This window comes from Schistocerca nitens, chromosome 4 (genome assembly GCF_023898315.1).
Source record: "Schistocerca nitens isolate TAMUIC-IGC-003100 chromosome 4, iqSchNite1.1, whole genome shotgun sequence".
In the NCBI taxonomy this organism is placed as follows: Eukaryota; Metazoa; Arthropoda; class Insecta; order Orthoptera; family Acrididae; genus Schistocerca; species Schistocerca nitens.
The window spans coordinates 429,014,199-429,302,556 of NC_064617.1; the positions used below are offsets into that span (position 1 = coordinate 429,014,199).

At 41.6% G+C, this 288,358-nt stretch overlaps 1 protein-coding gene across 1 annotated transcript; it reads right to left on the minus strand.

Moving 5' to 3' along the window:
• Window positions 1–39,405: 39,405 nt before the first annotated feature.
• On the minus strand, window positions 39,406–140,940 carry LOC126252416 (alanine--glyoxylate aminotransferase-like). Its single transcript, XM_049953306.1, has 7 exons — window positions 140,728–140,940; window positions 117,547–117,739; window positions 89,675–89,840; window positions 81,266–81,421; window positions 78,765–78,866; window positions 63,925–64,173; window positions 39,406–39,990 (listed from the first exon to the last, which is right to left on the minus strand). The coding sequence occupies exons 1-7, from the start codon at window positions 140,881–140,883 to the stop codon at window positions 39,840–39,842; spliced, it is 1,173 nt and encodes a 390-aa protein (XP_049809263.1). The 5' UTR covers window positions 140,884–140,940; the 3' UTR covers window positions 39,406–39,839.
• Window positions 140,941–288,358: the final 147,418 nt, after the last annotated feature.

Sequence of the window (288,358 nt, forward strand, 5' to 3'; positions counted from 1 at the left end):
CAACCAGAATACTAACATGCAAAACAAAAACGCAACGGACTTATGCACCAACCTAATAGTTACCTCAGACGTAGTGTTCACATATACGAATCTCACAAATTAAGTAGCAAGAAACGTTATTGAGTTTTGTGGAACCGACGAATCGCTTTCGCCAATGTTTAGTTTGGCATTGCTGCATCTAATCAATAGAATTGCTTTCAATCGCTCATCACTCACTCTTGTTCGATTAGCTGACTTAACGTACTGCATTTTTGAAAATGTTTGCTCACAGACATCAGTTGTGATGCTATACCAGCGGCAAGATTCCTCAGTTTCAGGAACTCAACATCAGCTAAACAGCAGTAAAATTTGAGGATTTTTTCTTTTCTGTGCGTCTCTTTCAACAAGTAATTTGCTTACAAGTCAGTGAAGTCCAACCGTTCACAGTTCAATTGGCACACGAAGAAGGTTACAGTCAGGTCCTGGAGCAGTAGAATGTCGCTCTCATTCAGTCAAGATCTGAAAGTTTCTCCAAAAAGTGCTTCTTCACGTTACAAGCATTTTTTTCGGAAAATCAAGGTTAGCACCTTCGGGAATTGTTGCATAAAAATTCGTTGAAACAGCGAAACTAAAAACATTTTCTCTTTCCAGTTGTGTTACAAACAATGACAAGTTTCTCCGAAATCTTTTGATGATTCTGTAGGGATCACAAACGACTTTATCCTTTTCCTGAAGTTTCAAGTTCAGTTCATTTGTGTGGTTTGTGGTGTCGACCAAAAATGGCGATCCTGACAACCTAGAAGGATCTGACAGATATGGATCAGCGCTATGTTTTTCAGCGCGAAAAACGTCGATTTCGTTTTGGAGCGTGCAAAAAGTAAACAAAACGTTCCACAGCTGAACCGCCTCAGTACTGTGTGATGAGGCAAGTCACAGACGTTAGAATCAATTTCTTCGAGAAAAGTGTGGAACTGACGGTGATTGAGTGCATGTAACCGAATGAAAGTTCATAGCAGAAAAGGCCGATTTCAGTAAACAAGAAATATCTAAGTCTTTCCCACTGAGAGCTTGGTGCAATGTATGAACAGGCCATCCGGAATTTGCAAATCTTTCGAGTAGGATCACTGAACATAGTAAATTTAAGGCACACAACAGCCAGGAGGTCTCCGCATAAGCGTTAACATGTCCTAGTATTCTAAACATTATGTTTAAATTTAAATGGAATCATAACATTTCAATTGTGATTTCTCATTCCTAGCCAAAAGTCGCAGTTGGCGACACCTACCTTTCGCTTTCGACCACTGTTCTATCATGGTATCTTTTGAAACGAGATTGCACTAGCAAAGTAATGCAGTAGACTTTTTTTTTTACTTTACCGCCAAACTCTGTAAAACAAAATAATTTTATTTTTATGTTCTCTTCACAGTACAGAAGAAACAACTACATGATATTACAATCCTGCAGATCGCAGATATAATACTTAAATTATGAACTCTTTGTCCCTCTCTGCAGAATAGAAAATAAGGAATCAAGACCGTTCTCAAGTTATCCAGTATAACACTGTAGCCTTGTACTATAATTAAACCTAAAATTTTATTCTAATAGGGAATAGTTAGTATACATTTTCACTTTTCCAAGCACTCAGTAAGTACAGTAGTAAAATGCTACATTGCCTGTTGTAATGTGTAATTCATTTTGTATCCAGTACTTTTAAAAAATGGTAAAAAGTGGTACAAAGTTACCCCGATTGCCTGTATTTAAAATTTTGTAAAATATAAATTGAACTAAAAGACATGTTTTAATAATCTATAGTTCTGTTGAAGGTATAATAATGAGGTCACAAACTGCCATTAGAAAGGTAAAATAGGAAGGAAACGTATTTCGCCTGAAGAGGGAAAGCGCACGGTTGACAGCGTGAAGGAGAAGTAGACACTCAGAGCGTAGCGCTCGTTTTGATTGGTAATTTTCGTTTTATAATTTTATGTTGGCAACACTCATGCCAACTATTTCGGAATTTTTAGCCTCTTTGTGTGTGTTTCATAAATATGAGGTTATTATTGAACTGCAGGCTAAAAATATACAGGCGTTACATGATATGTGTTTCGTTATTCATTGGTGATACTGCATCAAAATAATCTCATACATCAAAAGAAGCTGTCGACTTGCAACGTTGGGCAAAACAATCAAGTTGAAAAGATGAATACAATCACCGTATTTTTTGATTTAAGAATCTACAAATGTACATTCATGATTTCTCTTTTACTTTAAATATATCTCAACAGTCGCTAAGGAGCAACAAAATTTACACATCCATTATTTCCTTGCAGATTTAGAGGGTCTTCAGAAACAGTCTGAAGAGCTTGTAAGGTTGTCGCAGGGTCGGTTGTGCTGTGAAATAAATATTAAGAACAAATTCGGTACGTTGCGCCGTTTCCGAGTTAATTAACATTGAAATAAGTTAATCAGGACGTTGCACGCGCTGATGTAAGCGGCCTGCCAGATACAATTGGTGTCAGTTGTTCTCATAGCGTAAATGATAGCGCACTGTACGGCCTTTGGCTTGGCTTCGATCCTTAGAACCGTCCCATGTCCAATTTTTGTACCAGTCTCTCGTTCGGTTTTAGGAAACAAAAAGAATAACTTGTTTCGGCGACACCGTCTCTGGCGGGCCGCTTGAATTTGCGAATGCAAAAAATGGTTCAAATGGCTCTGAGCACTATGCGACTTAACTTCTGAGGTCATCAGTCGCCTAGAACTTAGAATTGATTAAACCTAACTAACCTAAGGATATCACACACATCCATGCCCGAGGCAGGATTCGAACCTGCGACCGTAGCGGCCGCTCGGGTCCAGACTGTAGCAGCCGGCCTAGTGGCCATGCGGTTCTAGGCGCTACAGTCTGGAGCTGCGTGACCGCTACGGTCGTAGGTTCGAATCCTGCCTCGGGCATGGATGTGTGTGATGTCCTTAGGTTAGTTAGGTTGAAGTAGTTCTAAGTTCTAGGGGACTGATGACCACAGCAGTTAAGTCCCATAGTGCTCAGAGCCATTTATTTGAACCAGACTGTAGCGCCTAGAACCGCACGGCCACTCTGGCCGGCTTGCGAATGCAACGGCCTGATTGACTAACTTCAGTGCTAAGTCGGAAACGGCGCAAATTATTTCTAAGCAGAACAGACAATACCCTTACTAGGTTTTCATAAATTACATTTAATGTGAACTGACCAGAGCTTCGTTTCAGTAGTAGAAGTAAAATCGCTACCCAGGCTCATTTAGGAGGTATAGTCTTGTCTACTGCAGGCAAACTACAGGACGCGATCTCAAGAGACAATCATTTGTAGGATGATACTATAGCGTATAATGAATTTTCTTTGGAGATAATAGTAAGACGACATCTCATTAGTTATGCCCGTGGAGATATGGGGCGATTCAAATTGTGACTTCCGTTGCGAGTGGATTGGAAGTGGCAAAGAGTGAAATCTCACAACTGAAGCATCATCAGCTGTTTGTGGGTGCGTCATCAAATTTTTGGAGTTCGGAACATGGCCCAGCTACCAAAGACAGTCCGGTCTACACAAGATGCTTGAGACATCGCTTCTGTTCATTCCTCTTAAATCATTTCACGGTGAATGAACAACGTTGGATTGTTATTACGGACACCATAGGTAATTCTCTCGGCAGTTATGTCGAAGAGAAGTCGCCACCATCTCCAGGGCTTCAATTCACTGGGGGAGGGAATGGTTTTACAGTGTTGACTTTCACGATCGGTTGCCTTAGTTGGTGATGGATTTTCTGAGTAGTATGGTCGTGGCCCACGAAACTTTTGACATGAAAATGACTATTCACTCGTCGCTCGAACTTTCTTGTGTGACAAAATGCCTCAGATTCGAATCGCTAGTAACAACGAGACAACTAAAGTCAGTTGGGGTAACTTTGTACCACTTTTTGCCATTATTTGAAAATACTGGAAACAGAATAAATTACATATCGCAACAGACATTGTAACATTTTACATCTATAGTTATTGAGTGCTTGGAAAAGTAAAAATTTATACCAACTACACCCTATGAGAGTAAAATTTCAATTTTCAATACGGTAACAAAGTTACACAGTGAATCAACTTTAGGGCAGCCTTAAAAAAAATTCAGAGGTCTAATGCTCTGGATAAATTGAGATGGTGCCAGCATGGAATCAGGTGTTAATAAGAATTAAAAACAATCCGTGTTAACTCAGCACTGCAGGTTTACTTTGAAATATCGAGATATTTGTATCGACCTGGCATTGTTCAACTAAAATCACTGCCCCCAGAAGCTCTCTTCACAGCCAATGAAATTAAAGGATAATCACAAGCCTAAGAGCTTGTAGGAAGTTGGTAAGACAACTGAAATACTAACTAGACATCACAGAGGTAATAAAAGTCTTACTTTTAGTACAAAATAATGCAAATAGGTGGAGAAGCGGCCATTTGAAACAAAAATGGGAAGTGGTACAAAGATAAACCCACTGGTAAAAAATTATCCAGATTGACTGATTGCGTAAACAATGGTTGAGTTCATAATGAATAGATCATGTCTGTACGTGTTTTGTCTGGGCCGTCATCGAAACAGTGTAGGCGCATGCGCATGGTTGGCACGAATTAGCTTTGTGTAAAGTTATTAACATTCGTATAGCGTGGAAACCGCATTTAACTACGACATTGATTCGGGTGTCGTTGTGAAGAGCTTGCGGAGCACTACTAGGACCCAGAGTGAGACAGTAAAAACATTTGCCGAATATATCGTAAGTGAAAATCGGTATTAAAATTACAAAATAATGAAAGATGTCGTCTTATATATCGTATTTTACAGACTATAAGATGCACTTTTTTTCTCTGAAAAATTGTCTCCAAAATTCAGGTACGTCTTATACTTGCAATGTGAAAATGGAGGACTGAATGCAAAATGAACAAAACTAGAAGATGACATATTGAAATGGATTCAAGGAGACCATCAAAATGGCACTGGAATAACTTCACAACTGCAACCTCTTGATATCTCGATAAATAAACCATTTAAAGTGTATATGAGAGAGAAATGGGACTATTGGATGATGGATGAAACCTAGTACGAATTCACGCCGAAGGGAGCTGCAGTCAAAGTCCGTCACTCGATAGAACAGTTGTGATCTAGTGGGAGAAGACATTATTGTTATATCTTCCAAGAAGTGCAGCATAAGTAACACTCTAGATGACAGTTGTACTGTTTCTCCTGGGTGGACTTCGGTTAAAAAAAAAAAAAATGTAAACTGAATATTATGATAAATTTTATAAATAATCGACAAGTACGCCAAAGAAGAAGAGATAGAACTACAATGGACATGTTATTCCATGGACTCTTGCGCTTCCATGCATGAGCTATCTTTCCTTCGACATTCGCTTATCTTATCCGCTTGGATTCGGACCTAAGAGGACGTTCTTGTGTGAAGCTCATCTTGCTGTACCAGCTGATAATGTAAGTTGTACTTAAAACCCGAAAAATATAATGGTTATTTTGTCAAAAGAATTTGTGTATGTGGTCAATCTACTTTTATTGTCTTAAGTAGATATGGGCCTTAACAAAGAATTTTCATTGTTAGGCGCCATCTTAGAAAATCTTTAACATTTTTCTTTTAGCTCATCTACGAGACGTGCCGTCGGTTAGGACAATTAACTTTATTTCAGATCCCACGAGACCGGAGGCAGCTACTAATAATTTAACAATTTTACTTACAGATTTTCTTTATATAACGAGATAACATCCAAGGCAGAAAATGTCTGGTCACAGGATTCCAGTTCCATTATAGGATTTCATTTGTAGATGCTACTCTTGTTATCTTATAGCGGGGATCGACGATTACGTAACTACCCTGAGAATTGAGCTAGTTTACTGAGTGCTTATACACGTCGGGCTAAATCAAACAACATATTACTCTGTTAATAATATTCTTACATTAGTTATTTCTCTTTTATGTTGAGCCATTGCATTAATGTGTGTTTCTTTTTTGTTTAAGTCACGGCTCATATTTTATTTTATTACATTACACTTGGCGCCCAACGTGGGGCCGAGAACGAAACTGGAATCCTACGACCTATCTCCACTGTTGTAATTGATGACCTGTATGTATACCAGAAATAGTGAATTGTAATTAATGCATAAAACGTTTCCGTTTCATGTACCATACGCATGGGAACTACGGCAAGCTGATAGAAAACTGAATGAGTGATCGCAGACCAGCGCTGTTCCTTACATCTGACATATACCGTAAGGTAAGGAACCGAATGCACGGGACCAGGTTTTTAATTAAAACTAGTCAGTAGCAGCTGGGCGCATGCAATTAGAACAGTCTGTACACATAGCTTTCTTCTAGTTTTTCAGTTGTCACTATTAGTGTAGGCAGTGTTGAGTAGTTATAGTCTGAATTTTGTGTGTGAACTGATTAGTATCAGCTAGCAACATGGTTGGGCCAAATACTAGACGTAACCGTGTAGAGGTTGAGAATTATGAAAGTGATGACCAATTAGAGAATATTCCTGGATCATTGGCAGGAGGGTAGGGAGCTAATGAAAATGAACAAGCTACGATCCCACATGATAGTGTAGTATCGCAGATTGACATTTCTCGACCGAGTATACAATCGCTGGGCGGACTAGACAATGTCGAGACTGCGAGAGAAATCAACTGAGAGAAAGCAGACGAAAGTGTTCGCGCGCAGGTCGACTTCGCAAATCCAAGCGATATGCTTGCACTGCTATTCCGGAAATTAGAATTAATGGAACAGCAGAGGAAAAGAGAGCGCGAGGAGGATATCCAACGCCGGAATGAGTTTTTCGAAAAAGTTGAGACTAGCCTAATCGCCACAGTGGACGTGCGGTTAGTCAAACGCGAACAAGCGTTGATACAAAAACTGAATCGTGCTCTTGGCGATAGGGATCAACGCATATTAGAACATGTTAACAGCGAAATAGAAAAGGTTGAACCTGAGGTATCGGAAGTGAAGAAAAATTTACAGGAATTACCCGATAAAGTAAATACACTCCTGGAAATGGAAAAAAGAACACATTGACACCGGTGTGTCAGACCCACCATACTTGCTCCGGACACTGCGAGAGGGCTGTACAAGCAATGATCACACGCACGGCACAGCGGACACACCAGGAACCGCGGTGTTGGCCGTCGAATGGCGCTAGCTGCGCAGCATTTGTGCACCGCCGCCGTCAGTGTCAGCCAGTTTGCCGTGGCATACGGAGCTCCATCGCAGTCTTTAACACTGGTAGCATGCCGCGACAGCGTGGACGTGAACCGTATGTGCAGTTGACGGACTTTGAGCGAGGGCGTATAGTGGGCATACGGGAGGCCGGGTGACCGTACCGCCGAATTGCTCAACACGTGGGGCGTGAGGACACCACAGTACATCGATGTTGTCGCCAGTGGTCGGCGGAAGGTGCACGTGCCCGTCGACCTGGGACCGGACCGCAGCGACGCACGGATGCACGCCAAGACCGTAGGATCCTACGCAGTGCCGTAGGGGACCGCACCGCCACTTCCCAGCAAATTAGGGACACTGTTACTCCTGGGGTATCGGCGAGGACCATTCGCAACCGTCTCCATGAAGTTGGGCTACGGTCCCGCACACCGTTAGGCCGTCTTCCGCTCACGCCCCAACATCGTGCAGCCCGCCTCCAGTGGTGTCGCGACAGGCGTGAATGGAGGGACGAATGGAGACGTGTCGTCTTGAGCGACGAGAGTCGCTTCTGCCTTGGTGCCAATGATGGTCGTATGCGTGTTTGGCGCCGTGCAGGTGAGCGCCACAATCAGGACTGCATACGACCGAGGCACACAGGGCCAACACCCGGAATCATGGTGTGGGGAGCGATCTCCTACACTGGCCGTACACCACTGGTGATCGTCGAGGGGACACTGAATAGTGCACGGTACATCCAAACCGTCATCGAACCCATCGTTCTACCATTCCTAGACCGGCAAGGGAACTTGCTGTTCCAACAGGACAACGCACGTCCGCATGTATCCCGTGCCACCCAACGTGCTCTAGAAGGTGTAAGTCAACTATCCTGGCCAGCAAGATCTCCGGATCTGTCACCCATTGAGCATGTTTGGGACTGGATGAAGCGTCGTCTCACGCGGTCTGCACGTCCAGCACGAACGCTGGTCCAACTGAGGCGCCAGGTGGAAATGGCATGGCAAGCCGTTCCACAGGACTACATCCAGCATCTCTACGATCGTCTCCATGGGAGAATAGCAGCCTGCATTGCTGCGAAAGGTGGATACACACTGTACTAGTGCCGACATTGTGCATGCTCTGTTGCCTGTGTCTATGTGCCTGTGGTTCTGTCAGTGTGATCATGTGATGTATCTGACCCCAGGAATGTGTCAATAAAGTTTCCCCTTCCTGGGACAATGAATTCACGGTGTTCTTATTTCAATTTCCAGGAGTGTACTTTGGCTGGAGAGGTATCAGAGGTCAAAGATGCGCAGGAATCCATCGATGCCAAAGTTAAGCAATTAACCAAGGGCATCGAGGAAATCTCTTTAACTGTTGAGCGAAAGCTAGAAGCTGAAGTGAAGCTTATAGGCCTAATGCTAGACCATGTTGAACACAAATGAGTCAGCAAGGTACCTCCATGATCCACAAACTCGTAAGACCCGAGTTTACAGAAAAGCCAATGAACGACTATGATAATAGAGCCATGAACTGTGCCGCACCTAGTCCCTGTTGCAGTCGTTCATGTAATGCACAGCAAGGCGAAAATTATGCTTCAAATCGAGGCGCGTGCGGAAACCCAATAGCAAACAGTGTAACTGTCGGTCCATATGCAGCGAATACAGGTAAAAATAATCCGATAATTGTTCGTAAAGAAGTACACACTCTGACCACACTGAAACAGGAAGAGTCATTACTGAAACATAGACAATTTCAGTTATTTTCCGAAGAGAAAAAAATCCTGTCATCCAGTAATATTTATAAAAAGTTTTAAGAATGTTTTACCTGCATCGTGGCAGGGGAGGCAAAAGATACAGTTTGTTATCTCATATATTACCTGAGATGCCGCATTATCGGCATCTGAAATTGCAGAGAACTGTCAATATTTTTGTGAGTTCGAGCAACAATTTTGGGCCAAATTTTGGTCGGCTAGTATACAAGAGAGATTGGGGAAACAGGTATACAATCCAGAGATGTACAATTTCAAGCAAGGAACGCCTAGAAAATACTTTGAAAAGTATATTAACAAAACAAGGTTCTCGTCCGAGCCGATCGCTACACGCGACGTGCTTAGGATATTGAAATCTAAGTTGCCGATTTCAATAAGGAGAGAATTGGTACACGTACCTGATAACGATTTAGAGACATTCCTGTCGGTAGTGGATTCTTTAGATTTGATACAAGAGGATGCACGACAACAAAACAATAACGGTGAGGGGATAAATAATAACCATAAACCTATAAATAACGGTTATGGAAATCAATACCGAAATAATAATTGGGGACATGAATGTGGCGGCAATAGTTATGAGAGAGCGAACGGGCAAAAAGGAGGTAATGGGAATAGAGGAAGTGGTATGTCGAGCGGTAACTGCTCGCCCATGAAGGATAGAAATGATACGATGAATCGAAAAAGGAGAAACGATGAGGTTTACGGAAGTAATTTTCATATGAAACAAGGTGGCCAGTGGCGTCAGAATGTGACTGCTAACTGGTCGGCGCAGTCAAATAGACCGGAGCAGGGGGTCCCGATTAATAGTGTCGAGGCTATTCCCATGCAGGGGAATACTGCGACTCCAACATTAGTTAATAAACCAAGTGCCTCACAAAATAGTGCGAACAGACAGCACAGTGTGCAAATAGTAGAAGTTACCGAGGAGAACCAGCCAACAAACTACAGGGGGTCGATGTAAGCCTTCGGCACTCGACCACCAGGAATAGAAGCGAAGGCAGACTCGAAAATGACAATAATCGGATTGCTATGCTGCGCTATAATGACGGCCAGGATTTGCGGGAGGAATTAATCACCGAACCGCGTAAATGTTCTGACCAGCAAACAGAGACTGTTTTTTCGTATATTTCAATAATTGTTTCATTGTACGACACACAATCAAGAAAACGGTTCAAATGGCTCTAAGCACTAGGGGACTTAACATCTGTGGTCATCAGCCCCTAGACGTAGAACTAATTAAACCTAACTAACCTAAGGCAACACACATATCCATGCCCGAGGCAGGATTCGAACCTGCGACCGTAGCAGCAGCGTGGTTCCGGACTGAGGCGCCTAAGCCCGCATCTCGTGGTCGTGCGGTAGCGTTCTCGCTTCCCACGCCCGGGTTCCCGGGTTCGATTCCCGGCGGGGTCAGGGATTTTCTCTGCCTCGTGATGGCTGGGTGTTGTGTGCTGTCCATAGGTTAGTTAGGTTTAAGTAGTTCTAAGTTCTAGGGGACTTATGACCACAGCAGTTGAGTCCCATAGTGCTCAGAGCCATTTGAACCATTTTTTTGAGGCGCCTAAAACCGCTCGGCCACAATCCAGGAGATATGACGGCATATACATTTAGATCCATGAGAGATTAAAAAAAAAAAGAGATTAAAATCGCTCGCAGTATCTACACTGTGAAACACAATTAAAGAATCACTTTTTCGAAACCCGTAATAGTCTCTCATTGCAACACATGTTTGAAGTTTGGCTCAGAAGTTCCCACAAGCTTCCTCTATAATGGCACAAAAGTGTGACGCCCTGAGACGCCACCCTCCTGCCAGGCGAAGCTTCAAGCAGTAAGGTGTCGACACAAGCGAAAAATAAGGCCAGAGCTCAGAAGTTGATGTGAGGTGTAATACGGGTTAATGGTGTCACATTGGCAACAAATTTCATCACAATTCTGCTCAGCATCAACCTGGACGTGCCACGAGATAGAAAGGTCGTCACAGCTCACACTCCTCCTTACCCACATTTCACACTTTCTTTTGAACGCTCAGCGATGGAGATCAGAACCGCGACGCCCAGCGTTCAGACCACGCCGTTTTCTTCTTTCGACGTCCCGCCGCTCAGAATTGACACGAAAAGGTTGAAACGCCACAGGTTTGCGCTTCATTTAACTAACTGATTAATTTCTACATGTTTAATATTTCATTTTACGCCGAGAGCGTCCTTTCAATGTTTCGTCTAGCTAATTAACCTCTGGATTCAAGAACGCTTCCGCGTATATTTTTTCTTCTGTTGGTGTCACACCTCCTCTCTCATCCTTTGATCCCGTGATGTATGTGGATGGATAAACGTAATTATGCATGGAATATATAATAATCTGGATTAGTCAAAGATGGTAGCAGTAGGGTAGTTTAGCACCAACATAACAACGTGAGCAGATTCGGCAGAGAGTTCGTGATTCCAAAGATAGTGGGGATGAGCAGGGCAGAGTTTGTGAGGTTGGTTCTCACTGAGGTCCTACCCCCACCACCAGTTTTTTTGAACTGTTGGCGGTTGGTCCTGGAACGCGCCATGTTAGGACACTCTGGGGCCGCCGATTGAACGAGACGAACGCAGGGGTGCGGCGCTCGTCATGGATGGTGAGAAAAGTTATTCATAATGTAGGTTTTTTGGGGTAACATTGATTATGAAACATATTCGGGTGTGAATTAATACCTGGAAACGTTCAGCGATATTTTATTTGTAGAAATTTTTCAGATTAATGTGTTTCAACTAGCGGATTTGACCCCGAGGTGATTGAGGGCATGAACCAACGGTTCTTGTTCTTAGGTCAATAGCGGATAGGTTCATTAATGTTTCATTTGTTGTATAGTTTAGTTCTGGATACAAGCTATATAACTTTTTCATGATTCAACGGTTTATTTTACTCGTTTCTTTGTTGTCGAACTTGGCCACGTGTCGCTGCAGTCTGGAACCGCAAGACCGCTACGGTCGCAGGTTCGAATCCTGCCTCGGGCATGGATGTTTGTGATGTCCTTAGGTTAGTTAGGTTTAACTAGTTCTAAGTTCTAGGGGACTAATGACCTCAGCAGTTGAGTCCCATAGTGCTCAGAGCCATTTATTTTGGCCACGTGTTGCCAGCATTCACAACGGTAGTCACTGGATTTGCCTTTCGTTAATCATAGCATGAATAATGTGGAGTCATGATGCCTGCGCTGGTTTGCTCATGTTGTATTGCGGTTGCATAATACGCGGTTTCAACATGACATGCGCATGGTACTGCATGTGTAGTAACCCAAGGAATGTTTGAGAGAGTGAAAGGTAATATCCTTCCCTACCCCGCGCGTTAAATAGGTGTGACAATAACTAAATTGTGTTAAGAGGCCACCATTCAGTAACATTCATTTTTACCCATTTTAATCATTAGTAGATGTAACTGGCGACGAAGTGTTGTCTATGTTTCTGGTATGACGAGATGCAAGAGATAGTGCGTGCTTCATGAAGGTTTTGTCACTGAGAGTGGTCGTTTTCGTAAATATAATAGATTCCATGTATGTTTTGTCACAGAAGGTGATAGTTTTCTTAAATATTATCGAAGTAAATCAGAATGATAATTGAAATTCTCTCTTAGCGTTATTCAGTATCCTTCATCCATGCCACTGAGATAATGACTATATTCTATGAATTTTCAATCCAGGCATATCCATTGTATGCATTATGCACTTTATGCGACTAACTGAATTCACAGTATCAAAGAAAGAAAGTCTTACAGTCCCTGATGTGCACGTATTGTTCCATGGCCATTCACCGATGTTGCGTTATCCGTTGCTTCATTTTTAAATTAGAATACTATCTTTTCTAGCGGGTTTGATTACCCATATCTCAATTTATCGGGCCTAATTGAAAGAATTAGACACATAGCGGTAGAAATGGGAACCATGGAGCACTGCGTCCGCTTATATTAAGGGGAAATACTTCTTACATGAAAAATAATCAGCATAACAAACAAGGGGTAGACTTTCAAGGTATCAAGAGTTAGCTTAAAAGGCCTCAATGAAACTACCGATAACCTTGGGGCGTTGATTCCCACACATTTCGCAGCTAGAAACAAACGTTCGCAGCGTTATGAGCAACAGGACGACGTTCTTGACAACGTTCGACACTGATGACACACCTCGGACGATTCAACCCTTCTCTAACGACATTGTAGAGCTGCAGCCCCATTGAACATGATATGACTCCTTTGGACTCTTGCCGATTGCAATTTTTGCTCCGGTGTACGGGGTGGAATCACTAGGGACAGATCAAAACCATTCACGAAATTCGGACCTAAATCGAATTAGCAAAGTGTGTGTGTGCTTTTTCAGCCTTCCCGTGTCGTGATCGCGAGGGTGGGAGAGGGGAGGGGGGAGGGCTGTAACATTGACAAGTGCGTGAATAAAATGGCAAAGGGTCCTTCTAAAATACCCGAATCCAACAACAAACTTGTTAGACTCAAGCCTCTTTGTTGACCACATTAAAAATGTACCTGTACAGAGACTTCGACAACCATTCCCTAAAAGACACCCGCTGCTGCCGCTCTAGCGCCTGACGGCAAGCAGCTCTTTCGAAACGCCTCACTGAAACACATGGATTAGCCAATGTTCGGTTATCAACTTTAGCTTGGCCCATGCCTCTGATGGTTGCTTGATTCAGTGCATGTTCTAAAACACGCGTTTAGAATATTCATTAAATTTTAATAACAAATAAATGGCAAAGAGCACATAGACCTTCAATCATGAGAGAGAATATTCGGGCAGACACTGAGTGCATTTAACCTGAAAGTATTTAAGGTTAACAGATTAAAAATTTACATAACAAAATAAATTACAACACGCACATAGGTCTTCTAATCCTGATTGAGGAACCCAAAGCAAATAACTGAGTCTATTTGACCCTCAAGTCTTAAAATTAACTGATAATGAAAAATGTTAAAGATATCTAAACCCGGAAAGTACAAACAACATTAGTGCAGATAAAAGCTAATATTCTAGTTCAGGTACTCACAAAACAGAACTAGGTACAACTGAGTCGCTGTTTAATTCTGGCATCTTCTATTTACCAAGATGCTGATCCACTTTAAGAGCATTGGTCCACCTTACAGTAATGATGTCGAAAGAAACTCAGTAGCACAAGCACAGGGCCATTCACGAACTGTGACAGTCTCTTTACCGCACACGGTGCTTAAATTCCTGTGTTGTGCCTGGGAGAATTAAGTATGGTGTAAGTGACTACGTCCATCAACCACGGCAGCAAGAAACAGGTTTAGTCTCACTCCAAAGCAGCATCCAGTACCGCCAAAGCACAGGGAACCGGCGACTATCCAGTAGTCACAGTCACGCTCCCCAAAAGTAAACATCAGCCATCCAAATGCAGCGAACGGACTTGCACGGCTAGCAAGATCAGACCACAATCCAGACAGACTCCTTCATTAACAGTCAACCCCCAGCAGACCGCAAGTATGAGCTGTGCATGTGCTTAAATCCACGTGAGGTGCTGCAAGGCTATCGCCTACTGAGAAACCAGAGAGGCCACAGCTGGTTAACAGAACCCAAAGAAATTCTGCGAACAATAGAACCAATATGAGTGCACATGCATGGCTCAGTTCTCTCCCCCCCCCCCCCCCCCTTAAAGGAAGTCGGGGGGGGGGAGGGGAGGGGGGAGGCATCATTGGTGACAGGATCACAAAATTTAAGGGACAAGCTGTGTGCGGCATCTCGATTACCAGGGTGAACTTCAAGCTGACTGAAATGTGCCCTGAGCTGTCTCTTAGTGGCTCTGTATTGAACAAAGAAGCTAACTGGGGAGATCACTTAGTTTACGTTGAGTGGCCCGACAAAGCGAAGAAGCATCTTACGAGTAAACTTCTGGTCTGCCTTACTCTGAGCGCAGAAATTCCTTATGAATATAGCATCACCAACCTTTAGCGAGCGAGGGTGCCTGCCCCTGTTGTACTGGGTGCGAGAGGAATGTTATTCCTAGTAGCTGATTTTACCTGATGACCTCCTGATTAATATCCACAGGAAAGACGTCATTTATTGACTAAATGTTTGACATAGGCATGTTAACCAGAATCTAAATCATCAGTTTGGTAGGTGCAGTTTTGTGGTTTTCGTGCACAGCTTTATTAAATGTGAACTTAAGCTAGTTGATGGAAAGGTTCCATTTTGCATGAGACTGGGCTGATATCAAGTTACTATTGACTCATTCCAGAAATGACGGCTGCAAGTAATATGAGGTGGTCATGATGTGAGAAATTTCACTATTAAAACCAAACCTACTGAATTCCTAGGACAAACAGGTTGGCGCAGTGTCGTTCACTAACAGCTTGGGTGACCCAAACACCAACAATATTTTGGTCAGGTTCTGAATGGTAACTCCAGTTGTTGATTTACTCAGAAGCAATCAAACAAAACGAGTTAATGTGTCAGCCACCATAAATATGTATCAGGTGCCACTTTTATTGTGGGGGAGAGGCCTCAGATAGTCGCTAAACAACTTATCCTTAGGGTTCTCTACGCAGTTGGAATTCAAACTGCCCTGCAGGAGTACTAGAATTAGGTTTAGCCATTCTGCATTCCTGGCATTGGCTGACTAACGTCCTTATGTTGGCATTCAAATCGGCCCTGTTAAACGCTGGAACCAATTCCTTCGCAAGACAAATCTTTATCTTCCCACAGTTACACAAGAGACCTTTATTGATGGAATATCCTAGCACCTGTTGACCGTCCTGAATCTATTGCTTCACGGAACTTAGCTGAGCATCTTCACCTTGTTTCTCTTTGAAGCCCCCAAACAACGACCAGCCGCTGTAGTCGATCGGTTCTAGGCGCTTCAGTCCGGAACCGCGCGGCTGCTACGGTCGCAGGTTCGAATCCTGCCCCGGGTATGGATGTGTGTGATGTCCTGAGGTTAGTTAGGTTTAAGTAGTTCTAAGTCTAGGGGACTGATGACCTTAGGTGTTAAGTCCCATAGTGCTTAGAGCCTTTTGAGCCATTTGAACCAAACAAAGCAGGTATCTCTCTCAGGACTGGAGAAACACATGCGGATTCCTGGCTAATTTGCAAGATCTCAGCAACTTCTGAGTCACATTGGAATATACGACCGAGATCATCAGCTACTTGATTGTCTTCACCTGATATTAAATGGCTCTGAGCACTATGGGACTTAACATCTGTGGTCATCAGTCCCCTAGAACTTTGAACTACTTAAACCTAACTAACCTAAGGACATCACACACATCCATGCCCGAGGCAGGATTCGAACCTGCGACCGTAGCAGTCGCGCGGTTCCAGACTGAGCGCCTAGAACCGCGAGACCACCGCGTCACCTGATATCCTTCACTTTTAAACGCAAGGTGGAAGTTCTAACCACCCAGTTTTATTTTTATTTACACGTCTAGTTTCGTAGGACCAAATTGAGGAGCAAAACTCCAAGGTCATGCAACGTGTCAGTACATGAAATTACAACATAAAAGTAATAATAGATAAAATCAAATCTTCATGAACCCAAAAAAAGTCAGGCCATAAGTTTAAGTAAACGTAATCAACAATATAACACAGGAATCAGCTTAATTTTTGAAGGAACTCCTCGAGAGAATAGAGGAGTGGCCCATGAGGAAACTTTTCAGTTTCGATTTGAAAGCGCATGGATTACTGGTAAGATTTTTGAATTCTTGTGGTAGCTTATTGAAAATGGATGAAGTAGTATACTGCAAACCTTTCTGCACGAGTATTAAGGAAGTGCGATCCAAATGCAGATTGGATTTCTGCCTAGTATTAACTGAGTGAAAGCTGCTAATTCTTGGGAATAAGGTGATACTGTTAACAAGAAACGACAGTAAAGAATAGGGTACATATTGAGAGGCCAATATCAGAATACCCAGACTAGTGAACAGGGGTCGGCAATAGGTTCGCGAACTTATACCAGTTCCCGCCCGAACTGCCCGTTTCTGAGCCAAAAATATCATTTGAGAATGGGAACAGCTACCCCAAAATATAATACCACATGACATAAGCAAATGAAAATAAGCAAAGCAGACTAATTTTCGTGTCGAACGATCACTTACTTCAGATACCGTTCGAATAGTAAAAATGGCAGCATTAAGTCTTTGAACAAGATCCGGAACGTGGGCTTTCCATGAAAGTTTACTATCTACCTGAACACCTAGAAATTCGAACTGTTCAGCTGTTCAGTTCCACTAATCATAGGCCCATTCTGTGAAACAAAAACGTCGGGTTTTGTTGAATTGTGTGTTAGAAACTGTAAAAACTGCGTCTTACTGGGATTTAGCGTTAGTTTGTTTTCTACAAGCAATGAACTGCACTATTTGAAACCGAGCCAGTGTTGCACACAACATCCTTTACTACCCAGATAGTGTCGTCAGCAAACAGAAATATTTTAGAATTACCTGTAATACTAGAGGGCATATCATTTACACAAGTAAGGAACAGGAATGGCCCCAACACTGATCCCTGGGGCAACTGCCATTTGACTGTGTCCAACTCAGATGCCACATCACAGCCACTCTGAACACTGTGAATAATTACCTTTTACTGTCTGTTGTTGAAGTAAGAGGTGAACCAATTGTGAGCTACTCCATGTATTCAGTAATGGTCCAATTTATACAGCAATTTTTGTGATCAGCACAATTAAATGCCTTAGTTAAACCAAAAAAATATGCCTAGCGATCGAAACCTTTTGTTCAAACCATCCAGAATCTCACAGAGAAAAGAGAATATAGCATTTTCAGTTGTTAAACCACTTCCAAAGCCGAACAGTACATATGTCAGTATCACAGAGGAGTATTTCAGACATCAATCCCTGTAGAAACTAAGTTTTTATTTAATTCACCAGAAATGCTCAGAAAATGATTGTTAACTATTGAACATATACCTGAATTATCCAGTAACAGAAATATTTTTACTATGAACTGATTTTATATCGTCGACCTTGTGCTGCTGACCAGACCCTTTCTTCACAACTGAGCAGATGGTTTTAATTTTATCCTGTGAATTAGCTATTCTGTTTGCATACCACATACGTTTTGCCTTCCTAACAACATTTTTAAGCACCTTTCAATACTGTTTATAATGGACTACTGTAGCTTGATTGTGATTACTTCTAATATTTTGATATAATTCCCACTTTGTTTTACATTATATCCTTATCCCACTAGTCAGCCACCCAGGCTGCATTTTACTGCTAATACCCTGTTTAGAGCGTTCTAATTGAAATCAGCTCTCAAAGAGCTTGAAAAATATGTTATGGAAAGCATTATATTTGTCATCTATGGTATCGGCACTATAAACATCCCGCTACTCTTGTTGGTTAACGAGGTTTAAAAAAACTCTCTATTGCCGTTGGACTAGCTTTACTACATAATTTATAATTATATATAACAACTGAGTGCAAAAGCCTTTTAGCGTCAAAGTTTGTACATTTGGTTTGAAAGGCCTTTCACCCTTTTACTAACATGATGCCCGTCTAGTAATGAAGAATGAATAAAAATATTGTCTATGGCTACGCTACTGTTCCCCTGCACCCTGGTTGGAAAAAACGGTCTGCATCAGATGATATGAGTTTAGGAGCTCTATCAACATCTTTTTTCTTGCACAATAATATGCAAATTAATACTGAAATCATCACATACAACTAATTTTTTGTACCTCCTGTAAAGTGAACCAAGAACCCTCTCTAACTTTAGCAGAAATGCTCTAAAGTCAGAATTAGGAAACCTATAAACAACAATAATTAGAAGTTTAGTTTCACTAAGTTCAACTGCCCCTGCACAACATTAAAATACCTGTTCGGTGCAGTACCATGATACGTCTACGGACTCAAATGGAATACTGTTTTTTTACGTACATGGCCACTTCACCCCCTCTCGCAAAGAACTCCTTGAAAAACGAACCTGTGTCCTGGTAAAGGAAGCCTCTGATTTGTCAATTTATTTCATCAGACAGTTGTATCTGTTTTGAGAAGCCTGGCCAATATCCACGTTAAAGCCTGGTTGTCTGTTTCCAGTCAGAATAGTTTGTGCTCAAGATAGAACTTAAATTTCACGAGTCCAAACAAGAGAGCCAAGACCTCCAGCTCATATACACAGTAATTAATTTCAGCAGGCGATAAGAATCTGGAAGCAGTAACACAACCGCTATCCTTGAATTAGAGGCATCAGTTTGCAAGATGAACTAGCAGCAGAAATCAAGAATAGCTAATCCAGGAGTGCTGAGCAAGACCATTTTCTAGCCATGGAATGTGGATTGCTGGGTTTCATTCCACTGAAAATTTTTGCCTTTTGAGCAGCCAATTGGGCAAAATCAGCTACGTATAAACCTCTGGAAAAAAAAAATCATCGTTCCTATAAACCTAGTCATACCCTTCTTGTCTTTAGATGGAGGGAACTTATAAGATAGCCTTAATGCGATCCTGATCGATCCCGATTCAATCAGCCAACGTGATATATCCCAAAATGGAAATCTCCATTTGGGACAAATTTACCTTGGAAGGTGTCAAAGTCAGTCCAGCTTCGCGTAAATGGCGCATGACCTGGCGTAAATGATCAATATGTTCAACAAAATTCTTACTGAATATTACAACATCATCTAAACAGAATTAAATTTGAACCCGCCAGACAATGAGTCCAAAAAATGTGACAACACGGCCAGCCCGAAAAGGACACAATCATATTCAAACAGACCTCAGTTGATTCTTTGACGATAGATTGAGAATGGTAAAATACCGAGCTCCTGAAAACCACGTAAAACAGTTATGAAGGTTGGGTTATGGTGCCAGTTCTAATACCACCTTTTCATTATGGGAGCTGTAATCAACCATTAGTTGATAACCATTTCCGCCGAACTTACGAACAAGAAAAACAGGCGAGGCATATGGCGACACTGATAGCCTAATAACACCATCCGTCAAAAGCTGACTGACAATCTTATACAGCTCCTCATTTTAGGAGGAGACAATCAGTAGAGGACTGGTGGACAGGAATTTGATTGGAGAGATGAGTTTTGTACTCAGTTTTATCCGTGTCGCAGAAGAAATTAGTTAGACTGATAAGGTAATGAATGAGGAGGTTCTTCGCAGAATCGGCGAGGGAAGGAATATATGGAAAACACTGACAAGAAGAAGAGACAGAATGGTAGGACATCTGTTAAGACATCACTGAATAACTTTCATTGTACTAGAATGAGCTGTGGAGGGTAAAACCTGTAGAGGAATACAGAGTTTGGAATACATGTAGCAGATAACTGAGGACGTAGGTTGCAAGTGCTACGCTGAGATGAAGAGGTTACACAGGAGGGGAATTCGTGGCGGGCCGTATCTAACCAGTCAGAAGACTGATCCGCCCCCCCCCCCCCCTTCCCCCCGAAAAAAAAGGCTGGGGGTGTGTTCTTGTCCGCAAAGGTTTCCAAGCTACATCCGCGAATGTCACGCATTTCATCGAAAAACCAGATGTTTTTTATACTCGACGCTGCCTTATCTAACTCGGCAAAGGTATCCAGTTTATGAGTTACATGAACACGCGACTGCTCGTCTGGACTCACACCTAGAAAATTATTTACTGCGGTAACCATAAGGCAAAGAGCTGACATCCTCCATGCATCGGATAAGTGGCTTGCTATGGTTTTGAACACAACATAAATGTTAATTGGCCAGCCCTTATTGTACTCCACTTGACAAATTTTCCTACAGCAATTTTTTACAGAATCCGTCCAACGATTCACCCTTACTGAAGTAAATTTTTAGCAACGCAAACGTTTGAACTTGATAAACGTTAGAAACTTGACCCCCAGATGCACTTAATGGATTTCACAGTTATTTTGGCTATCTGAAAATCAATATTACAATAATCACAATATGAATAACACTTTAAACACTTAAAAATTTTGCAAGATAGTAAATATGTTACTTCTGCATTGACTTTAAAATAAAAAAACGAGCATTGGTATATCAACAAGCCTAAACAGTCAAACAGAGGAGCAAACAAAGAGAAACTCCAAGTAAATAAAGGGCGTGAAACACACAGATTAGCCCACGCACAATAACCGGCTTGAAATCTACCCGCGACCCAAATGTTGCTTGACTCAGCATACATGCTAAAACCCACACCCAGAACATACATTAAAGTTACTTAACAAATATATGTCAAATAGCACCCTGGCCTCTAACCACGACAGAGGAAATCTGGGTAGACAATTGAGCCCGTTTGACCTGCAAAATAAATTCCAACATGCACATACGACTTTTGACCCTAACTGAGGAATCCAAAGAAAATAACTAAACTAATTTGACCTTCAATTACTTAAAGTTAACAGACAGTGAAAAATATTAAAGATACCTAATCTTAAAAAATACAAGTACATGCACCAATAGCGCAGATAAAAGCAAATCTTTCTAGAACAGATACTCGCAACACAAAAATAGGTAAAATGTAAGCCCTTTTACAATTGAATCACTGTTTAATTTGGGCACGATTTTATTATCAGGATGCTGATCCACGTGTAGGGCATTGGCTACATTAAGGGCCAGAAGTATAAGCCAGACACCTAACGCTGACAACACGAAAGTCAATACAAAAGCACAGGGGTTTTCAGGAACCATGACAGACACTTTGCTGCACAAAAGACATGTTTTACATTTATTTCTGTGTGGGACCTGGGAGAATCAAGGGCGGTACATGTACCCATGTCCAGCAACCAAGGCAGCAAGAAACATGCTTAGTCGAACTCCAAAGCGCGACCCAGTACCGCAAAGGCAGAGGGAAGCATCGACTCTCCAGTAGGCATGGACACCCTCCCCAAAGAAACATATGCCATCCATGTGCTTAAATCCTGTCTGAAGCTGCCACCTACCGAGGCGCCAGTGAACCCCTAGCTAGATAATGAAACCCAAAGAAGTTTCGTGAGTGAAAGAATCTATATATGTTCGTGCACATGGCTCAAAAATTTTGCGGCTGCGCTTGATTTATTCAAGTTACTGAACTAATACTAACATATTCGAGACAACTAAAGTACTCTTGACTCTGGTAATGAACGTATCCACACAAAAAGACTTGACTGCGAAATTTAAAGTGAATGTGTATGATGTCAGGGTACGAGATTTCCCAGATGTTTTGTAGCCAAAGTCTGGAAATAAATAATTTCCTTCAGTGAAAGTGAAATCTCGTACTAATTTTGAGTATAAATGAACAAGCTTTATTAGTAGAATTATGTGCATTTTGGCTGCCCAGGATACTCGTTCAGAATAAAATTTTTTAATTATTATATAAGAATATTTATTAGGGGACAAGTTCAGTTTTGTGTACTTTAATATTTGCGCGAGATAACCCGCCTCGGCTCCGTGCCGTTCCAAGGCATTTGAAGACGAACTTGGAGCCTTGACGGGCAAAGTAGTCACGGGCTGCAAAGAGTCTTCTGCTCGGGCCACGCTGTCAAGCAATACCAGTCACCAGAAGTTTACATCAATAATGTATGTATGTATGTATTGAAAAAACGCTTATTATTCGTTACTCAGAAGGTCTCCAGTAACAACTTACCATCTAACACGTCCTTCAATTATAGGCAAAATAAATACCTTAAAAGATCGGAGCTACCAAGTCCTGGTTTTTAGTAAAAATTGATTTATTCTACAGATAAAAAGAATATTCAACAAGTCAGGGAGTTCACAGACTACTCTGAGTTGAAGATCAAAACAAGGTAATTTAAAATATAAACGAATCCCAGCTATGACTTCAAACTTCTTTCTTTCTTTCTTTCACTGGTGTGATGTCCCGCGCTGACCCAGGGTCCGCATTGTTAGGAACGGATTTGGCAAGGTTAGTGGAAAGGGGTGGCCGGATGCCCTTCCTGCCACCACCCTGTACCCCCCGGGACGGAATTAGTGTACCCCTGCTGTCTGCATCTAGTGTAAGTCATGGAAAAGTGCGAATGTGTTCAGATGTCTGCTAGTCATATAACTGAGGCGAAACGAGGGAACCAGTCCGGTATTCACCTAGCAGGATGTGGAAAACCGCCTAAAAACCACATCCAGACTGGCCCGCACACCGGCCCTCGGCCCTCGTCGTTAATCCGCCGGGCGGAGTCAATCCGGGGCTGGCGCGCCTACCCAGGTCCAGGAAGCACCGCGTTAGTGCGCTCGGCTACACTGGCGGGTTGGCTATGTCTTCGAACTTCAAGGAACAATTATTGGTGTTTACAAAATAAATTCAAAATGATAGTGCAGCTTGACTCTGGAATTATTCTAATTTCTAATATTTCTCTCGCTAATGGTACACTGTTCTAGTGACAATTTTACCTTGTTGGGGTACAAGGTCGTTGCTGGAAGAAATACGTCTTATGGTAGTATGTGTATGAGGATTCGACGTTACATTCCGGTAGGATAAAAGTGAAGAAGCGGCAAAAATAAGTAAAATGTTCTTTTGAAATTGGGAGCACAACAATTAAATTACAATGAAAGTTGGGAGGTTCCTCCTGTTTTGGAAAGAATTTTACTGTCTAAATTTAAACTTTTACTTCAACTCGGCAGATATCCGAAGTAATTCGCCGCCTCAAGCAGTGCTGCAGAGCACAATGGCAGCGAGTAGGAAGTTGCTTCCCACGAAGGTAGTGGTGACAAGAGCACTCCATATAGCGCGGTAGTGAATCGTGGTAGCGAGGAGAAGTACGCGAGCCTTGAAAGCGAATCTTTTCGGCAGTCAATACCCAGAGCAACCACAAGTACTCTGGCACGAAACTCAGATTTTTCTTGATTAAATACTACATAGTGTCCACTGCTTTGCTAGTGTCGCCTGCATGGCTTGCAGAGATTTTTTTGTTTTTATTTAATCGGATTTTTATGTTGTTCTCAAACGGCAACACCTTCTAAGCTTTTCACGCTAATTAAGGCCACAGAAACATGGTCTTTCCCGAATGTACTTCTGACCAAAAAGCGATTTTGTTAGCTTGAGTCCAAATTTTTTAACTAAAAGTGTCATTTGCGTTCTTGTGGAGATATTCCCATGGTAACTTTCATCCCTTAACCCTTTCGGGACGGAGCGCGTTTCCGCAAAGCGCATCAATTCGGCGTCGCTGTGCAGGTTCTGTATCCCTTAGTTTCTTTCATGAAGCTTAAAACAAGCTCTTTACTGGCATACTATTTTCATTATTCCATGTTGCGAACTTTTTGACTTGGCGGTAGTATTAAAATAGAAGAAAATGAAAAATTTGATTTTTTGTTACTTTTTTTTAATTGAGAGGTGAGGCATTGAATTAGACATTAAAATTAGTTGTTTTAGCTTTAAAACGACATATAAAATACAATTTTATCTCTTATCGGACGTCCGTGGGAATTTATTTTAATAAACTACAAAATTTCATAAAATATGCTTAAAACAAACTTTATAACATTGGCATATCGATTTTTCGATAGGCAACCATATTTTACAAGTCATCTCGGTACTTTGCTACTTTGTGATACCTGTTGATGCACTCAGGCACATGAAGAGAAGGGTTGGACGGACAAGTTTCGCAAAAAGGGGGAAACCGTTTCCGCCCTCCTGGCTAGGGGTGATCACTGCAAACGACACAGTCACCCTGTTTGCCGGTGTCTATTCTTGTGATAGCATGGTACAGGCCGTCCATCCCGTGTAGGTCACCATGCTCAGAGCATGGCTCCTTCCTCGATGGGTTGGTTGAGCCCTGACGTCGCCCACAAGCTCCTTGACGAGACTCTTCTGAAACTGCAAATGACTCTTTCGTGTCTCTCCTCTTTTCTTTGCTATGATGACATATAGCAAGAAAGCTTTGATGATCCCCACCTGAAATTGCCAGAATAATTACCCTTTTGTCAGGATGCACCCCGTCCCGTGTCGATACTCCAAGCCAGTCCCTAGATACAGCGCTGGGTGTGTGATGCGACACTCGGGCCACGTATATGAGCCTCGCGTCCCATATAGACTGCCGCGTCGGTCCACGTATATGGGCCTCGCGTCCCAAAACGGTTAACAAATATTTCTTTATATCTAGCCGAGAAGTAAAATACCAATTTTTATAAATTTTACTTTAAAATTTCTGTAATGTTACGAAATATTTTCTTAAAAAATGTTATCCCCTATTGGACTTCCTTAGGGGTCGAATTCCCAGAAACGCTGAACACCTACTTTTTATTTATAACGGAGAGGTCAAACACCAATTGTCATAGATGTAGCTCTTAAAATCCTTTAGTAGCTCCTGAGTAACAATTTACTTTCAAAAAGAACTTTCAGCCACTATTTTACCCCCTTAGTGGTTGAATTCCAAAAATGCTGAAACGCCTTTTTTTATTTACTGACTTAGAAACCAATATTAGTTTTCATAGTTCTAGCTTCATAATTCGCTTACTAGCGACATTCATCCAAAAACCCTTTCATCCCCTATTTCACCTTCTTAGGAATGGAATTTCGGACAATCCCTTCTTAAATGTTGCCTACAGTATAAGATCCACACCCTTTCCAAATTCAAGTTTCTGTCCTTAGCGGTTTGGGCTGGGCCATGGCCAGTCAGTGAATCAGTCTTTCCCTATTTCAGCACTTAGGGGTTGAATTTCTAAAAACAGTGAAACATGTATTTCGTCATCTCTAACTGAGAAGCCAAATACCAATTTTCAGAGATTTAGCTTTAAAAATTCTTTCAAAATGAAATATTTTCATAAATCATTTCACTCCGTGTTTCACCCCCTTAGGAGCTGAATTTCCAAAAACAGTGACATTTGTACGTTTCATTTCTAATAGAAAAGCCAAATGCAAATTTTCATGCATTTAGCTTCAAAACTGCTTGCACAATGAAATATTTCCATAAATACTTTCGTTCCCTATTTCACTCCCCTTGGTGTTGAATTTCCAAAAACAGTGAAATATGTATTTTTTTATTTCTAACTGAAAAGCCAGATTTAAATGTTCATAGATTTAGCTTAAAAAACCTTTGATAATAAAATATTTAATAAAAACCTCATCCATTATTTCACTCCCTAAGGGGTTAATTTCCAAAAACATTGAAACATGTATTTTTTTTTATTTGTCAAATACCATGTAAGAGGTACGCGCTGCCTGTGATATGCAAGGTATAAGAGAATCGCTGACCAGAGAGCAGTGTTGACTGAGTAGGAACTGTGTAGCTGTAGCAGTAAGTTGTTGCTAGTCGCTAGTCTGAGGTAGTCTGCGCTTGTCTGCAGTCTGCTCTGGTCGGGAATCTGGAGGCGGAGTATTATTGTAGAAGGTAAAGAAGCAATGTCGCGCATATCTAGTAATGTATGTGAATTCCCATGTAAATCTGTTAAAAAAAATGCCCTAATAATATTCTTTGTGATATAAAGAATTAAAAAAAAATTACTTTATATTACAAAAATTATTATTAGGGCATTTTTAAAACATTTGGATGACAGTTCACATACATTACTAGATATGCGCGACGCTGCTTCTTTACCTTCTACAATAATACTCTGCCTCCAGATTCCCGACCAGAGCAGACTGCAGACAAGCGCAGACTACCTCAGACTAGCGACTAGCAACAACTTACTGCTACAGCTACACAGTTCCTACTCAGTCAACACTGCTCTCTGGTCAGCGATTCTCGTATACCTTGCATATCGCAGGCAGCGCATACCTCTTACAACCACTGTTTATAGATGTAGCTTTAAAGATACAGTATCAGTCCTTTAATAATAATATAATTTAAAAAAAAAAGTCTTTCACCCACTACTTCACCCCCACAGCGTTAAATTTCCAAACATGTTTAAACCTATATTTCTTTATTTCTGACTGAGAAAAAAATAGAAATTTTCGTAAGTCTACCTTCAAAACTGCCTTAATGGAAACATTTTTCAAAAAAACCCTTCATCTCCTATTTCACCCCCTTATGGTTGGAATTTCAAAAAATCCCTACTTAAACGACGCCCGCAATTCAAAATCCACATCTTCTCCAAATTTCAGGTTTCTGTCCTTAGCGGGTTGGGCTGAGCGATGATGAGTGAGTGAGTCAGTCAGGACATTGCCTTTTATGTATAGGGATTATTATTTAATATTTTTGACATAGCAAATACTAGGAAGTCTAAATGATTAATGGAAAATCTCATATAAAGATGTGAAACAAATACTAACAAAGAGATAGAGGGGCTGGCCAGTACTTACCTCAGCTCAGTACAGCCGATAGATACACATAAAACAGAACTGAAATTTTAAGTTCCTAGCTTTCGGAACAAATGTTCCTTCATCGGGGAGGAGAGAGGGGAAAGAAAGGGAAGAAGGGAAAGGAGATTCAGTTACTCACAACCCAGGTTATGAAGCAACAGGGAAAGGAAAATAGGGAGGGTAGCAAGGATGGAGGCATGGTTGTCAGAGGGAAGCCAAAGATATTCTACTGTAAGTACTGTGCCAGCTTCAAACCAAAGAGGATGCATACAGAAGTAAAGAGATATATAGTATAAAGATAAACACAACTATGTAGGATGAAAAGATGCGTGAATAGCTAAAGAGGAAAGGGAAAGAGGAGAAGACTGAAGAGTGAATGGGAGTGAGATTGTTTAACGTAGGTTCAGTCCAGGGGGATGGCGGGATGAAAGGATGTGTTGGAGTTTTCAGTTCTGTTCTGTTCTGTTTTATGTGTATCTATCGGCTGAGCTGAGGTAAGTACTGGCCAGCCCCTCTATCTCTTTGTTAGTATTTGTTTCACATCTTTATATGAGATTTTCCATTAATCATTTAGATCACCTACATGGTCCACATCCTTCATTGTTTTGTCCCTTTGTTAGCTATCACTTACGTCTGTCATCTTAACACTTTCTCTTCTTCAGTGTTTTATATATACATAAATAAATATTTTCGTCACTAACTGTGCTAGTTTCATCTTCCTCCTATTATCTTGTTCCGTTTATAGTCCTCTTCTCTTTTTTATTTATTGATTTATTTATTTATTCAATATTCCATAGTTTTAACGTTCGTTATTCGCTGTTTCCCAGCCAACAATCACTGTCAACAATCTCTTCCACACCTACCAGTATCATCCATTTCCGTCGATTTCTTGTTGCTGGCGATATTTTTGTGCCATTGGCTATCTTTCTCTGCCACAAGAAAATTTTTTTGGGACATTTCTGCGCCACCCGCGATCTTTTTTGCGGCACGCGCGATCTTTTTTGCGGCACCCGCGATCGCTTTTGCGGCACGCGCGATCTTTTTTCGCCATTCGTTATCTCTGTTTTTGATCAATGTGTTTTCTTTTCCCCTGATCTGGACATACTTGCTTGGTCTGGTCAACTTTTTCCGTATTTTTCTTATTTAGTGGTCTTCCTTTGGTATTGAACATTACCAACACAATTTCTTTCCTTCTCGTCCTTCCCTCCGTGTTTTATTCCTTCTTATGAATACTATTTCAACTTTAGTTATTTAATTTCCCTACCCACTATGTACCCTAATCCTACCACATTATTTACATTCATTCCGGAAACATGCGTTCACCGTAGCCAAACTGCAAGCCCACATACTTTTCCTCCGGTCCTGCTTAACCTTTGGAATTACCCCTAAAGGGCTTACCTTAAAAGTTCCCATCTCCGGGTGCAATTCCTCCTTCCACCAGTCTCTCCTGGACTTCCAGAACCTTCAATCCTTAGCCCTTACCCAACTTGTCCTGAATCTCTACACTACTTCATGTAACCACCACACCCAACAGCTCCTATCTCTCTTCAAAGTCCTCCACCTCTCAAACCCTTGCTTGGAGAACACACTCAGGAACATCATCCTAGAAGCCAGCTGCAAACTTGAGTTCCATGCCACACACCACCTGAAAAAACTATCCACAGTGCTAGTGCAACACCTAAGAAGTGGGGTCCCTCTCCCTATCCCTCACAAACACCAACCACAACAGAACCTTCAACAAACCCCCCTCATAGCCAACAAACCTAGCCTAGCCACCCTACTCAATCTCCCCATCCCAGCACATACCCCACACAGACCAAATCTCAACTATAACCACAGTCAAATACCACATATCACCAGTCCCAATTCAGTCCTAAACCTCTCATCCAGATCCCTCTCTCCTCCAGAGACATCTGTTCTATCAAAAGGCTTAACCTTTAGCCCCACACCTAAATTCAACCACACTGCCCTGGTTAAAGATCTCCTCTCATTCACCCGGAACCTCAACTGGAAATATCACTTCACTACCCAAACACAGCCCCCAAATACTAGACCCAGTGTTGAACCCAGTCTAGAACAGTTCCGACTGCCTTCTCAAAGGGATCCTCCTCCCCTCCCCCAAAACCATCGCTTGCAGACATTTCAGGAATTCCTCACATCCAGTGTTGCCTCCCAGTCCTTCTTGAAGAACATACCGACAACCCCCAACATCACCCCAGCTGAATCCCGTGCCATTAAGGAGCTGAAAATAGACCGCTCTATTGTCATCCTCCCGGCGGATAAAGGCTCCACAACTGTCGTACTACTTGACCGTGTGGAGTATGTGGCAGAAGGACTGCGTCAACTCTCTGACACCTCAACCTACAAAGCTGTTACCCAGGATCCCATTCCCTCCGTCCAGACTGAGCTGCAAAAAATCCTAAAAATCCAAGGTCCCTCACAAGGCCTCACAACGGCTTCCATAGACTTACTCACTCCACCTGAGCCACGTACTCCTACCTTCTACCTATTACCCAAAATCCACAAAGAGAACCCTCCTGGCCGTCCCATTGTAGCAGGCTTCAAAGCCCCAACCGAACGTATCTCAGCTCTGGTAGACCAGCACCTACAACCTATCACCCGCAGACTCCCATCCTACATCAAAGACACAAACCACTTCCTAGAACGCCTCAAATCCATTCCCACTCCTCTCCCACCTGAAACCTTTCTTGTCACCATAGATGCTACATCCCTTTACACAAACATCCCACATACCCATGGTCCCTCTGCCCTTGAGCACTACCTCTCCCAACGCCCACCCAAAGATCTTCCAAAAACATCGTTCCTTATCACACTTACCAACTTCAACCTCACCCATAATTACTTCACTTTTGAGGGCCGGACCTACAAACAAATCAGGGGAACGGCCATGGGAACCAGGATGGCTCCGTCCTATGCCAACCTCTTCATGGGCCGCATGGAGGAGGCTTTCCTGAAGACCCAACAGCTGCTTCCCCTGGCCTGGTATAGGTTTATAGATGACATCTTTGTGGTCTGGACTCATGGTGAAGAAACACTCCTTAATTTCCTCCATAACCTCAACTCCTTTTCGAATCTGAATTTCACCTGGTCCTTCTCCAAAACCCAAGCCACCTTCCTGGATGTTGACCTTCATCTTGTTGAAGCTCACATCCACACCTCTGTCCATATCAAACCCACAAACAAACAACAGTACCTTCACTTTGATAGCTGCCATCCTTTCCACATCAAACGCTCCCTTCCCTACAGCCTAGGTATTCGTGGCAAACGTATCTGCTCCAGTGACGAATCCCTCAACAATTACACCAATAACCTGACCAGTGCTTTCCTCTCCCGCAACTATCCTGCAGACCTTGTCCACAAACAGATTTCCCGAGCAATACATTCCTCCCCGTCCAACAACAACGTTCCTACCCCCAGACCACACAGAAGCATCCCCCTTGTCACCCAATATTATCCTGGCCTCGAAAACATCAACAAATTACTCCGCCAGGGATATGACTTTCTCAAGTCAACCCCTGAAATGAGATCATCCCTTGACAAAATTCTCCCCACACCACCCAGAGTTGCCTTTCGTCGCCCCCCTAACCTCCGTAACATCCTTGTTAAACCCTACAATATTCCCAGACTACCTTCTCTACCCAGCGGTTCCTACCCATGTAACCGACCCCGCTGCAAAACCTGCCCCATGCATCCCCCCACAAACACCTACTCCAGCCCCGCTACTGGCAAAACATACACAATTCAACGCAGGGCTACGTGTGAAACTACACATGTCATTTATCAACTGACATGCCTGCACTGCACAGCCTTTTACATCGGCATGACAACAACTAAACTGGCTGAGCGCATGAACGGACACAGACGAACTGTCCGCCTAGGAGATGCCCAATACCCAGTAGCGGAGCATGCCCTCCAGCATAATTCTAGGGACCTAGGAACCTGCTACACCGTATGTGCCATTTGGCTTCTCCCACCCAACACCAGTCCCTCTGAACTGCGGAGATGGGAACTTGCACTCCAACACATCCTTTCATCCCGCCATCCCCCTGGACTGAACCTACGTTAAACAATCTCACTCCCATTCACTCTTCAGTCTTCTCCTCTTTCCCTTTCCTCTTTAGCTATTCACGCATCTTTTCATCCTACATAGTTGTGTTTATCTTTATACTATATATCCCTTTACTTCTGTATGCATCCTCTTTGGTTTGAAGCTGGCACAGTACTTACAGTAGAATATCTTTGGCTTCCCTCTGACAACCATGCCTCCATCCTTGCTACCCTCCCTATTTTCCTTTCCCTGTTGCTTCATAACCTGGGTTGTGAGTAACTGAATCTCCTTTCCCTTCTTCCCTTTCTTTCCCCTCTCTCCTCCCCGATGAAGGAACATTTGTTCCGAAAGCTAGGAACTTAAAATTTCAGTTCTGTTTTATGTGTATCTATCGGCTGTACTGAGCTGAGGTAAGTACTGGCCAGCCCCTCTATCTCTTTGTTAGTATTTGTTTCAAATACTAGGAAGAGCGTATAGGTCATCAGGGCTTTAATGCCATAACGTCAGTATGCAGTTACCAGTTGATTCAGTAGACAAGTGAATTGTTAACTTAACGAAGATGTACAAAGAGCTATGAAGTGTTACCATGTAAGCAAGAAACTTCAGCTGCACACCAATCTCGCCAGTCGGCGATAGGGTGTACTCAGAGCCTGTTCTTGTGTGATAGTCGGTCACACCGTCCTCTTGAATTTTACGAGTATTAATTTTTTGAGAGGACTCGCTTGAAAATATTAAATTGTTACTTTTTGGTGATATTTGTTAATACAACTACCGTAATGGCATCCAGGACTTATTTCAAGTATATTATCTATCTGCTCGTCCACTTATAATCACAGGCAGCCTGCTTGCGTCTTCTGAAGAATCCAGCACCTTACAAGAGCTACTTCGAGGCCCTACATCTAAGAGAGGTTAACAGAAAACGACTTGGAGAAAATCCTATGCACTGATCCATTAAGATAATGCATGAAAGGATTAGCGAAATTAGCGTAGTCTCGGTTGGGAAGGCATTTCCAATTATACTGTACGTGACCTGTACGCTTTCTATGGAATTGCGACTAAACTGAGAAACTTCTATATCGGTTTAGTATAGTGAGGAAGTTTTGGAAGCTCACATGCTTATGTGGCAATTTAGAATATTAAAAACACAGATATTGTGCATATTCCTCATTGATCACTTAAATAGTGTTCGTACATTTCTTCATAAAGTTTTCAGCTTGTCCTGTAAAAACTTAGTGTCTCAGGTGAAGTTCATTCAGCAACATGTACAAGTAGTTTTTTACATGTACGATTTTTTCTTCCATGTAATATGGGAAGATAATGTCTTATAATATTTTATTTTCCTGATTTAAGCAAATTTATATATATATTTTAAATGTTTCCTGACTACCAAATGAACGTCATACCAGTCATTAAAACTACCCGTCACAGTTGCTCTTCTAGACTCCTTTGACATAGCAAGGATAAACACTTACTTGGCCCAGATCAACGAAGATAAGCGCTGTCGGGCTGGGCTAGCACTTGGATGGGTGACCATCTGGTCTGCCGAGCGCTGTTGGCCAGCGGGGTGCACTCAGCTCTTGTGAGGCAAACCGAGGACCCACTTCATTGAGAAGTAGCGGCTCCAGTGCTGTAAACTGAATACGGCAGGGAGAGCGGTGTGCTGACCACATGACTCTCCATGTCCGCATCAAGTGACGCCGTACCATTGGACCTTCCAAGACCTGTTCGAACGGAGTATGGTTTTTAGTTTTTGGCCTAATAAATTGATGACATCTCTAACTTAGTGATCCCTCGCAATAAGAAAATTGTTAACCTCAAAAAATTCCTATGCTGCAACGTGTCAAAATCCAGACTATGGAAGCGAATATTGTCTCTATTCGAACCAGGTCATTCCAAGTTGTTTCTATTAGTCATATGGTTCAAATGGCTCTGTGCACTATGGGTCTTAACATCTGAGATCATCAGTCCTTAGAACTTAGAACTACTTAAACCTAACTAACCTAAGGACATCACACACATCCATGCCCGAGGCAGGATTCGAACCTGCGACCATAGCGGTCGCGCGGTTCCAGACTGAAGCGCCTAGAACCGCTCGTCCACACGGCCGGCTCTGTTAATCAGCATCACTGTGTCAATGTGATATTCAGGAGGTTACCCATACTTTTCTAGCCACTGGTTGGCTGAATAAGCGTTTCCACCTCAGTTACAATTTACAGGAATAGCAAGAATACGAAAATCACGTCAACATTAAGAACACACACATCTCAAGTACAGTTAGTGTTGAGGCTCAGTGGACAAAGTTCAGAACCATCGTACAATAAGCGTTAGATGAGTATGTGCCAAGCAAGATCGTAAGAGATGGAAAAGAGCCACTGTGGTACAGCAACCGAGTTAGAAAACTGCTGCGGAAGCAAAGGGAACTTCACAGCAAACATAAACATAGCCAAAGCCTTGCAGACAAAAAAAAAAATTACGCGAAACGAAATGTAGTGTGAGGAGGGCTATGCGAGAGGCGTTCAATAAATTCGAAAGTAAAGTTCTATGTACTGACTTGGCAGAAAATCCTAAGAAATTTTGGTCTTATGTCAAAGTGGTAGGTGGATCAAAATAAAATGTCCAGACACTCTGTGACCAAAATGGTACTGAAACAGAGGATGACAGACTAAAGGCCGAAATACTAAATGTCTTTTTCCAAACCTGTTTCACAGAGGAAGACTGCACTGTAGTTCCTTCTCTAGATTGTTGCACAGATGACAAAATGGTAGATATCGAAATAGATGACAGAGGGGTAGAGAAACAATTAAAATCGCTCAAAAGAGGAAAGGCTGCTGGACCTGATGGGATACCAGTTCGATTTTACACAGAGTACGCGAAGGAACTTGCCCCCCTTCTTGCAGCAGTGTACCGTAGGTCTCTAGAAGAGCGTAGCGTTCCAAAGAATTGGAAAAGGGCACAGGTCATCCCCGTTTTCAAGAAGGGACATCGAACAGATGTGCAGAACTATAGACCTATATCTCTAACGTCGATCAGTTGTAGAATTTTGGAACACGTATTATGTTCGAGTAGGCCTATAATGACTTTTCTGGAGACCAGAAATCTACTCTGTAGGAATCAGCATGGATTTCGAAAAAGACGATCGTTTGAAACCCAGCTCGCGCTATTCGTCCACGAGACTCAGAGGGCCATAGACACGGGTTCCCACATAGATACCGTGTTTTCTTGACTTACGCAAGGCATTTGAAACAGTTCCCCACAGTCGTTTAATGAACAAAGTAAGAGCATATGGACTATCAGACCAATTGTGTGATTGTATTGAAGAGTTCCTAGATAACAGAACGCAGCATGTCATTCTCAATGGAGAGAAGTCTTCCGAAGTAAGAGTGATTTCAGGTGTGCGGCAGGGGAGTGTTGTAGGACCGTTGCTTTCACAGTATACATAAATGACCTTGTGGATGACATTGGAAGTTCACTGAGGCTTTTTGCGAATGATGCTGTGGTATATCGAGAAGTTGTAACAATGGAAAATTGTACTGAAATGCAGGAGGATCTGCAGCGAATTGACGCATGGTGCAGGGAATGGCAATTGAATCTCAATGTAGACAAGTGTAATGTGCTGCGAATACATAGAAAGAAAGATCCCTTATCATTTAGCTACAATATAGCAGGTCAGCAACTGGAAGCAGTCAATTCCATAAATTATCTGGGAGTACACATTAGGAGTGATTTAAAATGGAATGATCATATAAAGTTGATCATCGGTAAAGCAGATGCCAGACTGAGATTCATTGGAAGAATCCTAAGGAAATGCAATCCGAAAACAAAGGAAGTAGGTTACAGTACGCTTGTTCGCCCACTGCTTGAATACTGCTCACCAGTGTGGGATCCGTACCAGAGTTGATCAAAGAGATAGAGAAGATCCAACGGAGAGCAGCACGCTTCGTTACAGGATCATTTAATAATCGCGAAAGCGTTATGGAGATGATAGATAAACTCCAGTGGAAGACTCTGCAGGAGAGACGCTCAGTAGCTCGGTACGGGCTTTTGTTGAAGTTTCGAGAACATACCTTCACTGAGGAGTCAAGCAGTATATTGCTCCCTCCTACGTATATCTCGCGAAGAGACCACAAGGATAAAATCAGAGAGATTAGAGCCCACACAGATTCATATCGACAATCCTTCTTTCCATGAACAATACGAGACTGGAATAGAAGGGAGAACCGATAGAGGTACTCAAGGTACCCTCTGCCACACACCGTCAGGTGGCTTGCGGAGTATGGATGTAGATGTAGATGTACCTGTCGACTTAGTTCAACCGCCCCCCCCCCTCCCCTCTTCCTGTCACTGACTACACAAACCCTTTCCTGAAACTAACATTTTCCTGTCCCACGAATCCCCTGACATGCTGTAATAGTAGGCAGGATCCAGGGAGTATGTCCCAGGCTTGCGCTCCTGAATTTCTCAAAAATGGTGTCTGCGAGAAGGTGCACATCAGTCTTCCTGCATAACCTTAACATATTCTCCTAAATCACAGATATTGAACTCCTGCCAGACATTCGCCGTGTTCTCATACTCAGCTTGCATTATGCCAGTGCGTGTCAGTTTACTGGAGAATGTGGTTATGTCAGGCAATGTGATTTTATGGGGTCTCCCCATCAAACCCGGGTATTCATGTGGAAAGAGCCTCTTCTTCATCCTGAGCTGAAACTCAAGGTATGCGGCTCTGGTGACACACATGTCCTCCTGATGCATTCCCTCAGCAAGCTTCTGAAGAGATGTGTGCATGAAACATAGTGAAGCCAGGAAGCGGAACAGTATTTTTAGTGTGATTCGCTAGGAAAAAGAAATGTGCTTTTCAGTGGTATCAGGAATGACACTGACCTTATCATATTTCAAGCCAAAATCACCCACATTCTTGAAAGGAAAGTAGGCACAATACCCTTTCAAATCGTCAAAGAAGGCATGTGCCCCCTGTGGCTGTTGGTACTTCAAGCAGCAAGCGTTGTGAGCTGCGCCACACAACTTCCCCATCAGATGAAAATAGTCTTTATGTGGGGTTCCCGCTTTTCTATCGAACAGGAGGCCACAGATTTGATCAAAATGCACCATTCTCTTCCCGGATGGTCATGGGGGTGTTGTTGTGACAAATCCGATCAACTTCCCAAATATGTTTTTCGAGCTCAGAGAGCGACCATCTCGTAGGGTTATACCAAACATATGATTCGAATTTGTGGCGACTGGAGTCACATGGGCGTAGAAGTTGATGCGCTGCCACATAAAGTGCATGTTGTCTATGAAAGGGAGGCATTGGGGGTAGTCTCCACAACGCGTCACAGGAGCTAGGAGGTACTCGAAGTTGGCATATACAAGGAAGGGATATCGCTCCTGGTGGTGGGAATTCTTAAACTTAAATAACTTTTTTTGCTTGGGTGGAAAATAGGTGGGACATTCTTTTGATCCACAAGTAATTTTGCTTCTCAACCTTGGAGGATAGCAAACAGATCTACCTGTTTTGGGTGGTGACTCGCTAATTTTGAAAAGCGGAGATGTCCATCTACTTTATGCATAACTTCTTTGATCCGCACAATGTGCTCAAGGTTATCTTCTTCTGGTTTGCTAAAATCATCATCCAGTGTGTATACAGGAACTAAATAATCAGGGTTCTGCCTCTCGAATTTTGGTAGGTCTTAGAGTTTTATGGGGAACAAGAAGCTTTGGAAATTGTAATGCCCATGGACATCAGATGTTTCGTATTTACTTGTACACTGGCCATGTTTTGGGTAATTCTATCCCTAGCCAGAAGTGGTGATGCAGTGGAATATAAATCCTTCTCATAGAGATTCCAGACATTAGTACGTGACTGTCTAGCGGCAATATCTTTTGGCAGAGAGATGAAACTGGACACTCATTAAGTGGATCATAGACATGTGAGTACACATCAAGATGGAATAAAAGGCTGAGGGCCTTAACCAACCCACTTTCCTGCATGTCGGAAAATGGCCGAATATGACACTTTTGACAGAAGTTCCATACCACTCCATGATTGAATCGCCCTGCGATGTCACATCAGGTGTCCCTCAACTTTTGACAATGCTCTCCTCCTTGCCAGGGTCACTGCCTTATTTTGGGGGGTGGGGGTGGGGAAGGGGGACGTGAGATCACAATATAAATCCTTGTGCTACCCTTAATACTGCGAGTTGGTGACGATTCTGGGGAGCACCCTCCCCAAAACTCCATGATGTATCGAGGAAAGTGACAGGATCTTGGCAGCTCACATTCATGGTGTCAGTAAGGGCTGGTGAAATCCTGTCTCCAAAAGTATCAGCAACCACAGTAACAGCAGACAGGGGTATTGCTGCTGTTAGGCCCAGAGTGATGTTGAAGCGATGGCATATGGCGACAATTGTGAGGCAATCCAGTGTGCAGCTGCGTCAGTAAACGAGATGGTGTCGTCAGCCCATACCACAGAAATGACGACAGACCAGACTGTGATGATGTTTGCAGGTGCAGGAAATACATCGTTGATGAACGGGTGACGAACGTATCATAATCTTGTCAGATTGCAGAGTGGTTGTTGCAGGCATAGCTCTGAGCCTGCATACGTCCACCACATCCACAACAGAAGAAGAATAAGAGTTAATAAATTATGGATAAGATGAAAGCTACGACGAGTAGACAAAATCATGGGAAAAAAATCAACCTAAATACATACCTAGAAGATCACTGGAATCAAATCGGAGCTGGCCGCTGTGGCCGAGTGGTTCTAGGCACTTCACTCCGGAACAGAACTGTTGCTACAATCGCAGGTTTGAATCCTGCCTCAGACATGGATGTGTATGATGACCTTAGGTTAGTTAGGTTTAAGTAGTTCTAAGTCTAGGGGACTGATGACCTCAGATGTTAAGTCCCGTAGTGCTTAGAGCCATTTGAACCATTTTTGAAACAATTCGGAGTCACTTATTAGCCCCCCCCCCCCCCCAATCTCCCATGAACAGAACAATCATTTCCATTATAGCATTTCATCTCAGCTGTTTCAATCGGCGCTGTTGAAGTTGCTGCCAGCAAGTTTTAAAATCATTCGAATAAAGTCTACTCACAGTAGCGTAGAAACACCATGATCATGCATTGTTAGCTGGAGACTGTTTTAACCTACACTGTATAGATTGAGACATTCGTGGTTTTGAAATACCCAGTGTCTCCACCAATGTCATATGTAAATCACAATCAAGTCCAAATCTGAAGGCAGGGTCATCAGTGAAGTTCAGCACTTAATACTGAAAGCATGTTTGTTACTGACACCATTGTAGAGCCAGAACATGACTGACCTCCTGGGTAGAGAATACAGCTACTTATACAATCTCTGAATATTCAAGAATGTCATTATTTACGCAGACATTGAATGTTCCAGAATATACTAACTTTAGGAGCAAAGGATGTGTTAAGAACATTCTAGAAATCATAAATTGTAACTAACAAATAATTTCTGTTTGCTGGATATGATACAGTGATCCACAGCACAACAACCAGTCATGTTGACCACTATGCTAAGCAGCTAGCACCACAGGTTATGGTAATATTATTTAGTTATCAGACAAAATCCTTCATCAGAAATACAGAGAACAAAACTCACACACAATCACACAAGCACAGGCATCTTCCTCACATTGTTGTTTTGCTTATCTGCCATTCAACCTTCCTCTATGTGGGGATTAGCAATCTATCCTCTCATACTGTTGTCATGAATTGTGCTTCTGTGAGTGTGTGTCAGTTTTGTTTTATAACATCTAGTAGTCTTTTTCAGTGCGCCTGTCTGTGACTCAAAACCTACACTAAGAGATGAGTTGCAACATATCCTCTTCATATCCTTGTTATTTCATCCTGGAGTTTCCATTTTTTAACAGGTAACTAACTCAGTATCTTCCAGTCCAGATATGAATACAACTATAATGTTTACAACATGGCAACAGTAAATACTTTTTGAAACAGGTGGCATGATCTAGCTTGCACAAGTTCTCTAGTCCAGCTGTCATGCTAGTAACATAAATAGTTTCATTCAGTGTCCATTACAATTAATATGTTCATTTTTTTAAGTTAGATCATTTCACTGATCCAACTCTGCAATTATGTCATGGTAGGGGCAGTATGAGTTTTTTGTATTTCAAAGAGATGAATATTTTTTGTAAAATTATTTATTTGATTTTTTTTATTTTGAACTACAGCATTCTATTTTAACATCATGCCAAAATAAATGAGGAATAATCTCGAAGATTGAAAATTGCTCCACAACATTATGATGGGAATCAAATAATTTTAGTGTTCTGGTTAAGTCTTTCCTTTGATAGCACACAGCTTTTTTACACATTCCTTGATGTAAATAGCCAAGGAAAAGTTAAGCAAATGCTTTTCAAAATAATTTACTTGAATTATTCTATTTTCAATCATTTTTGCATGTAAACATTAAATGTGCTAGACAGACCTCTCTTCGATTTTGGGGCTCATCAATTGCTGCTTGGAACTGTGGGTTTGTATTTGCGTTATTTTACTGTCAGGAAGATGGATGCAAAGTATGGGCAAAAAGGCATGCTGTTGCACTGATATCATTTGAAACTGGCATGTGAAAAGGCTCTTGCCTCCAAGAAGGCTTTTATTGCTGAAATCATTCATTTATTTTGCAATGTTCTATTGCATCCTTCAGGACTTCCAGAGTGAAATCAGCAGTGTATGAGTTTGCATTGCTTCCCATATGACCAATTCTGTGTAGCTGCCTTGCAGTTTTGCCAGCTCCTCCAGGAAGATCCATTTTATAACTGTAACATAACAAAAAATGATGTAAGACTTTTATATACCTATAAATATGGATGACTGTTACTACTAAGGGAACAAAAAGAAAGGTGTACACTCACACGTGCACACACACACACACACACACACACACACACACACACACACACACCAAAGAAATGGGTACACCTGCCTAATATCGTGTAGGGACCCCCAGAGCATGCAGAAGTGCCACAACATGACATGGCATAGATTCAACTAATGTCTGAAGTAGTGCTGTAGGGAACTGACACCATGAATCCTGCAGAGCTGTCCATAAATCTGTAAGAGTATGAGAGGGTGGGAATCTCTTCTGAACAGCATGTTGCAAGGCATCCCAAATATGCTCAATAATGTGCATGTCTGGGGAGTTTGGTGGGCAGCGGAAGTGTTTAAACTCAGAAGAGTGTTCCTGGAGCCACTCTGTAGCAATTCTGGACTTGTGGGGTGTTGCATTGCCCTACTGGAATTGCCCAAGTCCTTTGGAATGCACAATGAACATGAATGGATGCAGGTGATCAGACAGGGTGCTAAAGTACAAGTCACCTGTCAGAGTCATTTCTAGACATATCAGGGGTCCTATATCACTACAACTGCACAAGTCTCTCACCATTACAGAGCCTCCACCAGCCTCAACAGTCCCCTGCTGGCATGCGGGATCCATAGATTTATGAGGTTGTCTCCATACCCGTATGCGCCCATCAGTTTGACGTAATTTGAATCGAGATTTGTCCAAACAGGCAACGTGTTTCCAGTCATCAATAGGCCAATGTTGGTGTTGACGGGCCCAGGCAAGGCATAAAGCTTTGTGTCATCAATGGCACATGAGTAGACCTTCGGCTCAGGAAGCCCTTATCGATGATTTTCCATTGAATGGTTCACATGCTGGCACTTGTTGATGGCCCATCATTGAAATCTGCAGCAATTTGCTGAAGGGTTGCACTCCTACCATTTTGAATGATTATCTTCAGTTGTCATTGGTCCTGTTCTTGCAGGATCTTTCTCCACCAGCAGCGATTTCAGAGATTTTATGTTTTATTGGATTCCTAATATTCACGGTATGCTCATGAAACGGTCACATGGGAAAATCCCAACTTCATCACTACCTCAGAGATGCTGTGTCCCATAGCCTGGGTACTGACTAAAGCATCACATTCTAACTCACTTAAATCTTGATGACCTAGCAGTAACCGATCTAACAACTGCGCCAGACACTTGTTGTCTTATATAGGTGTTGCCAACCACAGTGCCATATTCTGCCTGTTTACGTCTCTCTGTAGTTGAATATGCATGCTTACACCAGTTTCTTTTCAACTTCAGTGTGTGTCTATATAATGAAAATCCTTTAATGTGAGATAGCAGAAGAGTGTGAATACTAGGTTGATTAAGACCAAGGATCGTTCCTAAGACAGTGTTTCTTGTCCTTGTTTCAGTATTATAACAAAATTTTCTTTCATATTTGATTTAAAATGTTGAGTTATGCAGAGAACATTCCAGTCTGGAGTTGATCCTTCAAAACTGTCTGAACCCTTGATATATGATAGAGCATGTGGCTCATCTCTTCCTAGTACAGAAGGTACAACCCATTGCCAATGACTGCGGTAGTGTAAATGAGAAATTCATTGAAACAGTAATAAAGGTAAAATCTGTGGCAAAAGCCCATGACTGGACTGTTGTCCTGACTATTCACTGTAGCACTAGGAGAAGATAGGTGATGAATCCTTCAGCACAGCAGCCTATTAGCCCCAGAAATGATATTTGGTATGCAATTTTGTCATTTGATGAAATGGTTGGAGACTGTGGCTGTTATTTGAAGACAAATGTTGATGGTGTTGATGATATTCGGTCGTCATATGAACAGCAGGCTGAGTGAACCTGAGACTATTGTGTAGGGATTGGAATGAGGAGAAATGCCCACATTTACCCTGTATTCCCAGGACCTCCAGAGTCATGGTCCAGTGCACTACCAACTAGATCACGACAGCCACCATGAAAAAAAAAAAAAGGATAAATAATTTTCCACAATTTGCATTATACTAAGTTGCACTTCTTTTTCCCATCTATCACTTAGTTCACTTCCTGGCAAGGCTAGGATCTTATCCAAACTAGCTCTTAAAAAAGAAGGATGAAACAGTTATATTTATAAACATAGATAGCTGCAACAATGCAAATCAAAACTCGGTCCAAACAATAAGTTCCCCTGTATCCTAGAGCCAACAATGAAAAACAATACTTCACAACATCAAGAAGCCTTCTGGTTGTCAAGCTGCAACAAAGGTGGAATAGCTTACTCCATTGGGGCATGGCAGTATTAAGTTACCAGTAAGCTATGCAGTATTAGCCACAATATTTAAAAGTGCCTTTGTATATTATATTAACTCTGTTTAAGTTGTAGTTATGAGGAGTGTGTGCTGTAGTAAACTGCAAAATATTCTTGCTGCCTTTATCAGTAACAACAGCAACGTAGCAAATTTCAGGTATGTTGGACAAGAAACCACTTTAAATTATACCAATATAATGCAAAATGATCAAGAATATGCTATCCATGTTAAGCATGAAATGTCAATGGTACAACTACTTCTTTACTATGGAACCACACAGTTAAGAGATAACAACAAATACCAAATTGCATTAGACTAAGTTCCAAACACTACTATTGCAATCAGATATGTGACAAGATTATGATGAAGACAGTTACTAATTTCCCATCTAAAAAACTAACTGTTACATCTTTCTAATGAAAGTTAATAATTTCATGCATTTTTCTGAAAGTTATCATATAGCTGCAAATGTTTGCATCATTGGATAAACAAAAGGTATATGTGTAAATGTATTATATGTCATATGACATTGTAGCCTGGGATATCACACGAGGTGTGTTCAGCCTACTGTCAGAAAGAGTTTTCTTCCCCTGTGCACATTGGCCCCTTTCCTTGTGGATATGTGAGAGCTGCATTGTGTACATAACCATAGAGTGTATGTGAATTTAATGGATGTGTGATAGTGCAGTATTATGTTTGTGTTGTATGATGGAGATGAGAGAGGGGAGAGAGTGAAACCTGGTGCCAGCACGTAGCCTACACCTCTCGAATAGCACCAACAGGGCTGCCAAACTTAACAACCTCGTCATATCAACAGATCACATCAGACTGTCTGCCAGGCACTTGATTGTGAATTTCAGAGTAGTCAAGTGGTTGTGGACATGTTCTCACTTCATGAGACACTGCAGAGAAGTTTGGAATTTAATCCAGGATATTGGTGAAAAGATTGGTGATCAGGAACTTCATGTCACCACCTCTCCCCCTCCGACAGCAAAATACTGGCAGTGAAAACTTCATCTACCACCAGGATTCAAACGAGTTTATTTCTGAGCTGAGCACTGCAACACAGGCATTTGTTGGTGACCTATGCTGCAGAGTCTAATGAGACACCCTCCTCTAGCATTACTTTTCCTCAACAGTAATTGTCAATGCCAGTATTATTTTTAGAATTTTGGACAGGTCAATATTATCTCAGCTGCTTTTCGAAAAATTTCATATAATTTTTTTACACAACATGTTATGTTTCAAGCTAAAATTTATGAAAAAAAATTAATTTATTTTTGATGTTACAATCGATAACTGAATGTACTGTTAATTTTTTTTTTAGAAACATTTGAAACTACAAATTATTTAGCATGCTTAAAATTTCTATTATTAATTACACAATCTAGTTTTTGGTTAAAGGGATCCTACAGAAAATTTTGTAGCAGCCAAGCTTTGAATGCTTCATGCCTGTGTGAACTTTTGTAGAAGAATACTGTTTGGGATTGGAATCAGCAAAGGCAGGATGCTCTTGATGAGATCAAAGGACAGTTATGTCAAAGTCAGACAGTAGTGATGTTGGTTTGGCTACTCATTATTTCAGAAGGTTGAAGTTGAAGGTGTTTTTGAGCATAGATCTCTTGCATTGGCTAGTTGAGTTTTGCAGAAACATGAAAAGACATACACTGTAACTGTGAAAGAACTTTTGGCTGTACACTGTGTGTTCAAGTTTCAGAATTATTTACTAGGTCACAAAGTCTTCATCTGTACTGATCACAAAGCATTATGTTATCTCCAGGTGTGTAAGCTGTACCATAATAGAATTACTTGCTGGGCATTGTTTTTACAGCAGTTAAATTATGAAATCAGATACACTAAGGGCACAATGCAGTTTCTGATGCTTTGTCTAGGCTACCTTTAGGGAGTGAATCATCAAACAACTTTGGAGAAGGAGAGAAATAGTTTAAAATTATGTAATTGAGAGGAGTAAAAGTGGAAAAAGAGAACTTGAAAATTTGTGAAGGCATGCACAAGTATCAAAATCATGATCAAAACCGGCCATTGGTTAAGACCTGTTGGTTACGAAAGGAGGAGAAAAGCCACAACAATTTGTAAGATTCACACAGGTATTTTATTCAGGAGCACAAGACTGACTCAGATGACTGGAAACTATGTTGGTCGGAACAATGTATTGATACTTTAATTACTTATACACATGAGAGTTTTGGCATTGAGGATCAACTAGCTGTACACAAAAGATTCAGAAAACACATCTATTTTTATAATACAGGAAGAAGAGTCAAGAAGAAGAATGCCAGCTGTGACAAATGTCAAAGAGTGAAGGTAAGTAATCAAACAAGTAGAGGTTAAATGCAAAACATACTGCCTAATAGTAACATAGATTTTGTGTCTGTGGACATTTATGGACCTTTGCCTAAGTTTAACAATGGATTTTGTTATATTTTTGTGGTCACTGATATATTTTTTAAGTTCATAAGGCTGTTTCCTCTTAAGAAATCTACCAGTAAGAAAATCATTTCTAAGTTTGAGAACACATATTTTAATCAGGTGGTATTCGTAAAACTGTTTTATCTGACAATGGTTCTCAGTTTACATCAGAAGCTTGGAAAGATTTAGTTGATCATGCAAAAATAAGGTATGTTCTAATCTCTGTGTGCCATCCATTGAGTAATCCTGCAGCAAGATATATGAGAGAAATTGGAAGACTGTTTAGACATATTTTAGTAAGAATCATACCAGTTGCATAGATTATGTCAGTGATTTTGAGGATATTATGAACAGCTTACAACATTCTTCAACAGGTTTTTCACCATTTGAAATCACGACCAGCTAACTTTATTTCTGAGAATGTTGAGTTTCCACCATGTAAAATTCTATCACCGCAAGAGAGAGAAGAGTGTGTCAGGGAGATGACGAACAAGCAGGGGGTTAGGGGAAAGCAGAGACATGATGGTAAAGGCAGATCTTGCAATGGTGAACACCAAAGAAAAATCTAAAGTGTAGATATCTGAGATAAATAAATTTTTCAATATTTATAAAGGAGTAGTTGAAATTCTTGAATCTCTGCATCCTAATGCATACAGATTTGTGTATTCTAAATTTAAGAAGTTGGCTGGATTACACAATATCACTGAATTGAATGCTTATAGACATGATTCATAATTTTTTTTCTTTCTCTCTTGTCAGGATTGTAGTATGTAAGGTGGTGTGATTTCTTAATTTCTGTCTTATCTACAGGCTGAGTTTAAATCTATGCCACACTACATTTGCAAGTTCATGCAACTATGTAATTCTGTTTTATAATAGAGTTGTGCTTTATAATTTTATACATATATACCTTGTGACTAAATGGGTAGATCCATTCACAGTTTTGAAATATGAAAATGCCATTAAATACCTAGTAATAAATTTCTTATTTTAGAATGCTGTTAGTGTTAAATACTATTGTTATTCCTGTGTACTCTGCAGAAAATTATTAAATTTAATTGTCATGAACTCTTTTGGGTAAAGTCATGTGTGTTGTGATAAAGCGAGTGAAGAAGACTCATTTTATTCATGTGTATTGTAAATATTAGGAATAGTATCTTAAAGTTTCATATGTGCAAACCAAACACATATGTATGTCAAACACAGAATTCTTACGTCAGTACATTATGGACTATGGTCCATGCCTCATTTTGTAGGCATTTGTCGGACACTGCATCAGTACAGTACAACTTCTCTTGCTTGTGTACATAATTTTTTCTAATGTGCTAATTGCTAAGTAAATGTTACTTTGAGACATTTTTAGTATATCTGTGTATATTACCTGACTAGTTCATTTTTTCATTGTATTTAGTTCTGTTTATTAATGTACCTATGGGAACAAGATGCATGTAGAGGTATACTGAACAAACTGTCCCACAAATATCTGCACATAAATATGTATTTCCACAGTAGGCATACACATGTACACAGCAAGAGACATCAATGCATACTCTTAGAAAACACATGGTGGCTCGAATGTCCGATCTCAGTCAAAGATTATATTGTTCATGGTCAATATGACCTATTGACGACATACAGCCCCCCCCCCCCCCCCCCGTATTATGGAGTACCAAAGGTGAGTCTTGTCTGGAGACAGCGTGGGCATTGATGCTGTTGGTGGAAGTACGAGATGGTAGACACATGACCAGGATCTCCACCTCAACCGAGTTAGGGCTGCGGAGGCGGAGCAACGGAAGGCAGGTCCACCTCGAAGTCATTGAGCCAGCAAGGGTGGACGATGTGGCGGCTGGTCCATGAGCAGACGGGCAGAACAGCGGATGGTGGAGTGTAGATGTGGCAAGCCATCCAGTGAGATGAATGTGTAGATTGTCATCGCATCGCACTCACAAGGGAGGGTGATGCAATGCACAACACTGAAGTTTAGCTGGTCGTTGGGTGGCAAGGTCACAGTGTCTGTGAGTAGAATGAGAACTTGGTCGTCGAGAGTTATGATTGAAATGTCGTCCATGCAGTGTGGGGGTACGTTGCAGAGAAGGGTGACTATGGGAGAGGGTGTCTCTGTAGCAGGTGAGGTAGCACCAAAACCCACACATGGGGTGGAGGTTGAAGTATCCGAGAAACCTGCAAATGGTGACGGGGAGGCATCAGGTGAAAAAATCAGCGTGGTGGCCCAAGGAGAAACATTGTGGGACTCCACAGTGGGAGAGAGACTGGCAGGAGAGTCATTAGAAGAATCTGAATGAGCCAGCAGGGGGACGTTGGGGTCCATGAATGCTGGTTTGAGTCAGTGTAATGAAACAGTTTGGGGAGAATCTTTGATGATGGTGTCGAAAGTTGTATCGCAGTGCCGGAGGACTTTAAAGTGGCCAAGGTAAGATGGTTGCAGAGGTTGTCAGACTGAATCGTCTCTCAGCATCACATGGAAGCAAGTGTTGAGAGCGGTTGGAATGTAAGTGTCCAGCGGGGAGTGGCTGATAGGTGGGTATAGGTACGCATGTTTGAAGTGAGTGTGCATGCGACTTACAAAATCTGGGTGGGGGAGGAAATCTTCAGGTACCTGAGGCTGAATGAGTTTCCCTGGTAGGACAGGGTTCTCCCCAAAAGTGAATTCTGATGTAGTTCACTGTAAGTCAGGCTTGAAAATTGAGCAGAGGCCGAGGAGCACCCATGGAAGGGCTTCGGACCAGAGGCAGTCGTGGCACCAGAGGGTCGTTTTCAGAGTGCAGTTCCATTATTCTACCAGCCCATTGCTTTGTGGGTGGTAGGCTGTGGTATGAATTTTCTTCATGCCACAGATGTCATGTAAAATGCTGAACAGGGAAGACTCAAACTACCGACCCTGGTCAGACCCTGGTCAGTGGTGATGGTGGTCGGACATATGAACCTAGCAATCCATGAGTAGATGAAACCCTTGGTCACAGTCTCGGCCGTGATGTTAGGTAAAGGAACTGCCTCTACCCAGCAGGACATGTGGTCAATTGTGGATAGAATGTATCTGTGGCCCTCCGACGGTAGAAAAGGACTGATAAGATCGATATGTACATGGCGAAATTGTTCTGGGGGAATGTCGAAGCTGCCCAGTGGCAGGGTGGTGTGTTGTCCAATATTGTTGCACTGACAGGGGATTCAGCTGTGTGCCCAGGTGTGACAGTCCCGTTTTATATTTTTCCAAACGAAATGCTTGGTGATGAGCTGTGTACTGGTGTGGACACCAGGGTGAGCGAGGTTATGCAACATGTCGAAGGCCTACTGGTGCAGGGGGGGGGGGGGGGGGGTTAGGAGCAACGGGCATAGGGTACTGGTAGAAGAGTCGCACCACACCTCATCCACAATGCTGGGGAATTTAGCTTTGGTAAACACAAGGGATGTTTGTGGGTCCGTGAGGAAAGCTTGAGATTCTTCGTCGGAGGCTTGTAGGGTGGCCAGGTTGGATAGGTCTCTGATGCACAAGATAGTATTGATCCACGAGAAAAAATCTGTGGCAATGTTATCCATGCCTTTGATGTAGCAAACATCTGTTGTGAATTGGGAGACTAGATCAAAGTGGTGGAAACAGAAAGTGTCTGTGAGTGGAGTATTTCTTCTGAGCTGTTGATAGTTTTTTTAGAGAAGAAATGCAGAAAGGAAACCATGTCTGCCTTGTGTTGCTGTAGTGTCACTCCCACTGCAATGTCACTGGCATCTGCAGTGATGAACAACTCGGCCGAGGGGTCGGGGCAGGTGAGCACACGGCATGAGCTAAAAAAGTCTTTAGTGCACTGAAGGCCTCCAGCATAGGTGCAGTCCAGTGAATGGGTTTGAGTCCTGAAGTCTCTTTACCAGACAGTGAATCTTTCAGTGTGGCCTGCACAGCGGTGGAAGAGGGCAGGTGTTGGCGGTAGTAATTTATTGTGCCCAGGAAATGTCAGAGTTCTTTGTAAGTAGAAGGGGGCGGCATTGATGTGATGGGCTGCACACAAGATTTGGGGGGCTTTATTCTGTCAGTGGAGATGGTGTAACCCAGGAAAGTGACGGAAGGCTGGTGCAATTGGAATTTGTCTTTGTTGACCTCGACACCATTGGAGTTCAAGGTCTGGAGGACCAGGGATAAATGATTTTTATGTTCTTCAGCTGACTTGCTGAAAATGAGTGTGTTATCCAGATATGCAAAGCAAATCTTGAACTGTTGTAAGATGGAGTCAATGAACCACTGCCATGTTTGTGCCACATTTTTCAGGCCGAATGGCATGAAGTTGTATTCGAACAAACCAAGCAGTGTGATAACAGCTGTTTTAGGGATGTCTTCCGGTGCTACGGGAATGTCATGGTAGGCACTTTTACAGTCAATAACACTGAAGATTGTAGAGCCTGATAACATATGAGTGAAATCATGTATGTTAGGCACGGGGTAATTGTCCATGAGGATACGAGCATTTAGACGTCTGTAATCACAGCACATGTGGAAAGAACCATCGTGTTTGAGGGCAAGGTGAATCGGTGAAGACCAGTTGCTGTCTGATGGTTGCAGGATACCTGCCTCCAAAAGTTCATTAATTTGCTGCCGGGCCACTGGCAACTTAATATGGTTGAGGCATCTAACCTTGTGCCTAATAGGAGAGCTGGCAGTGGTAACTATCTTGTGCATCATTCTGTCAGTGACAGAAGAAACTGAGAACTGCACATGAGACTTATCATTGTCCTGACGCGAAGTTTTTGGACGAGTAGGGCACTACGAGGCGCAGCCATTACCGCGAGTGGGAAACGGCAGCCCGAAAGTCACATGCCTAGTACGTGAGGGCACTGTGTGCATGTGTGGAGAGGGCACCTGTGTGCACCACACAGAGTGTGTCAGAAAGAGCAGTGAGTGTCTACTGTCAACCTTGCACTTGATAATCGGCACAGACGAGAGCGGCATTGGCATCGCGCGTGGAACAGCGATGGTCTCTGAGTCACATGGCTGGCACACGAGAGAGGGGGAATGTTTATCAACACGCAGGGCGGTTGCTTGCACAGTGTGCGTGGTCGCGTCGTGCATGTGACTGTCATTAGAAGCACTGTTTGAAACACAAGGCACTGAAAATAGTGAGCACGTCAGGGGTGCGGAGTCTACCGGACGCGAATCGTCACACATCATTATTGTGTTTGGACTAACCTGATGCGTGCCGTGGCTGGTGTCAGCCGGAGAGGCTCGATTAGGTGGCAGAACTGTGGACTGCAGTTTTAGCAGTGAGTTACGAGCTGTGACGAGCTCGTTGTAGGTGTGAATTGAGCCAGAATTGTGATGGTGTTCGGTTCCCCATATTCTTCGCGAACTCATATTTTGGTGGAGGCAGTGGCGAGAGGAGTAGATTGCAAGTTAAGTCTGAAAGATCAAAGAGGTGCATGACAAGACACAGGAATTTAGAGTTGTCATCGGGTATGTGATGCAACTCGAAAAGATGCTCAACAAGCACAAACCATGACACCAGGTTGTACTCGTATAAGGGCGCCAGCTTTGACAGACGACTTGGAGGTAGGATGAAGGTGGCTTTGGTGTCTCTTGGAAAACTGTCTGGTCTGTGACAGGAGAGGCTATACAGCAGGCCGGCATGGTAGGCACGGGTGTGTTTCTGGCAAAGATGTCCGTACCAGCCGCGGGCTGCATTGTCCTTGATGTGTCGCGAAAACACCACACTGCTGACACGATCGGTACTGTGGGAACGGGCGGTGTCCAGTAGGTGTTGGGATCCCGTAAACTGGGCCGTAGGCTACATGCACTGATTTGAATTGACCCACCTCGAAAATAACGCGGGAGGCCAGCACAGCAGACACAGGCGGTGCTGTGGGACTGTTGAGCAGCTGAGTGGCCGGACCCGGGGCCCCTTGCGAGTGCTGGGGGAAGAGGGGGGCGGGGGGGGGGGGGGGCAGGAGGGTGTGCATTGGTATCTCGTATGGCAAAAGTTTGAGTTCTCCATGCATGTTGAAGATACACCCCGTGAGGTCAGACTGTAAATGACTGGTGGAACTTGCGGAAAGTCACTTCAGTGTGGTACAACGCCATTGGAAGGCGAAACACCAAATGATGCACTCGACCCAATGTGGTCGAAAACTTGAGCGACCAGTCTGGGGGGTGAGTATGGAGAGTTCTGTGCACTAAAATGTCCTTGATTAGTTTGCAAATGAGGCAATACTGGACCAGGTCATGGTTGATAGTGGCCGGGTGCATTTTGCGGTAATGGCGGTGCTGCACAATTCACCACAGTATCTGTCGTTGCAGCCTGTTGAGAGTCAAAGTACATGTGCAGGTGCAGATCACTTTGAGCATTATACAATCGATCAGTACATACATAGTTCTGAATATTGTTCACTTCAAACTTGACATGTTGGTGAGCACAGTCTGGTGACACGAAACCTGAGTGCATTGTTTGTGTTAGTGGTGGAGCACCTGACCATTGTAAAGCGACAAAGTTTGAGGTTAACATGGCTGGAGATCACAAATTGCTGTGAATTAATGTAGAAATGGTCATTGGTGAAGGAATGAAGAGGTTCAGCGATCATTGTTGAGCTTCCAAATCTTGAAACAAAGCATTTGGTGCATGGTGGCTTGCACATCACCTGTTGATGCTACAACACCTGGCACAGTAGTCGCAGAAGACGTGCAAACTTCGGGGACACGAGTATGGGAATAAGGTGCATGTAGAGGTATACTGAACAAACTGTCCCACAAATATCTGCACATAAATATACATTTCCACAGTAGTCGTACACAGTACACAGCAAGAGACATAAATGCAGACTCTTAGAAAATACATGGTGGCTCGAATGTCCAATCTCATGTTTTTCATGGTCGATATGAACTATCAAGGCCACATACCATATATGTGAACACTTTTTAAGCCATTCTGGCGTGAACCCTGTGTACTTATTTTGCAATATAGGTAGACAAAACAAATGCCATGTGATGTGAGGGAGGTGTTGAACAGCATACTTAGTACACAAAACAATGTTTCAGTATTCAATGTGAAAGCGAGGGAGAAAGTTACCTTTTTGTTGGAGCATGTGATGAGAAATCTAGGGAGGAAACTGAAAGATGTGGGTGAATCCACTTCCACATTCCTGTATGGCTGCACCCTTGTTCGTCCAGTCGACTTACAAGAGATCATAGGTGCTGGGTAATTTACTCAAACATCTGTCAACTACATCACACTGAAATTTGTAAATTGTTAGCCCGAGAATTACATTATAAGAAAAATCCATGGAACTATTTGTTTAGAAAAGTAGTCACTACTCTGGACAGTCTTATTCAACATAAATGTATGTTTTTTCAAGTAGGGGGATTAACTTCCCAATACATCATGTAACTTTAAATAATGCCATAGAAGGTTGATAAGTGAAAACTTAAAAAATTCAAGAGTACATTCTATGAACCATGTTGTAAATAATTATCAAAATCTGATAAAATTAGGCTCTGTTAGGTTGGTAGTCGTACATTTCAAAGAATTTTCGTATCTCAACACTCAGTATGTATTTTTTTTTTTTTATCAATTGTAAATGAATCTTCTAGGGTTTTATGTAGTTAGTGTGTACAATTAGCAAATAGTGTGGAAGACACTTATGACTGTGATTTTAAATCATGTATAGACTGTATAACACCATGTATATATTTGTGACTTCACACACTGATTTTGGTCCTAAAGCTAATCGATTATATCATCATTCAAAGCTATTTATGGCTCTGATTACCTGTATTTATCCTGAGTACTGCATTATTGTATCTCATTGAAAATTGAATTGTGTGCAAACTCTTACTTAAATCTGCTTTGGGTACTCCTGGTCATCGTGACTGTGTGTGTGTGTGTGTGTGTGTGTGTGTGTGTGTGTGTGTGTACTCAAGGAGAGTGTGCAATTACTGATTGAGGCTAGATGGTTCATCTAATTATTCTTTACATATGATTGAACTTACTTATAAATGATTATGAACTTTATTCATTTTCTTGTGTTGGAACATTTCTATTGGTGTGTACCCAGTGTGTTTGGACTCATGGGATGGTCCCCACATCATAAGCATAAGCCCTAATATTTTTTCATTCTTTTCTCCTTTCATGAGTCAGCATATCCTTACATACTCTGATTAATGTGGCTGATTGACTTTGTGCTATACTCCTACTTGTGATTGAGTATATTCTTCTGGTCAGTACCCGTCATTGTGAGTTTCTCGAGTCTTTTCACTCATCATTTTACACTTAGGCTCTGAATATTTTTCCTTCTCTTTTAATGATTTTGAAGGTGTGACTTTATAGATGTAAACAGGCAATTTGTAATTCTAGTAATTTACATTGCTTCTTCGCTTATCTCTATAGTTTAGTGTTGTAATATTGTAGTTTTGACTTTGTATCACTTCTCTTGAGACAGAATGTTACACATATCTGAAAATCTGAATGCCATGTCCTCATATATGTATAGATTATGACTTGAATCATCCCCCATGAACCATGGACCTTGCCGTTGGTGGGGAGGCTTACGTGCCTCAGCGATATGGGTAGCCGTACCGTAGGTGCAACCACAATGGAGGGGTATTTGTTGAGAGGCCAGACAAACTTGTGGCTCCTGAAGAGGGGCACCAGCCTTTTCAGTAGCTGCAGCGGCAACAGTCTTGATGATTGACTGATCTGGCCTTGTAACACTAACCAAAACGGCTTTCCTGTGCTGATACTGCGAAAGGCTGAAAGCAGTGGCGTCCTCTTGGGTAAAATATTCTGGAGGTAAATTAGTCCCCCATTAAGGTCCCCTGGCAGGGACTACTCAGGAGGATGTTGTAATCAGGAGAAAGAAAACTGGCATCCTACGGGTCAGAGCGGTTCCTGAATAGAGGCACCAGCCTTTTCAGTAGTTGCTGCGGCAACAGTCTGGATGATTGACTGATCTGGCCTTGTAACACTAACCAAAACAGCCTTCCTGTGCTGGTACTGCGATAGGCTGAAAACAAGAGGAAACTACAGCCATAATTTTTCCCAAGAGCATGCAGCTTTACTGTATGGTTAAATGATGATGGTGTCCTCTTGGGTAAAATATTCTGGAGGTAAAATAGTCCCCCATTTGGATCTCTGGGTGGGGACCACTCAGGGGGACGTTTTATCAGGAGAAAGAAAACTGGCATTCAATGGGTCAGGGTGTGGAATATCAGTTCCCTTAATCGGGCAGGTAGGTTAGAAAATTTAAAAAGGGAAATGGATAGGTTAAAGTTAGATGTAGTGGGAATTAGTGAAGTTTGGTGGCAGGAGGAACAAGACTTCTCAGGTGAATACAGGGTTATAAATACAAAATCAAATAGGGGTAATGCAGAAGTAGGTTCAATAATGAATAAAAAAAAATAGGAATGCGGGTAAGCTACTACAAACAGCTTAGTGAACACATTATTGTAGCCAAGATAGATACAAAGCCCACACCCATCACAGTAGTACAAGTTTATATGCCAACTAGCTCCACAGATGATGAAGAGATTGGTGAAATGTATGATGAGATAAAAGAAATTATTCAGATAATGAAGGGAGATGAAAATTTAATAGTCATGGGAGACTGGAATTCGATAGTAGGAAAAGGAAGAGAAGGAAATGTAGTAAGTGAATATGAAAAGTGGGTAAGGAATGAAAGAGGAAGCTGCCTGGTAGAATTTTGCAAAGAGCATAACTTAATCATAGCTAATTCTTGGTTCAAAAATCATGAAAGAAGGGTGTATACATGTAAGAAGCCTGGAGATACTGGAAGGTTTCAGATAGATTATATAATGGTAAGACAGAGATTTAGGAACCAGGTTTTAAATTGTAAGACATTTCCAGGGGCAGATGTGGACTCTGACCACAATCTGTTGGTTATGAACTGTAGATTAAAACTGAAGAAACTGCAAAAATGTGGAAATTTAAGGAGATGGGACTTGGATAAACTAACAGAACCAGAGGTTGTGGAGAGTTTCAGGGAGAGCATTAGGGAACTATCGATAAGAATGGGGGAAACAAATACAGTAGAAGAAGAATGGGTAGCTCTGAGAAATGAAATAGTGAAGGCAGCAGAGGATCAAGTAGGTAAAAAGACAAGGGCTAATAGAAATCCTTGGGTAATAGAAGAGATATAAAATTTAATTGATGAAAGGAGAGAATACAAAAATGCAGTAAATGAAGCAGGCGAAAAAGAATACAAACATCTCAAAAATGAGATCGACAGGAAGTGCAAAATGGCTAAGCAGGGATGGCTAGAGGACAAATGTAAGGATGTAGATGCATATATCACTAGCGGTAAGATAGATACTACCTACAGGAAAATTAAAGTGACCTTTGGAGAAAAGAGAACCACTTGCATGAATATCAAGAGCTCAGATGGAAACCCAGTTCAAGCAAAGAAGGGAAAGCAGAAAGGTGGAAGGAGCATATACAGGGTCTATACAAGGGCGATATTTCTTGAGGACAATATTATGGAAATGGAAGAGGATGTAGATGAAGATGAAATGGGGGATATGATACTGTGTGAAGAGTTTGACAGAGCACTGAAAGACCTAAGTCGAAACAAGGCCCCCGGAATAGACAACATTCAATTAGAACTACTGATAGCCTTGGGAGAGCCAGTCCTGACAAAACTACCATCTGGTGAGCAAGATGTATGAGACAGACGAAATATCCTCAGACTTCAAGAAGATTGTAATAATTCCAGCCCCATAGAAATCAGGTGTTGACAGATGCGAAAATTACTGAACTATCAGTTTAATAAGCCATGGCTGCAAAATACTATGACGAATTCTTTATAGACAAGTGGAAAAACTGGTAGAAGCTGACCTTGGAGAAGGTCAGTTTGGATTCCATAGAAATGTTGGAACATGTGCGGCAATACTGACCCTATGACTTATCTTAGAAAATAGATTAAAGAAAGGCCAACCTACGTTTCTAGCATTTGGAGACTTAGGGAAAGCTTTTGACAATGTTGACTGGAATACTCTCGTTCAAATTCTGAAGGTGGCAGGGGTAAAATACAGGGAGCGAAAGGCTATTTACAATTTGTACAGAAACCAGATGGCAGTATAATAGTCAAGAGGCATGGAAGGGAAGCAGTGGTTGGGAAGGCAGTAAGACAGGGCTGTAGCCTATCCCTGATGTTATTAAATCTGTATATTGAGCAAGCAGTAAAGGAAACAAAAGAAAAATTTGGAGTAGGAATTAAAATCCATGGACAAGAAATAAAAACTTTGAGGTTTGCCGGTGACATTGTAATTCTGTCAGAGGAGGCAAAGGAGCTGGAAGAGCAGTTGAACGGAATGGACAGTGTCTTGAAAGGAGGATATAAGATGAACATCAACAAAAGCAAAACGAGGATAATGGAATGTAGTCGATTTAGTTGGGTGATGCTGAGGAAATTAGATTAGGAAATGAGACACTTAAAGTAATAAAGGAGTTTTGCTATTTGGAGAGCAAACTAACTGATGATGGTGGAAGTAGAGAGGATATAAAATGCAGACTGACAATGGCAAGGAATGTGTTTCTGAAGAAGAGAAATTTGTTAACATCAAGTATAGATTTAAGTGTCAGGAAGTTGTTTCTGAAAGTATTTGTATGGAGTGTAGCCATGTATGGAAGTGAAACATGGACGATAAATAGTTTAGACAAGAAGAGAATAGAAGCTTTTGAAATGTGGTACTACAGAATAATGCTGAAGATTAGATGTGTAGATTGCATAAATAATGAGGAGGTATTGAATAGATTTGGGGAGAAGAGATATTTGTGGCACAACTTGAGAAGGGATCACATTGTAGGATGTATTCTGAGGCATAAAGGGATCGCCAATATTTAGTATTGGAGGGCAGCGTGGAGGGTAAAAATCGCAGAGGGAGACACTAAACAGATTCAGAAGGATGTAGGTTGCAGTAGGTACTGGGGGATGAAGAAGATTGCACAGGATAGAATAGCTTGGAGAGCTGCATCAAACCAGTCTCTGGACTGAAGACCACAACAACAGCATGACTTGAATAGTAGAAATTTTTCTTGTGTTTTCTGTAATATATTATGTATGAAATACTTCTATACATCTGTATTGTATCTTTTGACATAATTTTGTATGCCATTTGCCAAACCTTATAATAGGTCACAAAATATTGTAAACATATTGTTTCCAAGTTATATGAGGGGATATTGTAACGAGACATCCTCTTCTAGCATTACTTTTCCTCAACAGTAGTTGTTGATACCAGAACTATTTTTCGAATTTTGAACAGGTCAGTATTTTCTCAGCAGCTTTTCAGAAAAAAATTATATAATTTTGTCCACAATATGTTGTATTTCAGCTAAAATTTATGAAAAGGAATCACTTTATTTTTTGAGTTGCACTGGATAAGAACTAGCTCTGAATGTACAGTTAAAATTATTGGTTTTAGAAACATTTGAAATTACGAATTATTTGACACAGTGAAAATTTCTGTTATTTATTATGGAATCTAGTACTATTTATTATGTTTATTTTGGGACTCATTTATGAAATAGTAATTGAACTTAGGAGAAATTCATTTGTCAAGAAAAATTGTAAACCTCTGGAATATTGTTATTACCACAGAGTGAAGGAGTAGTAAGCGTGCCTCTGATGTGATCAGACGTATTTTTGTATTTTGAGTGAATAATGTAATTTCGGCTTTGTTAATGTGAAAATTCAAAAGACTGTATGATATAATAAAATATGACACAATATACTAACATAAAAACAAAAATTCTACAACAACAATCTTCAAAATTATTTAGATCATTTCAACCATGAGCTAAAATGTGAGAATTTCAGCTTCAAGAATCAGACCCCTAGACAAGAAGAATGGGAACCAACTCTACATGAAAAGATAAGTAAACTAAAAAGTTTATTGTAATCTTACTCTTCTCAAATCTTCAGAAAAAACTTTGCTTATTGTGGACAATAGTTGGAAATAGGATGGAGGGGGATACATTACAAGATGCAAGTAGGGCTTTGCTGTTGGGTAATTGACAACCTTATACATTTTTACTTTCTTGGGCCCTATGTTCACCGTGCTGCCTGTTTTGCAGGAATTTATGCAGTTTTCTATTATTATTACGGGTGAAGGAGAGATGAACATGGTTATCGTATGTTGCATTTGTTGAATGGAAAGCATAATTGGCACACCCTTTTTCAAAGGGTCTACTGAAAAGTAACCTGCTTGTGTAAAACTACTATTTTCATGGATTCAAAGTCATGATACAGATTGCTTCAGGCATGCTTAGCTGCTTGATTGTGTTGGCTTCCACAAGCTACGATCCTAAGAAGGTGCATGGACTGACACCTGTTGGGTTACCGCGTATTAAATTTTGGTCTACAATGGAGGCAAAGTTATTCATATAACAGTTGAACTAGTGTACATTGCTTTGAGTTTGTCATGCTCGATTTCAAATCAGTAATATCACCAGAAAGAATGGGTAGATGTTATTTGAGACAGACATATGTAATTAAATCTGAAATATATTTTCATTTAAGTAGTAATACTAATAAACATGTAAATGTATGTACACTGAAGTGCATAAAATAATTCTTAGGCTGTTGTAGCTATGCATCATTAAATAGAAAGCAGTTTATTACTTACTGATATTTATCACATTATTATACAGAAGACATGGAGAAATCTGATTTTATACACCATTTTATGTCATATTATTAATAATATACACATTAACTGGTTCTGCTAAGAAATTTGTCAATGGAATAGGCATTGGTCACTAATAAATCCTGTATTTTCCTCTTAAACAGATCTTTTTTAGAAGCTAAACTTTTTGCGACTACTGAGAAGTTAATGAAAATTTGTTTCTGAGTTAATGAACATACTTCTGGACCAGTGAAAGTGGCTTCAGATCTCCAAATAGTCTGTTCTTATTCCTAGTATCAATGCTCAGCTATCTGTCTGAAAAAGAGATATAGTATTTATTTCATTAAGGAATAAATGTATTGGGAAGCAGTAGTTAGTATCCTCATTTTCTTGATCAGGCCTATGCAGTCTGTTCTTGAGTTTATGTTACATATATTTCATATACTTATTTTTGGGCTCAGAAAACTTTGCCTTGTTTTGTGAGAACTGAAATCTGAGGTTCCTTTATTTTCCCAGGTCCATAAAACTATAATATTACACCTGAGTCATTTTGGGGCAAGAATTTGGATATAGTTTTAGGAAAGACACCATAGGTTATCTGAAATTGAGTAGACCACATCTATATCTACATCTATACTCTGCAAGCCATCATATGGTGAGTAATAAGAGTACATTGTGTACCACTGCCATTTCCCACTTTTCCTGTTCCAGTTATGAGTAGTCAGGAGGAAGATCAATTGTTGGTAAGCCTCCACGTGTGCTCAAATGTCCCAAATTTTACCTTCATGTTCTTTTCAGGAGATTTACATAGAGGAAAGCGATATGTTGATGGAAACTTCCCGGTAGATTAAAATTGTGTGCAAGACCAATGCACAAAACTGGGATCCTTGCCTTTGTAGTCAAGTACTCTACTAATTGAGCTACCCAAGCATGACTCACAACTCATTCTTACAGTTTTACTTCTGCTAGTACTCATCTCCCCAGCAGTGAAGGCAGGTAGTGAGCCACACTTAGGTAGATTCGAGTCCTGGTTCGACATGCAGTTTTAGTCTACTAGGAAATTCCATATCTGCACACACTCTGCTGCAATGTGGAAAATTCATTCTGAAATATACTGGTTGATTCTGCTAGGAATGTATGCTCTCAGAATTTTAACACTAAACTACACCATGATGTATAATGCCTCTGTCATGACACCCACTACATGAGTTGGCTGAGCATGTCAGTGACACTTCAATGTGTGTTAAATGAACCTGTGACAAAATGTGCTGCTCTTCTACAGATACTCTCTACTTCCTGCATCTGGTATTGATCTCAGACAGATGAGCAATCCTACCTCTTGTATCTGCTTTATCCCTATGTAGCCCAGTTGTGTTACATCTCACTTAAAGAAACTTATTCATGTGAGTACATTTCTTATACTAAAAGCATTTCTTCACTCTGATTTCCAGTACTTATTTTAGTAGAGATGGAAGTAAACAAGATTGAAAATAATTCAAGTGATATATATCTGGTAACCAAACAATGTCAACAACAGGTAGGAATATCAACAATATAAGAAAAGACAGATTGCTTCTTACCATAAAGAAGACACATCAGGCTGCAGACAGATGAAATTAAAAGACACTTACATAAAGCTTTCTGCCACAGCCTCCATCAGTAAAAGAGAGACATACACCATTCATACACACAAGCAAGCACACCTCATGCACACGCAACTGCCAACTCTAGCGTCTCCAGCTGCAATGCAACTATCACATGGGATGCAAGCAATCTGGAGGAGGTGGGGAAAGGAAAGGGATAGTAGTGTGCAGATGGGAAGAGAGATGAACGCTGTCTGGTGGAGTGTGCAGGGACTAGACCAGGGGCGGGCAAACGTTGCACGCGGCTCATGAGCACACAGCGCTGCACGTGTGCTGCTCGCATGCAATCGTCGAGCGGAGCAGTGGTGACAGCCGGCAGGTTGCCGCAGTGTAGTTCCAGACTAAGCTGCGGACGTTGAAGTGAAGCGACCACTACGTAGTGAATTTCAATAACCGGAAAATGCAGAGTGAATCAAGGAAACGGAGAATTGGAGATTTGCTATCTTTTAAAAAGGAATGGGAGAATCATTTTTCCTCTGTGCAAAAACGTGAAAATTGGAAATGTATAATATGTGACAGTATTCTCGCTGGTCAGCAGAAGTTTAATATTGAACGCCATTATAATAAATTTCAGTATGTTGCCGTTCTTAGTGCAATAAAAGAGGAATTTCTCAAGCGATTTTGGGATATATCTTACTTATCCCAAGGTTTTGAATAGTTCTTGAGACAATCTGCTGTTTCTGTAGATGATATTCATCCCAGTTTGCAAATGGAATTAATAGGTGTACAGCGTAATTCTTGTCTGAGAGACAGGTTCCTTTTGGCAAGATGTGTGATAGATTTTTATCACGACTTTCCACAGCAAGTTTCCTCGTCTCCATCATGAAGCTGCGAAGATAATGTCAATGTTTGGCTCGACATACGTTTGTGAGAGATTTTTCTCTGTTATGAAAATTAATGTCTCGGTTAAGAGCAAACATCAGTAATGAAAATTTGCGTAACTGTTTGCGTTTGTCTGTATATAGAAATTTTGTTCCAGACATTAAACGTATTGTAAACTCCACCTGTGATAATTAAATAAAACGTACCATAGGTAATACGTACTCTTTCAAATGATGATTACTTTCAAGCACTCCTACTAACCTTATTCCTTCATTCAATAAAGCAGGCCAGGAAACAAAACGCATTACAGAGGAAGAAGGGGAGAGACGGTATGGTGGGGAGGGGAGAGAAGCGGGTGGCCAGCTTGCCCCTGTGTGCACGCAGAACACCTGTTAACTGCACACGTGCATGTGCACCGCACACGTGCAGAATTCCTGCCCGCCCCTGGACTAGACTGTCAACAGGAGCAGTGTCAGGGGCAGGGAGGTTAGCAGAAAAGGAGAGGAACAGGAGAAGACAGGTGGATGTGTTGGCAGAAGGCTGCAAAAAGACAGGTTGGGAGTTGAGAATAGTGAGGAGACGATAGGACAGAGTGGGTGGAAACTGTTGGGTGGAGAGTGTGGGGGCAGTATATTACCATAGGTTCAGACCAGGATAACTATGTGAGCAGAGAATGTATTGTAAGGATAACTCACACCTGTGCAGTTCAGGAAAGCTGGTGGTGGAAGGAAGGATCAACATGGCTCAGGTAGTGAAGCAGCCATTGAAATAAAGTGTGTTATGTTCAGCTTAATGTTGTGCCACAAGATGGTCTACTTTGTTCTGGGTCACAGTTTGGTGGCATTTATCCTGGTGGACAGCTGGTTGTCAGTCGTACTAATATAAAAAGCTGTGCAATGATTGCAGCAGAGTTAGTAAATGACATGATTGTTTTCACAGGTGGCCCGTCCCCTGATGGGGTAGGATAAACCTGTGACAAGACTGGAATAGGAAGTGCTGGGTGGGTGGATTGAGCAAGTTTTGCACCTGGGTCTTCCACAGGGATATGACCCTTGTGGCAAGGGGCTGGGATTGAGAGTGACATAGTGATGGACTTGGATGTTGTGGAGGTTGGGTGGGCAATGGTATACCATTTTGGGAGGGGTGGGAAGTATCTTTGGTAGGATGTCCCTGATTTCAGGGCACCATGATAGGTAATCAAAGCCTGGCAAAGGATGTGGTTCAGATGTTCCAGTCCAGAGTGCTATTGGGTGATGAAGGGGACACTCCTTTGTGGCTGGTTCTTCAGGGTGGTGGGAAGATTGGGGATGTGAGTGGAAATCGCATGGAAGATCTGTTGTGGACTATGTCTGGAGGGTTGTGCCTGTCTTTGAAGGCCTTCGTGAGATCCTCAGCATACTGTGTAAGGGAGTTTTTGTCACTGCTATGCTGCCCCGAGGTGGCCGGGCAGTATGGCAGGGATTCTTTGGTGTGAAAGGGACGACAGCTGTCAAAATGCAGCTTTTCTGAACTGCACAGATGGAAATCGTCCTTTAAACACATTCTGCACTGCCATAATTATCCTGGTCTAAACCTACAGTAACATAGTGTCCCCACAGCTCTCACTCACCTTTCCCAGCTCGTCTCCTTTTTTGCTTCTTTTTCCTCACCTCCCTTTCCCATAACCTCCTAACATTATGCCTGTTGTCTGTCTAGTACCTGTACACTACAACAGAAAGCATTGGCCTCTATTCCCACTCATACTCTACTATCCCTTCCCTTTTCTGCCCCCTCCAGATTGATGCTTGCATACGACGTGATATTTGCATTCTGGCCCGAGATGCTGGAGTTGGAGCTGGAGTTGGCAGTCATGTGTGCATGAGGTGCTTGTGTGTGTGAATGGTGTATGTCTTTCTTTTACTGATGGCAGCTGTGGTCAAGAGCTTTATGTAAGTGTCTTTTTAATTGTGCCTATCTGCAGCTTGACATGTCTTCTTTATGGTAAGTATCAGTCTGTCTTTTCGTACACTGTTGATATCTAGTAACTTTTTTTCATGAAAATTAGTTGTTGACATTATGTAGACTTTTAGAGCAGGACATCTATATATAATCCACAAGCCACTGTACAATGCATGGTGGTGGGTATTTCAGACCAAAATTATCAATTTTATTTCGCATCCTCTTTAGATATTTGGGGGGGGGGGGATAATGTTCATCTATAAACATCTACATGTGCCTTAATTTCTTCTATTTTATACTTATGACCCTGTACTGTATATTCATTGGTGGCAGCATAATGATAGCATAGTCTTCTTCAAATACAGACTCTCTAAATTTACCCAACAGAGTTTTGTGAGAGCTACATTGTCTTTCTTGTAAGGCTTTCCATTTAAGTTCTCCAGTTATTATTATTACATTTACATACCTAGAAAAAATTAATCTAATAGCAGTTTCAGGAACTTCTGAAGATAATTTGCACTTGGTGATGTGAATATTTGTAAAATAAAACAAGTGGCAAGTTTGTAAGATGAAAACCAAATGACAGTTTAAAGAAGTTAAGTTTTAACATCTTGTCAGTAATGATAATGCTAGAGTCAATCAACCATGTAATGAGTATTGTGGGCTATAGAAATGTAAATAACATGTGGGTGGCTAATACAGTCATGCCATCAGGATGAAAGAAGAGGATCATAAATTCCACTGGTGTCAAGTTCACTCTTGGCAATGCTCATAAGTATGCATCACGTCTCAGTTTCACATAATACAAGAAATCCTTCCAGCTATGAATCACTTAGTAAGTCTGAGGAAAGGAGAAAATTATCTTCACTTGCTTCATTTTCAATAAAGCTAGTTTTCCTTCAATTAAGCCTAAGCTTGAGGATTGTTCTCAAATATATATTAATTAATGAAATTTAAATGGAGACTTATTAGTTGTCAGTATTAGACTGGAACCCTGTAATGATCTAATATTTCAATACGTGTAATCAGGAGTGTGGGTACAGGGAAACATTTTACATGTCATCTTTAATGGTAATAATCACAGTTCCTCTTCCCTTTCTGATAATAATGCTAGAAAAGAAAATGAATACTCACACATCCATTGCGTAGTGTCTTACTTTCCTCCAGTCAATTCCTGGCTTTGCACGGACTGTTGTCACACAGTCTAGGAGCATTTCTCCCTCACAAGGAAAAAATTCAAGACCAAGCTTACGAACACCAGCACGGACTCTCTCAGCATTTTCGTGATGCCTCTTCCATCTGTTTTCTAACCCTTCCTCTACAATTTCAGCTAGAGCTTCACGTAATCCAAAAAGAAGATTCATAGCCAAAGTATAGTGATACCTGAAAAAAAACAAGATTGATTATTTACCAAATATGCGCAGCAAAAGACTGGACCAAATGAAATTTCAGAATGAAATACACAAAATGTCAGGTTCACATCAACTTGATCTGTCAGAGATCAAATATCTTATTTTAGTGCTACTGATGAAAGTTCCATATCACCCATACAGCTACAGCTTTCATATCTTTAGCCAAAAATTGCTACAGATCCAGAGGGTCTAACTCCCACCTTCCCCTGTACCTCATACCTTCTGAAACACAACATCAAATTATAAACATATATACAAAGAAAAACAGTTCCCATATTCCACTTCTTTATATTGTGATATTAAAAGCAAGTATTCAAATATAAAATGCTGTACCTTTCTGCATGTTGCAGCAAAATGTGTTAGTATCCTATTTATTAACTGATTTAATAAATCAAGTATGTTGTTTTTGTTGTTGTGGTCTTCAGTTCTGAGGCTGGTTTGATGCAGCTCTCCATGTTACCCTATCCTGTGCAAGTTTCTTCATCTCCCAGTACTTACTGCAACCTACATCCTTCTGTTTCTGCTTAGTGTATTCATCTCTTGGTCTCCCTCTACGATTTTTACCCTCCACGCTGCCCTCCAATGCTAAATTTGTCATCCCTTGATGCCTCAGAAATGTGTCCTAGCAACTGGTCCCTTTTCATCAAGTTGTGCCACAAACTCCTCTTCTCCCCAGTTCTATTCAATACCTCCTCATTAGTTATGTGATCTACCCATCTAATCTTCAGCATTCTTCTGTAGTACCACATTTGAAAAGCTTCTGTTCTCTTCCTGTCCAAACTATTTATCATCCATGTTTCAATTCCATACATGGCTACATTCCATACAAATACTTTCAGAAACGACTTCCTGATACTTAAATCTATACTCGGTGTTAACAAATTTCTCTTCTTCAGAAACACTTTCCTTGCCATTGCCAGTTTACATTTTATATCTTCTCTACTTCAAACATCATCAGTTATTTTGCTCCCCAAACAGCAAAACTCATTTACTAGTTTAAGTGTCTCATTTCCTAATCTAATTCCCTCAGCTCACCTGACTTAATTCGACTACATTCCATTATCCTCATTTTGTTTTTGTTGATGTACTACGAGGGCAGTTCAATAAGTAATGCAACACATTTTTTTTCTGAAACAGGGGTTGTTTTATTCAGCATTGAAATAAACCAGGTTATTCCCCAATCTTTTAGCTACACAACACTATTTTTCAACGTAATCTCGATTCAATGCTACGGCCTTACGCCACCTTGAAATGAGGGCCTCTATGCCTGCACGGTACCATTCCACTGGTCGATGTCGGAGCCAACGCCGTACTGCATCAATAACTTCTTCATCATCCGCGTAGTGCGTCCCACGGATTGCGTCCTTCATTGGGCCAAACATATGGAAATCCGACGGTGCGAGATCGGGGCTGTAGGGTGCATGAGGAAGAACAGTCCACTGAAGTTTTGTGAGCTCCTCTCGGGTGCGAAGACTTGTGTGAGGTCTTGCGTTGTCATGAAGAAGGAGAAGTTCGTTCTGATTTTTGTGGCTACGAACACGCTGAAGTCGTTTCTTCAATTTCTGAAGAGTAGCACAATACACTTCAGAGTTGATCGTTTGACCATGGGGAAGGACATCGAACAGAATAACCCCTTCAGCGTCCCAGAAGACTGTAACCATGACTTTACCGGCTGAGGGTATGGCTTTAAACTTTTTCTTGGTTGGTGAGTGGGTGTGGCGCCACTCCATTGATTGCCATTTTGTTTCAGGTTCGAAGTGATGAACCCATGTTTCATCGCCTGTAACAATCTTTGACAAGAAATTGTCACCCTCAGCCACATGACGAGCAAGCAATTCCGCACAGATGGTTCTCCTTTGCTCTTTATGGTGTTCGGTTAGACAACGAGGGACCCAGCGGGAACAAACCTTTGAATATCCCAACTGGTTAACAATTGTGACAGCACTACCAACAGAGATGTCAAGTTGAGCACTGAGTTGTTTGATGGTGATCCGTCGATCATCTCGAACGAGTGTGTTCGCACGCTCCGCCATTGCAGGAGTCACAGCTGTGCACGGCCGGCCCACACGCGGGAGATCAGACAGTCTTGCTTGACCTTGCGGCAATGATGACACACGCTTTGCCCAATGACTCACCATGCTTTTGTCCACTGCCAGATCACCGTAGACATTCTGCAAGCACCTATGAATATCTGAGATGCCCTGGTTTTCCGCCAAAAGAAACTCGATCACTGCCCGTTGTTTGCAATGCACATCCGTTACAGACGCCATTTTAACAGCTCCGTACAGCGCTGCCACCTGTCGGAAGTCAATGAAACTATATGAGACGAAGCGGGAATGTTTGAAAATATTCCACAAGAAATTTCCGGTTTTTTCAACCAAAATTGGCCGAGAAAAAAAATGTGTTGCATTACTTATTGAACTGCCCACGTACTTATATCCTCCTTTCAAGACACTGTCCATTCCGTTCAACTGCTCTTCCAAGTCCTTTGCTGTCTCTGACAGAATTACAGTGCCATCGGTGAACCTCAAAGTTTTTATTTCTTCTCCATGGATTTTAATACCTACTCCGAATTTTTCTTTTGTTTCCTTTACTGCTTGCTCAATATACAGATTGAATAACATTGGGGAGAGGCTACAACCCTGTCTCACTCCCTTCCCAACCACTGCTTCCCTTGCATGCCCCTCGACTCTTATAACTGCCATCTGGTTTCTGTACAAATTGTAAATAGCCTTTCGCTCCCTGTATTTTACCCCTGCCACCTTTAGAATTTGAATGAGAGTATTCCAGTCAACATTGTCAAAAGCTTTCTCTAAGTCTACAAGTGCTAGAAATGTAGGTTTGCCTTTCCTTAATCTTTCTTCTAACTTAAGTCATAGGGTCAGTATTGTCTCACATGTTCCAACATTTCTACGGAATCCAAACTGATCTTCCCCAAGGTCAGCTTCTACCAGTTTTTCCATTCGTCTGTAAAGAATTCGTGTTAGTATTTTGCCACTGTGACTTATTAAACTGATAGTTCGGTGATTTTCACATATGTCAAAACCTGCTTTCTTTGGGATTGGAATTATTATATTCTTCTTGAAGTCTGAGGGTATTTCGCCTGTCTCATACATCTTGCTCACCAGATGGTAGAGTTTTGTCAGGACTGGCTCTCCCAAGACTGACAGTAGTTCTAATTGAATGTTGTCTACTCCCGGGGCCTTGTTTCGACACAGGTCTTTCAGTGCTCTGTCAAACTCTTCACACAGTATCATATCCCCCATTTCATCTTCATCTACATCTACATCTACATTCATACTCCGCAAGCCACCCAACGGTGTGTGGCGGAGGGCACTTTACGTGCCACTGTCATTACCTCCCTTTCCTGTTCCAGTCGCGTATGGTTCGCGGGAAGAACGACTGTCTGAAAGCCTCCGTGCGTGCTCTAATCTCTCTCATTTTACATTTGTGATCTCCTCGGGAGGTATAAGTAGGGGGAAGCAATATACTCGATACCTCATCCAGAAACGCACCCTCTCGAAACCTGGTGAGCAAGCTACACCGCGATGCAGAGCGCCTCTCTTGCAGAGTCTGCCACTTGAGTTTATTAAACATCTCCGTAATGCTATCACGGTTACCAAATAACCCTGTGACGAAATGCGCCGCTCTTCTTTGGATCTTCTCTATCTCCTCCGTCAACCCGATCTGGTACGGATCCCACACTGATGAGCAATACTCAAGTATAGGTCGAACGAGTGTTTTGTAAGCCACCTCCTTTGTTGCTGGACTACATTTTCTAAGCACTCTCCCAATGAATCTCAACCTGGTACCCGCCTTACCAACAATTAATTTTATATGATCATTCCACTTCAAATCGTTCTGCATGCATACTCCCAGATATTTTACAGAAGTAACTGCTACCAGTGTTTGTTCCGCTATCATATAATCATACAATAAAGGATCCTTCTTTCTATGTATTCGCAATACATTACATTTGTCTATGTTAAGGGACAGTTGCCACTCCCTGCACCAAGTGCCTATCCGCTGCAGATCTTCCTGCATTTCGCTACAATTTTCTAATGCTGCAACTTCTCTGTATACTACAGCATCATCCGCGAAAAGCCGCATAGAACTTCTGACACTATCTACTAGGTCATTTATATATATTTTGAAAAGCAATGGTCCCATAACACTCCCCTGTGGCACGCCAGAGGTTACCTTAACGTCTGTAGACGTCTCTCCATTGATAACAACATGCTGTGTTCTGTTTGCTAAAAAATCTTCAATCCAGCCACACAGCTGGTCTGATATTCCGTAGGCTCTTACTTTGTTTATCAGGTGACAGTGCGGAACTGTATCGAACGCCTTCCGGAAGTCAAGAAAAATAGCATCTACCTGGGAGCCTGTATCTAATATTTTCTGGGTCTCATGAACAAATAACGCGAGTTGGGTCTCACACGATCGCTGTTTCCGGAATCCATGTTGATTCCTACATAGTAGATTCTGGGTTTCCAAAAACAACATGATACTCGAGCAAAAAACATGTTCTAAAATTCTACAACAGATCGACGTCAGAGATATAGGTCTATAGTTTTGCGCATCTGCTCGACGACCCTTCTTGAAGACTGGGACTACCTGTGCTCTTTTCCAATCATTTGGAACCCTCCGTTCCTCTAGAGACTTGCGGTACACGGCTGTTAGAAGGGGGGCAAGTTCTTTCGCGTACTCTCTGCAGAATCGAATTGGTATCCCGTCAGGTCCAGTGGACTTTCCTCTGTTGAGTGATTCCAGTTGCTTTTCTATTCCTTGGACACTTATTTCGATGTTAGCCATTTTTTCGTTTGTGCGAGGATTTAGAGAAGGAACTGCAGTGCGGTCTTCCTCTGTGAAACAGCTTTGGAAAAAGGTGTTTAGTATTTCAGCTTTACGCGTGTCATCCTCTGTTTCAATGCCATCATCATCCCGGAGTGTCTGGATATGCTGTTTCGAGCCACTTACTGATTTAACGTAAGACCAGAACTTCCTAGGATTTTCTGTCAAGTCTGTACATAGAATTTTACTTTCGAATTCACTGAACGCTTCTCGCATAGCCCTCCTTACGCTAACTTTGATATCGCTTAGCTTCTGTTTGTCTGAGAGGTTTTGGCTGCGTTTAAACTTGGAGTGAAGCTCTCTTTGCTTTCGCAGTAGTTTCCTAACTTTGTTGTTGTACCACGGTGGGTTTTTCCCGTCCCTCACAGTTTTACTCGGCACGTACCTGTCTAAAACGCATTTTACGATTGCCTTGAACTTTTTCCATAAACACTCAACATTGTCAGTGTCGGAACAGAAATTTTCGTTTTGATCTGTTAGGTGGTCTGAAATCTGCCTTCTATTACTCTTGCTAAACAGATAAACCTTCCTCCCTTTTTTTATATTCCTATTAACTTCCATATTCAGGGATGCTACAACGGCCTTATGATCACTGATTCCCTGTTCTGCACTTACAGAGTCGAAAAGTTCGGGTCTGTTTGTTATCAGTAGGTCCAAGATGTTATCTCCACGAGTCGGTTCTCTGTTTAATTGCTCGAGGTAATTTTCGGATAGTGCACTCAGTGTAATGTCACTCGATGCTCTGTCCCTACCACCCGTCCTAAACATCTGAGTGTCCCAGTCTATATCTGGTAAATTGAAATCTCCACCTAAGACTATAACATGCTGAGGAAATTTATGCGAAATGTATTCCAAATTTTCTGTCAGTTGTTCTGCCACTAACGCTGCTGAGTCGGGAGGTCGGTAAAAGGAGCCAATTATTAACCCAGCTCGGTTGTTGAGTGTAACCTCCACCCATAATAATTCACAGGAACTATCCACATCTACTTCACTACAGGATAAACTACTACTAACAGCGACAAACACTCCACCACCGGTTGCATGCAATCTATCCTTCCTAAACACCGTCTGTACCTCTGTAAAAATTTCGGCAGAATTTATCTCTGGCTTAAGCCAGCTCTCTGTACCTGTAACGATTTCAGCTTCGGTGCTTTCTATCAGCGCTTGAAGTTCCGGTACTTTACCAACGCAGCTTCGACAGTTTACAATTACAATACCGATTGCTGCTTGGTCCCCGCATGTCCTGACTTTGCTCCGCACCCTTTGAGGCTGTTCCCCTTTCTGTACTTGCCTGAGGCCATCTAACCTAAAAAATCGCCCAGTCCACGCCACACAACCCCTGCTACCCGTGTAGCCGCTTGCTGCGTGTAGTGGACTCCTGACCTATCCAGCGGAACCCGAAACCCCACCACCCTATGGCGCAAGTCGAGGAATCTGCAGCCCACATGGTCGCAGAACCGTCTCAGCCTCTGATTCAGACCCTCCACTCGGCTCTGTACCAAAGGTCCGCAGTCAGTCCTGTCGACGATGCTGCAGATGGTGAGCTCTGCTTTCATCCCGCTAGCGAGACTGGCAGTCTTCACCAAATCAGATAGCCGTCGGAAGCCAGAGAGGATTTCCTCCGATCCATAGCGACACACATCATTGGTGCCGACATGAGCGACCACCTGCAGATGGGTGCACCCTGTACCCTTCATGGCCTCCGGAAGGACGCTTTCCACATCTGGAATGACTCCCCCCGGTATGCACACGGAGTGCACATTGGTTTTCTTCCCCTATCTTGCTGCCATTTCTCTAAGAGGCCACATTACGCGCCTGACGTTGGAGCTCCCAACTACCAGTAAGCCCACCCTCTGCGACCGCCCGGATCTTGCAGACTGAGGGGCAACCTCTGGAACAGGACAAGCAGCCATGTCAGGCCGAAGATCAGTATCAGCCTGAGACAGAACCTGAAACCGGTTCTTCAGACAAACTGGAGAGGCCTTCCGTTCAGCCCTCCGGAATGTCTTTCGCCCCCTGCCACACCTTGAGACTACCTCCCACTCTACCACAGGTGAGGGATCAGCCTCAATGCGGGCAGTATCCCGGGCAACCACAGTCTTAGTCCGATCGGGGGATGCGTGGGACGAGCTGGCCGTCCCCGACAAACCCCCATCCGGACCCCCACAGTGATGCCCATTGGCAACAGCCTCAAGCTGTGTGACGGAAGCCAACACTGCCTGAAGCTGGGAGCGAAGGGATGCCAACTCAGCCTGCATCCGAACACAGCAGTCCATTTCTATAATATTGTCCTCAAGTACATCACCCTTGTATAGACCCTCTATATACTCCTTCGACCTTTCTGCTTTCCCTTCTTTGCTTAGAACTGGGTTTCCATCTGAGCTCTTGATATTCATACAAGTGATTCTCTTTTCTCCAAAGGCCTCTTTAATTTTCCTGTAGGCAGTATCTATCTTACCCCTAGTGAGATAAGCCTCTACATCCTTACATTTGTCCTCTAGCCATCCCTGCTTAGCCATTTTGCACTTCCTGTCGATCTCATTTTTGAGATGTTTGTATTCCTTTTTGCCTGCTTCATTTACTGCATTTTTATATTTTCTCGCTTCATCAATTAAATTCAATATTTTTTCTGTTACCCAAGGATTTCTACTAGCCCTCATCTTTTTACCCACTTCATCCTATTCTGCCTTCACTACTTCATCCCTCAGAGCTACCCATTCTTCTTCTACTGTACTTCTTTCCCCCATTGCTGTCAATTGTTCCCTTATGCTCTCCCTGAAACTCTGTACAACCTCTGGTTTAGTCAGTTTATCCAGGTCCCATCTCCTTAAATTCCCACCTTTTTGCAGTTTCTTCAATTTTAATCTGCAGTTCATAACCAATAGATTGTGGTCAGAGTCCACATCTGCCCCTGGAAATGTCTTACAATTTAAAACCTGGTTCCTAAATCTCTGTCTTACCATTATATAATCTATCTGATACCTTATAGTATCTCTGGGATTCTTCCATGTATACAACCTTCTTTTATGATTCTTGAACCAAGTGTTAGCTATGATTAAGTTATGCTCTTTGCAAAATTCTACCAGACGGCTTTCTCTTTCATTTCTTAACCCCAATCCATATTCACCTACTATGGTTCCTTCACTCCCTTTTCCTACTCTCGAATTCCAGTTGCCCATGACTATTAAATTTTCGTCCCCCTTCACTACCTGAATAATTTCTTTTACCTCATCATACTTTTCGTCAATTTCTTCATCATCTGCAGAGCTTGTTGGCATATAAACTTGTACTACTGTCGTAGGTGTGGGTTTCATGTCTATCTTGGCCACAATAATGTGTTCACTATGCTGTTTGTAGTAGCTTAGCCGTACTCCTATTTTTTATTCATTATTAAACCTACTCCTGCGTTATCCCTATTTGATTTTGTATTTATAACACAGTATTCACGTGACCAAAAGTCTTGTTCCTCCTGCCACCAAACTTCACTAATTCCCACTATATCTAACTTTAACCTATCCATTTCCCTTTTTAAATTTTCTAACCTACCTGCCCGATTAAGGGATCTGACATTCCACGCTCCGATCCGTAGGATGCCAGTTTTCTTTCTCCTGTTAACAATGTCCTCTTGAGTATTCCCCACCTGGAGATCCAAATGGGGGACTATTTTACCTCCGGAATATTTTACCCAAGAGGATGCCATCATCATTTAACCATACAGTAAAGCTGCATGCCCTCAGGAAAAATTATGGCTGTAGTTTCCCCTTGCTTTCAGCCGTTCGCAGTACCAGCACGGCAAGGCTGTTTTGGTTATTGTTACAAGGTCAGATCAGTCAATCATCCAGACTGTTGTCTCTGAAACTACTGAAAAGGCTGCTGTCCCTCTTCAGGAACCACATGTTTGTCTGGCCTCTCAACAGATACCGGTACCCCTCCGTTGTGGTTGCACCTACGGTACGGCCATTTGTATCGCTGAGGCACGCAAGCCTCCCCACCAATGGCAAGGACCGTGGTTCATGGGAGGGGTGGGGGTGGGGGGGAATCAAGTAAGTCTTACAAAAATAATAACTCAAATTAGTACTCACTGTGTGTAGAATGTGTTCAAAAGTGAGTAAAATAAGACATGGAAACACAATTTCATACAAACTATGTTTTAAAGTGCAAAACTGATGTATTAGCATTGTGAGTTTTCTATTGATGCTGTCAAGTCTCTGTGATGCACGATCACATGAAAATATATAACATAATCTGAAACAACAAAAGTCACAATGTTTCCCAAAGCTCACCCCCCCCCCCCCCCCCAGGAGTGTGCAGCAATGGGGAGAGGAAAGGTGCATTGTTGAATACAGGTGTAATGTAGGCTGCTCAATGGGTGCCAGTTGATCAAGCCATGGCTGGTCCAAATGGAAGGCATGGGAGGACCATTTCTCACAGAGTCAGGGAGATTCATGCAGGGTTGGCTAGAGAAGATATAGTCCACCATCCAGTAAGGAGGATGGACGGGTCAACCTACATGTGTGAACAGGACCAGCACAGAAGGTGGCAATGTTGGGGGAATGGCGGAAGAGGGGGACATGCATCTTGAGCATACTGTTGATGCCGAGTGTCACTGTTATTCCAGCTGCATCCATCTCATCTCGAATGGGTACTGTGCCCAGGATGGTTACATGTGAAGTGGATGTGGCCTTGTGCAGAGCCTTCCTCGCATGAAGGACAAAGAGTGAAGGAAAGCTCATTGCAAGGATGCCCAGAAGTGTTGATAGAAAAGCTGAGCTCATCAGTAGTAGTAATAACTGGCATTGTAGGAGATGGGGGGAGGGGGATATTGTAGTTTAGGAGAAACACAAGTACACACTGGGGGAACAGCAGGTAACAGAACTTGCAATGCTGTAATGTCACAAGCAATGTGTGGCTGAACCTGAGGCAGGAGATCATCACACACAGATCCTGAGTGAGACAAGGGAGGGGGGTCATCACACACAACCAATTAGTGACTGATAGACATATGCTCAAAACACACAAGATCTGGTTGGTGCACAGGCGGAGATGTGGTATGTGTAGGTCCAGAGTCATCCCATGATGGTGGAGAACTCAACTCGAGAGGTTGTGGGATGTGTTCTTTGATCATTCTCTGGTTTAATGCCCTGAAGTGAAACTGTCTGATGCTGACAATTGACACCGCCAAAGGAGGTTATCAAGGCTGTTTCTGGCATGTAACTCTGTTCCATACATATTTGTAAACATGCCTTATGGTAGTCCTAAGCATTAAAAATTCATGCTCCACTTAGTAGTTGGCTTTTTTAAATCCCATCCCCAGCTCTTTTCTTTGAACAGTGATTACCCTGACTATGAATTCTTCACTGACATTATGCTGACTGGTCAACTTCCATTGGAGTTTAAAAAGGCAAAGATAATATCTGCTCTGAAAGCTGGCAAACCCAGCAACATGGTAGAAATCTATCGCCCCATTGCCCTACTTAGCTGCTGCTACAAGCTGTTTGAAAGGCTAGTATATAACAGAATAAGTAGTGCTATCCTAGAGAATGTTCCAGTTGATCAAGCAGGCTTTGGACCAGAGTGTAACTGCTGCAACCAAGTATTGTCTCTCACATCCTTCATAGAGTCAGGATACCAAATGAAGCAGAAAACATCTGTGGCGCCTTCGACACTGTGTGGAGGGAAGGCCTTATCTACAAATTTCTCTGCATCATACGCTGCAGAACAATGGCTGGGCTGATTAACAGCATGCTAAGCAATCGGAAGTTCCAGGTAATCACTGGAAGCAACATAAGTAAGGAGAGGAAGCTAAACAATAGATTGCAACAAGGGTCAGTACTCTCACCATTACTGTTCAATCTATATCTGTCTGATCTACCTGACACTTCATCCAGGAAATTCTGCTATACCGATGACCTGGCTCTAGCTCTACAACACCAAGAAATGAAGACAACAGAAGAGATTCTAACCAATGACCTGTCTGTATTAGATAATTACTTCAAAATCTGTAGACTCCAACCCAGTTTGAGTAAAACAGAAGTGCATTGCTTCCATTTAAATAATTGGTTGGTGAATGTAAAACTGGAAGTAAGTTTCAGAGGCAGAATTCTTCATCATAATTGGAACACAAATTATCTTGGTGTCATCCTGGACCATACACTATGCTTCAAATAACACCTTCTTAACTTGGTTCAAAAATTGAGGACTTGAAACAACATCCCCCATAAGCTATGCAGAACTACCTGCCGATCTTCAGCAACCACCCTACGATCTTCAGCTCTGGGCTTCGTGTACTCAAGTGCTGAGTACTGTGCACCTGTTTGGATGAACAGTCATCACAAAAAGCTTGCTGACACCCAGATGAATACGACAATGTGCATAATATCTGGCGCAATCAGATCTACTCCAGTTTATTGGCTTCCACTGTTAACCGGTATAATGCCTCTTGATCTATGCAGATGCACTGCCCTTATGAAGGAATTCCGCAAGATCTTCAGGAATTCTAATTTACCTGTGCATAGCAACCTGCCACTTTTAAATCTTAGGAGACTGAAATCATGCCATCCAACTCTGTGCGATGCTGCTGACATGGTTGCATAGCATTTCAAACCCCTTGAAGGTTGGTGGGAAGCAGTGACAGATGTGAGCCTGCATAACATCTTCTCAGGTGCTAAACTTCCAAGTGGATTCGACCTACCACGCAAGACCTGGACTACTCTCAACAGAATCTGTACTGGACGTGGCCAATGCAGGGATACTCTCTCTAAGTGGAAGGAGCTGCCTATTCCAGCCTGTGACTGCAGAGCCCCATGCCAGACTGTTCACCACATTGTCAGTGAATGCAGGATTCAATCCTATCAAGGTGCTGAAGAGGACTTCCTGCTAGCAATTCCAGATGCAGTGCACTGGATTGAAGGACTGGGTATTCAGTTGTAAAGTCAAACTTAAGTTTCTTTTGTGTAAATATGTACATGTAATTTAATTTTATGATATGTCTGTATTACCCATACACTAAATAAATAAACCATGACTATGAAACTAGACACAGAACTGACTTCCATAGAGAAGTACATATGAAAGCCTTGTATCAAAAAAGTGTAATATATCATCCCAAAAATTTTTAGTGTCCTTTTCTTAAGAGTTAAAAAGATACCAGAGCTGCACATATTTAAACATGAGCTTAAGAAAATATTTATAAATGAAAGCTTTTACAGTGTTGATGAGTACATAAATTTTATGAATTTGAGGACATTCATAAATTAAGTTACACATAGCCATGTGTCACCAGATAAAATGTAAACTTAGAATTTGTTTGGTTTATGCATTGTGTTATCTGTATGATTTTATATGTATCTGTATGATTTGCTTTTGTTTATGTACTTATGAGGGGCATTTGAAAAATCTGTGCAAAAATAAAAACTATGTACGTGTTTGGGGTAAACCTTTTTTGTTTTTCAACATAGTCTCCTTTTAGACTTATACACTTCATCCAAAGCTGTTCTAATTTGTTGATCCCTTCCGAATAATAGGAATTGTCCAAGTCTGCAAAATAGCTATTAGTTGCTGCAATCACATCCTCTTTTGAATAAAATCTTTGTCCTGCCAGCCATTTCTTCAAATTGGGGAACAAATAGTAGTACGAGGGAGCCAAGTCTGGAGAATAGGGAATCCTATTTCCATTAATTTTGCGACCACAACTACTGAGTTGTGTGCTGGTGCATTGCTGGTGCATTATGTAAGGACTTTTTTGGGGTCCAATCACTGGTAGTTTTCTTGCAGCTCAGTTTTCAAATGGTCCAATAACAATTAATAATATGCACCTGTAATAGTTTTACCCTTTTCCAGATAGTCGATGAGGACTATCCCTTGAGAATCCCAAAAGACAGTCACCATAACCTTTCCTGACGAAGGAATGGTCTTCTCCTTTTCTGGTGCAAATGGTGATGCTTCAAGTCCTGTGGATTCTTCCTGAACAGCTGCAAACCATCCTTGCAACACTTCACAAGATTCCGTTTTTGGTCAAGCATGAGCAATTGCAGAACCCATCTTGTGGATAGCTTTCTCATGTCAAAATGTTTATGCAAAATATTATGTACCTATTCATTTGAGATGCCCACAGCACTAGCAATCTCATGCACCTTAACTCTTCTGTCATCCATCATCAATGATTTCTGGAGTTGTAATCTCCACAGGGCATCTAGAACATTCAGCATCACTTGTGCCCATATGGACACTCCGAAAATTTTGAAATCAAGGGTGGAGTCACTGTAATGTTTATCAAACTTCTCTTTAGTCTCCTGAGGTGTTTTGCTTTTCGTAAAGTAATGTTTAATCACTACACGAAATTCTTTTTCGTCCATTTTTTGACAGTCATTCAACTTCCTTGATTCACATAAATGCAAACACAAAGAAATAGACCAATATTGCTGAAATTTTTGGTGTGCATTCTTTCCAAAGAGGCTACCAACATGACCTTGATACGCACCAGTGGTGCCGTCTCTCGAACTTTGAACAGACTTCTCAAACACCCCTCATAATTACCTGCTTGAGTTGTAAACAGACACTATTATTAAATTTTTTTGTGTTAACATATGACAAGTCCTATATCACTGTGCATGATAAAATGGATGATCAATAAATGATCAATAAATAAATAAACTCATTAAGAATGTCACCTCCACACAACACCATGAATGTCATGGTGATCTATATGTGTACCTCACACACAAATATATCATTTGTTGCCATCAATGTTCCTTTCAGTTCTGACTTATTAATGAATCATTACATATCTGCTGTCACTTTTCAAGCTAAGCTATGACTTCTCCATTGATCTACAGCACAGTGTACACGTTTTCACTGCAAATGTTGAGTAAACATATGGGTGGTTACCTTAAATATTCACCACTTTCATGAAGCTTTCTGTACACTCAACTTGTTAATACCCACCTTTTTGTGACTGCAGAAAGGACAGACTATAAGTGGGAAATGGGTGTGTTTGTACTCATTTAATTATAGCATCTTAGCCATATATTCACCATAAAATTTCTGTTGTATTTCAGTTGACATGGATGCTGTCATAGGCACAAGTTTTGAACATAAACTGCAAGTAATATCAAGCAGACCTCACTGTATAGTATATACTTTTGAGGAACTGAACTTTTAGGCAGTCAGCAGTTCGTTCTTTAACAAGGGGATTTTTTTTTTTTTTTTTAATACTTAGTGGCGTTCTTTAAATCTGATATCTGTAAGTTCATGGGCTGTAGCTCTTACGAGTAAGTAACTCTCTCAAATCACAACATTAAAAACTTTGGAAAGTGTTTTCATGTTGCGGAAGGAGGTACCATACTCAGTAATTGTAAGAGAGAGATGAGGCTGGGGGGAGGGGGAGGGTGGGGGTTGAGGGAGATGGAAGGAGGAGGAAAAATTGTCATTTCTGCTGAGAACTCTGTGTCAAAAATGGTGCTTTCATTGAATTTACTAATCATTTGTGTAGAAATATATTATATTGAAATGTCATTCTGAGACACTTGTCAACAATGAATATGTGTCAGAAAGTAGCGAAAAAAGGGTACTTTTTAAGCTGAATGAACATAATTTATGTCTGTGACACAATCATGAAGTAATTGCATTTCATTGTTCAAAACATTCTTGAGTAAAACCTTGACAAGTTGGAATAAAATAAAAGTAAAATATTTCAAATTAAGTATATACCCCCTGGGAACATCAGGCCCCAAGCTCTTCCAGTTCCTAGCATACTCCAAAGCATCCATATAGAAGCACTGGACTTTGGTCTTACGATTCATCATCTTCTTTCTGAAAAAGAAACATATAGTTTTTTAGCACTTTTCATAGGGTATGCACCCACAGTTGGGTGTGTTTGAATTATTGTCAAATTACACATTTATGTTGTTCATGTCTCACAAGAAATGTATTAGTAGAATGCTGGAACTTTACACATTAAACTGTTTTGGAGTTTTTGCTCTAATTAATGTAAACTGCAAAGACAACTTTCTTTTAAAAGTGGAAAAAAGTTTCATTTTCTGTACAGACAAACACTCTTTTCATTTTTACTCATGTTATTGACTCAGAGGTACACTGATTAATCATGTATCATAAAGTTACAATGATGACATGTGACAAATAATGTACTCTGAAATACTTGTGAGTTCTCAGTATTGTAATGCACAGGGTTGCCCCATAGATACCAGCCTATTTTCTTTTTTTCAAGGGTTCAAACAACCAATTTTTACAGTTCTGAATGTGGTATAGACATCCACTCCTCAATTGATTTCAGCTCATATTTATAATGAAAACATACAACTTTATAATATGGAAAGTCACAGCCATTGAAATTCATGGTAAACTGAACTTGAATAAATTGCAAATAGCTGTTAAGTGATGGTTTGTTAATGACTGCTTTCACTGCGTTAAAGCAGCATCTTCAGATGGTTAGTAGTGTCACATGAAGATGCCCCCAGTGTCTGTAGTCACAGAATCAATCCCCATGAAGAGGGGAAGTCATCAACAAATAATAACCATCAGAGCATTGGGGCAAAATAGTGCTGGGGATGAGGTAGCTGTAGTTGACCATCACAAGGGTAAAACACTGGAAACATCAGCTGTATAATGGAAACATGCAGACTGTAGGTTGGGGGCACTGATAGAATGGTGGTACCAATGACAAAGGTAACTATCATTGATGAATTACTGATATAGATTATTTGCGTAGGTTTGAGAGGCTGACCCCAAGGCAATCATAGCTGATGCAACCCTATTCAGGATCCATTGTTATGTGTACATTCAGAATTTGCATAGTAGTTCTTTGTTTCCATTATTTAGATGGAAGACCAAAGAGACAAAGGGCACTGCAGGTCTTTAATACCTTAGATGAAGAAGCTACCCGAAATGAACAAACAGATTATGCCACTATCCATGTACATTTAACAAACACTGCAGAGTCCATAAGGGGAACATAAAATTGAAGAAAGAGGATGTAATTTCGGAATAAATAGAATGAACTGTAGAAATTGAGGTTTTCCTCTGTTTAAATATATCATTTTCTCTGTCTTTTGAAAATTGGATTTAGACTTTGAGTTTAATGTTCATGATTAAACAATGTCTACAACCAAAAAGTTCATAGTTCAGTTGCTGAATGGACTCCAAGAACACCTCTTAAGAATACTGAAATTGCTCTCGCCATTACTCCACCTCCAAAGCTTAGTGGTCATCATGTCTGGCTGCCATGTGGGGGACTTACGTTCAGTTACGGTACTGCATGAGATGTTTTCTTAGTGACCAGAGTGAAATTATGTGTACTCAACCTCATGAGACTATGTAAGGTGCTACATGAATGAAAATTAGTGACTCCAAGATCTGAAACACTGACAATAACTGAAAGAGTGGTATACTGATCGCTGGCCTCTCCCTGCAACATCAAAACACCACCATAAGGCAGAGGATGGTGTGGCTGCAGGTCAGCATCATGTGGGCATTTGGGCCTGATCAAGGAGTAATTTTTTCCTTTGCTTTCATCACCAAAGCCATTTGTATCAATGCACTTTACATTGGCAGTGGAGGATCTTGTATCTGCTTTGGAGGACATCTCACCATCAACAGAGAATACTTCACCACTTGTGGGGGCTCAGTTCGCTGGCAGTGAGGGACTCTTCACCGACAGCTGATGACCTTGCATTGGAAGTCAAAGATCAGTCACCAGCAGTAGTAGGAGACCCTTTGCTGGCAGCTGGTGATCCAGCCTCACCAATAGCTGCTGTGTAGAGCACTACAACACAGCCAAAAGGAAGACCTGCAAGTTGCAGAAGACCCATGGTGCTCAAGGATTTTTGGTATGTTGCCCCTAAACAGCAGCAGATATTACATAACAAAGTGTGAGTATAACTCATTTCTAGTGACTTTCACATTTTAAGCTATAAGTACAAGATACCAGAGGTGCCACATCTTTAAATGTAGGTGCCCCCTCCCCCCATTGCAGTTGCCCTCCATGTTATGAGGCTGGGTGTGGCCAACACAACTTTTAGCTGTTTCCTGACAACAGCCAGTTTCCCTTGCATTCCCATACAAGAAGAACAGTTTATGTCCATCTCCAACAATGTTGATTTTAAGCTTCCAGATGAGGTTTTCTGCATTCATTGAACATGTCTACTGAAATAAAAAGGAAAATGAAATACAAAGAAAATACAGTAATCACTTACACTGCACGAGGACCAAACGTAATTGGTGCAGTACCAGTTGGTGCTCCAAGTGCTTTCTGTGACCCAGCAAAAGCAACATCAATGTCCCATTTGTCAACAAATATTGGAACTCCACCTAATCCTACTACTGCATCCACAATCAGAAGGCAGTTGTATCTGAAAATTAGATCAATGTGTAATGTGCATTGCTTCATAAACACAGTGAAGAATGGAATCTGAGAAAGTAGTTGACAAGTAATTATGTGGATAACAGATTGCAGAAACATATATATTAGTTGGACAAAGAAGTAGGAGACGAGGTACTGTCAGATGTAAAGGTGTGTGGATGGGGCGTGAGTCGTGTTTGGGTAGCTCAGTTGGTAGAGCACTTGCCCACAAAAGGCAAAGGTCCTGAGTTCGAGTCTCAGTCCAGCACACAGTTTTAATCTGCCAGGAAGTTTAAAGTTCCATATACCTATAATTTATTGTTAATGGTCATATGAAATGCCAACTGAAAACCAAGAAATTACAGTGAAATCAACTGAAACATTGTAACCTAAAAAGTGAAGAAACTAAAAACTCAGACTGCCTTGAAAGAGTATATGACAAAAAATATTGTTACTTAATATAGCCACTTGTATGGAAAAGCAAAGACTTTAAAAGAGATGTAGTACAGACAGCAGAAAAATAATAGGACTGAAAGTAGCAGAAAAGTGACAGGCATGGATAATAGATGATACACTGAAATCATAAAGCAACATCAAACACGTAAAACTGTTGAAAGTGAATAGCAGAAATAAGGCTCATTCACATGAAATTTAATTAGTCATCTTGAGCAGCCTCTGGCTGAAATTGAGACCTGGGTGAGAAATAATGGCCTGAAATTAAATCTAAGAAAGACACAAATCATTCACTTTGATCCCCAAAAAATTATACCATGATTGTCCTCACATGGTATTTCTAATATATCCTGTACAGCTTGATTTGTGCTAGAGAAAACAAATTTACAGAGAGTCTTTAGGCTACAGAAAAAAAAAATCATTAGAGCCATGGCAGGTGCAGAAAAAAGACAATCGTGCAGACCTCTGTTCAAGACCCTTGATCTTATTATTGTTCCTGACCTCTATAGCTATGAGACAATTAAGTTTTATGAACAAAACACAACTTTTTGAGGATAACCTGTTTAAGCATGATTATGAAACAAGAAACAAATATCAGTATAAGTTACCAACTCATATGCTAAAATTGCTAAAACATATCGTATGGGTATGAGACTGGGAATTAAAGTCTATGAAAAATTTAAAAATTATGAACCAGAAGAATTTGGCATCATTTAAAAAATACCTAGCAAGTAAATATTATTACAGTGTAGAAGAAGTTATGACTGACTGTCACAAGTAACTGTACCTGATGTTACATTTTATTCTGCCATGCTAAAAAAGTACTTTAAGTAAATACTCATTCTTAATTTTACTTTATTTTCAACATGATTATTTTAAATCATTTTGTGGTACTTAAAATTACAAAATACCTGTAATTATTCTGTATACTTACAATTAGAAATAGCTTTAAACTGACAAGTCACCAATGTCCCAATCATCTGTTTGTATATGACATGTTATGTGACAATAAAGTTTCTATTTATTATTCTATGTAAAAGTAACCAAGAATGTAGGATATTTAGAGAAGAATTGACACAAAACTATACACAGTAATTTAAATCCTGCACACAGGGTAACAAAAAATAACTTTGGAAGTACTGGACAAGGGGCTCAGTGATAAGAGATGAAGGAGGTGACTGGGCAGCATAAATAAGAAGCAGATGGGAACAATACTTGGAGAACCTCTATAGAAATGAGGTAGTTGAAAATAAGGCACAATAACTCTAAAGCCATCAGATCAAAGAGTGAAAAAAAGAAACTAGGAAAGTTTCATGAAATTTTGAAAAGAAAGTAGCTTTTATACTTTCAAGGCAAGCAAGGATTAATGCATGAGTGTTATAACGTCAAGTTTAACACATATATTTCAGAACAACACAACACATACAAGTCACAGAGTAAGATGACAAGCAAGACATGTGTACACGTTAGCATTCGAATGAGCACTGAGTCCCAGTCTAGCGGCCGCTGCTCGGCTAGCTGCTTAGGTGGCGCAGCTGCTGCATGGCTGGCAGACAGCGCCGCACGTAGAGGACACGCATAATTGGGCGGCGGCACTTTGAATGATCGGCGAGTCACAACATTTTCCCCCCCTTTGAAATTGTTGCACTGGTCTTGATGGAGGTGTCCTGGAGATGGCTAGCATCCATAGGCATTGTTTGACTCACCGCAAAGTCTCGAGGAGGAAGTTTTCCGTACGGACGGAAGTGTCCCCGATGATAACGGGTTGAGATGACAGGAGACGTAGGGGTCGAATCTGCTGGGGCCCCATGCACCAATCTGCCTGTTGCGGCAAGTCCAGTTGATATGACGGGAGACATGGGCGATGTCGGCGTCCATTGGAGGAGGAGGCGAGTAGATTTGCTCTGACAGAGGATGGTCATCCGGTTCCTGCATGGACACATCTCCTGGTGGCGTCCGTTCTTGTGCTGGCATCGCGATGACGGTGAGAGGGCTGCGTTGTGAGTATTGAGAGATGCCAAGATCCCGAGCGTCAGGTAGAGCCGAAGGTGGTGTAGCGGCATTCGGAACAGGTATTGCCGGCACACGAGGCCGAAGCTGGTCCGAATGACGCACTGCAACACCCATGTCAGTCTGGATTTTATACAGGCGTCTGCCACGGTGTTGTACGATGTGGCCCGGGCTCCATTTTGGCCGCCTGCCATATCCCCGTACCCAGACGAGGTCGTCGGCAGTGAATCGGCCAAGTGAAGGCACCCGCGGCCATGAGGTGGAAGGTCACAGATGATCAAGTAGCGTGCGGGGCTGTCAGCCATGTAAGAGCTCAGCCGGGCTGTGGTTGCCCATGGGGGTGAAACGGTAAGACGCCAGAAACTGGAGAAGCGCATCATCAGTAGCAGAAGAAGTCAGAAGTATCCGCATCTGAGCCTTAAATGTGCGGACCAGTCGTTCAGCCTCACCGTTGGATTGTGGATGGAACGGCGGGGGCGTGACATGCATAACACCGTGACGAGCACAAAAATCCGCAAATTCGGAAAAGGCAAATTGTGAACCATTATCAGTAACAAGAGTAGAGGGGAGGCCTTCCAAAGAAAAAATGCAGACGAGAGCACTGGTGGTTGCCGCAGTGGTAGGCGACGTGCAACGGACAATGAAAGGAAAGTTAGAGTAGGCGTCAATTACGAGGAGCCAATAAGTACCTAAAAAGGGTCCCGCAAAGTCAGCATGAATGCGCTCCCAGGGCTTCTCAGGCGAAGGCCACGGTGACAAAGATGACTTCGGGGTCGCGGCCTGTGACACACAAGGGCCGCAGGCAGCGACCATGTGTGCTATTTCCGAGTTGATGCCAGGCCAGTACACATGACGGCGCGCCAGAGATTTTGTGCGAGACACACCCCAGTGCCCTTGGTGAAGGAGGCACAAGACCGAAGCACGCAAAGACGCAGGTACCACAACACATGGCGAAGCATTGTCAGTGGAAAGGAGGATAACACCATCCCTAGCCGTGAGGCGGTAGCGCAAAGCGTAGTAGTTCCACAACGGATCAGAAGTCTTAGCGGATGGGCGATCTGGCCAACCCTTCTGAATACAGCGTAAAACCCGGGAGAGGGTAGGGTTAGAACCCGTAGCAGCCGCCAGCCTGTCCCCAGTGATGGGGAACCCGTCCACAACCCGCTGCTTGGCAATATCCAGGTGGAAATACAAAAGTTCGTCCCTATCGAATGCCTGATCAGGACCTATGGGAAGGCAAGACAGAGCATCAGCATTTGCATGTTGAGCCGTTGGCTGGAAATGAATCTCATAATTGAAAAGAGACAAGTAAAGAGCCCAACGCTGAAGGCGGTGTGCAGCCTTGTCGGGAAGTGACGTTGATGGATGAAACAAGGAAACAAGTGGTTTGTGATCCATAACAAGATGAAATTTTGAGCCATAGAGAAAAACACCAAACTTATGAAGAGCATAAATAATGGCCAAAGCTTTTTTCTCAATTTGAGTATACTTTTGTTGGGCATCTGTGAGCGTTTTGGAGGCACAAGCAATGGGTTGTTCCGAACCGTCAGAAAACAGTGTGCAAGGACTGCACCGACCCCGTATTGAGAGGCGTCTGTGGCAAGAACAAGATGTTGGCCAGGTTGATAAGTAGCCAGGCACGGGGCCTGTTTCAGCATAGTCTTCAATTTCTGGAAAGCCGCATCGCATGACGCAGACCAGTGAAAAGGCACGTTTTTATGCAACAGGCAATGCAACGGCTGAGCCACCAAAGCCGCAGACGGTAAAAACTTGTGATAGTATGCTATTTTCCCCAAGAAGGCCTGCAGTTCCTTAACAGATGTAGGGTGAGGAAGGGCATCGATCGCAACGACAGTTTGCTGAAGCGGACGAATACCATCCCGAGAGAGTTGAAACCCCAAGTACATGATAGATGCCTGAAAAAATTGTGATTTCTTAAGATCACACTCAAGGCCGGCAGTCTGTAAGACATGAAAAAGTGTGCAGAGATTTTGAAGATGTTCTTCAGTGGTGGAGCCAGTGACAACAATGTCGTCCATGTAATTGATACACCCAGGGACAGGGAGCAATAATTGTTCCAAGAATCGCTGAAAGAGAGCAGGGGCGCTAGCAACCCCGAATGGCAAGCATTGGTATTGATAGAGGCCGAAAGGTGTGTTAAGGACCAGAAACTGCCGGGAAGCAGCGTCGAGAGGAAGTTGATGATAAGCTTCTGACAGGTCAATTTTAGAAAAATACTGGCCTCCAGAAATTTTAGTGAACAGTTCTTCAGGACGGGGCATAGGGTAAGTGTCAATGAGGCATTGAGCATTTACAGTAGCTTTGAAATCGCCACAGAGATGAATATCACCATTTGGCTTAGCAATGACAACAACAGGAGAGGACCACTCACTGGAAGTGACAGGAAGCAAGACCTTTCTTTTTGCAATTGTGACATACAACCCAACGTTGGGGACAATCCTCGCGTGAATGTTTCATAAAACACCGCGGACATGAAGGAAGTTGCCGGGGGTTTTGCTGCAGTTTCTTAGCGGGTTGTTTACGGTTAGGCCGAGGCTGCGCGTGGGGGCACTGTGGCCACATCGGCCGGCGGGGACACGCCGCACGCGTCGTCAACAACGCACAGAGGGTGTATTTCCCCGACATCACCCCACGCCTCTATTTGCGCCCCAGCGGTGCGAGAAATTTCTAAAGACTGCGCAATGGAGAGAACTTCATCTAGAGTCAGATTTGCCAACTGAAGGGCCCATTGCCGAACTTCTTTGTCGGGCACTGACCGGATAATAGCATCCCGTACCATGGAATTGGCATAGGATTCTTTGTGAACGTCAGTAACAAATTGACACTTTTGACTGAGGCCGTGAAGTTCAGCAGCCCAAGCGCGATAGGATTGATGTGGCTGTTTTTGACAACAATAAAAGGCAACACGAGAGGCCACCACATGCGTTTGCTTTTGAAAATAGACAGACAGAAGTGAGCACATTTCAGCAAAGGACAAAGATGCAGGACCCTTCAAAGGAGCCAATTGCGACAACAGCCGATACATTTGAGGTGAAATCCAGGAAAGGAACAGAGACTTACATGGTTGTTCGTCCGTGACATGAGATGCCAAGAAGTGCTGTCGAAGATGTTTTTCATAATCAGACCAGTCTTCCATCGTCTCGTCGTAAGGAGGAAAGGGAGGTATAGCCAACGACGAGAAATGCCCCGCATTTGACGCCGCGACAAAATCGTGAATCGCCGCTGTTAGAAGTGTTTGCTGTTCAAGGAGATTTTGCAATAGTTGCTTGACAGTAGCCATGGAAACCTGTGGGTCAACGGTGAAAAGGAAAAATCCACTACCTCGTCGCCAAATGTTATAACGTCAAGTTTAACACATATATTTCAGAACGACACAACACATACAAGTTGGTTGGTTGGTTTGTGGGATTAAAGGGACCAGACTGCTACGGTCATCGGTCCCCAACACATACAAGTCACAGAGTAAGTTGACAAGCAAGACATGTGTGCACATTAGCATTCGAATGAGCACTGAGTCCCAGTCTAGCGGCCGCTGCTCGGCTAGCTGCTTAGGTGGTGCAGCTGCTGCATGGCTGGCAGACAGCGCCGCACGCAGAGGACGCGCGTAATTGCGCGGCGGTGCTTTGAATGATCGGCGAGTCACAACAATGAGAAAATTAATGCACTCTCAGTCTACTATTATGTGTCTTCAAAAATAACCATACAACTAATTTATTGAAGAACAATAGGGAGAATTGTAAATACAATAGGAGAGGATCATTTTTGTTTCAGCAACGATGGGAGACCGATGGGAGAAATTTACCTTTGTGGCTGAAAACAGAAGGAAAAATGTATATTAAAAAAAAAAGGAAGGATAGGGCGTACAATGCATTCGTGGATTTTGAGAAGGTTTTTGTTAATGTGAATGGAATCTGTTTCATCCACATTAACAAATGCCTTCTCAAAATGTTTTCCATTGTTTGTAAATGAGGAATCAACTACAAGGATAGAATAGTAATATATTTTCTTTAAGCATAGGAAACTGGAGTAGTCAGCACTGACAGAATGGCAAATGATGTCAAAACCAGGAAAGTTGTGGGATATGTTTTCCCAGTGTCACCATTAGTATTTGATTGGCATTTGAAGAGCCTGTGAGGGATGTAAAGGATTATCTCATAGCAGGAGCTGTTTGTCACAGACAGGAAATCAGCATGATATGGTCTGCTGATAATACAGTAGCAGTTGCTAATGGACAGGAACTGAGTGAATTATTTTATGAAATGAAATATGTGCTACCTTATGGGTGTAATATGTGTATAAATTTAAAACAAATTAAGGTAACAGAGTGTGCTGCAGATGGGTGTGGTGGATGGCCAAATATTGAACTTAGGTTAGAGGCTGTAAAAGAGGAGTTTAAATAGTGTTGTCTTGGAAATTGAATAGATAAAGAAATAAGATGCAAGAAAATTGTAGCAGCACAGAGGCATAAGAATAAAGGCTTTCTGTAAAATGAAACATAATCCAAGAGATCAGGAAAAGATCAATGAAAAGCTGTTTTTGTAGCATGATTGTGTGTGCATAAAGTGGACAGAAATGATACATTTAGTACCTTCAAAATGTGGTTTTACCAGAGACCCTTGATGGTCAGGTGGGTTGAGTGTGTAAGAAATGAATACGTTCCGCAACAGGTCAACAAAAAACAGTGCCTAATAAAGAACATTACGTATCAAAGAGAAAGAAGGATAGGACATATATAATATCACAAGTGCTTGCTGAAAACTGTAGCAATATTTAAAGGTATGATGGAAGAAAAGAGCAGACATTAGAGATCAGAAATGGAGCAAGTGTGAGACATGTCTGAGGTTTGCATACATTTGAAATCAAGGAGCCACTTTTATGCCAGTGCTATACTGGCCTCCTCCTTAACCATTACAATTACACAAGTGTGATGAGGCTGAGAATGGTGGCACTGTTGTTACATCCTCCTTGTCAACCCATTCCATTTTAGTGAGGAGTGCAGGATTGTTAGCAAAGTCATGACTTAGTACAGAACTGAGGACACAATCTTGCTGATGTAAAGTAGCTCTGAGAGGGTGTAAATGAGTGACTCCCAAAATCAGATGCCCTCTAATGAAGCTTTTTTTGTGAGATTGTGCAGGATGCAAGATGAGAATTAAGTGATGCGGTGTATAAACTGAAAATGTATGCAATGTCAGAAAAAACATTGAAATTGTAGTCTACACCCCAGAAGACCAGAAAACATACAATGTTTGCCAAATTCAAACAAAATGGTTGTATCCTTGTTTTTCCATATGTGCTCCACCAAATGAAAACAGGGCACAGAGCAATGTCACTGTTATGTCCCTATGATGAAACATATTATTTGTGGCATCTTGAAGTTATAGGATAATATCAAGTTGTGTACCTTATCATACATTTCTGTAATGTTTTCGAAGACTGCTGTAAATTTATTTTAATTATTAACTACCATTTAGAGAATACACTCCATCCTTCTGTCCTGTTTTCCTGTACTGTTACCACAGACCAAGTAATGTGTCAAAAGTGTGTATGACGACATGATTGTTACACATTCTCTGAATAGCAACTGCATATTAAAATAAATTAACAGCAGTCTTCAAAACATATATGCCGCAGTTATCAATGGAAATGATACAACTGCAGTGGAACAGTAACAATGACAGGAGTAATAAATACTTATTGTAGTATTCACCATTACTCTTGTTTTTAGCTTCTTGTGTAATTCATATAACTAAAAGAAATGGATGTATCAGGCACATACTTATGACACAGTGGTCCAATATGCTGCACATCCTGAAGAACTCCAATTGAGCTCTCTGCCTGTACTATGAAAAATATCTGTGGTTTATACTTTTGTAATGCTTCCTCAATCTCATTCAAAGTGAATGTCTTCCCATGAGTTGTTTCTATTATATGTACAGTTGCCCCTGCAAAATATAGCCAGTAACAATTCTTTTTAAAATGGAAAAACAGTTAAAATTATATTTAAAAACACTGAAAATTCTAAATGAATTTGAAACTTTAACTCTATGAACTATGTTGAATCAGATGTGAGTAACCTTGCTGAAACTACAGTCATGTTCACTCATTCATAAATGATGAATCATGACTGTGACCAACAGAAACATTTTACAGGAAACCAAGAAAGTTTTTAAGATACTGAATACAAATTAAAACTTGCCAGGCAATGTAAAGTGGGCCAATCAGAGTAATAATACAGCCACTATGTGCTAGCAGTAATTAATTAATTCATTTTAATAATTTACACATTGTGTTCTGTAAATCTCACCATAAAGAAGAGCCTTAAAGGATGAGGAATGAATCAAGCTCCTGACATGCACCTACTTCCCCTTTGAAAGAAAGGTATATAAACAACTTGGACACCCACATGCTAGCCTTTTTATGGGCCAGTAGGAAAACCTTCTTAATCTCTCAAAATCTCAAATCTTTGTCTGGTTCAGGCTCAATGATGGTATCTTCACAATGCAGACCCAAGGCCCAGACGCCCTATCCTCATTCTGCCACAAGCTCGTCATCTATTCCCCCACCTGCTTTACCTGGCCCTCCTCAACCAAATGTGCCATCTTCTCGAATTTTGACTTACACCTCTTTAACCACTAACCACCAACAGTACCTGCATTTCAAAAGCCGTCATTCCTTCCACACCAAAAAAGTAGCTCCCATACAGCCTGACCATCCATGATCAGTTTATCTGCAGTGACAAGAACTTCATGGCCCAGAATGCTGAAGGTCTCGTAAAGGCCTTCATAGACAAACCTAGGCCACAAACAGATTTTCTGTGCCATATCCTCACAAACTTAATCCTCCCATTACCTACAAGAATCAGTTACAAAGGTGTGCTGCCTTATCATCCGATGTCACACTGGACTGGAAAAGTGAACCATACCCTTCACCAGGGCTTTGATTATCTATTATCATGCTCAGAAATGAGGGACACTCTACCTAAAATCCTTCCCACCCAATCTAAAGTTGTATTCTATTGTCCGCCTGCTGTAAATCTTGGTCCAGTCCCATGCCACTCCATCTCCCAATCCCTTGTCACAGGGATCATATCCCTGTGGAAGACCTACATGGAAGACCTGCCCAGTTCATCCACCCAGTACTTCCTAGTCCTTTCCTGTCATAAGGTTTATCCTACACCATCAGAAGCAGGGCACTGTGAAAACAGTCATGTCATAAACCAACTCTGCTGCAGTCACTGCTCAGCTATTTATGTCAGTATGACAAATAATCAGCTTTCTAGCAGAATGAATGACCACCACCAAACAGTGGCCAACAACAGAGTTGACCAACCTGCGGCACAACATCCTCAATTTCAATGGTTGCTTCACAACCCAGGCCATCTGTATTCTTCCCTCCAAGCAACTTTTCTCACTAAACAAACAGGGGTTATCCTTGCAATACATCCTTGATTCCTGTAACCATTCTGGCTTCAGTCTCCATTAACTCACTCACCCTACATTTTGCACACAACAGGTTCTCCTTCCTCTGCCCTGCCAGTTCCTCTCAGTCCACGTCTCCATCTCACTCTCATAGTGTACCACACCCCACTGGCTTTGGGACCCATGCATCACATGCCAGCCTGTGCACCTACGATCCCCCTGTCCTTCATTCCTACTCAGCAAACCTGCTCCCTCCTCTGAGCTGATAGCTACCCACTCCCAACCCCTTTTCCTGCCTTCTGCCTCTCTCTTCCTCTGCTTAACGCACCCCACACATCTGCCAAAATGTAGTTCCAGCATGGTGTATTGAGAATATGACAACATAGGGCACAGGTGTATGAGTGAGTGAGTGTGTGTGTGTGTGTGTGTGTGTGTGTGTGTGTGTGTGTGTTTGTATTCTAACTTGACAAAGGATCTTCTGAAAGCTAGCAAATATTCTTTGGCCTTTTTGGGTGCTTGTCGATGACTCAATACTTTTGCTACTTGGTGAGTCTTCTCCTTTACTCTTCTTAAAGTATCCACATTGTACATCAGCACATGGAAGCAGCCAGAGGAGATTACTTCTTACTAACAAAGGGTTATGATTAGTGCTAATCAAGTTGATAATTATAGGGATTACTTGTAGACTGATGTGTATATGTGCAATAGAAGAAAATCACATATTTTCAAGTAAGTTGCTGCTTCTCCTGTTACAACATGCTGCTGCTGTTTTTATAAACTACTCCTTATTAAGCATTTTTGTAAATTAAATTATTTCAGAAACCATTAGCATTTGTCTACATCCAGGAAAAGTTAAACACCAGTTTAATGAACATTAATGTTAAGCACAATTCACAACACTGTGTCCCAAAATTGCAATAAATTATAGATCAAGTACAGCGGTTCAGGTATGCAATATTATTGCTTTCACATGTAGCTCTTTTTGATGGGCTGGAATAGGATGAGCTAGTGGATGCATGGGACAGGTATTGCATCTGAGCTTCCACGGGTGTATGGCACACATTGTTGGGGATTGAGAGAATGGGGGAGTTGGGTGTACAGACGGACATGGGAATTTTGTACATTGGGTCAGCAGTGACATGCCACTTTGTGAAAGGAAGGATTCTCATTTCCAGATCTGATGTAACTTTTGAACAACCTTTTCTGTGGGCATGATCACCAACAAATTGTCTGCCCTAGTGAATGGCCAATGTCAGAGTGTTGCTATAAGCAGATTTGTCCACCCATCAGTGGAACACAATACTGAGCACAACATGCTCAACTTCAGTGGCTGCTTCACAACCTATGCCATCTGGATCCTCCCCCTTCCACAGTGACAGTGTCTGAATTAAACAGGCAAAAATTGTCATTGCAACATACCTCTCCCTCCTGAAAGCCTCTCAGCCTCAGTCTCCACTGTCCCACACCCACCTCCACTTCTATACTGGTGCCACCACTTCACTCATTCTACTCTTATACTCTGTTCTCCAAAATCATCCTCCTACTCTGTTCTATTGCCCCCACCCTGCTCAATCCCTCTCTATCTCATTCACTTGGTGCCTCTCCTTTCCCAGGCAACAGCCACCTTTTGTAAAGGTATTGCCGTAATGGCTATTTCGCAGAGCAGTGACTTTCCTATTTCAAAAGTTGTGTTATCATTTTAATACTTGTATTTTGTATGCAATAAGCTAATAAATATGTTTGTTCAAATGATTCAATATCCTACAGAAAATATCTGCAATTATTACATTAAGTAAATTGTTTGCAATGAGATCTTGTGAACAGAGTTGTGAGCGAGATTTTCCAAGCAGATCATCTCAGCGTAGCACTTGCAACCTACTTCCTCAGTTATTTGCTGGATGTAACCCAGTCTCTATCTTCCTCTACAGTTTTTACTCTATACAGCTCCCTCTAGTACCATGGAAGTTATTCCCCGATGTCTTAAAAGATGTCATATCATTCTGTCCCTTCTTCTTGTCAGCATTTCCCACATATTCCTTTCCTCTCTGATTCTGCACAGAACCTCCTCATTCCTTGCCGTATCAGTCCACCTAATTTTCAACATTCACCTGTAGCACCACATCTCAAATGCTTCAATTCTCTTCTGTTCCAGTTTTCCTACAGTCTATTGTTCACTATCATATAATGCTGTGCAACAAATGCACATTTTCAGAAATTTCTTCCTCAAATTAATGCCTATGTTTGATACTAACAAATTTATCTCAGCCAGCAACGCCCCTTCTGCCAGTGCTAGTCTGATTTTTATGTCCTCCTTGCTCCATCTGTCATTGGTTATTTTGCTGCATAGGTTGTAGAATTCCTAACTTCATCTACTTTGTGACTATCAATCCTGATGTTAAGTTTCTTGCTTTTCTCATTTCTGTTACTTCTCATTACTTTCATCTTTCTTCAATTTACTCCCAATCCATATTGTGTGCTCATTAGATTCTTCATTCCATTCAGCAGGTCATGTAATTCTTCTTCCCTTTTACTCAAGATAGCAATGTTATCAGCGAATCATATCATTGATATCATTTCACCTCAAATTTTAATTCCACTCCTCAACCTTCATTTATTTCCATCATTGCTTCTTCAGTGTATAGATTGGAGGGTAGGGGCTAAAGACTACATCCCTGTTTTACACACATTTTAATCTGAACACTTCATTCTTGGTCTTCTACTCTTATTATTCCTCTTGGGTCTTGTACATGTATATCAGCCATCTTTCCCTATAGCTTAACCCTACTTTCTTCAGAATTTCGAACATCATGCATCATTTGACATTGTCAAATGTTTTTCCAGGTCAGCAAAACCTAAGAACAATCTTGATTTTTCTTTAGTCTTGCTTCCACTATCAACCACAATGTCAGAATTGTCTCTCTGGTCCCTTCACCTTTCCTAAAGCCAAATTGATTGTCATCTAACACATCAATCAGTGAGGGTTACTTAATGAGACACATACACATGGGACTGTGTACAGTGCAATGATTCAAACAGTTTTCTTTGTAATGTTCAATGACATGGAGCTCGTGATCATCACATATATTTACTTCTGGGCACTGGTGGTGTAACACAATATATGCTGCAAGAAGAGAGGATTCATGTGCTAATTTTTCTAAAGCAGTCAGGTAGGCTTGGTGTACTGCCTTGGAAACCCAGTGACCATAATGTAATTTTTTTATTATATATTAAAAAACTTATAAATATTCAGCATGTAGCCATAACTACAAATTAATTTGTTGTTGGAATGCAATATGACTCATTCCATATCATTACAATGTTTCGTGCAAATGACCCATGGACCATGAAACTAATTAACTAATAAAGTCAGCTCATACAAAGGGTGTTATAGTGGGCTGCAACATATTACCAGTTCATCATCAGATCCTATGCTTACAAAGAAGAGAAAAGGAAGACAGTAAAACATCAGAAACTGAAATCATAAATAAAATTAACATGTATATACAACTACATGTACTTGAATATATTACAAAGTAATTCTTTGAACAGTCCCGGAGAGATGCTTATAATATAAACATAATTGTGCTGTGATTGTTGGATCTGAAGACTACAGTAAACTATCTAGCAGCATAAAATTGGCAACACTTAAATTGCAAATGTAAGATTAGAAATATTCACAGTATAAAATTTATCACAAGACAAAGCAGTCTGCAGACCTAATCAAATAAAAAGTACTTAACCATCAGTATTGATAAGGTAAATATGCACTAGATATGGGACAGATGACAGATGTGATCCACAGGTAGCAAGTGGTTGAAAATGTACAAGAAGAAGATCAAAACCACTGTTCTATCAGACTACTATTAGACAAGCTGGCAGAAGAAGTTACCTCAGTGTACAAAAAAGTGAAAAAACATGATGAAGAGGCTTCTTAACGGACCAGAAAAGTCTTTGAAAAGGGCTTTCTTAGGAAACACTTTGTTCATTTAACAACTATTTGAAGTATTTTTTAACGTAATAAAAATTTAAATCCCTTAGCATATACAAATACCATCCTTTAGGAAAATAATGACACTTATGAGAATGTTGATCTCTTTTTGAGATTAAACTTTAAACCACTTTCTTTAAATGTCTTAGATTACAATATTTTTAAACCTGTTGTGTATCATCTGAGATGTATCTAGTAAGGTTGAGTTTGGATCATTGATTATTGGGTTGTGTCTCCATCAAACATGACAGTTTTTGAACCACCCTTTAAAATCATTGGTAAATCATTTATTTAGGTTAAGAACAAGAGCAGGCTCTGTACTGGTCCCTTGTTGGATTTACATTTTGTCAATGTGACTCTCTACTTACTGTTGCTTACAACTAGAATTTTGTGACCCACCTAGTCAAAGGCTTTTGCAAGGTACAAAATACACCATAATGCTAACTTATTTTATTTAGTTATAGTAAGATTTCAGTTCTGAGGTTCTGTATTGCTTTCTCTGTGGAGAATCCTTCAAAAAAACTAAACTGAAACCAGTTAAGAAACTCTGCCAGATGAATGAGGCTTTCTCTGTGGAGAATCCTTCAAAAAAACTAAACTGAAACCAGTTAAGAAACTCTGCCAGATGAATGAGTCTGTGTTCTATAGTAGATTACTACCTCAAAACTTTTGAAAAATTATGGAAGGAGTCAAGTGGGCCTGAAGTTAGAGGCAGTTTAATTATCTGCAATTTTGTCATCTTTAAATCTGTCAGGAAATATACCCCGAATCATTGACTGATTACAATGGTAGCTTAAGAGTTGTGGCAGCTGAGCCACAAAAATGTATGAATGGGCCAGAGCCATTCATGGACAGCCTAAGTTAGCTGTGTCAGATATCCATTGACATGTAAACCTATTAATAACCAAAATTCTGGTAGTGTTTGGCTTGCATGGATGCAGGTCAGCAAAAAAAGCAATGGCAGTGCAAAATGAACCACCATTCAGTACAGACACATTTTTCGAGAGTCTGTAACTTCAATCCATGGACTACATGAGTTGAGCTTAATGCAAGCTCCCCACAAACGCATACAGAAGTTTGTTTGATACTATCCATCCGTTTCCGCCTTCGCTTCATTGCATCTTCGAAATACACGCCACCCCGAGAAAGATGTTCAAATCATTCTGGACATGCATCCACCTGTTCTCCTGCGGTCACATGATTGGATGATGAGCTCATCACTGAGGAGTGTATGCCCTCTGGGATCAATATTGAAGTGGAATTGTTATAAAAACACAATTATTGCAATTGCCAGTTAGTGGACATTGTGATCTGATTTCATTTTTTATCACTTGTTAATTTACTCATCTGGCAGAATAAATACATTTTTGGCAAGTGTACTGATCAGTTCCCATTACCACACCATCACCATAGCCTACATCCTGAACAAAGTGCCTGGGTACAAAAGTAAAGTTAGCTCACTGCACAACTTTCATGTAACCAGTGATACCCACACATTTCTACTTCACTGCTGACCTCAACATGATCACTATGCAAAATATGTGGTGACAAACATTCATTTACGTGAATGACACAGAACATGGACTGATCTATCACTTATGTCCTCATGTACAAAGAGTGAGTATGTGAAAAAACTGTCATGTACTAGGAGCTGAAGCAAAATGACAACTTTGGAAGAACTGCAAAAGACAGTAGACAGTAAACCAAACACAGTAGACAGTTAGATCAAGACTATGCAGCTGAAGTGTGGGACATCATCACCATCCCATCAATGCAGTCTTTTTGTAAGTGACTTAAAGAAAAGTTAATCTGATGAATTTCATCATCACAGGAACAACAGGTACATCAGTTGCCGTGCCAAGAGGACTGCAGTGACAAGAGGCCATCTCAGTTCCTGCGCCATTTGTGGAGCCTTGCACAGTTTGACATGTTCCTGGACTCGCTGCTGCTTGCCATCTGGATGTGTAGTCTTCCAGCACAAGTGCAAGCGGTCATTGCCACACAAACAGAAAAGCAGCTGTATGCAGTCAAGGACTTGCTGATAGGGTGCAAGATGTGCTGGCAGTGGAGCCCAATACTCCTGCTGCAGCAGCTTACAATGTTGTGACCATGTCAACAAACTTGACCTCACAGCAACATGCATCTCTGGCAGCCACCAGCATGGACTCCTACCTGCCCCACCTAGTTCAGGACTGGTGGCCGCACAGGTGGCAGCACTCAGCATGCAGGTCAACCAGTTGGCGCACTCATGGGGAGAGGGCAGCAGGTGCCATTGAGGCAGCGGATCCTGATACTACCAATCCAGCTCACACAACCCAACACCATTGTACCAGATGTTCTGGCAGTAGGCTTACAGTTTTAGAGCAGCAGTCAAACAGGTTTTGTTGGTATCATTCCCACTTCGGCAATGTAGCAACAAAGTGTCAGCCTTCCTGACCACACCCAAATGCAACCAGGTCTTGGTGCACCCAGCTGCAGAGCAATATCCAGGCGTCTCTTCATAACAGAACAGGCTGGCTGTGTGCAGCACCTTGTTGGCATGGGTTTCGATCTGTCTATTTCTTCCCAATCCATGCTTGGTGATCGCTGGAAGGCTGAGGCACTCTTATAGTGGCAAACAATCCAACAATAAAAATGTACAGCACTCATCACATAAATTTGGACCTTGGACTGTGCCACACATTCATGTGGACATTTACTGTGGCTGATGTCAATGAACCAATCCTGGGTGTGGATATCCTCAGACACTGCAACTTATTAGCTGACATCATGAATGCCCTGCTGATCTGTTCAACAGCAAATCTGAAAATAGTGGGACAGTGTCAGCCGGCTGCCTTCTTCAGTGTTGAACCAGTGAAGTCACCTAGACTGCACGCAGACATATTGGACAAATTTCCCAAGCTCACTTGCCCATCTGGTGCACCAAATGTAGCAAAGGCTGAGTTCAAGGCCATGTTGCATCATGGTTTTCTTTGACTATCATGCAGCCCATGGTCCTCTGCCTTGCACTTAGTGGCAAAGGAAGATGATTCGTGGCACTCATGCAGAGACTATCATGCTTTAAATACACAAATGCTGCTGGACTGATACCACACATGCAAGATTCTGGCAACACATTGATGGGCTCAGTTACGTTTAGCAAAATTGAATGTGTGAAGGCGTTCATGCAGATCCCTGTGACACCTGAAGACATTCAGAAAACAGCAATTACAAAGTCGTATGGGCATTTCAAAAGCTTATAAATGGCATTTGGCCTTTGGAATGCTGCTCAGATCTGGCAGCATTTCTCAGATGGTATCCTATGTCCTATGAGGCTTACCATGGTGGTCCATATACCTAGATGACATCCTCATCTATTCAGAGTCACCCGAATAATACCGCCAGCATCTAACGATCATGTGAAACCAGTCATGTGATTCACAAGCTAAGCTGCAACCACCGTGCTGCATTCTATGTAGGCATGACAACCAATAAGCTGTCTGTCTGCATGAATGGCCAATGACAAACTGTGGGCAAAAAACAGGTGGACCACCCTGTTGCTGAACACGCTGCCAAACATGATACCCCTCATCTCAATGACTGCTTCACAGCCTGCACCATATGGATCCTTCCCACCAACACCAGCTTTTCTGAATTGCACAGGTGGTAAATTTCCCTGCAATACATCCTACATTCCCATAACCCTCCTAGCCTCAACCTTCGTTAGTCACTGTCCTTACCCATCCAGCCCCCTCCCTGTTCCCATTCCAGCACTACACTGATACGTAACAAATAAGGCAGTAGAACAAGTTATGTGCCAAACGCAAACACTAGAACAAAGCAGACCAAAGAAGCAAAAGCCACAAAGATAGGGCGCTCTGTGCCAGAATGCAACAGAGCCCCCACCCGGTAGTGTGGAGCACAGCGGAGGGAAGCTTCATTACATGAATTCGTAATCTTGGTGCCAGCGCAGTGGCTTTGGCGGTGGCTGGGGTGGAAAGTGGGGGCATCAGTGTCAGCGGTGCAGGAGTCCCTTGGTTCCAGTGGCTGCACGGGCAGAGAAACGTCAACTGAAGACAGGTTGGCAGCATTGGGGGGCAGATTGGTGAGTGACCATGCCGGTTTCAATCATTTAACAGACACTGCCTGCAGCCATCCATGTAGGTGGTTGATGACCGTGTTCATACCGCAACATTGCATGCAGTGAGGTCCTGAATAAGGTGGCTGTAGGGCTGCGCACACAGTGTCGTCCCACAGCATCACAAAGTCACACGAAGCAAGGTCCTTGTGGACGAACACAGGTGGGATGGTGTGGGGGCAGGGAAGGCGGGTGCAGAGGTGTGTGATGTGGGTACAAACCTGCTCGCCCAGGGTGGGAAGATCCTCGGTTGCAGCTGACGGTGAATCCTCAAGGAACTCAGCAGGAAGAAGGAGGGGCTCGCCATGTTGAATCACAGTGAGGGAGCATTCAAATCTTCTTTATGGGCTGAGTGAATACCCAGCAGAATCCACAGGAGGGCCTCTGACCATAGGCCACCTTGGCACATTAGTACAGCCTTGAGTGTGCAGTGCCACTGCTTATCCAAGCGATTTGCCTTCGGGTGGTAAGCCATCTACATGTACATCTACATCCATACTCCACAATCCACCTGATGGTGTGTGGCAGAGGGTACCTTGAGTACCTCTATCAGTTCTCCCTTCTATTCCAGTCTCGTATTGTTCATGGAAAGGATTGTCGGTATGCTTCTGTGTGGGCTCTAGTCTCTCTGATTTTATCCTCATGGTCTCTTTGCAAGATATACGTAGGAGGGAGCAATATACTGCTTGACCCTTCTGTGAAGGTATGTTCTCGAAACTTTAACAAAAGCCCGTGCCAAGCTACTGAGTGTCTCTCCGGCAGAGTCTTCCACTGGAGGCCATGGTGTGCAACTTGACTACGCCACTGAGTTTGCAGAGTCATGCAAAGAGGGTGGACTCAAAATGGCATCCCTGGTCGGTTATGAGAGACAAAGGACAGCCAAAGTGAGCAACCCACACCGAGGCATAAGAATGGGCAACAGTCTCGGTAGTGATGTCAATCTACATCTACATCTACACCTACATTTATACTCCGCAAGCCACCCAATGGTGTGTGGCTGAGGGCACTTTACATGCCACTGTCATTACCTCCCTTTCCTGTTCCAGTCGCGTATGGTTCGCGGGAAGAACGACTGTCTGAAAGCCTCCGTGCGCACTCTAATCTCTCTAATTTTACATTTGTGATCTCCTCGGGAGGTATAAGTAGGGGGAAGCAATATATTCGATACCTCATCCAGAAACGCACCCTCTCGAAACTTGGCGAGCAAGCTACACCGCGATGCAGAGCGCCTCTCTTGCAGAGTCTGCCACTTGAGTTTATTAAACATCTCCGTAAAGCTATCACGCTTACCAAATAACCCTGTGACGAAATGCGCCGCTCTTCTTTGGATCTTCTCTAGATCCTCCGTCAACCCGATCTGGTACGGATCCCACACTGATGAGCAATACTCAAGTATAGGTCGAACGAGTGTTTTGTAAGCCACCTCCTTTGTTGATGGACTACATTTTCTAAGCACTCTCCCAATGAATCTCAACCTAGTACCCGCCTTACCAACAATTAATTTTATATGATCATTCCACTTCAAATCGTTCCGCATGCATACTCCCAGATATTTTACAGAAGTAACTGCTACCAGTGTTTGTTCCGCTATCATATAATCATACAATAAAGGATCCTTCTTTCTATGTATTCGCAATACATTACATTTGTCTATGTTAAGGATCAGTTGCCACTCCCTGCACCAAGTGCCTATCCGCTGCAGATCTTCCTGCATTTCGCTACAATTTTCTAGTGCTGCAACTTCTCTGTATACTACAGCATCATCTGCGAAAAGCCGCATGGAACTTCTGACACTATCTACTAGGTCATTTATATATATTGTGAAAAGCAATGGTCCCATAACACTCTCCTGTGGCACGCCAGAGGTTACTTTAACGTCTGTAGACGTCTCTCCATTGATAACAACATGCTGTGTTCTTTTTGCTAAAAACTCTTCAATCCAGCCACACAGCTGGTCTGATATTCCGTAGGCTCTTACTTTGTTTATCAGGTGACAGTGCGGAACTGTATCGAACGCCTTCCGGAAGTCAAGAAAAATAGCATCTACCTGGGAGCCTGTATCTAATATTTTCTGGATCTCATGAACAAATAAAGCGAGTTGAGTCTCACACGATCGCTGTTTCCGGAATCCATGTTGATTCCTACAGAGTAGATTCTGGGTTTCCAAAAACGACATGATACTCGAGCAAAAAACATGTTCTAAAATTCTACAACAGATTGACGTCAGAGATATAGGTCTATAGTTTTGCGCATCTGCTGGACGACCCTTCTTGAAGACTGGGACTACCTGTGCTCTTTTCCAATCATTTGGAACCTTCCGTTCCTCTAGAGACTTGCGGTACATGGCTGTTAGAAGGGGGGCAAATTCTTTCACGTACTCTGTGTAGAATTGAATTGGTATCCCGTCAGGTCCAGTGGACTTTCCTCTGTTGAGTGATTCCAGTTGCTATTCTATTCCTTGGACACTTATTTCGATGTTAGCCATTTTTTCGTTTGTGCGAGGATTTAGAGAAGGAACTGCAGTGCGGTCTTCCTCTGTGAAACAGCTTTGGAAAAAGGTGTTTAGTATTTCAGCTTTACGCGTGTCATCCTCTGTTTCAATGCCATCATCATCCTGGAGTGTCTGGATATGCTGTTTCGAGCCACTTACTGATTTAACGTAAGACCAGAACTTCCTAGGATTTTCTGTCAAGTCTGTACATAGAATTTTACTTTCAAATTCACTGAACGCTTCATGCATAGCCCTCCTTATGCTAACTTTGACATCGTTTAGCTTCTGTTTGTCTGAGAGGTTTTGGCTGCGTTTTAACTTGGAGTGAAGCTCTCTTTGCTTTTGCAGTAGTTTCCTAACTTTGTTATTGTACCACGGTGGGTTTTTCCCGTCCCTCACAGTTTTACTCGGCACGTACCTGCCTAAAACGCATTTTACGATTGCCTTGAACTTTTTCCATAAACACTCAACATTGTCAGTTTCATTTTGATCTGTTAGGTAGTCTGAAATCTGCCTTCTATTACTCTTGCTAAACAGATAAACCTTCCTCCCTTTTTTTATATTCCTATTAACTTCCATATTCAGGGATGCTGCAACGGCCTTATGATCACTGATTCCCTGTTCTGCACATAAAGAGTCGAAAAGTTCGGGTGTGTTTGTTATCAGTAGGTCCAAGATGTTATCTCCACGAGTCGGTTCTCTGTTTAATTGCTCGAGGTAATTTTTGGATAGTGCGCTCAGTATAATGTCACTCGATGCTCTGTCCCTACCACCCGTCCTAAACATCTGAGTGTCCCAGTCTATATCTGGTAAATTGAAATCTCCACCTAAGACTATAACATGCTGAGAAAATTTATGTGAAATGTATTCTAAATTTTCTCTCAGTTGTTCTGCCACTAAAGCTGCTGAGTCGGGAGGTCGGTAAAAGGAGCCAATTATTAACCTAGCTCGGTTGTTGAGTGTAACCTCCACCCATAATAATTCACAGGAACTATCTACTTCTACTTCACTACAGGATAAACTACTACTAACAGCGACGAACACTCCACCACCGGTTGCGTGCAATCTATCCATTCTAAACACCGTCTGTATCTTTGCAAAAATTTCGGCAGAATTTATCTCTGGCTTCAGCCAGCTTTCTGTACCTATAACGATTTCAGCTTTGGTGCTTTCTATCAGCGCTTGAAGTTCCGGTACTTTACCAATGCAGCTTCGACAGTTGACAATTACAATACCGATTGCTGCTTGGTACCCGCATGTCCTGACTTTGCCCCGCACCCGTTGAGGCTGTTGCCCTTTCTGTACTTGCCCAAGGCCATCTAACATAAAAAACCACCCAGCCCACGCCACACAACCCCTGCTACCCGTGTAGCCGCTTGTTGCGTGTAGTGGACTCCTGACCTATCCAGCGGAACCCAAAACCCCACCACCCTATGGCGCATGTCGAGGAATCTGCAGCCCACACGGTCGCAGAACCGTCTCAGCCTCTGATTCAGACCTTACTCTCGGCTCTGTACCAAAGGTCCGCAGTCAGTCCTGTCGACAATGCTGCAGATGGTGAGCTCTGCTTTCATCCCGCTAACAAGACTGGCAGTCTTCACCAAATCAGATAGCCGTCGAAAGCCAGAGAGGATTTCCTCCGATCCATAGCGACACACATCATTGGTGCCAAAATGAGCGACCACCTGCAGATGGGTGCACCCTGTACCCTTCATGGCATCCGGAAGGACCCTTTCCACATCTGGAATGACTCCCCCCGGTATGCACACGGAGTGCACATTGGTTTTCTTCCCCTCTCTTGCTGCCATTTCCCTAAGGGGCCCCATTACGCGCCTGACGTTGGAGCTCCCAACTACCAGTAAGCCCACCCTCTGCGACCGCCCGGATCTTGCAGACTGAGGGGCAACCTCTGGAACAGGACAAGCAGCCATGTCAGGCCGAAGATCAGTATCAGCCTGAAAACGGTTCGTCAGACAAACTGGAGAGGCCTTCCGTTCAGCCCTCTGGAATGTCTTTCGCCCCCTGCCACACCTTGAGACGACCTCCCACTCTACCACAGGTGAGCGATCAGCCTCAATGCGGGCAGTATCCCGGACAACCACAGTCGTAGTCCAGTCGGGGGATGTGTGGGACGAGCTGGCCGTCCCCGACAAACCCCCATCCGGACCCCCACAGTGATGCCCACTGGCAACAGCCTCAAGCTGTGTGACCGAAGCCAACACTGCCTGAAGCTGGGAGCGAAGGGGGACTACCTCGACCCATCAGATCACATGGTCAATGATCGATAAGATGTATCTGTAACCTTTGGAAGGGGGGAGGGGACCAACGACGCCAATATGGACATACCAAAAATTCCCCTTTGGATTGTCAAACTTGCCCAATGGAGATTGAGTGTGCCTGCCAACCTTGCTGCGCTGGCTCAGAATGATGCCTGGCTCCAAGTGTAACAGTCATGCTTCACACCGGCCTGACAAAGTGCTCTGTAACCAGCCACATCATGACTCGCGTTCCAGGGTGGGCTAAACCATATAAGGCTGTAAAGATCCTATGATGAAGGGTGGTAGGGACAAGGTGGTGGAGTCTGCCCATAGAGATGTCACAAAGGACAGGGATTGTCGACCCAGGTAGCATATGGGGCTGGATAGAGAGCGATGATTCATTGTCTGATATTATTCGCTGTATGTCATCATTGTTGGCTTGTAGTCGGGCGAGCTCCTCCAGATTCAGCAATGCAGTTAGCATGCAGATGCAGAAAAGGTAGGCTGCCAGAATGTTCTCCATGCCGCGGATATAGCACACATCGGAAGAGTGCTGATAGATGTAGTCCGTATGATGGAAATCTCTCAGTGGAAGGTCCGTAGCCAGATTATGAATAGCATCCACAAGTGGCTTGTGATCTGTATAGATTCTGATAGGTCACCCCTTGAAGCCACTACAGAAGTGTTTAATCACCTTGCACACAGCGAGGAGCTCATGGTCAAAAGCTGACCACTTGCACTGGCTCTTAGTCAGATTCTGGGAAAAGAAGTGGAGGGGTGGGTGGAGTCAGCAGAGTGCTATTGCAAAACAGCACCCACAGTTTAGTCACTGGCATCAGCTGTGATCGAGACATGGGCCTCAGGGTCAGGGTGGGCAAGTGTGATGGCTTTGGTGAGGGTAGTTTTAAGGTTACCAAAAGCAAAGCAGGGGTTTGGTCCACTCCACATTTCGTTTCCCAGTGGTGTTTTTGTCGGAGAGAGCATCAGTGAAGGCCGTTTGGACAGAAGCAGCTTGAGGAATATGGCGGTGGCAAAAGTTTGCCATACCCAGAAAATGATGCAGCTGAGCATAATCCTCAGGGAGAGGAAGATCAAGTATGGCTTTGACATGAGAACTCATCAGTCGGAGGCCTTTGGAAGAGACAGTATGGCCTAGGAAGGTAACTGATGTGGAACACAGTTGAGATTTATCATGGTTGATCACCATGCCATTGTCAGTGAGGGCCAAATGGAATGCATCAAGGTGTACTTGATGCTCCTCAGCAGAGGAGGAAAAGATCAGTACATGCACCAAGTAAACATAAGCAAATGGCAGAGGGAGAAAAATGGAATCAATGAACCGGCACCATGTCTGTGCAGCATTTTTCAATCCATAAGGCATGTAACAGTATCCAAATAGGCCAAAGGGTGTGATGATACCATCTTTGGAATATCCGGTGGATGCTTAGGGATCTGATGATATGCCTTGGAACAATCTAAAATGAATAAAAAGTTAGAACCATGGAGTAATTGCATGAAATCCTGGCTTTGTGGGATGGGGTATTTATTGATAATGGTGAGAGCACTAAGAGACCTGTAGTCCCCACACATGCATATGGTGTCATCCATTTTGGGAACAATATGAATAGGTGAAGACCAGTTGCTATCAGAGGAGCAGAGGATGTCCGAAGCCAACAGATCCTGAACGATCTCTTTGGCACGCAGGAGTTTGGAAGCGTTGAGGCGCCTGACCTTATAACGAACAGGTGGGCCATCAGTGGTGCAAATCCTATGACAAGTGGCATTACTGATGGCTAATACTGACCTGGGTGAACTGGGGTGGCGTAGGCTGAAGTCGGCAATGGAAAACATGATGCAGGAGCAGAGCATGCAGATTCATCTTGTAGATTCATCTATGGAAATGAAAAAACAACAGCAGGTGGTGGAATGCTCAACACAGGAGCAGATCTGTGAGAAAACACGTAGAGGTGTGTGATGGACCACCTTGTTGTGGGTCTGCAGATAGGCGATGTATGGTACGCCATATCTTTGGCCATTCAGCAATGTAGAGGTGAAACAGTTGAATAAGGCATTGTTCTGGGTGTGGAGTTCATCGATTTGTGAGTGCATGTCTGAAAGGTCAGAGAGTCATGTACTAATGCGCTCAACAAGGGACGCACATGTGGAGAGCATAGCTAAGTTGGCAGTGGAAGTTCGTAATGGTATAGAAAATCTAACCCGGTCATAAGTTCATCCACATCGGCAACGTGGAAAGTCCAAGGTAAGTATGAACCAGTGATAGGTGAAGCGACATCTTGATGGAGCCATGGACCACAATAAGAGAACAATTGGCGGCAATCAAGGTGAGGGTAGAAGATGATAGTGCATCGGCAATGTGCTTGGCCAGGATTACATTAACATCGGTGCCAGTGTTGATGAGAAAGCAGATGCCCTTTGACATGTCTGTGGCATAGAGGTGTCGCATTGCTGAAGCAAGTGGTGCAGCATCAGACGATAGATGCCATGAAGGAAAGTGGCGGGACGTGGCGCCTGAAAGTACTCAGTGCAAGGCGTGTGGCAGTTGCCGGCAGCATCCCCATAAGTAGCGTGGAACCAGTACAGTGGGAGGCTGGTAGCTGATCAGGTTGCTGCTCGGGCAAGGTCAGTGGCTGTTGGGAGCCCACAGACAGTACCTCCTGTAGACCACTAGGTGGCAGCTCCTGACTGGCAGCTGAGATGCCGAGGTGAGCACGCTGACCTCTGCCAGCAGGGCATGTATCCGGAAGTGCAGGAGTGACAACTTTGGGTGATGGAGATGTCGCTCATGACAAGTAGTGTCGGTGACAAATGATAGCATAAGCCTGATCTGCCATGTATAAATGAACCTCTAGTGGTTCAGCGACATGAGACAGTAGATGAAGTTGCAGATACAAAGGCATCTTGACTATCCACAATGTCCAAAGTGCAGTGTCAGGTAATCCTTGATCATCAGTTAATGCATGTAGGTGCTGCCAAAGCTGCAAAGCGATGTGGTCATTGTGGTGCTCTTCATGAATAATGTAGTGGATAGCCTCTGCTGCAGAGCAAGAAAGGCACTTGATAAGCAGTGCTTTTGCCATCGAGTATTTGTGTGAGGAAAGTGGTGAGAGAAGCAAGTTGCTGATAAGGTCTGTACGAGCATGGAGGTGGCTCACCAGGCAGACAAAATGGGCATTGTCCTCCAAAATGCCGTGGACATCCAGTAGGTGATCCACTAAGGCGAACCAAGTCTTTGGGTTATCTTTTTACTAAGCAGGTAGCTTAGGAAACTTGCCAGGTAGCACACGTTGAGGAAGCACCGGCAGATGGAGATCGGTGTGAGCAGATCAGGAAGCCTCCAACACTGGAAGTGCAGTAGTGGTGAATGGTGCGTTACCCGAGGTTTGCTTGGGGCCGGGGCAGTGGCTGCATGCAGCACATGGTGCGGAGGGAGCAGGTGTATAAGTCAGCACAGTGTGTCCAATCTGCAGGCCTGGCGAAGAACACGGTGCGGGTGTAATGGCAGCTGCCATTGCAAAAGTGGGCAGGAGGCAGTCGTGGTGAAGCCACGGTGGGGCTGACCGTGTAACCAAAATGGGTGGAATGGCCGGCGCCATTACAAAAGTGAGTGGAAGGCAGTCATGGTGCTACCACAGTGCTACAGTCATTAGGCAGTGTGCACAGTCCATGATGTTGCTGTTGTTGTGCTGCCACACTAGGCGGTGGCATGTTGTGCCAGGTGAGGTTAGGTGGCTGCCAGCGAGGCCAGGCATAAATTATTGATCACTTTTAACCAAATTCGAAGTAGGTACACTTGTTCACCCATGGTCACAAGCATAGTTAATGGGGTCCGCTACACTTGCACCAAAATACACTGTTAGATCCATTGTGGTGGAAACAATGCGGGCTGGCACACGAAGTTTGTAAATGATGAAAACAAGCACAAAATAACTTGGCCTGAGACAATGACCATGTTGGGGTCACCACTGTGATTATCACATAGGATTGGTTGGAGGTAACACACACGAAGTATCGAACATGCATTTATTAATCACTGATACAAAACAAACCCACGTCTAATACAATAGTACAAGTTTATATGCCAAAGAGCTCTGCAGATGATGAAGAAATTGAAGAAATGTATGATGAAATAAAAGAAATTATCCAGAAAGTGAAGGGAGACAAAAATTTAACAGTCGTGGGTGACTGGAATTTGATAGTAGGAAAAGGGAGAGAAGGAGACATAGTAGATGAATACGGATTGGGGGTAAGAAATAAAAGAGGAAGCCGCCTGGTAGAATTTTGCACAGAGCACAACTTAATCGTAGCTAACACTTGGGTCAAGAAGCATAAAAGAAAGTTGTATACATGGAAGAAGCCTGGAGATACTAACAGGTTTCAGATAGATTATACCTGTATAATGGTAAGACAGAGATTTAGGAACAACCAGGATTTAAATTGTAAGACTTTTCCAGGGGAAGATGTGGACTCTGGCCACAATCTATTGGTTATGAACTGTAGATTAAAACGAAGAAACTGCAGAAAGGTGGGAATTTAAAGAGATGGGACCTGGATGAACTGAAAGAACCAGAGGTTGTAGAGAGCTTCAGGGAGAGCATTAGGGAACAATTGACAGGAATGGGGGAAAGAAATACAGCAGAAGAAGAATGGGTAGCTTTGAGGGATGAAGTAGTGAAGGCAGCAGAGAATCAAGCAGGTAAAAAGACAAGAGCCAGTAGAAATCCTTGGGTAACAGAAGAAATACTGAATTTAACTGATGAAATGAGAAAATATAAAAATGCAGTAATTGAAGCAGGCAAAAAGGAATACAAACGTCTCAAAAATGAGATCAACAGGAAGTACAAAATGGCTAAGCAGGGATGACTACAGGATAAATGTAAGGATGTAGAGGTTTATCTCACTAGGGGTAAGATAGATACTGCCTACAGGAAAATTAAAGAGACTTTTGGAGAAAAGAGAACCACTTGTATGAATATCAAGAGCTCAGATGGAAACCCAGTTCTAAGCAAAGAAGGGAAAGCAGAAAGGTGGAAAGAGTATATAGAGGGTCTATATAAGGGCAATGCGCTTGAGGACAATATTATGGAAATGGAAGAGGATGTAGATGAAGATGAAACTGGAGATATGATACTGCGTGAAGAGTTTGACAGACCACTGAAAGACCTGAGTCGAAACAAGGCCCCGGGAGTAAACAACATTCCATAAGAACTACTGACAGCCTAGGGAGAGCCAGTCCTGACAAAACTCTACCATCTGGTGAGCAAGATGTATGAGACAGGCGAAATACCCTCAGACTTCAAGAAGAATATAATAATTCCAATCCCAAAGAAAGCAGGTGCAGACAGATGTGAAAATTACCGAACTATCAGTTTAATAAGTCACGACTGCAAAATACTAACGCTAATTCTTTACAGACAAATGTGAAAACTATTAGAAGCCACCTCAGGGAAGATCAGCTTGGATTCCGTAGAAATATTGGAACACGTGAGGCAATACTGACCCTACGACTTATTTTAGTAGCTAGATTAAGGAAAGGCAAACCTACATTTCTAGCATTTGTAGACTTAGAGAAAGCTTTTGATAATGTTGACTGGAATACTCTCTTTCAAATTCTGAACATGGCAGGGGTAACATACAGGGAGCAAAAGGCTATTTACAATTTGTACAGAAACCAGATGGCAGTTAAAAGAGTTGAGGGGCATGAAAGGGAAGCAGTGGTTGGGAAGGGAGTGAGACAGAGTTGTAGCCTCTCCCCAATGTTATTCAATCTGTATATTGAGAAAGCAGTAAAGGAAACAAAAGAAAAATTCGGACTAGGAATTAAAATCCATGGAGAAGAAATAAAAACTTAGAGGTTTGCCGGTGACATTGTAATTCTGTCAGAGACAGCAAAGGACTTGGAAGAGCAGTTGAACGGAATGGATAGTGTCTTGAAAGGAGGATATAAGATGACCGTCAACAAAAGCAAAACGAGGATAATGGAATGTAGTCGAATTAGGTCTGGTGATGCTGAGGGAATTAGATTAGGAAATGAGACACTTAAAGTAGTAAAGGAGTTTTGCTATTTGGGGAGCAAAATAACTGATGATGGTCGAAGTAGAGAAGATATAAAATATAGACATGCAATGGCAAGGAAAGTGTTTCTGAAGAAGAGAAATTTGTTAACATCAAGTATAGATTTAAGTGTCAGGAAGTTGTTTCTGAAAGTATTTGTATGGAGCGTAGCCATGTATGGAAGTGAAACATGGACGATAAATAGTTTGGAAAAAAAGATAATAGAAGCTTTTGACATGTTGTGCTACAGAAGAATGCTGAAGATTAGATGAGTAGATCACATAACTAATGAGGAGGTATTGAATAGGATTGGGGAGAAGAGAGAAGAGAAGTTTGTGGCACAACTTGACTAGAAGAAGGGATCGGTTGGTAGGATATGTTCTGAGGCATCAAGGGATCACCAATTTAGTAAATTTAGTATTGGAGGGCAGCATGGAGGGTAAAAATTGTGGAGGGAGACCAAGAGATGAATACACTAAGCAGATACAGAAGGATGTAGGTTGCAGTAGGTACTGGGCGATGAAGAAGCTTGCACAAGATAGAGTAGCATGGAGGGCTGAATCAAACCAGTCTCAGGACTGAAGACCACCACCACAACAACAACAACAACAACAAAACAAACATGGCAGTAGAAAAAGTTATGTGCCAAAAGTTAACACTAGAACAAAGCAGTCCAAAGAAGCAAAAGCCACAAAAATAGGGCACTCAGCACCAGAGATGCCACAAGTGAAATAAGTGGTACACCAATAGGCCATGTGTTAAAGCAACGACAGTGTCTTTTCGATTTATTTGAAAGACTGTGAACTGTGTGCTTAGGCTTTTACTGCTAGTTAACTATTGTAGCAATATGTGGATGTTTATCTGCCAACTATTAATGAGAATTATTGAAAATTTAAACAGTAGTGTACTGGCCATATATTGAATGTGTATATGAGGAGTTGTGAAAGTAAACTGCTGTGAATTGCAACTGTGCCTCTGTCGGCTACATCATTTACAGTAGACAGTAGTTGCACTTACACCCCTAATTTTTCAACCATTACGTCGACACCAAGGAGAACAAATGAAGGAAAAAAGTAGGCAAAATGCTATAAGCCCCAGTCTGGCACAAATTTTCATTTGTTCTGAAATATTCTACAGCTGATGTGGAAACATAATCACAATTTGCAAGTTGATTCTTAATTGAATGTGACTGTTGATCAACAACGCAGTGTCCCAGACACTGCACTGCAGTTATCTTCTGGAAACTCAATTTCATACACATTATTATTTATGTTTGTATCTTATTTAGTAATGTTCCACATTGTTTTTGTTTTATTTCTGGAGTTGTTTATGTTTTGAGCTTTCTGTGTACATTTCAGTTTTTTAATAACAAAAAGATTTTACAATAGAGATTGTAATAGATTTCATATCTGTCCAATGACCTTTCTTGTAAAGAAACAAAAGATTAAAAAATAATGCCACAGCAAATGAAAGAGGAAAGGGAAAATATAAGAATAATAAAGGTAGGCAGAGGGACAGGATAAGAATAATGAAGGTAACTGGGGCACATATCAAACTGTAATGGAAATAATTATTGACTATAATGGAATTAATTATATGGGCACCTCATTGTATATAATAAATTATGATGCTGTACAGGCTTTTTTTCTTGTCCTTTTTTTCTGCCACTTGTGTGATGGACTGAAGCCTTATACACATTAGGAACTCTCTGATACTGATCGGCATCAAGAAGTCATTAAGAGAAAAACATTATCATACAGTGAAACATTCAATAACTAGGCAACAAAAGCTAGAAGTACATGTGCTCCTGAATGAACACAACCAGATGTATTATGCATGGGCTAAATGAAGCATAACTTTGCAGTCTGATAGTAAGAGACTCTGATCTGGTTAATTATTTCTGCAGATCAAAATGTAAAGGTACGGGTGCTGTTATATACAAAAAGAAAATTGGTAGTCTGTAAGATAGATGACTGAGTACTGCAAATATCTACCTAAACTTGCTAATAAACATAGAAAAAGGCTTTGAAATGTCTGGCATAATGAATGAAGAACTAAGAATTTTCTGCATTTACAGGTATTCAAGTGGTAGTAGTACAACCCATTTACATCTATGAAAGTATATGCTTTTTGAAGTGTCACCCCCAGTTTTCTTCTTTAAACAGTGAGTTCCATGACGATACAACAAGACAGAGTAATGACTTTCACCGAGAAATACATAAGAAAGCCCCGTACAACAAGAGTGCAATATACCACCCGAAAATTCTCTATAGTGCTCTTCCCTTAAAAATTAAAAAGATTCAGAAGCTGAGCAGTTTTAAAAGTGAACTCAAAAGAATGTTAATTAGTAATAGCTTTTACAGTGTTAGTGAATACATGAATTCTTCAGAAAGATAGCATGCCTTCACCTATCTTATAAGTCACTCATATACAAACTTGTGTCGTGGGGTAGACTCTTTTATGTACACACAAAAGTTAATTAATTTGTCAATATAGAGTGTTATAATCATTGTTTCTTGTTGCTGTCCATTATACACAGAATATATGTAACTTATTTGTGTCCTATATTGTTACAAATTTATATCATGTAAGCTATAATTGTTTTGCCCAAATATTTAATTCAGATTGTTCACTGATACTTTTTTACATAATATGTTGTTATTCATATTTTTTATGTATGTAACATTTGACAAATCCCATATCACTGTACATGATAAAACGAGTGCTCAATAAATCAAATCAAATCACATCAAAAAGCTAACAAAATTATTACTAAAGTTTGGATTGGAAGTAGTAAATGCGGGCATAGAATCAAAATAGAAAGAACAATTTAAAGATGGATTATGCATTGCAAGACAAAAATAATAATAAATATAACCATGAGATTGACTGGTAAAAGCTGGACAATCATTGATGCCATTGTCACCAACACTGATAACAGAGGTGGTGGAGCTAAAATTTTGAAAACAGCAAGCTCTGATTAATCATGGGTTAATACATTACATCTACAAAAATAGAAGCTCTAAAATGAGAATAATGTAAGAAAAGAAAGCAGTTAGGATTATCAATCAATAAAACATGAATATTTTGAAAATTACATCAAGGAAGGAATTTTGGAGTAAAACTGTGCAAGACAAGTAACAAATGAAAAAAATGCATTTCTTAATACATAAATGCACCATTTTCATGTAATCTCCCCCAAAATGACCTGTTGGAAAAAGAAAGGTCATGACAGGAAATAGGTTACCAAATGAATAATGAAATGCTGGACTGGACTATGGGATCTCATACAAACAGAAAATTTGGGGACATATAAACAGTACCTGAAGGAATACAAGAAATTTATAAGAGATGCAAAGGCCAGATAAATAAATGGAGTCATAAGAAATTCAAAATATAAATGTGAAACAGCACTGAAAGATATAGCAAAAAGAGTGCAAATATCAGAAACATTACTAAGTCAATGAAAACAGAGAACACCATACTCACACACAGACTTAAGACTGCTAATGTACTCAACAACAGTTTCATAAATACTGTAGATTAATTCACTCAAAATTGAATACATTGAAAGAAATAATCAGGGGCCTAAGCGTCCTAGAACACATGGACAATAATCCCACTTAATGTTCCTCGAACTAGGGACACAAAAAGAAGCTCATAACAATCATTTAAAGTAAAAAATCCAAGATATCTTCAGGGTATGATGTAATATAAAATCAACTAATAAAGCATGTGATTTAGGATATTACTGAACCACTGTTGGATATAGGAAATACCTCATTTAGAGGAGAAGTATTTCCAGAAAATTAAAAATAAAGAAAGTAATGCACATGTGCAAGAAAAGTACAAATGTCATGCAAATAATTCAAAAGTAGTATCTGCTGTATCAAAAATATTACAGATGCTAATTCACAACAGACTGATTTAAACAGCAGAGAACTGCAGTATTTTGAGTATGCTTCTATCTCTAATCCAACAGAATCTGTTATAGATGCATTAGGCAAAAGAAATTTGGCATCACTATGTTTCTGGATCTGTTTAAAGCTTCTGACACAATCACCTATGCAGCTCTAATGGAAAAAAACTTTAAAGGAGTGGCCTAAGTAGACATGCTGTGGAATGGATAAAATCATATGGTACGTTGGCAACAAAAGGCAATATGTGACTACAGTAACTGGAGGCAGATCTGAAATTAAAATCATTAAATGTGGTGTATCTCAGGGATATGTATTTATTCAACTTCTTTATAAATAATATCAAAGTCGATGAGAAGGAGCAAAAAATGCTCTATGCTGATAATGGGACATTATTAAATATAGAAAAAAAGTCTGGAAACTCTTAAAAGAAGTGAAATTATTTCAACAAATAACAGTATGCAGTGCTTCATGCAAAGGAACTTAATTATAAGTCAAAAATGACGATCATCATGGTGATCACTAACAAAGAAAAGAAAGAACACATAGGTATATTTAAAAAAGAAAAAAAGACTGGAAGGAGTTGAATCAGTAAATTTTTTGGGAATTGTGTTTGAAAATAGGCTGCAAAGGAGACAACATATAGACAATGTTAAACACTGTGTTATTTATCATGAAACAGTTTGTACATTATGCCAACAAACATATTAAGTGTCTAGTGTGCTGGGTGCTTGAATCATACTGGCAGTATGAAACTACAGATTAAGGAAACACCAACAGCAACAATAGAAAAATAATTTGTGAATCACTGGAAGGACTTTATAATCATTATGAATAAAAAACAGATTGATTCATGCAGTGCTCTCTTCCTAAACCCAAAAGGAATGATATTTCCATCTATGCTGACATACAGAACAATAGCTTCATTAGTAAAAGATAGGACATTACTAGTAAAAATTTTAATGTCTTTTAATGTCCATAAACAAGATATAAGAAGTAAAAATCAGTTGCAACCACACAGATAGGTGTTGAAGAAGGTCCTCAGTGATATAAGAAGTAAAAATCAGTTGCAACCACACAGATAGGTGTTGAAGAAGGTCCTCAGTACTCAGGTGTACAGTTACTGAAGTGGCTGCCAAAGAGCCTGTGAGGCAGTGTGAGAGAGGAGACAATCCAAAAAGTCCTTACAGATTATTTAGTGTGAAAATAATTTTACAATATTCCCAATTTTTGGCTTGAAATTGTCACATATAGACTAAATATTAAGCTGTTAGATTCAGTTGACTTGTTGTATAGTACAAACATACATTGCACATACTGTAGTCAAATAGGACAAAACAGACATCAGTTTATTACATTATTGCTCCAGCAGCTTATGATAAACTGTTGCTGGAAGTGAAACACGTTCTTAAACATAATCTATATACCACATTCACATGCCTCATCATGTGCAATTACATTTCCTGTATTGAGTGAATTTAGTTAATCTTCTGTTCCACAATCATTTATCTCAATATCTATCTATTTAAAATTCATGCATTGATTGTAAGGAGGATCTATGTTATGATCTATGGTGAAAATATTTTGAAAAATGTAATTCAATATTTCAGCCTTCTGTCTATCATTCATTTCATTGTCATCTAAATCATTGTGTGACTGTTGTAATGGAACTGATAAATAGACGTCATTTTATTTTATTATACACTAAAGTCGTGTTAAAAAAGCTTTTGCTTAAGATAATACTAAGTTAGGTGTTGCGATCAATAATCGATATTGAAATTGTATGTTCTTTGTAACTTATGACCGTGATCTTTGGTCTACAACGGGTCTTCGGCCACTTGTGTGTTGGCCGCGGTTGAGTGTAGTTGTGCATATAGTTCTTGCAATAAATGTGTTTGATACAAAGGAACCGTGGAATACTGCGTCATTTTTCGATAGTCCAGTAATAATTAAAAAACCCGCACCTTTTCTTGGACCCAAAGCAGCCAAGGAATCATCGTCTAGACAACAAGAAGCCACATGGACAACGCAGACACAGCAGCATCAACAAAGGAGACATCATGGCCAGCTCTACTAAATTACTTTACAGCCATTAGCCACACCGTAACGGTGTCCTTATGGGGTTAACTTTTCCTGAGGAGTAGAGCGGGTTCGTGACACTGTGTAGGTGGTTCTGATCTGTTGTTGTGTGCTTATGTAAAACCAAAATAATTAGGATTCTTTATTAGGTTTGTAGGATAAATTTTTTTATGGAATTTATTGAACTGCTTTTTGCATTGCCCTTATTATGTTCATTTTGCTCTCAACCAGTTTTTGTTTGTCAATAAGGTCTTTGCTTTATTTAAATCTGTGAAGAATCCCTTTTTGTTTTTGTAGCATGGTGGAGCTTTCCAGTGACACACCACATTGCTCAGCATGATACATGTCTGTGGGATCAACAACATTGCTGATCAGCTGGAGTGACTGTGCAGACTCTGACTGTTCAGTGCTTGTTGTGCCTTTGTCATGTCCAGATGATTTGTACAATTTTTTTGTCAATAAAATTTTTATTAATCTACATATGGTTTGTCTATTGTGTATCCTACACCCATCCTTATCTGAGTTCCTTTATGTCTAAGGTGTACTGCACAATCGTCCTGAAGTGTGTCCATTGATACTATATATCTTCATCCCTGGAGATGAATGTTAAATGTTTACTGCTCAGGTAATCTACAATCTGTTTCCTATCACATTTCTTAAGGAGGATATTTGCCTATCTTCCTTGACATTCCAGTTGTGGCTTGAGATTATTGATTTTATAACAGCATTATGACTACAGATTCCCTTTGGGTCTGTTAATCACCAGAATACGGTAAGACTTTACTCTCATGAGTTGGTTCCCTTGATAATTGCTCAAGGCCATTTTCAGAAAAATCTATTTAGAACACTCTCACATGAATGACTATTCTTGGAATCTGTTTTAATAATGTAAGGCTTCCTCTCTATAGCTAGCAAGCTGAAATCCCCCCACTTACCATAGCATAACCAGGTAATTTTATGTGCATGTAATATTTAAGCTTTCGAGACTAGAGTTAAAAATGTTAGTTACTAACATTAAAACCTGTAGAAAGGGGTTATTATGACTACAAGTGCATGTCAGCACTCATTTTATCAAGAAATTAATGAGGATATGGTAGAGAATACTGAATGGGGTTTTTAATTTCCAAATCTTTCAGTAACTTCTCAAAAAATTACTGCTGTAATAAACTGGACTTTTCTGTTTCTACTAAAGGGGAAATCGGAGTCATTTAGTTCAGCAAAAATGGTTTACCATTGGGAAAGCAATGAGCAGATTGAAGGAATATTTTGAGAAGTATTTTATAAGCTAGGAATAATTATTATTCTTACCATGTCTTTCAGAAGCTTGTGCTGCCCTTTCACTCCATATACCATTACAGGCAACAAGAACTGTATCTCCTGGTTCATACAAATTTAATAAAGCTGCCTCCATTCCCAGAGTACCTGACCCACACATTGCAAAAGTCATCTCATTTTTTGTCTGGAAGACATACTGCAAACCAGCCTTTACATCATCCAGCACCTAAATCAGAACATCAACAAATCTATTAAATTATATGCCATGCTCAGAAATGTACGTACTTCTATACTAAAAAAAATCTGCTCTTTGAGATGACGAAAAATTATTGTAGTATTGTGGGTACTGTTCATACTAAAATGACGATAAATTACAGTAAATATACAGTCTGCATTTTTGTTAAAATGCCTGTAAAGAAATGACCACCATAATAAAATAAAGTCATTGAGGGTAGAATCACATGCAAAAGTTGACAGAACCATTAACTTCAGAACAAGTTTTCATATACCAGACAAAAGAGAGAAAGTATCTGAAATAAATAAGTCTGTTCAGAAAATAAGTAGGATAGTCATGCAGGATAATATGGCAGGGAAGATACAACAGATCATAATAGAGCAGAGTCAACATTGAAAAGAGTGAAAAAGCACAATTTGAAGAGAAGAGAAACAAGAAATGAAGTAGAGCTTAGTCAACAAGTCAGGCATAAATTAGACCATATGAGAAATAGATGCAAAAATGATGGAAAACGAGCAGTATCAGAGAAAAATGAAAGAATAAGATACTGGTGAATATGCTTCCAAGGTAAGAAAAGGTAAAAGAGAGCACCAAATAAACAAATGAACAGTAGAAAGTAAAATTATGTGAGAAATGAAAGGAAGGGAAGAGAGTGAAAAGAATTTAGTTAGCAACAGTGGTGATAAATATAAGTTAAGACCATATTAGTGGTGGCAAAAAGTGCAAATGGCCCACCTATGAGGATCTGTCCATATACCAGTGCACTGAAGCAGACACCAAGATCATTTCTGTTATGGTGTAGAGCATGCCGAGCAAGGAGATATTGTATTTACTCATTAGTGACACTAAGCTCTGTGAAATGGCTATGCCATAGCTTCATATGGTCTTATAACTACTTACAGTCTCCCCTAGGGGGTTTTCACTCTTTAATGGCCATGAAAATTACATGTTAAATAAAGAAATAGTATTTTGCCAGTGTGCTGCTGTAGCACAAATGCTCCTCCAAAGTCATATTCACAGGAGAATTCTCCAAACCTTTTGAGATAAAAACTAGTGTATATGAAGGCAATGGATTCTCTCCACTGATATTTAACTGTGACCTAGAAAAAGATGAAGATCTGTTGTGGAATCTGGTTGAGACCAAAAGACAAAGGCCTCAAAGCCAATTGTCTAGGCTTTGCAGATGATATGGTCCTTGTGACAACACAAGTATACATCACACAGTATAGGAATTGTTCTATTTCATTTCACAGAAGTTACTTCATTACTCTCTCTCATAATTTAAACAATATGATCAGTAGCAGGGTAGCTATAAAGAACCTGTATGAAGCAAGCAGTGAGATGATAGAACACTGAGGGCACATATGCCATCTAACAACAACAGGGTAAAGTAAGACAGCCTGCAACTGTAAGGTGCTGCCATCATGCTGTGAAGTATGCAACCAATAATCTGTAACTGTATTTTAAATGTATAGCTGTAAATAATGTTTTTTGTATTAATCTATATATATATTGCTAAGCAGGTCTTAGTTTTAAAATTATTATGAACCTTTATAATTAAAGCTTGTAAGGAGTCATGGCTTTAGGCTTAAGTTAAAATGTAAAGGGTCTTCCCTGTGGGGGACGGGTGGGGGGGTGGGGGGTGGGGGGATGGGGGGGGGGGTAAGGTGGAAGAAACATTGCAACAGGAAGTTCCAGAACAGTTCTCTTTGTGAGTCAGAAGGGTGGTGAAGTAGTGTGTGGTGCGATGCCCACATACCGTATTGTGTGGTGATTATAATGAGCATGATCATTGTTAAATAGCCTCATAAGGATGGGATATTATTGCTACACATAATTCTACAGTATTATGCAGCTATTTGTCAACAAAGCAAGATACAGAATTGGGAATGTTATTACAAGGGCTGGAGGGAAGTAATTGCTTGCTGGGAAGGAGGCAGACATTATGTTGCAGCATTACCCACTGCACTGGCCAAATATTATGATGGGAATTACAACTTCGAAGCCACTTTGTAAAAGGTGCTAAACCATCCATCAGTAGCAAAATCTCACAAGAGGCCTCAGTATGCTGCTCAACACCACAAAAGGACTGAAGTATTTATTTCCATGGTGAAGTTCAGTATATTCTATTTCTCACACTGTGAGAGTCATGACTCATTGTCCTCATTGTCTTCTTGTACCAGTTATGTGTTTAAAAGCAACAAGCGTTATCACACTGTTGTTATTTCAGTACATACTTAGTGTGTCCTTTTCACATACTGTGATATTTAATCAGCAACATTTTCAGATCATAAGCTGGTTATATGTAGGCCTATATATAAACTGCTTAAAATTATTATTGCCATATCAGGCAAAGCATCAGATTGTGTACAAAGTACCAGCTCTTTTATTACATTGACAAGCGTAATGAAAGCAGTTGCAGAAAAAGACAACAAAGGGTACTGAGCACATTTTCAGTACTACAAAAAAGATTATTACTGTGGTGTTCAGGGCATATGACTTTACTGATTCAAGGCATGTGACAAACTAAATTATGTATCAACAAAAGTGCAGGAAAGTGTTTTTGTTATGTTGCATTGAGGTACTATCAGTTCAAAAATTCTTCACATTGAAAATTATCAGGAAACATCAGTGTAAAAACTCATTTTCAGTCAGTGGTTAATTCTGTGTAAAGAAAATGTTAAAGAAAGATGTTTACTAGTTACAAAAATTACAAATAATAACACCACAGTAGCTATGCATCTTCAAAGCTTAGCAGGATCTTTTCACTCAACATTTCAGTGTTATTTTACATGAAAGTGTATCAAGTTTAAAATAGATTTATTCTGTTCTGATGAAAGTGTCTTTTGGTGTGGTAAAGAAAGTAATACACGTGTAGGATCCATACTGTACATATCCAGGATATGTCGCTATTTTAAAGTGATTATGACTTATATTGTGTGCTCTCCTCCCCCTTGTTTCCTCATTAAGTTATTATATCAGTTCCAATTATTCAAAATTAGAGATTGTGGTAAGGATTTAACTCTGCAGTGCTTAGAGCGATTAGTGAACACTGAGGTCCTATTGCATGCAAGTGTCTGGTCATTATAATTACAAGTCCGATCGCCAACCACAGTGATTTATAAGCAAAAACTGATCCATGTAAGGGTAGAGCTGGTGGGGCATTGCACCCTTCTAGCCAAGACCTGAGAAGAAGCCAAAGAACAGATACTCAAACTTCGAAAACAAGCTGTAACAATAGGTCTCAAAATCTCATATCAAAAGACCAAGATAATGACAAACATAAAAAACACCAAAACATTGTAAAGTGGGAGAACAAACAACAGACATTGTCAAAGAATTCAAATATCTTGGAGAATGGATCGGCTGGAATGCCCCTAAGAAAAAGCAATGAAATCTAGAAAAAGTAAAAGTGAACTGGCCTTCCAAGTTGCCAAATATGAAGCCATTACCACATGACCAATAAACTCTCAGATGCATTGAGGAAAAGAAGAACTGATTTTTATGGATACATCCTTGGTATGAACCCAGATAGATCAGTAAATAATTTTGACTACTTCCACTTAGGAAAAAAAAACCAAATCAGGTTAAGGCAATGGAGAAGGACTTAAGAGAGCCCCAAGTCACAGAAAATATGCTCATAGATAAAACTGAAAAAAAAAAAGCTGAAGACAAGAAAGAGAGGTTCAAATTCAAAATGAAAACCAAACAAACAATCTAAACCTCAGAAGAGGAAAGGAAAGCAAGATCAGAAAGAATGACACAATAATGCATTAATAGAAAAGTACAGAACATCAAAAATTGATTGATTCATTGTACCCAAAAGTAGGGTGAAACAAACAGAGAAAATAATTGATTAAATGTTGTATCCTTTCAGATAACTGACAGTAGACAACACCAAAGAATTCAGATTTAACTAACAGATGATATATTCATTAGTTAAAATGCATAAACAATTTAAATGGTGGTCCTGCAAATATGTGTGCGACCATGAAACAAAATAACAATAATAAATAGTAATAGAAAAGATTGGATACATGCATATCCAGAAGTTAATGAAACATCTGTGGTCCTCAAATACTGAGTCCCATTTCACTAAACAGTTTACGAGCCAGAAATAATTAGATTTCAATATAGCAACTAACATATCTAAATGCATGTAATCATACATATATTCTAATAGTCTAACCAGTAACGATACTAAAATGCAACCAAAAAGAAAAAAAACTCGCTGTCCAAAGCTGCATGTCACCAGAAACTTTTGAAATGTTAAAGCCCCAAAAAGCTCACAGATTATAAGTTCAACTTAGCTTGCTTTTCTCCCAAGTTTGAACAAAAGTTAAAGTATTTGCATGGTCACTTGCTACCTAGAACCTATCACTTTACAAGTTCCAAGTCCTTCTCCAACATTCAAATTTCCCCAATGACTGCCTGGAATAGAATGACAGCCTGGAGCAGAATTATCAGGAGCTGCCATTTGCACACCCTTGTATGCCACCACATTTTTAGAAAGATCACAAAATATAGAAAATGGACCACCATTAAAAATATATACAGTTCACAAATACAACATATGTTTTCTCACTCTATCTGTGCTTTCAGACCATTCATTTCCACTTGCCTCTCACCAGCAACTGCAGCTTGGACAGCCCTTGAAAAGTTTCCAGCATAGCCTGCCTCATCTCAACCCCAGCCATGGTGACACTTGTATTTCAGTAATTCTGCTTCAGCTGACAACTCACCAGCATCCACATTATCTTATAAACTACACAAATGATTATCAAATGTATTGCAAATTCTCCAAAAGACAGTGATACTTTCTAATTCTAGAAATATATTGGCCAGCATCCACATTATCTTACAAACTACAAAAATGATTTACCAAATGTATTGAAGAATTCTCTAAAAGACAGTGATAGTTTCTAATTCTAGAAATATATTGGTAAAGGACCAAAATGAATTCACACCACACTGTTTAGAGACAGACTTAAATAGGTTCACACCAAAACAGCTTAACTCTTATTCTTCTTACAACGATTCGTTGTATGCAATTCCAAACAAACAAAAATAACTTATAGGTATCACAAGCAGTCAATGAGCAAATATTTTATGAGATTTCACATGTGAAGTTTCTAGTCATTTACATGGATAGTTAACATACTGAGGGGCAGAGAAGGTAGATAAGTTAACTGAACAGCTCAGTTCTGCCTGCTTTGCACTAGTTAGCAATCTAAATGTTAACTTACAGGCAGAATTGTTGGCGTAATTTGCATTTTTTTCACTCAGTACAGTGTTATGGCATAATCTTCTGACACAATGCAGGTCATAGTAGTGTTTATTCTACAAAAGTGCAAGGCAGGAACATCTTACAGAAGCCTTTTATAGGAACTTTTGAATCTTATGCTAATATATCAATAATTTACTCCCTAATGGTATCAGTAGTTAACATTAAGGGTGAATTTAGGATGAACTGCCGTATTCAACAGCACACAATATTAGAAATAAAAATAATTTCCATATGAACTATGCATTCTTCTCTAGGATCCAGAAGGAAATTCTATATTCTGGCACAAAAGTCATTAAGAAGCTGCTACATGAAATCAAACAGGAAGTGGGAAATCACCAGACATTTAAAACTAAAGTAAAAGAGTATCTTTATATCATTCCTTTTGTAATGTATCAGAATATTTGGACTCAGGGATGTAAATTCTGATTAAAAGTAATGTTAGTGTTTAAAAGTGATCATGTTTTATGTAAAATTACATGAATGCTTAGTTTGAAGTAATTCGTATGTTAATAAAGTAATCTGCAAGAAAGACATATAATTATCAGAGTGAGTAGATTAGCACTATTTGTGATTGGTTGTTAACATACTTTAAAGTATACACATAAATCTAGGTATAGAAAGCTGACTGAAAACTGAAATTGATACAAGTGACATTTTGGGGAAAATTTAAGTGTATATCAAAAGGACAGGCAAATGGGTGCATTTGTCACAGTAGACAAGAAACTCAGATCCACCAAGATATAGATTGAAGCTGCATATGAGATTGTTTTGGTAAAACTCAGTATCAGAGATGGGCATAAAATGATAATTTGATCTTTCTATCGCCCACCAGACTCATCTCCTGATGTAACCAAAAACTTTAGAGAAAACCTCAGTTCACTTGTATGAAAGTTTCCCAATCATACTGTAATCATTGGTAGAGACTTTAACCATCCAACAGTTAATTGGGGAAATCAGTTTTGTTAGTGGCAGGCGTGATAAGACATCATGTGAAACTTTACTAAATACCTTCTCTGAAAACTACCTAGAACAGTTATGAACCCCACCCATGATGGAAATACATTAGATCTAATGGCAACAGAAAGATTTGATCTGTTTAAGGACATCCACAATGAAAATGGTATCAGTGACTATGATGTGGTTCTGGCAGCAGAGTTTACCAGTGTACAAAGGACTAGATTAAATTAAATTAGATTTACTTTCATTCCAATTGATACATCGTGAGGAGGTCCTGCTGGATGTAGAATGTGTACCAGTATACAAAGGTCTAGATTAGATTAGTTTAGATTTACTTTCATTCCAATTAATCCGTAGTGAGGAGGTCCTCCATGATGTAGAAGATGCAGAAAAATAATAATACATGACAAATACTTACAACTGAAACAAATAAGCTAATTTACCTTCCACAGGTCCCAAGTGGAATGATACAGATAACAGTACCGTAGGTGCAACTACAATTGAAGGGTATCTGTTGAAACACCAGACAAACATGTGGTTCCTGAAGAGGGACAGCAGCCTTTTCAGCAGTTGCAGGGGCAATAGTCTGGATGGTTGACTGATCTGGCCTTGTAACATTAACCAAAACAGTTTTGCTATGCTGATATTGCAAACAGCTAAAAGCAAGGGAAACTACAGCCATAATTTTTCCCAAGGGCATGCAGCTTTACTGTATGTTAAATGATGATGGCATCTTCTCGAGTAAAATATTCCAGAGGTAAAATAGTCCCTCATTCAGACCTCTGGGTGGGGATTACTCAGGAGGACATAATTATCAGGGGAAACAAAACTGGCATTCTTCAGATTGGAATGTGAATGTCAGATCACTTAATCGGGCAGGTAAAGAAGGGAAATGGACAGGTTAAAGTTAGATATAGTGGGAATTAGTGAAGTTTTGTGGCAGGAGGAACAAGACCTCTGGTCAGGGGAATACAGGATTACAAATACAAAATCCAATATGGGTAATGCAGGAGTAGAAAAAAAATGGTTCAAATGGCTCTGAGCACTATGGGACTTAACATCTGTGGTCATCAGTCCCCTAGAACTGAGAACTACTTAAACCTAACTAACCTAAGGACATCACACGCATCCATGCCCGAGGCAGGATTCGAACCTGCGACCGTAGCGGTCACGCGGTTCCAGACTGAAGCGCCTAGAATCGCACGGCCACACCGGCCGGCCACAGGAGTAGATTTAATAATGAATAAACAAATAGGAGTGTGGATAAGCTACTATGAACAGCATAGTGAATGCATTATTGCAGCCAAGATAGACATGAAGCCCACACCTACCACAGCAGTACAAGTTTATATGCCAACTAGCTCTGCAGATGATGAAGAGATTGAAGAAATGTATGATGTAATAAAAAAATAATTCAGATAGTTAATAGTAATGAGGGACTGGAATTTGATAGTAGGAAAAGGAAGAGAAGGAAAAGTAGTAGGTGAATGTGGGCTGGGGGCTAAGGAATGAAAGAGGAAACTGCCTGGGAGAATTTTGTGCATAGCTAACATTTGGTTCAAGAACCATAAAAGGAGATTGTATACATGGAAGAAGGCTGGAGATACTGACAGGTTTCAGATAGATTATATAATGGTAAGACAGAGATTTAGGAACAAGGTGTGGACTCAACCACAATCTATTGGTTATAAACTGTAGATTAAAACAGAAGAAACTACAAAAATTTAGGAATTTAAGTAGATGGGACCTGGATAAACTGAAAGAACCAGAGGTTGTAGAAAGTTTCAGAGAGAGCATAAGTGAATGATTGACAAATACAGGGGAAAGAAATACAGTAGAAGAAGAATGGATAGCTTTGAGAGATGCAATAGCGAAGGCAGCAGAGGATCAAGTAGGTAAAGAGAAGAGGGATAGTAGAAATCCTTGGGTCAGAAGAGATATTGAATTTAATTGATGAAAGGAGAAAATATAAATGCAGTAAATGAAGCAGGCGAAAAGACAAAGTCTCAAAAATGAGATCGACAGGATGTGCAAAGTAACTAGGCAAGGATGGCTCGAGGACAAATGCAAAGATGTAGAGGCATATATCATTAGGGGTAAGATAGATACTGCCTACAGGAAAATTATAGAGACCTTTGGAGAAAAGAGAACAACCTTTATGAATATCAAGAGCTCAGATGGAAAACCAGTCCTGAGCAAAGAAGGGAAAGCAGAAAGGTGGAAGGAGTATATAGAGATTCTATACAAGGGTGATGTACTTGAGGGCAATATTATGGAAGAGGACGTAGATGAAGATAAAATGGGAGATATGATACAACGTGAAGAGTTTGACAGAGCACTGAAAGACCTAAGTCAAACAAGGCCCGGGGAGTAGACAACATCTCGTTAGAACAACTGATAGCCTTGATAAAGCCTGCCACAACACAACTCTACCATCTGATGAGCAAGATGTATGAGGCAGGCAAAATACCTTCAGACTTGAAGAATATAATAATTCCAATCCTCAAGAACACAGGTGTCAACAGGTATGAACATCACTGAACTATAAGCTTAATAAGTCATGGCTGCAAGATACTAACACAAATTCTTTACAGGTGAATGGAAAAACTGGTAGAAGCTGACCTCATGGAAGATCAGTTTGGATTCTGTAGAAATTTTGGTACACATGAGGCAATAATGACCCTACAACATATCTTAGAAAATAGATTAAGGAAAGGCAAACCCATATTTCTCACATTTGTAGACTTAGAGATAGCTTTGGACAATGTCAACTGGAATACTCTCTTTCAAATTTTGAAGGTAGCATGGGTAAAATACAGGGAGTAAAAGGCTACTTACAATTTGTACAGAAACAAGATGGCAGTTATAAGAGTCAAGGGGCACGAAAGGGAAGTACTGATTAAGAAGGGAGTGAGACAGGCTTGTAGCCTATCCCTAATGGTATTCAGTTTGTATATTGAGCAAGCAGTAAAGGACACAAACAAAAAATTTGGAGTAGGAATTAAAACCCACGGGGAAGAAATAAAAACTTTGAGGTTTGCCAATGACATATTAATTCTGTCAGAGACAGCAAAGGACCTGGAAGAGCAGCTAAGTGGAATGGACAGTGTCTTAGAAGGAGGATATAAGATGAACATCAACCAATGAAAAATGAGGATAGTGGAATGTAGTCAAATTAAATAAGATGATGCTTAGGGAATTAGATTAGGAAATGAGACACTGAAAGTAGGAGTTTGAGTTTTGCTATTTGGAGAGCAAAATAACTGATGATGTTCAAAATAGAGAGGATATAAAATGTAGACTGGCAATGGCAAGGAAAGTGTTTCTGAAGTCAAGAAATTTGTTAACACCAAGTATAGATTTAAGTGGCAGGAAGTCTTTTCTGAAAGTATTTGTATGGAGTGTAGCCATGTATGGGATTGAAACTTCACAATAAACAGTTTAGACAAGAAGAGAATAGAAGCTTTTGAAACATGGTGCTACAGAAGAATGCTGAAGAATAGATGGGTAGATCACATAAATAATGATGAGGTACTGGATAGAATTGGGGAGAAGAGGAATTTGTGGCTTAAGCTGACTAAAAGAAGGGATTGATTGGTAGGACACATTCTGAGGCATCAAGGGATCACCAAATTAGTATTGGAGGGAAGCATGGAGGGTAAAAATCATAGAGATGAATACACTAAGTAGATTCAAAAGGATGTAGGTTGCAGTAGTTATTTGGAGATGAAGACTCTTCCAGAGTATAGAGTAGCATGGAGAGCTGCATCAAACCAATCTCTGGACTGAAGACCTCAACACAGATAGTTGATAGTGTCCTATATACAGCTACATTAATATTTTGTTTGAATTATTAGATAAAAACTGAAGCTGAGTGTTAAAGGAAGAGGAACAGTGTCTTTTTCTTCTTCACAGTATCTGTTTTCCACATATTATACATAAACATATGTAAAGCAATTCCCATAATTATCAGTGAGTAGATTAGCACTACTCTGAATCTGTTTCTTGTATTCTTTACAGAAGTAGCCTGCAGTGACTGTTTCTGTCTGTTAATGTATGACATCATTCTTTTCACCTCCTAGGGGTTCTAGAGAGCACTATATGTGAAAGAATGAATGCATAGAACTATTTAGCAAGGTATGTAGGGAAGAAATGAATGATTCAACATCACAGTATGTGATCTACATTTCCTAAACAATAAGTAAATGAAGAAAAAAAAACAAGTAGCTCATTTAACAAACAGTTCAATTGCCCAGAGAACTTTCCTTGACCTCTTAAAAATCATTAATATGTGACCAGTGAATAAAGGGAGAGAAACTACAAACACAAAGAATTGGAGACCAATTTAACTAAAGTCAATATTTGGCAGGTTACTTGAAAGCGAAATTCTTGAGCAAATTGAACCTATATTCTGTAAATGTTGCATAGTAAACAACTTGTATCATGGTGTCCGAAAACAGTGATCTACAGAAACAGCAGTGGCAACTTTTTACTTGAAGTGTTGACAGATCATGTATGGTAAACAAAGTTATTGGCACTTTTTTAGATCTGTCTAAAATCTTTGATTCTATGAATCGTTCAGTACTCTTGTGCAATGAAGAAACTCATGGTATCAGAGAAATAGCACTAGGTTTCTTATATTCTTTCCTTAGTGATAGATGACAGTAATACTACCCAGGTAGCTCATTTTGCATAAGGTGTACGCAAGGGCTTTTTAAAATAGGTGACTATCCTTCCAGTCCAGATAATAATATCAGCAGAGGACCAGGATGTATAAGTACAAAGTGCAAAGAACAGTCCCCTACAGGGCAGAGCATTAAATTCTACTGATTAACTGCCTAAGCATTTGCAAAAGTATCAGAATTTGAAGTGCCCTGAAAAACTATGAAGCTCACATTATACTAACTACAAAAAGATATTTGGAATCCAAAATTGAAAGCAGTGAGAGTTTTTTGGGAATATTTAAGTGTATATTGAAATGACAGGCTAATGGTAAATGGAGGTGGTATTTTTGTTGCAGTAAATGAGAAACTCAAATCTACCAAAACTGAAATTGAAATGGCATGCACACTTAGCATCAAGAGTGGTCATAAACGTATAGTCAAAACTTCTTATTGACCAGCAGACTCATTTCCAGATGTAACCAAAAACTTTAGAGGGAAACTAGGTTCACTAGTAAGTAAGTTCCCCAATCATACTGTCATCATGAGAGGAAACTTTAATCATCAAACAATTAACTGAAAAAATTACAATTTTGTAAGTAGTGGGAATGGCAAGATGTCATGTAAACCATTATTGAATGATTTCTCTGAGAGCTACCTAGAACAGATTGTTTAACACTTTCACACCTGAGCCCAATGCTGATCCGTGTGCCCAGCAAGCTGAGCATTTTTCATTATTTTTAGAATCCAATAATTTTTTAAGCTGTAATTCTAGAGGTAAAAACTTTTAATCTTTTTGCAGACTAATGTGTCACCTTTTTGAAGAAATAGGTTGTGGCTGGCAAAAGAAAGAAACAAATTTTTGATACCAAAAAATATTACTATATATTTTCAGATTTTGAAAAATGTCAAACATTGAATGTAAGACACATAATTTGTTTTTGTGTGGTATTCCCTGAAACATTCTGGTATACATCTGGTATACCCGCTTGACACCACCAACATTTCTCTTTCCTTTCTCACTTGCCAGTCTGTGCTTTGATCCCTTCTGAACAAATTTTACAAACCTGTGCAGGGTTTGCTTTCTTCTCCATCACTGGGATCTTCTATACAAAATGCCTTCCCTACAGTCTGTTATTGATTGGACTATTTATAGGCTTAGTTTCCTTGTGTGATTTTTTTCATAAGAGACTCGACAACCTGTAGAAGAAATATCTTCAGACTACATTTTTTTCCTGTCTTCAACATTTCTTGTCTGCTTCTACAGTACATATGCATTTGTGAGACACATCACAAACATGTGAAAAAACAACTTTTTCCACCATTTGAACTGCTTCCTGCCAAATGGACAGTAAGCAACCATCAGATCAGAATGATCCACTTCTGTTTTATAAGTATTGTAGTCCAACACTACATCTGGTTTCATTTTGTTGATGCAGCCCTGTTTAGTATGCACTGACACTTCTGACATCGTGGCCTTGTGACAAGTTGAAAGCATCAACACATCCCTTGTATCTTTCCACTTCAAGCAAAGTTAAGTGTTCTTGCCTCATAAAAATCATTTCCCCTCTCTTTATCTTCTTTTTCACAATGGTATCTTTGGGAATGTCTGTCCTGTTAGGCATCTATGTCCCCACTCCAGTGATAGTCTTTTTCCACAGGTGGTCAAATACTGCAGGAGAGTAATATCTGTCCTTGAAGATAGTATGGGCTTTACTGAAATATTTTGAAAGTAGTCTGTCTAAGAGTGGTATAACACCACTCTCTTTGGATCCTTTTCCCATGTACAATTATAAGTTCAAGCAATAGCCAGTCTTTGCATCACATACCATAAATAATTTCACACCATATTTATCAGGTTTATTTCTCATATAAACTCTGAAATGAATTCTTCCTCTGAACCCACACATGCCTTAATCAATAGTCAATTGTTGGGAGGGAGCATATGATAACTGACATGCTCGAACCATACTGTCATAAAACATTCTAATTTTGAATAGTGGGTCATAATTCTGTTGCCCTTTAGGTTTGTAATTTTCATTATGGTTCAAGTGCAAGTTTGACAGAATTGCTTTGAATCTGTCCATGCTCATTATGCTAGGAGCAAAGGATGAAGAAAGCATGTAATTTGTCGACCAATAATCATGCAATGATGACTTTTTCACAAGAAACATGTGTAAAATAATAGCAAGAAAAGAATAAATGTCATTCAGCTTCACAGGCTGCCACTTAGCAAATAAACTGTTTGTATTTAAAGAGTTATTCCTTCTCATTTTATTGAAGATACTTGCTGCATATATATTAGTTTCAGTTTTGATTGTTTTCTTCTTCTTCTTCTTCACGAATGGATCACTTAGGACCACGCGTAATCAACATTTGTTGGCCTTCCTTTTCACCCAGCATTCCTTCATAAGCAACGAATGGGCCAGCTTTCATTGTGTACACAACGTATGTCGGTTAGTTTTTCTCTCTCTTCTTCCTCAAAACCCAGTATGTTTGTGATTTTTCTGATTTTATTTCTGTCATGTAGATTTGGAGACCCTAATTCTCTCAGGTCTTTTTCCATGTATTTGTACCAGTTCGGTCTTGTAGTTTTGTTCTTTAAAAATGTATGGATTTTGTGTGTTAACTTGTTTCAGTGCATTCTTTCTAAATGCCCCATGAATTGGATTCTTCTCATGCACATTGTGTCTGTTATTTTGGAGATATTTTTATATACTTCTGCATTGGTTTTTGGATAATGCACACCATCTTTAGTTCTTGGTCTTAGGATTTTCCTCATTATTTCACTTCTAATTCCCCTTTTAGTGTTCTGTGTTGAAGGTTTAGTGTCTCAGATGCGTAGAGAGCTTCGGGTTCAATTACTGTTGTGTAGTATTGTATTTTGCAGTTTCATGAGAGACTCTTTTGTTGTAAATGTTTTTTGGTAACTGAAATGCCGTCTCCATTTTCTGGACTCTTGATCTGACAGATTTCTTTTCATTACAATTTTCTGCAATCCATTCACCTAAATATTTAAATTCTTTTATTCTAGAGATGTAGTTATTACCAATTTTGAGATCATAAGGTGCATCTTTGATGTCAGTCATAAATTTTGTTTTTTCAAATGAAATTTGTAATCCTATTTTTGCTGGCTGCTCTTCTAATAATTCTAGCTGTTTCTGTGCATCGGTTATGTCTTGGGTGATCAGTGCCATTTCGTCAGCAAATGCTAAACAGTCTAATTCTATGATTATATACTTGATTGTTTTCATAATTTCATCTATCATAAAAACACTGAAATTATCGTAAGCGCTTGAGTTTCCATTTATTTGTGCAGTAACTCCACTATGTTCCCCAAAAACAGGAACATCCAGCAAAACATTGTCTCCTGTCCACACTGTATCTTCGTCTTCATTTCGAGAGCGCTGTAACTTTTTGGGTGTCAGAGGAGTTTCAAATTCAGTGGCAATTTTAAGGCAATACTCTTGTTCACTTATTTCATCAGCATTGCTATTCTCTGTGTATTACAATATATTTATCTTAGCAGTGTTAACTGTTGTATACACACAAAGAGAAAACCAAATAAAACCTCAGTAAACACATATTTTTAACTTCAACAACTTACCAACAGTAAATGTTTCATTATTATCTGAAATATTTTCCTGTTCTTCAATATCTCCTTCAGAACAGAATCATCTACAACTTCTGCTTCTAGAAGAGCTAAAATACCTTCATCCTTCAGTCTTTCACACATGATATAGCTAATTCGCTTAGAAAACAATCATGCACACTTGCTGTCACTAGATTATTAAAACAGAAACTAACTGTGATGATAAAATATACCAGACATCAATTCCACCTGATATTCTAAATGTTCGTTTTGTCAGTCCTCAATCAGGTGACAGCATAATGGAGAATGTGAGTAAGGTAGAGGCACTGCTGCCAGAAATGAACAGAAAGCAGACAGACAGCTTTCACTGGACTTGTGTAACTGAGAAGATGGTCAATGAATCAATAGCTAAGCTCAGTAATTCTATAGCAGAGGATTACTATTGTCTCTCAAATTACAGAAATCAAATTGTAACACCACTGACTAAAATAATCAACAAAATTTTAAATGAAGGTAATTATCGAGAATGTTTAAAAATATCTGTAGTTAAACCAGTACATAAAAATGGAGATATAGCATCACCAGATAACTATTGATCAATATCACTTACACCCATGACATAAAAAATAATAGAATATTGCATGCATAAACAGATGAGTCAATACTTTGAACATAATGATATACTCACCTCCTCACAGTATGGTTTCAGATACAGCATTTCTACAGTCAAAGCAGTTGAGATAATGGCAGCAAAAATATACAATTGTTTTGAAAATAAAGATATTATCTGTGCAACACTGTTGAACCTCAGGAAAATGGTCTCTCACAATATTCTCATAGAAAAACTCTACCACTACAGAGTGAGAGAGAATGCTCTATGCCTAATGCTGTCATACTTGGACAACAGAAAACAGTTAGTTAAGGTAAATAATCAAATGTAAGAATGTCTCCCAGTTGTAAAGGGCATAACTCAAGGATCAGTTCTTGGACCTTTCCTTTTCATTATTTATATAAATGATTTACCTGCAGTTGTACCATGTGATGCAGTGCTATATGCTGATGACACAACACTCATCACATGTGATACAAATCTTGAAAATGTGCAACACAGCATGGCAGTGGCAATGGTGAGGTGCACTACTTGGTTTGAGGCAAATGTACTGCAGAAGAATGATAGTAAAACTGAAACTATTGTATTCAATCTGAATGCTCCCAGTCATGATAACAAAACAGTAAAATTATTAGGTTTTCATATAGATCAAAAGCACAGCTGGGATACCCACACAGGGAAGATACGTGGCAAATTGGCACATGCCATGTATATTCTGTACAAGCTGAGGAGCAGTGTCAGTAAAGAACTTCTGTTGTAGTACATGCATATTTTGCATTTTTCCATTCGTATACTATTATGGGGCAATTCCATAGGCTAAAAATTAGTGTTTAAATGGCAAAAGAAAGCCATAAGATGCATAGCAGAACTTAGCCCATATGAATCACGTCGAGATTATTTTAAGAAACTAAATATAATGACAGTGCCTAGCCGGCATATTTACAACTGCCTTGTCTTCATTAAAGAGAATCTGAGTAAATTTGACTTAAGCAGAACAGTTCATGACCGTAAGAAGCGGACATACAATTAATATGCCATATGCTAGGCTTGCAAAGACACGTAACAGTTACAAATATCTTCGTCCTGTGTACTTCAAAAAATTACCTGAAAATGCCTACACAGTGCCAGTAAATAAATTTAAAAGTAGTTTTATGAGGTGGATCAAAAGTAAAGTAATTTACTCTGCTCAAGAGTTCCTTGAGTATGTGACAAATGACCCACTTTCCTTATGAGAATGAACTATAAATTAACTGCAAACTATACATATGCCACACTGTGCAACTATTTTATTACTGTTTCATGTACTTATTATTAATTATCTGTTTGATTATTTATTTGTCATTCACTGAACTCTGTAGTTCATTTATCTTGTAATTGATCTAGTAGGAAACTTCTTGTTGTTATTGACATTAGCACAAATATGTATTGCATCCAGCTTGGATTATTATATTGCAGTTAATAACATTTGTCATGTCAAAGTTTATATTATTATTATTGTTATTATAATTATGTTAGTACTGAAGATACTAATTGCATGTAAATATGCTCAACGGTGGAATAAAACATTTGCATTTATTTGTAGATACAAATGCGAAAAACGCAGGAATTTTTGAAGTCAAAATTCACGCTACATGATGCAAAAAGTTTAAGAAACACTCAACAGATGACAGCACATGATGCAGGAAGCTCAACAGACACAATAACATGTGATGGAAACTCTACCAAATTAGAAGGCAGTGAAAATTCTGCAGCTGACTGCCATCCGAGTCGCACTTGGGCTCTGGACAGTCAGCAATACCAATAAGCCCAAGTCACACTCGGGTTCCATCTAGAAAGTCTTAAAAGCCCACTCTTGATGGAAATACAAGGTGTGGCAATTAAATAACAAAATTGCCCACTTCCAATAATGTAACCACCTGGGAGTAGGTTGGTATTGGATTGCAGTTGACCTTGAACCTTCAAGATCAATCACCATCTGTTTCATCTTTATATTTGATTTAGTTTGCTTTTGAGCCTTGTTAGTATAGGATGTTGTTCTGTAGTAGTCCATGAGAATGGTGAACTTAAAAACTGAACACTGCATTAACTTCAAATTCCTGATGAAATTATAAGTCACCAGCAGTATGTTTTCTATTTTAAAGGAGGTGTTTGGTAATAATCCTTGGGTTTTTGAATTGCACAAATGATTTTCAGAAGGTTGCAGAGGGGTTGAAAGATGATAAACATTCCATTCAGTCTGAGAGCTCAAGAACTGAAGGAAATGTTCATAAAACTAATGAAATTGTGTGGAATGACTGATATCTGAGCATTCAGATGATTGTGGACCTGCTGAACAAAATCAAAGAGACAGCAAGACCAATTTCGTATGATGAATTACACATGACAAAAGTTTGCACAAAATTGGTTCTGAAAAACCTCTCTCAGGAACAAAAAGACTACTATTAGAAGAATATTTGCTCTGGTGTCACAGAATAGTTCAATGGAGAAGTAGACATGCTCACACGTGTCATGATATGTAATGAAACATGGATCTTTCAGTATGTCTCAGAAACAAAGTATCAATCAATGCATTGGAAGACTCCCACATTGCCAAGAATGAAAAAAGTACAGATGAGCAACTTGAAACTAAGGCAATGCTGGTAGTTTTTTCTTATATCAGGAAATTTATCATGATTGAATGGGTGCCTGAGGTCAAACCATTAATCAGAAATACTACTAGGATGTCCTAAAACAGAGACAAGGGCATTGTCAGGAGTGTCCCAGGGAACTGTGATAGGACTGCTGTTGTCTCTGTATACATAAATGATTTGGCAGATAGGGTGGGCAGCAATCTGTGATTGTTTGATGATGATGCCATGGTGTACAATAAGGTGTTGAAGCTGAGTGACTGCAGGAAGGTACAAGATAACTTAGACCAAATTTCCAGTTGGTGTGATGAATGGCAGTGAGCCCTAAATGTGGAAAAATGTAAGTTAATGTGGATGAGTAGGAAGATCAAACATATAATGTTTGGATACAGTATCACTAGTGACGTGCTTGACACAGTCAAGTCATTCAAATATCTGTGCATAACACTGCAAAGTGATATGAGATGAAACGAGCATGTGAGAACTATGGTAGGTGAAGGTGAATGCTCAACTTTGGTTTATTGGGAGAATTTTAGGAAAGAGTAGTTCACCTGTAAAGGAGACCACATATGGAACACTGGTGCAACCTATTCTTGAATATTGCTTGAGTGTTTGGGACTCATACCAGGTCTGATTGAAGGAAGATATCGAAACAGTCCAGAAGTGCGCAGCTAGATTTGTTACCAGCAGGTTTGAACAACGTGTAAGTGTTATAGAGATGCTTTAGGAACTCAAATGGGAATCCCTGGAGGGAAGGTAAACAACGTTTTGAGAAACATTATTGAGAAAATTTAGAGACCTGTCATCTGAAGCTGATTGCCAAACGATTTTATGCTGCCAACATACATTGTGGGTAAGGACCATGAAGATAAGATTGAGAAATTAGGGCTCATATGGAGGCATACAGACAGTCATTTTTCCCTCGCTCTATTCACAAGGGAAACAGGAAAGGAAATGAAAAGTAGGGGTACAGGATACGCTTTGCTACACACTGTACCGTGGCTTGCAGAGTATCTATGTAGATGTAGATGTAGAAGTAGAAAGTCCAGATTTGGGGAAGAATAAGGCTTGGATTCTGAATCAGGACCACACACCAGCCCACAGTGCCATATCTTTGAAACAGTTTTTAGCAGACAAGTGTATTCCTGCGCTCAGACATCCTCTGTATCCACCAGATACACCTGTGACTTTTATCTGTTCCGAAAAATGAAAAGTGCATGGAAGAGAATGAATTTTCAGTTTGTTGAATAGACGAAAACAAAAATAGTAGAGTTGTCAAATGGAGTGAGAATGGATGACCTACAGCATTGCTTTGAACAATGGAAGAGATGTATGCAGCAGTTTATAGATAGCACAATGGTGTATGTCGAAGAAGATAAAAGCTAATTGTAAATCTGTTTGCAATATGTCACATTCCTGACATCAGTCTCATTATTTAATTGCCACAGTTCATTTATTTTATCTCCTGACATCAGTCTCATTATTTAATTGCCACAGTTCATGTACTTTATCTAATAGCAACACATAGACCTGACCTCTTTGTGGATTTCCACGTGTATCTGGCATCAGTGAGCATGATGCAGTTGTAGCAGTAATGATTAGAAAGGTATGAAGAGCAGCTAAAACAAATAGAAGGATTCATATTTTCAACAAACTAGATGTGGGAGGAGTACCAGTTTATCTGCCAGCAAAAAAATCACAACACTTATCATGTAGTAGAACCATGGATCAGATTTAGAAAAGTAGTTGAACATGCACTTGACTGATATGTACCTAACAGAATAGTTCATGATGTACACTGCAAAGAAAATTCTAAAGAAGGAGAGGCTACTACAGAATATATGTAAATCATGACATACGGAGATGCTGAATGAAATACATTTGGCTGCCATGAAAGCAAAGCATGAAGCCTTCAATGACTACCATAGCGGAATATTATTGAAGGATCTCTCTCACAAAACCCAAAAAAATTGTGGTTGTTTGTAAAAGCTATTCATAGTGGCAGATTTGATGTCCAGACACATCACGGGCAAGAGAGCGACTGAAACTGAAGGTAGAAAATAAAAAGCAGAAATGCCTAACTCTATTTTCAAGTGTTTCTTTACAAATGAAAATCCAAGGATATTGCGCCAGTTTAATTCACACATCTCTGAAAAGGTGAATGACATAGATATTAGTGTCAATGGTGTTGAGAAACAGTAGAATCCATTAAAACTAAACAAATATCCGTGATCTGACTGGCTCACTATCAGATTTGAAGCTGAGTTATCTCTCCTTTTAACCATAATCCTCTGTAGATCCCTCAAACAAAAACCTGTGCCTAGTAGTGGGAAGAAAGCACAAGTCACTCCAATCTACAAAAAGGGTAGTAGAAGTGATTCACAAAACTACTGTACATTGTCCTTGACATCCATTTGTTGTAGAATCTTAGAACAAATTCTGAGGTCAAATGTCATGAGAAGTCTTGAACAAAATGATCTCCTTCATACCTGCCAGCATAGATTACAAAAACAGAGATCTTGTGACACACAACTCATATTTTTCTCATTACAACCTGAATACCATGGACCAAGACAATCAAGTAGATGGAATATTTCTCAGTTTCCAAACAGCATTTGACACAATACCCCCATCTACACTTGTTATTGAAAGTATGGTCATATGAGGTAGCAAGCAAAATTGGTGACTGGATTTTTTGTCAGGGGCGATGCAGCATGTTATCTTGGATGGGAAATCATCAATGGATGGAGAATTAACTTCCAGTGTGGCCCAGGGAAGTGTGCTGGGATCCTTGCTGTTCATATTGTATATCAGTGATTTTGTGGACAACATTAATTGTAACATACAGGAGTTTTCTGTAATGAAGTAGCCTATTATCTAAGAAAAGCTACATACTTATTCATTGATATCTTCATAAGATTTCAAAGTGGTACAAGGATTGGCAACTTACTTTAAATTTTCACAAACATAAAAATGTGTAATTTGGTATCAACAACTCAAAGCTGTTATCAGCCAACTCATAAAAACACCTGGGTGTAACACTTCATAGGGATATGAAATGGAGCAATCACATAGGCTGTCACAGAACAGCAGGTGGCAGACTTCAGTTTATTGGTGGGATACTATGGAAATGCAATCATTCTACAAAGGAGAGTGCCTAAAAACCACTCATGCAACCCAACCTGTGATATTATAAGTGTTCGGGACATGTGTCAAATAGTACTAACAAGGAGTATTGATAAAATACAGACAAGGGCAGCACAAATATACACAGATTTGTTTGACACATAGGAGAATTTCACAGAGATGCTGAAGAAACTGAACCAGCAGACTCTTGAAGATGACTGTAATATCAATGAGTCACTGTTGGAATCGGCCAACTCATACAGATGCATGAGTGTAACAGTTTGTAGGGATATGAAGTGGACTGATCACATAGGCTAAGTCATGGATAAGGCAGGTGGCAGACTTTGGTTTATTGGTAGAATACTGGGGAAGTGCAAATGAGTCCACAAAGTAGATTGGTTAGAAATCATTCATGTGACTGGTTCTAGAATATTGCCCAAGTGTGTGGAACAGAATTGGAAGACTCTTGAAGATAGGACATAAAGTATCACAAAAAAGTCTGTTAATTAAGTTTCAAGAACTGGCTTTAAATGATGAGTCTAGGAATATACTATAATCCCCTAATTGCTCACAAAGGGATCATGAGAATAAGATTAGATTAATTGCTGCACACACAGACATTCAAAAAATCATTCCTCCTGCACTCTGTATGTGAATGGAAGTGAATGGAATAAGGAGGAACCCTAATAACTCATACAATGGGATGCAACCTCTACCTCTAGCTTGAAAAAGGATTCATCTGAAAGCTAGTGAAGTTTTCATTCTTTTTTGTGTGCATTTCTGCTATTTGGTGAGTGGTCATATTTACTGCTAATTTATTTAGATTCTGCCCAGTGATTCCTATGTGATATTTATAAAACTTAAAAGTATAACTGAACAGTGAAATCAATGTTCAGTTTTTCATTTATACAGTCCCATATGAGAGCATTCTTGAGCCATTGCCATTTCTTGTTTGTATTAGTGATGTGACAAAGCCACAAAACTCAAAATTAATGAACTATGCTGATAATATCTTCTTTCTTACTTAGAACTGTACTGAACAATTAGCAATTCAAAACAGTAAAGAAACCTTTGGTCCAATCACAGTATATTTTATCATGAATAAATTCACATTGAATAAGGATACAACAGCTGTGATGAAATGAATTTTACATTATAATCCCTCCCAAGTGTGTGTAAATATCATATCATCCTCTTCAAAAAAATTATTGACATACATTTTTAGGCATTGCAATGATTGACATCATACAGTAAATGAACAGAGCACCTGTAAAAATATTAGCTGCAATATTTACTTATTAAAATGTCTGACAACCATAATAATTCTTCCTGTCCAAAAACAAATCTACTGCCAAAGAACACACTTACATTTGCAATTTGAGACTAAGAGTCAAGGTAGGGCACTGGCAGTCTACTGTCTCAAGCCCCAAAAGATGGTTGTTAGAATTGCTAAGAACTATTCGATTAAGTGTAATTTACAAACTGTGTACTATTTGTATGTTTTTAGGATAAATATGTTTGTAAAAGAGAATGTATCACATAAAAAAATGAATAGTAACATTAATTATCACAATACATGAACAAGATATGATTATCATAATATATCTGAGTTATGAAAAAGCTAGAAATCTCAGCCCATTAGTTTCTGCAAGACATTTCTTTAACAGGTGGCCTAATGATACAAAGCAACACCAGAGAAGTATTTAAGGCCAAATTGAAATAGTTATTAATTAATATATTTTTAAAATTGCTCCAAGATTTCTAAACTTCATTTCTAAAGTACTATTTTTGCATTTTATTCAGTTACAGTACATTAGTGGTAGTAAATATTTATTTAATGGTATGTAATGTGGTTTTTTTACATTTAACTAACATAAATATACAAAAAAGATGATAAAGTGAAGATTGTACATATTATTACGGGAAAATGAAGATTATTATCATCATTTTAAAAATGAGTCAAACATATGGAAAAAGACATACTGAGCAAAAGTGATGCAGATTTAAATTGCTTATCAGTTACATATTTCAAAAAGCTACAATATACCATTTGCATGAACTCTACTCTACAATAAGCAATTCTATTGCTTAATTTTACTGTCTTGTACATTACACTTACCTCATATGCTTCCTTATGAAGAGGACCAATTGTAGCCTGAGAGAGAGCATGAAGAACACGTGGAGTGCAGTTTGCAGGGCCAGCACTCATCATATACTTGTATGGGATAATCAGTGGTTTTCGGAGCCTGTCTGGGGGTGGTATTGTGCACTCCATGGTGGGAAGGAGTGGATCGCTGTGTGCTGGCAACAGAACTGACTGCTCTACACAACAGCTGAGCAGCTACTGCCCAGTTGCAGAAATAGTGCCTGCTGATAGGACAAGAGCAGATTTGTCCTTCAGATAAGACCCATTCTTTTCTGCCTTGCATCCAAGAAGATTAAGATAAGGAAAATGTGAAATTTAATGCTGACAAATGGTTGATGAGCTCTACGTTATCATAAGTACATGCACACTTTGTAATCAGTGTTTGTTAAGTACCATCTAAAAACAAAAACAGATTGTATTTAAAGATCATACTCTCATGAACTAACTTCAATTTTCAGTATCTTCAATTCATTTTCAGCAACAATTTGTGACACTGGTAGAAATTTACCTCCAGTATAACTGAAAAACAAGTGTACATAAAAGTAAAATGAAAACAACATAGGAAGAAAACAAATTAATTCGCATGACTACTGTAAAATCTGCACAAGGAAAGCATGGCTATCAACCTACATTTGTACTCACATTAGCAGCACTGTAACATAATAGGTTTTCCTTAGAAAATGATGGAAGGCTCCCTAAAAATAGCCATATTTTATATTTAATCAATAAATTTCAACTGTTTTCTGCATTTTCCCAAAGTAAAATAATATTATAGAGTTAAGAATACTTGGACTTCCGTGACATTTCAGTTACACACAGCTGATTTTTAGAAGATAAGATCTAGACCATATCTTGCAAATTATATTTCTAGAAACCTGCAAAAAATTGTTTTCAGTAGGAACAACTTCCAATGGAAACACTACAAATACAGAACTGCTCCAAATGTCAGAACAGTATTTTCTTTCTTCAGAGAGGTAAAAGGTATTGTTTGGTTGAGGTTGCAATGGGATGAGAGCTCATGTGATTCAGAGGAGGTTATGTGGAGGCAGAGAGGTAAGAATGAATGAAAAAGTATCAGTAAGAGTACCGAGATAAAAGCACTGTGTCAGCTTCAGTTTGCAAGTGATAGAACAGGCAGAGTTAGAAGTAAAGCAGTGTTCAAGAGGAAGGGCAAATAAAACGTGGAAATAAATAATGTAATTAAGGAATAGAAAGAGAAGTGGAAGAGAAACAAGTAAAAGGTAGAAAGAAAGGTATATAAACAAGTAATTGTTATCATTTCAACAGGCGCCATATATAAAAGTTAGGTTGGATAAATGCTAACAGAAACTGGGAAAGGAGGAGGGACAGTGCAGAATGAGAGGATATGTTGGAGGAAAAGTCCACATCTCAGTGGTTTGGGGACACTAGTGCTTCAAATATAAAGGGAGATAAAAGTCTAATAATTGTGAGGGATTGCATCATTGTAGTAGAGGAACAAACAGAAAGCAGAGTTATAGAAGAACATTGGCTCAGTGACTGCAATGACAGAGGAATAAGATCCCTTGAGTTCTGTAATAAATTTCAGTTACAATATAAAATATTGCGTTCAAAATTTATGAGAGGAAGCAGTGTAATTGAAAAAGGCCAAGTGACACTGCAAGAAACCAGCTGGCTTACTCCGTGGTAAGGCAGAGATCAAAAAACCAGATACTCAGTTGTTAGGCTTATCAAGGGCATGTAACAATTTAGTAATGATGAAGAGTAGGGCGAAGTTTAAGAGAATCATCTGAATAATCAATATATGATGAAGTGGGATATTGCCATACTTACATGTTTGTGGCTAGAACCTCCCATTGGGTAGATCAGTCTCTTGATGCAAGTGCTTTTAGTTTATGCCACTTTGGCAGCTTGTGTGTTGAACTAAAGTACTGAGTAATGATGTGTGCATAAAGTTCTGTGAGGCTGTGCTTATCAGAATGCTGAATATCACACTAAGTAGTTGAGCTTAGGAGAAATACTTCAACTGATCAGAAAAAGGAGGAATTACAAAAATACTCAGGAAAAGAAACTAATACAGCAATATACATCACTTAGGAAGAAAAAGCAATTGGAAGAGTGAGGCTGTCAAAGCAAAATGAGTGCTAAAAACATGTCAAATTGACAAGGAAATGGTTGTCAGAAGAACAAATCCTGGACATAGAAAAGCCAAATTAACTTCTGGAGATTCCTGAGGGTATTTTTGTTCCATCATTACAACTACAGCTTTTGGAGAGTATAAAGGCAAATGTGCCAACAATGAGAGTGCAAAAGTGATTTCCATCTTAAACAAAAAGGAGTTTGAAGATAAGTGGAAAGAGTACCTACAATGAGAAGGAGACATAATCTAATGGCACAGTAGAAGATGAAATTAGAGTCAATTTGGAGTATGTACAGGAGTAGAGTCAGAGAAGAAAAGAGCCTGGAAGACTTACAGTCAAATAATACAGGATACGTAAATAGCATACTTTCAGAATTTCAGCAATCATTGTGGAAAGTGGCAGCCAAATGTTTAAATTTAATATGTAGGATCTATAGGTCTGGAGATGTGCCATATGACTTAATAGAAAATCCAAAGATAACAAGAGCAGAGAAATTTGAGAATTATCATAAACACATCTTGACAGCTCATGCTTTCAAATTGCAGACAAAAATACTATACTGAAGAATGGAAAATAAAATTAGGAGAATTAAATTAGCTTTGGGAAATGTAAGGGCATCAGAGAGACAGTTCTCATGTTATACTTGATAATGGGAGCAAGATTTGAGAAAAGTAAAGACACTTTCGTAGAATATATTGTCCTAGACAAAGCTTATGACAATATCAAATGGTGAAAGTTGTTTGAAATAACCAGAAAATACATAGGGGCACACACTACAGAAAAGGGCATGTAATATGCAATGTATATCAGAGCCAAGAAGGAATAATGAATATGGAAATATGTGCTTGCATTACAAAGGGCATAAGGCAGAGCATGATGATCCTGGGCCACTATGATAAATGACAAAGCTGCTCCTCCACCATAAAATGACCATTTTGCAATTATTTGTTAGCAGATATAGCAAATATTATAATTTTATAATTAAGTTAAAGAGAAATGAAGTGTTATTAAAAAATAATACGTAAAGAAACAATGTTGATGTAAAGTATTGCACACATCATATTAAACATAGCATTGTATTAAATAAATTACAAACTGGCCAAACTTCCTAAAGAAAGTGAAATTAAAACAAAATTTATATCTTGTTATTTAAGGCAACTATTGTATAAATGAGATACAAAAAATAACAGATTATAATGCACTCCTCATAAATTATTAATACTGCAAAAATTATTAATTAGGAATAAAACTGCTATAACTATGAGGAAAAGAGTTAACAAGGCCTTGGCACAGAAATAAACAAACATACAAGGAAGCAGATTGTATAACAAACTACCGGTAAAGATAAAAGAAATAAAAAAATTGTCTTCATTTAAAGAAGCAGTATTCAAATTTTTAATGACCAACTGCTATTATAGTGTAAAAGAATACCTGGAATAGCTTCATACTAAACAATTATATTTATGTACTCTGTGCCAACAGTAATTTTTATCTGACTGTTGCTATGATCTAAATAAATAATATGTACAAAAGTGCTAGAATTGTATGTGTTATATCTAAATATCAACTGTGTATTCCATGTAAAAAGTATTTCTCATACATCAATGTAAATAATCAAAGTTGTACATGCTATTTCAATGTGGTCTGATGTTATGTAGTCTACTATGCACATCTGTATTTTGTATAGTATTGTTCACCCTATATGTGTGTATATATATACTATGTATTTTTTGACGAAATCCATGCAATGTAAATTGTCTCTGGATGAATAAACTACTACTACTACTGCTACTACTATTACAATTTTGCTTGGGTTCCCTTGTTTTGAGTGAATCAAACTCACTGATTATGTCACTGAAGTCCAAAATCAAGCTTAACAGCTTGAGAAATGCAGCCGATGACCACTGACAGTCCATAGATTTACATAAGGATTCAACATAGATGAACAGAGCAGAGCTGTCTAGAGGCACAATAAGTATCAACTCCTGTAATATTATTAATCGGGCATTCAAAGCTTATTCTTAAACTATTTTTAATTTACAAGGCAGATCATATCAGTCAAAAGTATTGATTGGAGGGGCAAGCAAACCACGTATCCCACTCAAACTTTTTGTTTGCTCCCTCCACCATCATGTCTTCTTCCAGTTCTTAGTCAACAAAAAATCAGATGCATTTAGAGAAATAGAATATTTGCCTCAGCACCCAGTCATATACTTTTGAGATACTACAATACAGTAGCACAGTAGTAGGAAGAACACTCTTGCTGAAAATAAGCAAGCTCTGTAGTTCTCAGCTGTGTGAACAAAGCACAGTGTTGTGACACAAACTATGTTAGTGATAGGAATCTATTTGGTAGCAATCATTTCTAGATGATAATACTACAGTGTGACAACATCATGTGTTTTCAAACATGGACCAAGATGAAAATACAAACACTTAGGGTAGGAGAACTCACAAATATGTCGTGGTTAATTCTTAAACAATCTTTCTTTCCTGTTTTCTTCTGGAATGAAAAGAAAATTTCAGAAGTGGGATTAAAATTCAGGGTGAAAGAACATCAATGACAAGAGCCACTGATGACATTCCTGGCCTCTATTAAAATGAGGAAGAAACACAGGTCCCACAAAATCGGATGGACAGTCAGTTGAGATTAGAGTGTGGAATGAGAGTCAACAAAAGAAAGGTCAAAGTATTAAGAAGTATCAAAAATGAATGAGTGATAAATGTGAAATTGTGGGACACATAGTAGATCAAGTAAAGGAATTGTGTTACCTTGGATGCATAATGATACATGACAGAAGAAGCAAGGAGAATGTAAGAAGCACATTAGCATGTATGTTTGGAAGTGAATTGTGGACTGTGGCAAAAATGGAAGAAAGGAATCACATCATTGAGATGTAGTGTTACAGAAGAACTCTGAAAATTAAGTGGGCAGGTAAATTAAGAAGTGAGGAGGTTGGCTGGAGGATTGGCAAGGAAAGGAATGTATTGAAAATACAAATTAGAAGAAGGGATAGGAAGGTAGGGCATGTTTTGAAACATCAAACTTCCTTGATACTAGAGGGTGTTGTAGATGGCAAAATTCTAATGTGGTGTTACTCTGAGATCAAACCAGTTGATATACTGATGCAATATACAAGTAATATATGGCAGACAATTTAAATGGGCTCTGTGGTATAGCAGACACTGAGATCACCTCAGCCATGCTGTAGAGCATGCTTAGCGGCAGTATACTGCACATCAACCAATCAATCAATCTCTTTATTCATCCGTTAACAATATACATTGTATGGATGTAGTCAATTACAATATAGTTTCTTATATTTAATTTGTTTCAAAAACTTGGATAATAAATACAAATATGTTATATTAATATATATAAATAATATTACTTTTTCATATTCAGATATTCTTCAATGTTATAAAAACTGTGTTAGTAAAAATTGTTTAAGATCTACCTCAAATTTATGAAATTCTTTAATTTTCTTTATTGTAGAAGGCAATGCACTAAAAAGTATTTTGGGCTGGTAGTTTACACTTTTTTGCCAGAGTGTTCCTTTGTGGGTGTCTCTGTGAAAATCATCCCTGTTCCTTGTTTCATGGTTATGAACCTGATTATTTAATGTTGAAAATTCCTAGTGAGTTTTCAGAAAGCATACACATTCATAGATGTATAAGCTAGGAAGAGTCATTATTTTAAATTCTTTAAATATTTCCCCACATGACACTATGCAGGGAACCCCTTTCATTATTCTAATAGCCCTTTTTTGAAGATTGAAAGCTTGTTTTGCCATACCTGTATTTCGCCAGAAGATCATACCACATCTAAGCAAACTGTTCATGTAAGCATAATAGGCACACAGCAATGATTCAATGTTGCAACATTCCTGAAGCATTCTTAGCACATAGCAGCATTTACTTAATTTTTTACTCAAAACTTCAAGTGCGCATCCACCCATATACAGAGGAATTTTGTGTATGGAGCTTGTGCAATGACATAGTTCCCTAACTCAGCTTTTACTCTTCTTCTAGCTTTACTTTTAATATTACTGAAATTCATCAATAACGTTTTATCCTTATTTATGATCAAAGGATTATCACTAAACCATTTTACTGTCTAATTTATTGTCCTAGAGACACTCTGCTGTAGATTATCAAAAATATGGCTCTGAGCACTATGGGACTTAACATCTGTGGTCATTAGTCCCCTAGACTTAGAACTACTTAAACCTAAGGACATCACACACATCCATGCCCGAGGCAGGATTAGAACCTGCGACCGTAGTGGTCGCGCGGTTACGGACTGACGCGCCTAGAACCACTCGACCACCGTGGCCGGCGCTGTAGATTATCCTCAGTGTATCCTTTTATAAAAATGCTAGTGTCATCAGCAAACTGTCAGAATGGTTGGCAAATTGTTTATGTACACTAAGAACAGCAGAGGGCCTAACACAGAACCCTGGAGCACTCCATAGCTATTTTTTTTTTTTAATCTGAAAGATATGCTTTGCCTTCATGACATATTTGTACTTTCTGTTGTCTGTCAGAGAGATAAGACTTGAACTATTTGACCCCAATGTGGTCAGTTCTTCAGTGGCTGAGGGTCGAGTAGTTAGTATACAGAGAAACTACATCAAGAGTGACAAGTAAGGTTTCAGTTTGAAGAGGGGTGAGATGGGCTTGAGACACACAAGCAAGTGCATGGTATGTTTTAGCTAAGATGAGAGTCTGTCTACCAGAGCTGAGCTATGTTTGATTGGAACTCTGATTCAGTGAAATAGTCAGGATGTGTATTTTGGGTAGTATTGTAGAGACACAAGCTGATCTGGGCTTTATGTCATAAAGCGGACCACTTTCAGTAGTGCACTGACCCAGACAATGACCAAAACCAGGAGGCTTTTAAGGTACATGACTTCAGCAGCCAAAACACAACAGACCAAGTCGGGCATGTACGAGGTGTGGCTAGAAAAAAACCGGACTAGTACTGGTGAAACAATAAAACGAATGCAATAAGGCTGAAAGTCGCGTGGCCTGTCACGTGACTCTCGCTCCGCCTACTGCTCGAGTTTCATCTGCCTCCTGCACTCAGTCTGCCCGTGGCGTCTGTTTTAAGTAGTTGACGTTTTGTCTGTGAGTCGGAAAATGTTGAGTGTACAGAAAGAACAGCGTGTTAACATCAAATTTTGTTTCAAACTAGGAAAATCTGCAAGCGAAACGTTTGTAATGTTACAACAAGTGTACGGCGATGATTGTTTATCGCGAACACAAGTGTTTGAGTGGTTTAAACGATTTAAAGATGGCCGCGAAGACACCAGTGATGACACTCGCACTGGCAGACCATTGTCAGCAAAAACTGATGCAAACATTGAAAAAATCGGTAAACTTGTTCGACAAGATCGCCGTTTAACAATCAGAGCAGTGTCTGAGTTAACAGGAGTTGACAAGGAAAGTGTTAGGCAGTTTCTTCATGAAAGTTTCAACATGAACAAAGTGTGTTCAAAAATGGTTCCAAAGTGTCTCACAATTGAACAGAAGGAACGCCGAAGAATGATTTGTTCTGACATCCTGGAAAACATTGAAAGTGATCCCACCTTCTTACAAAATGTTATTACTTGCGATGAATCGTGGTTTTTTACTTACGATCCCGAAACTAAACGCCAATCGATGCATTGGAAAACTCCTGGTTCTCCACGACAAAAAAAAAAGCACGAATGTCAAAATCGAAATTCAAGGCAATGATGATTGTTTTTTTGACATCAAAGGGATTGTGCACATTGATTGGGTACCAGAGGGACAAACAGTGAATCAGCATTACTACATTAGCGTCCTGGCTACCCTACGTGAGTGAGTACGGAGAAAACGGAATGATTTGTGGAGAAAAAAGTCATGGATCCTTCACCAAGACAATGCCCCAGCTCACAGTGCGTTGTCAGTGAAGACATTTTTGGCAAAACACAACATTCCCATCTTAGATCATCCACCCTACTCACCTGATTTGCCCCCCTGTGACTTTTTTCTTTTCCCTAAAGTCAAGTCAGCTTTGAAAGGAACTAGATTTGAGACTGTTGAAGCAGTAAAAGAAAAAGCGACGGAAGTAATGTATGGACTTACCGAAAATGATCTGCAGCATTGCTATGAACAGTGGAAAATTCGTATGGAGCGGTGTAGAGACCGAGGAGGAGAGTACATTGAAGGAGATAACATGAAATTGTAAATAAATGTTTTTTCCAGCATCAGTCCGGTTTTTTCTAGCCGCACATCGTATAAATACTGGCTGTCTGGCCAAACTGGTCATTAATTAAATCAGTAGTCTTCATTTGCCAGCCACCATAATGATGGCTTCCACTGTGAGAGCACTGCTCCTCTGTCATCACCTGACAGGACAGCCTACTAAGTGTTCCTGCTGCCACCTGATGGGCCAAGGATCGAACTAAGGCTTTCCAGCCACCAGTCCATTGAGGTATCCACCATCACAGCTGCCGCCAGCCAGATGCAAGTCTAGGTTTTGTGTTCAGTCAGCTGACCATCAGCAAGCCTCACTCACAGCGAAATTCAGTCAGCCAATGCCAACCCACAGGTGCGCCAGCGTCGCTGCACTGGTTGTCTTGCAAACAGCATAATGATACGAGTCACCTGCAGCAGCCTGTGATGCAGCAGAGCACCACAGGGAATGCTTAGCACACAACAATGCTCCACACACAGACCACCCTAACTATAGCAGCTACTGAGAACACTCATTGCTGAGGACCCCACGATCAACAACTGGCCATGCCATGGAACACAGACCCTGTGGATTGACACCAGGATGAGTGCACATCCCTGTAGTTGCACTAAGATTTTTGAAAGAATAAAGAGTTTAGATCCACACTATCTGTCTTGCTGTTGCCACCTCACATATCCGACAGTTCAAATGGTTCAAATGGCTCTGAGCACTATGGGACTTAACTTTTAAGGTGATCAGTTCCCTAGAACTTAGAACTACTTAAACCTAACCAACCTAAGGACATCACACACATCCATGCCCGAAGGAGGATTCGAACCTGCGACCGTAGCGGTCGTGTGGTTCCAGACTGTAGCGCCTAGAACCGCTAGGCTACCCCAGCCAGCACACATCTGACAGTCTTTGGTAGCTGTCACCAACCCGTCAAACCCAGATATTAGTTCTGCATGGTATTCTGATACCACAAAGAAGGCTCTCCCACTCCCCTCTCCATCCCCCCCCCCCCTGCCCCCCTCCCATCCCATAGCCATCACTTCTCACCAACCTAATATATTTTGGTATCAGAAGATGGATTGGCAAAGGTATTACAGTTTTGGCAATGCAAATAAGTAGCAGCATGAGTATTTTATAGCCACTGATGGCTGTTCCTTGCATTTGTCCTCTTACTACCGTCCTGTTCATCATTATGTCAGATATAGACTCGGTTATGTTACCTGGGAAGTACCCAAGAGATCAACCAATAGCATCATTTGTGAATACACAATGTAACCTACCAGGCCTTGTGGCCCCATGCACAGAATCGCACAATGTGGTACGCTAGATATGCTGGAATAAATGGCATTACACCATACAGAGTGGGAAGAGAGCTTGCTTGAGACAAAGAAAGCCTTGCGTACCAGGAAAGTTAGGCCAATGCAGATAGCAGGTGGTTGTAAGCGTAGTACTTTTCTAAATAGTGTTGATATGTGCATTATGAATTTAATGGTTCTCCAGCGATCTACGCTAGTAGATATGTGGTTTAACGTCCATATAGTGCCTGAGTCGCTTGTGAAGCTTGTTTCATACTTCCGATTTCTGTGCCGCACCCCTTCCTCTTGCCTTCACTTTCCAGTGACATACTTATAAATTGTGGTTCAATTCTCACAAAGTAAAACATCGATCAGTTTCGCAGACAAGATCTTGTGGCTTAGTAAATACGTCAGTGGTATTGCAGAGCTTATGAAGCTACTCTGGATGGCTCTCTCGGAGATGAGAGGAAAAGTTTGGGCATCAGTGATAGTTTTTCGATCGTTACAACCATAAACGTGGCTGTAGTGACTTTCTCACGGATTTATTTTTGTAAATAGTTCATGAGCTGTTCTTTCTGAGCTCGGTTTCTTATTTCTACGACCTAGTGATAAGGCAGTGATGAGGCATAATAGGTCGTTAAGGTAGCGTGTTATGTGAAGATGAGGTAATTGGAACGTAGAAGACGAGTGAAATTTTTTAATGTTAAGCTTAGAATCAAAGAGGAAAAATGTGGCTGAGAAGGATTTAATGTTAGTGGAAGTACTATCGTAGGATGCCTCCTGGATACTCACACTTCTGTTCCTGTTAGACGTTATGATGCAACTGCCAACACAGACTGAAAGGGAATTGTGGTTCAAAAAATGGTTCAAATGTCTCTGAGCACTATGGGACTTAACATCTATGGTCATCAGTCCCCTAGAACTTAGGACTACTTAAACCTAACTAACCTAAGGACATCACACAACACCCAGCCATCACGAGGCAGAGAAAATCCCTGACCCCGCCGGGAATCGAACCCGGGAACCCGGGCGTGGGAAGCGAGAACGCTACCGCACGATCACGAGATGCGGGCGGGAATTGTGGACTCCTCAGTGATGCAGAGAGTGGTGAATCAAGCAGCGAGTGAACCACGTAAGAAATCTTAAACATTGGTAGTGCAAGCTTGTTAACACATCCCTGCTATTTGTTCACATAACTAGTGCTTGTGACCGAAACTACACAGACCAGCCACATTAATGTGACTTCTTGTCAAAAGCCTGAATAACCATATTTTGCATTAAGGATGTGCAGGAAGAGAGTCGATAAGGTACTGAAAGGTATAGGCGGGGAGCCATGCCGGCTCCAGTTCTGTGGCCAGTTGCGCTAAATTTCTTGATTGAGGATGCATGGCGTGAACAGCCAGATCGAGGTGGTCTTCCAGATTCTCGATTGGGCTTAAATCCGGAGAGTCTGACGGCCGTGTGGTACGGATAACTCATCCTGGTGTCTTCAGACAACGAATGTACGTTGTGAGCTGTGTAACATGTATTGTTCTGCTGGTAGATGTCTTCATGCGAGGATAAAACAGACTGCATGTAGGGGTGGATATAGTCTGCAAGGGTAGATCTACAGTTGTGTTGATGCACTGTGCCTTCCAGAATGACAACTCCACCCAGGGAATGCCATGAAAACATTCCCCAGTCCATAACACTCCCTCCTCCATCCTGGATCCTTACAATAATTGTTGCAGGGCTGTACATGCCAAATGTCCATCAGTCTGATGGAGCATAAAACGAGAATCACTTGAAGAGGCCACCTGTCGCCATTGGCAAGTAAATTCTAGTCTTCGTCCTTGATGAACAGAATCAGCATGGCTGCATGAAACAGGCACTTGCATATGCAGCAACTTTTGCTGAGCTATTGAAGAGACGCTGCTGCTAGCCCTTCATTCATCTGGATGGCAGTTGCTCAAAAGCTGCACGTCTGTCTTTCCCAAACACATTTCCACAGCCATCATTCACCCCTGTTGCCTAAGGCCCGTGGTGCACCACAGTGCGTTGGCACTGGTTTTAGATAATGTCATTTTGCCACATATAGTATACTTAAACCATTGTGGAACATGAACAGTTTACAAACTTAGCCTTTCAGAAATGTTTCCACCCTTGGCCCAAAAGCCAATGATCGTGCTCTTTTGGACATCAGGTAAATTGCTCCATTTCTGCATTTGACAGTGACTGCGCTGTTTTCCATGTTTCCCCAACATACCCCTCACCGCTAGTGTTGCCACCTGCCATCTATGAGAGGTTATTGGACGTTGACATCGAACCATATACATGAGCTGTGGAAAGATTTGAAATATGTCTTGGTTTAGCTGTTAAAATGTTACAGAAGGACTCTTATAGATGTTGTGAGCCAAAGATTAACCAGACATACCCACAATGCACTGTAGAGAATTAACTAGTTCCACATTCAGTAATGGTCACAATTTGGTGGGCCAAATTCTTCAAAGAGGGGAAGAGTGTGGAGATACAAACATATGTAGATGGGCTCAATGCCATGAATCAGGAGACTTTGTGCCAACAAGTTGACCCATGCTCCAAAACATTCAGCTGATGCCTGCCCAGATGAAAACCAAAACCAAGAGGCACTTTGTGATGTGGTGTACGTGACTTTAGCAGCCACAACACCACAACAGACCCACTCTGGCAAGTATAAGTTGAGTTGTGAAGTCATAATGATGGCCTCCACCACAAGATTGCTGTTGCTCTACTTTCATCCTATAGGGCCTTAGGACCTCCTACCAATGGAGTCCAGCTGCCATTTGATGGTCTGGATGCCCTTGTTACCTCACATCCGGTCGAATGCCAACAAGTAAGTCTCTCTTGCGCTTGAGCCAGTTCATGCCGCTCTGTCCCATAATTGAGCCAGCATCACTGGTCATCTTGTTAGCAGCAGAACAACACCATTCACCTGCAGCTGCCGCTGACACAGTACAGCACCACCAGGTGCATCTTAGCACACAAGCTCACTCTGCATTCAGGCTGCACTGAGCATAGTAGCTACCGACAACATTCATTTCCGAAGGCAGAGAAATGATACCTGGCCACATCACAGAACATAGATACTGTGGACGGATGCCAAGCTGTGCCAGCAGATGAGGGCATCTACCTTTAGTTGCACTAAGCTTGTTGAACCAATACAGGATTTAGATGTGTACCATTTGTCTTGCTGCAGTCACATCAATCCTCTGATGGTCTCCTTCAGCCAACCCATCAAAGCCACAGCACTCAGGTGGGAGAGCTGCACGCCATCCTGATAATCTGAAGAGTAGGGTTGTTTCACCAACCCCCCTCTCTCCCTCCATCATGGTCACTGTTCACCACAGTATGTAGAGGGTGCACAGATCATAAGTGGCAAGGAGTTCCATGAACACAGATTTGTGACCTTGTGAGTAGCGTGGTCTGATTGAAAGGCAGCTGGTGAAGAGAAGAGTTTCGTGTGCTTTCTGAGAAGCAGAAAAGCCCCTCTGATACAAACTCCCTTAGGTCAAGTACAGTAGTAGTGCAGCCTTTGTCCCCATGTAAAATAAAGATAGGGCAATAAGCCACAGCACTCAGGTGGGAGAGCTGCACGCCATCCTGATAATCTGAAGAGTAGGGTTGTTCCACCAACCCCCCTCTCTCCCTCCATCATGGTCACTGTTCACCACAGTATGTAGAGGGTACACAGATCATGAGTGGCAAGGAGTTCCACGAACACAGATTTGTGACCTTGTGAGTAGTGTGGTCTGATTGAAAGGCAGCTGGTGAAGAGAAGAGTTTCGTGTGCTTTCTGAGAAGCAGAAAAGCCCCTCTGATACAAACTCCCTTAGGTCAAGTACAGCAGTAGTGCAGCCTTTGTCCCCATGTAAAATAAAGATAGGGCAATATGCCTTCAGCCAGATATTGCTTGGGACTCAGTTGTTGCAGGTTTCTGAGATATATTTTAGAAAGATTTGGGAAAAACTGGTGGAATTGAGGAATTCCTGAAAAGACTGGAGATGAATTGTTTGGGAAAGAAAAGGCAGATGTCTTTCGTATTTGGATCAGAACTGTTCCAGTCACTCTAATGAAGTGAAATTTCTAGCTACAGTTACAGGTGAATGAGAAGAAATCATACTTATGTCCCCATGACTAAATGGAAAGTGTTGAATTCCTGAATGCCTGGAGGAGAAGTGTTTGAGGAAGAGGAGGAGGATCCCTTCCACATTTGGGTCAGAACTGTTCCAATCCCTCTGTTGAAGTGGAATTCATTTGGGACTACAGGCGACGAGAAGATGTCGTACTTAGGACAATGTGATGAAGTTTTAGTGAGAGACTGAAGGTTAGGGCTATACAATAAGGCAATGCCTTTGTAGGAGATAGATCAGGTGAGGGGTTTAGGACTAAATGTACATAATTATAGCTTGTGTCAAAGTGGGAGGTGGGCTGAGGCTTTGATGGCAGGCAATAGGCCTACTGTTGCTGCCTGGACAATAAAACCATTACTCACAACATCTGTTTTGTAAGTACCTGTCTCATTCTATCCAAGCTTCATACAGAAGCTTGCCTGATACTGCGATAATTCCGGGAGTTGATTAGAAAAAAATCGCTAACAATATTCTATGTTTACATAGTGTTTACAAAATGTGACAGTTTATATGTGATGTATTACGACAGAGAAATGACCCTGCGACCATCGGAAACAGTGCCACAGGTTTCTCCAAGTCGTAACACAACACACACGTCATATTAACACATATAAATATAACTGATGTTGATGCGGACGGTGGAGGTTTACTAAGAGAGATTAATAAAGCTGTGTATGAACTTATTTTATGAATGAAAATAACTGGCTTCCTTTACAATGGCTCTTTTCACATGCAACAAAAACTACAAAGCATACTACTACACTGCTGGCCACCGTAAATGCAACACCCTGAAGGAAGCATCCGAATCAAGTGAAATTTACACCATGGATTTGCAGCGATGAGATATGCAACTGATCAGAATTTCAGCGCAGACGCACATCACGCGCGCCTGTGGCGCCACCTCATAGCGCCATTTAAGGCTTGGCGATTTCGACGAGTGTACGTTCGGCACGTGTGTTTACCTTGTGGTTGTTTCCCAAGACGATCAGTTATGCCTCGTAGACAACAGCGAACATCGTTTGATCAAGTATCCGAGTTCGACAGAGGAAGGATAGTGGCTTACCGAGATTGTTGATTATCATACAGAGAAATCGCTAGTCGTGTTGGACGAAACCAAACAACTGTAATGCGGATATGTGACCGTTGGATGCAGGAGGGTACGACGGACCGACGTGGTCGATCGCATTCACCTCGGTGCACCACTGCACGTGCTGATAGGCAAATTGTGCGCATGGCAGTGACGGATCGCTCAGTGACATCCCGAACCATAGCACAGCACATTGCGTCTGTAACGCATCATCCAGTGTCTGCGCGTACCATTCGACGCCGTTTACAGCAGAGTGGTCTGTCCGCAAGACGTCCATTGCTTCGTCTACCATTGACGCAGAACCACAGACGTCTCCGTCGCCAATGATGTGATGACAGACGGATGTGGACGGCAGAATGGAATGACGTTGTCTTTACTGACGAGGCACGCTTCTGTCTGCAGCACCACGATGGTCGGATTCGAGGGTGGAGACACCGTGGAGAGAGGATGCTGGACAGCTGCATTATGCACCGCCACACTGGTCTTGCACCGGGTATTATGGTATGGGGCGGTATTGGATATTACTCTCGCACGCCTCTAGTACGCATTGCCGGTACTTTAAATAGCCGGCGCTACATATCCGAGGTGCTGGAGCCAGTTGTCCTTCCTTACCTTCAGGGCTCGGCCACAACCATATTTCAACAGGATAATGCGCGACCACACGTGGCACGCATTGTCCAAACGTTCTTCGTCAATAACCAGATTGAAGTGCTTCCGTGGCCGGCTCGCTCTCCGGATCTTTCGCCGATAGAAAACATGTGGTCCATGGTTGCTCAACGAGTGACCCAGATTACATCCCCAGCTGCCACACCAGATGATCTTTGGCAACGTGTGGAAGCTGCTTGGGCTGCTGTACCCCAGGAACACATCCAACGTCTCTTTGACTCAATGCCGAGACGTGTGGCAGCGGTGATCTCCAACAATGGCGGCTACTCTGGCTACTGATTCTGGCAGGAACCACATGTCACAGACGTCTGTAAACGTAATCATTTGATACTTGGTCAACATGTTATCTACAAAATAAATTTTGTTGTGCTACCTCTTGTCTTTCTTGGTGTTGCATTTACGGTGGCCAGCAGTGTACAAAGAGGACAAAGATAAATAGTTGCGCTCACATAAATTAACTCTGTGCGCTAGTGCTCAGAATGTGAGCATAAACAAGAACTGAGAACACACAGAAATGCAATTGTGCAAAATCTTTCCAAGACTCCCATTGTTTAATGATTGTATTTACCAATTAACAACATTGAGCTCTGAGCGCAAATATACAAATTTTTCTTTGGTTAATGCTTTTGTCAAGAATTCAACAAGTTGTTGTTTGATACACACATAAACAAGTTCTATCCCTTTACACTGCACTTTTTCACGTAAGAAATGATAGCGTACTTCTATATGTTTGGTGCTTTTGTGATATTCATGATTTTTTGACAACTTGATTGCACTCTGGTTGTCGATTTGTAGTGTAGTTGGTTCTGGACACAAATTACTTACAAAAGAATGGAGAAATTGGTACAAACTGATCTCAAGGAAATGCAGGAACATGTGAGACAATACTGACCCTACAACCTACGTTAAATGATAGACTGAAAAAAGGTAAACGACGTTTATAGCTTCTGTAGATTTAAGGAACGTTTTTGACAATGTTAACTGCAATACACTCATTGAAATTGTGAAGGCAGCAGAGGTAAAGTACATGGAGCGAAAAGTTACGTATAGTTTATACAGAAAGTTGATCAGTTATAAAAGTTGCTGGGCATGGAAGTGAAGCAGTATAGTAATTGAGAAGTGAGTGAGACATGGCTGTGGCCTCTGCCCCATGTTATTCAGTCTGTACATTTGGCAAGCAGCATAGGAAACCAAGGAATAATTTGGAAAGGGAATTAAAGTTCGGAAGAAGAATTGAAAACCTTGAGGTTTTAAGATGAGATTGTAGGGTAATTGTCAGAAACGGCAAAGGACTTGGACGAGCAGCTGAACAGAGTGGGTGATGTCGAAAATAGGTTATAAGATGAATATCAAAAAAAGTAGAACGAGCGTAATGGAATGCAGTCGAATTAAGTCAAGTGATAGTACTAGAACTAGGCTGGCAAATGAGCCACTCAAAGTACGTAATCGATACTGTTTGAGAAAAAACTAGACGGTGGCCGACGTAAAGGATATAAAATGCAGACTAGCTATAGCAAGAAAAATTTAATTCTATACTAATCCAAGTCTTTTGATAAATTTACCTGCGTACTTGGTTATTATTCCTTATTGATTTACCTCCTTATTAACCTCCCCATTCCTACCAGTTTCGATGCGGGAAAAAGTGAAAAAAACTGCAGGACGCAACTGGGAATCGAACACAGATTCCTTGTTCACTACGCCAGTTGCGCTTCCGTCTATCAGCGCGTACACAAAGTGGCGCTCGAAGGAGTTTCTTTTCTCGATTTCTAGGAAAATACGCCTTTGTGCAGCTCATGTACTGAAAGTCATGCGCAACCCATTGTTAAAATTCAAATTCCAGCAACGTAACAAAAGCGACTGCAGTAGGCTATCGTAACCTACAGACTTAATGTCACATGTTGCCATATTAATTCTATACTAATCCAAGTCTTTTGATAAATTTACCTGCCTACTTGGTTATTATTCCTTATTGATTTACCTCCTTATTAATCTCCCCATTCCTACCAGTTTCGATGCGGGAAAAAGTGAAAAAAAACTGCAGGACGCAAGGAAGTCATAGGAAGTTCATAGGAAGTAGTTCCAAAACGGCTGACACCAATGTTTCGTTTTGGCCGGCCTCTGTGCGCGCGTGGTTCTAGGCGCTTCAGTCCGGAACCGCGCTGCTGCTAAGGTCGCAGGTTCGAATACCGCCTCGTGCATGGATGTGTGTGATGTACTTAGGTTAGTTAGGTTTAAGTAGTTCTAAGTCTAGGGGACTGATAACCTCAGATGTTAAGTCCCATAGTGCTTAGAGCCATTTGAACCATTTTGAACCTTTGTTTCGTTTCGACAACGTGCTATCATTGAATTTATCGTTAGAGAGGAAAACTCTGATGGTTAAATTCACCTCGTACTTCAACGTACCTATGCAGATATCTAAGCAGATATCAGCAGTGTAAGGAGATTGGTGTAGCATTTCAATGACGGGAAAACGAGTGTCCAAGATGAGTTTGGTAGCAATCGCCCGCTAACTGTCTCCACTGAACGCAACAAGGAAAGAGTTGGTGAGCTCATTAGAGAAGACAGGGGGTCACAGTGGATGAAATAACTGCTAAGCCTGCAGCAGGACACAGCACAGCGCAAAAATTGATTCAAAACTTAGGTGATCGAAATGTTTGTGCCAGTTGGGTCCGACGTTTATTGACCGATGACCACAAACTTCAGAGAAGAACCATCAGCCAAAATCTTCTTCAGAGACTTCGGAATGAAAGTGACGATATTTTGACGAATGTTGTGATAGGCAATGAAAGCTGTAAATGAACAGATGCGAGGATAACATTACAAGATTGTGGAGAAAATTCCGAGAGCAGTGCGACGGTGTCTTCAAGCAGCTGATACGGAGTTCTGTCATCAGACTTTCAGAACGATGGAAAAAAAGTGTGCAAAGAAAATGTGACTATGTTGAAAAGTGAGAGACAATTGTATACATGATGATGATGTACTCGGTTTCTCTAAAAAGTAAATACTAATAGATTTAAAAATTGTGGCTCACTACTTTCAGTGTGACCCTGTTGACGGAAAAAAGTCTTTCATTTTACGTTGTGCACAAGTGACTTTCCAAACATGAGCTGAATAGGTTGGCCCTGTCTGAGACCTTCCCCTTGTAAGAAAAATAACTGACATAAACGTTAACCTCCTGTGCGTAGGCAGGAACTACTGAAAGAAACAACATTCCCCTCATTTACAGGCTAGTAAAGGCTTAGTTTACAAAACGGTGCTCACAATCGTAGTGCGTGATGACATATTGATGATTGCTAGTGCACACCTAGATTTTATATTGTGTAAATTATGGCGTAATCAAAGTTATGAGAGTTCGCTACCACTGTAATTCTTAAGTTAATTGTACGACATAAGTTCTTTTCATTTTTTTTTAATTGGACGTTAGGTAGTTTGGATTACGATATTTTTTGCTTAATTCGACTTGTCTACAGATATGAACCTCTCTGCCTTCTTCTCAGGATCTGCACAGAGCGCTTCGACAGTCAAGCTTTACTACAACGACATAGGTTCTCATTCTTCTCAGGCATTACGCCAAATACTACAATAGTAAAGAGGTACAACACGAGGTCCTGGGACACCGCTTTGCTTCATATTCAGTGCTGTTTCTTACACTGCGGCAACCATGTGTTGTATTTATACGGTTTTTGTGACTCTGCCGTGAAAATAGTGATTTGGATGCGACAATAAAAGTTTGATTTGCAGTTGATTCTTCAGTTATAAAACTTGTATTACGATTGAAAAGAATGAAGTAGTTAGTTATAGAACGGCTCGGTGGGGCAAGGTTTGCAGTGATTGTGCTTACTACATGTAGCGATGAAATGTGTTGAGCAGCACCTGGTGGGATTAGTTTGTTGGGGAGATTGTAAGGACACCAAGAAAACCGCTGTGGGTTGACGAGGAAGAATGGTGGGTATGGTGAGCCTCATTCCGGAGCTCGACCTGTGCTTCTACCTAAAATTATGCTACCTCTTCTCTCTCACAAAAGGGGACCGTACGAACGTCCCCTCACCGATCTGATTCATATTGACAGGGTTGTTGTTGTTGTGGTCTTCAGTCCTGAGACTGGTTTGATGCAGTTCTCCATGCTACTCTATTCTGTACAAGCCTCTTAATCTCCCAGTACCTACCGCAACCTACATCCTTCTGAATCTGCTTAGTGTATTCATCTCTTGGTCTCCCTCTACGATTTTTACCCTCCACGCTCCCCTCCAATGCTAAATTGGTGATCCCTTGATGCCTCAGAACATGTCCTACCAACCGATCCCTTCTTCTAGTCAAGTTGTGCCACAAACTTCTCTTCTCCCCAATCCTATTCAATACTTCCTCATTAGTTATGTGATCTACCCATCTAATCTTCAGCATTCTTCTTTAGCACAACATTTCAAAAGCTTCTATTCTCTTCTTGTCCAAACTATTTATCGCCCATGTTTCACTTCCATACACTCCATACAAATACTTTCAGAAATGACTTCCTGACACTTAAATCTATACTCGATGTTAACAAATTTCTCTTCTTCAGAAACGCTTTCCTTGCCATTGCACGTCTACATTTTATATCCTCTCTACTTCGACCATCATCAGTTATTTTGCTCCCCAAATAGCAAAACTCCTTTACTACTTTAAGTGTCTCATTTCCTAATCTAATTCCCTCAGCATCACCCGACTTAATTCGACTACATTCCATTATCCTCGTTTTGCTTTTGTTGATGTTCATCTTATATCCTCCTTTCAAGACATTATTCATTCCGTTCAACTGCTCTTCCAAGTCCTTTGCTGTCTCTGACAGAATTACAATGTCATCGGCGAACTTCAAAGGTTTTATTTCTTCTCCATGGATTTTAATACCAACTACGAATTTTTCTTTTGTTTCCTTTACTGCTTGCTCAATATACAGATTGAATAACTTTGGGGATAGGCTACAACCCTGTCTTACTCCCTTCCCAACCACTGCTTCCCTTTCATGTCCCTCGACTCTTATAACTGCCATCTGGTTTCTGTACAAATTGTAAATAGCCTTTCGCTCCCTGTATTTTACCCCTGCCACCTTCAGAATTTGAAAGAGAGTATTCCAGTCAACATTGTCTAAAGCTTTCTCTAAGTCTACATATGATAGAAACGTAGGTTTACCCTTCCTTAATCTAGCTTTTAAGATGAGTCATAGGCTCAGTATTGCCTCACATATTCCAACATTTCTACGGAATCCAAACTGACCTTTCCCGAGGTAGGCTTCTACTAGTTTTTCCATTCTTCTGTAAAGAATTCGCGTTAGTATTTTGCAGCTGTGACTTATTAAACTGATAGTTCGGTAATTTTCACATCTGTCAACACCTGCTTTCTTTGGGATTGGAATTATTATATTCTTCTTAAAGTCTGAGGGTATTTCGCCTGTTTCATACATCTTGCTCACCAGATGGTAGAGTTTTGTTAGGACTGGCTCTCCCAAGGCTGTCAGTAGTTCTAATGGAATGTTATCTACTCCTGGGGCCTTGTTTCGACTCAGGTCTTTCAGTGCTCTGTCAAACTCTTCACGCAGTATCGTATCTCCCATTTCATCTTCATCTACTTCCTCTTCCATTTCCATAATATTGTCCTCAAATACATCGCCCTTTGCTTAGAACTGGGTTTCCATCTGAGCTCTTGATATTCATACAAGTGGTTCTCTTTTCTCCAAAGGTCTCTTTAATTTTCCTGTAGGCAGTATCTAACTTACCCCTAGTGAGATAAGCCTCTACATCCTTACATTTGTCCTTTAGCCATCCCTGCTTAGCCATTTTGCACTCCCTGTCAATCTCATTTTTGAGACGTTTGTATTCCTTTTTGCCTGCTTCATTTACCGCATTTTTATATTTTCTTCTTTGATCAATTAAATTCAATATTTCTTCTGTTACCCAAGGATTTCTACTAGCCCTCGTCTTTTTACCTACTTGGTCCTCTGCTGCCTTCACTACTTCATCCCTCAAAGCTACCCATTCTTCTTCTACTGTATTTCTATCCCCCATTCCTGTCAATTGTTGCCTTATGCCCTCCCTGAAGCTCTGTACAACCTCTGGTTTAGCCAGTTTATCCAGGTCCCATCTCCTTAAATTCCCACCTTTTTGCAGTTTCTTCAGTTTTAATCTACAGGTCATAACCAATAGATCGTGGTCAGAGTCCACATCTGCCCCTGGAAATGTCTTACAATTTAAAACCTGGTTCCTAAATCTCTGTCTTACCGTTAGATAATCTATCTGAAACCTGTCAGTATCTCCAGGCTTCTTCCATGTATACAGCCTTCTTTTATGATTCTTGAACCAAGTGTTAGCTACGATTAAGTTGTGCTCTGTGCAAAATTCTATCAGACGGCTTTCTCTTTCATTTCTTAGCCTGAATCCATATTCACCTACTACGTTTCCTTCTCTCTCTTTTCCTACATCGAATTCCAGTCACCCATGACTATTGAATTTTCGTCACCCTTCAGTATCTGAGTAATTTCTTTTATTTCATCATACATTTCCTCTCTTTCTTCGTCATCTGCAGAGCTAGTTGGCATATAAACTTGTACTACTGTAGTAGGCGTGGGCTTCGTATCTATCTTGGCCACAATAATGCGTTCACTATGCTGTTTGTAGTAGCTGACCAGCATTCCTATTTTCCTATTCATTATTAAACCTACTCCTGCATTACCCCTATTTGATTTTGTGTGCCGGCCGCGATGGTTTAGCGGTTCTAGGCGCTCAGTCCGGAACCGCGGGACTGCTACGGTCGCAGGTTCGAATCCTGCCTCGGGCATGGATGTGTGTGATGTCCTTAGGTTAGTTAGGTTTAAGTAGTTCTAAGTTCTAGGGGACTGATGACCACAGATGTTAAGTCCCATAGTGCTCAGAGCCATTTGAACCATTTGATTTTGTGTTTATAACCCTGTAGTCACCTGACCAGAAGTCTTGTTCCTCCTGCCACCGAACTTCACTAATTCCCACTATATCTAACTTTAACCTATCCATTTCCCTTTTTAAATTTTCTAACCTACCTGCCCGATTAAGGGATCTGACATTCCACGCTCCGATCCGTAGAACGCGTTTTCTTTCTCCTGATAATGACATCCTCTTGAGTAGTCCCCGCCCGGACAGGGCGTGTAGGGTGTGTAGGGCATAATTAGGACTTCAACGTATGTAAACAGGAAGACGCAACTCCCAACCGTTTCCGAGAAAATCTAGTTTGAAAATTGTTGGCATGATTGTATGCTTTGTATGGTCACTAGTGTTCAAGAAGTCCACTGCCGAGCGAGTAACTGTATAGTTTCATAAGTGCGAGGTCTCTGGCTCGAATATCGCTGCTGCTACTTTCTTTTTTCACGTAAATCTAACAACACATGTGCGTGGTACGCCACAGAATACTGTGATGACTGGGAACCGTTTACGAATGTAAATAAGATTTGTTTTCAACAACCAGATTGAAAGGACCATGCACACGCAAAAACTCACCATTCACTACATGTGCACTATCGCAGTAAATATTAGGTCCCATGTTCTACGAACAGTACCATCCTGATTCGTATACTGCTCTGAACGTTACACATTATAGCTATCACAAATATAGATACAACAATATACACACATCAAAAGTGTTTTCGATCACCCCAGTTCCCAGAACTCCTGAAGAGGGGCGTTGACTGTGGATATTGTATCACACAGTCCCTTTGACTGTTCAGAGATGTCACTAAACCCGCCCAAAGATGTAAACAACTATGCATGAGCAGCACCTATTAGACGGAGAGGGTCCGACAGTCGAACAATTCCAGTCATTCCACCAGGAAGGAGGTACACGGCTCGTGTTGTCTGTACTTCAACCATGCCTAGACGGTCAATGCCGCGGTTCCATCGCGTCCGCATTGTTACTTTGTGCCAGGAAGGTCTCTCAACAAGGGAAGTGTCCAGGCGTGAACCAAAGCGATGTTGTTCGGACATGGAGAAGATAAAGACAGTTAGAAATTGTCGATGACATACCTCGCTCAGGCCGTCCCAGGGCTACTACGGCAGTGGATGACCGCTACCTAAGGATTGTGGCTCGGAGGAACCGTGACAGCAACGCCACCATGTTCAATAATGCTTTTCGTGCAGTCATAGGACGTCGTTTTACGACTCAAACTGTGCACAATAGGTTGCATGTTGTGCAATTTCATTCCCGACGTCCATGGTGAGATCCATCTTTGCAACCACGATACCATGCAGCGCGGTACAGATGGGCCCAACAACATGCTGAATGGACCGCTCAGGATTGGCATCACGTTCTCTTCACCGATGAGTGTCGCATATGCCTTCAACCAGACAATCGTCGGAGACGTGTTTGGAGGCAACCCGGTTAGGCTGAACGCCTTAGACACACTGTCCAGCGAGTGCAGGAAGATGGAGGTTCCCTGTTGTTTTAGGGTGGCAATATGTGGGGCCGACGTACGCCACTGGTGATCATTGAAGGCGCCACAACAGCTGTACGACACGTGAATACCATATTCTGACCGATAGTGCAACCATATCGGCGAGGCATTCGTCTTCATGGACGACAATTAGCGCCACCATCGTGCACATCTTGTGAATGACTTCCTTCAGGATAACGACATCGCTCGACTAGAGTAGGCAGCATGTTTTCCAGACATTAACCCTATCGAACATGCCTGGGATTTATTGAAAAGGGCTGTTTATCAATGACGTGACCCACCAACCGCTCTGAGGGATCTACACCGAATCGCCGTTGAGGAGTGGGAGAATATGGACCAACAGTGCCTTGGTGAACTTGTGGATAGTATGCCACGACGAACACAGGCATGCATCAATTCAAGAGGACGTGCTACTGGGCATTAGAGGTACCGATGTGTACAGCAATCTGGACAACCACCTCTGAAGGTCTCGCTGTATGATGATTCAACATGTTTTTCATGAGTAATAAAAAGGGCGGAAATGATGTTTATGTTGATCTCTATTCCAGTTTTCTGTACAGGTTCTGGAACTCTCGGAACAGAGGTGGTGCAAAACTTTTTTAACGTGTGTAATTAAAATGAGTATACTGATTTGATTGAAAGTTATTGGAAATCATCTTTTTGTTTCCAATAGCCTTACAAATTTTTTTTCACATTTTTTTAGGATAAAGATTATGAAAATAATAAATCTGTTGCTGGCATTACGTGAAAATGAAAAAAAATATACCAGCAGCGACTTTTGATCCAAAGAACTCGCACTTATGAAACCAAGCACCTACTCTTTTTTTTCTCATTTTGTTCGTTCTGTTTGTTTGGGGCGGACGTCCCAAGACGGTTGTTCAAGTTCATCATTGATCCAGTGACTCAGTTTTTTTATTATTATTATTACAGAGGGCACCTAACCCTCTGACCGAACATGCTGAGCTACTGTGCCGACCTCATTCGGCTGCGGACTCCTTGAGTCCTAGGGACCATACAAAGCATACAACGACGCCTAAAACATTCAAACATGATTTTCTCGATAACGGTTGAGAACTGCATGTTCCTGTTTACACATGTTCCAATTCTAGTCATTCTCTTCACATCCTGTCAATATGAATCAACACGGTGGGGGAAAGTTCGTACAGTCCGTGTGTCAACCAAATGCATAATTGTAATGCATGTCTGATTGGTGACAACGTGTTGGTGATCTTAAATTAAAGTATGCACCTTGATGAATTGAAAAATGTTGGTCCGTCATTAGCAGTGGGCAAAGAGACAAGCGACTCTGCAAAGGGTCAAGCGCAGCCAAACTAGGGAGACCCTTCGAAACGTTCCTAAATTCCTAAAGGCATAATTACTACCAAGGAACGCAAAAAAAGCAGCATAAAGATTTCCTAACGTCAGGCAAATATTCCACTTCACTGGTGAACAGATAGGAGTCAATCGGAATATTTGTGGCACCAGTAGTTTGTGTTCAACATCTGACATACAATATTTGATCAAAAGTTCTAAGGATCCCCAAGTCAAATGCTGGTGACTGTAAAGTGGAAACGCGAAGGCACAACCGCAACTAAACAAAGACAAGGAAAATTTGTGCACTGGGAGTGAGGGATCATCGAGCAATGTGGAGGATGATCAGCGGAAAGCGTCACTCCTGAGTCCTGCTGCCAGCAGTCCAGCTAGCACAATAAGTGTGCATAGGGATTTAAAAATAATGGAGTACAGTAGTCGAGCAGCTTTTCATAAGCCACGTATTTCTGTAGCCATTGCTAAGCGACACTTGAGTTGGTGTAAAGAGCGATGCCACTGGTCAGTGTATGACGGGAAACAAGTGATTTGGAACGATGAATCAAACTCAGTGGCAATCCTATGGAGTGGCTTGGGTTTGACAAATGCCTAGAGAACGTTGACTGTAATGCCAACTGTGAATTACAGAGGAGTTGGTGTTACGATAAGGATTTGTTTTTCGTGGTCAAGGTGTGATCCTCTTGTGCGAAATGCGGGAGCATGTGAACGTATTTTACTGTGTAGTGTGCTGCATACAGCAGAGAAACAGTTTGGAGGCCACGATTATTCATATCAATATGACAACACACCCTGTCCATAAACCATCTATGAGACAATGGTTTGTGGGCAATAAAATTCCTAAAATGGACTGACCTGCCCAGATTCCTGACTTGAACCCAATGGAATACCTTTGGAATGACTTAGAACGTCGACTTCCTTCCAGACCCTAGCACTCAACATCACTACCTTCTCTGGCTTCAGGTCTTGGGGAAGAATGGGCTCTCAATTCTCCACAGACATTGACAAATGGTCAAATGGCTCTGAGCACTATGGGACTTAACATCTGAGGTCATCAGTCTCCTAGAACTTAGAACTCCTTAAACCTAACTAACCTAAGGACATCACACACATCCATGCCTGAGGCAGGATTCGAACCTGCGACCGCAGCGGTCACGCGGTTCAGGACTGAAGCGCCTAGAACCGCTCGGCCACTCCGGCCGGCGACATTCAGACACCTCACTGAAAATGTCCCTAGCAGAGTTCAAGCCCTCATAAAGGCAAAGTATGGACACACCTCATATTAACTTCCACTAATAGTTGTCCGAATAGTGTACGCGAAAATTGTGTTCAGCATCATATACCGGATGCTTTTTTTTAAAAAAAGTGTTACACATCCCTGCAGAACGTAGTAGTGGTCAAGGAAAGACGTGCGTAGTGTGATAACCTGCCATGCCCTCTCTTGAGAATCATGTCTACTCCATTAAATATTACGCATTACTCATCACAAGCAAAGCGGCCCATTCCTCAATAGATATTCCCGATATATCGTTACAAGGATTTTCTGCTAGGCCAATACTCCCTCCTTATGAATACGTGACACTTTTTTAAAATACCCTTTATATCAGGCCGTTACACGGAAATGGCCAATCACTTTTTTGACCTGACCCCTTTGGGTAGGCAACCGGATCACCGAATATAAACACCACACTAGAGGAGCGTATATAACTCCCTTGATCGACAAAATAAAAGTGTGCTTTAAAATTACAGGTTCAGTTAGAAATAAAACACAAAATAGGTGAGTAAATGTACAATTTTATTTTCACATAAAAATGATTAGAAATTATGCCGTTGAAGCTTGGGTGGTTCTAATTATCAAATCAATTCTCTTGCCAGATATTGATTACACTTCTTGTACTGTAAGAGTCATTTATGCTGGACATAAGGTAATTATAAATATTTCACAATGCCTTTGAAAATATACGACATAGCTCTTATCTGGAGATATCTGCAGGACGTAAACAGTGAGAGGAACAAAACACACTGATAAGCCAGAACATTATGACCATCGGCCTACTATCGATATGAACCCCTAAAGGCGATAGCAGCGTCATCTGGAGAGGAATTTCCGATAGTCAGATATATGCACGGTGCATGTAGTTTCAGTATGTATAGAATGGGGAAGGCGCGCGACCTATCTGATTTTTGACCGAGGGCTGACTGGGATGGCACGGAGGCTTCGGAAACTGCACGATTTGCCGGGTGTTTGAGGGGTGCTATGGTGAGTGTCTTCAACACGTAGTGAAACCAAGGTAAACCACGTATAGACATCGTGGAGTTAGGCGCCTACCCCTCAGTACAAATGTAGGTCATCGTAGGCGAGGTAGATTGGTAAAACAGGACAGATGGCGAACTGCGGCGGAACTAACATCAGACATTAATCGTGGGCAGAGTAAAAGTGTATCTGAGCACACAGTGCCCCAAACACTAATAACGACAGGCCCCCACAGCCGATGACTTACGCAAGTGCCAATGTTAACTCCACGACTTCGGCAACTACGACTTAAACGAGCACGTGACCATCGGCGTTGGACACTGGCGCAGTGGCAGAACGTTGCATGGTCTGATGAACCCCAATACTTTCTTCATCATGCCAATGGGAGGGCGCGAATGCGGTGTCTTCCAGGGGAACAGCTCCTTAACACCTCTACTGTGGGACAGAGACAATCTGGTGGCGGCTCCATTATGCTCTGGGGAACATTCACGTGGGAATCCATGGGTCAAGCGGAGCTCGTGCAAAGCACCATGACAGCCAAGGAGTATAGTACACTAGTTGCAGATCACGTATACCTCTTCATGACGATCGCGTTTCACAATGGCAGTGGCATTTTTCAACAAGATAACACACCATGTCACAATTCCTGGAGCATGATGGAATGGCTCACGGGACACAGTGGCGAGTTACAAATTCAAAAATGGCTCTGAGCACTATGGGACTTAACATCTATGGTCATGAGTCCCCTAGAACTTAGAACTACTTAAACCTAACTAACCTAAGGATATCACACAACACCCTGTCACCACGAGGCAGAGAAAATCCCTGAACCCGCCGGGAATCGAACCCGGGAACCCGGGCGTGAGAAGCGAGAACGCTACCGGCGAGTTACAATTGATGTGCTGGCCCCCTAACTCGTCAGATTCGAACCCGATCGAACACATTTGGGATGCGACTGAACGTGCCGTCAGAGCTCATCGCCCCCTCCCCAGAATTTACGGGAATTAAGTGACTTATGTCTACAGATGTGATGCCACCCCCCAGCGACCTACTGAGGCCTCATTGCTTCAATGCCACGATGTGTTGCGACTGTTATCCGTGTCAAATGTGGACAGATGGGCTATCAGGTAGGTGGTCATAATGTTCTGGCTCATCAGTGTCTTTATCCACGGTCATAATATCACAATCAATGAATCAGGTTAAATAGTTTGATATAAGCGACTTTGGGCAGACTGTTATGATCCGGCGCCAATGAACGACCATACTGCGAACTTCGAAGACAGTCGGGTGTTCGCGTACTATTGTTGTGACGATCTGGAAAATGGTCGATGGAGATGAAGCCACGAGTACGCAACGAGGTGTTCGACGTCACCCTCAGCACAGGACGTGGAGTTCGGAGGTTTGCAGTCTCTGTAATGCAGGACCTGTGGCGATCAGTGGCACATCTTACAACAGAGTAGAAACTGGTGCAAACGCAAGTTCAAAAAAATGGCTCTGACCACTGTGGGACTCAACTTCTGAGGTCATCTGTCCCCTAGAACTTAGAACTACTTAAACCTAACTAACCTAGGAACATCACACAAATCCATGCCCGAGGCAGGATTCCAAACTGCGATCGTAGCGGTCGCGCGGTCCCAGACTGTAGCGCCTAGAACCGCTCGGCCACCCCGGCCGACGCAAACTCAAGTGTTCGGTGGATATCTTACACGCATATTCTTGGACATGGGACTCCGCAGCAGACGACAAACATGTTCCCATGTTGACTGAATGACGTGCTCAGTTAAGTTCACCGAACAAAGAAATTAGTAGCTCTTAGAAAAATCATTACATGCATCATTTAATTCCGTGTAACTCCGCCCCAGGACATAATAAAAGCGTGGATTCGGTTAGTATGTGAGTCCACAAGGTTGTGCAGGTCCGTAGCATCCAGGATCTCAGGCGAGAATTTGATGGCGCAGTGCCACCAGTAATCGGGGTTGCTGATGTCGGTGGCGTTTTACGCCCTGCTCCGACATGTCCCCCTGTTTATGGGGTTCAAGTTAGGTGATTTTGCATGTCAGTTAATATGTAATAGGATGGGGGAGTGTTCAGGAAGCCAGTCACATATACTTCCAGTCCTATGAAATCTGCTTTTATCGCCTTGAAAAATAGGGGTATCAATAGTATACTCATCATACAGATGTTGCCTGAAAGGCAACACTTTGTCATTCAGAATGTTTAAAGAAACATGCTGGTTCATGTTTGTGGTTACCTCAGTGATCGGATCCAATCATGATAAGAAAAAACACCCTCAGAACATCAAGGACCCACCTTCAGCTTCAACCTGACTTCGCAAACTTTGAATTTGCAATGATTCAATTAATCTTCAGTGCACTCGACTACGTGCATCATTTGAATATAGGCAAAAAGGTGATTCGTGGCCAAGTGTGTTACACCACTGCCTGTAGACACGTTGAACAATCTGCCCTGAAACACCAAAAAACACAGAAACTCCACACACTGTGTGGCCACCCTCACAGGCAAGTACGACTGCGCCTTTTTGTCACTCTGTCACGTCCTTACACTACCCATTTTTACGTACAATGTCCGTTTGAAATATAGCTGTCTCACTGGTCACTATCTCCTTATACTCATGTAGAGGCAGTATGTCACCTGTCAAGGCTTAACGATTCATCTGTGCGTGTGCACCAGGGTGACTAATTTTTAGCCCGATGGGCATGTGATTGCAGTGGGTTCGAGGTTATCAAGATTGGACTATAGCTTAAAGGATACGAATCGCTTGGTTGGATGAATCACGTTTCTTATTACACCAGGTCGATATCCGTGTCTGGGCACGCCATCATCAAAGCAAATGGCTGTTTGAAACATGCCCCACGAACGCAGGCCGACTGGAATAGAAGTACGACATTCATCTGAGCTTCCATGGGATCTGTTGTACTTATCGAGGGCGCCACAACAGCTGCAGACAACGTGAACATCATTGCGGAACACCTGTATCCCTTTATGCTTGATGTCTTCGCCGGCAGGGAAGGCATCTTCGATCAGGATAACTGTTCGTGTCACAATGCCAGAACAGTTGTCTGAGGAACATGAAATCAACTCACGATGTCTTTGCCACCAAATTTGCCAGACCTGAACCCGATGGAATATATCTGGGACGCTATCAGGCGTCAGCTCCGCGGCCACAAACCACCATCCTGTAATTTGCGGGAATTTCATGACTTCTGGCGGCAGTTACCTTCGGGAATCTACCAAGGATTTGTCTAATCCAAGCCACGCAGAATAGTTGCCGTATTGTGTTCCAAAGGTGGACCAACACACTGTTCAGCAGATGGTCACGAGGTTTAGGCCCGTCTGTATATATTTACACACAAGACAACTGCACTACTAGAACTTCCATTTTAAAATTTGTTTGGGAAGTTATGAAATCCAGTCTTAGAAATCTAAAAGCTACTTTTAGTAACAATTCACTATCTCAACCGATGAAAATAAGTAGTTTTGATTTAGTTTTCCTAAATTTTTGTTTAAAAGTTTTCAAAAATTAGTAGAAAAACTGGCTCATTAAGATACTAAATTCCTTCAACTCATCTGATGACGCTGGCAACACGAGTTGCACTTCGAATCGCGAACAGTTGACACAGACGAGAGAGCGACGGCTGCCAACAACTGGCGGCCTGGAAATGATTGCTCATACTCAAGCCAAACCTCGCTAAGGGAGGGATATTTGGGAATTGGGACGTCAAAATGCACACTGAACAGCAGATGAATGGACGACTGTTCTCTTGAAAATGAGTTCTTATGTACATAGGTGGTGACAGAAGTGCTATAATTTTCTGCTAAGTAGTTTTTTTTTTTTTTGGTCATCAGTCTACTGACTAGTTTGATGCGGCCCGCCACGAATTCCTTTCCTGTGCTAACCTCTTCATCGCAGAGTAGCACTTGCAACCTACGTCCTCAATTATTTGCTTGACGTATTCCAATCTCTGTCTTCCTCTACAGTTTTTGCCCTCTACAAGTCCCTCTAGTACCATGGAAGTCATTCCCTCATGTCTTAGCAGATGTCCTATCATCCTGTCCCTTCTCCTTATCAGTGTTTTCCACATATTCCTTTCCTCGCCGATTCTGCGTAGAACCTCCTCATTTCTTACCTTATCAGTCCACCTAATTTTCAACATTCGTCTATAGCACCACATCTCAAATGCTTCGATTCTCTTCTGTTCTGGTTTTCACACGGTCCATGTTTCACTACCATACAATGCTGTACTCCAGACGTACATCCTCAGAAATTTCTTCTTCAAATTAAGGCCGGTATTTGATATTAGTGGACTTCTCTTGGCCAGAAATGCCTTTTTTGCCATAGCGAGTCTGCTTTTGATGTCCTTGCTCCGTCCGTCATTGGTTATTTTACTGCCTAGGTAGCAGAATTCCTTAACTTCATTGACTTCGTGACCATCAATCCTGATGTTAAATTTCTCGCTGTTCTCATTTCTACTACTTCTCATTACCTTCGTCTTTCTCCGATTTACTCTCAAACCATACTGTGTACTCATTAGACTGTTCATTCCGTTCAGCAGATCATTTAATTCTTCTTCACTTTCACTCAGGATAGCAATGTCATCAGCGAATCGTATCATTGATATCCTTTCACCTTGTATTTTAATTCCACTCCTGAACCTTTCTTTTATTTCCATCATTGCTTCCTCGATGTACAGATTGAAGAGTAGGGGCGAAAGGCTACAGCCTTGTCTTACACCCTTCTTAATACGAGCACTTCGTTCTTGATCGTCCACTCTTATTATTCCCTCTTGGTTGTTGTACGTATTGTATATGACCCGTCTCTCCCTATAGCTTACCCCTACTTTTTTCAGAATCTCGAACAGCTTGCGCCATTTTATATTGTCGAACGCTTTTCCAGGTCGACAAATCCTATGAAAGTGTCTTGATTTTTCTTTAGCCTTGCTTCCATTATTAGCCGTAACGTCAGAATTGCCTCTCTCGTCCCTTTACTTTTCCTAAAGCCAAACTGATCGTCACCTAGCGCATTCTCAATTTTCTTTTCCATCCTTCTGTATATTATTCTTGTAAGCAGCTTCGATGCATGAGCTGTTAAGGTGATTGTGCGATAATTCTCGCACTTGTCAGCTCTTGCCGTCTTCGGAATTGTGTGGCTGATGCTTTTCCGAAAGTCAGATGGTATGTCGCCAGACTCATATATTCTACACACCCACGTGAGTAGTCGTTTTGTTGCCACTTCCCCCAATGATTTTAGAAATTCTGATGGAATGATATCTATCCCTTCTGCCTTATTTGACCGTAAGTCCTCCAAAGCTCTTTTAAATTCCGATTCTAATACTGGATCCCCTATCTCTTCTCAATCGACTCCTGTTTCTTCTTCTATCACATCGGACAAATCTTCTCCCTCATAGAGGCTTTCAATGTATTCTTTCCACCTATCTGCTCTCTCCTCTGCATTTAACAGTGGAATTCCCGTTGCACTCTTAATGTTACCACCGTTGCTTTTAATGTCACCAAAGGTTGTTTTGACTTTCGTGTATGCTGAGTCTGTCCTTCCGACAATCATATCTTTTTCGATGTCTTAACATTTTTCCTGCAGCCATTTCGTCTTAGCTTCCCAGCACTTCCTATTTATTTCATTCCTCAGCGACTTGTGTTTCTGTATTCCTGATTTTCCCGGCACATGTTTGTACTTTCTCCTTTCATCAATCAACTGAAGTATTTCTTCTGTTACCCATGGTTTCTTCGCAGCTACCTTCTTTGTACCTATGTTTTCCTTCCCAACTTCTGTGATGGACCTTTTTAGAGATGTCCATACCTCTTCAACTGTACTGCCTACTGCGCTATTCCTTACTGCTGTATCTACAGCGTTAGAGAACTTCAAACGTATCTCGTCATTCCTTAGTACTTCCGTATCCCACTTCTTTGCGTATTGATTCTTCCTGACTAATGTCTTGAACTTCAGCCTACTCTTCATCACTACTATATTGTGATCTGAGTCTATATCTGCTCCTGGGTACGCCTTCAATCCAGTATCTGATTTCGGAATCTCTGTCTGACCATGATGTAGTCTAATTGAAATCTTCCCGTATCTCCCGGCCTTTTCCAAGTATACCTCCTCCTCTTGTGAATCTTGAACAGGGTATTCGCTATTACTAGCTGAAACTTGTTACAGAACTCAATTAGTCTTTCTCCTCTTTCATTCCTCGTCCCAAGCCCATATTCTCCTGTAACGTTTTCTTCTACTCCTTCCCCTACAACTGCATTCCAGTCGCCCATGACTATTAGATTTTCGTCCCCCTTTACATACTGCATTACCCTTTCAATATCCTCATACGCTTTCTCTATCTGTTCATCTTCAGCTTGCGACGTCGGCATGTATACCAAACTATCGTTGTCGGTGTTGGTCTGCTGTAATAGTAGTATTAGTAACCCCTTATAAATCAATCAAACGTCCGTCCAAGAGACGCCATCGAACTAGCTAATGTCTTTGAATGGGTTGGTGTATCTTCAAGAGTTGAAACATGTCTTCTCAGTGGTAGCATTTCTTTACTTGGCACCACAGACGCCCATACCTTTATACAAATCTCGAATGATCAGAGTCGCCTTGTGGGTGGGCATTTCCAAGAATAAATAAGTCGCTGTATGGAGCGGACAGTTTGCTCTCCCAATCTGAATCCCATAAGGCATGTTTGGGATGGTCTAAGGAGATATATCGCTGCTCGTTATCCATAATTCGTGTTATTGTTAATTTCGTGACTTTACTTCATGTGTGAAAGCCATTGTAGTTACAGGCTGCACCATACTGTCTTCCTCTGATAAATAGTCTATCGTTAAAATAAAAAAAAAATCTTATTTATGGGAAGGATACACAATAACAGCTTGCCAAATAATCACGAGAAAACGGCTGACCTCACTCTCTGTAGCCATTTGGTTGTTACTCAAGGAAATGAGAATTTTAAACCTTATAATTAGCCACAAGACCACTAAACAGTTATGAATATAGAAAAGATACCATTTCCCTGCTCAGTGAGGTTATACGGGAAACCTATAGCAGAAATATAGTGATCTATGGATACAAATAAAACCTCCATTACTTCTCTCAGTACCCTGATAGAAATGTAGAAATAAAACAAAAGTATTTTGTAAATTCTGAAAAAAGCTTTGGTGGGTGAATATGCCTTTCATATATGTAAGAGGGGTACAAAAAGCTGAAGTGTTGCCACAATAGCTTTCAGTCATATTTTATCTATCAAAGATAAATGTAGTATATAACTAGTATAAATAGAAGGAAATAACTACGCTATGTAATAGAGCAGGGTAGATCAAATAAATAACGTAGTAGGACTGAATCAAATTGACGAGGAAAAAGCTTTATGGTACAACTTGACTAAAGGAATGGAAAGGTTGATAGACCACTTCCTTAGGCCTCAAGGAATACTTGATTTGGTAATGGATGGAATGAAGTGTGAGGGTGAAGAGGAGGAATATTTTAGAATTGTTAGGGGAGACAAAGGGTCCAAGCGGATGTAGGTTGTAGTAGTTACGCAAAGATGAAGCGACTTTTGTAGGATAGATTCATATGGACAGCTGCATCGAGTAGTTCTGCGAACTGAAGAGCAGAACAATAGCTAACAAACATGCTCGTACTAACGGTCAAACGGAACTACAAGAAACCAAAATTATGGTGCTCTATAATGGTATGCGGCTTCTGTAAGATGAATTTTGCTGCTGCTACTGTGGTACATTCTATAACATGCCAAAATATGAAACACCAAGAACACTGATTGAAATCACTAACGTAGCTAACGAACAGGGGTTGCAACTATCACACAAAAGTCATCATTATGTATCGAGACACTCGTGACAGAAATGTGTGCGCACTGTTATTTGCTGAAATAATCTGTCTGCTACGAGGTCTAGTCACTACGCAAAGCACCCAAAGCCCATGCATCATTGTGACACGTGCTTATCCTGTACTTGTTTTCAAAGCGTTTTATCAGCAAATATTTACAGTTATTTTGCGTTTTGGGATCGTAATCTTAACATGTGACAGTCACAGTTTTTTCAGTCACTGTCTTGCTGACTGCAAGTACGTGTTAACTCCAGAAGCACAATTTCGTAAGAAAAGCACCTGGACCCTTTTGATTTTGTTTGAGGCTGATTTGAATTTGTTGATGCTTGTTGTTAAAATATTTCATGTTACAATACTTCTGAATTTCTGTTACTGTCTCTCAACACAGTGCTACAATATTTCATTTACCACAATTACTTTGTCACAAAAGGTACAGTATTGTGCCGAGAAAAGAGAGCTTTTATGCAACTTGGTTCGAATTCCATTTTAAAACAAAACGAGATGGGCTTCCTAATCGTTTGCGGATTAACCTAACATCAGCGATATTCTAAATGGTACATCAATCTCTGGCTTGCTTATTCTATGCCGTTCGCTCTTCATTATGTAAATTCGTGGCGGATGTTCAAACACTAACAAGAAAGATAGAGAAAAATGTCATTTCAGTACAAGCACAGGGAGTCGGCGACCGCAGTCTTTGGCATTTTACATCTGTTTAAAGTGACAGATATCGTATCTTAGAAGAATAATGGTAAATAACTTGACTTCATGCACCTTTGAAAATTTGATTTTGTTCTACAGGGTGTTACAAAAAGGTACGGTCAAACTTTCAGGAAACATTCCTCACACACAAAGAAAGAAAATATGTTATGTGGACATGTGGCCGGAAACGCTCACTTTCCATGTAGAGCTCATTTTATTACTTCTCTTCAAATCACATTAATCATGGAATGGAAACACACAGCAACAGAACGTACTAGCGTGACGTCAAACACTTCGTTACAGGAAATGTTCAAAATGTCCTCCGTTAGCGAGGATACATGCATCCACCCTCCGTCGCATGGAATCGCTGATGCGCTGATGCAGCCCTGGAGAATGGCGTATTGTATCACAGCTGTCCACAATACGAGCACGAAGAGTCTCTACATTTGGTACCGGGGTTGCGTAGGCAAGAGCTTTAAAATTCCGCCATAAATGAAAGTCAAGATGGTTGAGGTCAGGAGAGCGTGGAGGCCATGGAATTGGTCCGCCTCTACCAATCCATCGGTCACCGAATCTGTTGTTGAGAAGCGTACGAACACTTCGACTGAAATGTGCATGAGCTCCATCGCGCATGAACCACATGTTGTGTAGTACTTGTAAAGGCACATGTTCTAGCAGCACAGGTAGGGTATCCCGTATGAAATCATGATAACGTGCTCCATTGAGTGAAACTAAAATGAGCACTAACATGGAAATTAAGCGTCTCCGGACACATGTCCACATAACATCTTTTCTTTATTTGTGTGTGAGGAATGTTTCCTGAAAGTTTGGCCGTACCTTTTTGTAACACCCTGTATATTGTTGCATTTATACGATACCATGGTTAATATTTGTATTCTTTTGTACATAGGCAACTGAAGAAACACTGGATGGTATTAAAATTTAGGGACTATATTTACATTCTCGATAAGGCAGCACAGGACGACAAAAAAACAAGTTATGACACGGTCCTGTCACATTAATGCGAAGACCGCCTTAAGTTCACGTCAACGGGCAATGACCATAGCTGCACTGACAGTGGAGAGTATACTAGTATAAAGCGTGTCGGTGGGACGCGGTAAACAGTTTGAATGGAAACCAACCCACTACTAACAACGCTTATCCTTGCATGGCCTGTCGCAGGCAGCAAGACATCCGCTACTGCCATTACCACCCGACCTAACCATCGCAGAGGTTTTTTTTTCCCTTGGCTCTTGTCTTGGCACTTTTTTTCCTGTGCGCTTCAAACCGCTACCCTTCGTTCGACTTTCGACCCAATCTATCTCCAGATGAGCGCGTATTAATGGTTAACCTTAACCAGACGTAAGCAAACATCGCAGTACCCACATCCTGTGACACCGCACTTTAGTGAAAACTAATCCTTATGCAGAGATGGCAGTAGACCTTCTGAGTTGGCCATCATGCCGGTGTGGGCGTGAAGGGGCTCCACCTCTCTCTCTCTCTCCCTCTCTCTATCTCTCTCTCTTTTTTTTTTTTAAGAAAAGCGGTAACTAGTGCAGTCGTTGCCGCAGTGTGGAGGCATTTCCGAAACGGCTAAGTCTATAAACTTTTCGCGTGCAGCCATGGTTGAAGTACGCATGGCAAAATGGCGCTGTCCAAACCTGCGCTGAGGTGACTGTGGTACAACAGGGCCATAGATGACAGAGGTGAACTACGGCTGCGAGGATGTATACGATCGAACAGAGATGCAACTGTTGAGCGACTGACCTCCCAAATGAACCAAGCGGCTACAAACAGTCTCCTCAACGACAGTTAAGCAAACGTTGCTGTGTATGGGGCTCCGCATTAGGCGGCTCGTTCAAGCACCCATGCTGATAGCTGTTCATGTCTGGAAGCAAACACCGTGTACATCTTATGGTCTGAGGAACATTTTCGTGGCATTCCCTGGGTGATCTCGTCATTCTGGAAGATACAGTGGATCAACTCAAGTGTGCATCTATCTTTGAGGACCACGTCCATGCAGTTTGTTTTTCCTTGGCACAATGGCAGGGGAATGCAACATGTCACACATCTCTCAGTGTGCATGCATGGTTCGAAGACGAATTTACCGTACTCCCCGGATTTAAGGCCGACCGCAGTGGTCGAGCGGTTCTAGGCGCTTCAGTGCGGAACCACGCAGCTGCTACGGTCGCAGGTTCGAATCCTGCGTCGGGCATGGATGAGTGTGATATGCTTAGGTTCGTTAGATTTAAGTAGTTCTAAGTCTAGGGGACTGATGATCTCAGATGTTAAGTCCCATAGTGCTTAGAGCCATTTGAACCATTTTGAATCCCCGGATTTAAACACAGTCGAGAACCTGTGAGACCACCTCGATTGGGCAGTTCACGCCATGGGTCCTCAAACGAGAAAGCTAGCGCGGATGACCAGGGCACTGGAGTCGGAACGGCTTCACATACCTGTCGGCACATTCCAGAACCTCCCTGACTTCCTGCACGTCTCGCAGCAGTCCGCATTGCAAAATGTGGTTATTCAGGCTTTTGACACGTGTTCACGATAATGTGACAGGTCGATGTACATGAAGCACATGGAGATCATACAAAATCAGCACTGGATCATTAATTGTAATGTGATGAAATGGATCGTAGACCAGAGATATTGAAATGTTAAGACTAGAAGGCTATTAGGGACCTCAGAGAGAGGGAAGCATTGGGCTATAATACTATCTGAATCACTTACGTCGTTGGGGAATGTGGTAATACCCAGACTGGCGAATCTTATCAGCAGGATGCATGATGAGGGCATTTGATCTGAAGGTTTCGTTAAAGCTATTCTAATTCCTTTATTGAAGGAATAGAATGCCAAAGAACCCAAAGATTATAGGACAACAAAGCCTGTGTGTCGCCTTTTATTCATAATATTGAAAAGAAAAATAAAGTAAAACTTGGGGAACAATCCTTTTACGTTCAGTAAAGGAAAAGAAATATGTGGTGCAACTGGATGTTTGTAGATGATAGGGTAGCGAATGGTAGAAGTTAACAGGAAAACGCATAACTGTTTGCTGCTTTTGGAAAAGAAGTTTGGCAGCGTTGACTGCAGTATCTTTCTGAAGACCTTGAAAGACGTTGGCGCGATATAGCAGTACTAGATGAATTAGAGGAAGAACTTCGATTTGTGATGGAGAGGATCGCAAAAATGGGGAAAAACTATGGAATAAATGCAAGCAAGGAAAATGCAATGAGAATAAGCAAACCTGTTGGTTCCGTCATAATATCTTTGGAAGGAAAGACCTTGGAACATATTTGCTGACAGAAAAAAAAGGTTCAAATGGCTCTGAGCACTATGGGACTTAACATCTGAGGTCATCAGTCGCCCTAGAACTTAGAACTACTTGAACCTAACTAACCTAAGGACATCACACACATTCATGCCCGAGGCAGGATTCGAACCTGCGACCGTAGCAGCAGCGCGGTTCAGGACTGGAGCGCCTAGAACCGCTCGGCTGCTGACAGTAGATGTAAGCTGTGTGAAGGAAATATGAAATAGAATTTCAACACGCAAGAGACGTTTTCAAAATGTAAAACATATGTTTACAGCACAAAAATTCCAAAAGAATTTAGAAATTGATTGGCCCAGTATTTTATCTGCAGTTTTTATTATAGGCATCGGAAGTCAAAAATAAAAAGGTAAAAATATCATATTTAAACAGTTCTGAAATGCGGTTCTGGAGGAAAATGAGAAATGGACTGACGGCATGACGGATGAAAAAGTCCTCCCAGGAATAGGAGGAAAAAACAAATATGTGGAAATGTTAATAATGAGGAAAAGATCTTTGCAGGTGGATATACTGCAAAGAAATTACCTGCAGAGAGGACTCATCGAAGGGAAGATGGAAGACAAGTCGAGGAGTAGTATATCACTTGCAACCTACGTCCTCAGTTATTTGCTGGATGTTACCCAATGTTTGTCTTCCTCTACAGTTTCGCCCTGTAAAGCTGCCTCTAGTACCGTGGAAGTTATTCCCTGATGTCTTAACAGATGTCCTACCATGCTACACCTACTTCTTGTCAGTGTTTTCCATATATTCCGTTCTATATATTCTGCAGAGAACCTCTTCATTCCTTACCTCATCAATCCACTTAATTTTCAACATTCCTCTGTAGCACCACACCTCAGATGCTTCTCTTCTGCTCCGGTTTTCCCGCAGTCCTCGTCCCATAGCCATACATAGCTGTTCATTTTCAGAAATTTCTTCCTCAAATTAAAACCTTTGTCTAACACTGGTAGACCAGCATGCCCGTTTCGCGTTTTCGCCTGTGGTAGTCTGCTTTTTAAGTCCTCCTTAGTCCGTCCGTCTAGGGTTACTTTGCTGCCTAGGTAGAAGATTTCCTTAACGCCATCTACTTCGTCATCACTAATTATGATGTTGTTTCTCGCTGTTCTCATTTCTGCTACTTTTCGTTACATTAGTTTTTCTTAGATTTACTCTCAGTCTATATTCTGTACTCATTAGACCATTCCATTCCACAGATCACTTTTACTGAGGATAGCAATATCATCAGCGAATCTTATCAATGATATCCTTTCACCCGGAATTTTAATTCCATTCTTGAACCTTTCTTTTATTTTCGCCAATGTTTCTTCGCTGTACAAATTGAATAGTAGGAGCGAAAGACTACATCCCTGTCTTAACCTTTTTTTATCCGACCACTCCACCCCCGTTAGCTGAATGGTCAGCGGTGCGGAATGCTACGCCAAGGGGCCCGGGTTCGATTCCTGGCTGGGGCAGGAGATTTTTCTCCGCTCAGGGATTGGGTGTTGTGTTGTCCTCATCATCAATTCATCCCCATCTCCGACGCACAAGTCGCCCAATGTGGCGTCGAATGCAATTAAGTACTTGCCCTCGGCGGCGGAACTTCCCCGAATGGGGGACTTCTGGCCCACAATGCCGTACGCTCATTTCCATTTAATCCGAGCACTTCGTTCTTGGTCTTCCACTCTTATTGTTTCCTCTTCGTTCTTGTACATATTGTATATTACTTGTCTTTCCTTATGGCTAACCCCTAATTTTGTCAGAATTTCAAACACCTTGCACCATTTTACATTTTTGAATGCTTTTGCCAGGACGACAGATCCTTTTCAACTTCTCTTGCGTTTTCTTTAGTCTTGCTTCCATAATCAACCGCAATGTCAGAGCTACCTCAACTGTGTCTTTTCCTCATCGTCACCTAACAAGCCTTCAGCTTTTTTCCATTCTTATGCATATTATTGTTGTCAGGAACTTGGATGCATGAGCTGTTAAGGTGACTGTGCGACAATTCCCGCACTTGTCGGCTCTTGCAATCTTGGGAACTGCGTGGATGATTTTTTTCCGAAAGTCTGATGGTATATGGTCAGTCAGACGCATTCTACACAGCAAAGTCAAGAATGGTTTTGTTGTCACTTATCCCCAATGATTCTAGAAATTCTGGTGACATTTTGTCGATCCCTTCTGCCTTATTTGATATTAAGGCTTCCAAGACTCTTCTAAATTCTGATTCGAATACTGGGTCCCCTATCTCTTGTCAATCCACATTCGTTTCTTCTTCTACCGCGTCATCACGTAACTCCTCCTCTCCACTTATCCCCTCTGCATTTAGCAGTGGAATTCCCATTGCACTCTTAATGTTACCGTTCTTGCTTTTTATTTCATCGAAGGTTGTTTTGACTTTCTATATTCTGAGTCAGTCCTTCCAACAATCATTTCTTTTTCGATTTCTTCACATTCTTCATGTTAGATATTTTGCTTTAGCTTTCCCCAGCTTCCTATTTATTTCATTCCTAAGTGACTTTTCTTTCTGTATTCCTGAAATTCCCTAAACGTTTTTGTACTTTCTTCTTTCGCCGATCAACTGAAGTGTGTCCTCTGTTACCTATGGCTTCTTCGCAGTTGTCTTCCATGTACCTACGGTCTCTCCAGTTTCTGTGATTGCCCTTTATAGAAATGTCCATTCCTCTTTAACTGAACTGACTATTGAGTTATACATTATCGCAGTATCTATAGCCTCAGAGAACTTCAAACGTGTCTCTTCATTCCTTAGTACTTCCGTGTCCCAATTCTTTGCATATTGATTCTTCCTTACTAGTCTCTTAAACTTCGGCGTACTCTTCGATATTACCAAATTGTGATCTGCGTCTACATCTGCCATGTATACATTAGAGATGGGTAGTTCGCGAACGAACGGGTGCAAAGGAACGGTTCACCAAGGACCGAGGAACGAATTCCAAGGAACGATCGGTTCATAGTTCACTTCGGTCGCCGCGGTCTACTTATAGTTCCCGGGAACGAGGAACGATCGGTCCATAGTTCACTTCGATCGCGGCGAGTGTTAACTAATTCCGTAACTGATGTTACCGGCTAGGGGAAAAGAGAGTTATTAGAAGTTCATTCATTCAATATTCATTCACGAGTGTTTGTTTCAATGTTCTGTAACGTATTCAAGTTTCCGAGTAACTTTTAGTCCAGTTTTCGGGACACGATGCGTTTTCTGTCAAGTTCCTTAGAAAATTATACAGTTTATTACTCCGTGACTAGCTTGGCACTCTTAGAATGTCCTGTTAACTTTTGTAGTCACTTTACATAAACTCCAACTCTGCACCGTCGTCCGCAACACGCACGTACACAGTTGTATAACACACACTAAGTTTTCTACCTTGTCACTATGGTTGGTGTGCAAAGGTAGATTCACTTTGGTTCACACTTACTACCGAGTTCCCCGTGTAAAACATTTAGCTTCCCACGATATTACCATTCATATTATTTCGTGAAGTCATCTTTGCTGCACAGCTATTGTCTTCACACATTAACTATTTAAAACTACTTTTTTATGTCAGAACAAAATAAATTACTATGTCAGTCGTCAAACCCAATTGTAGAGTCCTTTTCTCCTTAAATTATTAACTGATAAACAAAATGCACATTGACACAGTCTAGTTTGCTAGTAATTTTTTTTCTTTTCTTACATAGCACACTTAGCTAGTCACGGAGTAACAAACTGTATAATTTTCTAAGGAATTTGACAGAAAACACATCGTGTCCCGAAAACTGGCAATACTGACCTTACGACTTATCTTAGAAGAAAGATTAAGGAAAGGCAAACCTACGTTTCTAGCATTTGTAGACTTAGAGAAAGCTTTTGACAATGTTGACTGGAATACTCTCTTTCAAATTCTGAAGGTGGCAGGGGTAAAATACAGGGAGCGAAAGGCTATTTACAATTTGTACAGAAACCACATGGCAGTTATAAGAGTCGAGGGACAAGAAAGGGAAGCAGTGGTTGGGAAAGGGAGTGAGACAGGGTGGTAGCCTCTCCCCGATGTTATTCAATCTGTATATTGAGCAAGTAGTAAAGAAAACAAAAGAAAAATTCGGAGTAGGTATTAAAATCCAGGGAGAAGAATTAAAAACTTTGAGGTTCGCTGATGACATTGTAATTCTGTCAGAGACAGCAAAGGACTTGGAAGAGCAGTTGAACGGAATAGGCCGTGTCTTGAAAGGAGGATATAAGATGAACATCAACAAAAGCAAAACGAGGATAATGGAATGTAGTCGAATTAAGTCGGGTGATGCTGAGGGAATTAGATTAGGAAATGAGACACTTAAAGTAGTAAAGGAGTTTTGCTATTTGGGGAGCAAAATAACTGATGATGGTCGAAGTAGAGAGGATATAAAATGTAGACGTGCAATGGCAAGGAAAGCGTTTCTGAAGAAGAGAAACTTGTTAACATCGAGTATAGATTCAAGAAATGAATACACTAAGCAGATTCAGAAGGATGTAGGTTGCAGTAGGTACTGGGAGATGAAGGAGCTTGCACAGGATAGATTAGCATGGAGAGCTGCATCAAACCAGTCTCAGGACTGAAGACCACAACAACAACAACATAGCACACGCTGATGCTTCTACAACTGACAGTGTTTCACATATACTGTCTATTGAAACATTATTTATCCTGTTAAAGATTGTCATTAAATTTTCAGTTTGACAAGTCATGACATTAACATTTTGTCCACATTAGGATTTGATGTTATTTATAAGATTTTGTCATCAATTGTCCTCAACCTTTCGTGCCGAAAGTAGACCTTGAGCCATCTGAACTACCGATCATCAGGCAGTTAAATGTATGTTATGAGCCATGCATCACAGATCCACACCCTTAACTATTGTAAATTTTAAGTGAGGAACCCTTTGCCCTAAGACCAGGTCTCAACTTCATGGATACAATCCATGTTTTCGCAAGCTTCATTTCCTGATAGACCTCAACCTTAAACTTAATGTCATGAAGTTACTTTCTCTACATGAGATGCTCTCTTTAGTTCTCAATAGTGCCCCTCGGACGTGTGCAATTACATGGCTGAAGGCCGCTACTGGAAGAAACAAACTATCATGAGGTCTCAATAGTGTTCTTAAGTAATCATAATATGCTTGTTTATATTCACACACCAAGAAGTCAATTATTAGTCACTATTTCACATTATTATTTCTCATGTACTCTGGCAAGTTATTGATCACATAATATTAAATCACATTTTATATACTAAAATTGGTTACTCACAAAAAAATGCACAAGAAATTCTTATGTTAGTATATACACACAAAACTGACAACTGTCTTTTAATTCTACCTTAAATGCAAGTTATTCGTTGCTACTTCTTTTTGTTTCGAAATCAATTCATCCTTCAAACTGAAGGTCTTATTACCCACCATATCTTATCTTAAAACTACAAAAATATCAATGATATTGACACATGAACATGAAATTTCTTACTTACTTAAGTATTTTCCTTCCACACACCTTCACGTTTACTCCACGGCACGGAATAAGAAGCATGACAAAACGTCTATACTTGCATATCATATACATAGGCTTGAATTATTCCGCGTTTTTCCGAAACTGTGCCAACGTAATCACTCAATAATTTAGAGACCTCATGCTACTGCTCATCGGTTAAATATCCTGACTCCTTAACCTTTGATTGAATCTCCTGTCGTATCTGAACGACTTCTTCGTCATATTGCTCATTTGTTTCAGGATACGCCTTTAGTGGTACATTATCCTGAATATTGAGTATAAAGGGTCTACTTCTATCTTTTCAAACCACCGACAATACCTTTTGTGCCTTGCCATTGTTTTAATTAATGGTAATTGCAAATCCTTGTTAGGCGTTAGTAGTGGGGCAACCTTTGTGCCAGCTCACTCTGCATTGTTACCAAATTTGTTCAAGATGGCAGAGATGACATCATCCAAGATGGCGGCATGTAGACTTGGCAACAGTGCATGGCGTCATCCAAGATGGCGGCTCTTGGCGGGAAAATAGCCCAGTTGGGCTACCTCCACTTACCTAACCCCCCAGAAAAAAAGGCTGGAATTTTGAGTTTTGGCGGGAAAATAGGTTAGTTGGGCTACATCCACTAACCTAACCCTCCAGAATAAATTGGTGCCAAATTTGAATTCCAACAGTATAATGCATGCAAAACTCTACTTGTCCTTATTACTATTCATTATCATTTATTTTTATCATTCATTATCATTTATTATTATTTATTATTATTGGCCTACCTCCACTAGAAAATTCACTCCACATTCAAATTCCAACACGATAATGGCTGCAAAACCGTACTTGTCTTTATTATTACTCATTATTATTCATTATCATTAATCTTTTATTATTATTTATTATTATTATTATTTATTACCATTTATTATTATTGGCCTACCTCCACTAACATAGAAAATCGCGCCATGTTCAAATTCACATGCCATAATGTCTGGAAAACCGTACTTCTATTTATTATTATCATTTACTAGTATTTATTAGCATTTATTATCATTTATTATTATTATTTATTCAAGATGGTCGATTTTTGCGGCAAGAAAGCCAATTCCCTTACATCCATAATGAAAAATCGTCACAAATTCAGATTCAAACACGATAATCTGTCACACATACGAAAAAAAAGACCAATTGGGCCATGTGCACTAACCTAAATCCACCTCATCCTACGAAGTTTGAATTTTTCGCTGTCACTTATTTTTTCACTCCTAAGCTGTGAAAATCGCGTCAAATAATAATAAAGTGCACTCTTGAAAAAAGAGACAGCATTGGTCGTATATTTTTTACTATTGCAAAATCGATTTTCTGTCACTGAGTGACCATCTTCAGTGCTATATTGTATAACTTAAATTGGGATGCACTGTTGTCACTAAGCTTACGGCAATCACATAGACTCAGTCTATGTGATTGCCGTAAGCTTAGTGACAACAGTGCATCCCAATTTAAGTTATACAATATAGCACTGAAGATGGTCACTCAGTGACAGAAAATCGATTTTGCAATAGTAAAAAATATACGACCAATGCTGTCTCTTTTTTCAAGTATACCTGTTATCTGGTCGTAGTGCACAAGACAACATGGAGTCGCCAATCAATAAAGTGCACTCTTACTAATGTAAGTCACCTCCTCTGAATTCGTGGGAAAAGGACTGAAGTCTTTATTTGAAACAGTACCGTCATCACTTGTTCTCTAACAGAGTTAGTACACATCTTAAGAGATCGCAGTCCACTCGCCACGAATACCCCAGTCCAACTGAATTAGTTCAAATGGTCGCCGCCGACCCACGCGGCTCCGCGCGCCACCGGTAAGCGAGCGGTCGCTCACGTGACGGCCGTCGGCTGTGATCCGTGAACGCTACCGGTCCAGCGGCCGCTCGCGTCACTGTCTACTGGTGCCGACTCACTCGCAGGCCCGCGCTGGTCCAGCGATGTAAACATGTTTTCGTGGACAGTGGAGTCCGCCTCCACCGACCAGTCGGCGCCAAAGCTGTTCGCTGGATAGGTTGGAACCTGCCGATGCAGACTTCATAACGGTCGCTCGGTTGATCCAGCACCTGGTTGACAAAGAACGTCCTGCCCCACGTTTGGCGCCAAAGTCTGCTCGAGAGTGGAATCCGCCATGACGTCACAACAGGTGGTCCAGTACACGTGCTCGCCACGACGTCCCTCCCTAAGTTAATTGATCACCTGACTCTCATTATTCAATCCACATACTGCGCTTACCTAATCCAAGATCGTCGCGAAAACACTCGCCGGTACACGGGAGCCTTCGCGCCCGCCTAGCTTAGTACCTCCGCAAGTGAATGTAACAAAGTTCCCATGACTACTTAATTAAATTGATCAATTAGTTAACCTCTCTGATGCGGAAAAGTGCCATGTCCACCTAGATCGGGAATCAATTATCACCAGTGCCACGCCCACCTGGACTTGGAATGAAATAGTTAAAGTCCCTACCGACCACCACGTCCCATTACCGACCCATGTTCGTTGACTAACATGTACTAATGTGCACTGCCGTTTACTAACCTACACCAACCTACATGAACCTATATCACATTTTGTATACACAAATAAGCCAAGTTTGAATTGTGATGGTCAGTTTGTGTTTCGCTACCAACACAAGAAAATTGTGGCAAACAAAGCCACTAACCTAAGTCACCTGTAATGACTCAAAATCGTCGGCTTTGCCTCTCTCACGCACCACGAGCGTTAGACCACCCACGTCACAGCCTGGACCTTTATACTCGCGTTGGACATACTCCTCTGTAAATATTCTAACTAAACTAGGACCCGAATACTGTTGTTCAATCCACACGGTCTAGGACATGGACAGAGCACACCCCCAGTACCTAAGCCGAGAACATCGCTCGCCCCACCTGTTGTTAACTGCTGAGAGACTGAGATATGTGGCAATCCTATCCCTCGTGCGCTCTCAGCTACTTGCCTACATCTACATTTATACTCCGCAAGCCACCCAACGGTGTGTGGCGGAGGGCACTTTACCTGCCACTGTCATTACCTCCCTTTCCTGTTCCAGTTGCGTATGGTTTGTGGAAAGTACAACTGTCGGAAAGCCTCCATGCGCGCTCGAATCTCTCTAATTTTACATTCGTGATCTCCTCGGGAGGTATAAGTAGGGGGAAGCAATATATTCGATACCTCATCCAGAAACGCACCCTCTCGAAACCTGGGCAGCAATCTACACCGCGATGCAGAGCGCCTCTCTTGCAGAGTCTGCCACTCGAGTTTGCTAAACATTTCCATAACGGTACCACGCTTACCAAATAACCCTGTGACGAAACGCGCCGCTCTTCTTTGGATCTTCTCTATCTCCTCTGTCAACCCGACCTGGTATGGATCCCACACTGAGGAGCAATACTCAAGTATAGGTCGAACGAGTGTTTTGTAAGCCACCTCCTTTGTTGATGGACTACATTTTCTAAGGGCCGGCCGAAGTGGCCGTGCGGTTAAAGGCGCTGCAGTCTGGAACCGCAAGACCGCTACGGTCGCAGGTTCGAATCCTGCCTCGGGCATGGATGTTTGTGATGTCCTTAGGTTAGTTAGGTTTATCTAGTTCTAAGTTCTAGGGGACTAATAACCTCAGCAGTTGAGTCCCATACTGCTCAGAGCCATTTGAACCATTTCTAAGGACTCTCCCAATGAATCTCAACCTGGCACCCGCCTTACCAACAATTAATTTTATATGATCATTCCACTTCAAATCGTTCCGTACGCATACTCCCTGATATTTTACAGAAGTAACTGCTACCAGTGTTTGTTCCGCTATCATATAATCACACAATAAAGGATCCTTCTTTCTATGTATTCGCAATACATTATATTTGTCTATGTTAAGGGTCAGTTGCCACTCCCTGCACCAAGTGCCTATCCGCTGCAGAACTTCCTGCATTTCGCTACAATTTTCTAATGCTGCAACTCCTCTGTATACTACAGCAATTCGATCTAACAAAACCTCAAATAGAAAAAATAAGAACTAATTCGAACTCTCTCATATTCTATATCGCCCCACAAATACTTAACGTACATTTTATTTAGGCATCGAGTATATCTATCACTGTCAGGAGACTACACAGTCAGCAGACACGCAAACAGCTCCTAATTTCAGTGCACAATATCAACTGCTCCTAAATAATGCAGTACACATAACCGTAAACACCCTCAGTACTCGTAATCTGTCCAAATAACGCATAGCAAAATAACTCAACAGATGCGCTCAATCAACCTGTCCCACACTAAGTCACACGCCTGACAGCTCTCAATTCGCTCAAAGGTCTCTGCTCAACCCCTCAAACATGACTTGATGACAGCCGCATTCACACCTAACCCCGGAGAAATTCATATCACCTAGACGCCGAACAGACTATCCGAGCCAGGTCGCGCGCTCCGTCTGTCACCCTCCTAACTCAATGTGGTCCAACACACGGGTTAAGGCCGCATTCCATTGCTTGCCGGCCTATTTGCGACACATCTCCACCTTCACGTCTGTTGTCAGAATAGCCAAGTGCGAGTTCACACACACCGTCCGCACACATCCCAGTACTGCCCTCCCCTCACAATCTAAAACGATCATCTGACTATGTAAAGAAAAATAAGAGCCCAGTCAACCTCTCCGAAATTGTATAGTGTCACCAGAAATAGTTAACGCTCGCTTTCGTGTTTTCTCATCTTATGTGTAAATTCATATTCTTACCCTAACAGAACTTGTTCACGTAAATAATACTGAATGCGTGCCTAACCTCCTACCCTTCTAGCTCTCAACATACGCAAATGTTTTCAACCCTCCTATATCCCAGCACAACCGCTTAATCATTCTTATTCCTTATTATCGAATTTCCCTGCCTAATTTCCTAAGGCCCCGTTATCGAAGTACGATCCTGCTTTTCTTCTGAGGCTTTCTGTGCTTACTTTTACAGAGATCGCTAAATTACCTCCACAGCCCCCTCAATCTACACACACACACACACACACACACACACACACACACACACACACACACACACACACACACACACATGGTCATCCTCTCTACTCATCCCATAACATAAGCAATAGTAACTTTACAATCCACTATATACAAAGCCTACACAATGTAAGCCACAGTAACTTTACAATACCGACTATATACCCCAATGCTCTCCATTCCTAAGGAAGCACTGTGAACCTGCTCTTTCTTTCTACACACGCGACACTCAGCGGTAATCAGCCCTAGATTACGCTCCAAGGCAGGCTGCGCGCGCGTGCGGTCTGCGGGAGGGGGGGTTCCAGAGCCACCAGCCAAGTTCAGCTTCCGCGCGCTCGTGACAGCCGACGAGAAAGGGCGCTCTCCTCTGACACATGTGAAAGCTGCTTTGTTCTTCTCGTGTATACCGCCGGCGTCTCAGGTCTGGACCTGCCTTCACGTCTATTGTCAGAATAGCCCATAGCTCTTTGACACACACGATTAACGCCGCCACGATAACACTTCCTACTCGCCTTCAACCGAGATGGTGACGGAAAACCAATCACTCTGATCTGTGCTGCAGGAGCGTGTAATGATTGACAGCACTTTATTTATTTTTTCAAACAACTTATTTAACCATACAGTATATCTATCACACTATCACAAAACACCCACCCAGATGTGCCCAGGGCCATGTTGTACAGCCTACAGACACGCACCCAACTCATAATTACAGTACACACAATAACAAACTGCTACTAAATAATTCTTCACACTGATGTGTAGATACGCTCAGTACTCGTAAACTACCCAAATAACGCATAGCAGAGCCTGCAGATCCGCTCGCAAAATAACTCCACAGACGTGCGCAGGTACCCCCCACCGCACCATGTCCACAGGATCGTGAAGTCACGCATCCGTCTTATTTCAGACCGCTGACAGCCCCTGCTCGGCTTCCGTAAGCGTGAGTTGGCGCGGTCGACCCGCTGGTCAGCTGTCAAAGCAGACACAGACGTCCGTCCAGGACCGCGATCCATCACAACCCCGAGCCGCGACCACCGAACTCGGGTGAAAGTCAACTTTATAACAACGTAGCATAATTCCAAAGCGCAGCCTCCATACCCTACACACATCATAGCAGCAACACATGTCTTTACCTCCTATGACACACTGCGCATTACTCCTGACTCGACATTACACGGCCCTTTAACTAATCATAACTACACATCCCTGCTCTCGCTTCGTCACCTGACCAGCCATCTAAAACCTTCTCAACATTATTCTTACTTTACAACATTTTTTTTAAAAAATAAGATCTAATTTACTCCTCCCACCGCACCTAACCGCACACCCGTCCCACCATCAACATAAGCAAACGTCCTCAACCCTATCTTGACACTCATATATCACCACACAAACCATGTCCATCAATCAGTTTACCATTCTCATCCCCTCTTTTCGAATTACAAACGTAGCCTCTACCTAAACACCCATCAACTCATCTTTCTCGCACTTTCAAGAGTAAAATTAATTTTACACACACCCAGAAATACCAAACGTAATTAAAGAGTCAAACTTTTATACAGACCATCAAGCACATACCACACTAACACCAATATTCAAAGCCTGGTACATATTTACCACCTCCAACTTAAAGTAAATATTATTACCATTGCCCCAACATTCTGCCAGCGCTCGATTTGGACCTATTTTTCAGCTCTTAACTGTTGTCACTAGCGGTCCAATATCAATATCTATAGATTCCATAAATTTCCACATAAAAAATCTCGTCCAATTATCTATGTCAACAAGCTGCACCCTCTCACGATAGCATACAAACTCATCTTCTCTAGTCATTATACAACTTTTATCAGCGACACGCCTCAGTCGCTATCCCCGATAATGAATACACGACCAGCATGCGTAAGGCCTGTGAAGACATCGCCGACGTGGGTTTGTGTACTGTAATCATCATCACATTTCACTGAACAACAAGGAAAGACGCGAATTCGCTCGTCCTCGATGTTCTAATGTCTCACTCCTTCCATCATGCATTACACTTCATCCATTTCACATACACATTCATTCGCGCTGCCGTTTAGAGACTCCTATATCAGAACACATACTCTTCGTTCAACAACTATCACTTGCTCTTATCTAATAACTCATCCATCAGGTCTGAGGGCAAGGTCACCCCTTTCTTTAAGCAGGAGACAGCTATTTTTTTTACAGTGGTAGCTAAATTACGCCATCAACTTAACATCACCAATCGCGAAACATATCTTCAAATACGTAAACACTCTTACTCAATTACACAGCGTTCCCATTGAGGACATGACCTTCAATATTACAGTTCTTAATCCAATAACCACCAAAACAAGTACTAAATGCTCAGACTAATGCCATTGCACCTTACAAAGCGAGTGTCTGAGCGCCGCCAGCGGCATGTCAAAGCCACATATCTGTCCATCTAAACAGCCGTCCACTCAGCCCCAGGACCAGCATGCCGAAGTGGGCTCTCTCTATACCTGCTCTCCAGCTATTGTCTAACGACATACACTGCCCAAATGGATTCCTGAATAGCGCAGATCTCTATCCTCCCCTGCATCTCCAACTTGAAATGTAAACAGTGTCTCCACCAGTCAGCGAACCCGACGCCATTCACGCTGCGCTGACAATTTCCACTCAAAAATCTTAAAGACTCACATATGTAAAAGCCTATTCATCCTGCCAAAACTCACTTAATAATAAAAAAGCATTCTTCCTTCCTAAGCATAGAGAGTATGCATTTAGAACAAATAGACAAACGTAATTCCAAGCAGAAGTCATACATATGATTAAAAAGAAAAAAAATTACCTCAATTTAGGTTATCCGACATTTATTTACATATCCTAATGATACAGTCGAAGATTAGTCGTGTCATCCACTCACTCATTCCTTCAACACACGCTTTCACAGAACTTGTTCTACTTATATGCCACCCACCCTGTTATAATAATTTTGTACAAGCATTTACGCCCACACATACAACCCAGCTCAATAGAACATAATAATTCCTTTTTCCACAGATAGTCATATTCGGTGAACAATTAAACGTACTACATTACGCATACATGTAGTCAAATAAGCAAATACTTTTACCGACAGACACACCCCTCTCACTGAGGATTGGGTATTTAATATTATATACTTAAACACAGACCAATGATAACAATATTCCAACGCACACCTTGTCCTTATAATAAAGATACAATTCATTTTCCTATAGGTACAAAATCACCATTTTACATTAGAGCACCCTCAGTCGACCCAAGTCGCTCTCAGAACAATTCAGCTAATTCGAGAGCCTTTTCCCGTTGGCAGAAACGTGTCAGCCTTTCTGATCAGAGCCTGCTCCCTTTTCTACCGACATCTCCAGACTCGCGTATTAGAAGACCAAAAATATTTTAAATACAATATTATAAAATTCACCTTGTACTCGTCGTTATTAAGCACAGTCCTAGTACTTTAGTGTGCCATAGACCTCTGACTAACTAGAATTTCTGCCCTGCACAGACATTAACATGGACTGCACCTTGTAAATCATATTCTTACAGTTAATAGCATAACATTGAATGATTTTAAATAAAGGACAGCCACAACACTAGGAAACTAGAAGAGCCTGGTGGCGTTGTGGCGACTTTCCAAACTACCCCCCGAAAGTGATTGACGGCCTCTACATTTACTCATATGTCACAATGACCCAATAGTTGATAACTCTGTGTTCCATTTCTATTGATTGTTCATTTTGCACACAAGTACAGAATCACCGTTTTCGGTGCTAGCAATCCCAGAAGTTGCGGTCCATCAACCAAAATTTGTTCCCCAAATCAAGCAATCATTGTCACTCAATCATTATGTGGTACCCAATTCACAGATGGGATGGATAAGACACCACCGATCTACTGTAATATTATCCATCACACCTGATATCGAGAAAAATTTTACAGTAAGTCCAACACTGGCCAATCATGTGACAGCATGTTTTCCTAATTTCAGTATCATAGCTAAACCATACCTGCTCTACTTTGCAAGTATCATTGCGAGCATTGATATTAGTAAATGATAATAATAATAAAAGCTTTTAACAATGTTGACTGGAATACTCTCTTTCAAATTCTGAAGGTGGCAGGGGTAAAATACAGGGCGCTAAGGGCTATTTACAACTTGTACAGAAACCAGATGGCAGTTATAAGAGTCGAGGAACATGAGAGGGAAGCAGTGGTTGGGAAGGGAGTGAGACACGGTTGTAGCCTCTCCTCAATGTTATTCAATCTGTATATTGAGCAAGCAGTGAAGGAAACAAAAGAAAAATTCGGAGTAGGTATTAAAATCCATGGGAAAGAAAAACTTTGAGGTTCGCCAATGACATTGTAATTCTGCTAGAAACAGCAAAGGACTTAGAAGAGCAGTTGAACGGAATGGGCAGTGTCTTGAAAGGAGGATATAAGATGAACATCAACAGAAGCAAAACGAGGATAATGGAATGTAGTCGAATTAAGTCGGGTGATGCTGAGGGAATTAGATTAGGAAATGAGGCACTGAAAGTAGTAAAGGAGTTTTGCTATTTGGGGAGCAAAATAACTGAAGATGGTCGAAGTAGAGAGGATATAAAATGTAGACGTGCAATGGCAAGGAAAGCGTTTCTGAAGAAGAGAAATTTGTTAACATCGAGTATAGATTCAAGTGTCAGGAAGTCTTTTCTGAAAGTATTTGTATGGAGTGTAGCCATGTATGGAAGTGAAACATCGATGATAACTAGTTTGGACAAGAAGAGAATAGAAGTTTTCGAAATGTGGTGCTACAGAAGAATGCTGAAGATTAGATGGGTAGATCATATAACTAATGAGGAGGTATTGAATAGGATTGGGGAGAAGAGAAGTTTGTGGCACAACTTGACTAGAAGAAGGGATCGGTTGGTAGGACATGTTCTGAGGCATCAAGGGATCACCAATTTAGTATTGGAGGGCAGTGTGGAGGGTAAAAATCGTAGAGGGGGACCAAGAGATGAATACACTAAGCAGATTCAGAAGGATGTAGGTTGCGGTAGGTACTGGGAGATGAAGAAGCTTGCACAGGATAGAGTAGCATGGAGAGCTTCATCAAACCAGTCTCAGGACTGAAGACCACAACAACAACAATAATAATAAATAGAAGTACAGTTTTCCAGACATTATGGCATGTGAATTTGAACATGGCGCGATTTTCTATGTTAGTGGAGGTAGGCCAGTAATAGTAAATGCTAATATAATAATAATAAATAATTATAAAAGATGAATGATAATGATTAATAATGAGTAATTATAAAGACAAATATGGTTTTGCAACCATTATCATGCTTGAATTCAAATTTGGCGCCAATTTTTCCGGAGTGTTAGGTTAGTGGATATAGCCCAATTGGCCAATTTTCCCGCCAAAATTCAAAATTCCCCCCATTCTTTTGGGGCTTAGGATAGTGGAGGTAGCCCAATGGCCCATTTTCCCGCCAAAAGCCGCCATCTTGGATGACGTCATGCGCTGTTGCCAAGTCTATATGCCGCCATGTTGGATGATGTCATCGCCGCCATCTTGAATAAATTTGGCAACAATGCAGAGTGAGCTGGCACAAAGGTTTCCCCACTACTGGCGTTTGCAGGAAGCACAAGCCCTGAGAGATGTCGATTATAGCACTCCTTTCCCTCAGGATGTCCCATCCCAGGATGCAAGTTGCAGTTAAATTCGTTACAATGAGGTACGTGCATAAATTCGCATCATTTCCTATTTCTATTCCTGCCTGCACCTGGGCCCTGACACTTTGTGCCTTTCCCTTTAGTGCCCACGTAATTTTACAATTTTGAACTGGCAACGTAGGCAGTCTTTTATTGTTGTTAATAATGTAAATAAATCCTCAGACATCTTGGACTCGAGCAGGCCAAGGCAACATGTCGACACTCTCTAGAGCACTTCTGGTTATAACCCGGTTGTGGACGGGCGTTAACCTGCTGGGAATCACACTCTGGAGTGCTGTTTATTACACGCAGCATAACAGGTCGAATCACCAGATTTTTTTTTTTTTTGGGCATCAGTCTACTGACTGGTTTGATGCAGCCCGCCACGAATTCCTTTCCTGTGCTAACCTCTTCATCTCAGAGTAGAACTTGCAACCTACGTCCTCAATTATTTGCTTGACGTATTCCAATCTCTGTCTTCCTCTACAGTTTTTGCCCTCTACAGCTCCCTCTAGTACCATGGAAGTCATTCCCTCATGTCTTAGCAGGTGTCCTATCATCCTGTCCCTTCTCCTTATCAGCGTTTTCCACATATTCCTTTCCTCTCCGATTCTGCGTAGAACCTCCTCATTCCTTACCATATCAGTCCACCTAATTTTCAACATTCATCTACAGCACCACATCTCAAATGCTTCGATTCTCTTCTGTTCCGGTTTTCCCACAGTCCATGTTTCACTACCATACAATGCTGTACTCCAGACGTACATCCTCAGAAATTTCTTCCTCAAATTAAGGCCGGTATTTGATATTAGTAGACTTCTCTTGGCCAGAAATGCCTTTTTTGCCATAGCGAGTCTGCTTTTGATGTCCTCCTTGCTCCGTCCGTCATTGGTTATTTTACTGCCTAGGTAGCAGAATTCCTTAACTTCATTGACTTCGTGACCATCAATCCTGACGTTAAGTTTCTCGCTGTTCTCATTTCTAATACTTCTCATTACCTTCGTCTTTCTCCGATTTACTCTCAAACCATACTGTGTACTCATTAGACTGTTCATTCCGTTCAGCAGATCATTTAATTCTTCTTCACTTTCACTCAGGATAGCAATGTCATCAGCGAATCGTATCATTGATATCCTTTCACCTTGTATTTTAATTCCACTCCTGAACCTTTCTTTTATTTCCATCGTTGCTTCCTCGTTGTACAGATTGAAGAGTAGGGGCGAAAGGCTACAGCCTTGTCTTACACCCTTCTTAATACGAGCACTTCGTTCTTGATCGTCCACTCTTATTATTCCCTCTTGGTTGTTGTACGTATTGTATATGACCCGTCTCTCCCTATAGCTTACCCCTACTTTTTTCAGAATCTCGAACAGCTTGCACCATTTTATTTTGTCGAACGCTTTTTCCAGGTCGACAAACCCTATGAAAGTGTCTTGATTTTTCTTTAGCCTTGCTTCCATTATTAGCCGTAACGTCAGAATTTCCACTCTCGTCCCTTTACTTTTCCTAAAGCCAAACTGTTCGTCACCTAGCGCATTCTCAATTTTCTTTTCCATTCTTCTGTATATTATTCTTGTAAGCAGCTTCGATGCATGAGCTGTTAAGCTGATTGTGCGATAATTCTAGCACTTGTCAGCTCTTGCCGTCTTCGGAAATGTGTGGATGATGCTTTTCCGAAAGTCAGATGGTATGTCGCCAGACTCATATATTCTACACACCAACGTGAATAGTCGTTTTGTTGCCACTTCCCCCAATGATTTTAGAAATTCTGATGGAATATTATCCATCCCTTCTGCCTTATTTGACCGTAAGTCCTCCAAAGCTCTTTTATATTCCGATTCTAATACTGGATCCCCTATCTCTTCTCAATCGACTCCTGTTTCTTCTTCTATCACATCAGGCAATTCTTCACCCTCATAGAGGCTTTCAATGTATTCTTTCCACCTATCTGCTCTCTCCTCTGCATTTAACAGTGGAATTCCCGTTGCACTCTTAATGTTACCACAGTTGCTGTTAATGTCCCCAAAGGTTGTTTTGACTTTCCTGTATGCTGAGTGTGTCCTTCCGACAATCATATCTTTTTCGATGTCTTAACATTTTTCCTGCAGTCATTTCGTCTTAGCTTCCCTGCACTTCCTGTTTATTTCATTCCTCAGCGACTTGTATTTCTGTATTCCTGATTTTCCCGGAACATGTTTGTACTTCCTCCTTTCATCAATCAACTGAAGTATTTCTTCTGTTACCCATGGTTTCTTCGCAGCTACCTTCTTTGTACCTATGTTTTCCTTCCCAACTTCTGTGATGGACCTTTTTAGAGATGTCCATTCCTCTTCAACTGTACTGCCTACTGCGCTATTCCTTATTGCTGTATCTATAGCGTTAGAGAACTTCAAACGTATCTCGTCATTCCTTAGTACTTCCGTATCCCACTTCTTTGCGTATTGATTCTTCCTGACTAATGTCTTGAACTGCAGCCTACTCTTCATCACCACTATATTGTGATCTATGTCTGCTCCTGGGTACGCCTTACAATCCAGTATCTGATTTCGGAATCTCTGTCTGACCATGATGTAGTCTATTTGAAATCTTCCCGTATCTCCCGGCCTTTTCCAAGTATACCTCCTCCTCTTGTGATTCTTGAACAGGGTATTCGCTATTACTAGCTGAAACTTGTTACAGAACTCAATTAGTCTTTCTCCTCTTTCATTCCTCGTCCCAAGCCCATATTCTCCTGTAACGTTTTCTTCTACTCCTTCCCCTACAACTGCATTCCAGTCGCCCATGACTATTAGATTTTCGTCCCCCTTTACATACTGCATTACCCTTTCAATATCCTCATACACTTTCTCTATCTGTTCATCTTCAGTTTGCGACGTCGGCATGTATACCTGAACTATCGTTGTCGGTGTTGGTCTGCTGTCGATTCTGATTAGAACAACCCGGTCACTGAACTGTTCACAGTAACACACCCTCTGCCCTACCTTCCTATTCATAACGCATCCTACACCTGTTATACCATTTTCTGCTGCTGTTGATATTACCCGATACTCATCTGACCAGAAATCCTTGTCTTCCTTCCACTTCACTTCACTGACCCCTACTATATCTAGATTTAGCCTTTGCATTTCCCTTTTCAGATTTTCTGGTTTCCCTACCACGTTCAAGCTTCTGACATTCCATGCCCCGACTCGTAGAACGTTATCCTTTCGTTGATTATTCAATCTTTTTCTCATGGTAACCTCCCCCTTGGCAGTCCCCTCCCGGAGATCCGAATGGGGGACTATTCCGGAATCTTTTGCCAATGACACTTCTTCAATTACAGGCCACATGTCCTGTGGATACACGTTACTTGTCTTTAATGCAGTGGTTTCCATTGCCTTCTGCATCCTCATGTCGTTGATCATTGATGATTCTTCCGCCTTTAGGGGCAATTTCCCACCCCTAGGACAAGAGAGTGCCCTGAACCTCTATCCGTTCCTCCGCCCTCTTGGACAAGGCCGTTGGCAGAATAAGCCTGACTTCTTATGCCGGAAGTCTTCGGCCGCCAATGCCGATTATTTATCAAAATTTAGGCAGTGGCGGGGATCGAATCCGGGACCGAAGACGTTTTGATTATAAATCAAAGACCCTACCCCTAGACCACGGGTCACCAGATTAACCTACAAATTTACAGTCAGGGTGCATGGGATCACCACGAGAGTGTTCCTGCTGTCACACAGGTGTAGGTCCAATGTGTGTACCACGCAGACAGGTAGTTTGCAGGCCCTCAGCAGGCCTCTTCTATCCAACACACGACCATCACTGGCACCGAGGCAGAACCAGCTTTCATGACAAAACAAAACAGACCTCCTTCACACCCTCCAATGAGCTCTCGCTTGACACCACTGAAGCCGCAAATGGCGGTGGTTTGGCGACGTCCGGAGACCGGTATTCTTGGAACCGTACATTCTCGTGATCACCGCTGTCACCCTTCACGAACAGTGGCTACACTCCAGCTAAGATTTTCTGCAGTACCATGGAAGGAACATCCAACATCTCGTAGTCCTACTTAGCGACCTCGTTCAAACTCAGTGAACTGTTGACAATGGCGCCTTTGTCTCCTTAAAGGCATTCTTGTCTAACATCTACTGACCACGTCCAGTCTCAAAGGTAGGTACCGGTAACGACCGTTACAGCTTGTATTTGAAGCAAACCTGATTTGCATCCGCATAGTGGCGCTACTAGCGCCATTCTTATGCAGCTAATGCGAAATTCGAATTTCAGATGTAGAAACACACCTAGCAACTTTCGTTTATGTCGCAGAACTCCTGCTTGAAGTTGCAAACTTTTCCCGTCAGTGTATATACTACCTTGTTCGTGACAGTGACGTGCCCCGTTTGTGTCAAGCTACGACATAAAATTTACCACCCAGCTACAACTACGTTTATCGCTCATAAATCTGCGACACCTCTAGATTTTAGATTTTCTAGTAAATTATTTCTCCACACCGTTTGGCAAATTTGGCTTTTCCAGCTATACGCTTTCACCGCACCAATGGCCTATTAAAAATGTGCACTCGGGCCATTAAAATTACAACAGCAGAAACAGATAGCAAATAACGAAATTTTATTTATTGTGCATATGCAGCATGGTAGGAAGAATACACGGTTAAACTTGTAGATGATTCTGGAGTATACAGCATTGCCATCCATGGAAGCAGCAATAGCTGTAATCCGGCTGCGAATCGAGAGATGTGAGCTCGCGTGCCAGCTAAATGTTCGTCATTTCATGCTATTTCAAGTCTCTGCCATGGTTCATGAACTGTGGTCGCTGATGAGTGGTGGCGTGTTCTTGGTAACCACGAGCACACATTTACAGTGGTTGAGAGATCCCGTGTACGTGCGAACACTTTCTTCATTATGACAGGTCACGACAGAACGAGCAACATGTAGTATTACGTTATCTCGTTGGAAGACACCATCACGGTGACCTTGAAGATAGGACAGAGCCATAGGCACTAACACGTCTCATATGTAAAGCTGTTGCCCATATTATCTGGTATGCGTAACTGAGATGATCGTATAGGTTGACTCTTATATAGAAGATAACAGCAACCAGCCACATTTTGCGATGCTATTTACTTATTTAAATAGCGTCGTTAGCGGTTTCGATCATCACAGGTTCACCATCAGACGGCTAGTTCACGCTAAGAAACATTTTACATTAGCTTTCACTATTATTTTGTTTTCCTAAATGATGAAATTTCCTTGAGGCGGTGGTGTCCTACAACTAAAATAAGATGTGAGACATAAATAGCGTTGTAAAAAGTGGCTGGCTGCTGTTACCTTCTATATACGAGTCAACCTATATTCTGTACATAGCCACAGGCTCATAATGTCGATTTTCGACAAAATAGTATTGAGATGATCGAGCTGGGTAAGCAAAGTTTTGAGCCCACATGACGATGGCGAATGCAAAGCTTCCACACACATATAGGTCCGTCACGACAGTGTAAGCAGTAACGGGACTCATCTGAAAAGGCGACGTTGTGCCACTCCTGTGTTGCCAGGCTAGGACGGGTGAACTGCGAATACAACTAGTGTTTACGAAAGTCACATATAATGGAAACGATGAAGGCGAAGGAAGAGATTAAAAGGAAAAATAAGAAGAAAGGGGAGGAGGAGGAGGAGGAGGAGGAGGAGGAGGAGGAAAACAGTAAGAAGTTGGAGGAGGTGGAGGCGGAGGAAAACACGAAGAAGAAGAAGAAGAAGAAGTAGAAGAAGAAAAAGAAGGCAGACAAGGGAAAAAGGAAGCTGCAGCAACGGTCGGTTAAGACTAAAGCATTCCAAACCGGCAAGATATACTCATGTATTGGAAGAAACCCTAGATATCAAGCAAGGCAAATTTTGTGTTATATTTCTAACTGTTAATTTTTGTTGTAATACCGTTATGAATAAGAATTTCGTAAAGTAAATTTCATTCTGTGAAAAGATAAGGGAAGGCCAACAATGATCACAATGCTGACAGTCCATCGCACTGCCCACGTGAATACTTGTCTTGCTGCGAACAATCCCACTTTGAGACTCAAGGTACGATCCTGCGTGGCCGAGCAAGAGGTGTTAAAGGTATATGTGCCCACTTCAGCGTGTTAGTTGCTTCCTATGTGCGTCTAACAGTCTTCCTACAAACACCTGTTATAATTTGCTACCTGACGGTTTCGGCACAGTCGTAAATGCACCACTAAATGGACTACGCTTGTCAGTATAGGCTAAACGTTTTGTGTCCACGTGCCTGCATTTCAACACCTGACTTGCTGCCCAGGGGAAAATAAGCATTAATGACGTGTGCTTCAGGACAGTAACCAATCTCAAAACACACTTCTCCTAATAGCTACAATTATTAGTCTGCAAATGAGGTAAATACTGGTGTGATGTTGTTCGGTACATTGTCCTTAGCAACCAATAAAAGTATATGTATTTATACCACTGACACCCTGTATCTGTCCTCTCAGACGCCAGTCGTGTAGGGCCACTGAGGTCCTGGATGACGCAGACTGTGGCTCTCCTGAACACACCGTTTCCATACTTGGATGACGGTTGTGTGATCCCGGCCAACGTATGCTACAAAACAAAAGAACAATAATCTCGTTGCGACAGGTTACAGTTCTACAACTGTCGAATTCCGAAAAATACTGGTAGACGTCTCTCCTGCTTACATGAAGTACAATATGATGTTCTCTTAGCATTTTAATCTTAAACAATCAACATTAAAATGCTATTTGTGAATCAGAAACCCACTGCGTAATCTTTCCTTATATACTGAATGTAGATGGTGGCCGGCCGGAGTGGCCGAGCGGTTCTAGGCGCTTCAGTCCTAAACCGCGCTGCTGCTACGGTCGCAGGTTCGAATCCTGCCTCGGGCATGGATGTGTGTGATGTCCTTAGATTAGTTAGGTTTAAGTAGTTCCAAGTTCTAGGGGACTGATGACCTCAGAATTTAAGTCCCATAGTGCTCATAGCCATTTGAACCATTTTGTAGATGGTGTTACTCCCACTTTGCGCCGTTATGCTGAAAATCTAATCAACTGCATATCGAAGCTCGTAGTACATTTTATGACAATTTGAGGTTTATTGCATGCTGCGATCACGGTGTTGCAACATTGTAGTTGTGTGCTCCCGAAGGATGACTCAAGTGGGTTGCCCATTTGACTTAAATTTTGTGTCACTCTCTCTTTATTTTCCCGATGTTTTGATCATTTCTTTGCGTCATGGGAGGCAGCACTAATTGTACCATGACGGCGATGTTAATAACAAGCATTCCCAGGGATGCTTTTTTCAGGAAATAGGTGAGCTGCCACTAATCATTTTCACTGGAAACGATCACCTGCCTGTGGACCTCAGTGGGTGGGTCGCGACGTTTCGGAATGCAGGTAAACGACAACGCGGGACTTGTGCTCTGGCTGCCTGGTTATCTGGCGCACCCCATTCCGCCGCCCCCGCCACCCCCGCCGCCGCCGCCGCCGCCGCCACCGCCTCTTCATTTTCTCGGCCGCTCCCCTCCTGAGAACAATGACGCGCCGGGCCGCCCCGCGTAACGACCCGACGCCGGAATGAAAATGTCAGTCACGACGCGAGTAATCAGCTGTAATAGGCCCCAGAGACGTCTGAAATGTGATCTTAAAGGTTAGGTTCCGCGCCGCGCTCCGCACTACCAACTTCGGCATCGGCAGCTGCCAGACACTGCGCCCGTCCCACAATCAAATTAAGCGCTGCGACACTGAATCGGAGCTAGCCAAGAAAAATAATTTAGGTAGCACTTCTGTAGTCGAAAAGACAGTACATTCTGTGTCCTTTATATGCATGTTTTAGTTTATTTCCATTCGCTGTACCCAACTAAGGGGTGTGTTTGAACTCATTTAGTGCTATTTCTTCTTTTTCTCCCAGTATCTCTTCATTCCTTCACTTTTTATTTTCACATTCTTCTGTCCATCCTGAATTTCGTCACGTAGGCCTCTCACAAGGGAACCTCCCCATCGCACCCCCCTCAGATTTAGTTATACGTTGGCACAGTGGATAGGCCTTGAAAAACTGAACACAGATCAATCGAGAAAACAGGAAGAAGTTGTGTGGAACTATGAAAAAATAAGCAAAATATACAAACTGGGTAGTCCATGTGCAAGATAGACAACATCACGGACAGAGTGAGCTGAGGAGCGCAGTGGTCCAGTGGTTAGCGTGAGCAGCTGTGGAAGGAGAGGTCCTTGCTTCAAGTCTTCCCTCAAGTGAAAACTTTAATTTTTTATTTTCAGTTTATGTGACAAAACTCTTATGTTTTCATCACTTTTTTTGGAGTGATTATCACATGCACAAGAAAACCTAAATCGGGCAAGGTAGAAGAATCTTTTTACCCATTCGCCAAGTGTACAAGTTAGGTGGGTCGACAACATATTCCTGTCATGTAACGCACATGCCGTCACCAGTGTCGTATAGAAAAAAATCAGACGTGTTTTCCCGTGGAAGAATCGGTTGACCTATGACCTTGCGATCAAATGTTTTCGGTTCCCACTGGAGAGGCACGTCCTTTCGTCTACTAATTGCACGGTTTTGCGGTGCGATCGCAAAACACAGACACTAAACTTATTGCAGTGAACAGAGACGTCAATGAACGAACGGACAGATCATAACTTTGCGAAAATAAAGAAGGTAAATTTTTCAGTTGAGGGAAGACTTGAACCAAAGACCTGTCGTTCAGTAGCTACTCACGCTAACCACGGGACCACGGCGCTCCTCAGCTCGTATTGTCCTTGATGTTGCCTATCTTGCGCATGGACTACTCAGTTTGTATATTTTACTAATTTTTTCACGGTTCCACACAACTTCTTCCTGTTTTCTCGATTGATCTGTGTTCAGTTTTTCAAGGCCTATCCACTGTGCCAACTTATAACTAAATATGAGGGGGGTGCGATGGGGAGGTTCCCTTGTCAGTAAATTTGTATTCGACAAGGATTCTAAATTTCGTTCTGTCTTGAATGATTTCCTCATGAATTTCAATTTCATTTAGATCTCCATTAACTTATGTCAGCCATTTGTTGTGGTTTACATCCATAAGATTAACAAAGGCGCCGCGCTTCTAGTCGTCACCCATTTCGTCCAAATTTACGGCTTATGCAGGGCTTGGCCTGGGATGACAGTGACAGGATTGAGAGCTCCAGATGGCCAAGAATTTAGAAAAAAGAAGTGTTTTATGTGAGGATCAGGCGTGGCATCTGACCTTTATGTTAGCCTAACCTGCAGACAGCGGTTAGCGCAGTGGGTAGAGTATAGAACGCTAACCAGAGGATTGCGGGTTCGAGTACCTATGGCGAAACGTTTTGTATTTACAACTTTTGGGTTACTTGCACTGAAAATAAAATCGAAAAACGTTCAATATGTAGCATTTCTTAAGATTTTTCATAAAAGACAGGAAAACAAAAGGCAAAGGAAAATTTGGAATTGCAAATAAATTTCCGAGTGGGGATTCCCCTCAAATGTACTCTACTAGTGCAATACTGCGATGGTAGAGAATTTGATCAGCAGGCTTAATAACTTCTCTTGTCTCATCGAGAGCGAAAAATAAAAGTGCATCCCGAGAAGGCTATATCAAAATACATTCTGTTGTACATCAGCAGCTGTTTCGCTATTATTTAGTAAATGTAACGCCATCTAGGGCTCAGGAGCGTGGAATAGCGGCTGGTCGATGAAATATAATAATACCGTACCAACAGCCATTATTCTGATGTTGTTTAATTAGGCAGCCAGTTTCGACGTTCAAATCACGTCATCTTCAGGGCAGACCCATGAATGACACGAGTACCATTCGTGCACGTATAAAACAAGGCACCAATATTCGTATCTGGTTCCGTAGGTATCTGAACTTCATGAGCATGTGTGCTCTTCACACATGTGACAAATACGAATATTGGTGCCTTGTTTTATACATGCACGATTGGTACATAGTGTCATTCATGCAACAGACCTAAGGATGACGTGAACGTCGAAATTGGTTGCCTAATATAACAATATCAAAATAACGGCGGTTGGTACAGTATTACTATTTTTCGCCAATATTTTGTGAAATGATGCGTTACGCGTGGTTTTCCGCCAAACTGTTCGACGAGAGAGAACCATTTGTGAAAGCAAACTATTTTGATTTTCCATAGAAACTTTAAAACACTCACCTAATTGTGAAAATGCAGCATTTATGACACTTTCAAGATGCCGAAAAAATTACTGCTTCTCCTGTTTTACGTTAATATCACCCCAGCACGTGTAAATAACCAAATGTAAAAGAATAAAAGTATCTTATTTCATATAAGAAGTTCTCGTGTATGCCTATTAGTCCATACCTAGAAATTTATTTACAATCCTAAATTTTCCCTTGCTTTTCATTTTCATGGCTTTTATGAAAATCATGATAAACACGACGTATTGAGCGTTATTTCGATTTATTTGCAGTACAAGTAACAAATATTGAAAAGAAGAAGAGTTTCTGCTTAGGGACTCGAACAAACGCCTCTCAGATTACCTTTCTGTATTCATGCCGGTGTCCTTATCGCAGCGGAGAGTCTGTCTAACGTAAACGACTGATGCATCACCCGACCCTCGCCAAAAATGCCATTATTTTTTCTAAGCGCTTGGCCATCTGGAGCTCCTACTTCGGTCACTTTCATTTCTGATCAGGCCCATAACTGTGGAGGAAATTGGTAATAATGAGTAGGCGCTGTCCTTTGTAAATTTAAAATTTATGTTGTGAGACTGCTATTATCCTTTCTAGGCACACCGAGTGAAATGTTAGTCACATCCATAAAAGAGTACATTGAGCCGAGCAGTCTAAGGCGCTTGCAGTCATGGGCTGTGCGGCTGGTCCCGGCGGAGGTTCGAGTCCTCCCTTGGGCATGGACGTGTGTGTTTGTCCTTAGGATAATTTAGGTTAAGTAGTGTGTAAGCTTAGGGACTGATGACCTTAGCAGTTAAGTCCCATAAGATTTCACACACACAGTACATCGAGCGCTTAGGACCACAGTGGAAGATGTTGGACTCTTGTCAGGCGGTTGTGTTGACATCCACAGCTGACTTAAATTACGATAGTGAAGTTGTGTTTGTGTACCAGTCGTTTGTATGGAATCAGGACAGTCAGATGACAAGGCGTAGAATGAAGCTACCCGATTTGTTGATGTATCAGCGCGGACTGTTCGAGTGACTACAGTGAGTGGTGTACCAACCGCAGCCATATAAGAATGGCAGTATAAGATCGGTGGTCGTAATAAGATGCTAACCGATAGAAACTGGAGGCGAATGACTGACCATGCCAATGACATCATCTTGTATCCTGACAGGAACTGCTGCTGTCAGTGGAAGTAGGTCCATTAAAACCAGTTTCCGAGCGAACTTCCCGCTGGGAACTACATGCAATGGTTATTTGGAGTCACCTCGAAAATGGCGTTACACACAGCGACACATTAACCTGTGCCTCTTCAGTGGATCTCACAACATAGAAGCTCTTCAGAGTAACTAACTGGGGGCATGTCCTGCTGTGCGACAAGCTCATTCCCCCACAGGGTTGTAAGTATACGCTCCTGATCTGATGACACGTCATGCATACTTTCACACCACGAATGTCCAGCTAAACCACAACATTTTAATCCCACAGAAAATGGAAAAAATAGAAGTCGGCGGGCCTTATTTTGAGGCAGAAATTTCTGAGAATGTTTTACGTCTGGAGTACAGCGTTGTATGCTAATGAATCATGGACAGTGGGAAAACTAAACAGAAGAGAATGGAAGCGTTTGAGATGTGGTCGTACAGAAGGATGTGAAGAATTAGGCGGACTGATAAGGAATGAGGAAGTTATCAACAGAATCTGCGAGGAAAGGAACATGTGGGAAACACTGACAAGAAGAACGGACAGGATGATACGACATGTGTTAGGATATTAGCGAATAATATCCATGGTACTGGAAGGAGCTGTAGAGCGTGAATACTGTGGGAGAAGACCGAGATTGTAATGTATCCAACAAATAATTGAGGTCATAGGGTGCAACTGCTTTTCTGATGTGAGGAGGTTAACGCAGGACAGGGACAAAACATGTCTGCGAGTATTTGGAACGGCAGGTGATACACAGCACTCAGCGTCTTAGCAATTTTATTTATTTATTTATTTATTTATGCATTTATTTTACATGGCAAGATTAGGGCCTTCAGGCCCTCTCTTACACCTAACCAGGCATACTCATATTGAACATTAAGTTTCTACGGAACATTAAGGACATATAACGTGTTATACAGTATTAATGTTAAAGAAAAGTAAATAGAGATTACAACGGTAGTACAATGATAATTACAACAATCAAAAAATAATTATGACAATCAATAATAATAATAATAATAATGACTATGTATATGAAAGTAAACATATTTTTCTTTTATGAATGTCAGTCCTATTGCTAGTTGGGAATTTTCTCGTTATGTTCTTGCAGCTTGTGAGTTATTCTCATCGAGCAGAGACATAAGACGATAGAATGGGGTGAAAGAGATATAGAAGAGGTAGATAGGTTAGAGGAAGAGAAATAGAATGGTAAAGTTCGAAGCTATGATGGAGAGGAGAAAGAAAGAGATGAGAGGAGCACAACAATGGTGGCTATACCGTCCCTAATATGTAAGTTTTGAGTTCCCTCTTGAATGTTGAGTGGTTCTGGATAAGACGCAGATCACACGGGAGCGCGTTCCATAGTCGTATGGCTGAGATGGAGAATGACACGGAGAAAGATTTTGTGTTATGTAAAGGTACAGCCAAGATGCTAGACATATCCGATCTAGTATTGCGGTTGTGGAATGATGATAGGTGTTTAAAGTGAGAAGATAAGTGTTGGGGGCACCAGTGGCTAAGAAATCGATGAAGTAAGCACATCGTGTGGAGATCGCGTGCCTTATGTGGGCGTATCCAACCTAGCTGGGAGTATGAAGGACTGATATGATCATACAACCGTATATTGCACACGTATCTAACGCAAGCATTCATCACTAGCTCGAGGCATCTCGAATTTTCACTATTTGTGCCGTTGAACTAAATCACAGTAGTAAAGATTAGGCAAGACTAGTGTTTGGACTAATTTTTGTTTAACATGGGTTGGAAATATTTTTCTAAATTTTTGAATTGCATGTAGGGAGGAGAGCGATTTCCGGCAAGCTGTGACTGTTTGTTCTTCCCAGTTTAGGTGCTCATCCAAGATTATTCCAAGGTCTTTTACTGTTTTTTGGTATGGTAGTTGGGTACCATTGAGGAGTATTTGAGGGACTGTTTCGCGAAAGTACCGGCTGATTAACTTTGGATGAGATATAAGTATGACCTGGGATTTCTTGGGGTTTAGTTTCAGACCTAGGTTCTGTGCCCATCGAGAAACAGAGCAAAAATCTGCATTCATACTCGCTACTGCGTCAGCAATGTTCTTGGGGCTTGCAATTATGTACAGTTGGATGTCGTCGGCATATAGATGGTAGCTCAACGGGATCTGGTCATCCACTGGCGGCTTAAGCTGAATATAGCGTAAGTGAATAGACTTGTAGATTCTCTTCTTCGCTAAATTGTGTCCATTACCAAAGTATGAGACAGTGTTTCGTGGTATTACCATAATATCTCGTTAGAAGTGACTAATTATTTCTTCTGTGTGCTTGCATAGGTGACAGTAAAACTGTAGTCGCTGTTTCCTGATGGTGTCAGATTTTATCCTGTAACTTGATAGTTAACCTGCGATTTCTTCTTCATTCGAATTTCGTTTCTACATTTTAGTTCTAAGATTATTCTGAGAACTTCCTTTAATTTTTTCAATGACGTTTTATTTGGAATCTGTCAGCAGTTTTCGTGGTTTCCGATGTGTGAAGAGCTTCTATTTTAACAACTGGTGTTTAAAGTTCCCTTCTGTGATATAGAGTTTTTATTGTGTCTCTCCCAGGTGACTTTGTAAGCTCTTTGTTCGCTTCACGCTTTAGCTTTGTCGTTCCAATAATTTCTCCTACGTACTTGAATTTGACTACTTGGAAAATTCTGTGGTTAAATTTGATTGTTGAAATATTTATCTGATCTTTTCCATATAGTGTGTCTGTCACATGAAAGTTAGACCACAATTTTTGCTACTGATTCATGGAATTTCTCTACAGATTGCATTGCTCCTACATTGTACATTGTTACTGGAATAAATTGGAATGTCATCAACAGTTGCTAGACAATGAAGATGAATCTGATTTTGGAGATTTTAACTGAAAAAGTAGGGAGCCTGCTTACACCAAAACACACAGGAAATATCCCTGGAAAACTTGCGAAATTTTGTTTGTTTGGTTCAGGCTCAAGCTGGTTAGGTCTGAAATATTGATCTGGAACAGAGGATTAAGATTATTAAACAATATACTAGGATCGCTACGAGAACAATACCTCCTATTTTTATTCATGGAAACTACAGGAAACACATAAATCTCGACAGAACAGCTAAATAGAGCAATATTTCAGCTACAGACTGTCAGTTTTCCACAGAGGCACACCATTCGTTGCACACCTTTGCCAATGATGAACCAGAGCCTGCATGTCACTCTTGTAAAAATCACAACCAGCTGAGGCTAACCACTTCCTTACAGCTTTGACAAAAGATCCTAGTATTGAAAATATTGGCCACATACTCCCTCTTTCAGAGGCCTAAAGAGATGGAAGTCTGAAGGTGGGACTGTACGGTGGATTTGTTAATACAGTCCAGCCAAATTCTGCAATGATTTGCTTGGTCACAAAACTGGTGTGAGGTATAATATTGTGCCCTGCCTCTGCGACATAACAACATACTATTTTCTTTTTCTATCGAAATATTGAGGTTTAAAGATATAATTTAACCAATGAGTCAATGAACTGCTCTGCAAGTCAGCGAATATGTACGCCCAGAATAATGAGACCGGCGTATCATTATCATCTGTATTTTGTTCTATATAAGAATGCGCGCTCGTCTCTTTTTTTCTCTTCCTTAATCGCGCGCCTTCCGACAGCATCTTACGCTATCAGACTCCTATTTTCTTCCATTTTGTTCGAATGAACTAAACTTGTATTCCTGCTGGTAATTTATTTAATCATTATATTATTATCACCAATTGCGAGTACTAATATGATCTTATTATGAATACTTTATTTTTTCACTCCAGAGCTGAGCTAAGATTATTGTAATTTCCAAGTATTTGACTGAAATACGGCACTACTCTTTGTTATGTTCAAAACTGTGAGAATTATTAGATTTCTGTACAAATTATTTACTTCGTTAAATAATAATTGTTTTAACGTTTCTGCTTTCATTTCGTAATAGCAGTCCCAAATTTCCAATTTATAAATCTTATAGATATTTCTTTACTAATTTTTTTTTCTTACGGTGCCAGTGCGATACTCACGAGATTAAATCAAATTATTCTGAATTTCTCGCGAGGCGAGAAGACAATTAGAAGAATCCCTGAGATTACAAAAAACACAAATTAACTGTTTTTCAGTTCAGTTCAGTAATATTCATCCATATATATAAAATAAAGATTCAACATATTTGGCACTCAAAACGAGTGGCCGCAACGTTATTTCTAATATAAAATATGTATTTCTATTTCATATATCCATCCGATGTACTGTACAAAGACGTGGATAAAGGTCAGCCAATCCTGTTTACGAGAAATTGTACATCTCTAAGACAAAAACTCATTGAAATGAATTTTTTTGCTATATCAAGGTCGTAACTTTCTTCTATAGCATTTTTTCACTTTGATTCTCTACAAAAAGTAAAATTGTAGTTGGTTGTAATTTAGCTGAGTGATTTTAGAAGGATGTATTAAGAAACATCCAATTTTGCAAAAATCAAGGTAAGATTGTTTTGTGTGTGAAGATAGAGAACACAAAATGGCCGATTTGGCCGCACAAAGATAAAAGAGCATCGTAGTCAGGAAAATTATTTATTGTATTAACATTTTTTATTGTTATTTATATGTGTGTTACTGTTAAATATTAACATCCGTGTGACGAATTTTTCCCAATTTCCCGAAATTTAATATTATGGTCAAAGTCGGTAAACAAGAGAATTTACCAATTGAAACAATGGCTTCACCATCAGATTTCGAAAATGAAGCGGTAAATCTAAATGAATCACTCATAGATTTCACTGCAAATGAGTTAGAAAATCAACCCCCGGACTTGAACATGTCCACCGCGAATTTGGAGTTCGCACAAAATAACGAAAATGGTCGTCCGATCGCTGCAATTAACGGAACTGCAGCTGGTACGGATCAATTGGAAGACAGTATTGCGCTTGACTCGCTTACTGCTTTCTTGAAAAAGTTGGAATTACGCGATCGCGATCGCGATCAACGGGAAAAAGAGAGGGAAACTGTGCGCGATCAGTGGGAAAAGAAACAGGAACAGAGAGACAAAGAATTAAAAAATGAAATAAAAACCGAATTAGCCAACATCAGGTCCGAGCTAATGAATATGAAGCAAGCGTATGCAACAATTTTGGGCCAAGTCAATACACTGGACTTCGCATTCCGCAATAAAGGCCTGCCACTGTGCCGCGCGGTTCTAGGCGCTTCAGTCCGGAATCGTGCGACTACTACGGTCGCAGGTTCGAATCCTGCCTCGGGCATGGATGTGTATGATGTCCTTAGCTTAGTTAGGTTTAAGTAGTTGTAAGTTCTAGGGGACTGATGACCTCAGATGTTAAGTCCCATAGTGCTCAGAGCCATTTGAACCATTTTTTTCCGCAATGTGAAAGACCTAACATCTGCTGTTACGAATCTCAATACAAATAACCAAGAGATTTTGGATGAACAGCTAGAATCTCACAAAAGGCAAATAAATATTGGAATATCCAATTGGATAATCACTACAGAGATGTAACTTGATGCAAAAATTAATGTTGCCGTCGACAACGCTGTGCAGCGCGTGCGGGAAGAAATGTGTTCTGCAGTACAAACGAATTCACAATGCGCGAGGCGAACAAAAAGAACCAAACGAAGAAATGCGTATGTGGAGGCGGGAAATGAACGCTCGCGTCCTAAATTTGGAGAAAGCCGTTTCGACGGACAGCAGAACGGAAATGAATTTTCCTATGTAACCGCCGAACGACGACAATGCACGAAAGACGACATTCGGGAATGACAGAATTTTCCAAATGTCCGACTTGTCGCTAGCAAAATGTAATTACGAAGACGAACGTATAATGAATTCAGTGAAAATTCAGCAAAGTCTACTTAAGCATCGCCATTTTCAAACATTTGCCGAGGACAAGAAGTTCATTCATCCAATTGTACTTGTACGAGCATTCAGGAATGTCTTACCCAGATACTAGCCTGAATATCAAAAAGTTCAGTTCGTGATGTCACACATGTCACTATGGGCCAGCGAAACAGCCGAACTATGTAATACGCTCGCTGAATTCGAGAAAGCTTTCCTTGCAAAATATTGGTCCACAGGAATCCAAGAACGTTTGCCCAAAGAAGTTTATACCCCGGAACTGTACAATCCGAAGAAAGGGAGCTTGCGCAAGCATTTTGAACGATACATTGCGAAAACGAGATATTCGTCTGAGCCTATCTCACACAAAGAAGTACTACGCATATTAAAGACAAAATTACGATCAACCTTAGGGAAAAGTTAATAAATGTACCAGATGAAAATTTGGAGCATTTCCTTTCGGTGATCGACTCCTTAGACCTAATCCAAAAATACGCAAAATTCTACCAGTCATTCACGAATAACTGAAACAATTGTCACAGTGTTGATTTACCGAGTAGTAATAAACAGAGTAAACGTAATCAGCTCAGAAAATGTCAATACGACAAAACGAATGTGCCTGGTTACAATAATAATCCAAACCATGCTTTGAATGACGCGAATACCGGTTACGTAGCCAGAAAACAGAATTATGGCGACACTAACTCGGGAAACGGTACGAATCATAAGCGCAAATTCGGAGATGGAAATAATTACCAGGACGCTAACCACGATAAAAAGGCTCCGTGGAAAAGGCTGAATGGAAATCAATGGAGCAACAACAACAATCCTCCGAATCAGTCAAACACAAATGAACGGAACAAGAACCAATATCCGAATAGTAATAATGGCACTCAGTGGTCAAAACAGCAACCAATTTTATGGTTCGGTAGCCAGACGCCGAATATAATGCAAGCTGTGCCCGTCATTCCAAACACAAACAGTCAAACTCATACTGACAGTAGTCATTCGACTGCAGCGCGCGTATGCGAAGTCGTAGAACAATCCGGCCAACAGCAACAGTCAAACCAGAGCCGACCGTTCTGAACGGTCTCCCGAGTATGGTCGGATCTATAAGTGGTGGCAACCCCACAATCAACCTGAAAGCACTACGTTACAACGACGGTGCCGACATCAGGGATGAATTATTAGAAGAAGGTAATGTCTGTAAACATGACAAGCTACAATTATGGTCACTATTAATGGTGTTAGTGTGGAAGCAATCATTGATACTGGTGCCACTACAAGTGTCATAAATGAGACCTTGTTCGACCAAATTAATCGCATAAAGAGATTCCCTATATTGCCCGTGCAAAATTGCCGAGTTTCTGGCTCATTAGGCGCTGCCACACAGATAGTTAAGCAACAGGTGCAGGCCGATCTTTATGTACAAGACGAGCAACGTACGTGCCACCTCCTACTAATTAAAAATTTATCGGTTCCTTGCATCCTGGATGGGATTTTCTACGCGGTAGAAATGCAAAGATTGATCTACCTGCAGGAAAATGTGTGGTTACAAACAAAGGCAAAATAATTGCACTATGGTTAATTAGGACTCCGAATGCACATTACAGATACGTCGTAATGTTATTGTTAAATTGGTAGGCCCAAGAATGCTCCACCTTTCTAAGGATTTCGAGACATCAGAATTTCTGGACTCGGAAGATAATAATGCAGCAGTACTTAACAATTCAACATCAATTGCAGCAAAAGCATTAGAGTCGACCTATCTGAACCAAACACAGAAGGTAGGGCTTGCAAATGTCATTGAAAATTATATGCCAATATTTGCTAATAAACCTGGCATCATAAAGGATTTTGTGTATAATATGGAGGTTGCCCCGTACGAAACTTTTTGTAGGACATCATATGCCGTGACGTGGAGTAAAATTGAAGCTGTAAAGACGGAAATACGTAAGTTGTTAGACTGGGGAATGATCGAACCATTGGACTCCCCATATTCTAGTCCCCTTTTAGCGGTGTCCAAACCGGGGGGCAAGATAAGGTTAGTGCTTGATGCCCGGAACATAAACAAAATTACCATACCCGTCCAAACCAGACCGGAAAATTCAGAAGAACTTTTGCAACGTTTTTCATGGCACTTATTTCCTCTCAAGCCTTGACCTCCGATAATCGTACTGGCAAATCCTATTGATTGAAAAGTCAAGAAAATACATAGCATTCATTTTTGCGACGCAGTTATCAGTTCCGCGTTGTGACCTTTGGCTTGAACGTCAGCGCGGGAGATTTCATTACAGCGTGAGACAAAGTTCTGGGTACTGCGCTACTCGCCAAGGTCACAGCATGTGTAGACGATTTGTTAATGGCCACTGCTACGTGGGATGAACATTTTGAGATACTGCAGACAATTTTCCGAAAATTCGACGAAGCAGGAATAACTGTCAACCTAGCCAAATCCAAATTTGGGAGGTCGGAGATAAAATTTCCCCGGCTCATTATCTCGCCCGAAGGAATAATACCTGAGCCAGGAAAATATATGCTATTGAACGCCTCGCTGTACCAACAACCAAAAAACAGCTAAAGTCTTTTCTCGGAGCCGTTTCGTTTTTCTGACGTTTCATACTCAATCAATTATTGAACTATGGAAATCTTTTATCACTTCTACGGAAGAATAATGCTTGGATCTGGAATGATCAAAGTCAAACTGCATTCGACAAGATAAAAGCAGCACTTGTAAATGCAAAGTTATTCTATCATCCGGACATGCTTCAGGAGTTTTGCTTTGCAACTGACGTTTCTTTTTGCGGTTTGGGTGCGTGTCTATTCCAGACCGCTAAAACCGAAGAAAAGACCGATATAAAAATAATTGCATTTGTGAGCAGAACTTTGTCAGCATGCGAAAGGGCATACATGGTAACTGAACTTGAGACTCTTGCTTTTGTATAGGTTCAAAAATGGTTCAAATGGCTCTGAGCACTATGGGACTCAACTGCTGAGGTCATTAGTCCCCTAGAACTTAGAACTACTTAAACCTAACTAACCTAAGGACATCACAAACATCCATGCCCGAGGCAGGATTCGAACCTGCGACCGTAGCGGTCTTGCGGTTCCAGGCTGCAGCGCCTTTAACCGCACGGCCATTGTATAGGCCTTAAAGAAGTTTCACTATTACGTATATGGGAAACGTATACGAATATATTGCGACAATCAGGCCCTTTGTTTTCTGCTGTCATGTAGATTGTTGCACGTACGACTCGCCCAGTGGACACTAGTTTTACAAGAGTATCGCCTGGAAATAATGCACGTTAAAGGCAACGAAAACGTGATTGCAGATGCTTTGTCAAGACTCCCACAAAGCCTCACAGATTTTTCCAACACGATTGAATAAGCTGAGGAATTTAGAGTCTTAAAAATAGATGCGAAACATTATCACAACCAGTTTCTCCATCTCTGTAAAAATATAAGAACATTACAGGATTTCGACCCCTAGTGGGGAGAGATACTGCGAACTTTTCAACAAACTCCAAATAATGATTTTAATAACCACTTCTCTGTACAAAATGACTTACTTTATCACCGCAATGATGAAAATTCTAATGACTGGTGTATTTGTATACCTGACAAGTCATATAGTAGATCTAATTTTGTATACTCACAGCATCTGGGGACATTACGGAGCCGAAAGTGTGCCAGAAAGCTCCAAATTTATTGTTATTACCCAAATTTACATCGTGTTGCTTTGGACGTTTTGAAAAAAAAAAAAAAATGCACGACATGTCAAAAGTGCACACCAAGCAACATTAGCAATCAGATGTTATTGCAACCCATCCTACCAACTAAACCATTACAAACCGTCTAACTGGAAGTTACAGGCCCTCTACCAACTGGTAGGGGAGGTGTTAAATATCTTATTGCTTTATATGATATTTATTCGAGATATTTAAAACTGTATCCTGTTCGAACTTCACCCTCGAAAACGATCAGCACAAAAATAGCAAATGATTACATTCCCAATGCTGGCAAACCCAACACCATAGTTTCTGATAATGCCATATATTTTACGTCGTTCTACTGGAAAAATTTCTTATAGGAAACCGGAATTAACCATACCCTTATATCCTTTTACCACCCACAATCCAACTCAGTGGAAAGAATTTTCCGAGAATTTAACAGATATATAAAAACCTACGTCCCTCATCAACAGGCGAAATGGATAGATTACGTAAAATCCTTTGAGCAAATATATAATCACATACCACACTCACCGACACATTTTACTCCACATGAATTAATGCTTACTGAACCACCAGATGAGAACTGGATAAAACATCTACCAGTAATTCACCATCCAAGGGTATCTCATGAAGATAAAATTAGTGAAGCTTTGAAAAGCTTACAAAAACATGCCATACAACGTAAGAAATGTCACGATTCGTGTGTGCACAATGTTATCGAATTCCAAATTGGTGAGGAAGTTCTAGTTAAGAATCATCGTAAATCATCACTACTTAAGAAACTGAATAAAAAATGGCAGAGCCTATACATTGGACCTTTTGTAATAGCAGAAATTCCCCATGAAGGAAGCTATTTATTGAAAATACCGTTCAGTGACAAAGTCAAGGGACTATACAACCAGATAGATTTAAAAAAGTATTATGAATGATCAAACGTTAGTAGACAAAGTGCTACTTGCCCACTTGGAGTAATGGCCTTTATTTAAGGAGCACAAGTATTTGTATGTGAACAACCTTACCATGTATGTGACGGTATGTAGATTTCATGACGTATGTATAACAAATGTGAATTTTTTTCAGTATTTAGCTTATAAGTTTTTCCTTCTGACTTAGTTAAGTAGATTAATTCTTTCAATAATCAAGGATAATTTTTGAAACAGAACTTTTTCCAACGTTATTTATTGCTTCGATGGATATGAATAACTAGTCATGTCATAAATAAAGTTGAAAAAACTTTTTGGACTTTCTTTGCAAAGTCAATGAGTAAACACAAACTCTGAATCGCTTGATAAATAGTAAATTCCATTTATCCAATTATTTATGAAATAATTTCGATTTTTGTGCTAATGTGTTATTTGCAATGTATGTTACAAAACACTAAGATAGACAGTCTCTAGAGAATCAAAGCTGTTACCTTGCTTAAACCATTAGATTATACATCCTTCTGATGTATATGAGGTAGTCTTTTGGCTAAAAGTCGTTGCAATTTTAAGTTCGTAAGTAGGACACAGAATCGCGAGATTTTCTCTACTTGGCCGAGCAACGAGTATCATTTGAATGAGAAAAGAAGTTATGCTTTCTTTCCTGTGAATGTGTAAATGATTACGAGTAACTGAATTTTGGGTAGTTTATACTTCTAATTTCATTGTAATTCTTTATGGACAGTAATGATGATCTTCTGGTCAGTGACCGTTACTGTGAAATTCAGTATATGGACCTCCAACGCGACTATAAATAAATGTACACAGCAATGAACTTCACAGAACTATGTTTGAAAGAGTGCTCAGATATTGTAATTATAAAACTTGTCCACGGTGAATACGTTGACTGAGACTTTTAAAATAAAGCGTCATCGTATTTTTCACTGAACAGTGATGTGATTTACTGGAACATATATATAAACCGAAGGTTGTCACAAACGAACTGTGAGTAAAATAATCTTATTTAAAGAACAGTGATACCACATCAGGTTTTCTGTGGCGATTTTTCTCCAAGATATGACAATTGATGACATTTCCCCATACATCACTGCGTGTGAAGTACTTCATTCAGTGACCATAAACTGCGACCAGACAGAAAGTGATCTCTGAATTTTGTGCTTTACTGCAACCAAAATCGAATACAAGTGAGAGCAATAGGACAGAATCCGCCCGGGAACTGAAAATCTGATCGACTTGTTAAAGACTATGGTTCGTATTTGTTGTCGGAACATTGAGTCAACGTTCTTGCATTGGCACGAACATTTCCTCGCCAGCCGCCGCTAGCTTCGTCTGAACCATTGTTGAAAAAGTTTACGCAGCGCCGTGAGAAGCCAGCGAATGTTTGCCGAACCGCCTGTAGAGAGACTTCGCAGGCAACGGCTATTAAGCGCGCTCCACGTACAGTGAAATATTATGAAAGAACGGCAAGATTCAGGACTCGGCACCTGCCTAATAAAACAACTTACCTTACAGGGCGACAAGCTAGCATCTACAAATACAGCTATTACTGTGGTGTCACCGCCCGACACCACACTTGCTAGGTGGTAGCCTTTAAGCCGGCCGCGGTCCTTTAGTATACGTCGGACCCGCGTGTCGCCACTATCAGTGATTGCAGACCGAGCGCCGCCACACGGCAGGTCTAGAGAGACTTCCTAGCACTCGCCCCAGTTGTACAACCGACTTTGCTAGCGATGGTTCACTGACAAAATACGCTCTCATTTGCCGAGACGATAGTTTAGCATAGCCTTCAGCTACGTCATTTGCTACGACCTAGCAAGGCGCCATATTCAGTTACTATTGATATTGTGAATCATGTACCGTCAAGAGCGACGTTCATCATTAATGGATTAAAGTTAAGTATTCCACCAGCTACGTCCGTTTTTCTAAATTCTAAATGCGTGAGCTAAAACGCGTGTATTTCGGCCTCCTTTAGTAAAACGGTGTTGGCTCTCTTGCCAACCACAACAATTACAACATGTGCTTCGTTTTTTTTTTCGTGACCACCTACACCGAGCTGCCATCCACCCATAACGGGCCGCGATCCATAGAAATGCAAGTGCTCCTGCCCGAGAGGGAGGAAGAATGAAAGTCGCAGCCAGCAGCCAGCGGTGAGTCACAACAGGTCCATCTGGACCTAATACTTACATATGGGGGGCGAGAGCTGTTCCTGACAGACCCCGCCTACCGCAGTTCCATTGCGACGAAATTCTTTTTCGTCACCTCAACCAACTCTCAATCAAGTCACTCGTCATTTCAGTACATGAAGGTTTAAATAGAAAGCTGTTATGAAAAATAAAAGACCCACAATAATACACTAGACACACAGTAACGTTTTAAAGTACACCGTTATTAAAACCTGGTTAATTTACAGTAACATAAATTTTTATGCAACCGTATTGTGAAATACAGGGTGATTCAAAAAGAATGCCACAACTTTAAAAATGTGTATTTAATGAAAGAAACATAATATAACCTTCTGTTATACATCATTACAAAGAGTATTTAAAAAGGTTTTTTTCACTCAAAAATAAGTTCAGAGATGTTCAATATGGCCCCCTCCAGACACACGAGCAATATCAACCCGATACTCCAACTCGTTCCACACTCTCTGTAGCATATCGGGCGTAACAGTTTGGATAGCTGCTGTTATTTCTCGTTTCAAATCATCAATGGTGGCTGGGAGAGGTGGCCGAAACACCATATCCTTAACATACCCCCATAAGAAAAAATCGCAGGGGGTAAGATCAGGGCTTCTTGGAGGCCAGTGATGAAGTGCTCTGTCACGGGCTGCCTGGCGACCGATCCATCGCCTCGGGTAGTTGACGTTCAGGTAGTTACGGACAGATAAGTGCCAATGTGGTGGCGCTCCATCCTGCTGAAATATGAATTGTTGTGCTTCTTGTTCGAGCTGAGGGAACAGTCAATTCTCTAACATCTCCAGATACTGTAGTCCAGTTACAGTAGCACCTTCGAAGAAAAAGGGACCAAAAACTTTATTGGCTGATATGGCACAGAAAACGTTCACCATCTATCAGGAGGTTTAACACCATACTTCGTTCGAAATGCACGCTGAACAACTGTCGTCGATTCACTTCTGCCGTACTCAATAACACAAAAAGCTTTCTATTGAGCGGTCGCCATCTTAGCATCAACTGACGCTGACGCCTAGTCAACAGCGCCTCAAGCGAACAAATGTACAACTAAATGAAACTTTATAGCTCCCTTAATTCGCCGACAGATAGTGCTTAGCTCTGCCTTTTGTCGTTGCAGAGTTTTAAATTCCTAAAGTTGTGGTATTCTTTTTGAATCATCCTGTATTTAAGATTTTTCCTTTTTTCAATTTATGATGTATTGTGTAATCATAATCCAGAGGAATACCCTTTTACATACTAATATGACGTTAATAACAAAAAGTATATTTATTGTTCTACGATAATGTAATTAATTGAGATTTAAGTTGAAATATTTAAGGATTCATAAGATATCAACATGGCCGAACACTAGTTCGGTCATCCACTGCAGTAGTAGCTTCTGGGCGACCTGAGTGAGGCATGTCATCGATAGTTCCTGTCTCTCTGTATCTCCTCCATGTCCAAACAACATCGGCTTTTGTTAACTCCGAGACGCCTGGACACTTCCCTTGTTGAGAGCCCTTCCTGGCACAAAGCAACAATGCGGACGCGATCGACCCGCCGTCTAGGCGTGGTTGAACTACAGACAACACGAGCCGTGTACCACCTTCCTGGTGGTATAACTTGTACTGATCGGCTGTCAGACCCCCCCCCCCCCTCCCCACCCCTCCCCGTCCGTCCAATAGGCGCTGCTCATGTATGCTTGTTTACATCTTTGGGCGGGTTTAGTGACATCTCTGAACAGTCAAAGGGACTGCGTCTGTGATTCAATGTCCACAGTCAACGTCTATCTTCAGGAGTTCTGGGAACCGGGATGATGCCAAACTTTTTTTGATGTATGTATATTTGTGTTCCCAAATTAGACCAGCAAGCTATTGAGCAAGTGGTCATAACTGTTCCGTCCATCAGCATTCATAGGTAGATCGACTCGTCTAGAGTCCGCAGCTCGTGGTCTAGTGGACAGTGTTGCTACCTGTAGATCACGGGGTCCCGTGTTTGATTCCCAGCGGGGGACTGGGTGGTTGTGTTGTCCTGATCATCGTTCGGGTAGTGGTGAGACTGGAAATGGAAAGATTAGAACTTGTACGGGCGCTGATGACCACGATGTTTAGCACTCCACAAACCAATATTATCATCGTGTAGGGCAGTGGTTCCCAACAGATGGTCCGCGGACCCCCAGGGGTCCGCAAGCTATGCCAGAGGGGTCCGCAAGATGCTATTAGAATAAAAAATATATTAAATATATTTCCTATGATAACAGATTTTTTGTTTTGGCCGCTTCCTGCAAGAGCAGTTTTAAGCTCAATATTTTTTCAATAATGAATATGTGGAAGTTTTTTCTAAGTACCAAAAATAGGAAACGTATAAAAAGACTCTTAATTTGGCTTTTTTAGGTACTTGATACTGTGATATGACAAGGTACCAATCATGCTCGATGTGGGGGTCCTCGAGAAAATTTTGTTGGGAACCGCTGGTCTAGAGTTTTTACAACTTGTCCCTTAGTGAGCTACATTACAAAAGCAAACATTTAGCAGCAGTGTTGTTTAATTTGAGATAGAAAAATTTTCCAGAGATTTCGGATTGCATATTCGTAAAAGAAAGGCTATTTGTCATTCCCTAGTGTGGCACTCGCAGCAGAACAAAATTTTTCTTTAGTGATAGCCACTCTCCATCTCGCTCAACACGCAGTTGATCGAATCATACCGTTCTTCGCTATAGTTTTTGACCAGAATTAGGGAAACAGCTTGTATCAGGAAGAAGACTAAACTTGACTCGCACACAGATCCACCGGCCGCATCGGTCCCTATGCAAACTTGGCAAGATGGGTGGCGTTCCCTCCCAACGAAATTAGCAAAGAGTAGAGGGAGGCGTGTTGTCGATTCTTTCGCAACGTCGCTCTGGGAGACGAGCGCGACAAAGGGAATTTTAGGACGGAGCAGACGCTGTACGCGCGCCGCAGTAAACAGAGGCTAATTCGCCACCTCCTGGAGGCCCTAATACCTCTGCGTCTGTCCCACCTTTCCGACCACCTCCCCCACACCCCGCACCCCCTCGTCGCGCCGTGTCCTGTTCCCCCTCCTCCTCCTCCTCCTCTTCTTGCTCCACCCTTTTCAACCTAGTTAACAAAGTCTCGTGATTCTAAACTCATTTGCATAAATTAAACATTTCCTTTAATTGCTTCAGCAGTCCGGGAGCTCACGGCTTCTCCCTCCGCTGCAACACCCCGTCCCCTCCCCCCCTCCTCCCGTCGCGCCCTCATTCCCCGCTCCTCGTTGCTCCTCACGGGTGGTGTTCCCGGCTAATTAGGTAACAAATCTTTAACAACTTTCCGGCAATGAAGATCTCCCCACCCGGCCGGGCGCAGCCACTAACGAAACTTGCTCCGCAAGAATAGGAATAATAAAGTATGTGGTTCGAGCGGAATAGAGGAGGAGAAGAATGGCGCGTGTTGGCTTGCGCGCCGGCCGCAGAGCCCCGCGATGGCGCTTCTGCCGCCTCGCCGCCCATCCAAGATGGGAAGCAGCGTCCCGCCGGTAGCTGCACGGCGTGGTCACGCCCAAGACCGATTGAGTTGTCGCTTCGGACAACTCCGTGGCCGTCACTGCTGATGAAGCTGCTGTGGCACTGTTGATTGTGCGAACCGGGCGTATCTCATTCCAAACTTCAAATGGATTTCTCATACTATGTTGCATCTACATCTATATCCATACCTCGCAAACCACTGTTCTTCTAATTCAGTTCGCGGGTGGATTGTGGGAAGAATGATTACTTGTAAGCATCTTTGGCTGCTGTTATCATTGTCTTCGCAGTGGTACGTAGAGGGATCTCCATTAATAACGTGAGAATTTTTCTTTAAAATATGGACTCCGGCCCCCTTGGTGAGATGTGGTGGCCCGCCCCACCCCAATTTCCCCTCACATAATCGGGTAAAAATACGTAAAAATGATTTTTAAAAATTTACTTCAAATATTGATTAAAACACTTTAATAAAAACATGTTTCTTACATAAAGTGTTTGAAAATTGTTTTCAATACGTGTTTAAAAACATTATTTTAAACATGCCAACCCCGACTAGTATTGGGATGGGCAGACAGACAGACGACGGAAGAAATGTTCCAGAAATATAGCATTAACTGTTCTGAGGGATCCCTAAAAAACTGACCTTTTATTGGTGTACTATATACATTAAATGTCATTGATGAAAGACAACATTGTCAGAGGAAAAACAATTAAAGTAATATTAATTCTTCTGTATAAAATGTATTATATTATTTTTACTTTTTATAATATACCATGTAATCTAAAGCCTCTTATATAATTAAGGAGTTTTATATTCAGAAATCAGCACATTCATGTTAAACAATTTCAGTTCTCATTTTTATATGAAGCAAGAAATACCGTTCTAGCTATAGGATGTTAAAACCATGACCGGTTTCACGCCGGTTTAGGCACATCCGCCGGTCGGTGTGGCTGAGCGGTTCTAGGCGCTTCAGTCTGGAACCGCGCGACCGCTACGATCGCAGGTTCGAATCCTGCGTCGGGCATGGGTGTGTGTGCTGTCAGTTCTAGGGGACTGATGACCTCAGCTGTTAAGTCCCATAGTGCTCAGAGCCATTTGAACCATTTCATTAGGCACATCTTCATTTGGTATAAATTGTGTCTACAACATTATTTTGTGTTTTTTGATGCCTCTCCCCGTCCTTCACATCGCTGATAAATTCAAACCCGCCAGAATCGTTTGTCAAATTGATAAAAATGTGAGTGTCCCATAATATCAGCTGCAGGCGATGCGGGCGAGGTCGTAAGGAACACTGAACTAGCTATTGCACTATACCCAACACTTCTAGCGGGTTTTAATTTGTCAGTGACTTGAAGGACGGGGGCAGGCTACGGAAAAGTGTAAAATAATGTTGTAGACGCAATTTACATCACCTGAGGATGAGCCAAAACTGGCGTCGAACTGGTCGTGGTTTAATAAGCTTTCTACAGCCAGAGCGTTGTCTTTTACCTTCATATAGAAATGTCAATGTTTGGATGTGCGTGCCCACAATTCAAGGTAACATGTACAATTTCAGTTCTTTTTAGTCATATGGGAACAGTAAGCAAAATTTAACTAACTTTCACCAGGGCAGAACCTGTAGGAAAAATGTAATATTTCATCATAGATGTAGTTTTGGATACAAACAACGATGTCAGTCGGCAACATAGCGGATAGTGGTTGTTTTTGTACAAAATGCAGTAAAAAAGTGTTTGTGCCATATCCATAATGGCGCAATCAGAATAACAACAAGCAGAGTAGAAAGTAGGTACACCTAAATAGCAATCAATCGTAATTATACAACTAGTGAAGCATAGTAGCTAAACAAAATTTTTATTTTGCTCAGGGACTCTGCAACACCCAATTTGTTGTCGACGTTGTAACCATGTACTGACTGAAGAGTCGAATACGTAATACAGTACAGAAGATAGGTGAAAGGCCGAAATGCATATTAGCTTAAATAAAAATGCGTAACAAAGTGGCTGGTTATTGTATTTGTTAAAGTAACAACATTCCTGATACCTTCCTTTGAACCGTATCAGTATGCAGTTTTTCAATCTCATGATTTATGTGATCAGTTACAGAACTGTTCTCGGTGAATTTCAGCTTAGCTTCCTTCCACAAACGGCTAACTTCTTGCTCTCATGTGTGTTTCGATCTATAGGCATGCCACTTAACATACACATTGTAAAAAGTTTGATACAAATTCACGTTTAACACAGTAACAGCGGGTTTATATGCTTCCAGAATATCACGTCTGACTCACTGACTGACACGCAGTGATACTGACCGGCATGACAGGGAACTCCCCGAATGAAATATGACACTTGTGCGGCACTTGTTGCAAGCAATTTAATGTCTGACCTGCACACTTGTAAAGAGTTCAGTTCAGAAAGGCACTTTAATATCGTCTATTATATTAATGCATATTTTCTGAATCAAAAAGTTGATGTGAGATTTTCATTGCTCCTCCCTCTTTAAATGAGGTTTTGTGACATTTTGCCGTGACCCTCCCCTCCCATTTTGAGCTCACATAATTAATGGACGTTCAATAGGGGGTTGAAGTAGATTCCTAGATTGTCCACTTAATGTTAGTGATGGGGAGCAAGCAGGCAGAGTGGTAAGGTGCTGGACCATGAATAAGCACAATTCTCAACCAGAATATTTGGGTAAACAATTTTATTAAATGAAATTAACTTGTCCTTCTGCAAAATAACAAAGTTTTTCTTGTCAGTGTTTCCCATATGTTCCATCCTTTGTCGATTATGCGGAGAACCTCCTTATTCTTTATCTTATCAGTCTATCTAATTTTAAATATTCTTCTGTAGCACCCCTCCTCAAACGCTTCGATTCTCTTCTGTTCCGGTCCTTCTGCTATCCATGTTCCACTACCATACAATGCTGTAGTACAAACGTACATTATCAGAAATTTCTTTCCCAAATTAAGGCCTTTGTTTGATACCAGTAGAATTCTCTGGCCAGGAATGCCCTCTTTGCCTGTTCTAGTCTGCTTTTTATGCCCTCCTTGTTTCGTCCAGCATGGGTTGTTTTGCTTTCAAGTTAGCAGAATTCCTTAACTGCCTCTACGTCGTGAGAACCTATTTTGATGTTATATTTCACTCTATTCTCATTTCTGCTGCTTCTCATTACTTTCATCTTCTTCTGGTTTACTCTCAATCCATATTCTGTAGCAATTAGACCGTTCATTCCATTCAACTCCTGTAATTCTTCTTCACTTTGACTGAGGACAGCATGTCATCTCACAACTGGTATCCTTTCACCCTTAATTTTATCCCGGCCTTGAGCCTTTCTTTTATTTCCGTCATTGCCTATTTGATATATAGATTGAAAAGGCGAAAGGCTGCATCCCTTTCTTACATATTTGTAATCCGAGCATTTCGTTCTTCGTCATCCAGCATGTTGTTCCTTCTTGGTTCCTATACGCACTGTATGTTACCCATGTATAGATTGAAGAGGCGAAACGCTGCATCCCTTTCTTATATCATTTGTAATCCGAGCATTTCGTTCTTGGTCATCTAGCATGATGTTCCTTCTTGGTTCCTACACGCACTGTATATTACCCATCTTGTGCTGCAGCTTGCTCCTGTTTTTATCAGAATTTCGAACATCTTGCCGCAATTTACATTGTCCAACGCTTTCTCTAGGTCGAAAAATTCTATGAGCGTGTCTCGGTTCTTCTTCAGTCTTGCTTCTATTATCAAATGCAACTTTAGAAGCACCTCTAGTGTGCGAAACTAATTTTTCGCTTTTCTAAAGCGAAACTAATTGTCACCTAACGTATTCTCAGTTTTATTTTCCATCCTTCTGTATATTATTCTCGTTATCAGCTTTGCTACATGCGCTGTTAAGCTGATTGTGCGATAGTTCTCGCACTTATCGTCCCTTGCTATCGTCGGAAGTGTGTGTGCGATATTTCTCTGAAAGTCTGATGTTATATCACCAGTAATATAGTGCTCGCTCCTTTTACAGCAAAGACAAGTTAAATAAACGTTCATGATGCTTTGTTCTAGAAGAGGCGTACCATTGATGCACAATAATTCTACTGCTTTGACCACCAAGAAATCTTCAGTCCAGTCACATATTTGATTAGATACCCCATGCTATCGTGCCTTCGTTTACAAGCGATTGTGTCCTTAAAATGGTTTTTTCTTTCAGTCTCTGATCACAATATGCATTCTTTAGACGATGTCCGGTTTCAGTCTGTAATGACCATCCTCAGATCTTTTTTACACCATGTCCTAAACTGTAAAATGATTTTTTATTTCCGTCTCTGATCACAATATGCATTCTTTAGACGATGACCGGTTTCAGTCTGTAATGACCATCTCAGATTTTTTTTACGGACTGAAACCGGTCATCGTCTAAAGAATGCATATTGTGATCAGAGACTGAAATAAAAAAGCATTTTACAGTATTGGATCACTGTTTGTATAAGCGATTATGTCGCAGTTGGTGAAAGATTGTGTCCTTCTGGGTCAAATGCTTTACGGACGAAAAGAAATACTGCATTTGCTTGTTTCCTTTGATCAATGGCTTTCAGGATGTCATGTGTGAAAAGCCCGAGTACGGTTTTTGGTAAGCGATGTTTTCGGAATCCGTGATGGTTAACGTGGAGGTCACTCTGTTCGAAATACCTCATTACGAGTGAGCTCAGAATATTATATTGTATCTAACCAGAATATATAAGCAATATCTGTGAAACTGAATGCTGTTTTATAAATTAAAAAATTAATTGAATGTCTATAAAAGGTACTGGTCTAGTTGGCATTTATACTTATACTCAGACGCGAAGCAGATTAAATGGAATTAGTGATGTTTGTTAGCTGTGACTAAATTTCTCTTTTTGCAGAAAGCAATTCAATGCCTTCGTCGCCCACCTGTTGCTGAATCTCTATCAATGTGAACGTCCTTAGCGCCTGTAATCCAACAGCCGCGCGAGGTAGCCGCGCGCTCTAAGGCACCTTGTCACGGTCCGTGCGGCTCCTCCCGTCGTAGGTTTGAGTCCTCCCTCGGGCATGGGTGTGTGTGTTGTCCAAAGCGTAAGTTAGTTTAAGTTAGATTAAGTAGTGTGTAGGCTTAGGGACCGATGACCTCTGCAGTTTGGTCCCATAAGATCTTATCACAAATTTCCAAAAAAAAAAAAAAAAAAATGGTTCAAATGGCTCTGAGCACTATGGGACTTAACATCTGAGGTCATCAGTCCCCTAGAACTTAGAACTACTTAAACCTAACTAACCTAAGGACATCACACACATCCATGCCCGAGGCAGGATTCGAACCTGCGACCGTAGCAGTCGCGCGGTTCCGGACTGAGCGCCTTAACCGCGAGACCACCGCGGCCGGCACAAATTTCCAGTTTTGTAATCCAACAGATATCAACACTGCATACGGTATCTGCCAAAGAAACCTGAAAAACTTTCCTGGAACTATTTATCGGCGAATGACTATCTCTGCTGTGAAATGCTGCGTCTGATTGAAGAATCAGGGAGTTAGTCTAATGTGCTATGATGAAGCTCAGCGTTCGGGATGGTTGGGTATTCCGGTAGTGTTGTACATTAAATTCCGTTTTTTAAAAGTGTACGTGAATCACAAGCACCGCGTTACAGGATGCAATCAACTTGTCACCTGTCAAGCTTCCCTGTATCTCATGTTGATAAAGTTCCTGGAACGTCAAATATGACTCAATAAGTATCGAGGAATTTACTAAACGTACCTTGATTAATGTTGATAATTATATATGTTCAGTATTTCCACAGGTGACAAGTTTAGTATCCATCAATACACCCATGTTTAGAAAAGCAGAACACCTTGAACGACTAGAGACAGAACGTTCATATTCACATGACATGTTCATTATTATGTTCTGTAGAAGTGAGTAGCATTTGAATCATGTCGGCACTCGGGTCCAAGGTCAACATTAATACTGCGGCGCAACATCACCTTCCGATAAAATGTGCATGCGGCTCTCGTTGCCGCTATAAATCGAAGGAAATGGATCAGTAGTGACTTGGGGAGACGTGCAGGATGCCTCGCAGACGAATGCACGATCCATACCGTCGAATCAGTGAGTTTGAAAGGGGACGCATTATTGGCATGAGAGAATGTGATGCATCCATGCGGGAAATTGCTGCTCGTGGGGGACGAAGTATTTCGGCAGTGCAACGGGTGTGTGCGGAATGGTTCACGGATGGCCGTAGAACACGACGAGACGGGTCAGGAGGCACCACGCAGACCAGCCACAGAGAAGATCGACACCTCATCTGAACGGCATTGCAGGACAGATGCGCATCCTCCTCGGCTCTGGCGCAACAGTGGAACTGTGTAACACATCGTACACTATCAGGGGCAACAGTCCGTTTGTTATAGCATGGGCTACGCAGGGGGTGCTGGCTACGCACACGTCGTCCAGTCCTCCGCCTACCTTTGTCAAATTTGCAGAAACATGCTGGACGGCAATGATGTATGGAACGACTTTACTGGTGACACGAAAAGTATCATATAGCGTTTTAGGACGAATCCAGGTTCTGTTTGTTTGAAAATGATGGCCGCATTTGGTTCCCTGCAGACAAGGCAGCAACGTCACAATGAGTGTATCTGCACAAGTTATATAGCGCCAGCACAAGTCTAATGGTGTGAGGTGCTATTGAGTACAACGACAAATCACAGTTGGTGCGTGTGACCAGTGTGACCTACGTGAATGACATCCTGCGACCCGTGGCCACACCCTTTTTGTACAACACACATGACGCCATTTTTCAGCAAGACGATGCACGATCACATGTTGCTGTACAAACACGTGTCTTCTTGATTTCACAGGATGTCAGCCATTTATTCTGGCCCGCCAAATTGCGAGATTTGTCGCCAATCGAAAACGTGTAGGATCTGGTGAAACGACGGGTGCAGCGATGCGACTCGATGCCAACCATCACGGATGAAGTTTGAAAACAGTAGTTGGCATCACAGAGTCACAACGAACTGTAACAAATCGGTTACTTCAATGATAGCTTCGAGCTAGACGCCATGTAACGTAAATTACTCTGAACCCAAACTAACGCCATTTACGACTTCAGTGGTGTCGAGCGAGAGCTCATTGAAAGGGGGGGGGGGGGGCGTTGGAGGTCTGTTGTGTTTTCTGCCTCGGTGCCAGTGGTGACGCGTATTGGTTAGAAGGAAACCATTTGAGGGTCTGCAACCATTACTCTGACCCCAAACCAACGCCATTTGCGACTTCAGTGGTGTCGAACGGAAGCTCATTGAATGGGTGGGGGGGTTGGAGGTCTGTTGTGTTTCCTGCCTTGGTGCCAGTGGTGAACGCGTATTGGTTAGAAGGAAGCCATTAGAGTGTCTGCAAAAATTACTCTGACCCCAAACCAACGCCATTTGCGACTGAAGCGGTGTCGAGCGAGAGCTCATTGAAAGGGGGGCGTTTGGGGTCAGTTGTGTTTTCTGCCTCGGTGTCATTGGTGAACGCGTATCGGTTAGAAGGAAGCCAGTTGAGGGTCTGCAACCATTACACTGACCCCAAACCAACGCCTTTGCGACTTCAGTGGAGTCGAACGAGAGCTCATTGACAGGGTGTGGGGGAGGGGGGGGGGGGTTGGAAATCTGTTGTGTTTTCTGACTCGGTGCCATTGGTGAACGCGTATTGGTTAGAAGGAAGCCATTAGAGTGTCTGCAAAAATTACTCTGACCCCAAACCAACGCCATTTGCGACTTCAGTGGTGTCAAGCGAGAGCTTATTGAAAGGGGAGGGGGTTGAAGGACTGTTGAGTTTTCTGCCTCGGTGCCAGTGGTAACGCGTATTGGTTAGAAGGAAGCCACTTGAGGGTCTGCAACCATTACTCTGACCCCAAACCAACGCCATATGCGACTTCAGTGGTGTCGAGCGAGAGCTTATTGAAAGGGTGGGGGGGATGGGGAGTAGGAGGTCTGTTGTGTTTTCTGCCTCGGTGCCAGTGGTGAATGCGTATTGGTAGGAAGGAAGCCAGTTGAGGGTCTGCAACCATTACTCTGACCACCAACCAACGCCATTTGCGACTTCAATGGTGTCGAACGGGAGCTCATTGGAAGGGTGGTAGGGGGGGTTGGAGATCTCTTGTGTTTTCTGCCTCGGTACCAGTGGTGAACGCGTATTGGTTAGAAGGAAGCCAGTTGAGGGTCTGCAACCATTACTCTGACCCCAAACCAACGCCATTTGCGACTTCAGTGGTGTCGAACGAGAGCTCATTGAAAGGGTGAGCGTGCGGGTTGCAGGTCTGTTGTGTTTTCTGCCTCGGTGCCAGTGTTGAACGCGTATTGGTTAGAAGGAAGCCAGTTGAGGGTCTGCAACCATTACTGTGACCCCAAAGCAACGCCTTTGGCGACTTCAGTGGTGTCGAACCTGAGCTCATTGAAAGGGTGGGGGGTGGGGGGATGGAGGTCTGTTGTGTTATCGGCCTCGGTGCCCGTGGTGAATACGTATTGGTTAGAAGGAAGCCAGTTGAGGGTTTGCAACCATTACTCTGACCCCAAACCAACGCCAATTGCGACTCTTTGGTGTTGAGCGAGACCTCATTGAAATGGTGGGGGGGGGGGGGGGATCTAGGTCTGCTGTGTTATATGCCTCGGTGCTAGTGGTGAATGCGTATGGGTTAGAAGGAAGCCAGTTGAGGGTCTGCAACCTTTACTCTGACCCGAAACCTACCCCATTTGCGACTTCAGTGGTGTCGAGCGCGAGCGGGGGGGGGGGGGGGGGGGGTTTAGTGGTCTGTTGTGTTTTCTGCCTCGGTGCGAGCGGTGAACGCGTATTCGTTAGTAGGAAGGCAGTTGTGGGTCTGCAACCATTACTCTGACCCCAAACCAACACCATTTGCGACTTCAGTGGTGTCTAGCGAGAGCTCATTGAAAGGGAAGGGGAGGGGGGTGTTGGAGGACTGTTGTGTTTTCTGCCTCGATGCCAGTGGTGATCGCGTATTGGTTAGAAGGAAGCCAGTTGAATGTCTGCAACCATTAATCTGATCCCAAACCAACGCCATTTGCGACTGCAGTCTAGTCGAACGAGAGCTCATTGAAAGGGGGGGGGGGGTTGGATGTGTGTTGTGTTTTCTGCCTTGGTGTCAGTGGTGAACTCGTATTGGTTAGAAGAATGCCAGTTAAGAGTCTGCAACCATTATTCTGACCACAAACCAACGCCATTTGTGATTTCAGTGGTGTCGAGCGAGAGCTCATTGAAAGGGTCGGGGTGGGGGTTGGAGTTCAGTTGTGTTTTCTGCCTCGGTGCCAATGGTGACCGCGTATTGGTTAGAAGGAAGCCAGTTGAGGGTCTGCAACCTTCACTCTGACCCCAAACCAATGCCATTTGCGACTTCAGTGGTGTCGAGCGAGAGCTCATTGAAAGGGACTGGGGGTTAAAGGTCATTTGTGTTTTCTGCCTCAGTGCCAATGGTGAACGCGTATTGGTTAGAAGGAAGCCAGTTGAGGGTCTGCTAGCATTACTCTGACCCCAACCAACGCCATTTGCGCCTTGAGTAGTGTCGAGCGAGAGCTCATTGAAATGGTGTGGGGGGGGGGGGGGAGGGGTTGGGTGTCTGTTGTGTTTTCTGCCTCGTTGCCAGTGGTGAATGCGTATTGGTTCGACGGAAGCCAGTTGAGGGTCTGCAACCTTTACTCTAACCCCAAACCATTGCAATTTATGACTTCAGTGATGTCGAGCGAGAGCTCATTGAAAGAGGGGGGCTGTTTATGTTTTCTTATTGGCAACGTTACGTTGCGCTCTGTATGAAAATCACTGGCTGTGCTGTGTGCAGTCTGTGGCTAGTTTGCATTGTTGTCTGCCATTGTAGTTTTGGGCAGCTGGATGTTAACAGCGCGTAGCGTGGCGCAGTTGGAGGTGAGCCGCCAGCAGTGGTGGATGTGGGGAGAGAAATGGCGGAGTTTGGAAATTTGTAAGACTGGATCTCATGAACTGCTATGTATATTATGATTTTTCAACACTATTAAGGTAAATACATTGTTTGTTCTCTATTAAAATCTTACATTTGCTAACTATGCCTATCAGTAGTTAGTGCCTTCCGTGGTTTGAATCTTTTATTTAGCCGGCAGTAGTGGCGCTCGCTGTATTTCAGTAGTTCGAGTAACGAAGATTATTGTGAGATAAGTGATTTGTGAAAGGTATAGGTTAAAGTTAGTCAGGGCCACTCTTCTGTAGGGATTTTTGAAAGTCAGATTGCCGGCCGCTGGTGGCCGAGCGGTTCTGGCGCTACAGTCTGGAACCGCGCGTCCGCTACGGTCGCAGGTTCGAATCCTGCCTCGGGCATGGATGTGTGTGTTGTCCTTAGGTTAGTTAGGTTTAAGTAGTTCTAAGTTCTAGGGGACTTATGACCTCAGCAGTTGAGTCCCATAGTGCTCAGAGCCATTTGAACCATTTGAAAGTCAGATTGCGTTGCGCTAAAAATATTGTGTGTCAGTTTAAGCACAGTCATGTATAATTGTTCTAAGGGGACGTTTCATATGTCGACCCTTAGCCGAGGATACCTCACTGGAATCTCCTGATTTTTGCTTGTAGTTTGTGTAATTAGTGTAGCTTTTGTTTATTACTAACGCGTAATTATAGAGAGAATTTCCTTTGTAGTTGTAGTTTTTCATTGTTGTACACAGTTGTGGCATGCATGTAGATTTGCACCAAGTATTTCGCAGCTGCGCTTGCAATTAACTGGATATTATTTTCAATGCTATGTTAATGTGTTTTGTTATTTTGCTCTTCAAATTGTGCTTTTCTGTGTTGGCGTGTGAAATATTGTGACAATAATGGCGTGTGAAAAACTTCATACTAGGCTTCAAAGTAAACTGAGAAATGACAGTGAAGACGAAAGCAGTGTGTTAGCGCCGCAGAGTAATGAATTAACTAATGTTCAAAGTAGTAATTTGGTAATTGTGCATAGGGAAATGGAGCGGGCTGCAAATAATGGTGTAGGCAGTGAAACAATTAGTGAACAGGGAAGCATTATCGATCGATCGGTCGGCAACAGCTCGCCTCAGGAATCCGAAATGACAGAACACAATATTGCAAATACTGTAGACTCAGGTTTTGGGTCCTCACCGTTTTCTCAAATGAGTCAAGACACATTTTCTGCTTGTCAAAACGTGAATGTTGCCGGTGAAAATGCACTGCCAAAAAAGCATAGAGAAACACATTCAAGACACTAATACATTATTATTGCAATTAATGCAACAAATGGAAGAAAATCAGAAACAAACACAGCAAAAGCTTCAAAAGTTAGACACAATGGAAGAAAATCAGAGACAAACACAGCAACAGTTAGACACAATGGAACAAAATCAGAGACAAACGCAGCAACAGTTAGACACAATGGAACAAAATGAGAGACAAACACAGCAAAAGCTTCAAAAGTTAGACATCACACTTGAACAAACACGTGAAGATTTAACTACTGAGTACATAACATTGAATCGAAATGTCAAAAAGCCTGTAATGACGTAAAAACACAAATTTGTGAGCATTTTCAACCTGTTTTTTCGCGGCATGAAAATACATTACAGAATCACGAAGCAGCCATAAAAGAACTGCAGATTATTGTTCATGAAAATCATGAGACCTTGCAAGCTAAAATTGACTTAGTTGCATCTACCGATTCGGTTACGCAACTTGCAAAAACTCAGGAAAACTTAAAGGACACAGTAGATACGATTTCAACACAAATGGACACACTGAAACGTGGTTCAGAAAAACACACAGAGGAAATAATTTCACTATCAAATAAAGTAGCCGAACTTTCAGATCAGTTCACTAACTTATCCACAAAGGTAGATGATGATCTGAATGACACAAGACCTGTAGCTTTCACTGACACTGAAGAGTATGAACAAATTAGAAAATTCAAACAAAATCGGAATCAAATTAATACGCAACACAAAAGAGAAATCCGGGAAGTACAAGATCAGTTGCCACAAGTAATACAAAAATTACATGTTTCAGAGGACACTCGAGCTCCAGTACGGGATGAGGGACTTAGAAATACGGAAAAGCCGCAAAATAATAACACAGGACACTTCGGAAATTATGAAAGAAATTGGCAAGTCGCATTGAATTTTGAGATGGAACCGCCGAAACGAAGTAACAATGAGCGATGTGCGACTCGCCGACACGATGATTTTGACTATAAGCTGTTCATTGCTACACGTAAATTCAAAACATTTAAGAATTCTGGCAACGACATTCATCCGTGAGCATGGCTTCATCAATTCTCTCATTGTTTTCCTCCCAACTGGTCATTGCAGCACAGATTAGAATTTATGTGTGGCTACTTAGAGAATGAACCAGCTGTAACAATGCGATCGGTCATTCACGATTGTCACAGTGAAGGAGAATTTTATCATGCCTTCCTCTCAGCATATTGGTCTCAAGCTACACAAGACCGAGTAAAACATAGCATCATAATGATGAAACATTTCGAACAATCTGAATTCTCCAGTCTTGTGAAATATATTGAAGACATGTTGCACAAGAATCAGTACCTGTCAAACCCATACAGCCCCTCAGAACTCATCCGCATTTGCTTAATCAAATTACCTGAACATTTACGACATATTATTTTGGCAGGACGTTGCAAAGACTACAATGAAGCTTTTCGGGGACTCTTACAAGAATTAGAAATTGACACTGATAATCGTGGAACGCGAAAACAGGAACACAACAATTACAGGTCACATCCGTCGCAATTCCGCGATGAAAGAAATAATAACTGGACACGACAAGGCTATTCTTACAACATAAATCGTGACCAAAACAGACACCACACGTATGACAATCGTTGGCAGGGTAATAATTACAGAGAAAGATTGCATTTCCGTAGTAGTGAATATTACAGAGATAACCACAGAAACAAACAATATGGTAACCAATACAATTATTATCAAGGGGGACAGAATAACGTCAGACGCAACGGTCCACTGCGCAGTTACGATTTCGGGAGAAATTCTCCAGCACATGACCGACAAAAAAGAAACTATGTAAACTACCGACAAAACAACAGACCAGAATTTAATCAGAACTGGCGGGTTTCAAACAGGGCAGGGCCCTCTCGACAAGGTGAATTTGTAGCAGTTAGACCTCCAAATCCCAATAACGACGCACGCCAACAAAGAAACAGACAATGACTCGCAGCGCAGGCAGCCACGTGCGCCGGCTCGGCTTGAGGAAAATAACATAGACGCTAACCTTGAGAAAAATTCCAGTATTCCTTACCGACGTATACCGCATGATAATTGCGTTCAAGTTGAAAGGGTAAAAGATTGCACCACATTTCACATGTAAAACCGTTTATTGAGAGACAATCTGCTTTTTAACTTTGTCTTTGCCATAAAACTTGTCACTTCACGTTACTAGTACTCTTTGTCATACTTAGAAACTGTTAACATGCAACAGTGTTTGAAGCTAACTATCCAGTCAAGAACCAAGAGAACTTATTTAAACAGAAATTACGAATGCATTGTTATAGTGAGCAAACGACATAGTGTTGTTATTTGTACATTCTTGCTTGTTAGTTGCACGATTACGTAATGACCATAAGGCTCACATACTTAGAACATGTACCAGTACTGCTAATGAGATTTTAATGCAACATTTTGGTTTATTTGAAAATACATTCTGGATTTAAAGTACTTTCTGAGAGATATCAGATGACACAGTGGTTAGTTTATTTGACAGCTACGCGATTTTATCACGATGCTGCTAATGAGTGACAATTTACAATGTTGCTTTTTCAGTGTTTCTGTTTTATATCTGCACAGTTTTTCTGTATTATTCTGGAAAGTAAAGCATGTTTTAGCAGTAACTTTTGTGGTATAGCTACAATGAGACAGCCTTTTCCGTAGCACAACAATACGTTACATTATAGCACTTTCTTGATCATGGTAAGGTACGTAATAAGTACGATACCTATACACAAAGAATTTCACTTTCGTTTATGATGAGGTAAGTACATTGACTTCTGCAGAACTTAGCTTTCAGAGGACGATAACTACAACACTTCCACAGAGATTATCTTACAACAATAGCACAGTTTAGTGCTACAGGACACGCGTGTGAGTGATTAATTTTGTACTTAAGACATTTACTTTTAAAGATTTTTGAATTACAAAGAAAGTTTTCTGTGATACATTTCATTCTATTGCTGTAATCTGTAACACCTGAGGGTATAATTACATTAATCCTCAGGGGGGTACACGCTTACTTTGTGTACCATGTGTTTGGCAAGCACAAAGAGCCCTAGCTAATATGGTATTTGCTTATACAACTTTACACATCGGTACCATATTTCTCTAACACACAAATTACACAGATATCTGATCATTTAACTCAGAGATAAACATTTTTTTTACAACATCAGTGACACATGTTTACGCAATTACACAGTTGGGTAACTTCACACTTATGAAATTGTATTTTGACTGTACTTTGTGAACTGTTCATATTTTTTCGGAACCATTGTGTTACTATGAGAGCTTTGAATGATGTATTTGGTAAGGTAGCATGATTTTAAAGTACGTTTGAGGTAGATGACACTATTGAAATGAGCAGAGAATTTTTTTTAGGTTTTGACATTATTGCAGAAAGCTACGACGATTTTCAGATTTGACTGAGGTGTTATAATGTTATTTTTACGACGACGATGTGTATTATGCTGTTGAGGTATGTTTATGATCAATAAGATGATGCTACCATATATGAGGAATTTGATTATGCTACGTATTTATTAAGATGAAATATTGAAGAAGTGTCGACGAATATGTATATGTGTAATAAGGTAAGGAATAATGAGTAGTGGTTAGGGACTCTGACTTGTGAAAAAGGATGTTGGAAACCAAGAATCGTACTTTAAGAGTTATGACATGTGTGTAAATGCGTGAATGTATCACAATGCAGGCGAAAATTTTTTGCACACTGTTATATTCATAGGATTTTGTTTCTACTCATTTGCAACGCAAATTCTCGACCTGTGAAACTTTTTATATGAGACTATCACTATAGTGCAAACTGGTGTCGTAAATATTTCGGTAAGAATGTTAAGTGACCACCTTCATGTAATGCGTCGTGGGCCCCCAGCTGCGCGACAGTCGCCTGGAAAAAAGCCATTAGTGTGTGCCTTTCAGAGGCACAGTTGGAGAAGAAAAAAAAGAAAAGGAGGCCATTATCCTCGCTATTGACATTCCTTTGTAGAAAGCATCGCAAATACGACACGCTCAAACTTGAAAACATATGATTATACTGTGGAGATCTTAATTTATGATATTTACTAAAATGCCTAATGAAATGATGAGAAACATTTTACATCTATTGTCTTTCTAGTTGAGAGAATTTTTTTGCCTTTGGAGGCGCCATTTGCCTAGTGAATGACGTTTCATATGTTGCTTTATATATATATTTGCTCATTTTGTTTAATATCAAGTTTCTAGTTGCAGTAGCATTGGTTAAAATAAAACTTAATAGATGTACTAATATCACTATTTTCCGTCTACAGACCCAGTAAAGAATAATTTTATGATGTACTTTCGTAGAAAAGAGAGCACAAATAGACATTTCCCTTCACAGGAATTGCAAAAATAATTTTTTAACAGTAAGTCAAGGTGATGCATCACTCTAGTGTTGAGATGTGATATAGCTATTAGACATGGCCATTTTTACTGTAATATTTTTTCTGCTTGAGCTTTGTCATGTTTAGATATAAGTTATTGCATTTGCTGCTGCTGTTTGCCAGGCATAATGTTACTGAATTTGACTTTGTATTACTCTGTTAAGCCAGTTTTACTACGGATTTATTTTTCTTGTTTGCTGCACATTGCCTTATATTCGTTGTAATATTGCAATTGCTCTGCTAATTTAGATATAATGCTGCTAGCTTTGCCAATTTGCGTTTTTTATCTTTGCTGTTTGTGTTAATTGTTTTGTGCTGCTGCATTGCCTCGTCCCTTAGTATATATATCTGAGCTCAGTAGATTTAAGTTAGCTTCAAATGGGGTAGGCTATATAAGAGAACGAGTTGTGATGAATTGGAAAAAATGCATTGAGAAGCTATAAGAATATGGTTTGGCCAAAAAAGTATTTTGAAAGAGGATATGAACAAAAAAGTAGGGTTTGGAGACAACAAGTTTAGGTAGGATTTTCTTGCAAATAAATGATGTAAGATAATGGAAAATAAATAATGAGGTAAGAAATATGTGAACATATAAATACAGAAAGCATGCTTGGATAGGATGTTTTGGTGAAAACAAATGTTGAAATAAGACGAAAGATCTATGGAATGAAGTTTTGCGTTGGACTGCAGTACCAAATGTTACACTGAAAACGAACCCTGTCCTTTCCATTGTGTTATCCCCCTATGTGTTTGTGTACTCTTGTATATTTGTGTTTTTCCTGTCTTTATGTGTTTAGCTAATAAGAGTTATGTCGTAGAATTTTTCTAATAATATGTTATTTACTTTGTAAAGATGTTTAGATATTATTTATTCTGTTTTGTTTTAATGCTCATGTTGATGTTTCGAAAGTTATTCTGTTCTTTTATGTATGTACTTATGTTATAATTCTTGTAACACTGATGTACATGTTTATTTCTATTCTTTTGTAAAGCCTGTTTTACTACAAATGTTATCTGTATTGTTACGTTCTTGAATGATGTATTTTGTACCTTTGTAATTGTATTCTTATGTTATGAGTGCACAAATGGTGGTTTATGGACTTGCTATACAGTACAAGACTCTTCGATGGTGATTGTGCACCTGCACAGTCGCAACAGATGGCTGCTAACCATCTCTACAAGGACTACAGTGGGTCTACACCTTTGATGACTCACCAACACCATTACTTCTACAAGGACTGCAGTGGGTCTGCACCTCTGGTGGTCCACCAATAACATGATCTCTACCAGGACTACAGTGGGTCTGCTCTGTGATGACCTACCTACCAATATTCATCAAAACTTCGACTGACTCTGCTGTGGGTTTGCTCTGTTGTGGCCCATTACCAGTCTACATGTCGAGAGTCAGCAATGTCTCTCCGTTGGAAGGACAACACTACTTCTTCAAGACTGCATGGAAATCCACTACTTCCGTGTACATTTTCTATTACCGCTCAGACTTTGAGAAAAGCACTGCAATTTTACTGTGATGAATGATCAGGACTGTCTTTATGGACTGTGAGAAAATTTTAGCTTTTGACCAACATTCTATCAATAAGTGTGTGCATTTGATATCTTTGTTATTGTAATAATGAAAAATTTATCAAATCATTATTGGCCACTGCCCAAAACAATTTGTAAAATTTTTTGTGGGGAGCATGGGGGCTATGTAAGTAGGCTGCTTATGTTTTCTTATTGGCAACGTTACGTTGCGCTCTGTATGAAAATCACTGGCTGTGTTGTGTGCAGTCTGTGGCTAGTTTGCATTGTTGTCTGCCATTGTAGTGTTGGGCAGCTGGATGTTAACAGCGCGTAGTGTGGCGCAGTTGGAGGTGAGCCGCCAGCAGTGGTGTATGTGGGCAGAGGAATGGCGGCGTTTGGAAATTTGTAAGACTGGATCTCATGAACTGCTATGTATATTATGATTTTCAACACTATTAAAGTAAATACATTGTTTGTTCTCTATTAAAATCTTTCATTTGCTAACTATGCCTATCAGTAGTTAGTGCCTTCCGTAGTTTGAATCTTTTATTTAGCTGGCAGTAGTGGCGCTCGCTGTATTGCAGTAGTTCGAGTAACGAAGATTATTGTGAGGTAAGTGATTTGTGAAAGGTATAGGTTAATGTTAGTCAGGGCCACTCTTCTGTAGGGATTTTTGAAAGTCAGATTGCGTTGCGCTAAAAATATTGTGTGTCAGTTTAAGCACAGTCACGTATAATTGTTCAAAGGGGACATTTCAAGGTGTCTGTTGTGTTTTCTGCCTCGGTGCCAATGATGAACACGTATTGGTTAGAAGGAAGCCAGTTGAGGATCTGCAACCATTAATCTGACTCCAAACCAACGCCATTTGCGACTTAAGTGGTGTCGAATGTGAGCTCATTGAAAGGATGGAGAGGGGGGGGGGGTGGTTGGAGGTCTGTTGTGTTTTCTGCCTCGGTGCCAGTGGCGGATGCTTATTGGTTAGAAGGAAGCCAGTTGAGGGCCTGCAACCATTACCCTGACCCCAAATTGACGCCATTTGCGACTTCAGTGGTGTCGAGCGAGAGCTCATTGAAAGGGACGGGAGTGGGGGGTCTGAGATCTGTTATGTTTTCAGCCTCAGTGCCAGTGGTGAACGCGTATTGGTTAGAAGGAAGCCAGTTGAGGATCTGCAACCATTACTCTAACCCCAAACCAACGCCATTTGCGACTTCAGTGGTGTCGAGCGAGAGCTCATTGAAAGGATGGAGAGGGGGGGGGGGGGTTTGAGGTCTGTTGTGTTTTCTCCCATGGTGCCAGTGGCGAATTCGTATTGTTTGGAAGGAAGCCAGTTAAGGGTCTGCAAACATTACTTTGACCCCAAACCAACGCCATTTGCAACTTCAGCGGTGTCGCACGAGAGCTCATTGAAAGGGAGGGGGGGTGGGGGGTTCGAGGGCAGTCGTGTTTTCTGCCTCGGTGCCAGGGGTGAAGGCGTATTTGTAGGCAGGAAGCCAATTGAGGGGGTGCAACAATTACTCTGACCCCAAACATACGCCATTTGCGACTTCAGTGGTGTCGAGCGAGAGCTCACTGTAAGGGGGGGGGGGGTTGGATGTCTGTTGTGTTTTCTGACTTGGTGCCTGTGGTGAACACATAATGGTTAGAAGGAAGCCAATTGAGGGTCTGCAACCATTTCTCTGACCCCAAACCATCGCCATCTGCGACTTCAGTGGTGTCGAGCGAGAACTGCTTAAATGGATGGGAGGGGGGGGGGGAATGTTGGAGGTCTGTTTTGTTTTCAGCCCCAGTGCCAGTGATGAACGTGTATTGGTTAGAAGGAAGCCAATTGAGGGTCTGCAAACATTAGTCTGACCACAAACCAACGCCATTTGCGACTTCAGTTGTGTCGAGCATAAGCTCATTCAAAGGGTGTGGGGGTGGGGGGCGGGGGGTTGGAGGTCTGTTGTGTTTTCTGCCATGGTGCCAGTGGTGTACGCGTATTGGTTAGAAGGAAGAGGGGTGAGGGTCTGCAACCATTACTCTGATCGTGACCCAACACCATTTGCGGGTACAGTGGTGTCGAACGAGAGCTCATTGAAAGGGTGTGGGGGTGGGGGGTTGGAGGTCTTTTGTGTTTTCTGCCTCGGAGTCAGTGGTGATCGATTATTGGTTAGAAGGAAGCCAGTGAGTGTCTGCAACCATTACTCTGACCACAAACCAACACCACTTGCGACCTCAGTGGTTTCGAGCGAGAGATCATTCAAAGGGTCAGGGGGGTTGGAGGTCTGTAGTGTTTTCTGCCTCGGTGCCAGTGGTGAACACGTATTGGTTAGAAGGAAACCAGTTGAGGGTCTGCAACCATTACTCTCACCCCAAACCAACACAATTTGCGGGTTCAGTGGATTCGAATGAGAGCTCATAGAAAAGTTGGGTGGCACGGGGTGTTGGAGGTCTGTTGTGTTTCCACCCTCGCTGCCAGTGGTGAAGACGTATTGGTTAGAACGTAGCCAATTGAGGGGGTGCAACCATTATTCTGACCCCAAACCAAAGCCATTTGCAACTTCAGTGGTGTCGAGCGAGAGATCATTGAAAGGGTTGGGGGGGGGGGGTTTGATGTCTGTAGTGTTTTCTGCCTTTGTGCCAGTGGTGAACACGTATTGGTTAGAAGGAAGCCATTTGAGGGTCTGCAACCATTAATCTGACCACTAACCAACGCCACTTGAGTTTCTAATGGTGTCGAGCAAGAGCTCATTGAAAGGGTGGGGAGGGATTGTTGGAGGTCTGTTGTGTTTTCTGCCTCCGTGCCAGTGGCGAACGCGTATTGGTTAGAAGGAAGCCAGTTGAGGGTCTGCAAGCATTAGTCTGAGCCCAAACCAACGCCATTCGTGACGTCAGTCTAGTCGAACGAGAGCTCATTGAAAGGGTGGAGTTGGTGGGGGTTGTAAGTCTTTAGTGTTTTCTGATTGGTGGTAGTGGTGAACTCGTATTGGTTAGAAGGAAACCTGTTGAGGGTATGCAACCATTACTCTGACCCCAAACCAACGCCATTTGCGACTTCAGTGGTCTCGAACGAGAGGTCATTGAAAGGGTTGTGGGCTTGGATGGTTGGTGGTCTTTTATATTTTCGGCCTCGGTGCAGGTGGTGAACGCGTAATGGTTAGAAGGAAACCAGTTGAGGGTCTGCAACCATAACTCTGACCCCAAACCAACGCCATTAGCAACTTCAGTGGTGTCGAGCGAGAGGTCATGAAAGGGAAGGGGGGGGGGGGTTGGAGGTCTGTTGTATTTTCTGCCACGGTGCCAGTGGTAATAGCGTAGTGGTTAGAAGGAAGCCAGTTGAGGGTCTGCAACCATTACTCCGACCCCAAACCAACGCCAATTGCGACCTCAGTGGTTTCGAGCGAGAGATCATTCAAAGTGTCGGGGGGGTTGGAGGTCTGCTGTGTTTTCTGCCTCGGTGCCAGTGGTGAACACGTATTGGTTAGAAGGAAGCCGGTTGAGGGTCTGCAACCATTACTCTGACCCCAAACCAACACAATTTGCGGGTTCAGTGGATTCGAACGAGAGCTCATTGAAAGGTTAGGTGGGGCGGGGTGTTGGAGGTCTGTTGTGTTTTCACCCTCGGTGCCAGTGGTGAAGACGTATTGGTTAGAACGAAGCCAGATGAGGGTCTCCAACCATTACTCTGACCCCAAACCAACGCCATTTGCGACTTCAGGGGTGTCGAGCGAGAGCTCATTGAAAGGGTGAGGTGGGGGGGCTGGACGTCTGTTGTATTTTCTGCCTCAGTGCCAGTGGTGAACGCGTATTGGTTAGAAGGAAGCCAGTTGAGGGTCTGCAAGCATTAGTCTGAGCCCAAACCAACGCCATTTGTGACTTCAGTCTAGTCGAAGGAGAGCTCATTGAAAGGGTGGAGTTGGTGGGGGTTGTAAGTCTTTACTGTTTTCTGCCTCAGTGGTAGTGGTGAACTCGTATTGGTTAGAAGGAAACCTGTTGAGGGTATGCAACCATTACTCTGACCCCAAACCAACGCCATTTGCGACTTCAGTGGACTCGAACGAGAGCTCACTGAAAGGGTGGGGGGCTTGGATGGTTGGTGGTCTTTTATATTTTCGGCATCGGTGCAGGTGGTGAACGCGTATTGGTTAGAAGGAAGCCAGTTGAGTGTCTGCAACCATAACTCTGACCCCAAACCATCGCCACTAGCAACTTCAGTAGTGTCGAGCGAGAGATCATGAAAGGGAAGGGGGGGGGGGGTTGGAGGTCTGTTGTATTTTCTGCAATGGTGCCAGTGGTAAACGCGTATTGGTTAGAAGGAAGCCAGTTGAGGTTCTGCAACCATTACTCTGACCCCAAACCAACGCCAATTGCGACCTCAGTGGTTTCGAGCGAGAGATCATTCAAAGCGTCAGGGGGGTTGGAGGTCTGTTGTGTTTTCTGCCTCAGTGCCAGTGGTGAACACGTATTGGTTAGAAGGAAGCCAATTGAGGGTCTGCAACCGTGACTCTGACCCCAAACCAACTCAATTTGCAACTTCAGTGGTGTCGAACGAGATCTCCTTGAAGGGGTTGGGGGGGGGGTGTGGGGGGTTGGAGGTCTGTTGTGTTTTCTGCCTTGGAGCCAGTGTTGTGCGCGTTTTGCTTCGAAGAAAGCCAGTTTAGGGTCTGCAACCACTACTCTAACCCCAAACCAACACCATTTGCTACTTCATGGGTGTCGAACGAGAGTTCATTGAAAAGGTGGGGGTGGGGGGTTGGAGGTCTGTTCAGTTTTCTGCCTCGGTGCCAGTGGTGAAAGCGTATTGGTTAGAAGGAAGCCAGTTGAGGGTCTGCAACCATTACTCTGACCCCAAACCAACGCCATTTGCGACTGCAGTGGTATCAAGCGAGAGTTCATTGAAAGGGGGGGGGGGGTTGGAGGTCTGTTGTGTTTTCTGCCTCGGTGCCAGTGGTGAACGCGTATTGGTTAGAACAAAGCCAGTTGAGGGTCTGCAACCAATTCTCTGACCCAAAAAAAACGCCATTTGAGACTTCAGAGGTGTCAAGCGAGAGCTCATTGAAAGGGTTGGGTGAAGGGGTTGGAGTTTGTGTACTTTTCTGCGTCGGTGCCAGTGGTGAACGAGTGTTGCTTAGAAGGGAGCCAGTTGAGGGTCTGCAGCCATTACTCTGACCCCAAACCAACGCCATTTGCGACTTCAGTGGTGTCGAGCGAGAGCTCATTGAAAGGGTGGGGTGGGGATGTTTGACTTCTGTTGTGTTTTCTGCCTCAGTGCCAGTGGTGATCGCGTATTGGTTAGAAGGAAGCCAGTTGAGGGTCTGCAACCATTATTCTGACCCCAAACCAACTCCATTTGCGACTTCAGTGGTGTCGAACGAGAGCTCCTTGTAGGGGCGGGGGGGTGGGGGTTGGAGGTCTGTTGTGTTTTCTGCCTTGGTGCCAGTTGTGTACACGTATTGCTTAGAAGGAAGCCAGTTGAGGGTCTGCAACCTTTACTCTGACCCCAAATGACCCCAAACCAACACCGTTTGCAAGTTTCGTGGTGTCGAACGAGAGCTCATTGAAAGGGGGGGGGGGTTGGAGGTCTGTTGTGTTTTCTGCCTCGGTGCCAGTGGTGAACGCGTATTGGTTAGAAGGAAGCCAGTTGAGGGTCTGCAACCATCACTCTGGCCCCAAACCAACGCCATTTGCGACTTCAGTGGTGTCTAACGAGAGCTCATTGAAAGGGTGGGGAATGTGGGGGGGTTGGGGTCTGTTGTGTTTTCTGCCTCGGTGCCAGTGGTGAACGCGAATTGGTTAGAAGGGAGCCAGTTGAGGGTCTGCAACCAAATTGAGTGCTAGACGCACTGGACCTACACGTGGAGTTATGGTTGGGGGTAGGATTTCGTATGACAGTAGGAGCGCTTCAAATGGGTGTGAACACTATAGGACTTATCATCTGAGGTCCTCAGTACCCTAGAACTTAGAACTATTCAAACCTAACTAACCTAAGGACGTCTCACACAGCCATACCCGATTCAGGATTCAAACCTGCGACCATAGCGAACCCGCTGTTCCAGACTGTAGCACCTAAAACCGCTCGACCACCCTGGTCGGCCAGTAGGAGCACTCTCGTGGGTATTCCACGCACCCTGACTGCCAAGCTGTTCTTCAGTATGGTGATTCGGCCTGTTGTGGCGCCGTTCATGAACAGGATTCCAACAGGATAACTCTCGCCCACATAACGCCGTTGCAACTCAACGTGCTCTACAGAGTGTTGACATGTTGCCTTGACTTGCTCCATCACCAGATCTGTCTCCAATCGAGCACATATGAGACATCATCGGACGACAAATCCAACATCACCCCCTTTAGGCAGCCATAGTGCCAGTAGTGTCAGTGTCGTCGTAACTGCCGTCTGCTTCACGTCTGCTGTGCAGCGAGCTACGTTAATTTAAGTATTAACTGTATTTGTCTTACTTGTCACTTCTTCTTCCGTGTGTTTTTGCTTTTAGGATGCTTTAACTGTCGAGAGCCAGTAATAGTGTTCCATAGATTTCGTGTTTATTTTGAATACAGTCAGAGAGAGTCCCTTTGTCAACCATAGTGCCAGTAGTGCTAGTGGCTGTTTCCCATAGAGTCCAGAGACAGGTAGTGCTATTTTCATTGTCTTCTACAAGAAGTGTCTAGTAACCACAGTTTAGTCAACTATCAGCCGCCTTTAGTGAATTAGCAGTCTAGTTAAAAGTTGATAAACTCTCTACCGTAAATTGATTTCTTAGGATGCATAGGATGTGTGGCTGCTGTGTACGGACGCAGGAGGAGCTGTCCACTGCTCGCGAACAGCTGAACGCGTTGATGGCCGCGGTCAGCCGTCTTCAGGCTGCTGCCTCGGAGTGTAGCGGCAGTGGGGAGTCTGATGCGTCGCATGGTACACCCCAGGTATTACATGCTTGACCCACTGTCCCTGCTGTCGAGACATCTTCGCGGGTACCAGGCTGCGGTTGTGCCACCCTCTCCCCGAGGGGAGTGGCGGGTTCAGCGGCGTCCGCGGCGCACGAGGCGGAGGGTCAATGTGGACGCTGGCCGTGTGGCATCGCCCGCTCTGCCTGTGAGTGGACATGTGGCCGCTCCTTCAGCAAGGTTCGAGCAGGCACAAGGGGAGAGGGGTTTATTAGTTATTGGGAGCTCCAACGTTAGGCGGGTGATGGAGCCCCTTAGGGAAATAGCGGAAAGGTCGGGGAAGAAGGCCATTGTTCACTCTGTCTGCTTGCCGGGGGGTCTCATCGGAGATGTGGAGGAGGCCCTGCCGGCGGCGATAGAGAGCACTGGGTGCACCCGACTGCAAATTCTTGCTCATGTGCCGGCCGAAGTGGCCGTGCGGTTAAAGGCGCTGCAGCCTAGAACCGCAAGACCGCTACGGTCGCAGGTTCGAATCCTGCCTCGGGCATGGATGTGTGTGATGTCCCTAGGTTAGTTAGGTTTAACTAGTTCTAAGTTCTAGGGGACTAATGACCTCAGCAGTTGAGTCCCATAGTGCTCAGAGCCATTTGAACCATTTTGATCTTGCTCATGTCGGCACCAATGACTCCTGCCGTCTGGGTTCAGAGGTCATCCTCAGTTTGTACAGGTGGTTGGCGGAATTGGTGAAGGCGGAAAGCCTCGCTCGCGGGGTGGAATCTGAGCTAACTATTTGTAGTATCGTTCCCAGAACCGATCGCGGTCCTCTGGTTTGGAGCTGAGTAGTAGGCTTAAACCAGAGGCTCAGACGATTCTGCGGAGATCTGGGGTGCAAATTTCTCGACCTCCGCTATCGGGTGGAGAAATGTAGGGTCCCCCTGAAAAGGTCAGGCGTGCACTACACGCCGGAAGCGGCTACAAGGGTAGCGGAGTACGTGTGGAGTGCACATGTGGGTTTTTTAGGTTAGAGAATTCCCTCCCTAGGCCCGACAAGACGCCTCCTGAGACGCGGCAAGGTAGGAGTAGGCAAAATACAACAGGGAATAACAATATTAATGTGCTAATAGTAAACTGCAGGAGCGTCTATAGAAAGGTCCCAGAACTGCTCTCATTAATAAACGGTCACAATGCCCATATAGTACTAGGGACAGAAAGTTGGCTGAAACCAGACGTAAACAGTAATGAAATCCTAAACTCAGATTGGAATGTATACCGCAGAGACAGGCTGGACAGTGAAGGGGGAGGCGTGTTTATAGCGATAAGAAGTGCAATAGTATCGAAGGAAATTGACGGAGATCCGAAATGTGAAATAATTTGGGTGAAGGTCACGGTTAAAGCAGGCTCAGACATGGTAATTTGGTGTCTCTATAGGCCCCCTGGCTCAGCAGCTGCTGTGGCTGAGCACCTGAAAGAAAATATTTCGAGTAGATTTCCCCACCATGTTCTGGGTGGAGATTTTAATTTGCCGGATATAGACTGGGAGACTCAAACGTTCATAACGGCTGGCAGGGACAAAGAATCCAGTGAAATTTTTTTAAGTGCTTTATCTGAAAACTACCTTGGGCAGTTAAACAGAGAACCGACTCGTGGCGATAACATATTAGAGCTTCTGGTGACAAACAGACCCGAACTATTTGAAACAGTTAACGTAGAACAGGGAATCAGCGATCATAAAGCGGTTACTGCATCGATGATTTCATCCGTAAATAGAAATATTAAAAAAGGTAGGAAGATTTTTCTGTTTAGCAAAAGTGACAAAAAGTAGATTACAGAGTACCTGACGGCCCAACAAAAAAGTTTTGTCTCAAGTACAGGTAGTGTTGAGGAACAGTGAACAAAGTTCAAAACCATCGTACAATATGCGTTAGATGAGTATGTGCCAAGCAAGATCGTAAGAGATGGAAAAGAGCCACCGTGGTACAACAACCGAGTTAGAAAACTGCTGCGGAAGCAAAGGGAACTTCACAGCAAACATAAACACAGCCAAAGCCTTGCAGACAAACAAAAATTACGCGAAGCGAAATGTAGTGTGAGGAGGGCTATGCGAGAGGCGTTCAATGAATTCGAAAGTAAAGTTCTAAGTACTGACTTGGCAGAAAATCCTAAGAAATATTGGTCTTATGTCAAAGCGGTAGGTGGATCAAAAGAAAATGTCCAGACACTCTGTGACCAAAATGGTACTGAAACAGAGGATGACAGAATACTAAATGTCTTTTTCCAAAGCTGTTTCACAGAGGAAGACTGCACTGTAGTTCCTTCTCTAGATTGTCGTACAGATGACAAAATGGTAGATATCGAAATAGACGACAGAGGGATAGAGAAACAATTAAAAACAATTAAAATCGCTCAAAAGAGGAAAGGCCGCTGGACCTGATGGGATACCAGTTCGATTTTACACAGATTACGCGAAGGAACTTGCCCCCCTTCATGCAGCGGTGTACCGTAGGTCTCTAGAATAGCGTAGCGTTCCAAAGGATTGGAAAAGGGCACAGGTCATCCCCGTTTTCAAGAAGGGACGTCGAACAGATGTGCAAAACTATAGACCTATATCTCTAACGTCGATCAGTTGTAGAATTTTGGAACATGTATTATGTTCGAGTATAATGACTTTTCTGGAGACTAGAAATCTACTCTGTAGGAATCAGTATGGGTTTCGAAAAAGACGGTCGTGTGAAACCCATCTCGCGCTATTCGTCCACGAGACTCAGAGGGCCATAGACACGGGTTTACAGGTAGATGCCGTGTTTCTTGACTTCCGTAAGGCGTTCGATACAATTCCCCACAGTAGTTTAATGAACAAAGTAAGAGCATATGGACTATCAGACCAATTGTGTGACTGGATTGAAGAGTTCCTAGATAAAAGAACGCAGCATGTCATTCTCAATGGAGAGAAGTCTTCCGAAGTAAGAGTGATTTCAGGTGTGCCGCAGGGGGAGTGTCATGGGACCGTTGCTATTCACAATATACATAAATGACCTCGTGGATGACATCGGAAGTTCACTGAGACTTTTTGCAGATGATTCTGTGGTGTATCGAGAGGTTGTAACAATGGAAAATTGTACTGAAATGCAGGAGGATCTGCAGCGAATTGACGCATGGTGCAGGGAATGGCAATTGAATCTCAATGTAGGCAAGTGTAATGTGCTGCGAATACATAGAAAGATAGATCCCTTATCATTTAGCTACAAAATAGCACGTCAGCAACTGGAAGCAGTTAATTCCATAAATTATCTGGGAGTACGTATTAGGAGCGATTTAAAATGGAATGATCATATAAAGTTGATCGTTGGTACAGCAGATGCCAGACTGAGATTCATTGGAAGAATCCTAAGGATATGCAATCCGAAAACAAAGGAAGTAGGTTACAGTACGCTTGTTCGCCCACTGCTTGAATACTGCCCAGCAGTGTGGGATCCGTACCAGATAGGGTTGATAGAAGAGAGAGAGAATATGCAACGGAGAGCAGCGCACTTCGTTACAGGATCATTTAGTAATCGCGAAAGCGTTACGTAGATGATAGATAAACTCCAGTGGAAGACTCTGCAGGAGAGACGCTCAGTAGCTCGGTACGGGCTTTTTTTAAAGTTTCGAAAAGAACGCAGCATGTCATTCTCAATGGAGAGAAGTCTTCCGAAGTAAGAGTGATTTCAGGTGTGCCGCAGGGGGAGTGTCATAGGACTGTTGCTATTCACAATATACATAAATGACCTCGTGGATGACATCGGAAGTTCACTGAGACTTTTTGCAGATGATTCTGTGGTGTATCGAGAGGTTGTAACAATGGAAAATTGTACTGAAATGCAGGAGGATCTGCAGCGAATTGACGCATGGTGCAGGGAATGGCAATTGAATCTCAATGTAGACAACTGTAATGTGCTGCGAATACATAGAAAGATAGATCCCTTATCATTTAGCTACAAAATAGCACGTCAGCAACTGGAAGCAGTTAATTCCATAAATTATCTGGGAGTACGCATTAGGAGCGATTTAAAATGGAATGATCATATAAAGTTGATCGTTGGTACAGCAGATGCCAGACTGAGATTCATTGGAAGAATCCTAAGGATATGCAATCAGAAAACACCTAAGAGTCAAGCAGTATATTGCTCCCTCCTACGTATATATCGCGAAGAGACCATGAGGATAAAATCAGAGAGATTAGAGCCCACACAGAAGCATACCGACAATCCCTTTTTCCACGAACAATACGAGACTGGAATAGAAGGGAGATCCGATAGAGGTACTCAACGTACCCTCCGCCACACACCGTCAGGTGGCTTGGGGAGTATGGATGTAGATGTAGATGTAGAATCAGCACTAACAGTCCCTATATTGATCGACCAACTGCAACAGGCATGAAATTCCATCCCGCAAACTGACATACGGCACCTGTTCAACAAAATGTATGCACGCTTGCAGGTTGCGGTTGCACCGTTTATTAATGTACCAGCATTTCACATTTGCAATGGCTTAATTTGCGCTTACATTAACCTTGATCTCACAATGCTAATCACTTAAATTTGTTGTCCAGACAAATGTATTCCCGAAATGTCTTTGCTCTACATTAATTATTATTTGGTGTTACCACTTATGCTTACTCTTGCGAAGACTTGTTGATTTAATAATGCTCACTTTCTTACTTTAAAACGAATGTAGGAGTATCTGTATTATTGTATATTCTGTTATGTTGAAAGTTTGTCTCATAATGAAAGTCTATGCGTATTGTGGCTTTTGTAACATTGACTAAGAAGAAAGAAAAGAAAAAAGCTGTTGAGTCCCAGTGAGTGCTTTGAGACGACATTCTGATTCAATGAGTTCAGACTGATTTTGAAAATTCTCTTTATTATTACACCACTTGAAGATCCTGGCTCCCTACCATTTCAGGAAGTATTGCCTTTTATGTTATGCAGATATAGTTGTTTTCATTAAAAAATTAAAAATAAATTATCATTATGATTAACTTCTCATGGTTGGGATTCACAGCCATATAATATTTCTTAAAAGACATCATTGTCGCCGTTGACTGTATAAAATATTTATTGTTACTATTGCAATTTCGGCCTTATGGCCATTTTCAAGTAACACTGCAAAGTTACCTAAACGCAAAAATACAAAAGTGAAGCACGGGATGTATATACATAATTAAGCAAACATTTCATTAAGAAAGTAGCTCAATTATAAAATTGGAGTTAAATGCACGTCGTCAAAATGCAGCCTTTTGACTGCGAGAGTCCCACAAGATCTTTTGAGTACGACACTTATAACATCGTAATATGTTGTTAAATATATACTGAACTGTCGATGTTATCATCGTTCTAATAATCTATCACACATACAAGTTCAGGTGCACTGACAATATGTGGAGCTAAGTAAGTTGGCACGAAAATACGTTTACTAAAGATACTGCCTGTGCACGTGGCAAAGATAGTGCACACCACGGATACAACTTACAACCTTTATATCGTAAAGTCTTTTCATCTGTCGATATCATACAGCTTATTAAGTAGTGCTGTCAAGATCACCACCCTCGTTTCTTCGATTGTCCTTTGCTCAGTTGTGAGGTTTTTTGGCATAAATCTTTCGCATGTGCAAAAGTTCGGACAAAATTTTATGAATGGTGAAAATGTTATTAGGCCACCCATCATCCTCATGGTTAAACGTCGGTCTGATCTCACAAGAGCACGCACGGGTTCGAGGTTCTCGTCGATTATTGAAATTGATGGTCTCCCTGAGCGAGGTTCATTTTCTGCGTGTTCTCGGCCTTCCAAAAATGCTTTGTATCAGCGTAACACTTGTTCTCTTTATTAGGAAAGTTTCCCACAACTTGTTTCAACTTTTCAAAGGTCATACTCGCGGATTCGCAAGGTTTAATACACAACTTGATTGAATAACTTTGCGCTAAATTCCGCTGTTCCATCTTCGTAACACATAACAAAAACATAACTTCACTGATAGTTCTCTCAAAAATCACGTGATGGCTGTACGGAACAGAGCATCTGGAAGATATGAACACTCCGGTCTACATAACAATACCAGATCGCTCGCAATATTGTCAGTCTCATTACTTTTCTCACATACCTCATAGCATGCACAACTTACAGTTACTCCCAGGCGGCTATGGACAAATAATTTATTTAGTTCTCGGTTTATACAGCTATAAACGTGTTGAACAAACAGGGTGGGACACAAAGCCCAAATAACAGAACCTAATGACAATTTTAAATGAGAACCTATGATCGTTCTGACGTTAAGTCCATAGGTGGAAGCAAAGTTCACGTGTCTACCAAGTCCGGTTAACGTAAGTAAATAGTCACTTTGGGCTAAGTCTAACGGAAGGTCAAGTGCTCACTTGGAGGCTAAGTCCGAATAATGTAAGATGCTTTATCACTTGGGGGTTCAAATGGCTCTGAGCACTATGGGACTCAACTGCTGAGGTCATTAGTCCCCTAGAACTTAGAACTAGTTAAACCTAACTAACCTAAGGACATCACAAACATCCATGCCCGAGGCAGGATTCGAACCTGTGACCGTAGCGGTCTTGCGGTTCCAGACTGCAGCGGCTTTAACCGCACGGCCACTTCGGCCGGCGGCTAAGTCGGAATAATGTAAGTTGCTTATCACTTGGAGGCTAGGTACAAACTGAAGATTAACTGTTCACTTAGTGCACCGAGGCAGTGGTCGATGGTGAGACCGACAGCTCCGCTCTTGCGACGGATTGGCTGCTCACTGACTTGATGGAGTAGAATGTATCCGGGACTGACTCCGCAACTGGAACTGGTTGGCTAGGTACCGGGTGACGTCTTAAATAATCACTATGTGGAAGTTTGCTTCATTCTATTCTCAGGCGGGCAAGTGACCAGCGCAGAGAAATAACCTGGCGATGTTGGCATAGCGAGTTCACGCGGAGGCTTCCGTTAGCAAGTCGGTAAAGCAATGTTTGACGCCTGTCGGTGCGGCAACCCATCAGGGCGAGCTGTGTACCAGTCAAGCCGATGTGCTAGGCGAGAGCCACTGTAGATGATCATTGACAGCATATATGGCGTCCCAAGCCTACAGGATCAAGATTAAATAGGGTCTAGAGGATCCTACGCTGTTTTGAGAGCAGGTACTCATGATTGAAAATGAACATTTCAGGAGGTACGATGTCTGCAACAGGCAACAAGTGTGTTGCATAAGTCTTTAAAATGTTTATTTTACATGGCAAGCAGTGGCCTGCCGCATCGACTTTGGTGGCGCTATCGTGAAAAACAATCAATATACAATCGCCTGTGATGTGCCTACGCTGGTCTCTACCGCTGTTGACTTTTCATGAGTTTCTGTCGAAGGTGGAGTGTTTCTCTCTGTAGGTATTTGCAGACGTGCGTTTAATGTACTGTGCAACACGTTGTAGTTGAAGAAAGGCATCATCGTCGACAGTCCTTTATTTAGGAGACTAAGCAAAGTAAAACATTAATTTCCCTTAGTCTCGACACGCATCTGAAAATACAACTTACAGAATCGACATGGAGTTTTTAAGAGATTGTAACACGCACATACAATTATTTCTATGGCTAGCTTTTGCATAATCCCATGGAATGTCAGGCAACAGTGCTATATCTACGTACTACTTAATCTGTGCCCAACGGAATCAATTCTATAATGAGACGATAATGTCAATCACACTTCAGAACAAGTTAGTGTCTTTACACTACAGTAATCCAAAAAATCGTATGTATAATCTGTTACTATGATGTGTTGATATTATCTGCTATCAGATAACATGTGCTCTGTCTATACTTACATGAGTTTTTCTGCCTTACATGTGTCAGAAATAATATGCTGCGGCTACATGTACAGCAAACACCACTTTTTTCTTAAAAAAGGGTCCTTGTGCCTCCTTTGTTCAGGAGACTACGCAAGTTAAAATATTGATTTCCCAATAGCCTCGCCACTATCCACACATCTAAAAATAAAATTTACAGATATGACTTGGACTTTTAAGAGATTGTAACCTGCACATGCAGTTATTTTCATTGTGAATTTTTGTACCGTCCCAAGGTCTGTCAGGAAATAGTGCTCCTACAAGAGGCAGAGGAAACACGCATACGAATGACGCACAATCTTACGACAGGGATCTGTTGACGTCAGTCACTCCACATTTGCCAGTTAAATTTCACTTTGTTCATCTTGTAATAAAACTTCATCACGACACCAGTCGTGAAATCAAGCAACCGTTGTCTCTTCCCTTCCCTTTCCTTCCGTCCCCCATCCCCTGCCACTTGTCACCCCTTTTCGTTCCACTGTCCCTTCGAGATGCAACCCTCCCCCAGCCCTCTCTCCTTTCCCGTCTTCGTTACAGAGGGCCATTACGCACTGGCTGGTAACTACTGCTTTATACAAAAGTGGAGAGAAATTCCACATAATGCGATGTTAATAATCAGTACGTAGGTAAAGAAATAAAACAGATAGGCTATTCATCTTCGTGATTTCAGTTGGAACAGTTCCATTTTATGATGTCAAAATTGAAATTAATGGTGTGGCAAAGTCAGTGTTATAGCTGTTTCGCTATAATGAATTAGGACTATTCGAAAAGTAAGTTCCGATCTGTTGCGAAGTGGAAACCACAGTGAAAGTCTGATGAAGATTTGCACAGGTGCGCTGGGCAGTGTCTCTAGTACGCCCATCGATCACGTTACGTCGCTCTTTTCATCTCTGAGCGCACATTGAGCAAGATGCCCAGAAAATAGTGTCTTCCGCCTAGTACGAGGGCCTGGTGTGAAATTTCGCCTGAAGCTATGCAGCCCACATCGACAGTGCGGCCCGTAATTGGCTCCCTCTGAGTTTCATCTCTGCTCGCATGAACCGCTAGCTATGAAGACAACATTTTGGCACAGACAACGAGCTGTAGACCAGTGTAGAGAATTGACGAAAGCACAGGCGGCTGCGTTCTATGACGAGAGTACTGGAAAGTTGGTACAATGACTAAGTTGGAGCAGCGACTAGGTACACAAGTAGCTGGAAGTTGTAACAAACTGGTGCAAATATAGCATTTTTGATTTTCACAGTAGACAGTAGTTTCCGTTTCGCTGCTGACCGCAACTTACTTTCCGAAAAACCCCGGTATTTGAAATTTTTCCACTGTTCTTTCGACGGGTTGAATAAGCCCCATACGGACGTTCACGTCACACTGCGATAAGAAAGGCTTGATCAATTGAATATTGTCCTTCGGGGGATTTAAATGATGTGCAATGTAATAACTGTCTACGAAGATCAAGTTTATTGTAAGATATACTGAATTTCATTTACAGTATACTATCTCAAAATAACTGCCTCGCTAGAGACATCTAGATCTACAAAAAAATGTGTAGGAAACTTCGTTGACTGAGAGCAATCACTCTTTGGATGCATCTGCTGTATGTTGGAAAAATTCCTCTGCTCTAGGTGCGCTTTGGTGTAATTCCACTAAATTAATACCTTGTAAATCTATTCTTAATTTAGAAAAAAAGTCTTTGTTATCCTAAAAAGATTGATAATTATTAAAAATTTGACACTGAATATCTTTCAAAATGAATATTTAGTGATTGGTGATCGACTAACTTATTCGGCTTACAGCAAACTGATAACGTTTGATAATGTAAGACAGGAAGTCTTTATAGAGGCCTGCGACCATGATGCACATGTACACAAAATTTTTCTATCTAGATCGCGCTTTATTTCTTCTAATTACGCATTTCGGATGACTGCTATCATCAGACCAATAACTTAAACAATCAGTACAACATTTTACGCCAAACAATATACAATCGTTCCGAGTGCATTTGAGAATATATGCAAATATATAACAGTTTCGAGCTCTAGGTTATAAATTACATAGTTGAAGCCTATGACCTGCTCGTTGTGGTAGGCCAGTATTTCCTAATGATTTTATCTTTGAATTTGGATCATTGTCATTCTCTTGTGAAACTGCTGATACCTCGTATGAAACTTGTTGCTATGCAAAGCCTTTCCAATTTTTGAGATAATATATTTTTTTGGACTTACTCACACGCTTTATGACTATCAAAAATGCAGTAATTAATGTTGCTTTTCGTTCAAAAGCTTTATCAGTAGACAACAGAGTTAAATTATCTACTGTCACTCACCATTTTCTGAGACCAAATAGACTGTCGCTAAGTTTTCCTTGACTCCGAACACCATTCTAACCTTTGCTTTAGTACTATCTCCAGGGTTTTCCTCATAAAAGATGATTATGTTATTGCTCTATAAGATTTGGCAATTTAAAGATATTTGTAGGGCTTGAGTACAGAAACAACAATACTCGTATGTGTTGTACAGATTTTATCCGTTGTTCCTAACACCATATTCTATTGAATATTTGGGATGAGACAGTTAAGGTGCCTGAGCTACTCGTAGATGACTTATCATTAAGTCATGCATGTTGTTAGCACCAGGACAGGGATCGTAATTTTAATGAATTGCTTTCAGCATTTCCTGTTCTATGAAAAGGAGGAGGGGAAATGATTGTGGTTTGCATTGTTGTCCGACAGTTAGTATGGTTTATCTACAACAATGTTCAATCGTGAAATATCATCTATTTTTATGGCTGAGTTTGGTTTTTATTACAACAAAAAGCTTTGACTTTTTACCATACGTCCATTATACTGGATCTTTTGCTAAGCGAAGAACAGTAATCAACCCAGACTTTCCTTTTATTAAACCTCTTAATTTCGGCATTAGCGTATTTCCATTCCAAGTAATTATCTAACGTCTGATGTTCATTATACTCCGTTAATGTTACGCACTTTCGAGCTGTGGTTGTTGAGCGTTCCTTAGTCTGCCAAAAGGATCGGAGGTGATTATTTTTCATTTTTTTGTATATTCTGTTGAACAGAATTCGCTGCAACAGTATTTACTGTATCCGGTAACGTATAACATCTACCTGTGACTATCTGCAAATGATTTAGCCGGTGTGTTAATGTTTTCATGGTTGTATATTCATATCAACACGCTTCCTTGATTTTTCATTTGTTTCAGTATTGGTAAAGAGTATTTCTCCCCTAAATACTTAGATTGATTTTAAGTGGAAAGTGATCTGAGACCAACATATGTTTCCAGCCGTTGACTTACAAAACCTGAGGGGAGCATAGTGTAATACCAACGGATGATTTTCTCAGCGGCGAATAAATTATTATTGCTGCACCATTATTAAATATTATTACACCGTTGTCGTCTATTTGTGCTAATTGTACTGTTCCATGTGCATCACTGCATCATTCACTTCCCCCCCCCCCCCCCCCCCATGCACGATGTGCGTTGAAGTCTCCGCATTATAATAATGAAAGTGACTGCATGAAGAGATTATTCCACATATTATTACATGTTATTACTTTTGCAGATTTCTTTTGTTTCTGTTTTCATCATAGTTGCAACTACCTGAATCTATGTCACTGGGAACTGTAGGGGCCGGCCGGTGTGGCCGTGCGGTTCTAGGCGCTTCAGTCTGGAGCCGCGTGACCGCTACGGTCGCAGGTTCGAATCCTGCCTCGGGCATGGATGTGTGTGATGTCCTTAGGTTAGTTAGGTTTAATTAGTTCTAAGTTCTAGGCGACTGATGACCTCAGAAGTTAAGTCGCATAGCGCTCAGAGCCATTTGAACTGTAGGGAAACTTCGTGAAACAAAATACCTGGATATATCATACGTGCGATCCCTCCTCTTCCATCTTTTCGATCCTTTCTAGAAGCTCTTATCAACGAAAGAAAACATTTTATTGAGGGGTCCAGCGAATTTTCGGTCAAGTGCTGCCATTGCTGAAGTTTTATTGGAAAGAACCTATCTAGAATTCCACTGAACAACACTGACAGCTGCTGTTGAGGTTCTACTACGCACCTCATAGTTAAATAAAAGTTCCCTCTTTTGTTTGTCTCACAATTGTTTCAATTGTACCTAAGAGTTCACCATTAGTGGTTGGTGGGTTTGGTTGCTTCCGAGTTGATGTTTAAGGATGACAAGGAGCGATAGACAATAGGGATCGATAGCTATGGTTTTTCCTTAATGAGCTGCGTTGGTTGAAGTTCTGCTGATATAGAGCAGAATAAGCTTCCATATGCCTAGATTATTTCGATTGTCAGCGATAAAACTATTACGCTTAAAACAGTTTGTGTTGAGTTTTTTTTATTGTTACAGTACTCACAACGTCTGAGATTTGGTTGCCTTCCCCATAAAGTTTTTTGTATGTATGTAAAGATTTAATATCTTTTTCAGTCTTTTATTGAATGCTGTTGTTAAAAAATGTAAAGTACGAGCAGTCGTCGTCTTCACATTTCTGCTCTGAGCCATTGGACTACCAGGTCATGTAATTAGTGTGCTCCTGAGAGTATTTTAAAATAACAAGTAATTATGACTTAATTCTTTCTCTTTTTTAAATATATCCAACCCTGTGCTTCTCTAAACTATGAAATCTTTTACATATTTTTCAGCCTGTTAAATTACCGTATTTCACAGACTATAAGACACATTTTATTCTTCGAAAAATTGCCTCCTGATTCAGGTGTGTCTTATACTCGAAATTAATTTAAAAATATCCGGTGTTTGATTAAAGATTCCCGCCAGTCTTAAAAATGGCCATACATTCAATACTGCGGAAAACCTATCTCTACCTGGTAACACTGGATTCAATTGGCAGCTGCAGCGCACCGATGCGACGAACATGAGTTGAGAGGATTCACAAGCTTACTCACACTATCTCCCTACCGCCCCATCATCATAAAACCAGAACACGTCTATCCTATGATGCGTCATTGCTGTCTACAGTGTCAGTGAACTTGAATTGGAAGTGATTTGTGTTATCGGCAACAGTAAAATATTTTTGTTAGTAGTTAGTTTCGTAATGGGAAAGAATAAAAGGCATTCATATGACGCGGGTTATAAACTGAAAGTAATAGGATATGCAGAAGATCATGGAAACAGATCAGCTTAGCGGCATATCGGCTCTCCGTCAACAGAAAAAACCGTTCGCCATTGGCGGGCTAGTAAAGAGGAACTGAAAAAAATGAGGAAGACTAAGTGTGCAAATAGAGGAATGAATGCAAAACTGCCAAAACTAGAAGATGACGTATTGAAATGGATTCAAGGACATCGTCAAAGTGACATTGGAATTAATACAAAAATTATTCAAATACACGCTCATTAACTACTGCTACAGTGGAACTTAACAGACTTTAAGGGTGGAGTTGGTAGGTGCTACAGGTTTATGAAGCTTCATGGACTTAGCGTACAACAAAATATCTCAGAAAGTGTCACAAGAGTATGAAGAGAAAATACACTCCTGGAAATTGAAATAAGAACACCGTGAATTCATTGTCCCAGGAAGGGGAAACTTTATTGACACATTCCTGGGGTCAGATACATCACATGATCACACTGACAGAACCACAGGCACATAGACACAGGCAACAGAGCATACACAATGTCGGCACTAGTACAGAGTATATCCACCTTTCGCAGCAATGCAGGCTGCTATTCTCCCATGGAGACAATCGTAGAGATGCTGGATGTAGTCCTGTGGAACGGCTTGCCATGCCATTTCCACCTGGCGCCTCAGTTGGACCAGCGTTCGTGCTGGACGTGCAGACCGCGTGAGACGACGCTTCATCCAGTCCCAAACATGCTCAATGGGGGACAGATCCGGAGATCTTGCTGGCGAGGGTAGTTGACTTACACCTTCTAGAGCACGTTGGGTGGCACGGGATACATGCGGACGTGCATTGTCCTGTTGGAACAGCAAGTTCCCTTGCCGGTCTAGGAATGGTAGAACGATGGGTTCGATGACGGTTTGGATGTACCGTGCACTATTCAGTGTCCCCTCCACGATCACCAGTGGTGTACGGCCAGTGTAGGAGATCGCTCCCCACACCATGATGCCGGGTGTTGGCCCTGTGTGCCTCGGTCGTATGCAGTCCTGATTGTGGCGCTCACCTGCACGGCGCCAAACACGCATACGACCATCATTGGCACCAAGGCAGAAGCGACTCTCTTCGCTGAAGACGACACGTCTCCATTCGTCCCTCCATTCACGCCTGTCGCGACACCACTGGAGGCGGGCTGCACGATGTTGGGGCGTGAGCGGAAGACGGCCTAACGGTGTGCGGGACCGTAGCCCAGCTTCATGGAGACGGTTGCAAATGGTCCTCGCCGATACCCCAGGAGCAACAGTGTCCCTAATTTGCTGGGAAGTGGCGGTGCGGTCCCCTACGGCACTGCGTAGGATCCTACGGTCTTGGCGTGCATCCGTGCGTCGCTGCGGTCCGGTCCCAGGTCGACGGGCACGTGCACCTTCCGCCGACCACTGGCGACAACATCGATGTACTGTGGAGACCTCACGCCCCACGTGTTGAGCAATTCGGCGGTACGTCCACCCGGCCTCCCGCATGCCCACTATACGCCCTCGCTCAAAGTCCGTCAACTGCACATACGGTTCACGTCCACGCTGTCGCGGCATGCTACCAGTGTTAAAGACTGCGATGGAGCTCCGTATGCCACGGCAAACTGGCTGACACTGACGGCGGCGGTGCACAAATGCTGCGCAGCTAGCGCCATTCGACGGCCAACACCGCGGTTCCTGGTGTGTCCGCTGTGCCGTGCGTGTGATCATTGCTTGTACAGCCCTCTCGCAGTGTCCGGAGCAAGTATGGTGGGTCTGACACACCGGTGTCAATGTGTTCTTTTTTCCATTTCCAGGAGTGTATTATCTTTCCATCGTTTTATTATTCAGTATCGTAAGGAAACCAGAGGGGAACTAAGCCCAATAGCGAATACGGGTGAAGCACCTCTGACATTTGATGTGTCGAGTAACAGAACTGTTACCATGAAATGTGCTAAAACTGTAACCATAAAAACAAGTACAAATGAAAAAAAAAGCGCTACATTGTTGTCCTTTTATGTCGAGCTGACGGCACTAAACTTAATTCAATGACCATTTTCAAGCGCAAAAGAATGCCAAAACCTTCTGAAATACCGTCAGGTGTTGTTCACGTACATGACAAGGGCTGGATAGATGAGGCTGGTATGAAATTATGGATTAACAGAGTGTGGGAAAGAAGAAAAGGTGCTTTACTGAAGAAGAGTTCTCTTCAGTTTAGTAGTCATTTGAAAAATTCAGAGAAAGAGAAACTGAGGCAGGGAAATACAGAGCTTGCTGCTATTCCGGGAGGAATTACTTCACAATTGCAGACCTCTTGATGTCTCGATAAATGAATCATTTAAAGGGTGTCAGGGAGAGGAGTGGGACAAATGGATGCTGGATGAAACCTAACATGAATTCACGGTGAAAGAAAAGTTTAAAAAGACCTACAATCAAACAAGTGTGTCAGTGGATAAAACAGTCGTGGTCTATGGTGAGGGAAGACATTATTGTTAAATCTTTCAAGAAGTGAGGCATAAGTAACTCTCTCGACTGCAATGAAGACCATCTTACGTATGAAGAAGACAACGATGACGACGAATAGGAAAAAGAAGAAGAAGAAAGTTCAGATGACGATTTTCAGGGATTTTGAAGGTCAATTCGGTTTTTATGAACTAAGAATTTGTTGTCTTTCTTTGCAGTCTGATGATAATAATAATGGTAAAAATATTATTTTTTAAAAAAATAGCTTAATAATCAAGGTGCGTCTTAAAGTCTCCTAAAATACGGTAGTTGGAAGTAGGTATTCGGTATGGTGACACAACGATCGCGCACCGTAAGTGCACAATCGTTTTTCCATAGTACGTAGTACATCAATCGAGCTTGCAGTTTATAATTTTAACGAAGTCAGATCATCATCATTATTATCGTGTAAATCATATCTTTGTATTGAAACATAACACAAAACAACGTCTTCTAAGTCTGGCGCTTTAGTTTCACAAAGAGAACGGGTATTTAATCAATTTAAAGTGGTATACGCAGCAGGAGAATTTTCATTGCTTTCAACTTACTAATTCTAAATCGTACATGTCTATGTATTTTCATTATTATCGTGTCGTTAATGTGCTGCTACCTTCCTTCGTGACATTTTATTTTATTACTTTAAAACATTTAAAAAATCCACACCGGTCCCATGGAGGTAACATTGCAGTACCTCATTTCCATGTTGTGGTATGTCGATTTGCTATGCTATTTGGTTCGTGCATCAATAATGCATCTTAGTCTCGAGTTATGGAATTTTTTAAGGGAGGAAGTGTGAGTTGCTTTTAACCTTTTCGTGGTTGATGGGGTATACATGTGTCCCACTAAAGTAATACTCTGCCTTGAGCTTTGGAACATCTATATCTCATGTCTGTCTACTGCTAGAATGTAGCGAGGTGCTTTCGGAACTTTGAGAATAATACTACGGACCATAGGTTGAATATATAGAAGACTGTTAGCGATCAAAGGGGTCAGTTTGTAGTTATAGGTCCACGGTGTGTCTGTTTCACGGAAATCATGTCAAATTACGATCTTCTCCGTTCTTAAAATGTCTGAAGTATCTAACCTTGGAAGATCACTGGAGGGAACTGGCACCACAGCTGCACACACAAGTCACCTAATAAATTCAGAACACATCCCAGATGTGTTCTGAACGAGTTCAGATCTGGCGAGTTTGGGAGCCAGCACATCAATTTGAGCTCGCCACTGTGTTCCTCGAACCAATCTACTGCACTCATGACCTTGTGACATATGGCATTATCATGTTGAAAAATGCCACTACTGTCGGGAACCAAGATCGCCATAAAGGGATGTACGTGGTCTGCAACCAGTGTACGATACTCGTTGGCCGTCATGGCGCCTTGCACTAACTCCAGTGGACCCGTGAATGTCCACGTGTATCTTCCCCAGAGCATAATGGAGCCACTATTTAGTGCCCGTACCACAGTACAGGTGACAAGGACCTGTTCCCCAGGAAGACACTGATTGGCGCCCTTCCATCGGCATGATGAAGAAGGTATCGGGATTCATCAGACCACGCAGCGCAGCGCTCTGCCACTGCGCCAACATTCAGTGCCGATATTTAAGTGCCCATCTCAGTTGTAGTTGCCATCGTCGTGGTGTTAACATTGGCACATAGGTCAACGGCTATGGAGGCCCACTGTGTATTCAGGCACACTTGCACTCCACCTAGCAGTAAAGTCTGATGTTAGTTCCGCCACAGTTCACCGCCTGTCCTGTTTTAACAGTCCGCCCAGCCTACGATGTCCGACATCTGTAAGCGGAATGGCCGCCCAACCCCACGACGTCAGGACGTGGTTTCACCTTGGTTTCTCCACGTGTTGAAGACACTCACCACAGAACTCCTCGAACACTCGACAAGTCGTAGAGTTTCCGAAATGCTCGTGCCAAGCCTCCGGGACATTAAAATCTGCCCTCGATGAAATTCAGAAAGATGTGCGCCTTTCCCATTCTACACACGGACAGCACCGTCACTAATACTACATGCACCGTGCCTGTGTGTGACTAGCAGTCATTCCTCGCCAGGTGACGGTGCTATCGCCTGGACGGGTTTATATCGATAGCAGGTCGGTGCTCGTGATGTTCTAGCTGATCGGTGTAGACATTTTTTTGCAACATTACTGAATACCTGTCATTCTGCTGGTTTGTACATAATTTTGTACGTAGTGGGACGTACATGCCCCAGAAAACTACATAGAATGTAGAAAACATCGGTGAGTGGTACGTCAAAGACATGACTAAATGTTATGTTGAAAACTTGTGTGTGACATTTCATGTTTTTCATTGTCAGTAGAATAAATGTGTTTTGGCACTGATTTGCTATACTTTTTTCCATAATCATTCTAATATTAAAAATTTAACTCTGAAAATCCTAGCTTGACATGAAAACATTGATCTAGTTAGGTTCATGGAACATATGTGTCTCACTTCAATGATTTTCAAAATCGGTCAGTTCAAAATTTTTTCGGAAGTGAAAGTGTATTTTTTTCGTAAAGGAAGACAGATTTTGAGCTTTTATTTTTCAGGTATCTGCAAAATAAATGTTAACCATGAAAGGATTAATGTTGTGAGAGAGATGGCTGATTCCGAACTCCCTATACATACATGATTTCTCAGCAACTCACACTTACATTTCTAATATTTTTTATTGCAGCCTGTTGTTGCATTTGTCTTTATTACGATAACCGGTTACTTTCAGTCTTTAAACACCTATAAATGTTTAATAAAAGAGATGCTAAGTTTAATTTTATATAAATAATTTGTATAATCTGAAATCTGGTTTCGCAGGACAGAGCGGATCAGATTGTGGAAAGGGGCCAAGGTCAATTACTGTTAGTTATACAAGAACACACACAACTTTATTGCTCAAACGAAGGAACAGTTTTCTCTTTAAAACAACAAAGATCATTTCACCGCTGAGGGCCTAAGTAACTTCTGCAGAATAAGTTTAAATGATTGCTTTTAAAACATCAGGGTTTAGAGTAACGGCTGAAGGTCTTACTTAAGCAAAATTACAATATCTTCTCGGGTAAAGGCCGAAATAATATTTCAGATCAGCTAAGTGAATTCTTTAAAAGCCAAGTTAATTCATCGACTGAAAGCCCAATTAAAAAATTTTCTTTACATAATAAAAGAGAGGCTTTAAAGATAAGCTTTTACACAGTACAACAGAAAAACATCTTAAGAAAACTTGAAATATCTTGTCGACGGAAGGCCCAAACAATTACTCAAGAATAATGAAAGATAACCTTAAGATAAAAATTTACAGAACACGGCTGAAGGCTGTTTCAAGAATTCAAGATAATTAAAGAGAAACCTTACAGACAAGGATTTACATATTAAAGTCACAGATTCTGAAACAAACTCGACTGAATTCTAAATGAAACACGGCTGAAGGCCTATTCTTATTGTGAAGTTCGGCTGAAGGCCTTATACTAAACATAAAACAGACAATATTAATACACAGCTGAAGGCCTGGCACAATACATGCGACCATATAATGTGACAATCACAAACAACAAACAGTGGTGCTCAGAAGTGTTCCAAGGGTCAGCAATGGTCGGGCGAGTCTTGGCTGTCCGGAGCTTACTGCAGCTCCAATCCGACTCAACTCGATTCCGTTCGGAACTCGGAGACACGGCGATCCGGGCAGACTGGCTCGAACCCAACCACGCAGAGGTAACTCTTGTCCATCGGCGATGACATCTCCGCGCGAGGAAGGAACCGACCCACGTCCGGCAAGATGACCAACTGACGAGGCCCAGAAACGGTCAAAAAACGAAATACACGTCGCCCAATGAGACGACCGACCGACCGACCAACTAGCGGTCATTCCCGCTCTAGTCTCCTTCCGTCGGACGGTACATCTGTGTCGCCAGCGATCGGCGAGTACTGGCTGTCCGCTCCTCACTGGCGCTCCGTACCCCGACTGCTGCTCCGTCCCCGACTGCTGCTCCGTGCCCGTCTGACTTCCAGACACACGACGACCCAGAAATACTATGGGTCGCTCCAGAGATAGTACGACAGAGCTCTTATCGATAAGCGCTGCTGCTGCCTCTCACGGGCAGGTAAGGCAGGAAGCTAGTGACGCCAGTGAATGGAATAAGAAAAGGAGGCTGCAGTACGGTAAGAGAAGATGACAAACAATAAACGGAATGAACAGGAGCCGCGCACGCCTCATAATCTTATATAATTAATTTATATGATCTTATACAGGTATAATTTGAGAAGTAGTGAATACGATACCCGTCAGTTGCATGTGCTGTGTGCGGCCTCTGTAAGGCAGTAATGCGCGGTACACACATTACAATTTCAGGAATTATAAAGGGGTGTGAACAAGTGCCATGTATGTAAGGTTGAGTTAGATGGAAAGGTCCAGTTGCAGATATCCAGACAACATGTTGAGGGAGATGTTAGTCCTGTACGCTATTTATATTCACCTACGTGTAGACCACAAGAAATGTTACATTTGTTGCCCATGGGCGTAGCTGAAACGTTAGCAGAGGTTGGTTACTTATCACTATTCCTTCTTCTCGACCGGGTAAGATGTGGCGCCGTGTGACACAACAATGGAGGTGCCAGTGACGAACGTCGCCAAGGAAGGACAGCGAGGTGTTATATGCTTCCTTTGTGCGGAAGGTGTCCATCCAGCGGACATACACAGGAGAATGCAGGGCGTGTATGGTGCGAAGTGTGTTTCAGACAAAACAGTGCGTAAGTGTTGTCTGCGTTTTCGTAGTGGCAGGGAGGCACTGACGGATGATACGCGATCCGGGCTGGTGAGGAACTGTATTCCTGATGAGACAGTTGCTGCTACTGACAATTGCATACAAACTAATAGACGAGTCACCTTCCATGCCATTAGCGCGCAAGTACCGATGTCCCATGGCAGTGTGCGTGCCATTGTGCGCAATAGGCTTGTTTATCGGAAGATTTTTGCTCAGTGGGACCCCAAATTTTGTCTTAGGGACATCGACAGAGTAGAATGGGAATATCACTAAACCATATGGCGAAATATAAGAACAAGACCATTGCCGAAGATGAATCCATATGCCCACTGTTTCAAACGTGAGAATATGCAATGGAAGCATGAAGGGTCGTCTAAAATAAAGAAAATCCGTTCCACAACAACAGCTGCTAAGGTCATAGTGACTGTGTTCTTCGACAAGCAGGGGTCTCTGCAAGTGTAATTCCTCTCCAAAGGAGAAACAAGAAACGCCAACAAGCAGTGAGACATTCTTCTTCGGATGCGGCTAGAAATCAAGAATAAACGCCGGGTAACCTCACAAAGGGCATCATCTTATTGTAAGAGAATGCCCGGCCTCATGTTGACAAACAAACACAGATTCTTTAAGTGTCGTGGAAATGGGAAGTGCTAGACCACTCCGTGTATAGCCCTGACTTGAGTTCCTGTGATTTCCACGTTTTTGGGCCACCCAAGAAATACCTCCGTGGCCACCGCTATCGATCGGACGAAGAAGTGCAGCAATCTGTGACAAAGTGATTTCGTACTCAACCGAAGGAGCTATTTATATATACTGTAGATAGAGAGAGAGAGAGAGAGAGAGAGAGAGAGAGAGAGAGAGAGAGAGTGAAAAGATCAAATGACGTGTTGCGTTCTGGACCAAGAAGAAAAACATTGACGCACTTAGGTGACTTGCGCCTCGATGGGGATGAAATGATGATGATTAGGACAACACAACCCCCAGTCCCTGAGCGGAGAAAATCTCCGACACAGCCGAGAATCGAACCCTGGCCCTTAGGACTGACATTGTGTCGCGCTGACCACTGAGCTACAGGGGGCGGACAACATTGTGATTTTGAGGTGCCACTAGTAAAACTGAAGCGGGCGTTGTTTTTATGCTTCTGTTATGACGCAAGGAAAATATGCATGCCCATCAGAAAATAAAAAACCATAGGACTCACGAAAAAGATCACGCATAAAATTACGATAAAAGTGACTTTGATTAATTTTCAGAATATATTTATTAAAAGTAATCATATTACTGAAGACAGACAGGCTCTACAACCATTAAATTAATGTTTTACAAAAGCTCTCGATAAATAGTTTAGATAAAAAAATAAAAATTCGCAACCGACAAAACAAAATATTTAGCGATCGTTTTCGTTCCCATTGGTATTGAAAAACATTTTGTATTTATTCATATGCAGTGATGATGGAACAGATAACTACCTAGCGGCTAGAGGGAATTTCTACTTATATCTGGCGATTCTCTGTCTGAAAGTCGTCGACAAACAGTAAAAAGATCAGGGTTTCGTCCACGACAGGAAATTTAGAGAATTCAGCTACAAATATGGTTCCATATCAGGCGATGAGAGATGGTAGAGCGAGTGATAGAAACTGATATTACTGCTAGTGTAAACGTGAGATCCTCTAGTTGCTTCTCAGTTTGACATCGACTGACAACAGACCTAATACGCTTCCGAAGAACAGAATAATAATTACAGGAGAAAACTGCCGTAGAACTGATCTAAAATACTATAATACTGGCCATTAAAATTGCTACACCACGAAGATGATGTGCTACAGACGCGAAATTTAACCGACAGGAAGAAGATGCTGTGATATGCAAATGATTAGCTCTGTGGTGAAGGGGTGGGTGCTATTCTGTCATTCTGCGCAACGGATTAATCTGACATGTACCCTTTACCCTGTGGCTCCTGCAAGATGCAATTTGCACCCACACACTACTACAGAAGTCAGACAGACGCTCCTAACGTTCTAAAGAGAAATGCCTGAAAAACTTTCAGCAATAAATATCATCTGGAGTCGTCCGCTGTAAGGAAATGACACAAAAATTCACAAATTTTCTTACGTAGCTAGTGGGATATTGGGTACTGGAGTAGTGCTAGTTAGTGTAAGAAAAACATGAAACTAACGACAATTATTATTTTTTTGCAAAAATTCTGAGAAATCACAATAGCACTTTTAATTATGAACTGAACAAGTTATTTCCGGGTTCTTTTCGGAATGTGAAGTTACCTCTTAAGGATAGGATTCGCTAATGAAATTTCTATACAAAGTTTAAGATTGTTATTGACTTGGCAGAATGGCTGAGAACCGCGCCTACTGAACTTGAATAATTATCCGTTAGAATGTTGCTAGGTACAGTCGAGGCTGTCGCGTGTGAAATGCAGTGAAGTGTACTGTTGTGGAGGAAATATGGGGCTCGCAAGAGCCGTAGCGCACAATACCGTAAGCTGTGATGACTGCTGTCTGCGCCGCTCACTGCTGACAAATAAGATAACTCTCGTTCTATCTGGATTGACCTTCGCCAATCAAACTCTTCCTACGCCTTGATGAAGTCAAGGACTCCTATTCGCCCCTAGTCTAACTATTGGCGTGGTACACCGGTCAGATAACCAGTCCACCGCGATGCCACTCAAAAATTCGCTCGCAGGCGTTTAACTAAAACTCTGTCTGTTCACACCGCACAATAAGTGTGGCGGCCAACACAGTGAACAATGCTTAATCGCAAGGACTCAATACAGAGTCGCACTCCGATTCGCTCCGGACAGAGGTGCTCTCCCAGTGAAGTATTGAGGAGAGACTTGTTCCTCGCTATTTGAGTACATGTACAAGCGCACACACTCTCGTTACGTGTTCTCGCTCCAAGAGCGACAACAGAACGGCCCCTCTCCACGCCAGACGTGAAGGGGTATATCTTTCGGTCTCTTCCATTACTCCTTCAGCTCAAGGCGTCAGGAATATCGTCTGCCAATCAGCATTGCTCTTCTAAAACGGGAGAATGACGTTTCGTTTAAGGCGACTAATCCGGAAATCTGTAACATCGGCGTTTGGCGTTTGCTGCCTCCCAGAGAAAACCTCGGAAACTGCATGCTATGTTTGTAAAGAATGTGTAAGTAGGCTGTTTAGGTTTTTTTTGGTAACGCCACCTCTGTATGAAAATCACTGGCTGTGCTGTGTGCAGTCTGTGGCTGCTTTGCATTGTTGTAATACTCGCCATTGTAGTGTTAGGCAGCTGGCTGTGAACAGCGCGTAGCGTTGGCAGTTGGAGGTGAGCCGCCAGCAGTGGTGGATGTGGGGAGAGAGATGGCGGAGTTTTGAAATTTGTCATGAACTGCTCTATATATATATATATATATATATGATATCAAGGTAAATACATTGTTTGTTCTCTATTAATATCTTTCATTTGCTAACTATCCCTATCAGTAGTTAGTGCCTTCCATAGTTTGAATCTTTTATTTAGCTGGCAGTAGTGGCGCTAGCTGTATTGCAGTAGTGGGAGTAACCAAGATTTTGTGAGGTAAGTGATTTGTGAAAAGTACAGGTTAATGTTAGTCAGGGCCATTCTCTTGTAGAGATTATTTAAAGTCAGATTGCGTTGCGCTAAAAATATTGTGTGTCAGTTTAAGCACAGTCTTGTTATAATTGTTCAAAGGGGACGTTTCATATGTCGACCCTTAGCCTAGGATACCTCACTGGAATCTTCTGTTTTTTTCTTGTAGTTTGTGTAATTAGTGTAGCTTTTGTTTATTGCTAGCGCGTAATTGTAGAGAAAATCTCCTTTGTAGTTGCAGTCTTTCATTGTTGTACAGTAAAACAGTTGTGGCATGCATGTAGATTTGCACCAAGTATTTCGCAGCTGCAATTAACTAGATATTATTTTCAGTGTTATGTTAATGTGTTCTCTTATTTTTGCTCTTCAAATTGTGTTTTTCTGTGTTGTCGTGTGAAATACTGTGACAATAATGGCGTGTGAAAAACGTAACACTAGGCTCCAAAGCAAACTGAGAAATAATAGTGACGACGAGCGTAGCTTGCCAGCACCACTGTGTAATGAATTAACAGACGTTCAAAGTAGTAATTTGGTAACTGTGCATAGGGAAATGGAGCGGGCTGCAAACAATGGCGTAGGCAGTGAAACAATTAGTGAGCAGGGAAGCATTATCGATCGATCGGTCGGCAATAGCTCGGCTCAGGAATCCGAAATGACACGACACGATCTCGCAAATACTGTAGATTCAGGTTTTGGATCCTCACCGTTTTCTCAAATAAGTCAAGACACATTTTCTGCTTGTCAAAATGTGAATGTTTCCGGTGCAAATTCACTGACGAAAAGCACTGAGGAACATGTTCCAGACACCAGTGCATTGTTATTACAATTAATACAACAAATGGGACAAACACAACAAAAGCTTCAAAAGTTAGACACAATGGAACAAAATCTTAAAAAGTTAGACACAATGGAACAATACCAGAGACAAACACAGCAACAGTTAGACACAATGGAACAAAATCTTCAAAAGTTAGACGCAATGGAACAAAATCTTCAAAAGTTAGACTCATTGGAGCAAACTCTTGAACAAACACGTGAGGATTTAACTACTGAGTTACATCACATTGAATCGAAATGTCAAAAAGTCTGTAATGACGTAAAAACACAAATTTGTGAGCATTTCCAACCTATTTTTTCGCGTCATGAAAATGCACTACAGAATCACGAAGCAGCCATAAAAGAACTGCAAACTACTGTTCATGAAAATCATGAGACCTTGCAAGCTAAATTTGACTCAGTTGCATCTACCGATTCGGTTACGCAACTTGCAAAAACTCAGGAAAACTTGAAGGACACAGTAGATTCGATTTCAACACAAATGGACACACTGAAACTTGGTTCAGAAAAACACACTGAGGAAATGTGTTCACTATCGGAGAAAGTAGCCGAACTTTCGGATCAGGTCACTAACTTATCTACAAAGGTAGATGATGATCTGAATGACACAAGACCTGTAGCCTTCACTGACACAGAAGAGTATGAACAAATTAGAAAATTCAAACAAAATCAAAATCAAATCAATACACAGTACAAAAGAGAAATCCGGGAAGTACAAGATCAGTTGACGCAGGTAATACAAGAATTACATATTTCAGAGGACACTCGCGATCCAGTACGGGAAGAGGGACATAGAAATACGGAACAGACACAAAATAACAAGACAGGGCACTTCGGAAATTATGAAAGAAATTGGCAAGGTACATCGAATTTTGAGATGGAACCGCCGAAACGACGTAACAATGACCGACATGCGACTTGCCGACATGATGATTTTGACTATAAGCTGTTCATTACTACACGTAAATTCAAAACATTCAAGAATTCTGGCAACGACATTCATCCACAAGCATGGCTCCATCAATTCTCTCATTGTTTTCCTCCCAACTGGTTTAGAACACAGATTAGAATTTATGTGTGGCTACTTAGAGAATGAACCAGCTGTAAGAATGCGATCGGTCATTCACGATTGCCACAGTGAAGGAGAATTTTGCCATGCCTTCCTCTCAGCATATTGGTCTCAAGCCACACAAGACCGAGTAAAACATGGCATCATAATGATGAAACGTTTCGAACAATCTGAATTTTCCAGTATTATGAAATATTTTGAAGACATGTTGCATAAGAATCAGTATCTTTCAAACCCATACAGCCCCTCAGAACTCATCCGCATTTGCTTAATCAAATTACCTGAACATTTACGACATATTATTTTAGCAGGACGTTGCAAAGACGACATTGAAGCTTTTCAGGGACTGTTACAAGAACTGGAAATTGACACTGACAATCGCGGAACGCAGGAGCACAACAATTACAGATCACATCCGTCGCAATTCCGCGATGAAAGAAATAATAACTGGACACGACAAGGCTATTCTCACAACACAAATCGTGACCAAAACAGACACCACCCGTATGACAACCACTCGCAGAGTAATAGTTACAGAGAAAGTTCGCATTTCCGTAGTAATAAATATGACAGAGACAATCATAGAAACAGACAATATGGTAACCAGAACTATTATTATCAAGGGAGACAGAATAACTTCAGACGCAACAGTTCAGAGCGCAGGTACGATTCAGGAAGAAACTCTCCACCACATGACCGACAAGAAAGAAACTATGTAAACTACCGACAGAACGACAGACCTGAATTTCATCAGAACTGGCGGGATTATAACAGAGCTGGGCCCTCTCGGCAAGGCGAATTTGTAGAAGTTCGGTCTCCTAATCCCAATAACGACGCGCGCCAACAAAGAAACTGACAATGACTCGCACAGCAGGCAGCCGCGTGCGCCGGCTGGCTGGGAGAAAAATAACATAGACGCTAACCTTGAGAAAAATTCCAGTATTCTTTACCGACTTATACCGCATTCTGCACCACATTTCACATGTAAAACCGTTTATTGAGAGATAATGTGTTTTTTTAACTTGAGATTTTAATGCAACATTTTGGTTCACTTGAAAATACATTCTGGGTTTAAAGTACTTTCTGTGAGATACCAGATGACACAGAGGTTAGTTTATGTGACAGCTACACGATTTTATCACGACGCTACTAATGAGTGACAATTTACAATGTTGCTTTTGCGCTGTATCTGTTTTATATCTGCACAGTGTTCTGAATTCTTTTGGAAAGGAAAACATGTTTTAGTAGTAACTTTAGTGGTATAGCTACAAGGAGACAGCCTTTTCTGTAGCACAACAATACGTTACAGCACAGTACTTTCTTCATCACGGTAATAAGCGTAATAACTAAGATATCTATACACAAAGCATTTCACTTTTGTTTATCATGAGGTAAGTACATTGACTTCTGCAGAACTTAGCTTTCGGAGGACGATAACTACGAGACTTTCACAGAGGTTATCTTACAACATGACGCACAGTTTAGCGCTACAGTACACGTATTTGAGTGATTAATTTCGCACTTGAAACATTTTTTTTTAAGATATTTGAAGTGCGATGATACAAGGGTTTTCCGTGATACATTTCATTCCATTGCTGTAATCTGTAACACCTGAGGGTATAATTACTTTAATCCTCAGGGGGGTACACGCTTACTTTGTGTACCATGTGTTTGGCGAGCACAAGGAGCCCTAGCTAATATGGTATTTGCTTATACAACTTTACACATCGGTACCTTATTTCTCTAACACAGAATTACACAGGTATCTGATTATTTACCTGAGAGAGACAAACATTTATTTTACTACATCAGTGACAGACGTTTACGTAATTACACCGTTGGATAACTTCACACTTACGAAATTGTATGTTGTTTGTACTTTGTGAACTGTTCATATTTTTTCGGAGCCATTGTGGTATTATGAGAGCTTTGAATGATGTATTTGGTATGAGATCATGATTTTAAAGTATGTTTGAGGCAGATGACACTTTTGACATGAGCAGAGAATTTTTTTGGGTTTGAAATTATTGCAGAAAGCTACGACATTTTTGAGATTTGACTGAGGTGTTATGATATTATTAAGATGACTATGTGTATTATGCTGTTGCGGTATGTTTATGATCAGTAAGCTGATGCTATATGAGTTATTTGATTATGCTACATATCTGTTACGATGAAATATTGTAGAAGTGTCGACGAATAAGGTAAGGAATAATGAGTGTGGAAAAGGATGTTGGAAACCAAGAATCGTACTTTAAGAGTTATGAAATGTGTGTAAATGCGTGAATGTATCACAATGCCGACGAAAATTTTTTTGGACTCTGTGATATCAATAGGATTTTGTTTCAACAGATTTGTAACGCAAATTCTTGACCTGTGAAATATTTTTATATGAGACTGTCACTGTATCGGAAACTGCTGTCATAAATATTTCCGTACGAAAGTTAAGTGACCACCTGCACGTAATGCGTCGCGGGCACCCAGCTGTGTCAGATGCCTGGAGAAAAAGCCATTATTGCGAGCCCTTTTCAGCGGCACAGGTAGAAAAAAAAGGGAGGCCATTATCCTCGCTATTGACGTTCCTTTGTAGAAAGCATCGTAAAAACGACACGGTCGAACTTGAAAACATATGATTACACTGTGGAGCTCTTAATTTATGATATTTCCTAAAATGCCTAATGAAACGATGAGAAACATTTCACGGCTATTGTCTTGCTAATTGAGAGAAATGCCATATGGCTTGCTTTATGTATGTGTTTACTCATTTTGTTTAATATCTAGTTTCTAGCTGCACTGCAGCATTGGTTAAAATAAAATTTTATAGATGTACTAATATAAATATTTTCTGTCTACAGATCCAGTAAATAATAGTTTTGTGATCTACTTCCAAGAAAACGATGGCACATAAATAGACATTTCCCTTCACAGGACTTGCATAAATAATTTCTTTACGATTTGGTAACTTATCTGCTAGTGTAAGTTCTCGTGATGCATCACTATAGTGTTAAGATGTGACATAGGTATTAGACATGGCCATTTTTAGTGTAATACTTTTTCTGCTTGAACTTTGTCATGTTTAGGTATAAGTTATGCTGTTTGCCAGGAATAGTGCTACTGAATTTTAATTTGTGTTACTCTTCTAAGCCAGTTTTACTACTGATTTATTTTTCTTGTTTGCTGCTCATTGCCTTATATTAGTTGTAATTTATGCTGCTTGCTTCGCCATTTGTCTTTTTGATCATTGCTGTTTGTGTTAATTGTTTTGTGCTGCTGCATTGCCTCGTCCCTTAGTTTAGCATCTGAGCTCAGTAGATTTAAGTTAGCTTAAGAGGGGTAGACTATATAAGAACCTAACTATGGAGAATAGGGAAAGAATGCATTGAAAGTTATATGAAAGCGATTTAGGCCAAAATGAGTATTGTACAATGAGCCATAATTATTTTGAAAGAAATATGGTTAGAATACAGAGAAGAGGTATAAATAGGACTTTTTGGGAATAATGATGAATGAAGGGAGATCTCCGAGAAGTAAAGAAAGTTTTTTTTGCAAAATACTGCAGTAAAACAAACCCTGTCCTTTCCTTTTGTATTATTATGCTATGTGTTTGTGTACCCTTGTGTATTTGTGTACTTCCTGTCTTTAGTTGTTTATCTGATCAGACCTATGTTGTAGAATTTTTCTAATACTATGTTATTTACTTTGTAAAGATGTTTAGACATTATTTATTCTGGTTTGTTGCTCACATGTGAAGGTGATGTTTCAAAAGTTCTTCTGATCTTTATGTGTTTACCTATGTCATAATTCCTGTAACACTGATGTATATGTTTATTTCTATTCTTTTGTAAAGCCCCTATTACTACAAATGTTATCTGTATTGTTATGTTCTTTAATAATGTATTTTGTACCTTTGTAATTGTATTCTTATGTTATAATATTGTAATTGACACCAGTTCTTCAAATTAAGTATCATTTCACTGCACACGTTTCTGTTGGTCATAGTATATGGACAATATGTGAGAAGTAGGGACTGTTAGTGTTTGCACGTGTGTTAATAATTCAGCAAGGGACTGGATAACAGCATTGCTGGTTCTAAGGACAATTCCAAAAACTTTGTGAGTGCACAAGTGGTGGTTATGGACTTGCTATATTATCCGCAAGACTCTTCAATGGTGATTGTGCACCTGCACAGTCACAACAGATGGCTGCTGGCCATCTCTACAAGGACTGCAGTGGATCTGCACCTCTGGTGGCCCACCAGTACCGTAATCTCTACAAGGACTACAGTGGGGGTGCATCTTTGATGACCCACCAATACCGTAATCTCTACAAGGACTACAGTGGGTCTGCATCTTTGATGACCCACCAATACCGTAATCTCTACAAGTACTACAGTGGGTCTACAGCTTTGATGATCCATCAATACCATTATTTCTACAAGGACTGCAGTGGGTCTGCACCTCTGGTGGCCCACCAATACCGTAATCTCTACCAGGACTACAGTGGGTCTGCTCTGTGATGACCTACCCACCAATACTCTTCAAAACTTCGACTGACTCCGCTGTGGGTTTGCTCTGTTGTGGCCCATTACCTGTCAGCATGTCAAGAGTCAGCACTGTCTTTCCGTTGGAAGGACAACGCTACTTCTTCAAGACTGCATGGAAATCCACTACTTCCGTGTGCATTTTCTTTTACTGCTCAGACTTTGAGAAAAACACTGTAATGTGATGAATGATTAGGACTGTCTTTATGGACTGTGAGAAAATTTTAGCTTTTGACCAACATTGTATCAATAAGTGTGTGCATTTGATTTCTTTGTTATTGTAATTACGATTATGAAAAATTTTAACAAATATGTATTGGCCACTGCCCAAACCAATTTGTAAAATTTTTTGTGGGGAGCATGGGGGCTATGTAAGTAGGCTGTTTAGGTTTTTTTTTGGTAACGCCACCTCTGTATGAAAATCACTGGCTGTGCTGTGTGCAGTCTGTGGCTGATTTGCATTGTTGTAATACTCGCCATTGTAGTGTTAGGCAGCTGGCTGTGAACAGCGCGTAGCGTTGGCAGGTGGAGGTGAGCCGCCAGCAGTGGTGGATGTGGGGAGAGAGATGGCGGAGTTTTGAAATTTGTCATGAACTGCTCTATATATATATATATATATATATATATATATATATATATATATATATATATGATATCAAGGTAAATACATTGTTTGTTCTCTATTAATATCTTTCATTTGCTAACTATCCCTATCAGTAGTTAGTGCCTTCCATAGTTTGAATCTTTTATTTAGCTGGCAGTAGTGGCGCTAGCTGTATTGCAGTAGTGGGAGTAACCAAGATTTTGTGAGGTAAGTGATTTGTGAAAAGTACAGGTTAATGTTAGTCAGGGCCATTCTCTTGTAGAGATTATTTAAAGTCAGATTGCGTTGCGCTAAAAATATTGTGTGTCAGTTTAAGCACAGTCTTGTTATAATTGTTCAAAGGGGACGTTTCAAATGTGTAGGCTGGGCGCTCCCACACAATGTAGCGGAATTTGCTTTTAAGCCGAACACGGTGTCATTCTCCCTTTCACTCGGGCAAACGCTGTCTGCTCTACGGGCGGTCGCTGGCCGACATAGGTTGACTCGTCCTCTGAAGGGACTGGCCTCCTGGCGTGCAGTTTTCCTCTCCTGAACTAAAAGCTTTTGTGACCGTCGTGTCTTGAATGTGTGTGTGTGTACGCCAGCCCCGAGTATTTCAATCTCGGTGCACACTTGTTATTTGCATATTTACATGAATTCATACAACATTGACTTTATATTATCGCGTTTGGGTTCAAATGAAGCGTCTTGATGTACGGAATATGACTGTGAGGGCGGAATATGTAAGCATTGAAGGTTAGGAGATCACGACGTCTTACAACCTCCCTCCTTCTGACAAAATTTTTGTCTGGGGTTTGTCAATGCCGAGGAAAACATTGACAAAGTCGGGCAAAAATTGTTCTTTTAGATTTTCCAATAAACTTCTCTCAGCCATTCTTAAAAAATTTTCCAACTATTTCTTGTTAGCTATTGTTTCTATTTTTAATTCTGCAATTTATGTTTTGTTGTTAGGCAAATATAGACTTTACAAAGGTTGTTATTATTTGTCGTTGCCAGTATGTGTGTCTCTGTTTTTCTTTTTCATTTCCAAAATTTGTTTTTACAATATTAATTTTTCTTAACTCGTTAGTGTACAGTGTATCATATTTTAGTGTGGTTATATCTTTTCTTTAGTTAAGCTTCGCGTGAATGTTCGCAAAAGCTCTATTGTGTGACTTTGTTTTATTTATTTAGCAATTTTTTGTGTCACTGTTTTAAGAGTGAAGAAGTGTTTTTTCTTCATTGTATCCTCTTTCAACCTATGATTAACCAAAACCTTTTTTATATAAAAAACTGACTTGCCTTTACAGGGATTTTTGAGATTATCTACTTATACTAATTAATTTTCTTTACATAATATTTTAAGGTCTCTTTCACATTATGAGCTTTACATATATGATAAAATAATTACTTTTACAAAAAAGGAAAAAAATATTTTTACAAAAATATCGTTTTATTAACTCTACATTTGTATTTTATCAGTCTTTTCGTTTTGTACTGCGTCAGTTTCTGTGCTCGACGATCCACACTGAAATACTGGAAGGCGTCGACTAATTTGTATGGGTGTCACAAATCATGAGAGAAGCACTCTAGCATGCGATGCTGGGTCTTACTTGTTCACATTGTCATCATGGAGTGGTACTTTTAACCGATGATGATGACTGTGGTTTACTGCATAAACAGTGATGTCTTGATACTCTGTTGCTGTCACACCTGGGACGGTATGGCAGTTCGATGACTGTAGTTGACTACCGAGGATCGTCACCCAATATTGTGCTGTGACGTCTTGGTACTTCACACCTGGTTTGGTATGGCAATTTGATGATGTGGTAGGGAGAATACTGTTCATTTTGCTGAATCTATTTCTAGATAATGTTGGTTGGTACTACTTAATATTCTGTTTGCCGTTCGCTTGTATTGAAGGTTTATTTTTGGAGAGGTGGTTGTAGTAGTTGCCATGCCTCAAAGTTCATGGAAAGACGTTTGTAACAATTTGCTTTGTAGGATAGGAGAGAAAGGTATCTTGCTGTCTTCTGCCCTTCTTCATCTTGCGTCTTCTGTTCTTCTCTTCTTTCTTGCATTCTTCTGTTCTTCTTGGGCTAGGAATATGTGAAATTTAGTGTAGGAGTGATATAGGATTTGTAGGATCTGACTGCCTTTCCAAATGTTACTTGATGAGTTTGTAGATCTTAGTAATTTTTTGTACCTTCATTGTCGTCTCGTCGTATTATGATTCTCCTCACACTCTTCCGTTGTGTAGCAGTGTCGTGACATGAAATGTCCGTGCTGCGCATTGTCCTCCCGAAGTCCAACCTGGTTGCAACCTGCATTTCCAGGGTGGCGTTGGTCTTCATGTTGTTGTTATAGCCCTAAGTGCTTTCTCAACATGTCTGTACCCTCTCCGTTGCTATCTCGAAGCATCTGGTGTTGAGGGAGCTGTTGATTGGTATTGGTGGCGATGTCCCTTTTTTCGTGTAGAGAAATTTTTTACAATGTTTTGTTTTATACAAAAAACAAGAGATTTTGACTCTATACAACGCAATGTTTATTAAAATGAAGAAAATTATTTATTTCTCATATGATAATTTAATTAAAGCATATATCTATAATTTTTATAGCGTACCACTTCTTCATTCTTTTAATTGTTGTGTACCATTTATTGTTTGTGTGCATGTTGTAGTGTACTTGATACTACAAGAGATTGTTAGTGTGTATTGTGTCTCTTTTCCTTTTAATTAATGTTATTTTGTTGATTCTTAATTTATTTTTTGATTTAGTGGTTAGTACACGATTTGCGATTGCCGCTCTGTCTCTTTCCCTTTCTTCTCTTTTTCCATTTCTTTAAACATAAATTCAAGTTCCCTTAAAACCTCTTTGAATTCTTCGGTATTTTCATTTTTTTCCTACTGTCGCCTGTTGATACTTTACCGGTAATTTCATTCTACATAGACGTATCAGCTCTCCTTTATTGTTTGGTTTGTCTAGGCATTGATTCTTTTTGTCCATTGTATCAAAAAAATTTACCACGCTTTTCTCTCCTGAGTTTTCATGTGGTGTCACCTGAAGTAACTCGTATTTAATTTTGTTTTGCACCTCCTTAGACCAATTCGAGAAATGCTGTTCTGAATTGTAGGTAAGACGTACAGGTAGCCGCGATCTTTTGCATAACCTCTGCTACTGTCCCTGACATGTGTGCACAAATGAAGTCAAGTTTGTGAGCTACGCTCCAGTGGTTTGGTAAGCCTACTTGAAACTGATCGAGGATTGTGCGTGCATGCAAGCTACCGCCTTCTTCCTTGAAATGTTGAAATTTTTCTAACTGTAAGGAAGTGGTCTGTCTCATATCTACTCATAAATCCGGTTTGTGGCTGATTCATGGACTCAAATAATCTGCCACTGCTTGTGTCGTCGTGTTTATTCTCTGGTAATCTACTGCCTGTCTGCCTATTCTCAATTTCCTGACTCATATCCGCGTCATATCGTATCTTTGGTGAACAAAAGTGTAGTTCGTGTGTTTCTGCTCTCGTCGTTCGCGGTGTAGTACCTGTGCTGCTATTATGTTGTGTCATTGGATTTACTGGTTCAGTTGCCTGTGTTTCGACTGGTATCTGCTGAATGTATGTGTTCCGTTTTTCTAGATACTGTGCTTGGTCCTGTGGCATGTCATGTATTACTTTAAACGGGTTTTCCTGTTTCGATTTCTGCGCGAGTGTTATGTCTAGCCTTGGTTCTACTTGAACTTTCTTAGACGGCGCGTGTTCGTGTACTGAATTAATGCTTGACGTGTCAGTTGTTTTGCTACAGGTGTGATCGGTCTCGATCTTTTCTTCGATAGTTTGTTTCAACTCTGTTCGAAGCTTTCCAAACTGATCTTTGTTTTTAAGTTCTATTTTATTGATCCGCTGATCATATTTTTATCCTGTTTCTATTCCTGATACTGTTTTGTCATCTGTGTATTCTGTTTCGTTATCTGTGTATTAATATCTTGATTTTGTTTCGTCATAATAGCGTTCATTTTTTGTAACATCTCCATGATCGCGTCCTGCCCTGTAACACTACCTTCTGCTGAACTATGTATTCTCGATCTATTGTTTTCTACTCGGTCAGTTACGTCGTTTACTGGGCTATGCTGTGGCGTTTCTAAGTTTGATAACTGCAATAGCACGTGCTGTCTGTGTTGAGGACTAGTTGCGTTTGTCATTGAACCATTACGTGGAGCAAACAACTCCGCATTCTGCCCTCTCTGTTGTGTATGTCTTGTGTTTGCAGGTACAGTTGCATCAGTTACGGAACCTTTTCGTGGCGCTCGTAACTCCGCAAAATTCTGTGTCTGTTGTTGGGGCATATTTAGAATGTGTACGATAGGTTCGACGTATTCTAAATGTTCCCCCTCTTCCTCACTGTCTACTTCTCTTTGAACGTTAGCTAGCTGCTGGTTCATTGACTGTATTGACGCGTATTCTGTCCCTGGATATGCGGCAAAAAATATGATTGTGAGGCGGAATATGTAAGCAATGAAGGTCAGGAGACCACGACGTCTTATATAGCTTTTCAGAGCATTCACACAAGGTTGGCGCCGGTGGCGACACCTACAACATGCTGACATGAGGAAAGTTTCCAACCGATTTCTCATACACAAACAGCAGTTGACCGGCGTCGTCTGGTGAAACTTCGTTGTGAAGCCTCGTGTAAGGAGGAGAAATGCGTACCATCACGTTTCCGACTTTGATAAAGGTCGGATTGTGGCCTATCGCAATCGCGGTTTATCGTATCGCGACATTGCTGCTCGCGTAGGTCGAGATCCAATGACTGTTAGCCGAATATGGAATCGGTGGGTTCAGGAGGGTAATACGGAACGGCGTGCTGGATCCCAACGGCCTCGTATCACTAGCAGTCGAGATGATAGGCATCTTATCCGCATGGCTGTAACGGATCGTGCAGCCATGTCTCGATCCCTGAGTCAACAGATGGGGACGTTTGCAAGACAACAACCATATGCACGAACAGTTTGACGACGTTTGCAGCAGCATAGACTATCAGCTTGCAGGCCATGGCTGCGGTTATCCTTGACGCTGCATCACAGACAGGAGCGCCTGCGATGGTGTACTCATCGACGAACCTGGGTGCACGAATGGCAAAACGTCATTTTTTCGGATGATCCTGGTTCTGTTTACAGCATCATGATGGTCGCATCCGTGTTTGGATACATCGCGGTGAACGCACACAGGAAGCGTGTATTCGTCATCGCGATACTGGCGTATCACCCGGCGTGATGGTATGGGGTGCCAATGGTTACATGTCTTGATCACCTCTTGTTCGCATTGACGGCACTTTGAACAGTGAACGTTACATTTCAGATGTGTTACGACCCGTGGCTCTACCCTTCATTCGGTCCCTGCGAAACCCTACATTTCAGCACGATAATGCACGACCGCTTGTTGCAGGTCCTGTACGGGCCTTTCTGGATACAGAAAATGTTCGACTGCTGCCCTGGCCATCACATTCTCCAGATATCTTACCAACTGAAAACGTCTGGTCAATGGTGGCCGAGCAACTGGCTCGTCACAATACGCCAGCCACTACTCTTGATGAACTGTGGTATCGTGTTGAAGCTGCATGGGCAGCTATACCTGTACATGCCATCCTAGCTCTGTCTGACACAATGTCCAGGCGTATTTCTCGGGATCTATGCACCCAAATTGCATGAAAATGTAATCACATGTCAGTTCTAGTACAATATACACTCCTGGAAATGGAAAAAAGAACACATTGACACCGGTGTGTCAGACCCACCATACTTGCTCCGGACACTGCGAGAGGGCTGTACAAGCAATGATCACACGCACGGCACAGCGGACACACCAGGAACCGCGGTGTTGGCCGTCGAATGGCGCTAGCTGCGCAGCATTTGTGCACCGCCGCCGTTAGTGTCAGCCAGTTTGCCGTGGCATACGGAGCTCCATCGCAGTCTTTAACACTGGTAGCATGCCGCGACAGCGTGGACGTGAACCGTATGTGCAGTTGACGGACTTTGAGCGAGGGCGTATAGTGGGCATGCGGGAGGCCGGGTGGACGTACCGCCGAATTGCTCAACACGTGGGGCGTGAGGTCTCCACAGTACATCGATGTTGTCGCCAGTGGTCGGCGGAAGGTGCACGTGCCCGTCGACCTGGGACCGGACCGCAGCGACGCACGGATGCACGCCAAGACCGTAGGATCCTACGCAGTGCCGTAGGGGACCGCACCGCCACTTCCCAGCAAATTAGGGACACTGTTTCTCCTGGGGTATCGGCGAGGACCATTCGCAACCGTCTCCATGAAGCTGGGCTACGGCCCCGCACACCGTTAGGCCGTCTTCCGCTCACGCCCCAACATCGTGCAGCCCGCCTCCAGTGGTGTCGCGACAGGCGTGAATGGAGGGACGAATGGAGACGTGTCGTCTTCAGCGATGAGAGTCGCTTCTGCCTTGGTGCCAATGATGGTCGTATGCGTGTTTGGCGCCGTGCAGGTGAGCGCCACAATCAGGACTGCATACGACCGAGGCACACAGGGCCAACACCCGGCATCATGGTGTGGGGAGCGATCTCCTACACTGGCCGTACACCACTGGTGATCGTGGAGGGGACACTGAATAGTGCACGGTACATCCAAACCGTCATCGAACCCATCGTTCTACCATTCCTAGACCGGCAAGGGAACTTGCTGTTCCAACAGGACAATGCACGTCCGCATGTATCCCGTGCCACCCAACGTGCTCTAGAAGGTGTAAGTTAACTACCCTCGCCAGCAAGATCTCCGGATCTGTCCCCCATTGAGCATGTTTGGGACTGGATGAAGCGTCGTCTCACGCGGTCTGCACGTCCAGCACGAACGCTGGTCCAACTGAGGCGCCAGGTGGAAATGGCATGGCAAGCCATTCCACAGGACTACATCCAGCATCTCTACGATCGTCTCCATGGGAGAATAGCAGCCTGCATTGCTGCGAAAGGTGGATATACACTGTACTAGTGCCGACATTGTGTATGCTCTGTTGCCTGTGTCTATGTGCCTGTGGTTCTGTCAGTGTGATCATGTGATGTATCTGACCCCAGGAATGTGTCAATAAAGTTTCCCCTTCCTGGGACAATGAATTCACGGTGTTCTTATTTCAATTTCCAGGACTGTATTTGTCCAATGAATACCCATTTATCATCTGCATTTCTTCTTGATGTAGCAATTTTAATGGCCAGTAGTGTATTTATCACAAACACTTACAAGAGTGCTTAGTAAAAGAATTGAAGACTTGGGATAAGTAGGTCGTTAGATAGCTGGGGCTAGTAATAGGGGGCAGTGAAGAAGAATAAACATATATTACATTTATAGTTTTAGAGAATGCTTCTGATAACGAGGAGTGGCAGTGTAACATTGACTATAGCGATACAAGGATAATCCACACTTTAAGCGAAGTAAACTGGAGTAACTAGTACCAACATAGTGGTATAAGAGGCCAGAATCTATAAAGGTAAAGAAATTTGTTGATTTTCACCAATAATATTTAATTGGAGAGCTGATGATGGAAATAAAGTAGTATCTCGAAGTAAAAACTGTAACAGAGTAGAAAATCAGTATGAGACGATTTGCTAGTATCTTAGCAATGGTCGCTGAAAATGAACGACAATACTGAGTGCTTAATGAAATGAAACATATGCTAACTGATAGTTGTAAATCACTCATAAACAAAAAAGGACTAAGGGAGTGGTGTGGTTTAGCAGATGTTCGTGTAGGATGGCCAAATATTGAACATGGGCAAGAGACTCTTGAATTTTACCATCTCGAAGTAGGGTACTTAAAGAAGAAGACGTAATATTGATTTACTAACAAGAACTAAACAAGACAGAAGAGTGATCTATACAAAGATGCTAACATCCAAAAATATAAACTCTGAAACTAGGAAGACAACGAAAACCGAATACTTAAAAAAGATGTAATGTCGATGTACTAGCAAGAACTGCACAAGACAAAAGAGTGATCTGTACAAAGATGCTATCGTCCAAAAATTAAAATTTGAAATTAGGAAGATAACGAAAACTATGTCTCGAATAAAAATGTGTTAGGTTGTGAACGTGGACAATGGGGAAGAGGGAAATGAAACGATCAGAAGCATCTGAAGTAAGGAATACAGCGGTCCTACAACGAGTTCTTTATAAAGAACATAATAAATCAAAGTGATTGAATGGATGGGCACGTATTTCATTGCTGAAAACTGCATTTGAAGGTGTGCTAAAAGAAAAGATTCGTACGGGAGAGCTGGATACGAGTATGCATGGCAGATCGTTGGTGTGTAGACGCAACACTTATGCTAAAAAGGGGGGAATGAAACTTCGTAGCAGACTAAAACTATGTGCCGGAACAGGACTCAATCCTGGGATCTCTGCCTTCCGTGGGCAACTGCTCTACCAGTCTTCTTTTTTGGTCTTTCTTTCAATCTTTGTTTTCGTCTTCTTTTCTTCAGTGGCTCTGTGCGGATGTCACACCACATATTTCAAAGTCAATCAACGAGAAGTTCACTTCTTATAGATGGTGGCCAGTTCACTGGCTGAAAAGGCTGAGCTATTGTGCCGACTTTCCAGCTGAGCTAACCCAAGCAAGCCTCGCAATCTACTTAACAATTTTACTTCCGCCAGCACCTCTTCTCTTACCTTCCAAAATTCACAGAAGTTCTCTTACATTATTGGTTAAAAATAGTCTTGGTTGCAATTTTATTTTTTTATTTTTTCCACGACGCGTTTCGCCTTATTTAGGCATCTTCAGGTTATCTTTTCTAGATGGACGCGAGAGGGACCAAGATCTGCATAACGCTTTCCAGTTCGCTCCTGTGAACGGGAACGCGTTATGCAGATCTTGGTGCCTCTCGCGTCCATCTAGAAAAGATAGCCTGAAGATGCCAAAATAAGCGAAACGCGTCGTTAAAAAATAAAAAAATTAAACTGTAACCAAGACTGTTTTTAACCAATACTATTAAGCATTGGTTTGCTGTATGCCACATATGGATTGGACGAATTTCTCTTACATTCTTTGCTTCACTAGTACTCCTGTCTTCCAGTAGTGCTAATCCTGCAAGGTGTGTGCCCCTACTAGTGCCTTGGTTAGGACTTTTTTACTTTTTATTTTTTCCGTAGGCAAAGTGCTCCCCCCTTTTGGGGCAGGACTTTGACGGATTTCATGATTTTATTTTGTTTATTTAATGTTTCTTTTTGGGCTGTTATTTTGGTCCATCAGACTTCTATTATCTCTTCTCGATTTTCGATGATTGATAGTGGGACCCTGTTTTAGTGCTATTTTGCTGGATGAACCAATCGTACGTTTTCTAGGTGCCTGGTATTTGGTGTAAGTAGCTTTACT

What these genes read in the sequence shown, in the direction of transcription:
- LOC126252416 (XM_049953306.1), bottom strand. Translation starts at nt 140,883, where the DNA reads ATGGAGTGCACAATACCACCCCCAGACAGGCTCCGAAAACCACTGATT. An exon ending in ACAAGCTTCTGAAAGACATG is followed by an intron (nt 89,841 to 117,546) that starts GTAAGAATAATA and finishes TATATTTTGCAG; the next exon opens with GGGCAACTGTACATATAATA. An exon ending in ATTGGACCACTGTGTCATAA is followed by an intron (nt 81,422 to 89,674) that starts GTATGTGCCTGA and finishes TCTAATTTTCAG; the next exon opens with ATACAACTGCCTTCTGATTG.